Below are 255,082 nucleotides of genomic sequence, written 5' to 3'. Positions count from 1 at the left end.
TGATTTTCGAAAAATAAGCACGGTGGAATTTTGGTTTCTCTCCTTCTAAAAACAGAAATAAATAGTTCTAAATGACAAACTTGCTTGTTTTACAATTTGGTTAGAATGTCTCACCCCATGTTCAAGAATGGCTGTTTTCCCTTTATTCGGATTACAACCTCTCACTTTCGATTATTTAAAAACAAAATAATCTCCAAAATATCGTTATATTGTCAATTTCAGTTTAATCCACGAGAAAAGACAGAACAAATAAGACAACAAATATTGTGGTTAAACTCAAACATACTAATTGATTAAAAAAATGTAATCAATTGGAACCTTTATCAAGTGGAAGGGGGGAAAAGAAGGAACTTGTCTGTCGGCCTTGCATTAACCTCTTGCTCCTACCTGACACGCAGGCGTCCCATCTAGACATCTGGAAATGTAAATGCGCTACGCTAAATGCTAATAGTACTAGTTAAAACTCAAACGTTCATTAAAATACACATGCAGGGTATTGAATTAAAGCTACACTCGTTGTGAATCCAGGCAACAAGTCAGATATTTAAAATGCTTTTCGGCGAAAGCATGAGAAGCTATTATCTGATAGCATGTAACACCCCAAAAGACCCGCAGGGGACGTAAAACAAAATTATTAGCGTAGTCGGCGCTACACAAACCGCACAAATAAAATATAAAACATTCATTACCTTTGACCATCTTCTTTGTTGGCACTCCTAGATGTCCCATAATCACTATTGGGTCTTTTTTTCAATTAAATTGGTCCATATATAGCCTAGATATCGATCTATGAAGACTGTGTGAGCAACAAAAAAAAATAGCGTTTTGAAACGTAACGTCATTTTTTTTATTAAAAAAGTTGATGATAAACTTTCACAAAACACTTCGAAATACTTTTGTAATGCAACTTTAGGTATTAGTAAACGTTAATAAGTGATAAAATTGATCACGAGGCGAAGTATATTCTATAGGGGTACGCCTGGAAATAATGTCCGGGTAAATTTCAACCAAAATATCCGGTCCGAGACCTAAAGAAATGGGCTGTCTCTTCTTCGTTTGACCAAGAAACAAAACCTAGGCAAATAACAAGACTGTTGACATCGTGATTTAACCAGTTTTATAAACATCTGAGTGTTTTCTATCCACACATACTAATAATATGCATATACTATATTCCTGGCACGAGTAAGCAGGGCACTGAAATGTTGCGCGATTTTTAACAGAATGTTCGAAAAAGTAGAGGGTCGAATTAAGAGGTTAATGACCAAAATTGGTTAAAGAAAATTGTGATGAATAAAAATATACACCAGTTTAATTTATTGCAAAAGAGTTGGGAAGAGATTTTCGATGTACCAATTTCATGGCACATGGTTTATGAATTTTCTGTTCCTCCTGAAACTATAATCTGCTCATTTATATTGATAGAGATCTTTGTCATGGTACTGCAGTATGTTGTTACAGCATAATCAAGTGAGGACAATCGGCGATCTGCTGTATACTTATGGCCTATTGTAACCTGAAAGTCACACCTTTCCAGTACTCCTCACCCTGCCCCAAACTACACCCTTAACACAGTTACCCTTAAAAAACGAGCTGTTTATCTATAATTTTTTTTTAAGTCCAAAAGAGAACAAGCGAAATTGACATAGTTTTCATCAAGCCAGCTTCTTTCTATGGTGCTACCCATTTCAGTGTTAGGTCTGTAACCACCAAATTATGTTGTAAACTCTGCAAACAACGTTTCCACTCCGAGAATGAGAATGGTAAATGACTGTAATTAATACATTCATGCAATACACTGGAATACAAAAGAGGCCATCCACTCATGATGGGCTTTTAGCAGGACAATAGACTCTTGTCAAGAAGGATGGTAGGGGGACCATTGTATTTCAAGACACTGCACAGTAGCCTATAAACATATGCATTTTGAAATAGTAAAAAAAAAATAATTCAATAACATATTTCTACCATGGCACATGCTGTGTTTTTGGTTGAAGGCCAAGAGTTTAACCTTCTGAAGGAATGATTATATTGAAGATAGAAGCCGCCTCTAAATGAATTCCAAGAGCTGATTTGTTATCCAAAATACAAATACATAATTTTTTGCTCTGAGACAAGCATGGGGACTGGTCTGATAAATCAATTAGATTTTTATTTTCACTCAATTTTTGTTTGGGCACTGGTTAGCCTACAATTAGGGTGTGAAAATGTTAGGATTATTTTGCTCTTCACTCGCAGTCACTTTTTTCTTGGAATAGAAATACCATAATATTAATCCAATTAATCAACTAAATTTCTAAAAATCCAACCCATTAAACTATGTTCTTACAAAAAAGGGTTGAAATTCTCTAGTACAGCCAATATTAAAAACAGTCAAATGCTTCTCAAATACGTCCTCTGGTAGTCAAACTATCACTAACTAGAATCAATGGCAACAATGGCTGACACTTAAATAATGTGCCATAGAATTCTGAAGCAGCCTGCAAGGTGTGCTACAGTACCACACAACTTTTAACTTCACTAGGGTAGGGGGCAGCATTCAGAACTTTGGATGAAAAGCGTGCCCAGATTAAACTGCATGCTACTCAGACCTAGTTGCATAATATATGCATATTATTAGTTGATTTGGATGGAAAACACTCTGAAGTTTCTAAAACTGTTTGAATGATGTCTGTGAGTATAACATAACTCATATGGCAGGCAAAAAATCTGAGGTTTGTAGTTTTTCTGTCATGTTTGTCATTTATTATCATGTCTTGTCCCTGTGCTCCCCATGCTATTCGTTTCCCTCTGCTGGTCTTATTTGGTTCTTTCCCTCCTTCTATCCCTCTCTCTCCCCCTCCCTCTCTCACTCTCTCGCTCTCTCTTCTCTCTATCGTTCCGTTCCTGCTCCCAGCTGTTCCTATTCCCCTAATCATCATTTAGTCTTCCCACACCTGTTCCCGATCCTTTCCCCTGATTAGAGTCCCTATTTATTCCTTTGTGATCCGTTCCTGTCCCGTCGGTTCCTTGTATTGTATTCACCATGCTGTGATTGCGTTTCGCCCTGTCCTGTCGTGTTTTTGCTGTGATTGTGTATCGCCCTGTCCTGTCGTGTTTTTTTGCCTTCATCAGATGCTGCGTGTGAGCAGGTGTCTCTGTCGACTACGGCCTGCGCCTACCCGAAGCGACCTGCAGTCTGTGGCCGCTTCTCCAGTTGTTTCCCCTCTACAAGTCTAGAGGATTTCTGTTATTCCGTTTTGGACTTAAATAAACTCTGTTTCTGTTAAGTCGCTTTTGGGTCCTCTTTCACCTGCATGACATTTTCAAGTCATTGCCTATTGAATATAGTGTCTATGGGGTCATATTGCACTTCCTAAGGCGTCCACTAGATGTCAACAGTCTTTAGATGCTTCTACTGTGAAGGATGGGAGCTGAATGAATCAGAGGTCTGTCAGAGTGGCATGAGCTGACCACGCACGTTCACGTGAGAGTTAGCTTGCGTTCCATTGCATTTCTGAAGACAAAGGAATTCTTCGGTTGGAACATTATTGAAGATTTATGATAAAAACATCCTAAAGATTGATTCTATACTTCGTTTGATATGTTTCTACGAACTATAATATGATATTTCGTCTGAACTTTCGCCTGGACCTTCCCGCTCCTTGTGAATTTGGATTGTGAACTAAATGCGCAAACAAAAAGGAGGTATTTGGACATAAATTATGGACTTTATCGAACAAATCAAACATTTATTGTGGAACTGGGATTCCTGGGAGTGCATTCTGATGAAGAACATCAAAGGTAAGTTAATATTTATAATGCTATTTCTGGCTTCTGTTGACATCAAAATATGGCTTGGTTTTGTGTCTGAGCGATGTACTCAGATTATTGCATGGTGTGCTTTTTCCGTTAAGTTTTTGAAATCTGACTCAGTGGTTAAGGAGAAGTGGATCTAAAATTCCATGCATAACAGTTGTATCTTTTAGCAATGTTTATTATGAGAATTTATGTAAATTGATGTGGCTCTCTGCAAAATCACAGGATGTTTTGGAACTACTGAACATAGCACGCCAATGGTAAACTGAGATTTTTGGATATAAATATGAACTTTACCGAACAAAACATACATGTATTGTGTAACATGCAGTCCTATGAGTGTCATCTGATGAAGATCATCAAAGGTTAGTGATTCAATTTATCTCTATTTCTCTCTGTGAGCTTGAAAAAATGGCTGTGTTTTTCTGTGACTTGGCTCTGTCCTAATATAATTGTTTGGTGTGCTTTCGTCGTAAAGCCTTTTTGAAATCGGACACTGTGGCTGGATTTACAACAAGTGTTTTTTATTTTATTTAAATAACAACTTGTATGTTTGAGGAATTTTAATTATGGGATTTCTGTTGTTTTGAATTTGGCGCACTGCAGTTTCACTGGCTGTTGATGAGGTGGGACGCTCGCGTACCCCACATACCGTAGTGAGGTTAAAGGAAGAACCACTGTAGAAGGCATTTAGCTCAACTGGTATGCTCGTGTTGCTGGGCAGCTTGCGTCTGGGTTTCCCTCTGTAATCTGTGATGGTTTGCAAGACCTGCCACAGCTGTCGAGAATCAGAGGAGCGTAGTTCGTGTCAATCTTAGCCCTGTATTGACGCTTTGTCTGTTTGATGGCTCGTCGGAGGTCGTAACGGTGTATGTTGAGAGTCGGGAAGCAAGTTCAGGGAGTGAATACATTTAATAAAATAAAATAAAAATTAAGAAACACAAACAGCGCACAGACATGACAGAAACAGAAACAATCACGACTGGGGAAGCAATAAAACGGAGTGACATATAAAGGGCAGATAATCAAGGGGATGATGGAGTCCAGGTGAGTGTCATTATGCGCAAATGCGCATAACGCTGGTGACAGGTGTGCAGCCTAACGAGTTGCCTGGGGACCTAGAGGCCGGAGAGGGAGCACACGTGACAGTACCCCCTCCCCGACGCGCGGCTCCAACTGCAGGACGCCGACAAAGTTGATGATCCCGGGTATCATGAGCGGACTGGTCACCTCTGCTAAGGCGCGGGAACCTGTTGATCCAGCTGAGTCGCAGGAGCATTATGACCTAGAGTGCCGGAGAGAGAGCATTACGTGACAGTACCCCCTCCCCGGCGCGTTCGACTCCAGCCGCAGAACGCCAACCAAAGGGACGATCCCGGGGATCCGTAGCGGACCCGTCACCTCCGCTGAGGCGCAAAAACCTGACGAACTGGCTGAGGAGTGAACCTGATGAGCTGGCTGAGACCTCCCCGTTGCCTCGGCGGAGGCAATCGAACCACCTGAGGCATGGAAGCCTACAATCCGGCCGAGGCCTCCCAGGTAGCCCCGGCTCCGGCTCAAACACCCGGGACCGACATCACCCCCAACACAAAAAACAAACAAACAAAAAAAACATTCCCTAATGCTTCCCTTTGTTGAGTCATCATTCTGTAACGATGTACACTGAGAGTCGGGAAGCAGGTTCAGGGAGTGAATACATTTAATTAATAAATGAACAAAACAAGAAACACAAACAGTGTACCAACAATTACGACAGGGTAAGAAACCAAAGGGAGAGACATATAAAGGGAAGGTAATCAAGGAGGTGATGGAGTCCAGTTGAGTGTCATTATGTGCAAATGTGCGTAATGCTGGTGACAGGTGTGCGCCCTAATGAGTAGCCTGGTGACCTAGAGGCCGGGGATGGAGCACACTTGACAAACAGGATTTCTAATAAGCATCTGGATTAATGTCCCGCTACTTCAAAGCTCTAGCCTTTAGCTCAATGCGGATGTTGACTGTAATCCATGGCTATTGGTTAGGGTATGTACGTACAGTCACTGTGGGGACGACGTCGTCGATGCACTTATTAATGAAGCCAGTAACTGATGTGGTAAACTCCTCAATGTTATCGGAAAATTCCGGGAACATACTGTTTTCCAGTCTGTGCTAGAAAAACAGTCCTGTAGCTTAGCATCTGTTTTGTCGGACCACTTCCGTAATGAGTGCGTCACTGGTACTTCCTGTTTGAGTTTTTGCTTATTAGCAGGAAATCAGGAGGAAATAATTATGGTCTGATTTGTCAAAGGGAAGGTGAGGGAGGGCCGTGTATGGGTTTCTGTGTGTGGAGTAAAGGTGATCTAGAGTTTTGTCACCTATAGTAGCAGGTGACATGCTGGTAAAAATGAGGCAAAACGTATTTCAGTTTTCCTGCATTAAAATCACTGACCACAAGAAACCGCCTCTGAATGTGTATTTTCTTGCTTGCTTACGGCCCTATACAGCTTGTTGAGTGGGTTCTTAGTACCAGCATTGGTTTGTGGTGGTATATACAGTAGACAGCTAGTATGGTCTGCAGCTTATCATTAAGTATTCAAATTCATGCGAGCAAAAACTTCCTTAACATTAGAGATCGCGCAACAGCTGTTCGACACACTCCCCCCCCCTCACCTTACCTGAATCTGTCGTCCATTCTTGACGATGCATAGAAAAACAAGGTGGGTTGTATATACATGTCCTCGTTCAGCCACAACTCTGAGAAACATAGGATAATACAGAATTTAAGGTCCCGTTGATAGGACAGTCTCAAACGGAGCTCATCCAGTTTGTTCTCCAGTGACTACACATTCGCCAACAAAACAGAGGGCAATGGTGGTCTACATACTTGCCGACGTAGTTTTGTCATGACGCCGCCTCACTTGCCTCTCTTTCGCCGCTGCTTCCTCTTTTGAGTCCTGGGGATCAGGGCCTGTTCCGGGGGTAAGCAGAATGTCCAGAGCTGCTGACTTGTTGAAATAGAAATCTTCATCCAAATTGAGATTAGTGATCGCTGTTCTGATGTCCAGAAGCTGTTTTCGGTCATAGGAAATGATGGCGGAGACATGACAGCGTTGTAAAAATCTGCGTTAAAAAACAAAAATAGCAGGTCAGGAGCAGCTTTCCACTGCAGCATCATCTTCCCATGATGTGGGACAGCCTTATGTATCAGGACAAAGAGGACTAAATAAGTAAGTAAGATAACATACAGTATAAGAAATACTGGATTTATATGATGTGCTTTCCCTTTGTCTCTATGGATTAAAAGTATATGTTTTTTACATGAATCCATTAAAAGTACAGTGGACTACATCAAATGCTGCACTCTTGTTTAGCTTGTGATGTGTACATTGTTACTTTTTCTCTCTCTCTCTCTCAGAGACACGATCACACATCCTTTGTCACACACACACACACACACACACACACACACACACACACACACACACACACACACACACACACACACACACACACACACACACACACACACACACACACACACACACACACACACACACACACACACACACACACACAATCTCACTCACACATCCTTTATCAGAGCAAGGCGTCGCTCTCTACGGTGACAGGGCCAACTCCCCCTTCCTGCCTGGCTCGCTCCATCGCTCGCTGAGTGAACTCTGTTGTCATGGCGACAGAGACAGTTGTCGTGGAACTGACTTGTAGTGCATCTCCTCAAGAAGAACCCATCATCATCGCCATAGCAGCAGCGTTATGCATATACTTGCCCCGTTTTTGTTACTATTCAAGTCGATAAATATTTATTTGGTTTGGATGAGTTAATGAAGTGTGTGTGTGTGTGTGTGTGTGTGTGTGTGTGTGTGTGTGTGTGTGTGTGTGTGTGTGTGTGTGTGTGTGTGTGTGTGTGTGTGTGTGTGTGTGTGTGTGTGTGTGTGTGCACGCATGTTTCAGATTGCTCTCCCTCCCTGCCTCTCTCAGAGTACTGAAGGGATATGAGGTATAAGAGCAGCACTTGTGTATCTATTTCAGGGGTGGGCAACAATACAGCCCACGTAATCCGGCCCGGGGGATTTGAATAAATATGTATAAATACAAATGTTTTTTGTTTCTTTGGAAGGAAATCATCATTTTAGGTTAAACAAAAACTCCAGACCACTCTTGAATGTCTTAAACTAGATAGAAAGTATGTCAAATTTACAATGGACCTATACTGTACTGTACGTTTTCAAATTACTGCCCTTTTCCTGGCCTGCAAATTGCTTTTGATGAGTCTGGATAAAAATCTGTGCGGCGCTGTGGCCCTCGGGTTGAAATGAATGTCCATCCCTGATGTATTAGGATACATTACTGTTTCCTTACAGTTATAATGGGAAATCATAGCACAGTAATATATGCCATTTAGCAGACACTTTTATCCAAAGCGACTTACAGTCATGTGTGCATACATTCTACGTATGGGTGGTCCCGGGGATCGAACCCACTATCCTGGCGTTACAAGCGCCATGCTCTACCAACTGAGCTACAGGGGACCACAGTCACAAACAAGGGCTGCACAAAATTTCAGTGTTTGCATTGCCATTTGTAAGTGCAATGCAAACATTGGAATTGATCCGTGATCAGAGCTCAAAAGTTAAAAGGAGTATAAAAGAGAACATTTTTTAAATCATTTTATAAGTAAAATACAGATCTCTGCTCCCCTAACTTCACTCTCCCACTGTTTCTTTGTCTCTGTATTTACGATGCATAATAACAAACTAAAAACTGTCCACGTTTATTTTGTCCACAGATGTGCACAGATAGAGTCCACATTTAGAGTGCCCTCTCCCAAAATTGGGCATTCAAGATTAGCCAAGTGAACTGTTCTATATTTCATGTGTTGCACACTTAATTGAAAGTGGTTTTTGCCTCTCTCTCTCTCTCCCCTCCACCTTCTCTCTCGCTCTTTCCTTTTCCCTCTTTCTCATCTCTCTCTATCTCGCTCTCTTTCCATCTCCTCCTTGCTCACTTTTCCTCTTTCGCCCTCTCGCACACACAGGGCCTATATTCTCTTTTGTCTCCTCTGTCCCTGTTGGACTCAGTTAAATCTGTTCCATTATTTGACAGGAGAGTGCAGAAAGCGAGTCACCCCCTAAAGGCTCTCATGCTGTGTTCACTTCTCGGGCAGATTAAATCATAAGCAGAGCCTGTGGAGTCTGCTCCATCTGTGTGTGAAAAAGAAAAAAAAGAGGCTTATTTCATTTGCATGTTTTTCTCATCTCTCCTCCCGGCCCTCTCTTTTCTCTTTTTCTTCAACATGACCCGCCTCCTACGGCAGTTTGACAATACATCCTTTCCATAATGACTCATTTAAATGTCTTCGATAATCCGTTAGTGTTATGAATTAAATATACATTAGTTCATTTTCACAAAGAGAAGTGGAGTAAGGAGGATGTGGCATGAGACTGAATATAGTGTGGTCTCTCTCTCTCTCTCTCTCTCCCTCTTTTGCTTTCTCTCTCTCTATGTCACTCTCTCGGTTCTTTCTTTCTCTCTCTTGCCACCATCTCTCTCTCTCTATCCACTGAGAGATCAATGTCCTATTCTGTTCCATTTTTCATCTGTAAAACAAAAGGTCTCTATAACAATGCAATTGGATTTCACTTTGATTCAATGCTACTTTCTACAATGTAAGGTTCAGAGTCACAAGCCCTGAATGTCAATGATCTCTGGGATGAGAGAGGCTAGAGAACCAAATGCCTGTGAAATTCAACATTTTAGGGCACAATAAAAGGCATTTATAGCCTGGTTCAAGAACTGTTTGATGCGCTACAAGCCGAACGTAGGAGTCACAGATCTGGGACCAGGCTTAAAGGTATCCCCTGTGTCTAAGTCCTGAATGTCAATGACTTGGGTTGAGTGATTAACCATAGAGGCCTGTGAAACTAAACAATTAAACTTAACAATTAAGATCAGTTTGTGTTCTCTAGCCAACTGTTGGCTATACAACTTAAACTGGGACCATGCTAAAATACTTCCTGTTTTTTTTTAGGATCATGATAAATGCCTCTATAAGCCTGTTTCTCAAGTTAAATCTGGTAGCTGATGTAGACTCCTGGGTGGTCTTGTGTTCAGTACAGTAGGTGTTCCAGTTTGCCAGCTTGCCCAGTGTTGTGCAGTCTGTCACAAACAATCCAGGAGAGGAGGGGAAACCATCCGGCTTCCATTATTAAACAAACCCCCCTGGCGACACAGCAGTGTGCCTGTGTGTTTGTCTGTCTGACTGTGTGACTGTGTGTGTTCTTAGCAGTAATTAACAATGCAGTGTTCCTTGAGGGTAAACCGTTCAGTAGGAGGAAGGAAACAGGCGATGGTAATAGAAACAGCAACAAGACGGTAACAAACTCTAAGGTAGACTAGGATTTATGAAAACATGTCTTCCTGGTAAAACTGAAAAGAAAGAAAGATAGAAAGAAAGAAAGATAGTTTCAGTTCAGTATGTTTTTTCTGTGCTTGTGCCAAAATTGGTGACTTGATGATGAGCTCTGGGATCTTGGTCTCTACCTTTGATGCTAAAATGAACCTTTATTTAACTTAAACTGATCCAGTCAGGTGATTCCCGTGAAACTACCCTACTGGGTTCAAATGGTTCCAACACAGAGATATAGTAAACGAAAGCTTTGCACTTATTTTATTTTTTTACACTTTTTCCTCCTCCTTTTATCATAGATTTTCATCTTGATAGCTTGCATAGTCAACAATACTATGATTCATACCACTGTGTGTAAGCGTGTCTTAAAGATGGAGTAGGGAAAACAGTGCCATTGTCCGCCCCATTACCTTTTTAATTGTTTTGGTTTTGTTGGCGTAGCGGAGGTGAGGAGTGTCGTGTAACGTGCTAAAAGAAATTGCAGTACATATTATATTGTTCTATCTCTGTTCTTACACTGACGTCCGAGGGAAAACACCTGTGTTTGTTGTTTGCAGTCACTTCTTTGTTAATATCACAAGCTGGCATTGCAGTTTCAACATTTGACACCACTGATCTAACTGAAGGATAACTGCTCATTTCAGACTCTCACACCTTCACCTTGCCTGCCTCTGTCTTGTTTATAATTAGCCCTTTGTGTTGTGGCACATTTCCTCTACCTATCTCATTCCAATGACAAACTCTCGCAGCCTGTGATGTCATTTTAATCAATCAAGGACTTTATCTTGGAAATTGGAATGTTTACACACAGTGTGCGTATCCAGATCCAGTTGTTAATGAATGTGTCACAGACACAACAGACATAAGGAGTCATCTGTGTTCTAGTGGACACATAATCGCCAATAGTGTGGAGGTCCTGTCCATCTTGTCACTCAATGATAGGAAGAGAAGGAGTCATAAACCTTCAAGAAACAGTCAACAGCTCACCTGGAGCTGGTAGTCATGATCCATTATCCCCACATAGACATGATCATCATTAGTAATGCTTCATACCCTTAAGGGAAGCAGCTGTGTCCTAGAGTCATTTCTTGGTCACTGACTTTGGGTATGACATCACCATCCCTTTCCTTTCCATACAGTTCCTGTGAATGTATAGACAAGTTAACATTCTTCTTCTTCTTCTATTTTATTATTAGTTTTATCTTCCTCCAATAGCACAACTGTATCTCAACTATAACACACTGCAGTCATTATTTCAGTCTTGTGCAATGAAATGTATGTTATGATTATAATCCAGATGATTTTATATACATCCATCACACAAGAGGAACAAAATATCTCATGCAGTGAGTTTATGAGTTCATGTTGATATGCAATTCAACTTTGTTTTGTCATTGCAATCAGATGACTATATCCATGACTATTCTCTAGGGATGTTTGTGGTGTATCCTTTGTCTGTGGTAAGGTATTTACACCCTGATGGTCTATTGAGTTCAAAGTGTTGGTATAAAGTTCTGTTTAATCTGTAGAGCTTCAATATCACCAGTGTGCTGGAGTTTATTTTCATTAAAGTGTATACGTTCATGAGAAGACAGCGGTGCTTTAGTTTGATGAGCAGAGCTTTCGTCTGTGTTGTTCTTGCCCACACACAGTGGTTGCGTTTCAACGGATCACTTTTGTCAAGTCGGTGACCATCTTTGGTCACCACCTTTCAAAGTGTGTTGCATTATCGGCACATAAATTATTATATTATTGCGCCTACACGTCGACTGCGTGTACTTTACAGAAGTCATGTGATCAAAGCTCATGACATTTTGACTGCAAGTTCCTCCTGCAGAAATCGTCTGTATTGTGGGAGGCTCTATCGTCAACCAATCATTAAGGTGTTTTTGTTTGACCTAATCGAATGTGACCAAGGACGTGACTGAAACTGGAACCTACTTTGCTGGCATTAATGTATACAGTGGATATATAAAAATGAAATTAAATGTACACATATTGTACAATTAAATTAATGTGATATTTGAAACTCTGTATCACTAATTGAATACACACCTTTGATTTCAATTTGTGAGTGTGTGATATGGGGGTTTGAGGCATGTTTATTTAGATATCATAAAGAAAACCTTATTAACCTTAACCTTATTAACAATGTCAACATTGCCATGTTGATCTGAGCTGGTTGGAAAAACCACACTAGTGTCCAACTTTCGGTTGTTGCAGATGCACCTCCCCAACATTACTCCTCGACTTTCATTTACAGTCGGTTGCTTCAGCCTTACCTCTCAAACGAGCCTAAACACTCTCATAGGTTTAGTGAAATGTGTTATTTTACAAGGTCAGCCATAGTGGGGTGGCAGGGTAGCCTAGTGGTTAGAGCGTTGGACTAGTAACCAGAAGGTTGCAAGTTCAAACCCCTGAGCTGACAAGGTACAAATCTGTCATTCTGCCCCTGAACAGGCAGTTAACCCACTGTTCCTAGGCTGTCATTGAAAATAAGAATTTGTTCTTAACTGACATGCCTAGTTAAATAAATAGTACATCCCTGGAGCAAATTAGGGCTAAGTGCCTTGTTCAAGGGCACAGGTGAAAGGTGAAAGGTGAAAGTCTCCTCTGTTACTGGCCCAACACTGTAACCACTAGTCTACCTGCTGCACCACACATCCACATGAAAAAATACAATAGTTTACTATGGTCTAAATACTGTGAGGTATTACTAAATTTAGTGTATTGTTTTTGCAGACATGACTAGTATACTACAGTATTCACTGTAGTGTCTTTGTGGACATGACTGTAGTATACTGTAATATTTACTGAAGTGTTTTTATATATGCCATTTAACAGACGCTTTTATCCAAAGCAACTTACAGTCATGTGTGCATACATTCTACATATGGGTGGTCCCGGGGATTGAACCCACTACCCTGGCGTTAAAAGCGCCATGCTCTACCAACTGAGCTACAGAAGGACCATGGTGGTAGTATACTATAGCATTCACAGTAATGTTTTTGCAGACTTTACTGAAGTATTCACAGTAGTGTTTTTGAGAACATGACTACAGTATTATAGTATTATAGCATTCACTGTCGTGTATTTACAGACTTTACTGTAGTATTCATTATAGTGTTTTTGCGGACATGACTGTAGTAAATCAAATCGAATCAAAGCAAATTTTATTTGTTACATTCACATGGTATGCAGTAATATCTAACAAGTAATCTAACAATTTCAATACAACTACATTATACACACAAGTGTAAAGGAATGAATAAGTACATAAATATGTACGTAAAAATATATGGATGACCGATGGCCTCTGCTGCTTTCTGAAGTCCACGATCATCTCCCTATATTTTGTTGACATTGACTGTGAGGTTATTTTCCTGACACCACACTCTGAGGGCACTCACCTCCTCCCTGTAGGCCGTCTTGTCGTTGTTGGTAATCACGCCTACCACTGTAGTATCGTATTCATTTCGTTTTTTTTGCAGACATGACTGCACAGATGTTGGCTCATAACTTCATCACTCTTTTGTCGCAGAGTCTTTTCCTGAAAGGTTGCAAGATTGAATCCCAGAGCTGACAAGGTAAAATCTGTCGTCCTGCCACTAAACGAGGCAGTTAACCCACAGTTCCTAGGCCGTCATTGAAAATAAGAATTCTTAACTGACTTGCCTAGTTAAATAAAGATAAAATTGGGTTCAAGGCTTGCTGTCAAAATTATGTTATTTCTTATGAGGCCTAGGTCCTATTACTGGAACATTGATTTAACGAGACATCAATTGTGGCCTGGGGGGGTCTAGTGGTTAGGACTGCTACTTTCAGCACGGACATAAGCCTACTGTGTCAGCATGGGGTTTGATACCAGCCACACCCTTCTAACATAAATAACTCAATCACCCAATCTGACTTGATGTAACAACACATTTCAAATATGGAAACTACAGGGTTATTTCACCCCTGATCTTAATAAGAAATGACCACACCAAACACTTTTGGAAAACATACATCAGAAACAAATTAAATAATAAGTCAATAGACTACACCAACATTAGTTTCCATTCATACAAAGTGTTTTGTCATGGGAAACCATGAAATACTTGATTTCTATTGTACAGAATGCTTGTCAATAAGATAAAACACCCTTAGTCTGTTCAAAAAGTTTTTGCGATTACAATACCAACCAAAGGGCGAATATATCTTGAAAGACTGGTTGCATATTTTAGGGAGTGGTAAATTAAGTGACCAATAATGTTTGCAATTGAGATCAGGATGAATTTAGAGCATATCGATGGATTAACGAGACATGAGACATGAATAATAGGGAATTAATATCGGATAGAAGTTCTCACTTGGGATTTAAAAAAATCCAAAACAATAAGGAATAACTTTGGAAAATAAAAGTATAATATTTATTTATTCACCAAATTATGTAAAAATGATCAACAAATTACTTGCATATAAATTGTGAATTGAAATGTTGAGTAACTGGTGTTTATCAGCCCGTTGCCAAGCTAGCTAAAACATTGGATGCAATAACTAGCTAGCAGGCGATCTCATCCTGTTCATCAGTTGTTTGGAGAGAGTCCGTGTCTTTTACTTAGCTAACTTCCTCTTGCCACTTTCCCTTCCCTATTGTGTTGCACTATTGGGGTTTATAACGAGGTGAGTGACTGGTTGTTGGGAAGTCAGGCGCAGGAGAGCAGAGATTTACATTTACATTTAAGTCATTTAGCAGACGCTCTTATCCAGAGCGACTTACAAATTGGTGCATTCACCTTATGACATCCAGTGGAACAGTCACTTTACAATAGTGCATCTAAATCTTAAAGGGGGGGTGAGAGGGATTACTTATCCTATCCTAGGTATTCCTTAAAGAGGTGGGGTTTCAGGTGTCTCCGGAAGGTGGTGATTGACTCCACTGTCCTGGCGTCGTGAGGGAGTTTGTTCCACCATTGGGGGGCCAGAGCAGCGAACAGTTTTGACTGGGCTGAGCGGGAGCTGTACTTCCTCAGTGGTAGGGAAGCGAGCAGGCCAGAGGTGGATGAACGCAGTGCCCTTGTTTGGGTGTAGGGCCTGATCAGAGCCTGGAGGTACTGAGGTGCCGTTCCCCTCACAGCTCCGTAGGCAAGCACCATGGTCTTGTAGCGGATGCGAGCTTCAACTGGAAGCCAGTGGAGAGAACGGAGGAGCGGGGTGACGTGAGAGAACTTGGGAAGGTTGAACACCAGACGGGCTGCGGCGTTCTGGATGAGTTGAAGGGGTTTAATGGCACGGGCAGGGAGCCCAGCCAACAGCGAGTTGCAGTAATCCAGACGGGAGATGACAAGTGCCTGGATTAGGACCAGCGCCGCTTCCTGTGTGAGGCAGGGTCGTACTCTGCGGATGTTGTAGAGCATGAACCTACAGGAACGGGCCACCGCCTTGATGTTGGTTGAGAAAGACAGGGTGTTGTCCAGGATCACGCCAAGGTTCTTAGCGCTCTGGGAGGAGGACACAATGGAGTTGTCAACCGTGATGGCGAGATCATGGAACGGGCAGTCCTTCCCCGGGAGGAAGAGCAGCTCCGTCTTGCCGAAGTTCAGCTTGAGGTGGTGATCCGTCATCCACACTGATATGTCTGCCAGACATGCAGAGATGCGATTCGCCACCTGGTCATCAGAAGGGGGAAAGGAGAAGATTAATTGTGTGTCGTCTGCATAGCAATGATAAGAGAGACCATGTGAGGTTATGACAGAGCCAAGTGACTTGGTGTATAGCGAGAATAGGAGAGGGCCTAGAACAGAGCCCTGGGGACACCAGTGGTGAGAGCGCGTGGTGAGGAGACAGATTCTCGCCACGCCACCTGGTAGGAGCGACCTGTCAGGTAGGACGCAATCCAAGCATGGGCCGCGCCGGAGATGCCCAACTCGGAGAGGGTGGAGAGGAGGATCTGATGGTTCACAGTATCGAAGGCAGCCGATAGATCTAGAAGGATGAGAGCAGAGGAGAGAGAGTTAGCTTTAGCAGTGCGGAGCGCCTCCGTGATACAGAGGAGAGCAGTCTCAGTTGAATGACTAGTCTTGAAACCTGACTGATTTGGATCAAGAAGGTCATTCAGAGAGAGATAGCGGGAGAGCTGGCCAAGGACGGCACGTTCAAGAGTTTTGGAGAGAAAAGAAAGAAGGGATACTGATCTGTAATTGTTGACATCGGAGGGATCGAGTGTAGGTTTTTTCAGAAGGGGTGCAACTCTCGCTCTCTTGAAGACGGGAGGGACGTAGCCAGCGGTCAGGGATGAGTTGATGAGCGAGGTGAGGTAAGGGAGAAGGTCTCCGGAAATGGTCTGGAGAAGAGAGGAGGGGATAGGGTCAAGCGGGCAGGTTGTTGGGCGGCCGGCCGTCACAAGACGCGAGATTTCATCTGGAGAGAGAGGGGAGAAAGAGGTCAGAGCACAGGGTAGGGCAGTGTGAGCAGAACCAGCGGTGTCGTTTGACTTAGCAAACGAGGATCGGATGTCGTCGACCTTCTTTTCAAAATGGTTGACGAAGTCATCTGCAGAGAGGGAGGAGGGGGGGGAGGAGGATTCAGGAGGGAGGAGAAGGTGGCAAAGAGCTTCCTAGGGTTAGAGGCAGATGCTTGGAATTTAGAGTGGTAGAAAGTGGCTTTAGCAGCAGAGACAGAGGAGGAAAATGTAGAGAGGAGGGAGTGAAAGGATGCCAGGTCCGCAGGGAGGCGAGTTTTCCTCCATTTCCGCTCGGCTGCCCGGAGCCCTGTTCTGTGAGCTCGCAATGAGTCATCGAGCCACGGAGCGGGAGGGGAGGACCGAGCCGGCCTGGAGGATAGGGGACATAGAGAGTCAAAGGATGCAGAGAGGGAGGAGAGGAGGGTTGAGGAGGCAGAATCAGGAGATAGGTTGGAGAAGGTTTGAGCAGAGGAAAAGATGATAGGATGGAAGAGGAGAGAGTAGCGGGGGAGAGAGAGCGAAGGTTGGGACGGCGCGATACCATCCGAGTAGGGGCAGTGTGGGAGGTGTTGGATGAGAGCGAGAGGGAAAAGGATACAAGGTAGTGGTCGGAGACTTGGAGGGGAGTTGCAATGAGGTTAGTGGAAGAACAGCATCTAGTAAAGATGAGGTCGAGCGTATTGCCTGCCTTGTGAGTAGGGGGGGGGAAGGTGAGAGGGTGAGGTCAAAAGAGGAGAGGAGTGGAAAGAAGGAGGCAGAGAGGAATGAGTCAAAGGTAGACGTGGGGAGGTTAAAGTCGCCCAGAACTGTGAGAGGTGAGCCGTCCTCAGGAAAGGAGCTTATCAAGGCATCAAGCTCATTGATGAACTCTCCGAGGGAACCTGGAGGGCGATAAATGATAAGGATGTTAAGCTTGAAAGGGCTGGTAACTGTGACAGCGTGGAATTCAAAGGAGGCGATAGACAGATGGGTAAGGGGAGAAAGAGAGAACGACCACTTGGGAGAGATGAGGATCCCGTTGCCACCACCCCGCTGACCAGAAGCTCTCGGGGTGTGCGAGAACACGTGGGCGGACGAAGAGAGAGCAGTAGGAGTAGCAGTGTTGTCTGTGGTGATCCATGTTTCCGTCAGTGCCAAGAAGTCGAGGGACTGGAGGGAGGCATAGGCTGAGATGAACTCTGCCTTGTTGGCCGCAGATCGGCAGTTCCAGAGGCTATCCGGAGACCTGGAACTCCGCGTGGGTCATGCGCGCTGGGACCACCAGATTAGGGTGGCCGCGGCCACGCGGTGTGGAGCGTTTGTATGGTCTGTGCAGAGAGGAGAGAACAGGGATAGACAGACACATAGTTGACAGGCTACAGAAGAGGCTACGCTAATGCAAAGGAGATTGGAATGACAAGTGGACTACACGTCTCGAATGTTCAGAAAGTTAAGCTTACGTAGCAAGAATCTTATTGACTAAAATGATTAAAATGATACAGTACTGCTGAAGTAGGCTAGCTGGCAGTGGGTGCGTTGTTGACACTACACTAATCAAGTCGTTCCGTTGAGTGTAATAGTTTCGACAGTGCTGCTATTCGGGGGCTAGCTGGCTAGCTAGCAGTGTTGTTTACGTTATGTTGCTTTAAAAGAACGACAATAGCTGGCTAGCTAACCTAGAAAATTGCTCTAGACTACACAATTATCTTTGATACAAAGACGGCTATGTAGCTAGCTCTGTAGCTAGCTACGATCAAACAATGAGTATAACAGGAGAACTTTAATATACACCCTGGCACAAAGGCACAGGGGAGGCAGCGCAAAGCACAACCACGGTAACATGAACCGGATTAAACAAAGCAAACAAACCTGGGTTTGAAACAAACCTGGCGCAAGCCAGCCTGTAGCATAACACCCTACACAAAGAACAATTCCACACACAGACATGGGGGAAACAGACGGTAATATACATTTAGTCTGATGACGGAATGTAAACCAGGTGTGCAGGAAAACAAGACAAAACAAATGGAAAATGAAAGGTGGAGTGGCGATAGCTAGAAGACCGGTGACGTTGACTGCCGAACGCCGCCCGAACAAGGAGAGGGACCGACTTCAGAGGAAGACAACTTAACCAAGCCTAAAAATGTTAACAAAACGATTGAACATTAATAAAGGTAGTTGTGGCATCAGCAACTTGAACCAACACTAAAATATATATTAGGCAGTATGATTAATTTATAGCCCCTTGTTCCTGCTTATTCTAGGTTGAAGGACATCCCACCAGGGCTGGCGTTATGGGCGGGCCTTAGCGGGCCTGGCCCGCACTACTGTACCTCCTTGCCAATCCAAATAAAATATTTAAATATTGATAATTTATTTGACCGAGATGCGCGCCGACAGAAACAGAGCCTCTGTCTCTGTAGGTGCAGACCATGTATTTGAGGCTGCCTTGACCAAAAGAGTATGGCATGTCATAGTATTTCTGTCCAGACAGCATCAGGATAAATGGGCTACACATAGAGGGTTGTTGTTTCATTTGCTCTGATGTTTTCTCTAGTGATATAAACGTCCCTTTTTCAGGACCCTGTCTTTCAAAGATAATTTGTAAAAATCCAAATAACTTCACAGATCTTCATTGTAAAGGGTTTAAACACTGTTTCCCATGCTTGTTCAATGAACCATAAATAAGTAATGAACATGCACCTATGGAACGGACATTATGACACTAACAGCTTACAGACGATAGGCAAATAAGGTCACAGTTGTGAAAACTTAGGACACCAAATATGCCTTTCTACTGACTCTGAAAAACACCAAAAGAAAGATGCCCAGGGTCCCTGCTCACCCACGTGAACGTGCATTAGGCATGCTGCAAGGAGGCATGAGGACTGCAGATGTGGCCAGGGCAATAAATTACAATGTCCGTACGGTGAGACGCTTAAGACAGCGCTACAGGGAGACAGGACAGACAGATGATCATCCTCACAGTGGCAGACCACGTGTAACAACACCTGCACAGGATTGGTACATCGGAACATCACATCTGCGGGGCAGGTACAGGATGGCAACAACAACTGCCCGAGTTACACCAGGAACTCACAATCCCTCCATCAGTGCTCAGACTGTCCGCAATATGCTGAGAGAGGCTGGACTGAAGGCTTGTAGGCCTGTTGTAAGGCAGAACTTCACCAGACATCACTGGTAACAACGTCGACCTATGGGCACAAACCCACCATCGCTGGACCAGACAGGACTGGCAAAAAGTGCTCTTCACTGATGAGTCGCGGTGGGATGGGATGTGGGATGTTCTGGGGCGGTGTGTCACAGCATCATCAGACTGAGCTTGTTGTCATTGCAGGCAATCTCAACGCTGTGCATTACAGAGAAGACATCCTCCTCCCTCATGTGGTACCCTTCCTGCAGGCTCATCCTGACATAACCCTCCAGCATGACAATGCCACCAGCCGTACTACTCATTCTGTGCGTGATTTCCTGCAAGACAGGAATATCAGTGTTCTGCCATGGCTAGCGAAGAGCATGTCTGGGACCTGTTGGATCGGAGGGTGAAGGCTAGGGACAATCCCCCCAGAAATGTCCGAGAACTTGCAGGTGCCTTGGTGGAAGAGTGGGGTAACATCTCACAGAAAGAACTGGCAAATCTGGCGCAGTCCATGAGCAGGAGATGCACTGCAGTACTTAACCTGTTACTCCTACCCCCTACTTTTTCGAACATTCTCTTAAAAATCGCGCAACATTTCAGCGCCCTGCTGCTCATGCCAGGAATATAGTATATGATTAGTATGTGTGGATAGAAAACACTCAGACGTTTATAAAACTGGTTAAATAACGGCTGTGACTATAACAGAACGTGCGTTTCATCGAAAAGCGCAGGAAAATCTGATCACTGAAAATTGGAAAATATATCAATGCGCCACTTGCATGAATTGTCTATGGGAAAGCAAATTACCTGGAGCCGAGATTGCAATTCCTACACGATGTCAACAGTCTTGTCATTTGCCTAGGCTTTGTTTCTTGGTCAAACGAAGAAGAGACAGCCCATTTCTTCAGGTCTCGGACCGGATATTTTGGTTGAGATTTACCCGGACATTATTTCCAGACGTACCCCTATAGAATATACATCGCCTCGTGATCAATTTGATCGCTTATTAACGTTTACTAATACCTAAAGTTGCATTACAAAAGTATTTTGAAGTGTTTTGTGAAAGATTATCGTTGACTTTTTTTATTTTAAAAAATGATGTTACGTTATAAGACGCTATTTTTTTCAGTTTATCACACAGTCTTCATAGATCGATATCTAGGCTATATATGGACCGATTTAATCGAAAAAAAGACCCAATAGTGATTATGGGACAACAAAGAAGATGGTCAAAGGTAATGAATGTTTTATATTTTATTTGTGCGGTTTTGTGTAGCGCCGACTATGCTAATTATTTCGCTTACGTCCCCTGCGGGTCTTTTGTGGTGTTACATGCTATCAGATAATAGCTTCTCATGCTTTCACTGAAAAGCATTTAAAAAATCTGACTTGTTGCCTGGATTCACAACGATTGTAGCTTTAATTCAATACCCTGCATGTGTATTTTAATGAACATTTGAGTTTTAAATAGTACTATTAGCATTTAGCGTAGAGCATTTGCATTTCCAGATGTCTAGATGGGACGCCTGCGTGTCAGATACACCAGATACTGACTGTTACTTTTGATTTTGACCCCCCCTTTGTTCAGGGACATATTATTCCATTTCTGTTAGTCACATGCCTGTGGAACTTGTTCAGTTTGTCTCAGTTGTTGAATATTGTTATGTTCATACAAATATTTACACATGTTAAGTTTGCTGAAAATAAACGCAGTTGACAGTGAGAGGACGTTTCTTTTTCTTGAGGGAAAACTGAGGGAAAACTTGAGGGAAAACTGTTTCAGTCTTCCAGAGATTTGAGATTGGGTCGGAGGTTCACCTTCCAGCAGGACAATGACCTTAACCATTTCGAATTCCACCATACCTTCTCCGCTATGCAATCTGTTTTCAGAGCTGGTCATGGGTGCACCTCAGCCACGCTCAAGGTTCTAAACGACATCATAACCGCCATCGATAAGAGACATTATTGTGCAGCCGTATTCATCGACCTGGCCAAGGCTTTCGACTCTGTCAATCACAACATTCTTATTGGCAGACTCGACAGCCTTGGTTTCCCAGATGATTGCCTCGCCTGGTTTACCAACTACTTCTCTGATAGAGTTCAGTGTGTCAAATCGGAGGGACTGTTGTCCAGTCCTCTGACAGTCTCTATGGGTGTGCCACAGGGTTCAATTCTCGTGACGACTCTCCTTTCTGTATACATCAATGATGTTGCTGCTGGTGGGATGATCCACCTCTACGCAGACGACACCATTCTGTATACTTCTGGCACCTCCTTGGACACTGTGTTAAATCCTTCACTCATGCTGCCAAACATATCCTCGTAAAACTGACCATCCTACCGATCCTCGACTTCGGTGATGTCATCTACAAAATAGCTTCCAATACTCTACTCAGCAAACTGGATGCAGTCTATCACAGTGCCATCCGTTTTGTTACCAAAGCCCCTTACACCACCCACCACTGCGACCTGTATGCTCTAGTCGGCTGGCCCTCGCTACATATTCATCGCCAGACCCACTGGCTCCAGGTCATCTAGAAATCTATGCTAGGTAAAGCTCCGCCTTACCCCAGCTCACTGGTCACGATAACAACACCCACCCGTAGTACGCGCTCCAGCAGGTATTAAAATTAAACACTCTGTCAATTCATAAGAATTTGTATGACCCTTATTTTATTTTATAGACAGATCCCTGTCTTAAAGTCAAATAGCAGCCTTTATTCACGAGAGTACTGAACACGATACAGGTTACCACAGGTTATAAACTGAAAATGACTTCATTAGTTCCAGCACCAACCCGTGCCATCTCCGTTCCAGTACAAAGGCTGTATCTCAAGCATTCCCACATCCGTCTCCCTACCAATTTAATATAATTTACGAGTCAAGGTTTTCTCGTGTAGATAAGCATTCTAGCCAGTCTGATTCATTTGTACCAAGGAACAGACAGTCATTGTTCTAACTCTTGACCACATTCACACACATTATATTCAGTACTGGGATCAAGAAAGAAAATTCATACATATGCAGCAACATAATAGCATTCTGATTAGTACATATACAGTAATATAATAGTATTCTGATTAGTACTTCCTGATTGAAATGTATACATAATTAGTCATTATAGATAAAAATTCCCTTAACACTAACTTTAAACATCAGCTATCTGAGCAGCTAACTGATCGCTGCAGCTGTACATAGTCCATCTGTAAATAGCCCACCCAATCTACCTACCTCATCCCCATATTGTTTTTATTTACTTTTCTGCTCTTTTGCACACCAGTGTCACTACTTGCATATCATCAGCTGCTCATCTATCAGGCCAGTGATAATCTGCTAAATTGTAATTACTTCGCTACTATGGCCTATTTATTGCCTTACGTCCTCATGCCATTTGCACACACTGTATATCTTTTTTTCTATTGTGTTATTGACTGTACGCTTGTTTATTCCATGTGTAACTCTCTGTTGTTGTTTGTGTCGCACTGCTTTGCTTTACCTTGGCCTGGTCGCAGTTTTAAATGAGAACTTGTCCTCAACTAGCTTACCTGGTTAAATAAAGGTGAAATAAAACAAAAACATTTGACTTTTTGTACCCATTAGTGAAACGGCTGTTCAGGTCTAGATGGTTTACACTTTAAGAGTGTGCTCCAAATCTCAGCTTGTAGCCTGTATAAAAGACACCTGGGAGCCAGAAATCTTTCTGATTGAGAGGGGGTCAAATACTTATTTCCCTCATTAAAATGCAAATCAATTAATAAAACATTTTCATGCGTTTTTCTGGATTTGTTTGTTGTTATTCTGTCTCTCGCTGTTCAAATAAACCTACCATTAAAATTATAGACTGATCATTTCTTTGTCAGTGGGCAAAAGTACAAAATCAGCAGGGGATCAACTACTTTTTTCCCTCACTGTAACATCTCTGGAGAGACCTGAAAATAGCTGTGCAGCGACGCTCCCCATTCAACCTGACAGAGATTGAGAGGATCTGCAAAGGTTAATGGGAGAAACTTCCCAAATACAGGTGTGCCAAGCTGGCTGCAATCGCTGCCAAAGGTGCTTCAACAAAGTACTGAGTAAAGGATCTGAATACTTAAATGTCATATTTCTGTTGCAAACATTTCTAAAAACCTTTGTGATTATGGGTTATTGTGTGTAGATTGATGAGGGAGAATACAGTAGAATAGGGGGGAGAATGGGCATCTGTGAAAGGACTGAGGGTAAACTATTACTGTAACGCATCCCAAACAAACTCTGGGAACATCATTAGGTCCATGGACATTAGGGCTAGACCGGTGGTGTGTGTCTGTGTGTGCGTGAGTGTGTGTGACCAGTGGTGGGGTTAGACAGTGGTGAGTTATGGCCCTATACTGCCTCAATGGAGAAACATTAACAGGTTTTCACATTAAGCAGAGTAACAGTACAGTCTCTGACAGAAGGGGCGAGTAGAGGGAGACTCAGACCTGGGTTCCAATAATATTTGAAATATTTGAAATACCTTATCAGTGTTTGATTGAGTTTGTCTGGCACAGTCCACACAGAGCAAAACCTTCCCACCTGGCACTCTAGGTATACACTCAAAGTATAAAATATTTTTTTAAAGTACTGACCCTAGTCTGGAGAGTGTGAGAGAAAACACAATGGTAATTATGTTTCTCCCTCTTCCTCACCTGGCTACTACAACTAGCCTACTGCAAACCAAATCCACACAACACAGAGAGTCTATTGAAATCCACATAAACAGAGTATGTTCTGTTCTGGCCCTAATAGAGCTGTTTGCCAATTTGAATTAAGCTTGAAAAAAAGGAAGTTGACAAAGCCTACATACACATGCATGCATGCACACATTGCACAAACAAACACACACACATAGGCAGGCAGGTAGGCAGGCACGCGTGCATGTACGCGCACACACACAGCAAGGTCGGCAAACATAATACAAAAATGATATATATGGCATGTCCTGGCTGTGGAAAATGAAAACCCCACATTAAAATTCCATATGACACAGAAATGAATCATTCCCCAGCACTGAATCTGATTTCTGGGGCTGGAGGAGAGGGGAAGAGGGTGGGAGGATGAGGGATGATGAGTGGACAGAGTGGTGGTGATTCCCCTGCCCTACTTTCCTTCATTCACCAGTTTCTCCTGGGAAAAGAGGAGGAGGTGGATGGAGGGAGGATGGAGGGAGGCTCTTCTGCCACGCTTGGCCTGTCACTACGAGATGCCACATAGCTCAGCATGCCCACCACACCATGCTGCTCTCTCTAACTCTCATGCTCCAACGGTCAGTTTCCCAGACCCAGATTAAGCCTACGGTCTTAGGCTAAAAATAACTGTCAATGGCTGACTATGTGTAACCACGCCAGCCCAGGACATTCACATCCGGCTTCTTCACCTGTGGGATCGTCTGAGACTGAGGAGTATTTCTGGCCTGGTTCCCCAATGGGTGGGCCTGGGATGATGGTCGAATTTGCGTTTATCTTTGAAGGAATGAGCGTTACACCGAGGCCTGTAATCTGGAGTGGGATGTTCTGGGGCGGTGTGTCACAGCATCATCGGACTGAGCTTGTTGTCATTGCAGACAATCTCTGTGCGTTACAGTGATGAAATCCTCCTCCCTCATGTGGTACCCTTCCTGCAGGCTCATCCTGACATAACCCTCCAGCATGACAATGCCACCAGCCATACTGCCCATTCTGTGCGTGATTTCCTGCAAGACAGGAATGTCAGTGTTCTGCCATGGCCAGTGAAGAGCCCGGATCTCAATCCCATTGAGCACGCCTGGGACCTGTTGGAATGGAGGGTGTGGGCGAGGGCCATTCCCCCCAGAAATGTCTGGGAACTTGCAGTTGCCATGGTGGAAGAGTGGGGTAACATCTCACAGCAAGAACTGGCAAATATGGTGCAGTCCATGAGGAGGATATGCACTACAGTACTTAATGCAGCTGGTGGCCACACACTTACTTTTGATTTTGACCTCCCCCCTTTGTTCAGCGACACATTATTCCATTTCTGTTTGTCGCATGTCTGTGGAACTTTAGTTTGAGAAACAGGCGTATCACAAGTCCTCAACTGGCAGCTTCATTAAATAGTACCCACAAAACACCAATCTCAATGTCAACGGTGAAGCGGTGACTCAGTTTCTGTGTTTCTGTTTCTGTGCGGGTGGACCATTTCAGATTTCAGTGATGTGTATACAGAGGAACTTGGTGTACACATCACTGTGTACACACATCACTGTGTACACACATCACTGTGTACACCTTCTCCACTGTGTACACCTTCTCCACTGTGGTCTCGTTGATGTGGATAGGGGTGTGCTCCTTCTGCAGTTTCCTGAAGTCCACGATCAGCTCCTTCGTTTTGTTGGCGTTGAGGGAGAGGTTATTGTCCTGGCACCACTCTGCCAGGACCCTCACCTCCTCCCTGTAGGCTGTCTCGTCTTTGTTGATAATCAGGCCTACTACTTTTGTGTCGTCTGCAAACTTGATGATTGAGTTGGAGGCGTGCGTGGCCACGCAGTCATGAGTGAACAGGGAGTACAGGAGGGGGCTTAGCACGCACCCTTGAGGGCCTACTGCTTTGAGGATCAGCGAAGTGAAGGTGTTGTTTCCTACCTTCACCACCTGGGGATGGCCCATCAGGAAGTCCAGGACCCAGTTGCAAAGAGAAGTGTTCAGACCCAGGGCCCTGAGCTTAATGATGAGCTTGGAGGGTACTATGGTGTTGAAGGCTGAGCTATAGTCAATGAACAGCATTCTGACATAGGTATTCCTCTTGTCCATCTGGGATAGGCCAGTGTGCAGTGCGATTGCTATTGCATTGTCTGTGGATCTATTGGGGCGGTAATCAAATTGAAGTGGGTCTCGGTGTCAGGTAAGGTAAGGTAGAGTCATTTAGTTCAGTTACCTTAGCTTTCTTGGGATCAGGAACAATGGTGGACATCTTGAAGCAAGTGGGGCCAGAAGACTAGGATAGAGAGAGATTGAATATGTCTGTAAACACTCCAGCCAGTTGGTCTTTGCATGCTCTGAGGACCTGCTAGGGATGCCATCTGGGTCGGCAGCCTTGCGAGGGTTAACACGCTTAAATGTCTCACTCACGTCGGCCACGGAGAACAAGAGCCCACAGTCCTTGGGAGCCGGCCGCGTTGGTGGCACTGTGTTGTCCTCAAAGCGGGGGAAGAAGGTGTTTAGCTTGTCTGAGAGCAAGGCGTCGGTGTCCTCGACTTGGCTGGTTTTCCCTTTGTAGTCCGTGATTGTCTGTAGACCCGGCCACATACGTCTCGTGTCTGAGCCGTTGAATTGCAACTACACTTGGCTCTGTACTGACGTTTTGCCTGTTTGACTTTCATAAGGAGGGAATAAGTACACTGTTTTGTATTCTACCATATTCCCATTCACATCGCCATGGTTAAATGTGGTGGTTAACACTTTCAGATTTACGCAAATACTGCCATCTATCCATGGTTTCTGGTTTGGGTAGGTTTTTTTAGTCACTGTGCGAACAACATCCCCGACACACTTCCTGATGAACTCAGTCACTGTGTCCGTGTATACGTCAATGTTATTCTCAGAGGCTACCTGGAACATATCCCAATCCACGTGATCAAAACAATCTTGAAGCATGGATTCCAATTGATCAGAGCAGTGATGAATAAACCTTAGCATGGGTACTTCCTGTTGCCTACAGGAATGGAGGAACAAAATGGAGTTGTGATCTGATTTGTCGAAGGGAGGTCGGGGGAGGGCCTTGTAGGCATCTCAAAAAGGCAAGTAGCAGTGGTCTATTGTTTTTCCTAAGCGAGTCCTACAGTCAATGTGTTGATAGACTTTCATTAGCCTTTTCCTCAAATTTGTTTTGTTAAAATGTACTGCTACAATAAATGCGGACTCAGGATATGTGGTTTCCAGTTTGCAAAAAGTCCATTATAGTTCCTTGAGGGTCGTCGTGGTATCGGCTTGAGGGGAAAAATACACGTTGTGACTATAACCAAAGAGAGTTATCTTGGAAGGTAATACGGTTGGCATTTTGATTGTGAGGTATTCTAGGTCGGGTGAACAAAAGGACTTGAGTTTCTGTATGTTATCACAATCAAACAATGAGATAATCATGAAACATACAATGTCACCTTTCTTCTTCAAGGAGAGTTCTTTATTCCTGTCTGCACAATGAACCGAGAACCCAGCTGGCTGTATGGACGGGGACTATATCCTGAGAGAGCCATGATTCTGTGAAACAGAGTATGTTACAGTCACTGATGTCTCTCTGGAAGGAGATCCTCACCTTGAGCTTGTCTACTTTATTGTACAGAGACTGAACAATAACGGTAATATACTCAGAAGCGGTGGATGGTGCACTAACCATTTCAGCAGGACAATAACTTAAAACACAACAGTGAATGTTCCTGCGTGGCCAAGTTACAGTTTGACAGAGCTTGAAGAATTTTGAAAATAATAATGAACAAATGTTGCACAATCCAGGTGTGGACTTACCCAGAAAGACTCAAAGCAGTAATCACTGTCAAATGTCCTTCTACAAAGTATTGACTCAGGGGTGTGAATACGTATGATAAATGAGATATTTCTGTAATTCATTTTCGATACATTTGCTAAAACAACAATATGTTTTTACTTTGTCACTATGGGGTATTGTTATTTAATGGGTTAGAAAAAAAGAAGAATGTAATACATTTTGAATTCTGTCTGTAACACAACATGTAACAGCCTGACCTGTTGAATAAGTCAAAGGGTATGACTACTTTCTAAAGGCACTGTATAGGGAATAGGGTGCCATTTGGGACACAGCCTGAGAATCAGCCAGTCAGTTAGTTAAAAACTTCTTATGACTGCAGGGGCATTATTGAGTAGCTTGGATGAAAGGTGCCCAGAGTAAACGGTCTGCTACTCAGTCCCAGTTGCTAATATGTTCATACTATTATTAGTATTGGATAGAAAACACTCTTAGGTTTCTAAAACTGTTTGGATGATGTCTGTGAGTATAACATAACTCATATGCAGGCAAAAACCTGAGAAGAAATCCAAACAGGAAGTGAGAAATCTGAGGTTGGTCGATTTTCAACCCATCCCCTATTGAATTAATTAACAGTAGGATATGGATGAAGTTGCACTTCCTAGGGCTTCCACTAGATGTTGAATGAGGCTTCTACTGTGATGTGGGGCTGAATAAGAGCTTACTGGCAGAGAGCCAGGTCCTGGTCATGCGCATTTCACATGATATAGCGACCTGTGTTCCATGGCTTCTCTACAAACAAAACAATTCTCCTGTTGGAACATTAGTGAAGATTTATGACAAAAACATCCTAAAGATTGATTCTATACTTTGTTTGAAATGTTTCGACGACCTATAATATAACTTTTTGAAGTTTTTGTCCGACATTATGCCTGACCTACACGAGCGTTTGGATATGTGTACCTAACGCCCTAACAAAAGTAGCTACTTGGACATAAATAATGGACATTATCGAACAAATGAAGCATTTATTGAGGAACTGCGATTCCTGGGAGTGCATTCTGATGAAGAACATCAAATGTAAGGGAATATTTATAATGTAATTTCTGATTTCTGTTGACTCGAACATGGCGGAAAATGTTATTTGTTTTCTGAGTGCATTTCAGATTATTGCATGGTTTGCTTTTTCCGTAAAGTAGGGAGAGGTATATCTATATTTTCATGTCTAATGTCACGTTCTGACCTTAGTTCCTTTATTATGTCTTTGTGTTAGTTTGGTCAGGGTGTGAGTTGGGGTGGGTAGTCTATGTTCTTTTTTCTATGTAGTATTTATGTGTTTGGCCTGGTATGGTTGTCAATCAGATGCAGGTGTCGTTCATTGTCTCTGATTGAGAATCATACTTAGGTAGCCTGTTATCCCCATTTTAGTTGTGGTTGATTGTTTTCTGTCTCTGTGTCTTCACCAGACAGAACTGTTTCGTTTTCGTTCGTTCTCCTTGTTATTTGTTTTTTTTGTGTTCAGTGTTAATAAATCTCAACATGGACACGTACCACGCTGCATATTGGTCCGATCCTTCATACTCCTCGTCAGAGGAAGACGAATCTCGTTACATCTAACACTTGAATTTACATTGACATTTATGAGTATTTCTGTAAAATGATGTGGCTCTCTGCAATACCACTGGATGTTTTTGAACTAGTGAACATAACTATAAAATATATATTTTTAATTATATAAATATGAACTTTATCAAACATGAAGTCCTATGAGTGTCATCTGATGAAGATCAAAGGTTAGTGATTAATTTGATCTCTATTTGTGCTTTTGTGACTCCTCTCTTTGGCTGGAAAAATGGCTGAGTTTTTCTTTGGCTTGGTGGTGACCTAACATAATCGTTTGTGGTGCTTTCGCTGTAAAGCCTATTTGAAATCGGACACTGTGGTGGGCTTAACAACAAGATTACTTTTAAAACGGTATAAAATACATGTATGTTTGAGGAATTTGGCGCCCTGTACTTTCACTGGCTGTTGTCATATCGATCCCGTTAACGGGATTGCAGCCCAAAGAAGATTTAATACCAGACACTGTATCCATTGTTAGAGTGTGGACACCAATGCTATGATTTTATATTCTGAAAGTGACAGTGTTCTGTTGGTATTCCAGTAGTAAATGCCTGTTCACATCTACTTTATCATGTTTAAACGTGCACTTTAGTTCAGGTTTTACGCTTTATAACTTGTTATAAGAATATATGAGCCTTTATAATGTCTCATAAGGCTGATCATATCTTTGCCCTATGTTTGTGTAGCGACATTCAAATGGACTCAAAATGGCTAGTATTTAATCCGGATCTTCAATTTCTCCTCTGTGCTAGTTAATGTACGACAATATATATGCCATTTTGCATAACCAATACCCACAATAGCCTATCTATGCCCTTTTGCCATTCACTTCAAACACAGTGAAGTTAAAGAGTGACCCAGCCTGTTACTGAGAGTGTGGTCCCTCACTGTGAAAGAGTAAACAGAGTTTACACCTCTATTGCACAGAGCAACACAACTCAAGGACCATGGAGTCTGCATCCCTGATACCACCCTATTCCCTATGTTGCGTACTACTTTTGACCAGAGCCCATTTGGGCCAAGCCTACTTACTTCTTTGTTTCCTCATAGGGTTAATGTGATCAATCAATAATGTCTGAAACAGTCAACTCACCCCAGGTTCTGATGACCGTAGAGTGGAGGAAAACCCAACAGAACTAACTGATCTGGTGGACTTCCCCAAAAATAGTATTTTGACCTTATTGTGTGTGACAAACGTGGACCTCTGTCCTCTCTGAGCCCTGTGCATCAAACACCAGACAGCTGCTATCATGTAGCTGCTATCACACACACATACCTACATGCACACACAACACACACACTTCCATTTTGGTAGTTTCTTCTACTCAAGATCCTGACACTTTCTCTCTGTATTGAAATGTTCTGGTTTGGGGTTAGGCAAGTAGAGAGGAAAGGGATAAGTAAACACAGAGTAAAACACAAGGGAATGCGGTTGGGGGTATCACCTATGCCACAGGGAATGTCAGTGTCATGATCTTCTGAGATAATGAAAAAGATCAGCCTGGATACCTGCTTACCTTGCTTCCCCATCTGTAGTAGATTTGTGATATTAGGGACATGCCTGAAAAGAAAACACTTCCATCACCCCAGCCGCACCTCTCTAAATAATCAGTGACCCAAATTGCATTTAATTTATCGTAGTCTTTCACCTGTGAGAAAAGTTATCATTACCTTGTGTTTAGAAGATACAATCTAATTCAAACTGAAATAAAGGAGTTAAAGGGGCGTGACTTGCAGGCTGAGTGTCCGCCCCAGAGGGCTGAATAACGTGTGGATGACTCCAGAGCTTTGCAGCGTGTGGTTCGTTTAGTGAGTTAGGAAAAAAACTGTTTGCATTCCAATCTCTCTCTCGTCTGGAAGACAGCATGACCAAATTGGGGCTATAGTCATCTTCGGCTCTGGAATTTATTTGTTGAAGACTGAAGTCTAAGGCTTGTTGTTATTTTCTTGGACACATCTCCTACTTGGCTATTTTCTTAGAATATTTATTTCGTTTTTTTCTGCTCTAATTTTAGTGCATAATTCTATTATCTGACATATTTTGTGGAGAGAGCACCAGAAAGCTCGCGCAGAGGTGTTGGACTAAACTGCAGTTTTGAGGTAAGAACAGTCAATGTCTCTCTTTAGTCGATCTCAATAGAACAACAAAACTATTTTGACCTGTGGAATTTGAACCGAATCCAAATGTGTTCCTTGAAAAGTAATCATAGAGAGCAACATGAAGTGATGGAGAAAACTGTTATGTAAACAATGTTATCCCATATCTTCTAATCTTGCTACGGGGTTCTGTGGTATGACGTTGCAATATTGATAAAACATTGTACTATGCTATTCATGTCTTATTAACTGTATATGTTGTGCGCAATGTTTTGATTTGGAAATGGTTTGGACTAGCCTAATGGTCTAATGCAGCTGTCGACTATTGTTCTAGTTTGCTCAAGTATAGGTGTTTTTTCTGACCGTCGTATGCACACTTTATTACACCACCACAACATTTGTTCAATCATTTTAACAAGCAAAAGACTATCTGCTGAATTAAATGTCAGTATTGCGCAAAGGAAATCTTTGCTACATATTGGAACGTTGGATTCATAAATGTATCCAATTTCTCCGGCGTCGAGCAGCGTGCATTGTTCAAGAATGTATCAGTATTAACTCAGATGAGTGGACATCATTAACGTTAGGTGTGGACGTGGAGTCAAAAACGGAATTATAAAAATGCCTGTTGAACTTTCAACAATCCATTTTTCTTTAGCCTATACCTAGCCTCATTTTTCAATATATAAACCGTATTGTCAGTGGAGTGCATAAGTTATATTGAACATCATATATCCTACTTTAACACTGTAGAATAAACTAATGATAGGATACATTCATTTCGTATGACCAAAACATTTATGATGCTACCATTTATCTTGCAAGACACATTTAATCTCTGGTATGAGGGACACCGTTGAAATATTTACCAATTAGCTTGCCTTTGAGAGAGCAGACAGCCGGCCGATATTGGAGAGTTGAGAGTGAAAGCCGATGTTTGCCAGTCAATCAGTACATCAGTCTTCAAGGCGGCATCTTTCCCACACGAAGTGACAGCGTAACGCGCGCGGCCCAGAGGGTTCGGTCATAATGTGGGCCTGTCGCCCACGACGCACGTGGTAACAGATGGGAACGTCTGGAGCTGTCTCAGTTGGAGGCACCTTGGCTTAAAGGCAGGAGTTTACTGACAATTAACATTAATCTAAGACTAGCACACATTGGAGGGAGCCCTTTGATATTAGATGTAAACTGGAGTACAGTATGATAGCAGAGAGGTTTGAAACCTCTATATAGACTCCAGCCACCCAAGTCAAAGACTGTTCTCTCTGCTACAGCAAAGCAAGCAGAGACCCTGAACATCTTCTAGCCACAAGCCATAAGACGCTAAATAGTTAGTGCAATGTAGATAGTTAAATAGTTAACCATAGCTACTTGGACTAACTAATTTGACTCATCACATATGCTGCCTCTACTTTTTATTATCTATCCTGTTGCCTATCCTGTTGCCACTTTATACTTAGCTATATGTACAGTGCCTTGCCACAGTATTCATCCCCCTTGACGTTTTTCCTATTTTGTTGCATTACAACCTGTAATTTAACTGGATTTCTTATTTGGATTTCATGTAATGGACATGCATAAAATAGTCCAAATTGTGAAGTGAAATGAAACTGAAAAGTGGTGCGTGCATATGTATTCACCCCCTTTGCTATGAAGCCCCTAAATAAGATCTAGTGAAACCAATTACCTTCAGAAGTCACATAATTAGTTAAATAAAGTCCACCTGTGTGCAATCTAAGTGTCACATGATCTCAGTGTCCTGTTCTGAAAGGCTCCAGAGTCTGTAACCACTAAGCAAGGGGCGCCACCAAGTAAGCTGCACCATGAAGACCAAGGAGCACCAAACAGGTCAGGGACAAAGTTGTGGAGAAGTACAGATCAGGTTTGGGTTATAAAAAACGTTTAAAAAACTTTGAACATCCCACAGAGCACCATTAAATCCATGATTAAAAAATTGAAAGAATATGGCACCACAACAAACCTGCCAAGAGAGGGACACCCACCAAAACTCACTGTCCATGCAAGGAGGCATTAATCAGAGAGGCAACAAAGAGACCAAAGATAACCCTGAAGGAACTGCAAAGCTCCACAGCAGAGATTAGAGTATCTGTCCATAGGACCACTTTAAGCCGTACACTCCACAGAGCTGGGCTTTACGGAAGAGTGGCCAGAAAAAAGCCATTGCTTAAGAAACAGGCCCCTTTTTTCTTCACTTCCTGTCTGAATGACATGCCCAAAGTTAATTTTCTGTAGCTCAGGCTCTGAAGCCATGATATGCATATAATTGGTACCATTGGAAAGAAAACACTTTGCAGTTTGTAGAAATGTTAAAATAATGTAGGAGAATATAACACAGTAGATACGGCAGGAGAAAATACAAATACAAATCTACTGTAATTGTTGTTTTTTTGAGAGACCATCCTCTTAGAAATGCAAGAGTAAGGTCATATTGAAAATTTGCTCCCTGGATGAAATTCCTATGGCTTTCACGGGGTGTCAGCAGTCTATTTTCAAGGTTTCATGCCTGTAACTTCAAAAATGAATAAGAAGTATCAGTTTTAGTAGTGGTCTTGTAAATTCATATTTGCGCAAGCCGTGAAGACATTACGTACGTTTCCTATTGAACATACCTCTTTCCGTAAGAAATATTATAGTTTGATTACATTTTAGGGTGTCTGAGGAGTAAATGGAAACATATTTTGACTTTTTGAAATTTTCTGATTCTTTCTCTGGACGTGTGGACTCCTCAAATCGATGCCGACGTTTTGGGATATAAAGAAGGATTTTATCTAACAAAACGACACTACATGTTATAGCTGGGACCCTTTGGATGACAAATCAGAGGACGATTTTCAAAAAGTAAGTGAATATTTAATTGATATTTGTGAATGTATGAAACCTGTGCCAGTGGAAAAATATTTTGACGTGGGGAGCCGTCCTCAAACAATTGCATGGCATGGTTTCGCTGTAAAAGTTACTGTAAATCGGACAGTGCACTTAGATTATCAGCCAATATATGATACTTATATGTACTTAAATGTTTAAAATCCATATTTATGATTATTTATTTGAATTGCGCGCCCTCCAGTTTCACCAGAAGTTGCCCCGCTCGTGGGACTCCTATATAAAAAATAAGAAAACACATTTGGTGTTTGCCAAAAGGTGTGTGGGAGACTCTTACAAACATATGGTAGAAGGTACTCTGATCAGATGAGACTAAAACTGAGCTTTTTGGCCATCGAGGAAAACGCTCTCAACACCTCAAGAACAACATCCCCACAGTGAAGCATGGTGGTGGCAGCATCATGCTGTGGGGATGTTTTTCTTCGGCAGGGACTGGGAAACTGCTCAGAATTGAAGGAATGATGGATGACGATAAATTCAGGGATATTCTTGAGGGAAACCTGTTTGTCTTCCAGAGATTTGAGACTGGTACCGAGGTTCACCTTCCAGCAGGACAATGACCCTAAGCATACTGCTAAAGCAACACTCGAGTGGTTTAATAAGGGAAATATTGAAATGTATTGGAATGGCCTAGTCAAACTGTCTTGTCCTGCATTGCATATAACCAATGCAGTGCCTGTTAATTTATCATCGAATCACAGCCTACTTTGCCAAGCGGCTGATGATTTAACAAAAGCGCATTCGCGAAAAAAGCACAATCGTTGCATGTATGTACCTAACCATGAACACCAATTACTTTTAAAAAACCAATACACAAGTATATATTTTTAAACCTGCATATTTAGTTAAAAGAACTTCATGTTAGCAGGCAATATTAACTAGGGAAATTGTGTCACTTCTCTTTCGTTCAGTGCAAGCAGAGTTGGGGTATATGCAGTAGTTGGGAACTGTGTGAAGACTATTTTTGACCGACTTTTACATAATTATGACATAACATTGACGGTTGTGCAATATTATATTTAGACTTATGGATGCCACCCGTTCGATAAAATAGGGCACGGTGATGTATTTCACTGAAAGAATAAACATTTTGTTTTCGAAATGATAGTTTCCAGATTTGACCATATTGATGATTTAAGGCTCGTATTTCTGTGTGTTTATTACATTATAATTAAGTCTATGATTTGATATTTGATAGAGCAGTCTGACTGAGCGGTGGTAGGCAGCAGCAGGCTTTTAAGCATCCATTCAAACAGCACTTTCCTGCATTTGCCAGCAGCTCTTCGCAATGTTTCAAGCACAGCGCTGTTTATGACTTCAAGCCCATTAACTCCAGAGATTAGTCTGGCAATACTATAGTGCCTAAAAGAACATCCAATAGTCGCTCTATGAAATACCAATGGTATAGAGAGAAATAGTCCTATAATAACTACAACCTAAAACTTCTTACCTGGGAATATTGAAGACTCACGTGAAAAGGAACCACCAACTTTCATATGTTCTCATGTTCTGAGCAAGGAACTTAAACGTTAGCTTTTTTACATGGCACATATTGCACTTTTACTTTCTTCTTCAACACTGTTTTTGCAATATTTAAACCAGATTGAACATGTTTCATTATTTATTTGAGACTAAATTGATTTTATTGATGTATTATATTAAGTTTAAAAAAGTATTCATCCAGTATTGTTGTAATTGTCATTCACACACACACACACACACACACACACACACACACACACACACACACACACACACACACACACACACACACACACACACACACACACACACACACACACACACACACACACACACACACACACACACACACACACACACACACACACACACAGCAAATCAGGTTTCAATTAGACCGGTGTGTGAAGAGATTGATTCCGGTGGACTCATTACAGTAACACAGCTCTCTGGTCAGGTGTGTGTGCCAGTGCTGGACTGCTCAGCCTCTTGTAAGTCCGATTCACTTATTCAGGTTTTCTGTCTCTCTGAGGCCAGTCTAGCTAGCAATACTCTCCAGACCGCAGGGTGAGGCCAAATGAGGTTAGAAAGACAATAGACTAGGTTATAGATAGTCTTTCAGAACCAGCTGACTAAGGATTGGAATCCTCTCACATCATGATTAATGGACAACACAAGAAACGTACACCAGCAGTATATACAACAGTACATGGCAAACTAAACTCAGGCTCAGTCAGTTGTGTAGCTATAATGTTAATTTATTCAGTGCGTGCCTATCATGGGGTCAGTGTAGCGACAGAAATAAAATATATTCTATTACCTTTATTTCTATGAGTGTAGCGCTCCATCCACATTGTAGGGTGAGAACAAAACAAGGAAAGAACAGTTCACTGGCTCTGAATAGCTGTGAGTGACTCAGATCACATCCCCTATGATGATTAAATGTGTTGGGCTAGGATCATGTACATACCCACATTTGTTATCTCACTTTCCCTCTTTTACTTTCTCCTTCTTTCTTTCCCAAATATCTGGGAGATTTTTGAGTGCTTTTTGAGGGGTGAGACATACACACATACACTGCAAAGTGTAAACAGAGTATTTTGTTCCTTGTGTGTGTTGCGGCTGGGTAGGAGAGCATTTGCCTTGTTAAAGAAAGAAAAAATAGTAGTGTGATGATGGTAGAACAGCTGCCAACATGGATGACTGAACACACAAACTCTTACCACCGCCTAAAGCTTTTCTTCTCTTAACTTTCTTCACATGAGTGTTGTTGGAAAATTATTTTGCTGCCCAGATACAGAAGTTATGTCCACAGGATATAAAAATGCTAATGTCAACACAGTTCACAAACCCTACAATTTACACAGTCATATGCGTCAGAGAGTAGCAAAAGTGCATTCAGTTTTCTCAACGGACCTTCTAATTGTATTTATTTTATTTGTATTTATTTAACTTTTATTTAACTCAGCAAGTCAGTTAAGAACAAATTCTTATTTACAATGACGGCCTACCTAATATAGCAGTGGACCCTGTAAGATAGCAGGAGAGAGATATGTGACAAAACATCTCATTTCCACCTAACAAGCCTGCTTTGATTTTGCCTGCACTACAGGGATGAACTGGATTTTTGCCATCAGTGATACCATTATACTTGTGAAACAGGGAAAAGGCACTGTGCCGATGTGTGTTCCCTATCCAACCTAGACAAATCCATTTATGGGTAGGAGATATTAACGTGTTAAATGCCCATGGCAATAATAATAAGAATTTGGTGGATGCTTATTTTTGTCCTGGAGCAATTAGGGTTAAGTGCCTTGCTCAAGGGCACATCGACCTATTTTTCACTTTGTGGGTTTGAAGGTTTCAAACTAGGAAATTCTCAGTTACTGGGCCAACCCTCTACCAATCCCTTCCTGTTGTAGCTGATGAGGGAAGGGGTGACAGTGGTGTGCTGCGCTAGCTGGCCTGGTTTAGTATCACTCATAAAAGAGCTCAAATTAAAGATGCACTCTGCAGTAATCGCTCCGCCACTTCTTGGTTGCTAAAATTCGAAATGTTATACTAATTTAACTCTAATTGACAAAACAAGCAAGTATAGTGTAGAGAATCATTGTACCACCTAACTGCTGTGAAATGTCTTTTCCAAAACGAAAAATATTGTATTTTCAGCTGTTAGAAGCAAGTGTACAAAACAAACTACAAAACCGAAAGTAAAAAATAAAAAAACGAAACTTAAAAATGGGAATCATAGAAATAGTGCACATAATTTACTTTCAATGAGAATGATATATCTATAACGCATATACATTTTGTTTGGTGGCTCAAAAAGTTACACATTGTAGCTTTAATCAATCTGCGGAGGTTCCCCATGGAGGGTGTAAAAGTCTCTCTCTCTCTCTCTCTCTCTCTCTCTCTCTCTCTCTCTCTCTCTCTCTCTCTCTCTCTCTCTCTCTCTCTCTCTCTCTCTCTCTCTCTCATAACTGCTGATGTGGCTGTCCGCTTGGACATCAGTGTCTGATCGCTGCATGGCCCCATTTTCACAGCCCTAATCACACCACATGATTCATACTAATACACCATACCCACTACCTTTCTCTTCTTTCTTTCGCTCCCTCTCTCACTTCTATCTCTCCCCTTCTCTCTCTCTCTTCTGGCCAGTCGTTTGATTGCTGTATGGCCCTAAACAGACCAAATGATTAATACTGCACCATCCCCTTTCCCACTACCTTTCTCCTTCTTTTTCTCTCTCCTTTACATCTCTCCATCTCTTTTCTATCTTCCTTACCCATTCTCTCTCTCTCTCTCTCTCTCTCTCTCTCTCTCTCTCTCTCTCTCTCTCTCTCTCTCATAACTGCTGATGTGGCTGTCCGCTTGGACATCAGTGTCTGATCGCTGCATGGCCCCATTTTCACAGCCCTAATCACACCACATGATTCATACTAATACACCATACCCACTACCTTTCTCTTCTTTCTTTCGCTCCCTCTCTCACTTCTATCTCTCCCCTTCTCTCTCTCTCTTCTGGCCAGTCGTTTGATTGCTGTATGGCCCTAAACAGACCAAATGATTAATACGAATGCACCATCCCCTTTCCCACTACCTTTCTCCTTCTTTTTCTCTCTCCTTTACATCTCTCCATCTCTTTTCTATCTTCCTTACCCATTCTCTCTCTCTCTCTCTCTCTCTCTCTCTCTCTCTCTCTCTCTCTCTCTCTCTCTCTCTCTCTCTCTCTCTCTCTCTCTCTCTCTCTCTCTCTCTCTCTCTCTCTCTCTCTCTCTCTCTCATAACTGCTGATGTGGCTGTCCGCTTGGACATCAGTGTCTGATCGCTGCATGGCCCCATTTTCACAGCCCTAATCACACCACATGATTCATACTAATACACCATACCCACTACCTTTCTCTTCTTTCTTTCGCTCCCTCTCTCACTTCTATCTCTCCCCTTCTCTCTCTCTCTTCTGGCCAGTCGTTTGATTGCTGTATGGCCCTAAACAGACCAAATGATTAATACGAATGCACCATCCCCTTTCCCACTACCTTTCTCCTTCTTTTTCTCTCTCCTTTACATCTCTCCATCTCTTTTCTATCTTCCTTACCCATTCTTCTCTCTCTCTCTCATCTCTCTCTCTCTCTCTCTCTCTCTCTCTCTCTCTCTCTCTCTCTCTCTCTCTCTCTCTCTCTCTCTCTCTCTCTCTCTCTCTCTCTCTCTCTCTCTCTCTCTCTCTCTCTCTCTCTCTCTCTCTCTCTCTCTCTCTCTCCTCTGCTGTCATCCAGCCTAAGGGCACACATCAGTATCGAGGGGGCAGGCAGGAAGGGGAAATCAGGCCCGGTGGGTAATCTCTGTGTACTTTGCTTCCCGGTATCGTATCAGCCCCACTGCTCTTCACTCCGGCACCATCCACCATGCTGCAGTTCACCCACATATGCACACCACACAGGCATGTGCACACACTCACACACTCACACACACCGTCCTCTGAGAGCTCGGAACTAAATGTGTATCTATATGTTGGCTCAATGTGAAAATTGCTTTTTTGATCGCTGGAGGACCCTTCATTTAATGTGTGAGATGTAGGAGAGCAGAGTAGCCTGTAATGGGTTCCCTATCTTTGTTGTCGAAAGACACCAGGAAAATGACATTTGCTTTCCAGTGTTGAAGCAGAAATAATTTACACAGGTGAGAAAAGGAGAGGAAAGGTGTGTACTTTTCCGGCACCTTGTATAAAAGGGAATAGATGTATGTTTCTGGGGTTTTCACACACAATAGATGCATTGGAATTGCACCGGTGTTCTTGCAATTGATTTGATGTTCAAAGACATAGTGGGATTTTGTAGTCTTGCTATTTCTTTCAGCTAAAGGTCACGTCATGCGGAAATTGCTTTCATTGCTGCCCAGTTCTTAAAACAATAACGCTGCCCAGTTTTAAAAACAATAACCAGTTCTTAGAACAGCCTATAGAGAACAATGGATGTTTATGTCTGCTTTTTAAATGTGTGAGGTTCGCTATGAATATGACTCCCATGAGCATCATAAAAAAATATAGACTAGGTTATAAAAACATACTGTCCAGCAGGGATCATCAAATACAATGAAAAAATATATGAACGCAACATGCAGCAATTTCAAATATTTTACTGAGTTACAGTTCATAAGAGGAAATCAGTCAATGGAAATACATTCATTAGGTCCTAATCTTTTGATGTCACATGACTGGGAATACAGATATGTAGTATACAGTACCTTAAAAAAAGGTAGTGGCGTGGATCAGAAAACCAGTAAGTATCTGGTGACCACCATTTTCCTCATGCAGAGCAACACATCTCCTTTGCATAGAATTGATCAGGCTGTTGATTGTGGTCTGTGGAATGTTGTCCCACTCCTCTGGATATTGGTGGAAACTGGAACACGATGTCGTACACATCGATCCAGAGCATCCCAAACACGCTCAACGGTTGACATGTCTGGTGAGTATGCAGGCCATGAAAGAAATGGGACAGTTTCAGCTTCCAGGAATTGTGTACAGATCCTTGTGACATGGGGCTGTGCATAATCATGCTGAAACATGAGGTGATGACAATGGGCCTTAACATCTCTCTGGTAAGAAGAAGGGCGGGGGTGTATGCCTTATGATTCGTGGTGTGATCATAACAACATACAGGAACTCAAGTCCTTTTGTTCAACTTACCTAGAATTCCTTACAATCAAATGCTATTCTCTTCGATTATAATCACAGCCGTGTATATCCCCCACCAAGCAGACACCTCGACGGCCCTGAAAGAACTTCATTGAACTCTATGTAAAACTGGAAACAACATAGCCTGAGGCTGAATGTATTGTAGCTGGGGATTTTAACAAGGCTAATCTGAAAACAAGGCTCCCTAAATATTATCAGCATATCGAATGTCCGACCCGGGCTGGCAACACCCTGGATCATCGCTACTCTAATTTCCGTGATGCATACCAAGCTCTCCTTCGCCCTCCTTTCGGCAAATCTGACCTCCACTCCTTTCTGACGAGCCGCCCCGGGTGGTGAAGGTAGGAAACATCATCTCCACCCCACTGATCCTCAACACTGGGGCCCCACAAGGGTGTGTTCTCAGCCCTCTCCTGTACTCCCTGTTCACCCATGATTGTATGGCCAAGCACGCCTCCAACTCAGTCATCAAGTTTGCAGACGACACTACAGTGGTAGGCTTGTGTTACCAACAACGGCGAGACGGCCTACAGGGAGGAGGTGAGGACCCTCGGAGTGTGGTGACAGGAAAATAACCTCACACTCAACGTCAACAAAACAAAGGAGATGATCGCCTTTTCAGCGGAATGTTGTCCGCTAGCAAAACTCCTGCCCTAGAAAGGTTAATTTATCATCGAATCACAGCCTACTTCGCCAAACGGGTGATTTAACAAGCTCATTTGCGAACCTGCATATTTAGTTAATATTGCCTGCGAACATGAATTTCTTTTAACTAGGGAAATTCTGTCACTTCTCTTACGTTCTGTGCAAGCAGAGTCAGGGTATATGCAGCAGTTTGGGCCACCTGGCTCATTGCGAACTGTGTGAAGACTATTTCTTCCTAACAATGACCGTAATTCATTTGCAAGAATTGTGCATAATTATGACATAGCATTGAAGGTTGTGCAATGTAACAGCAATAATTAGACTTAGGGATGACACACGTTCAATAAAAAAATGGCACAGTTCTGTATTTCACTGAAAGAATAAACGTTTTGTTTTCGAAATGATAGTTTATGGATTTGACCATATTAATGACCTAAGGCTCATATTTCTGTGTGTTATTATATTATAATTAAGTCTATGATTTGATAGAGCAGTCTGACTGAGTGGTGGTAGGCGGCAGCAGGCTCGTAAGCATTCATTCAAACAGCACTTTCCTGCATTTGCCAGCAGCTCTTCACTGAGCTTCAAGCATTGCGCTGTTTATGACTTAAATCTATCAACTCCCGAGATTAGGCTGGTAAAACTAAAGTACCTATTAGAACATCCAATGGTCAACGGTATATGAAATACAAATGGCATAGAGAATAATAGTCCTATAATAACTACAACCTAAAACGTCTTACCTGGGAATATTGAAGACCCATGTTAAAAAGGAACCACCAGCTTTCATATGTTCTGAGCAAGGAACTTAAACGTTAAGCTTTTTACATGGCACATATTGCACTTTTGCTTTCTTTTTCAAAACTTTGTTTTGAAATTATTTTACCCAAATTGAACGTTTCATAATTTATTTGAGAATAAATTGATTTTATTTATGTATTATATTAAGTTAAAATAACGTGTTCATTCAGTATTGTTGTAATTTTCATTATTACAAATATATATATAAATATCGGCTGTTTTTTTTGTCCTCCAATAATCGGTATCGCCATTGAAAAATCATAATCGGTCGACCTGTACTTAAAATTCACTCTATCACATTTTCAGTGGGTCAGAAGTTTACATACACCAAGTTGACTGTGCCCTTAAACAGCTTGGAAAATTCCAGAAAATGATGACATGGCTTTCAGAAGCTTCTTATAGGCTAATTAACATCATTTGAGTATATTGGAGGTGTACCTGTAGATGTATTTCAATGTCTGCCTTCAAAATGAGTGCCTCTTTGCTTGACATAATGAGGAAATCAGCCAAGACCTCACAAAAACATTTGTAGACCTCCACAAGTCTGGTTCATCCTTGGGAGCCATGTTGCAAATGCCTGAAGGTACAATGTTCATCTGTACAAACAATAGTACGCAAGTATAAACACAAAGGGACCATGCAGCCGGCATAAAGCTCAGGAAGTAGATGCGTTCTGTCTCCTAGAGATGAACGTACTTTGGTGCGAAAAGTGTAAATAGAGCAGAGAACAACAGCAAAGGACCTTGTGAAGATGCTGGAGGAATCAGGTACAAAAGTATCTGTATCCACAGTAAAACGAGTACTATATCGACATAACCTGAAAGGCCGCTCAGCAAGGAATTAGCCACAGCTCCAAAACCGCCATAAAAACGCCAGACTACGGTTTGCAACTGCACATGGAGACAAAGATCGTACTTTTTGGAGAAATGTCTTCTGGTCTCATGAAACAAAAATAGAACTGTTTGGCCATAATGACCATTGTTATGTTTGGAGGTAAAAGGGGAGGCTGGCAAGCTGAAGAACACCATCCCAACCGTGAAGCATGGGGGTGGCAGCATCATGTTGTTGGGGTGCTTTGCTGCAGGAGGGACTGGTGCATTTCACAAAATAGATGGCATAATGAGGCAAGAAAATGATGTGGATATATTGAAGCAACATCTCAAGACATCAGTCAGGAAGTTAAAGCTTGGTCGCAAATGGGTATTCCATATGGACAATGACCCCAAGCAGACTTCCACAGTTGTGGTAAAATGGCTTAAGGACAACTAGGTCAATGTATTGGAGTGGCCATCACAATGCCATGACCTCAATCCCATGGAAAATTTGTGGGCAGAACTGAAAAAGCATGTGTGAGCAAGACGGCCTGACTCAGTTACACCAGCTCTGTCAGGAGGAATGTGCCACAAAACTTATTGTGTGAAGCTTGTGGATGGCTACCCGAAATGTTTGACCCAAGTTAAACAATTTAAAGGCAATGCTACCAAATACTAATTTAGGGTATGTAAACTTCTGACCCACTGGGAATGTGATGAAAGAAATAAAAGCTGAAATAAATAATTCTCTCTTCTATTATTCTGACATTTCACATAAAGTGGTGATCCTAACTGACCTAAAACAGGGAATTTTTACTAGGTTTAAATGTCAGGAAATGGGAAACTGAAACTGTTTAAATGTATTTGGCTAAGGTGTATGTAAACTTCTAACTTCAACTATATATAGCAAAGGGCACATACAGTGGGGCAAAAAAGTATTTAGTCAGCCACCAATTGTGCAAGTTCTCCGACTTAAAAAGATGAGAGAGGCCTGTAATTTTCATCATAGGTACACTTCAAATATGACAGACAAAATGAGAAAAAAAATAAAGAAAATCACATTGTAGGATTTTTAATGAATTTATTTGCAAATTATGGTGGAAAATAAGTATTTGGTCACAAGCAAGTTTTCTGGCTCTCACAGACCTGTAACTTATTATTTAAGAGGCTCCTCTGTCCTCCACTCGTTACCTGTATTAATGGCACCTGTTTGAACTTGTTATCAGTATAAAAGACACCTGTCCACAACCTCAAACAGTCACACTACAAACTCCACTATGGCCAAGACCAAAGAGCTGTCAAAGGACACCAGAAACAAAATTGTAGACCTACACCAGGCTGGGAAGACTGAATCTTCAATAAATAAGCAGCTTGGTTTGAAGAAATCAACTGTGGGAGCAATTATTAGGAAATGGAAGACATACAAGACCACTGATAATCTCCCTCGATCTGGGGCTCCACGCAAGATCTCACCCCGTGGGATCAAAATGATCACAAGAACGGTGAGCAAAAATCCCAGAACCACACGGGGGGACCTAGTGAATGATCTGCAGAGAGCTGGGACCAAAGTAACAAAGCCTACCATCAGTGACACCCTATGTCGCCAGGGACTCAAATCCTGCAGTGCCAGACATGTCCCCCTGCTTAAGCCAGTGCATGTCCAGGCCCGTCTGAAGTTTGCTAGAGAGCATTTGGATGATCCAGAAGAAGATTGGGAGAATGTCATATGGTCAGATGAAACCAAAATATAACTTTTTAGTAAAAACTCAACTCGTTGTGTTTGGAGGACAAAGAATGCTGAGTTGCATCCAAAGAACACCACACCTACTGTGAAGCATGGGGGTGGAAACATCATGCTTTGGGGCTGTTTTTCTGCAAAGGGACCAGGACAACTGATCCGTGTAAAAGAAAGAATGAATGGGGCCATGTATCATGAGATTTTGGAGGGGAGTTGAAAGTCCGTGTTGCCCAGCAACAGCCCCAAAACATCACTGCTCTAGAGGAGATCTGCATGGACTTTCAGGGTAGCCTCGTGGTTAGAGTGTTGGACTAGTAACCAAAATTTTGCAAGTTCGAATCCCCGAGCTGACAAGGTACAAATCTGTCGTTCTGCCCCTGACCAGGCAGTTAACCCACTGTTCCTAGGCCGTCATTGAAAATAAGAATTTGTTCTTAACTGACTTGCCTAGTAAGATAAAGGTCATTTTTTAAATGGAGGAATGGGACTTACAGAAAGCGTTTGACCTCTGTCATTGCCAACAAAGGTTATATAACCTTTTGTTATTGACCAAATACTTATTTTCTACCATAATTTGCAAATAAATTCATAAAAAATTATACAATGTGATTTTCTGGATTTTATTCCCTCATTTGTCTGTCATAGTTGAAGTGTACCAATGATGACAATTACAGGCTCTCATCTTTTTAAGTGGGAGAACTTGCACAATTGGTGGCTGACTAAATACTTTTTTGCTCCACTGTATGTACCTTGCATTGGGAAAGTACTCAGACGTCTTGACTTTTTCCACACTATTAAATAGTTTCTCCCTCATCAATCTACCCCATAATGACGAAGCAAAAACAGTTTTTCAGATATGTTTGCAAATGTATTAAAATAAACAACTGAAATATCACGTTTACGTAAGTATTCAGACCCTTTACTCAGTACTTTGTTGACGCACCTTTGGTAGCGATTACAGCCAAATCAAATTTATTTATAAAGCCCTTCTTATATCAGCTGATTTCTCAAAGTGCTGTACAGAAACCCAGCCTAAAACCCCAAACAGCAAGCAATGCAGGTGCAGAAGCACGGTGGCTCGGAAAACCTCTCTAGAAAGGCCAGAATCTAGGAAGAAACCTAAGGAGGAACAAGGCTATGAGGGGTGGCCAGTCCTCTTCTGGCTGCGCAGGGTGGACATTATAACAGAGCATGGCCAAGATGTTCAACTGTTCATAGATGACCAGCAGGGTCAAATAATAATAATCACAGTGGTTGTCGAGGTTGCAGCAGGTCAGCACCTCAGGAGTAAATTGCAGTTGGCTTTTCATAGCCAATCATTCAGAGTATCTCTACCGCTCCTGCTGTCTCTAGAGAGTTGAAAAAAGCAGGTCTGGGACAGGTAGGATGTCCGGTGAACAGGTCAGAGTTCCATAGCCGCAGGCAGAACAGTTGAAACTGGAGGAGCAGCACGGCCAGGTGGACTGGGGACAGCATGGAGTCATCAGGCCAGGTAGTCCTGAGACATGGTCCTTGGGCTCAGGTCCTCCGAGTGAGAGAAAGAAAGAGAGAATTAGAGAGAGCATACTTAAATTCACACAGGACACCGGATAAGACAGGAGAAACACTCCAGAAATAGCAGACTGACCCTAGCCTCCCGACACAAACTACTGCAGCATATATACTGGAGTCTGAGACAGGGGAGGTCGGGAGACACTGTGGCCCCATCCGACGATGCCCCCGGCCAGGGCCAAACAGGCAGGATATAACCCCACACACTTTGCCAAAGCACAGCCCCCACGCCACTAGAGGGATATCTTCAACCACCTACTTACCATCCTGAGACAAGGCAGAGTATAGCCCACAAAGATCTCCGCCACGGCACAACCGAAGAGGGGGCGTCAACCCAGACAGGAAGATCACGTCAGTGACTCAACCCACTCAAGTGACGCCTCCCTCCTAGGGACGGCATGGAAGAGCACCAGTAAGCCAGTGACTCAGCCCCTGTAATAGGGTTAGAGGCAGAGAATCCCAGTGGAGAGAGGGGAACTGTCCAGGCAGAGACAGCAAGGGTGGTTCGTTGCTCCAGTGCCTTTCCATTCCAGTGCCTTTCCAGACTACAATAAATCATAGAACCTACTGAAGAGATGAGTCTTCAATACAGACTTCAAGGTTGAGACCGAGTCAGCATCTCTCACATGGGTAGGCAGACCATTCCATAAAAATGGAGCTCAATAAGAGAAACCCCTGCCTCCAGCGGTTTACTTAGAAATTCTAGGGACAGTAAGGAGGCCTGCGTCTTGTTCTTCTTGTAGCATAGGTGTAGGTATGTATGGCAGGACCAAATGGAATGATAGATAAGAGCTAGCCCATCTAATGCTTTGTAGGTTAGCAGTAGAACCTTGAAATCAGCCCTTGCCTTAACAGGAAGCCAGTGTAGAGAGGCTAGTACTGGAGTAATATGATCAAATTGTTTGGTTCTAGTCAAGATTCTAGCAGCCATGTTTAGCAATAACTGAAGTTTATTTTGTGCTTTATTTAGCCTTGATTCTTCTTGGGTATGACGCTACAAGCTTGGCACACCTGTATTCTCCCATTCTTCTCTGCAGATCCTCTCAAGCTCTGCCAGGTTAGATGGGGAGCGACGCTGCACAGCTGTTTAAGATCTCTCCAGAGTTGTTCGATCTGGTTTCATGTCCGGGCTCTGGCTGGGCTACTCAAGGGCATTCAGAGACACACAGCCAAGAGACCGTCTTGGCTGTGTGCTTAGGGTCATTGTCATGTTGGAAGATGAACCTTAGCCCCAGTTTGAGATCCTGTGCTCTCTGGAGCAGGTTTTCATCAAGGATCTCTGTACTTTGCTCTGTTCTTTCCCTCAATCCTGACTAGTCTCCCAGTCCCTGCCGCTGAAAAACATCACCACCACATGAGGCTGTACCACCATGCTTCACTGTAGGGATGGCACCAGTTTTCCTCCAGACGTGACGCTTGGCATTCAGGCCAAAGAGTTCAGTCTTGATTTCATCAAACCAGAGAATCTTGTTTCTCATGGTCAGAGTCCTTTAGGTGCCTTTTGGCAAACTCTAAGCGGGCTGCCATGTGCCTTTTACTGAGGAGTGGCTTCCTACTGGCCATTCTACCATAAAGGCCTGATTAGTGGGGTGCTGTTGTCCTTCTGGAAGATTCTCCCATCTCCACAGAGAAACTCTGAAGCTCTGTAAGAGTGACCATCAGGTCCTTGGTCTCATCCTTGGCCAAGGCCCTTCTCCCCCGATTGCCAGGTCTAGGAAGATTCTTCTATCATTTAAAAATTATGGAAGCCAAAGATTTCTTGGGGCCCTTCCTGTCTCGCAGCTCTACGGATAATTCCTTCGACCTCATGGCTTGGTTTTTGCTCTGACACGCACAGTCAACTGTGGGACCTTATATTGACAGGTGTGTGCCTTTCCAGATCATGTCCAATCAATTTAATTTATTGATTGAATGAACTCCAATCAAGTTGTAGAAACATCTAAAGGAAGATCAATGGAAACAGGATGACCCTGAGCTCAATTTCGAGTCTCATAGCAAAGGGTCTGAATACTTATGTAAATAATTTTTTTTAATACATTTGCAAAAATGTCTAAACTTGTTTAACTTCTTGACGCTACCCATCCCTTTAGTGGGATAATTGTCATCAACAACCGCTGAAATGCATAGCGCCACATTCAAATAATATTACTAAAAATATTTATATTCATGAAATCCCAAGTGCAATATAGCAAAACACATTTTAGCATTTTGTTAATCCACCTGTCATGTCACATTTTGAAAATATGCTTTACAGCGAAAGCAATCCAAGCGTTTGTGTAAGTTTATCGATCACTAGACAAAACGTTATGAACACCTAGCATCAAAGTAGCTTGGTCACGAAAATCAGGAAAGCAATCAAATTAATCGCTTACCTTTGATTTTCGTATGTTTTTCACACACGAGACTCCCTGTTACACTATAAATGTTCCTTTTGTTCCATGAAGATTATTTTATATCCAAAATACCTCAATTTGTTTGGCGCGTTATGTTCAGAAACCACAGGCTTGAGCGATCACGACAACGCAGACGAAAATTCCAAATAGTATACGTAATGTTCACAGAAACATGTCAAACGTTTTTTATAATCCTCAGGTTGTTTTTAAAATATATAATTGATATATCAACCGGCACGGTCTCTTTTTCATTAGGAGAGGGAGAGTCAATGGCTGCCCCACTGTGTTACGCAAGCAAAACTCATGCAAATACCCAGCTATCCACCGATCTTTTTCGCTAATTTTTCAAAATAAAAGCCTGAAACTATGTTTAAAGACTGTTGACACCTTGAGGAAGCGATAAGAAAAGGAATCTGGTTGATATCCCTTTAAATGGAGCAAAGGCAGGCTATGGAACATGGAGCTTTCAAAATAGAAGCCACGTCCTGGTTTGATTTTCCTCAGGTTTCGCCTGCAATATCAGTTCTGTTATACTCACAGACAATATTTTGACAGTTTTGTCAACTTGAGTGTTTTCTATCCTAATATGTCAATTATATGCATATTCTAGCATATGGGCCTGAGAAATAGGCCGTTTACATTGGGAACGTTATTTTTCCAAACATACAAATAGTGCGCCCTAGGTGAAAGAGGTTAAACACTTTCCGTTTCATTTTCTGTATTTATTTATTTCTGTATGTATATGTATTCTTTGTACTACTCTAGGATTAATATTGTTGCTGGTAGGGCTGGGCGATATGGCCAAAATCTCATGTCCCGATATTGTCACACCCTGACCTTAGAGATCCTTTTAATTCTCTATTTGGTAGGTCAGGCTGTGAGTAGGGTAGGAAATCTATGTTTATATTTCTTTGTTTATATTCTTTGTTTATATTCTTTGTTTATATATATATATATAAGAAATCTTATGCTCGAGACCTCCAGTGCGCCTCCATGGCCCAGTGTATCCGGTGCCTGCTCCACTCACCAGGCTTCCAGTGCATCTCCCCAGTCCGGTGAGACCTGTTCCAGTTCCACGTACCAGGCCTCCAGTATGTCTCCCCAGCCTGGTAAGCCCTGTGGCAGCTCCACGCACCAGGCTTCCAGTACGTCTCCTCAGTCCGGTGAGACCTGTTCCGGCCCCACGTACGAAGCCTCTAGTGATGATCCATGGCACGAAGCCTTCAGGGATGATCAATGGCCCGGAGCCTGTAGCGATGATCCATGGCACGGAGCCTGTAGCGATGATCCATGGCACGGAGCCTGTAGCGATGATCCATGGCACGGAGCTTCCAGCGACGATCCCTTGTCAGGAGCCTCCAGCGACGGTCCCCGGTCCGGAGCCTCCAGCGACGGTCCCCAGTCCGGAGCCTCCAGCGACGATCCGCAGCCGGATCATTCCCAGTTCATAGCCTCAGGCGATGATCCACGGTCCGGTTCCTCCGGCAACGATTCACGGTCCAGAGCCTCCGGCGATGATCCACGGTCCGGTTCCACAGAAGCGGAGGGATCCGCGCATGGAGCGGGGGCTACGTCCCGAACTGGAGCCGCCACCGAGGGTAGATGCCCACCCGGACCCTCCCCTATAGGTTCAGGTTTGCGACCGGGAGTCTGCACCTTTCGAGGGGGGGGTACCGTCACGCCCTGACTTTAGAGATCCTTTTAATTCTCTATTTGGTAGGTCAGGGTGTGACTAGGGTGGGAAATCTATGTTTATATTTCTTTGTTGGCCGAGTATGGTTCCCAATAAGAGGCAGCTGTCTATCGTTGTCTCTGATTGGGGATCATACTTAGGCATCCCTTTTTCCCACCTTCAGTTGTGGAATCTTGTCTTTTTGTGTTGCATGTGTTGCACTCCTAGCTTTACATTCGTTGATTTGTTTATTGTTTTTGGTGGAACATTTAAAAAATGTAAGAAAATGTACACCTACCACGCTGCACCTTGGTCTTCATTTAACGACGGACGTTACAGATATAGGACATTTCATATCCCAATAACAATACATATCATGATATAGCACATTTAAATTGTTTATATAAAATGACCAGATGTAAAGGCATATTTCTTATTATATTTTGAAATATACTCATCAAATAAAAGGTACTTACTCATATTTGATTATTTCTCCTTTTATATTTAGAACCTTTGTGCAATTTTTCAATTAAGAATTTAACAAAATATGAAATATTAATGTATCCAACTATAGTTGCAAACAAAATAAATATAGGCCTAAAATATATAGATATTTTGGGGGGCTTGCCTGTTTTGCATGTTATTTTGGCATTAATACGTGTCACATACCAATGTGCATTTGGTACCTTGGGTCGAGTGTTAGCACCAACTCATGAACCCTCCATTTCTCGACCGTGTAAATTGGGGGAATGTCTTTGCAGATGTAAGTTGTAACGGGAGTTGTTATCTCCTTCCATCTTTGTGATTCTTTGCCATATGGTGTGACACGGGCAAAAGCCTCTTGCAACGTCTGAGTCAGGTTTGTTTTGAGCACTCGATTGTACTTTTTGGGGTCTCATTGGTAGACTCTCTCCGTACTGTTTCACATGATTCTTGTGTAGTTGGTAATAGAGGTTAGTGGTGTTTGAGCCTGTTGTCGGGACCAGCCTGCGGCATATTTTGCAGAGGACAGTTTTCTGGTCTGTGTCAGACTTTTCATACCCAAACCACGTCCATGCAACTGAAGTAGCCCCTCTTTTAGGTACGAGCTCCTTCTCTCCGTGCCCTGTGTCACGTTCACTCTCCTCCGTCTCTGTTTGTGTTGCAAATTTCCTTCCACACGGCACGTGTGATCTAAGATTGGGCGCAGCTGGAGACCCCAGAGTTCACTGAGAATGGGAGGAAAGACACACACACACAAAGGAAGTTTGTCTGTCCAGGGGACTCTCGCTGAGACTCCCTCTTTATCTAGTGGAAACAGGCTAGTTGTTTGTCCTCCGCCTTACTCCTCGCCTAGGCCACCCGGCCTAAGGATTCTTGGTGCTTATCTCACACTCTCCCTATTTCCCTTCAATAATAGCCTGGCGAAGACTTGCGGAGAGGTAATTAGGTAAAAGGTATCTTACTGACAAGCTGGACCGGACAGATAGCAGCCGAAGCTGGGAGCAGGGGAGATTGGATTCTGACAGGCGAGTCAGACGGTTTGTAGAGCAAGGAGAGAGAGGAATCATTTGTCTAAGGATGTTGAAAAACAATATGTCCACAATGTTTTTTAGTCCTAATAAGCCGTGCCCCTCATGTGTCTATTAAAGCCTACAGCCAAGCAGACAGAGGAGATGAGAGGAGAGTCGGTGGTCATTATAGAGACTGAGTACACAGAGTAAATCCTTGCTAGGCTTCATCTCTCATGTCTCCCACTAATTTATTCATCCCCTAGGTTCAGGACTCAGCCAGAGAACCAGTCTATGTCCAGAGAGATGCTTAAAGAGAGCAGGGTGTCAGCCGTCTGATAGGCATGTGTCTGTCTGGGGGTTAGATGGGATTGGTTGACTGTGGGAGATTACCTAAATGACTGTGGAAATTATCCTATGTGATGCTAAAGATTAGGGTTGGGCGATGTCTGGAAGGACAGATTGGTTATAACATAACATTGATTTGGTGCATAATATCATTCTTCTTAATTTAAATTGTTACAAAAGCCACAAACAATAGCATTACATGATTGTTAGGCCTGATTATGATTATGTTTTATCTAGTGTAGGCTGCAGAATGATTGTTATTTCATCTTGATTATCTGGGTAAGCGCATTTGCGACATTCCTTATTCCATTAGGCTACTGTTAAAAGACAGTTTCAGACTGTAAAAACATTTCACTTAGTAACTATAACCTGCCTTAGCTAAATCAGAAAAAAAACTATGGCTGTTGGGAAAGAAAAGCAGGTATTTTCCTGTTTAGCAGTTCTTCGTTTTCAGACCGAATGATGAAGGTGAGCCAGAAGACCTGAACCAAGTCACTTGCAGAATATGCTACAACATTTATCTGGGCAAAGGATGGACAAACTACAAACCTCCATCATCCTGCTGAGTTCGCTAATATGGGGGTGAACCTGTTCGTGTTCCTTGTTATGAGGAATGTTATGCAGATTTGTTTCATCTGATTGTATAGTTAAGATTTTGACAGGTCAATAGGCAAAAGGCAAAGCCTTTATTTGTTTTTAGGCAAAGCCAATGTTCCTTCAAGCGTTATAAAGAATGTTATAGGATAAATAATTTATCGTTTGTTTTATCTGATTGTTGTTGACTTTTATATAAATGCACAATTCGTAAGCTATTCAAAATAAAGTTTTTTGTTCCCGCTTATTGAAAGTGCTTCTGAGGGAGCATTTGCCAATTGCGCAATTCAAGGACATTAATAAACACTTTGACAATATTATACATATTAGTGTATAAGTATAATGTTTACTGCAACTTTTATTGATAGCAGCCTATATTATTGGCTGTTTTGTTTGCAAGGAGGGATTTTCTGATTGCACAATTTATTTTGCCCACACTCTGTCAAGTAAAGCAGTAACAAATCAGGTTTGTTTAAACTACCTATTTGATTAGTCTATCTTGCAATTGTTTGTTATTTCTCTCATTATTAAAACACTACGTTTTTATTTAGGCTATTCACAAACAAATTTCTGAGATTGAACTCCGTTAGGTCTATTGAGTCATTCAACGGTTGATCATGAAAGAGTAAACTAGGCCTAGGTCAACACGTCACATTCAAATCAAATGGGGATTAAGGGAGTAAAAGGGAAATTAAGATTATAAAACAATAACGCAGACATCAGATTGTCTGCTGCAAATGCCGGCCCATGATCATGTTAATGCCAATAGCTGGCTAAAAGCCATTTATCTAAATGCACTAGTTAGGGCAAAGCAAACTTTGGCTCTAATACAGGTTGCTATCAGTGGTGGTGTAGATCAGCATGTTGTTTGTGCAACGGCATGCTCTTTGTGATTAGGGTCCCCTGGGAAACACTGACCAAAACTTTGGTTCTAATCCTGTCATAACTCCTACCTGGCTTTTTCATTTGTTGTCATGCCAAACAACACCGACCGTAGAATTAGAATAATCATTATATTTATGTGATTCCAGCAGTTTACCCAAGTCTTTTGATCTATTATCGCAAGTCAATCTTTAAAAAAAATCTCAATTAGATTTTGGCCCATATCGTGCAACCCTACTAACAACCTGGTATATGCAAACATTTGGTGGCACAGAAAGAAAGGAAAAGGGATGTCTTCTTTAGGAGGTGTGCTTCAAAAGTAAGTAGGATTTATATAGGCCCAATGTAAGCTATATCAATGAAAACATCAATGAAAACATATTTTTCTGGTACTCCTAAATTTGATTTGGTGCTTTTAACTTTTCTAAGTTAGGAGTACCAGTGCAACAAATGAAAAGTTTTCATTGAAAGCCCTGTATATCGTAATGTTCTAGTCAGTACCATTCTTCAACAGGACACAGTGGCTTGTATTGTGTAGATGTTCAGTGTTGAAAACAAGGGGAATCCCAACTGTGTTAATCCTACAACACTGTCTGTGAGTAGGAACTCCTATTAAGCCTTTTGATATCTGATTGTTTTTTTGTTGTGCTGCAGGACAGTGGAATTATGACATTAACATGTAACATGTAAAACCCCACTGCTCACTATCACTCCTCCTGCCCTGATCTTTAGATTCTAGAGAGGATACCATAACAGCACTGTAGTTGACTGTACTTTTGCAGATAGCGGCTATTTTGAATAACTTGCAATGGTCGTGATATGTGCTTGTTTTACCTACTTTATTTGAGTGCATTGATTGTATGCCACTCTGGAGAAGACTCATCTGTTGAATGACTAAAATGTAATGCAAATGTTTGTTCCTCTAGGCCTCTCCTTTCCTCTGGTCTTCTGGACCGATGCTGTGACTGTGAGCCAGTCATTTTTTTACTTCCTCTCCCTGTTATGTGACTGTGACTCACTAGGCCCTAGTGGCTCCATTTGCCTTCCCCTGACAAACACACACACACACACACACGTGTGTGCCCACACACACACACGCGCAACCACACACATGCACCCGCGCCCACACACATATCCCCTGACTCTGGCATTCTTCTGATGAAATGGGACTCTTCTCTTCATGCTTCTGGTCTTTTTTCTATTTCCCCAGCCACAACTGTGTCCCAAGTCTTTCCCCCTTTCGTGTTCAGTCCTTCCTCTCTCTTTCTCTCTCTGGGTTCTGGAAAAGTGCCTTTGGAATGCTCTTTCAATCTGTATTTGAGTGCAAGAAGAGTGTAGCAGTGCAGACAAACCTACTGTAGCTCAGTCATTGTGGGCTTTGTGTGTTTGTAGCTCATAGTGGTTCTGTAATGGGATGCTATTGTTTTGGCATTGTAGCACTCTACTTTATACTATTGTACCTTATGTACTAGTATAATTTTTCCATAAGATAACTTCTATCAAGACTCCTGCGTCTATGTAGCTGCTTATTTCAAATCACACACTAATCACTACTTGAAATACTCAGTCACACACTCATGTTTTAGGATGCGGATTTCACTAGACACCAAACAGTTGTCTTACATGCTGACTATGCCATCGTGCGCATGTTGATTTTGTCCAGCCACACCAGACGCGATCAGGAAACACAGGTTGAAATATCAAAACAAACTCTGAACCAACTATATTAATTTGGGTACAGAACACGTTAAATATTCATGGACATTTAGCTAGCTAGCTTGCTGTTGCTAGCTAAATTGTCCTGGGATATAAACAGTGGGTTGTTATTTTATCTGAAATGTACATGGTTCTTTTTTTGCTGGATCTTTGTAGAATATTGATACATTTTCAGTCACACAAAATCATGTGTTCTCTACTCCATCAATGAATCCACCGATAAGTAATCTCTCCTTGTTCAGTCTTCTTCTTCTTCTGTGGATTTTATATGGTGTTTGGCAACCAACTTTAATGTGCATTACCACAACCGACTGGAGTGAGGACCTTGTTCATCTTTCAATCACCCCCGTGGGTATATGCTCCTAAAAACCAATGAGGAGATGGGAAAGGTGGGACTTGAAGCGCGGCAAGCGTCTAAAATAGTACCAATTTCTATTTTAGCGCCTGGCTACGCAGACGCGCACGAGCAGTTTGGATGAAATTATTGAATAACATGTACGTGTATATTTATTTTGCAACACTTATTGCATGCATTGCGTCAACATGTTACAAGAATGGATGGTTGTTAGTGATTAGCCTAATATTCATTCAAACTATTTAATTAAAACATGTTTGGTGTTGAGGGAAGCCATCGTCATTACCTTGGGATTGAGGTTTATGAATGGAAGTCAACGTATTATACTGAGAGGGAGCAGTTAAAACAGATTTATAGACCTGGAGCCAACTGGAGATTTGGGGTGCTTCCAAATGGCACACTCTTCCCTATATCGTGCACTACTGTTGACCAGAGCCCTCTACTCTAGGCCCTGGTCAAAACTGGTGAGCTTATAAAGGGAATAGGGTGCCATTTGGGACCCACACTTGGTGGATTGATGTGGATGACGTTATTCCCTATTTGCTGTTTCTGCCTTTTTTAGTGAATTATAGAGTGGCTTTTCCAAGATTTATACTGATTTGGGCCTGCCAAATGTTCTCCATAGAACACACACACAAACACACACCAGGGTTTCTGTTAGCCGGTAATTGCTGGCTTTTGGGCGATAAAATAAATTATAGCTGGCCAAATTGTCCAGGCCTGTCTCTCATACAACCCGATTCTCATTCCTTGAGCGTTGACTTACCTGCATGCTCTGCGCCTGCTGCTGAGTTGCAACTTTGGGACCTTATATTAACGGAAGAAGTTTGGAACCACTGAGACTCTTCTTCCTAGAGCTGGCCGCCTGTCCAAACTGAGCAATCTGGGGAGAAGGGCCTTGGTCAGGGAGGTGACCAAGCACCCAACGGTCACTCTGATCGAGCTGCAGAGTTCTTCTGTAGAAGATAGGAGAACCTTCCTGCAGCACTGCACCAATCAGGCCTTTGTGGTAGAGTGGCAGGGCAGAAGCCACTCCTCAGTAAAAGGCACGACAGCCCACTTGGAGTTTGTCAAAAGCACTTAAATCACGCTCAAACCATGAGAAACAAGATTCTCTTGTCTGATGAAACCAAGAGTGAATCCTTTGGCCTGAATGCCCAGCGTCATGTCTGGAGGAAACCTAGCACCATCCCTATGGTGAAGCATGGTGGTGGCAGCATCATGCTGGGGGGATATTTTTCAGCGCTAGGGACTGGGAGACTAGTCAGGATAGCGGTAAAGATTAATGGAGCAAAGTACAAAAATATCCTTGATGAAAACCTGCTCCAGAGCGCTCAGCACCACGGACTGAGGTGAGGGTTCACCATCCAACAGGACAACGGTCGTAAGCACACAGCCAAGACAATGCAGGAGTGGCTTTGGGAAAAGTCTCTGGATGTCCTTGAGTGGTCCAGCCAGAGCCCGGACTTGAACCCGATCGAATAAGTCTGGAAAGACCTGAAAATTGCTGTACAGCGACACTCCCCATCCAACCTGACAGAGCTTGAGAGGATCTGCAGAGAAGAATGGGAGAAACTACCTAAATACAGATATGCCAAGCTTGTAGATTGATACCCAAGAAGACTCAAGGCTGTAATCACTACCAAAAGTGCTTCAATAAAGTACTGAGTAAAAGATCTGAATACTTACGTAAATGTGATATTTCAGGTTCTTTTTCTTTACATTTCTTTTGTTTTTGCTTCGTCATTATGAGGTAATGTGTGTATAACTATTTAATACATTTTAGAATAAGGCTGTAATGTAACAAAGTGTGGAAAAAGTCAAGGTCTGAATACTTTCCTAATGCACTGTACTCAGCTATATGCCACTATATTTTTTAGTGGGGATTACGACCTACTCACTTCTTAACCTCTTGCTCCTACCTGACACGCAGGCGTCCCATCTAGACATCTGGAGATGCAAATGCGCTATGCTAAATGCAAATAGTACTAGTTAAAACTCAAACGTTCATTAAAATACACATGCAGGGTATTGAATTAAAGCTACACTCATTGTGAATCCAGGCAACAAGTCAGATTTTTAAAATGCTTTTCGGCGAAAGCATGAGAAGCTATTATCTGATAGCATGTAACACCACAAAAGACCCGCAGGGGACGTAAACGAAATAATTAGCATAGTCGGCGCTACACAAAACCGCACAAATAAAATATAAAACATTCATTACCTTTGACCATCTTTGTTGGCACTCCTAGATGTCCCATAATCACTATTGGGTCTTTTTTCCGATTAAATCGGTCCATATATAGCCTAGATATCGATCTATGAAGACTGTGTGATAAACTAAAAAAAATAGCGTCTTATAACGTCACGTCATTTTTTTTAATTAAAAAAGTTGACGATAAACTTTCACAAAACACTTCTAAATGCTTTTGTAATGCAACTTTAGGTATTAGTAAACGTTAATAAGCGATCAAATTGATCACGAGGCGATGTATATTCTATAGGGGTACGTCTGGAAATAATGTCCGGGTAAATTTCAACCAAAATATCCGGTCCGAGACCTGAAGAAATGGGCTGTCTCTTCTTCGTTTGACCAAGAAACAAAGCCTAGGCAAATGACAAGACTGTTGACACCGTGTGGAAGCTGTAGGAATTGCAATCTCGGCTCCAGTTAATTTGCTTTCCCATAGACAATTCATGCAAGTGGCGCATTGATATATTTTCCAATTTTCAGTGATCAGATTTTCCTGCGCTTTTCGATGAAACGCACGTTCTGTTATAGTCACAGCCGTGATTTAACCAGTTTTATAAACGTCTGAGTGTTTTCTATCCACACATACTAATCATATGCATATACTATATTCCTGGCATGAGCAGCAGGGCGCTGAAATGTTGTGCGATTTTTAACAGAATGTTCGAAAAAGTAGGGGGTAGGAGTAACAGGTTAAAAACCTCTTTGGGCTGCAATCCCGTTAACGGGATGATATGACAACAGCCAGTGAAAGTGCAGGGCACCAAATTCAAAACAACAGAAATCTGATAATTAAATTCCTCAAACAATGTATCTTATACCGTTTTAAAGGTCGTTTTGTTGTTAATCCCACCACAGTGTCCGATTTCAAATAGGCTTTACGGCGAAAGCACCACAAACAATTATGTTAGGTCACCACCAAACCACAATAAAAACAGCTATTTTCACAGCCAAAGAGAGAGAGGAGTCACAAAAAGCACAAATAGAGATCAAATTAATCACTAACCTTTGATGATCATCATCAGATGACACTCATAGGACTTTATGTTACACAATACATGTATGTTTTGTTTGATAAAGTTCATATTTATGAAAAAAATCAGAGTTTACATTGGCGCGTTACATTCACTAGTTCCAAAAACATCCAGTGATTTTGCATAGCCACATCGATTCAACAGAAATACTCATCATAAATGTAGATGATAATATACACATGGAATTATAGATATACCTCTCCTTAATGCAACCGCTGTGTCAGATTTTTTTTTTTTAATTTACGGAAAAACAAACCATGCAATAATCTGAGACGGTGCTCAGAACAATAGTCAAATTAGCCGCCATGTTGTAGTCAACAGAAACCAGATATTACATGATAAATGTTCCCTTACATTTGATGATCTTCATCAGAATACACTCCCAGGAATCCCAGGTCCACAATAAATGTTTGTTTTGTTTGTAATGTCCGTTATATATGCCCAAATACCTGCTTTTGTTAGCGCGTTTCGTATACATATCCAAACACTCGTTCTGGTCGAGCGTTACTTCGGGACAAAAAATTCAAAAAGTTATATTACAGGTCGGAGAAACGTTTCAAACTAAGTACAGAATCAATCATTAGGATGTTTTTATCATATATCTTGTATAAAGTTCCAACCGGAGAATTCCTTTGTTTCTTGAAGAGCAACGGAACGCAAGTGGATATCATGTGGAATGCGCATGACCAGAAAATGGCTGACTGCCAGACACCTGTTCATTCTGTTCTTATTCAGTCCCACGTCACAATAGAAGCCTCATTCAAATTTCTATAGACAGTTGACATCTAGTGGAATCCCTAGGAAGTGCAACTTCATTCATATCTCAAGGGGCTTTCAATGGGAACTGTGTTGAAAACCTACCAACCTCAGATTTCTCACTTCCTGTTTGGATTTCTCAGGTTTTCCTGCCATATGAGTTCTGTTATACTCACAGGCATAATTCAAACAGTTTTAGAAGCGTTAGAGAGTTTTCTATCCAATACTAATATAATAATATGCATATATTAGTAACTGGGACTGAGGAGCAGGCCGTTTACTCTGGGCACCTTTCATCCAAGCTACTCAATACTGCCCCTGCAGTCATAAGAAGTTAATTAATGCCCAGGATGCATATCAAAGTAGTTTAGTGGAGGTATACTCTGAATCAATTAATAAGGCTGATGAAACTGATCAGAATGTTTAGCTTAAAGGATAGGAAGCGCTTTCATTCACCAATGTAACAACACAGACATAATAACTTAGTTGTAGTCATTATCTGGTTACATATAAATCCAAACAGTTGCGTTTTGTGGTATTACATATTTGCTAACTTGTTTCCAGATGTTTTCTAAACTAGCCACCAAGCACTATTGCTCAATGCCATATGGAGGATCTATTATGTGCTACCGAGTTTGTATGCTATCTCGGTAGCTAGCTTAATTTGGCTAAGGTTAGCCACGCCTCATGTTCTTCACAGACTTTGTGGCTGTGTTATCTAGTGGGAACTCCAGCATGGCAGACTCTAGTGCCTTCTTGCCCATGAGCTCAAAACAAATGAGAAAATCATACCTGCTTACTCTGATTGTTTATTACCCCGTGGGTACTCCTTTTTGTTTTGTCAACTTTTGGCCTTTTCAACTTTTCAGCATGTTCTCTGTGAAGAAGGCTGTGGAAGTTTTGTAAACTTTTTCCACCTTGGCTAAGTGCTAGCGCACTAGCTGCCTGACATCTGGAATCTATCTATTTTGGATTTTACTCGCTATACAGCTATTGGATTTCCTTGACTCTCCCTCAGCCTGGAGAAGCACCCACCTCCTCCTTGCTATAGTAGCCTACTCAGCCTGCACTCTTAAAAGTTTTACCATCAGATGGACCCCAACCATCATTCTGTAAGTCTCTGCTCTCTCTTTGCTTTTGATCTGCGGTTATGTTTTAGTTGTGTTGTGTTCTATCTGGTCTCCAGTAGTTGGCCTCTAGCTTGCCAACCAAAACAGTGGTGGTTGGCTAGGCTAGCTAGCCTAAAAGCTTGTTGGCTAAATAGCTCATTTTAGCTGGCTGGCTAACATTCTTTGATTTTTGGTTTGATGGTGTTATGTATTTTGAAACTTTGGTTTACGTCAATGTACAGTGCCTTAAAACATCCTAATGGCTAGTGGAGCCCCTCGACAACATTCCGCTGAAAAGGCAGAGCTCGAAATTCAAAAATATGTTTGGGAAATATGTAACTTTCAGTCACAAGTGCAATACACCAAATTAAAGCTTAACTTCTTGTTTACCTGTTGCGATGAGCAATCCCTTATCCGGGAGTGTAATTATAGCCTCAAGCTCATTACCATAATGCAACGTTAACTATTCATGAAAATTGCAAATTAAATTAAATAAATATATTGGCTCTCAAGATTAGCCTTTTGTTAACAACACTGTCATCTCAGACTTTCAAAATATGCCTTTCAACCATAGCAAAACAAGCATTTGTGTAAGAGTATTGATAGCTAGCATAGCATTAAGCCTAGAATTCAGCAGGCAACATATTCACAAACACAAGAAAAGCATTCAAATAAAATAATTTACCTTTTAAGAACTTCAGATGTTTTCAATGAGGAGACTCTCAGTTAGATAGCAAATGCTCAGTTTTTCCAAAAATATTATTTGTGTAGGAGAAATCGCTCCGTTTTGTTCATCACGTTTGGCTGAGAAAAACCCCCGAAAATTCAGTCATCAAAACGCCGAACTTTTTTCCAAATTAACTCCATAATATCGACAGAAACATGGCAAACGTTGTTTAGAATCAATCCTCAAGGTGTTTTTCACACATCTATTCGATGATAAGTCATTCGTGGCAGTTTTGTTTCTCCTCTGAATCACATGGGAAAATACATGCAGCTGGAGATTACGCACCAATTTCGACAGAGGACACCAGGCGGACACCTGTAGTCTCTTATGGTCAATCTTCCAATGATATGCCTGCAAATACATCACAATGCTGCAGACACCTTGGGGAAACGACAGAAAGTGTAGGCTCGTTCCTGGCGCATTCACAGCCATTTAAAGAGACATTCGAACACAGCGCCTCAAATCTGGCTCACTTCCTGTTTGAAGTTTCATCTTGGTTTCGCCTGTAGCATTAGTTCTGTGGCACTCACAGACAATATCTTTGCAGTTTTAGAAACGTCAGAGTGTTTTCTTTCCAAAGCTGTCAATGATATGCATAGTCGAGCATCTTTTCGTGACAAAATATCTTGTTTAAAATGGGAATGTTTTTTTATCCATAAATTAAAAGAGCGCCCCCTATATCCAAGAAGTTAATCTACCCATCGTGTCCGATTTCAAAAAGGCTTTACAGCGAAAGCACACCATATGATTATGTTAGGTCAGAGCCTAGTCACAAAAACACACATAGCCATTTTCTAGCCAAAGAGGGGAGTCACAAAAAGCAGAAATAGAGATAAAATGAATCACTAACCTTTGATGATCTTCATCAGATGGCACTCATAGAACTTCATGTTACACAATACATGTATGTTTTGTTCGATAAAGTTCATATTTATATCCAAAAATCCCAGTTTACATTGGCGCTTTATTGTCAGTAATGTTGTGCCTCGAAAACATCCGGCGAATTTTCAGAGAGCCACATCAATTTACAGAAATACTCATAATAAACTTTGATAAAAGACAAGTATTATGCACAAAATTACAGATATGCTTCTCCTTAATGCAACCGCAGATTTACAAAAAGCTTTATGGAAAAAGCAAACCATGCAATAATCTGAGTACGACGCTCAGACACAAAAACAAGCCATGCAGATTCCCGCCATGTTGTGGAGTCAATAAAAGTCAGAAATAGCGTTGTAAATATTCACTTACCTTTGATGATCTTCATCAGAATGCACTCCCAGGTATCCCAGTTCCACAATAAATGTTTGTTTTGTTCGATAAAGTCCATCATTTATGTCCAAATACCTCCTTTTGTTAGCGCGTTTGGTAAACAAATCCAAACTCAAAACGTGAAAGTTCAGACGAAAAGTTCAAAAAGTTATATTACAGTTCTTAGAAACATGTCAAATGATGTATAGAGTCAAGCTTTAGGATGTTTTTAACGTAATTCTTCAATAATGTTCCAACTGGAGAATTCCTTTGTCTTTAGAATTGCAATGGAACGCAGGTCGCTCTCACGTGTGCGTGCCTGATCAGCTCATGCCACTCTGGCAGACCTCTGGTTGAATCAGCTCTCATTCTCCCCCACTTCACAGTAGATGCCTCAAGCAATGTTCTAAAGACTATTTACATCTTGTGGAAGCTGTAGAAAGTGCAATCTGACCCCATAGACACTGTATTTTCGATAGGCAATTAGTTGAAAAACTACAAACCTCAGATTTCCCACTTCCTGGTTGGATTTTTCTCAGCTTTTCACCTGCCATATGAGTTCTGTTATACTCACAGACATCATTCAAACAGTTTTAGAAACTTCAGAGTGTTTTCTACTAATAATATGCATATATTAGCATCTGGGACAGAGTAGCAGACAGTTTACTCTGGGCCCACTTTTCATCCGAACGTGAAAATGCTGCCCCCTATCCCAAACAGGATATTAAGAAAGTATTCATCCCATTGACTTATTCCCCCCAAAATTGTAGCTGACTGGTGGTAGCTATTCAGCAGCCTGATGATCTGGTGGTAGAAGCTATTGGCCAGTCTGTTCGTTTTAGCCATGATGCTCCTATACTGCCCGCGTCTGAGTCATGGAAGCAGTGACGACAGGCTGTGGCTCAGGTGGCTGAGGTCCCTGATGATCTTTAGAAACTTTTGGTTCAGTTTAGTGTGGTCTATTATACTGCAGGCCTATGATATGAGGCATTGCGCACCGGCTGACTCCGACAGTTGAACTTCAGGTGAGGAAGAATGGTTTAGGCCTAACAGAGTTAGTCCTATAATTGAACAATATAATGTTTATCTTTATAAAAATATTCTGATCTAAAGTTAATGAATTAGCCTCCTTCTGCCTATATTTGTATAGCAGATGTTGTAGCCTATCTGACAAGGATAAAGAACTGCATCTCTGAAATGCATTTCATATCTGGTGAGGATATTGAAATGCATTTCAGTGTTGCAGCATGCCACCGGCATATCTCTGTCTCTCTCCCTGGGGCTAAGCATAAGCTGTTTTTCCTTTATATATTTTTTTTTACATATGTGTCTTTGTACTTGAATGTTAGTAAAATGTAGCCTACATATTTGAGATTCAGAGAACGTGGTGTAGAAAACGGCTGAGGTAAACATAAGTACTGTGTCTAGCCTTTGATTTGGAGGTGAACTGGGTAAACTTCAGAAGACATAAGTGGGCTAGTTTGATTCTAACTCCAGTTTTCAATGTAAGTCTATACAATCCTATGCAAATATTATGCTAAAATCAAGGTAAAGATTCTAATAAATATGGAGGGATTTTTTTTTAAACTCTAGGCTGGTTTTGTCATGTTTTGTCATTTATTATCTTGTCTTGTCCCTGTGCTTCCCATTCTATTCGTTTCCCTCTGCTGGTCTTATTAGGTTCTTTCCCTTTTTCTATCCCTCTCTCTCCCCCTCCCTCTCTCACTCTCTCGCTCTCTCTTCTCTCTATCGTTCCGTTCCTGCTCCCAGCTGTTCCTATTCCCCTAATCAATCATTTAGTCTTCCCACACCTGTTCCCGATCCTTTCCCCTGATTAGAGTCCCTATTTCTTCCTTTGTGTTCCGTTCCTGTCCTGTCGGTTCCTTGTTTAGAATTCACCGTGCTGTGATTGTGTATCGCCCTGTCGTGTCGTGTTTTCCTCAGATGCTGCGTGGTGAGCAGGTGTCTGAGTCTGTCTGGTTCAAGTGCCTTCCCGAGGCAACCTGCTGTTCACCTGCTGTTCAAGATCGAGTCTCCAGTTTGTCCTCGTCATTTCGAGTGAAAGTTGTGTTTTTTTGATTGTATTTACTTTACTGGATTAAAGACTCTGTTTTCGCCAAGTCGCTTTTGGGTCCTCTTTCACCTGCATGACAGAAGGAACCGACCAAGGAATGGACCCAGCGACTTCAGACGCTCGTTACACTGCCGTCGAGATCCAAGGAGCCATGCTCGGCAGACACGAGCAGGAATTGTCTGCTGCTCGCCATGCCGTGGAGAACCTGGCCGCTCAGGTTTCCGACCTCTCTGGACAGTTCCAGAGTCTACGTCTCGTGCCACCTGTTACTTCCTGGCCTGCCGAGCCTCCAGAACCTAGGGTTAATAACCCACCTTGCTACTCCGGGCAGCCCACTGAGTGCCGCTCCTTTCTCACGCAGTGTGAGATTGTGTTCTCTCTCCAACCCAACACATACTCTAGAGAGAGAGCTCGGGTTGCTTACGTCATTTCACTCCTTACTGGCCGGGCTCGAGAATGGGGCACAGCTATCTGGGAGGCAAGGGCTGATTGCTCTAACAAGTTCCAGAACTTTAAAGAGGAGATGATTCGGGTTTTTGACCGTTCAGTTTTTGGTAGGGAGGCTTCTAGGGCCCTGGCTTCCTTATGCCAAGGTGAACGGTCCATAACGGATTATTCTATTGAGTTTCGCACTCTTGCTGCCTCTAGTGAGTGGAACGAGCCGGCGCTGCTCGCTCGTTTTCTGGAGGGACTCCACGCAGTGGTTAAGGATGAGATTCTCTCCCGGGAGGTTCCTTCAGATGTGGACTCTTTGATTGCTCTCGCCATCCGCATAGAACGACGGGTAGATCTTCGTCACCGGGCTCGTGGAAGAGAGCTCGCATCAACGGTGTTTCCCTGCTCCGCATCGCACCCATCTCCTCCTCTGGCTCAGAGACTGAGCCCATGCAGCTGGGAGGGATTCGCATCTCGACTAAGGAGAGGGAACGGAGGATCACCAACCGCCTGTGCCTCTATTGCGGAGTTGCTGGACATTTTGTTAATTCATGTCCAGTAAAAGCCAGAGCTCATCTGTAAGCGGAGGGCTACAGGTGAGCGCAACTACTCAAGTCTCTCCATCAAAATCCTGTACTACTTTGTCGGTCCATCTACGCTGGACCGGTTCGGGTGCTACATGTAGTGCCTTGATAGACTCTGGGGCTGAGGGTTGTTTCATGGACGAAGCATGGGTTCGGAAACATGACATTCCTTTCAGAGAGTTAGAGAAGCCTACGCCCATGTTCGCCTTAGATGGTAGTCATCTTCCCAGTATCAGATTTGAGACACTACCTTTAACCCTCACAGTATCTGGTAACCACAATGAGACTATTTCTTTTTTGATTTTCCGTTCACCGTTTACACCTGTTGTTTTGGGTCATCCCTGGCTAGTATGTCATAATCCTTCTATTAATTGGTCTAGTAATTCTATCCTATCCTGGAACGTTTCTTGTCATGTGAAGTGTTTAATGTCTGCCATCCCTCCCGTTTCTTCTGTCCCTACTTCTCAGGAGGAACCTGGCGATTTGACAGGAGTGCCGGAGGAATATCATGATCTGCGCACGGTCTTCAGTCGGTCCCGAGCCAACTCCCTTCCTCCTCACCGGTCGTATGATTGTAGTATTGATCTCCTTCCGGGGACCACTCCTCCTCGGGGTAGACTATACTCTCTGTCGGCTCCCGAACGTAAGGCTCTCGAGGATTATTTGTCTGTGTCTCTTGACGCCGGTACCATAGTGCCTTCTTCCTCTCCGGCCGGGGCGGGGTTCTTTTTGTTAAGAAGAAGGACGGTACTCTGCGCCCCTGCGTGGATTATCGAGGGCTGAATGACATAACGGTTAAGAATCGTTATCCGCTTCCCCTTATGTCATCAGCCTTCGAGATTCTGCAGGGAGCCAGGTGCTTTACTAAGTTGGACCTTCGTAACGCTTACCATCTCGTGCGCATCAGAGAGGGGGACGAGTGGAAAACGGTGTTTAACACTCCGTTAGGGCATTTTGAGTACCGGGTTCTGCCGTTCGGTCTCGCCAATGCGCCAGCTGTTTTTCAGGCATTAGTTAATGATGTTCTGAGAGACATGCTGAACATCTTTGTTTTTGTCTATCTTGACGATATCCTGATTTTTTCTCCGTCACTCGAGATTCATGTTCAGCACGTTCGACGTGTCCTACAGCGCCTTTTAGAGAATTGTCTCTACGTAAAGGCTGAGAAGTGCTCTTTTCATGTCTCCTCCGTTACTTTTCTCGGTTCCGTTATTTCCGCTGAAGGCATTCAGATGGATTCCGCTAAGGTCCAAGCTGTCAGTGATTGGCCCGTTCCAAGGTCACGTGTCGAGTTGCAGCGCTTTTTAGGTTTCGCTAATTTCTATCGGCGTTTCATTCGTAATTTCGGTCAAGTTGCTGCCCCTCTCACAGCTCTTACTTCTGTCAAGACGTGTTTTAAGTGGTCCGGTTCCGCCCAGGGAGCTTTTGATCTTCTAAAAGAACGTTTTACGTCCGCTCCTATCCTCGTTACTCCTGACGTCACTAGACAATTCATTGTCGAGGTTGACGCTTCAGAGGTAGGCGTGGGAGCCATTCTATCCCAGCGCTTCCAGTCTGACGATAAGGTTCATCCTTGCGCTTATTTTTCTCATCGCCTGTCGCCATCTGAGCGCAACTATGATGTGGGTAACCGTGAACTGCTCGCCATCCGCTTAGCCCTAGGCGAATGGCGACAGTGGTTGGAGGGGGCGACCGTTCCTTTTGTCGTTTGGACAGACCATAAGAACCTTGAGTACATCCGTTCTGCCAAACGACTTAATGCCCGTCAAGCTCGTTGGGCGTTGTTTTTCGCTCGCTTCGAGTTTGTGATTTCTTACCGTCCGGGTAGCAAGAACACCAAGCCTGATGCCTTATCCCGTCTGTTTAGTTCTTCTGTGGCTTCTACTGATCCCGAGGGGATTCTTCCTTATGGGCGTGTTGTCGGGTTAACAGTCTGGGGAATTGAAAGACAGGTTAAGCAAGCACTCACGCACACTGCGTCGCCGCGCGCTTGTCCTAGTAACCTCCTTTTCGTTCCTGTTTCCACTCGTCTGGCTGTTCTTCAGTGGGCTCACTCTGCCAAGTTAGCTGGTCATCCCGGTGTTCGAGGCACTCTTGCGTCTATTCGCCAGCGCTTTTGGTGGCCGACTCAGGAGCGTGACACGCGCCGTTTCGTGGCTGCTTGTTCGGACTGCGCGCAGACTAAGTCGGGTAACTCTCCTCCTGCCGGTCGTCTCAGACCGCTCCCCATTCCTTCTCGACCATGGTCTCACATCGCCCTAGACTTCATTACCGGTCTGCCTTTGTCTGCGGGGAAGACTGTGATTCTTACGGTTGTCGATAGGTTCTCTAAGGCGGCACATTTCATTCCCCTCGCTAAACTTCCTTCCGCTAAGGAGACGGCACAAATCATTATCGAGAATGTATTCAGAATTCATGGCCTTCCGTTAGACGCCGTTTCAGACAGAGGCCCGCAATTCACGTCACAGTTTTGGAGGGAGTTCTGTCGTTTGATTGGTGCGTCCGTCAGTCTCTCTTCCGGGTTTCATCCCCAGTCTAACGGTCAAGCAGAGAGGGCCAATCAGACGATTGGTCGCATACTACGCAGCCTTTCTTTCAGAAACCCTGTGTCTTGGGCAGAACAGCTCCCCTGGGCAGAATACGCTCACAATTCGCTTCCTTCGTCTGCTACCGGGTTATCTCCGTTTCAGAGTAGTCTGGGTTACCAGCCTCCTCTGTTCTCATCCCAGCTTGCCGAGTCCAGCGTTCCCTCCGCTCAAGCGTTTGTCCAACGTTGTGAGCGCACCTGGAGGAGGGTGAGGTCTGCACTTTGCCGTTACAGGGCACAGACTGTGAGAGCCGCCAATAAACGCAGGATTAAGAGTCCAAGGTATTGTTGCGGCCAGAGAGTGTGGCTTTCCACTCGCAACCTTCCTCTTACGACAGCTTCTCGTAAGTTGACTCCGCGGTTCATTGGTCCGTTCCGTGTCTCCCAGGTCGTCAATCCTGTCGCTGTGCGACTGCTTCTTCCGCGACATCTTCGTCGCGTCCATCCTGTCTTCCATGTCTCCTGTGTCAAGCCCTTTCTTCGCACCCCCGTTCGTCTTCCCTCCCCCTCCCGTCCTTGTCGAGAGCGCACCTATTTACAAGGTACATAAGATCATGGACATGCGTTCTCGGGGACGGGGTCACCAATACTTAGTGGATTGGGAGGGTTACGGTCCTGAGGAGAGGAGTTGGGTTCCGTCTCGGGACGTGCTGGACCGTTCACTCATTGATGATTTCCTCCGTTGCCGCCAGGATTCCTCCTCGAGTGCGCCAGGAGGCGCTCGGTGAGTGGGGGGTACTGTCATGTTTTGTCATTTATTATCTTGTCTTGTCCCTGTGCTTCCCATTCTATTAGTTTCCCTCTGCTGGTCTTATTAGGTTCTTTCCCTTTTTCTATCCCTCTCTCTCCCCTCCCTCTCTCACTCTCTCGCTCTCTCTTCTCTCTATCGTTCCGTTCCTGCTCCCAGCTGTTCCTATTCCCCTAATCAATCATTTAGTCTTCCCACACCTGTTCCCGATCCTTTCCCCTGATTAGAGTCCCTATTTCTTCCTTTGTGTTCCGTTCCTGTCCTGTCGGTTCCTTGTTTAGAATTCACCGTGCTGTGATTGTGTATCGCCCTGTCGTGTCGTGTTTTCCTCAGATGCTGCGTGGTGAGCAGGTGTCTGAGTCTGTCTGGTTCAAGTGCCTTCCCGAGGCAACCTGCTGTTCACCTGCTGTTCAAGATCGAGTCTCCAGTTTGTCCTCGTCATTTCGAGTGAAAGTTGTGTTTTTTTGATTGTATTTACTTTACTGGATTAAAGACTCTGTTTTCGCCAAGTCGCTTTTGGGTCCTCTTTCACCTGCATGACAGGTTTTCTTTCTTTCTCTCCATCTTTGTCTCTTTCTCTACCTCCCAATCTTCTTCTTCTTCAACTTCTTTCATTCGTCTCTTTCTCTCTGAACTCCACACACAGCCTTAGTTCCCTGTAGGTCTTCTGTAAGTAACAATAATATCACACTACCTCCCGCAGGTTGACCTTCATCACTGGCCTATTAGATTCACAGGTTTCCTTCCAGCCTTCCTCCCAATCTCCCCACCTCCGTTTCTGCCTTCCTCCATGGCATCACAGTGCATCCGGGGGACTGATAAATGTTTGATTGTTTGATTGAAATATCCCCTAGTGGTTCATAGACTCTACCTGGGGAGCTGGACCAGCTAATGAGCCCTCCACTGCTGATATCAGTAGGATCACAATCCTCCCTTCCTGAGACAGAATGGAGATGGTTTTACGCATATACAAAATAGCCTAATAACATGAGCTGGGGAAAAAGAAGGTCCAATATGCAGAGAAAAATGTCCACTTACACCCAGGAGGTAGTCTTGTGTTGCTCTTCTTCTACTTCTTCTTGAGGGCACACAGAACACACTGGATTATTGGTACGATAGTGGATTTCTGTCACATTGCTTCAGGACTGTAGTGTTCTGGTACAGAGCATTTACCTTTCACACTCAAACTATTAGACAGCATAGGTTTTACAGACTTTTTTTTGCTGAAGCCACTGAAGCGCTCTTAGTTGCATCCTTGAGCGATCCAGGTCACTCACGCAGTGTGAAGACAGTCCAGTGACGATGGTTCCTGTACATCTTTCTTTTTTTCTCATCCCTTTAATAGAGAGAATGTAGAGAAGGATACAGTAAGTAAGAGCTTAACATAATTTCTACCCCCAGGGCTCTAACCACTGCTGCCATGGGAGCATAGGTCTACGTGGTCCAGAGTCTAGAGCAGGACTGGGCAATTATTTTCCATGGAGGGTCACATTAGAATATATTTTTGTCATCGCGGGCCAGAATCATATTACAGGATTATACATAAAATGTTTGACTGTTGACAGATATCTACTGTAAATTACATCCAGATATGCTTCTTATTTTGCTTTTTTAACATGCACAGAAATAAACCACATTCATCTTCTCCTTTTCTGAGGTATTTTCATTATTAAACATGCAATGAACTATACGGAGGTAAAAAATTACACTGCATTCAGCACCACGGACAAAACTCTTGTTAACGGGTATGCATAAAAACACAATGAGCGAGAGCTCAACATTACATTTAAACTACTCAATCAGTGTGAGGAGTGAAGTCTCTGATGGGCATTGACAAGAGCAGTGAAGTCAGGTATAGTTTCTGGCGTCGCTATGCACAGGATTGCTGAGAGGTGAGAGTCAGTAAGAGATGATCTGTGCCTTGACGTGTTAAATGTCATCACTGAAAATGTCTGTTCACATACATAGGTTGACCCAAACAGTACAAATATCTTCTGAGAATGACTCCTAATCTTTGGAAAATGTTGTTCCTCGAGAGATGCATAGAACCTCGTCAGTGACATTGTTTTGAATAGTTCTCCAATCACTGCATCAGACTGAAGATATATAACCTCAAGTTGCAGGTCAGTGGGAGAGTTATCCACATTGAAGGTGAAAGGAGAGGAAACTAACAGCATGTCTTTTTCCAACACTTTGAAATCTTCAAAACAATGAGAAAACTCACCCGTTCAAAGCACGCAGCAGCAATGTATACTTCTCCCGCTGGTCATCTGATAGGGAACAGACTAGTAGTGTCGGAAGGTGGGTTAGATTGTTGGCTTCTACTTGGTGGGTCAGGAGGAGTGATTTTCCCTTGAAGGCTTTGACAAGGCTGTACATTTGATGTGCAAAAAGGCCCTTCCCTTGTAGTTTGGAATTCAGTTCATTCATGAGGGCCATGATGTCCACTGGGAAGGAAAAATCAGCCAACTATTCTTTTATCTTGCATTTGAGGGAAATGCACATATTTTCCTTTCATTTGCAAAAACTCTGCAATCTCCGACTTCAGGTCCCGCACCCTTTTAAGCACCTTCCCCAAACTCAGCCATCTCACGTTTGTGTGGTAGGGGAGATCTGCATGACCCAACTCTGTCTCTTCCAACAGTGAGACAAACTCCCTGTGGGTTAAAGATTTTGCTCTTATCAAATTTACAACTTTAGTGACTGTATCCACAACATGGTTCATTTTCAGAGCACCTCCTGATGAATGATGCAATGCAGGAAAATAATTTCAGCCACTTGATCTTGTATCCTTTTCAAAAGGCCAATGGTTTTTCCTGTCAAGTTTGGTTACCCATCAGTGGTCACACTGGATAACTTTTCAAAACTCAGTCCCAGCTTTGCCACACACTTATTAACCTCCTCCAACAAATCTTTCCCTGTGATTGTGCTCTTCATTGACTGCACTCTGTAATTTCAAAGTCTGGGGTTATGCCTCGTAAGAATATCAACAACTGTGCCGCGTCACCTGCATCACTGCTCTCATCCAGGGCCAAGGAGAAATAGGTGAAATCCTTTACCTTGTCTTTCAACGGTTGTTCCATGTTCTCTGCGATGTCCTCAACATGCCGTGTCACTGTTCGTCTTGACAGGGAAACATTTTCAAACAGCTCTTTCTTGTCGGGGCAAAGTATTGCTGCAGATCAATTAAACATTCTTTAATGAATCACCCTCAGCGAATGGCTTGCAATGTTTAGCAATTTTGTGGGACAGTACATAGCTAGCTCTCGCAATTCTGTTGTTTGCTGAATGCAGTTTTATGAAAACTCCTTTCTGCCTTTGCAACTGAGAAAGCAACTCTTTTGATGCACTTGCCCTATGCTCAGAAGACATATTGTTATATTTCTATGCATGCTTCATCTGGAAGTGTCGGGACAAGTTTTACTCTTTCAAGACAGCGATGCTCTCTTTGCACACTAAGCACACAGCATTCCCTGATTCCCTGTCCACTCTTGCTGGAACATCCTACATTCATTGTCTACTTTCCTTTTCTTTGAAAAACTATTTTTTTGCGCAATTTCTAGCCAGATACTATTTGTAACTTTGATATGTGTGTCAGCCTGTCAGTCACTGTCTGTCCTCGTGCGGTTGTTATTTATACGTGCCTTCAAAATAAATGTCCCACAAGCCGTTGGAGTTAAATCATTACATAAAGGCAAGTATTCATTTGAACAACAAATGTATTTTTCAAAACTTTACCATCGCAAACTCTTTATGTGATCTGAGCATGATTCCGCGGGCCGTATTGAATCAGGTAGCGGGCCGCATACGGCCCCTGGGCCGGCCTTTACCCAGGTCTGTAGTAGATCATATAAATAAAATATGTTTTTTAATTTGTAACATTGTGTGTTGATTTCAGAGGTGGCACCACAGGTCCCAGAATGGTGGGGTGGAAATTGTTTTCCTGGGGCCCAGGGAGGCTAACCTAACCAGGGAAAACTATGGGTATGACAATAATAAATCAGCTGTAAAAAAAAGTTTTATATGGGCTATGATGGGACTGTATTGAATCAGGTCGCGGGCCGCATACGACCCACGGGCCGGCCTTTGCCCAAGCCTGGTCTAGAGCATTGCCACTCAAGCAGACTCAAATCAAATCAAATTTATTTATATAGCCCTTCGTACATCAGCTGATATCTCAAAGTGCTGTACAGAATCCCAGCCTAAAATCCCAAACAGCAAGCAATGCAGGTGTAGAAGCACGGTGGCTAGGAAAAACTCCCTAGAAAGGCCAAAACCTAGGAAGAAACCTAGAGAGGAACCAGGCTATGTGGGGTGGCCAGTCTTCTTCTGGCTGTGCCGGGTGGAGATTATAATATAATAATAATATAACAGAACATGGCCAAGATGTTCAAATGTTCATAAATGACCAGCATGGTACAATAATAATAAGGCAGAACAGTTGAACGGCCAGGTGGACTGGGGACAGCAAGGAGTCATCATGTCAGGTAGTCCTGAGGCATGGTCCTAGGGCTCAGGTCCTCCGAGAGAGAGAAAGAAAGAGAAAAAGAGAGAATTAGTGAGAGCACACTTAAATTCACACAGGACACAGAATAGGACAGGAGAAGTACTCCAGATATAACAAACTGACCCTAGCCCCCCGACACATAAACTACTGCAGCACAAATACTGGAGGCTGAGACAGGACTCTGACACTTTTCTGGGCTCCGTTATTTACTTAACAAATTAGGAATATTCCAAATGTGCACTTTTAAGTTATAACAATTTTAATCAAAATACAGCTGAAGGCAGAAGTCAAAGATCAAACACCAAACATACAACTGATGTCTCTCCTGAGTTCTGCAAAATAGAAAAAGTCCAAATTGCTTTTAATATGCTTGCAGTCAACCCCTAGTGATGTAACTGCCTAAGTCGACATCTTCTATTCATGAGACCAAGCCCATGCATACAGTTGAAGGCGGAAGTTTACCTTAGACAAATACATTTAAACTCAGTTTTTCACAATTCCTGACATTTAAACCTAGTACAAATTCCCTTATTATTATCCCTTATTATTGTAAGAATGTGAAATGTCAGAATAATAGTAGGGAGAATGATTTATTTCAGTTTTTATTTACTTCATCACATTCCCAGTGGGTCAGAAGTACACATACACACAATTATTATTTTGGTAGCATTGCCTTTAAATTGTTTAACTTCGTTCAAATGGTTCGTGTAGCCTTCCATAACCTTCTCATAGATTTGCCAAATGGAGGGCGAGGGAGAGCTGTGTACGCCTCTCTGTGTGAGGAGTAATGGTAGTCTAGAGTTTTTTCCCCCTCTGTTTGCACATGTAACATGCTGGGAGAAATGAGGTAAAACATATTTAAGTTTCCCTGCATTGAATTCCCCGGCCACTAGGAGCGCTACCTCTGTTTGAGCATTTTCTTGTTATCCTATTGCCTTATATAGCTCATTGAGTGTGGTCTTAGTGCCAGCATCTGTTAGTGGTGGTATATAGACAGCTACGAAAAATAGTGTGGTCTACAGCTTATCATGAGGCGGCAGCGTAGCCTAGTGGTTAGAGCGTTGGACTAGTAACCGGAAGGTTGGGAGTTCAAACCCCCGAGCTGACAAGGTACAAATCTGTCGTTCTGCCCCTGAACAGGCAGTTAACCCACTGTTCCCAGGCTGTCATTGAAAATAAGAATGTGTTCTTAACTGACTTGCCTGGTTAAATAAAGGTAAAATAAATAAATAAATAAAAATGAGATACTCTACCTTAGGTGAGCAAAACCTCAAGACTTCCTTAATATTAGATTTCGTGCACCAGCTGTTATTGACAAATAGACAGACTGTCTTACCGGAGGCAGCTGTTCTATGTTTCCGATTCACAGAAAATCCAGCCAGCTCTATGTTATCCATGCCGTCATTCAGCCACGACTCAGTGAAACATAAGATATTACAGTTGTTAATATCCTGTTTGTAGGATGGTCTTGATCAGAGCTCATCCAGTTTATTATCCAATGACTGCACGTTGGCTTATAGGACTGATGGTAGAGGCGGATTACCCACTCGCCGTCAAATTCTTACAAGGCACCCCAACCTACGTCCCCAATATCTCTGTCTTTTCTTCATGCGAATGACAGGGATTTGAGCCTTGTCTGGTGTCTGAAGTAAATGATTTTGCTTCAGACTCGTTAAAGAAAAGATGGTGGTTGTTGAATGTCTTGAGAACCTATGTACCTATTAGACCACTCCAGTCTACGTCTCTGCGGGTAACCTTGTCTGCACACTCTCTACTGTTTTCTGTACATTTTACTCTTCACTTCACTACTTTTAAATGCAATGTCATATCAGACTGCCTAATAGGCCCGATGTTTAAACAGAAGATTAAATCTACATGATGTAGATGGTTGTATTTACTGTACACCCAGGGACAGATGATTACAGAGCAAGGCTGAAGTAAAGAGAAAGTTGCCTCATGATTTTTTTATGTCGCTTTATAAAAGATTTAGCCCACCGCCACTTTAAAAGTGTGCTGCTCCAGGCTTTAGTGTTTGTGCGCTAAAATAGTCTTAGAGTACAGCCTTCTCTGTCCTCTGGGTACTGAGCAGGTCAATGTGTGTCTGTACAGCCTTCTACAGAGGAATAACAAGTCAGTATGTGTCTGTGTAGTTTTACTACAGAGAAAGACCATGATTTCAATGTACAGTTAATAGAGGTGCAATGTGTTCTAGTTCATTCTGTGGTATAGACCTACAAGTACTACTGTCAGTGGCTCTGTTATTTAGTAGTATTCCATTTCTCTCCACTTTCAGAAGAAACAATTGTCACATACACCAGATAGTTGTTGTTTTAAAGGGTCAGCCATAGTATTACTGCTAGAGAGAGGTAGAGAGAGAGAGAAGGAGAGCAAGAAAGAGTTGAGCGGGAGAGAAAAAGAGAAGCCACCAGACTGTTTAATGTAACCATTTGAGACATTTAGAAGGTGTTTGATATTGTCATGGCAATGTATTTCATCCTCCAACCAACTAATGTTTCTGACAGCAGCATCTGTCCTCCACGTGGAGGATGAGAGTTGAAATTGACTGCAGTCTTCTCTTCATCGATTTAAGCAGAGTAATTAAAACAAGATTGAGCTCTTACACACACACATACACACGCATACATACACATAGACACGCACACACTCCCTCGCTTTTAAAGGTTTTATTTTGCACGGGAAGGTCAGAGAGAGAGGATGCCTTGGATGTGTTCCCAATGATTACTCATGACCTGTCCCTCTTCCAGAGAGCAGAAAGTGAAAATGGTCTAACCTATTCATCACCGTGTGTGTGTGTGTGTGTGTGTGTGTGTGTGTGTGTGTGTGTGTGTGTGTGTGTGTGTGTGTGTGTGTGTGTGTGTGTGTGTGTGTGTGTGTGTGTGTGTGTGTGTGTGTGTGTGTGTGTGTGTGTGTGTGTGTGTGTGTGTGTGTGTGTGTGAGAAACCAGACAATTTTAGGCAGTGCTCCAGCAGCAGTGGTGGAAAAGGTACCCAATTGTCATACTTGAGTACTTTTAGCAAACGAGACGGCACAGTTTTCTTTTTTAAATGTATTATTATTTATGGAACTCCATGGTGAATACTCCAACACTCAGACATCATTTACAAGAGAAGCATTTGTGTTTAGTGAGTTCGCCAGATCAGAGGTAGTAGGCATGACCAGGGATGTTCTCTTGATACGCGCATGAATTCGCCAAATTTCCTGTCCAAGCATTCAAAATGTAATGAGTACTTTTGGGTGTCTGGGAAAATGTATGGAGTAAAAAGTACAATATTTTAATTAGGAATGTAGTGGTGTAAAAGGAAAAGCTGTCAAAAATATAAATAGTAAAGTACAGATACCCCCCAAAAACTACTTAAGTAGTACTTTAAAGTATTTTTACACCACTGCCCAGAAATATACACTTTAAGGCCTCATTGTTATGCAGGTGAATGAGGACCCAAAAGCGACTTGGCGAAAACAGAGTCTTTATTCCAGTAAAGGAAATAGGCAATACTCCTAGACAAATCAGAGCAGAAAACAAAACATAAAGAACTAATTCCACTCGTAGTGACGAGGACAGACTGGAGACTCGACCATAAACTGTAGGTTGCCTCGGGAAGGCACCGACCGTAGCAGACTCAGACACCTGCTCACACGCAGCATCTGCGGGAAACAAGACACGACAGGACGAGACAAAGACACAGCACGGCGAACAATATACAAGGATCCGACAGGACAGAAACGGAAAACAAGGGGAGAAATAGGGACTCTAATCAGAGGACAAGATAGGGAACAGGTGTGGAAAGACTAAATGAGTGAGTAGGAGAATGAGGAACAGCTGGGAGCAGGAACGGAACGATAGAGAGAGGAGAGAGAGGGAGGGAGAGAGAGAGGGATAGAAAAAGGGAACGAACCTAATAAGACCAGCAGGGGGAAACGAACAGAAGGGAAAGCATAATGACAAGACAATATAAGACAAAACATGACACTCATGATGATCTCTAATGATGTTGGAGGAGAAGAGACAAGCGACCCCAACGGAATAGGCCTTGATGCTTAATAAAGCTAGCCAAAGCAATTTGGGGGTGTCTCCTAAGCCTCTGGGTGCCCAGAGATCTTTATCTGCCAACTCATTGACGTTGAGTAGTATGTAGGTTTGTCGGCACTACTTAAGGTTTCTATGAGAATAAGGTGCTTGCCTGTGGAAATATTATAGATTCTCAACTTTCCAAAAGAGTACAAATTATGCCCAAATCCATCATGCAGTTATTTTTTGGAAAGATCAGCATCATTGATCCATCTGTCTGCCAACAATACATTCTATCTGGATATGGTTGCCAATGTTGTCTGAGATGGTGGTTGCATTGTAGCCATAGAAAAGCCTGTTCCTCCAAACCAAATACATGGTCATGTAATGTAGAGATAGTCATGAGAAACTAGCAAATGAAGTCCATACTCTAAAAAAAAGTATAGATGATCTCAGACTGTTCTCAGTTGTGAATGACTAGAGAATAATAAGAATGATAGAGAGAAAGATACTTTCCCTTATCACTTTAGGCAGTTTGGAGTAGCTAGCACATCACTCTTTGTCTACTCCTAACAGAAAGCAGATGTTGAAAGTCTTTTCTGCTCAAAACATCTCCAGGTGAAAGGGGAGCTTGCAGCCTCAACGAGAACCCACCATTCCTTATAATCCAGGACCATGTTCATTAAGGACACTTGTGCAAAATGTTACACTCAGTTCAATACCGTTTTGTTCCTAGTGAAAACAACCAAGTGTAGGTTTCAGGATTTACAAACTCTTCATGCTTTTGAGGAACCCGACACACCATAGATCAGAGGCTGAGTTTTTCCAACGAGTTTGACATAGACAAAACCCCAATTTTGTATCTTTCTACCTCATTATTATACTTAAGCTATGCCTATCTCCCTTTTCCCTCTGCCTCGTCCATATCTTTACCATTTGTGACTGACCAGCTCGATTCGATCTTATGTAGCAAAATTATTATTATATGTATTTTTTTTTACATTGGTTTAAACTGAAGACCCAGAGCCAGAAAATTATATATCATACACTGCAGAGTAATTCTGCATTGGAAGTTGTAACCCCACTTTTGAGAAAATGGCCCTAGAATGCTTTGATGCACCTACTGGAGAGCACTTCTTTGTCTACACCCATTCAGCATCGTTCATAAGCCAGCCCCACCCATCTCTTTAAGGATTCACATGTGAGGCCATGTGCTAAACAGAGTGAGTATGGTAGTGTACTTAACAACCAAAGGTTTCTAGATTAATGGCTGGTTTATACTACGTCTATCAACATGTCTGTAGACAGTTGTCGCAGTGACATCATGAACATTCTATTGTCGTCCGATATTACACTTGTTGTCGTTATGAAAAAGTATAAACACAAAAATGTCAGGCTGCGTTATGGTCAAAAATAGCATAACTGGTATTTTTTTTAAACTCATCCGTTTAAAAATTAATTGAGTATGTGTCAATTTAATAAACAATGTTTTGGCTGGTTTCTAGCTTGTTAGCTAGCTAGGTAGTTCAAATAATGACCATATCATATAGCTGAAACCTCATTTGTATTAATTATTACAGGAAAATAAACTCACAACATGTTAATGGCGAACTAATTACAGAAAATAGCTTACAGTTGTGAGTGTGGCGAAATAAAAGTAGGGCATTGGCCTAACGTTATTAGGCTGGATACATGACATTTTTAACAATGCTTTTTCTGACAAAAAAAATAGTTAATTGCATCCGGCGTGCAACCCAGTTTCATAATATGTACCCGCTGCTTGCCATAGTTTTGAAGTAATCACAAAAAAAACAAGCCTTATTTTAGGGCATTTTTCACTCTGCCAGCACTTATTAGTTCTACTGAGCACTGTGGCACCAACTTGCCTTCCGAACGTTCTATTTCCCAGCCTATTGTTCTACATCACAATGTCTGCTTTGCTATTGTTGGTAATGAGACCTGCCCACTTTGTTGGAAGTTCAAATGTAAACAGTATCAAAATAATTATTCAGGGAACTTCATGGAGTTTGTCCCATTGTTTCCTATAGGGAAATATAGGTATGTCTGTCTATTGTGCCCGATATCTCACAATGTGTATATTTAGATTTTTTCAAGTCGGACACCATTTTAATCAGGATGATCTCCTCTTTCTAATTACATAAGGTTGGGCAGCGGCCTCTTTAGTCATCAACCACTAGACCAGAAATCGCTAGGCCATTTTTTCCCCTACTTTCTCGTTATGCCGACATAAGCACACTTGGGACCACCGAGGTGCGGATGTTTACTTTCACCTGCTTGTCAAACATCTCATTCCAAAATCATGGGCATTAATATGGAGTTGGCCCCCCCTTTGCTGCTATAACAGCCTCCACTTTTCTGGGAAGGCTTTAAACTAGATGTTGTAACATTGCTGCGTGGACTTCCATTCAGCCACAAGAACATTTGTGAGGTCGGGCACTGATGTTGGGTGATTAGGCCTGGCTCGCAGTCGGCGTTCCAGTTCATCCCAATGGTGTTTAATGGGGTTGAGGTTAGGGCTCTGTGCAGGCCAGTCAAGTTCTTCCACACCAATCTCGACAAACCATTTATGTATGGACATTGCTTTTTGGACGGTGTCATTGCCCTGCTGTAACTGGAAAGGGCCTTCCCCAAACTGTTGCCACAAAGTTGGAATCGCAGAATGTGCTGTAGCGTTGATTTCCCTTCACTGGAACTAGGGCCTAGCCCAAACCACGAAAAACAGCCCATGGAAAACAACCCAAACAGACCATTATTCCTCCTCTACCAAATGTTACAGTTGGCACTATGCAGTCGGGCAGGTAGCGTTCTCCCGGCTTCCGCCAAACTGACTTGTTGGAAAGATGGCATCCTATGATGGTGCCATGTTGAAAGTCACTGAGCTCTTCAGTAAGGCCATTAAACTTCCAAAGTTTGTCTATGGAGATTGCATGGCTGTGTGCTCAATTGTATACACCTCTCAGCAACGAGTATGGCTGAAAAATTTGAATCCACTAATTAGTCCACCTACTTTTGGCTATGTAGTGTAGTTTAATTTGAAACTCATTATGCATGCACACTGAAATATGAACACTGCTGATGCCCATTTGCCTCAAACTAAGCATTCAAGCACTTCAGCTATTTAATTTCACTTTACATTTCCTCAAATAAACCCCTTCCAAAGGTTTAAGATCAGGCTAAACCATGAAGTTGTGAATTCATTGTATATTATTTACTCTCCCATGTGGGAGCCTTTCAATAAATACATTCTGAACACTGGTATGACTCCAGACCATGTTGTCTGCCCGTCTGCTATCCCATCCAATCTATCATGTTTTGTGGTGGAAACCTATGGACTTGTGTTCCTCAGGGACCTAATCTTGGACCTCATCCAAATGTCTCAGTTCCCTCCCTCTCCCTCTCCCTGCCTCCCTCTGTCACTCCCATACATAAATGTGATGTAATTGTGTAAACTCCCTTTCCCACAGTCTGGGACTCAGTGAGGCAGTGCATTCTCACAGTGTGTTTGTGTGTACACATTCTCACAGTGTAGTTGTCTCAGAGAGTGGGCTAAGTTAACCTCAACCCCATGTCCCAAAAACAGTCCCTCTGGGTCTGGTGAGGGCATGTCAGATCACTCCTATTTCCCCAGACTGCCTTGTAAATAAAACATATTTATGCCTTTTAAAGACTTCTGTTTGTGGCCCTTTTCCCTCCATTCGTGATAAGTTTAGGCTTTTTTATGTTTTGTTTTCCCAGGCTGGGAGAGAAGGTTTGATCACTCTGATGTCCCCGGCCTGCCTTGTGAATGAAAATCAAACTATTTTGGCCTTTTGAGCTGTTGCAGTGCAGAAACATGCAGCGGTTTTGTGTTTTGTGTTTTTTATGTTTTGTTTTTCCAGGCTGGGAGGGGAGGGATTGATCGGGAAGTGATCTTTCTTTCTCACAGTTGGCTCAAAGTGTTGATGTTAGGTTCCCTGCTTCCCTTTAGCTGCTCGGCTCGTAAGATTACATCTAATTTCTCTGAGTGCTCTTTGTGTCAAAGCCGAGCGTGATTTCTCATTCTCCGTCTCTCATCTTGTGACTTTCTCAAGGCTGGCGGTGGAATTCTCTTAAATGCAACTCCTCGCTTTTTTGAATTTTCACGAGATTGTAGCCTCACGGCTGTGAATAATGTTCAGAGTCTGACCCCTTTTCCCATTCCTCTACCTCCTCTTAGGTTCAGCTTGTTTCCTCTCCAGACTCAGTAAGACTCAGTAAGTGAAGCAGGATGTACAGTATGTCCTTAAGGATATCTTTCAACTCCTTGTCCATGAAGGATTGAGCTTAGGCCCTAATCCCACTATGAGATGTGAAGGAAAGTCTGAGGAGCGGGGTGGCAAAAGAGAATGTTCAATTCATATTTCATCCTTGTCTCTTACCTTTTGTTGTGGATGGCAAAGCAAAATTAATGATCAGCAGCTCAAATTGACCATAAATATCACAGTAGCCACTACTAGCCAGTAACCACAAACTATTCAACAATGACAGAAACAATTATTCTAAAACATTAGATTATTGAATAATGCAACCAAACCATATTACACTCTTGAATAATGCAACATTTCACAAGACTGTACAGAATGTGCAGACAATTAAAGTGTTTATTTTCTCATCTGTAGGCTACAGTCATTACATTTTAGCTTCAAGACAAAAGCACACAGTTGTTAAAATGTCGTTATCAAGTAACGTTAGTCTATCAAAAATGAACAGTTAACCTTCTCACACAAGTATTAAAGTACATTAGGCCTACCTTACAACATTTACAACAAACCAGGCTTATTTATGATTAATATAATGCAAATCATTACATGTGGAAAAAGCTAATTGTAACTGAAAACATGGGCATAAGGGAATTAACCATGATGAGCTATTTTATATGGAAGCCTATACCCTCCACCAACATTTTTTTAATAAAATGAAATCCATCATGATTTGTGAACATACACAATTATTCTGTGCTTCAGTCTGATCACCTGTAGCCTACTGATAACAACCACAGCTGCAGGTAGCCTAGAGAGCCTATGTGCTCTAATCCTGTCTGTAATATCATGTTTTTACAGCCTAAGCTATGTATTTAAAATAGGCCCATTTTATTTTTCTTCTGAGAAAGTGTGAACGTGATCAAATTTGGTTTATATTCACACTTCGGGTGTCTAGGCTATCTAGGCCTGTTTACTCCAAAATGATTGACTGGAATTAATCAATCAACAATAATGAATACATACTGTAGGAGTATCTTTCTAATTATAGATGCAAAGGCCTACATGATGTGACCCTGCATACAGCGAGTTCAGGACTGTTAGTTTTTGTCCCTTCACAGTTTATTCTTTGTCTGTGTAAAGGGTTTTAATGTTTTCATCCTCCCTAGGGCCAGGATTTTTACCAGGATTTAAAAATGTCAAAAATGTCATATGACCTGACTACAAAAAATGATCTGGTCCCATCATAAAACATTTTTTTTACAGCTAATTTATTACTATGTCATACGCTACAACTGGGGTCTGGAGTTGGTTAGGTTAGACGGTTAATAACGGTTCAGGAAAAACTAAGCCTCAGAAAAACACCCCCCCCCCACCCACCACTTTGGGACTACACAAATATATCCTATTTGTATGTGTAATGACGTTCGTCTGTTGAAGAAAGAGAGTCGGACCGAAATGCAGCGTGTTGGTTACTCATGACTTTAATGAAATGAATCGCGGTACATGAAATAACTGAATACTAAATACAAAAAGAACGGAACGTGAAAACTAATTACAGCCTATCTGGTGACTACAACACAGAGACAGGAACAAACACCCACGAAATACAAAGCGAACTCAGGCTACCTAAATACGGTTCCCAATCCGAGACAACGAGAATCACCTGACTCCAATTGAGAACCGCCTCAGGCAGCCAAGCCTAACTAGACACACCCCTAATCATACACAATCCCAATGCTAATAAAACCCCTATACGAACCCAACACATAAACCCATGTCACACCCTGGCCTGACCAAAATATATAACGAAAACGCAAAACATATTAACCAAGGCGTGACAGTATGATCTACATTTTACATGTTTTTGGTGGTGGGGGGATGTAAACAGAATGTAACAGGCTGTTAATGAAATGTCAGGTAGAAACTCAATAAAACAAGCCTCAAATATTAGGAAAATGTCTATACATTTCACCTATTTTCAAAAACATTGCTCTGCTATAGGCTCTATGCATTACACCACTTCAAACGTTCTAATTTACTTCCTACCGGGTTGATGACTTCCGGAAACTGTCGTCGATGCATTTCTGACTGAAGTAGTTCGCAATGACTACGTTTAAATTCCAGCCCCGTGAAGGGTTGATGACTTCCGGAAACTGTCGTCGATGCATTTCTGACTGAAGTAGTTCGCAATGACTACATTTAAATTCCAGCCCCGTGAAGGAGGTGCTAATGAACATTGTTCAGTGCCTCTGTTCAGTTTCTTCCAAATGTAATGGTATTGTGAGCTTCCATAGTTTCCTGGTCGAAAACGGTGAGCTCAGAAAAAGGTGAGCTCAGAAAAAGGTGGTTGGTGGCAGTACGTCGTGACAACTTTACTGTCACCAAACACACAAAGGTGTGTAGTACACATTGTTGAGGGAAAAATTGGGGGGTGACAATACCTAAAAAGAGGTGTTGTTCCTACAGTCTTCACGTGGAACTGGCACATTCAAAAGAGACCTGGTGTTTGGGAAAGAAGACCGAAACCTCCTGCCCCGACTGAGGAGGATGAAGAACAAGGTGCGCCGCCTATGGACAGTGCCGTCTCTGATCCGGTCCACTCCAGACACTTGATTACTGTGCAGTCCTTGAAACTGCAGCCCTGGACATGGCCCTAATGGCACGTAAGAGAAATTGAGGAGCTTCGAGCCAAGCTGGAGAAACTGACCGCCCAACACGGCTTTGGTCTACAGCGATTTACTGGTTCTGACGAGGATATACATTTTTACACAAGGTACAGTAATGATTTATTATTATCCAGCATTACTATTGTTTATTATTTACTATTAATTTTATTATCCCAAAGTCCATCTTACCTTTAAGAACATGTTCATGATTATTAAAAACTAGGGTAGCATATCTTAGCATAAGTAGGCACATTGAATGTATATTGTATTTACATTAGTTTTCAGTTAACCCCCAAAAATTCTACCAGGTCGTTGCTGCAAATAAGATTTGGATATTTAAAATCCAGGTTAAATAACGGAACAAAGTCACTGCTGTGATGATAGCTGCTGTGAATTACAGTATGAATTGCAGTAACAAGAAAAACAGGCTACAATAGCATCTAGGTCATGTCTAGTGCTACTTGATGCTTAGAGAAGTTGGGCAATAATAGTAATGAGCTTTTATAGTATTCAGATAACTCCGGGTCTGTCTTTAGATTTGCAAGCTACACCCGGTGTTACTCAAAGAAAACCGGTAAGGGACAATGTCATTAAATTCTTAAGAGAATATTAATTATCAAACATTTACTTTTTGTTATGGACCGAATATAAGGACTATATTGTACTAAATTGGTTTTCTTTACGTCCAGACACTGCCATCAATCAACGAGTTCTTCTTGTTTATGACTCATCTGTCGCTGGGTCTGAAGCAGAAGGATTTGACCCATCGGTTCAGCATCCACCAATCGAGATTATCATCTCTTGGACCAACTTCCTCTACTGTCTGCTTGGATCAGCACGGATATGGATCCCCAAGGAAACCATCAAAACCCACCTGCCACCTGAGTTCAAGGACTATCCAGACACCCAGGTAGTGATGGACTGCACTGAACTCCGCTGCCAGACACCATCTTCACTACTACTGCAGAGTGAGATGTTTTCTCCCTTACAAGTCACACTGTACCTTTAAGGGCATGTTGGGAACGTCACCACATGGAGCTGTCACTCTTGTGTCATGGTTGTATGCTGGATCTGTGAGTGACAAGGAGATCTTCAAGCAGTCGGGAATGATTTTCTTCCCCAATCCAATCCATTGCCAGGCTGAGAGTGCATGTTGAAAGAATGATCCCCAGAGTAAAGGAGCACAAGCTGTTTGACAGAGTCATCCCCTGACCATCTCAGGCAGCATCAACCAATTATTTGCAGTGGCGTGCCTGTTGGTCAACTATCAAAACGGACCTTTGGTCAGAGCATGGGCCAAGCCAGTGTAAATGTACATGTGATGATTTGCTAGTAGCAAAATAATAATTTGTTTATCTACAACATGTATAGTCACGTGTAGTGAATATCAGTTTGTGTGGAGCTTGTAGTATTGGCTTTAATTAGGCAATGAGTTTAGGGGAAAGAAATCAAGTAAACACAGAATAACCAGAATGCAAGATTGAATACAGTGTTAGAGATGTGTAATTGATTAACTGAACTGTTGAACATTTGCTGAAATACATTTTTTAAACAAATCTATTCTACTGTAGTTTTCTTCACAACAACATCAATACTTATTTTTCATGAAACCAATAAACTTGGCACCCATGCAGGCGATCAATTCACGTGCGAGAGACACTGATGCAAGTAATGGTAAAAATAAAAGTGGTCAACGTTCTCTCTTGCCGTTTTTGAAACCTGTAGATCTTTATATATCCTTTCAACTAGGATGTCCTCCTGTGCACAGCTGACAAAGTCACACCAGCTACAACCTGTGAGAAGGATTTGACCTTGCACCTGCCAGTAGTAAGCATGAGATCTCTTCAACTTTAGCTCTCCATTCTGTATATTCAGGTAAGGGCAGTCAACATAACTTGGTACATTTGGGCACTTGACCTCTAAGTCCAAAGTGTGGTCTCACACTGGGATCAAATATGATTCCATCTGGAGAGGATCCTAACCACTGAGCATCTGGGTGCACTACTAAGCCACACGGAAAGAAGCTAACATACTGTACTTCAGTGTGCAGTACTCCTGTACAGCCACTGGCTCCATGGCTAGCCCCCTCTTCATCGCCATTGTCTGCATACCAGATCCCTGTACAGCCACTGGCTCCATGGCTAGCCCCCTCTTCATCGCCATTGTCTGCATACCAGATCCCTGTACAGCCACTGGCTCCATGGCTAGCCCCCTCTTCATCGCCATTGTCTGCATACCAGATCCCTGTACAGCCACTGGCTCCATGGCTAGCTCCCTCTTCATCGCCATTGTCTGCATACCAGATCCCTGTACAGCCACTGGCTCCATGGCTAGCCCCCTCTTCATCTCCACGGTCTGCATACCAGATCCCTGTACAGCCACTGGCTCCATGGCTAGCCCCCTCTTCATCTCCACGGTCTGCATACCAGATCCCTGTACAGCCACTGGCTCCATGGCTAGCCCCCTCTTCATCTCCACGGTCTGCATACCAGATCCCTGTACAGCCACTGGCTCCATGGCTAGCCCCCTCTTCATCGCCATTGTCTGCATACCAGATCCCTTGAACATCTGCTCATCTAGGCGGTCAGCTGAGGTCTCTCCCAGGACATGGCAAACCTCTCGGAAACGAGAGGATGTTATTCTCATTTTCCTGAGCTGATGCCATTCCGGGCTGCTCTGCTCCCTTGTAGCAACCTCGACTTTGTGTGACATCTCATAGGTTGTCTCTAATGCCTTGAGGTGGAACTGCTCCTGATGGCTAAGGACGTAAGCACACTGGGAAGCCTGAAGCATGTGGCCATCTAATGGAAGTATTGGAGAAGGGGCATCGGCAATCTTCCCAATTTCACATTTGTCATTCCATCGTAATGTTTATGCGTATCAAATGGATACAAAAATCACCAGAAAATGTTTTCTAAAATGTTTCCATTCTAGAAACCTCCAACTTACCTTATTCAATTAGCACGGGAGTTAGCAGGTTTACGGAACTCTATCCCATCAACAGGACCTGGCTTCACACCCTAATTAAAAAGGATTTACTGTTACATAGGCAGAATACTTTTCAGGTGCATTTTTTAATGGATATTGATAGACTCACAAGTGTTCTTGGCTTGTACCAATGCTGTTCTGTGTCTGTGCAGCTGTGAACTGGTGGTGCAGCAGGAATGTTTAGTTGAAAATAGAGCGCTGTCTGGTAAAGAAGGGCCACCAGATGATTGCCCATAGCACTTCCTGCAACACAGGAGCTACCACAATCACTGTTAACTTACACCTTAGCCAAATACATTTACACTTTTCACAATTCCTGACATTTAATCCTAGTAAAAATGCCCTGTCTTATTAAGTCAGTTAGGATCACCGCTTTATTTTAAGAATGTGAAATGTCAGAAATAATAGTAGAGTGATTTATTTCAGCTGTTATTTATTTTATCACATTCCCAGTTGGTCAGAAGTTCACAAACAGTCAATTCGTTTTTGGTAGCATTGCCTTTAAATTGTTTAACTTGGGTCAAACGTTTCGGATAGCCTTCCACAAGCTTCCCACAATAAGTTGGGGGGAATTTTGTCTCATTCCTCCTGACAGAGCTGGTGTAATGGAGTCAGGTTTGTAGGCCTCCTTGCTTGCACATGCTTTTTCTGTTCTGCCCACACATTTTCTATAGGATTGAGGTCAGGGCTTTGTGATGGCCACTCAAATACCTTGACTCTGTTGTCCTTAAGCCATTTTGCCACAACTGTGGGTCATTGTCTATTATGAAGACCCATTTGCAACCAAACTTTAACTTCCTGACTGATGTCTTGAGATGTTGCTTCAATATATCCACATAATTTTCCTCCCTCATGATGCCATCTATTTCTGAAGTGCGCCAGTCCCTCCTGCAGAAAAGCACCCCCACAACATGATGCTGCCACCCCCGTGCTTTATGGTTGCGATGGTATTCTTCGGCCAACAAGCCTCTCCCTTTCTCCTCCAAACATAACGATGGCCATTATGGCCAAACAGTTCTATTTTTGTTTCATCATAGCAGAGGACATTTCTCCAAAAAGTAAGATCTTTGTCCCCATGTGCAATTGCAAACCGTAGTCTGGCTTTTTTATGGTGGTTTTGGAGCAGTGGCTTCTTCCTTGCTGAGCGGATACTTTTGCACCTGTTTTTTCCAGCATCTTCACAAGGTCCTTTGCTGCTGTTCAGGGATTGATTTGCACTTTTCGTACCAAAGTACGTTCATCTTTATGAGACAGAATGTGTCTCCTTCCTGAGCGGTGTGACGGCTGTGTGGTCCCATGGTGTTTATACTTGCATACTATTGTTTGTACAGATGAACATGGTACCTTCAGGCGTTTGTAAATTGCTCTCAAGGATGAACCAGACTTGTGGAGGTCTAGAATGTTTTTTTCTGAGGTCTTGGCTGATTTCTTTAGATTTTCCCATGATGTCAAGCAAAGAGGCACTGAGTTTGAAGGTAGTCCTTGAAATACATCCACAGGTACACCTCCTATTGACGCAAATGCAAAGTCTGTAAGTCTATTTTGATAAGATTTAACGTTGACACTGTCTCCAACACGTTTTGACCATGATGACAGTGTCCCACAGGAGATGTTTAACAAGGTCCCTAGTAGCTATCTATAACCTTTCCATACTCTCATGATGTGCGGTTTTTCACTCTTCCTCGTGGACCTGTGACAGGCAGCCCTCACGGTGTCTCCCCTGTCAATGTATCTTTGTTAGATACTGTGTAGAAGACATGAATAACAAGTATTTTTAGCTAGCAAATATAGTTAGCAAGCATAACTTAACCAAGCTAATGAAAATACACACATTCTCAGGTAGATTCTGTCAATGTTACATTATTTTACGAAGTAACTAGCTAGCTACAGTTAATAGTTAAATTAGCTAGCTAATGATTGTAGCTAGCTAACATTATCTGTCACTGACTTGGTACTCACCTTCATAGTTGTCTATGTAGCTTCCTATATACATATTGAACCCCTTTTCATTCTTGCTAGCTGGAGTCTGAGACTGATTTAACAATTCAATGTACATCATTAATATGAATTTGAGGCAAGTCCTGAAGACACCAAGTAAAAAACTGCGACATAGTGGTCGCAACGTTATATCGTCAATAACAAATTCGTTAAAACGTTCTCTTGAACGTGCCGTCCTTGGTCAGCTCTCCCGCTATCTCTCTCAGAATGACCTTCTTGATCCAAATCAGTCAGGTTTCAAGACTAGTCATTCAACTGAGACTGCTCTTCTCTGTATCACGGAGGCGCTCCGCACCGCTAAAGCTAACTCTCTCTCCTCTGCTCTCATCCTTCTAGACCTATCGGCTGCCTTCGATACTGTGAACCATCAGATCCTCCTCTCCACCCTCTCCGAGTTGGGCATCTCCGGCGTGGCCCACGCTTGGATTGCGTCCTACCTGACAGGTCGCTCCTACCAGGTGGCGTGGCGAGAATCTGTCTCCTCACCATGCGCTCTCACCACTGGTGTCCCCCAGGGCTCTGTTCTAGGCCCTCTCCTATTCTCGCTATACACCAAGTCACTTGGCTCTGTCATAACCTCACATGGTCTCTCCTATCATTGCTATGCAGACGACACACAATTCATCTTCTCCTTTCCCCCTTCTGATGACCAGGTGGCGAATCGCATCTCTGCATGTCTGGCAGACATATCAGTGTGGATGACGGATCACCACCTCAAGCTGAACTTCGGCAAGACGGAGCTGCTCTTCCTCCCGGGGAAGGACTGCCCGTTCCATGATCTCGCCATCACGGTTGACAACTCCATTGTGTCCTCCTCCCAGAGCGCTAAGAACCTTGGCGTGATCCTGGACAACACCCTGTCGTTCTCAACTAACATCAAGGCGGTGGCCCGTTCCTGTAGGTTCATGCTCTACAACATCCGCAGAGTACGACCCTGCCTCACACAGGAAGCGGCGCAGGTCCTAATCCAGGCACTTGTCATCTCCCGTCTGGATTACTGCAACTCGCTGTTGGCTGGGCTCCCTGCCTGTGCCATTAAACCCCTACAACTCATCCAGAACGCCGCAGCCCGTCTAGTGTTCAATCTTCCCAAGTTCTCTCACGTCACCCCGCTCCTCCGCTCTCTCCACTGGCTTCCAGTTGAAGCTCGCATCCGCTACAAGACCATGGTGCTTGCCTACGGAGCTGTGAGGGGAACGGCACCTCAGTACCTCCAGGCTCTGATCAGGCCCTACACCCAAATAAGGGCACTGCGTTCATCCACCTCTGGCCTGCTCGCCTCCCTACCACTGAGGAAGTACAGTTCCCGCTCAGCCCAGTCAAAACTGTTCGCTGCTCTGGCTCCCCAATGGTGGAACAAACTCCCTCACGACGCCAGGACAGCGGAGTCAATCACCACCTTCCGGAGACACCTGAAACCCCACCTCTTTAAGGAATACCTAGGATAGGCTAAAGTAATCCTTCTCACCCCCCCCCCCCTTAAAATATGTAGATGCACTATTGTAAAGTGGCTGTTCCACTGGATGTCATAAGGTGAATGCACCAATTTGTAAGTCGCTCTGGATAAGAGCGTCTGCTAAATGACTTAAATGTAAATGTAAATGTAAACAACTAGACTGACTTCCGTTCTATAGTATGAGCGACTGTAAATTGCCACGCCGGTAGGAAGTGTGTTTGGAACGTTCGATCATGGAATGTGCATAAGGGCTCTTGCAATTTATACTCTACGAGTGTTAGCTCAGCAAGACAATTCTATTCACACTGCCATGATTTAAGGCGGGAAACTGTCAGGGGAGAGTCGTGAGCTACCTCCGGAGGTAGCGGTCGAGACATAGCAAGTACACAAGTTTACATTTGAGTAATATGTGTAGCTGACGGTATTTTTCCCAAAAGTGTAGTAAGTGTGAAGAGGCTCTTAAAGTAAACCAAGAGATTGGATGGAGTGCAACCTGGATTGTTTCTTTCTTTCTCGACCCCACCCTCTTTCTCTCTCACTCTCTTGCCCCCACCCTCTTTCTCTCTCTTTCTGTATATCTCTCTCCCTCAGTATCTCTTTCTGTCTCTCTGAGTGTAACTTCAGACAATTTGGATGGTGGGTGTGTAACCGATGCGAAATGTCTAGCTAGTTAGCGGTGGTGCTCGCTAATAGCGTTTCAATCGATGACGTCACTTGCTCTGAGACCTTGAAGTAGTGGTTCCCCTTGCACTGCAAGGGCCGCGGCTTTTGTGGAGTGATGGGTAACGATGCTTCGTGGGTGTCAGTTATTAATGCGTGCAGAGGGTCCCTGGTTCGCACCCAGGTCGGGGCGAGGGGACGGACTAAAGTTATACTGTTACATTGATGCTGTTGACCCGGATCACTGGTTGCTGCGGAAAAGGAGCAACCACAGCTGTGTCACTCTCACACTGCACTCTAGCAACTGTCATGTCAGACAGTGTAACGACATCACTGGCATGCTGTGCTCTCTCATATGGTGCTTTACTGTCACATTGTCAACCCTTTGTCAGAAGAACACACATTTCTGTTTTCAAGACACTTAGCTAGTCCAAAAACAGAAGGAGGAGGGGACTAGATTAGAATCATAGCCAGTACAAAGAGATGAGGAGAATTGTATAACTCCTGGAACATGTTCTTCTTCCATTCTAAAGAGATAAGGAAAGTTCTTGGACCATTGTACATATGTTTCTTCCATTCTAGTTTCCACTTAATAAAGAAGGAGAGTGCAGGAATCCTCAGGCCTCTGTTAGTTATCCCTGATCCCTGAAGTCAAAGCAGTCTCTTAAGCGCATGTTAAACCACATCTGTTCTCCATTTAAACCAGGGTCTTAACATAACCCATGATTTTAGAACATGTTGGGACTGAGAAGACCGTAAAGGTTCACCAGAAGAAAAATGCCAAGAGAAGTGAAACAGTCCTTACCAAAATCATTTTGTTGTATGGAGACTATAGATGTTTTGAAGCCCTGCAAACCATTTGCATTATTCTCCAATTTCTAATGTTTTGCTTGTCTTGTGGGGGGGCACCAAGATATACATTATGTTACTATTGTTGTTGTTTTCTGGACCGAGCGACCTGTCTCTAGGATGACCTTAATCCTCTCTTCCACTTTTCTCTCCAGTCCATCGGGGGCTCACATGGTGTTTGTTTAGCTGTGCTGACTAACAGTGTGGTAAACATCTGAAAACCTCAAAGACCAGAACAGACGAGGACTGAGGGAGCACTAAAGGGGAAACACACTTTCTGGCTCTGAGAAACCATCTGCCAGTCACTCTCATAATTAAAACCAGTAGAAGACCTTTGTGTTTTCGTTCTTTTACAAACAGGCCTAATTATCTTTAAGTCCTTCTTGGCAGCAAACAGACTGCAACAAACACAGGGATTGTTTAACTGTTAGCAGACTGGACATGCTATGGTCATCCAAGACCTATAGCTATCTCCATCCAGATCTAAAGTAATCCGGCCTGAAATGTCACAGCACACACAAACCTATCATCCTCTTTAAACTGGGATAATAACAGATGACAGACTACTGATCTATCTCAATACTGTAGCTACAAGCTATAAGCTACAGCAATACTGTGCATACAGAACAGTAATGACAGGATACACTTCATTGACCAGTACAGTGGAAGAAATTACAGTCACGAAAACGCCGAAAAATATTCCAAATTAGCTCCATAATATCGACAGAAACATGGCAAACGTTGTTTATAATCAATCTTCAAGGTGGTTTTCAAATATCTCTTCGATAATATATCCACTGGGACAATTGTTTTTTCAGTAGGACCGATTGGAAAAATGGCTAACTCTGTATTTTACAGGAGAATCACTCTGAGAGCCATCAGGTGACCACTTACACAATGTAGCAGCTTACGGGTATTCTTCAACATAAATGCGTGAAACTACGTTACAATGCTGTAGACACCTTGGGGAATACGTAGAAAAAGTAATCTGGTTGATAGCCCATTCACTGCTCAATAGGGACGCATTGGAACGCAGCGCTTTCAAAACATGAGGCACTTCCGGATTGGATTTTTCTCATGCTTTCGGCCGCAATATCAGTTCTGTTATAATCACAGACAATATTTTTACAGTTTTGGAAACTTTATAGTGTTTTCTATCCTAAGCTGTCAATTATATGCATATTCTAGCATCGTGTCCTGACAAAATATCCCATTTACTATGGGAACATTATTTTTCCAAAAATGAAAATACTGCCCCCTAGTCACAAAAGGCTAACATACTGTCTGTAAAGGAAATGTCACCAAGAGCATTTTACCAAATATCAATCATGTATAATAGTAATCGATCATGTGGATAGCCAGCGTTATGTATTGAAAGCTAGCTAGTGCATTAGGCCTAGTACCAGCCCACTACACAAGGCCCTGTGTGTCTGGTTGTCACTGTTCATGGTTTTATCTGCATACCTCAGTGTGTGCACCATGAAACCAGCCCCCATCATCTGTCCTGTTCTCTCTTTCCATTTCCACTCCCCCTTTTAAGAGTTGCAGCTGAGCAAGCTTTCTAGACTGAGCATGACTTGCAAGAGGGAATAAAAAAGAATGCAGTGTAAACAACAGTAGGTAGCAAATATCTATTAGAGACTATAATCAATCTCATGTGTCCTAAATTTACAATGATCAGAAATGTTCCTCAGTGAGCTGGATAGAGAGGAATGTAGAGGCCATAGGAGGGCATTTCACAGACTCTCAGCTGAGGGCATAGATGATTCCAGGATTGACCAGCATGAGACCGTAATACGCAAACCACACCTGCCACGTTGCGTGCGCGAGCATTTCAAAATAAATGTACACATAAGTTATTCAATAATTTCACCCACACTGTGTGCTTGGTTGCACGAGCGTCTGCATAGCCAAGCGCTGAAATAGAACTTTGTTCCATTTGAGACACTATCAGGAAGATACAAGTCCACATGGATGCTTGAAAGACAAACGAGGAGAGATTAATGTCTGCGCATTATGCCCTAAATATATTGTACCGTGCCCAGAAATCTGCTCCTTTTATTCTTTGTCCCCAACGCTCTAGGCGACCAGTTTTGATAGCCTTTAGCCTCACTCTCATCCTACACCTCCTCTGTTCCGCGGGTGATGTGGAGGTAAACCCAGGCCCTGCATGTTCCCAGGCACCCTCATTTGTTGACTTCTGTGATCGAAAAAGCCTTGGTTTCATGCATGTCAACATCAGAAGCCTCCTCCCTAAGTTTGTTTTACTCAATGCTTTAGCACACTCTGCTAACCCTGATGTCCTTGCCGTGTCTGAATCCTGGGTCAGGAAGGCCACCAAATATTCAGAGATTTCCATACCCAACTATAACATTTTCCGTCAAGATAGAATTGCCAAAGGGGGAGGAGTTGCAGTCTACTGCAGAGATAGCCTGCAAAGTAATGTCATACTTTCCGCCTGCTACCGACCCCCCTCAGCTCCCAGCTGTGCCCTGGACACCATTTGTGAATTGATCGCCCCCTATACTAGCTTCAGAGTTTGTTCTCTTAGGTAACGTAAACTGGGATATGCTTAACACCCCGGCAGTCCTACAATCTAAGCTAGATGCCCTCAATCTCACACAAATCATCAAGGAACCTACCAGGTACAGCCCTAAATCTGTGAACATGGGCACCCTAATAGATATTATCCTGACCAACTGGCCCTCCAAATACACCTCCGCTGTCTTCAATCATGATCTCAGCGATCACTGCCCCATTGCCTGTATTCGCTACGGGCCCACGGTCAAACGACCACCCCTCATCACTGTCTAACGCTCCCTAAAACATTTCTGCGAGCAGGCCTTTCTAATCGACCTGGCCCGGGTATCCTGGAAGGACATTGACCTCATCCCGTCAGTTGAGGATGCCTGGACATTCTTTAGAAGTAACTTCCTCACCATCTTAGATAAGCATGCTCCGTTCAAAAAATGCAGAACTAAGAACAGATATAGTCCTTGGTTCACTCCAGACCTGACTGCCCTCGACCAGCACAAAAGCATCCTGTGGCGGACTGCAATAGCATCAAATAGTCCCTGCAATATGCAACTGTTCAGGGAAGTCAGGAACCAATACACGCAGTCAGTCAGAAAAGCAAAAAGGCCAGCTTTTTCAAGCAGAAATTTGCATCCTGTAGCTCTAACTCCAAAAAGTTCTGGGACACTGTAAAGTCCATGGAGAACAAGAGCACCTCCTCCTAGCTGCCCACTGCACTGAGGCTGAGCAACACAGTCACCACCGATAAATCCATGATAATCGAACACTTCAACAAGCATTTCTCAACAGCTGGCCATGCCTTCCTCCTGGCTACTCCAAATTCGGCCGCAGCTACTCGCCCAAGCTTCCCCAGCTTCTCCTTTACCCAAATCCAGACAGCAGATGTTCTGAAAGAGCTGCAAAACCTGCACCCATACAAATCAGCTGGGCTTGACAATCTGGACACTCTATTTCTGAAATTATCCACCGCCATTGTCGCAACCTCTATTACCAGCCTGTTCAACCTCTCTTTCGTATCATCTGAGATCCCCAAGGATTGGAAAGCTGCCGCGGTCATCCCCCTCTTCAAAGGGGGAGACACCCTGGACCTAAACTGTTACAGACCCATATCCATCCTGCCCTGCCTATCTAAGGTCTTCGAAAACCAAGTCAACAAACAGATCACTGACCATCTCGAATCCCACCGTACCGTCTCCGCTGTGCAATCTGGTTTCCGAGCCGGTCACGGGTGCACCTCAGCCACGCTCAAGGTACTAAACGACATCATAAACGCCATCGATAAAAGACAGTGCTGTGCAGCCGTCTTCATCGACCTGGCCAAAGCTTTCGACTCTGTCAATCATCATATTCTTATCGGCAGACTCAGTAGCTTCGGTTTTTCTAATGACTGCCTTGCCTGGTTCACTAACTACCTTCAAGACAGAGTTCAGTGTGTAAAATCGGGGGGCAATGTTGTCCGGTCCTCTGGCAGTCTCTATGGGGGTGCCACAGGGTTCAATTCTTTTCTCTGTATATATCATTGATGTTGCTCTTGCTGCAGGCGATTCCCTGATCCACCTCTACGCAGATGACACCATTCTGTATACTTCTGGCCCTTCCTTGGACACTGTGCTATCTAACCTCCAAACAAGCTTCAATGCCATACAACACCCCTTACGTGGCCTCCAACTGCTCTTAAACGCTAGTAAAACCAAATACATGCTTTTCAACCGTTCGCTGCCTGCACCCGCACGCCCGACTAGCATCACCACCCTGGATGGCCTAGATGACCTAGAATACGTGGACATCTATAAGTACCTAGGAGTCTGGCTAGACTGTAAACTCTCCTTCCAGACTCATATCAAACATCTCCAATCTAAAATCAAATCTAGAATCGGCTTTCTATTTCGCAACACAGCCTCCTTCACTCACGCCGCCAAACTTTACCTAGTAAAACTGACTATCCTACCGATCCTCGACTTCTGCGATGTCATCTACAAAATAGCTTCCAATACTCTACTCAGCAAACTGGATGCAGTTTATCACAGCGCCATCCATTTTGTTACTAAAGCACCTTATACCACCCACCACTGCGACTTGTATGCTCTAGTCGGCTGGCCCTCGCTACATATTCGTCGCCAGACCCACTGGCTCCAGGTCATCTACAAGTCCATGCTAGGTAAAGCTCCGCCTTTTCTTAGTTCACTTGTCACGATGGCAACACCCACCCGTAGCACGCGCTCCAGCAAGTGTATCTCACTGATCATCCCTAAAGCTAACACCTCATTTGGCCGCCTTTTCTTCCAGTTCTCTGCTGCCTGTGACTGGAACGAATTGCAAAAATAGTTGAAGTTGGAGACTTTTATCTCCCTCACCAACTTTAAACATCTGCTATCTGAGCAGCTAACCGATTGCTGCAGTTGTACATAGTCCATCAGTAAATAGCCCACCCAATTCACCTACCTCATCCCCATACTGTTTTTATTTATTTACTTTTCTGCTCTTTTGCACACCAGTATCTCTACCTGCACATGACCATCTGATCATTTATCACTCCAGTGTTAATCTGCTAAATTGTAATTATTCTCTTACCTCCTCATGCCTTTTGCACACAATGTATATAGACTCTTTTTTCTTTCTACTGTGTTATTTACTTGATTATTGTTTACTCCATGTGTAACTCTGTGTTGTTATCTGTTCACACTACTATGCTTTATCTTGGCCAGGTCGCAGTTGTAAATGAGAACTTGTTCTCAACTAGCCTATCTGGTTAAATAAAGGTGAAATAAAATACAAAAATAATAAATTAATGAAAGATTACTAACTAAAAACTCACTAGGTTTCCTTTATTGTTTGTGGATTAATTGTCGGAGTAGAGAAACACGATTTTATATGACTCCGGGTGCAAATTCTACAAGTATCCAGCTAAAAAGAGGACCATTTGTGACCCATTTCAGGGAGCTAAGCATATGTCCCACGTCACTACTTCACATGTTCCAGAGGCATTAGAATGATTATTTGATCAAAATGTGGCATTTTTTGGCAGAAATGCCTCTGGAACATGCGAACTGTCATGTGCCTTAATAACTTGTATGACATCTGTAAATACAAATAAGTTGTTAAATTATGAGCCTGGTTGGTTTAGTCACGGAAAAAGAAAGGAACATTCCTGCTAGCCATAATTGGTCGACATAATGGATGGCCTGGACATGCTGAGAAAGGAGTTCGGATTGGTCTGCCATATATAGCAAGCTTCTGCCTAGAACATGAGCTGCTCAGTATGTGTAGATATTCCTTGAACAGCTTTTTTGAAAGATATGTTATCCATGGAGAACTGCAAAAGTGTTGCAACTTCTCTCAATAACATTGCTGCCCTCAATTTAGCAGGCGCTATCGACAAAGATCAGTGGCAGAAGGTTATGATGGACTATTTTCTGCACAAGGTCAGTGTGAACCGGAGTGACTTGACACAATGGGAAACAAGCTTGCGCTACAAACAAAACGAAAACGACACAGGACGTCTTACCCTAACCCTAACCCATACTAAACAGAAAACAAGATCCCACAAAACCCAACACTTCTATATGATCCCCAATCAGAGACAACGATAGACAGCTGCCTCTGATTGGGAACCACACTCGGCCAGAAACAAAGAAATAGAAAACATAGACTTTCCCACCCGAGTCACACCCTGACCTAACCAAACATAGAGAATAATAAGGATCTCTAAGGTCAGGGCGTGACAGTACCGTTTACACCTGTATCCTGTGCATGTGATAAATACACTTAGATGTTATTTTTACAGAGATGGTAATGTGAAGAACAACATGACCTGCACCAAAGTCAGATTAGGATATAGAAAAAGTGTATTTTTGCCTGGAGTTTTTCCTTATTCTAGGCTACTACTTTCACCACGTTTAGTTTTGAAAACGCTGGTTGTATACTACACTACCTTATTCAGTCTGTTTAGCACATGGCCTCACATGTGAACACTTAAAGAGATGGGTGGGGCTAAGGCTTAAGAGGGTGTGAACAATGCTGAATAGGTGTGTAGACAAAGATGAATTCTCAAGTAATTTTACCAAAACATTCATGAGCCATTTTCTCAAACGTGGGGTTAAAAATCTATCAACTTTCAAAGCAGAATGACTTTCCCATTGTTCTTTAACTGCAGATTGTGATATACCATTTTGTAGCTGAGTCTTTACTTTTATCCAATGTGAAAAACAGCATTTAACTATTTGCAAAAAAACTAATCGAGGTTGTTGGTCACATATGCATGTCAGGTAAAATAACAACAAAACAGCTAGCTAGCTAAATTTCCATGAATGTTTCATGTGTGTTTCTTCCTGCCCCCAAATTAATATAATTGATTCACAGTTGATTTGGGTATTTTAACCTGCATGTCATGATTGCGTCTGGCGGAAATAGACAAAATCAACATGCACACGATGGCGTACGCGGACACACACGGACCACCTCAGCTCTTCGAGAAGGACTCAGTCAGTCAGTATGTCATAGTCTCTGTGATGTTTTAAGCTATGTACCTCTGAAGCTTTATAGCTAGGCCTTAAGGCTCTAGCTGTGATGGAAATGGTTAAGGTGCTCCTGTTCAACATTATCTTGCAGGGCTGTGGGTGGGGAAAGAGTGAACAAAGGAATGGGGGAAGAGATTAACTCCCCCAGCCCCCTCTCAGTCTGTGGTAATGAACTTTTACTTTGGGGTGGGAAGAGAGGGAGGGAGGGAGAGTTGGGTGGAGTGAGGCTGTTTCTATCTCCCGGCAACCTTGCTTGCTATGTTATTGTAACCCTCTCTCTGAGAGTTCCAACTCCTAATTGTATCCTACGGGCCCGTGCCCTCACTGTTCACAGCCTTTCCTGTCCTTCGCAGCGATCTGCTCCCCCCATCTCCTTCACCCTCACTCTCCACCCGTCCAACATTACCAACATTCATTCAGCCCATTCCCTCAGTGATCCCCACCCTCTTCTTGCCTCTCACTCCCTCTTCTTCCCTTGCCTCACCCCCCTCCAACCTCACCCCCTTCAGCCTGCTGCTCCGATAGGTCTTCCCCCTTTAATCGCTCCACTGCAAAGCTTCACTGTTGCTGTGTTGCCCCCCAGTCCTTACTCTGGGCACACCACGCCGTTGCAACCTGGAAATGTCTATCACTGTGTTTTCAACAATTTAAAAGCACAGCAAAGTTCAATTGGTAATACAATGTCAGATATTTTGTTTATTTATACAACAGATTGTGTTATCACTGTGCTTCATCTAATAGCAGAATAAAATGACCTAGATTGCATTTGAGATTACATTAAAGGTGCAATATGCAGAAATTGCTCTGCCATTACCTGGTTGATAAAATTCTAATTGTTTTGCTAATTTGTGTTTATGTGACAAAACATGCAATGTGTAGTGTAGAGAATCCTGGTGCCATCTAAACTGCTGTGAAATATATTTTCAATAACCAAAAATATTGTATTTTTTCAGCTGTTTGAAGCTGGTGTACAACACCGAAAGCAAAAACAATACTTAACGGGAAGCATAGAAACATGGAACATATATTTTTTGTTGTGTTACCAAGTGGGATTAAAATGGATTTAATTGTCATTTTTTTGTTAACGATCAACACAAAATACTCTGTCAAAGTGGAACAAAAATTTGAAACGTTTAAAAAAATATACGAAGAATAGCATATCTTGATTAACCTCTTGGTCCTACCTGGCACGCAGGCGTCCCATCTAGAGCTCTGGAAATGCAAATGCGCTACGCTAAATGCTAATAGTATTAGTTAAAACTCAAACGTTCATTAAAATTCACATGCAGGGTATTGAATTAAAGCTACACTCGTTGTGAATCCAGGCAACAAGTCAGATTTCTAAAAATGTTTTACGGCGAAAACATAGCACATATTTATGTCAAACCACCACCGCAGACATAGCTCATTAGCATAGCCAAGTAGGAACAAATATGCAATCAACAAACGCAGGATTTAAAAAAAAATCATTTCACTAACCTTTTGAAATCTTCATCAGATGACAGTAATATAACATGTTACACAGTACATTCATTTTTTTTTCAATAATCTGCAATATATATCCATAAATCTCTGTTTACAATGACGCATCGTTCAAAAAATGCTACTAAAATGTCAGGAGAAATGAAATAGCTCCGGCAGATAACGTCAGCTAACAAGGAATACACATCATAAACTTTGACTAAATATGCATGTTTTACATATGTATAGGAAGATACACTTCTTCTAAATGCAATCGCTGTGTTACATTTATTTTTAACGTTACAGTTTGCGTTTACTAGGCTATACTAGGAGTCGGCGCTCCAAATGTATCATTATGCCTCCTCTATCTTGTAGTCGACAGAAACCCAAAATTAACACATAAATATTCCCTTACCTTTGCTGTTCTTCCATCAAAAGACCTGGAAGGGATTATACTTACCAAAACAGCGTTTAGTTTTCAAGTCTGCGTCTTTCGGTTCTCAAAATAGCCACTTTTCGGTCAAAATGTAGGCAAAATTCAAGTGGATGCGCACCAAAACGTCAAAATTATATATTATATGTCGAGTAAACTTGTCAAACTATGTTCATAATTAAGCTTTAACATGTTATAAAGGTGTACAGCAATTGTGAGGACGAAGCGAAACACACACGTCTTTTAATTGATCCTGAAGAAAAGAGAGAGCGGGAGCAGAGCGCGCATAAACGTACACTTTTTTTTCGCGTGACCGAGACCTTTCGGCACGCTCAACGTCTCGTGAGCGCGCGATTGTCACAATGAGAAGCCCCATTGAAAGCAGGCTTCGCGCTGAACACGTAGGAACTGTTCACAGAGCGGTAGTTGTTTGGGAAGGCGTTTAAGATGACGTCAAAGTTGGGCCAACTTTAACAAGAGAGATTTTGGGAGAATGCATGCCCTGAGACTTCTGCTTTACATAGAGACAAAATTTAAACGGTTTTAGAAGCTTTAGAGTGTTTTCTATTCGATAATATGTTTTATATGCATATATTAGCAACTTTTGACAAAAATTTATCCTGTTTTATATGGGTACCCAATTCCTCCAGAAGGGGCAGTAAACAGGGCTAGGCTTAAGAGGTTAAATAACTATTCAACCCCCTGAGTCAATACATGTTAGAGTCACCAGTGATTACAGCTGTCAGTCTTTCTCGGTAAGTCTCTAAGAGCAGTGCACCGGAATATTGCAACATTTGCCATTTATTATTTTCAAAATTGTTTAAGCTCTGTCAAATTGATTGTTTATAATTGCTAGACTACAATTTTCAGCTCTAGACTTAGATTTGCAAGCAGACTTATATCAAAACTGTAACTTGGCCACTCATGAACATTTATTGCCCTCTTGGTAAGCAAGTCCAGTGTACATTTTCCCTTGTGTTTTAGGTTATTGTCCTGCTGAAAGGTGAATTAATCTCCCAGTGTCTGGTGTAAAGCAGACTGAACCAGGTTTTCCTTTAGTATTTTGTCTGTGTTAGCTCCATTCTGTTTATTTTTTATCCTGAAAAACTCCCCAGTCCATAATGATTACAGGCATACCCATAACATGATGCAGCCACCACTATGCTAGTAAATATGGAGAGTGGTACTCTGGGATGTGTGGTATTAAATTTGCCCCAAACATAACGTTGTATTCAGGACAAAAAGTTAATTGATTTACCACATTATTTGCAGTATTAATTTAGTGCCTTGTTGCAAACAGCTGCATGTTTTGGAAGGGGTGTGAATACTTTCCGAAAGCACTGTATCTGTAAGGTTCTGGGCAACCAGTGAATTTCAAACACAGATTCAACCACAAAGACCAGCGAGATTTCCCAATGCCTCGCAAAGAAGGGCACCTATTGGTAGATGGGGGAGAAGCAGACATTGAATATCCCTTTGAGCATGGGGAAGTTATTTGGATGGTGTGTCAATACAACCTGTCACTACAAAGATGCAGTCTTCCTTCCTAACTCAGTTGCCGGAGAGGAAGGTAACCACTCAGGGATTTCACCATGAGGCCAATGATGAATTTAAAACAGTTGCAGAGTTTAATGGCTGTGGATGGATCAACAACTTTGTATTAATTCCACAACACTAACCTAATTGACAGAGTGAAAAGAAGGAAGCCTGTACAGAATAAAAATATTCCAAAACATGCATCCATTAGTAAGGCACTAATGTAAAACTGCAAAAAATGTGGCAAAGAAATTCACTTCATGTTCTGTATACAAAGTGTTATGTTTGGGGCAACTCCAGCACAACACATCACTGAGTACCATTCTTCATATTTGCAGGTATGGTGGTGGCTGCATCATGTTATGTTTATGCTTGTCATCATCAAGGATTCAGGAGTTTTTTGGGATAAAAAATAAAAGGGAATAGAGCTAAGCACAGTCCAAATCTGGTTCAGTCTGTAGACACTGGCAGACAAATTCACCTTTCAGCAGGACAATAACCTAAAACACATGGCCAAATATTCACTGAAGTTGCTTCTCAAGACGACATTGAATGTTCCTGAGTGGCCTAGTTGCAGTGTTGACTTAAATCGGATTGAAAATCTATGGTAAGACTTGAATGGCTTTCTAGCAATAATCAACAACCAACTTGACAGAGCTTGAAGAATTTATGAAGAATAATGGGCATATTGTACAATCCAGGTGTTCAAAGCACTTAGAGACTTACCCAGATTGACGCACCGCTGTAATCATGACTGCCAAAGGTGATTCTAACATGTATCGAATCAGGGGTGTGAATACATTTTGTATTTAATTTTCTAAAACATATTTTCACTTTTTCATGATGGAGTTTTGTGCGTAGATGGATGAGATTTTTAAAATATTGAATCAATATTGAATTTTGGTTGTATCACAACAAAATGTGGAAGAAGTCCAGGGGTATGAATGTGCTATTTGCCTATCCCCTGCTATGCAAGGGAAATGCAGTCATGCCGGTACAGCCCAATGTTGGAGAAGATGTGGAAAGACTCACACCATTATTTGAATGGGCTGGGTGTCACTGGTGTTTTGGATAGGTAGCTTGGACCTTTGCTGCCCCATTGTGAATAGGGTTGGACTTAGACACCACTACTCTACAATGTACTGCAATTTTTGTTTGTATTTGTATGTAATTGTTCAGTGATTATGATTATTTATTATTTTGATGATGTGATCAGTTTTTTATTTGAACATATACACTATCTATACAAAAGTGCACCCCTTCAAATTAGTGGATTCAGCTATTTCAGACACACCCGTTGCCGACAAGTATCAAATTGAGAACAAATTGAGAACACCACCATGCAATCTCCATAGACAAACAATGCCACTTTAATGACCTTACTTACTTAATTTCCTTAGAGTGACTTTCAACGTGGCACCGTCATAGGATGCCACCATTCCAACAAGTCAGTTCATCAGATTTCTGCACTGCTAGAGCTGCCCTGGTCAACTGTAAGTGCTGTTATTGTGAAGTGGAAACATCTAGGAGCAACAACGGCTCAGCCGCCAAGTGATAGGTTACACAAGCTCACAGAAGAGGACCACCAAGCTCACAGAAGAGGACCACCAAGTGCTAAAGTGTGTAGCCCGTATAAATGGTATTTCCTTGGTTGCAACACTCACTACCGAGTTCCAAACTGCCTCTGGAAGCAATGTCAGCACAAGATCTGTTTGTTGGGAGCTTCATGAAATGGCTTTCCATGGCCGAGCAGCCGCACAAGCTTAAGTTCACCATGCACAATGCCAAGCGTCGGCTGGAGTGGTGTAAAGTTTGCCGCCATTGAACACTGGAGCAGTGGAAATGCGTTCTCTGGAGTGATGAATCACACTTCACCACTCTAGCAGTTCGACCGACTAATCTGGGTTTGGCGGAAGTCAGGAGAATGCTACCTGCCTGAATGGATAGTGCCAACTGTAACGTTTGGTAGAGGAGGAATAATTGTCTGGAGCTGTTTTTCATGGTTTGGCCTCAATGCTACAGCATACAATGACATTCTGTGCTTCCAATTTTGTGGCAACAGTTTTGGGAAGGCCCTTTCTGGTTTCAGCATGGCAATGACCCCATGCAAAAAGTGATGTCCATACAGAAATGGTTTGTCGAGATCGGTGTGGAAGTACTTGACTGGCCTGCACAGAGCTCTGAACTCAACCCCATCGAACACCTTTGGGAAGAATTGTAACGGTGACTGTGAGCCAGGCCTAATCACCCAACATCAGTGCCTGACCTCACTAACGCTCTTGTGGCTGAATGTAAGCAAGTCCCTGCCACAATGTTCCAACATCTAGTGAAAAGCCTTCTCAGAAGAGTGGAGGCTGTTATAACAGCAAAGGGGGGGACCACCTCCATATTAATGCCAGTGATTTTGGAATGAGATGTTCGACGAACAGGTGTCCACATACTTTTGGTCATGTAGTGTATATGTAAAATATTGACCTGCTATCTTTGACTTATCTCAGTCCTCAGCAAAATTAAATTTTGGCAGAACAGTGTGTTTTTCGATCAATGTTTTGATGCGTCTGAGGAGCACCATCTGGTGTTGTGTTGACACCTGTAGTCCGTCTGAAGAGTACAGAAGAATTTGACAAATAAATAACCATTGAAGACTTGAATTTATTGCTATTGCATGCATTTATTGAGTGTAAAAACCGGTAAAAACCATTCTGTTGATCATGTAATTTCACTACACTCAGAAAAACAGAGTTGGAAAGGAACAATGCCAGGGCTGCTGAAGTTGTGGACCTACTGTACCTTAAAAATGATCTGATGTCCTTTCCTCAGTCTGGTCCTCTCCACCCTCCATGTCACATGTCAATCATTGGTTCTCTTCACCCAGTGATGTACCTCCTCCACAGATGGATATTCTGACAATTGCCTCAGTCTTGGTGGTCTTCAGTGTGTTCTCATAAGAGCAAAATGTGTAGTCAAAACCATTAGCCAAGCAGCCCTATGGTAGAAGTCTATAAGGGTTTGTGAGGAGTTTGTTGAATTTTGACATATTACATGCATTGTGTTTTTTTTATCCTAGGAAGGGTGGACAACATTCACACTTGGGTTACTTCATCACAAACTTACAGTGCATATGGTTATGGACCTACATCTGTAGGTTATAGGCTACAATAAAGTATAATTGGGACAATGTAGCCTACCTTCAAGTGAGGATAGTCACATACGTATGATGGGTTCACAGACTTGAACTGTTCCTTGTTGGGAATGCAAGGTGTCAAGTGTTGATTCCCTTTCCAGCAACTTTTACTGAAATTGTAGAGCATTACCCACTTCCATATAATGACAAAATAATAATATATCATCTTTTAGGAATGCCCCCACATTTCTGATGAACATTGAGTGGAAAGGAGGAGGGGCATAGGAAATGACTTGTCTGTTTGTCTGATGGACGTTGAATGAAGAGAGTATGGATAGATGAAGAGAGCAGGAATAAGAGGGAGAGAGAGAGGGAGAGAGACAGACAGGGAGATGGGGCTTAAGAGAGATTAAGAGATGTGAATAAAGAAGGGACAGACAAGTAATTTCCTATGCCCCTCCTTCTTTCTTCTTAATGTTATCCTTACATCTATCCATTCTCTCTTCATTCATCTGTCCATACTCTCTTCATTCATCTATCCACTCTCTCTACATTATTCTATCCATACTCTCTTCATTATTCTATCCATACTCTCTTCATTCATCTATCCATACTCTCTTCATTCATCTATCCATACTCTTCATTCATCTATCCGTACTCTCTTCATTCATCTATCCATACTCTTCATTCATCTATCCGTACTCTCTTCATTCATCTATCCATACTCTCTTCATTCATCTATCCATACTCTCTTCATTCATCTATCCATACTCTTCATTCATCTATCCGTACTCTCTTCATTCATCTATCCATACTCTCTTCATTCATCTATCCATACTCTCTTCATTCATCTATCCATACTCTTCATTCATCTATCTGTACTCTCTTCATTTATCAAATCGTACTCTCTACATTCATCTACCCATACTCTTGATTCATCTATCCATACTCTCTTCATTCATCTCTCCATACTCTCTTAATTCATCTATCCATACTCTCTTCATTCATCTATCCATACTCTCTTCATTCATCTATCCATACTCTCTTCATTCATCTGTCCATACTCTTGATTCATCTATCCATACTCTCTTCATTCATCTATCCATACTCTCTTCATTCATCTATCCATACTCTCTTCATTCATCTATCCATACTCTCTTCATTCATCTATCCGTACTCTCTTCATTCATCTATCCGTACTCTCTTCATTAATCTATCCGTACTCTCTTCATCCATCTATCCATACTCTCTTCATTCATCTATCCATACTCTCTTCATTCATCTATCCATACTCTCTTAATTCATCTATGCATACTCTCTTCATTCATCTATCCGTACTCTCTTCATTCATCTATCCATACTCTCTTCATTCATCTATCCATACTCTCTTCATTCATCTATCCGTACTCTCTTCATTCATCTATCCATACTCTCTTCATTCATCTATCCATACTCTCTTCATTCATCTATCCATACTCTTCATTCATCTATCCGTACTCTCTTCATTCATCTATCCATACTCTCTTCATTCATCTATCCATACTCTCTTCATTCATCTATCCATACTCTTCATTCATCTATCTGTACTCTCTTCATTTATCAAACCGTACTCTCTACATTCATCTACCCATACTCTTGATTCATCTATCCATACTCTCTTCATTCATCTCTCCATACTCTCTTAATTCATCTATCCATACTCTCTTCATTCATCTATCCATACTCTCTTCATTCATCTATCCATACTCTCTTCATTCATCTGTCCATACTCTTGATTCATCTATCCATACTCTCTTCATTCATCTACCCATACTCTCTTCATTCATCTATCCATACTCTCTTCATTGATCTATCCATACTCTCTTCATTGATCTATCCGTACTCTCTTCATTCATCTATCCGTACTCTCTTCATTAATCTATCCGTACTCTCTTCATCCATCTATCCATACTCTCTTCATTCATCTATCCATACTCTCTTCATTCATCTATCCATACTCTCTTAATTCATCTATGCATACTCTCTTCATTCATCTATCCGTACTCTCTTCATTCATCTATCCATACTCTCTTCATTCATCTATCCATACTCTCTTCATTCATCTATCTGTACTCTGTTCATTCATCTATCCATACTCTCTTCATTCATCTATCCATACTCTTCATTCATCTATCCATACTCTCTTCATTCATCTATCTGTACTCTGTTCATTCATCTATCCATACTCTCTTCATTCATCTATCCATACTCTTGATTAATCTATCCATACTCTCTTCATTCATCTATCCGTACTCTCTTCATTAATCTATCCATACTCTCTTCATTCATCTATCCATACTCTCTTCATTAATCTATCCATACTCTCTTCATTCATCTATGCATACTCTCTTCATTCATCTATCCGTACTCTCTTCATTCATCTATCCATACTCTCTTCATTCATCTATCCATACTCTCTTCATTCATCTATCTGTACTCTGTTCATTCATCTATCCATACTCTTCATTCATCTATCCGTACTCTCTTCATTCATCTATCCATACTCTCTTCATTCATCTATCCATACTCTTCATTCATCTATCCGTACTCTCTTCATTCATCTATCCATACTCTTCATTCATCTATCCGTACTCTCTTCATTCATCTATCCATACTCTCTTCATTCATCTATCCATACTCTCTTCATTCAGCTATCCATACTCTTCATTCATCTATCCGTACTCTCTTCATTCATCTATCCGTACTCTCTTCATTCATCTATCCATACTCTCTTCATTCATCTATCCATACTCTCTTCATTCATCTATCCATACTCTTGATTAATCTATCCATACTCTCTTCATTCATCTATCCATACTCTCTTCATTCATCTATCCATACTCTCTTCATTCATCTATCCATACTCTTCATTCATCTATCTGTACTCTCTTCATTTATCAAACCGTACTCTCTACATTCATCTACCCATACTCTTGATTCATCTATCCATACTCTCTTCATTCATCTATCTGTACTCTGTTCATTCATCTATCCGTACTCTCTTCATTCATCTATCCATACTCTCTTCATTCATCTGTCCATACTCTTGATTCATCTATCCGTACTCTCTTCATTCATCTATCCGTACTCTCTTCATTAATCTATCTGTGCTCTCTTCATCCATCTATCCATACTCTCTTCATTCATCTATCCATACTCTCTTCATTCATCTATCCATACTCTCTTAATTCATCTATGCATACTCTCTTCATTCATCTATCCGTACTCTCTTCATTCATCTATCCATACTCTCTTCATTCATCTATCCATACTCTCTTCATTCATCTATCTGTACTCTGTTCATTCATCTATCCATACTCTCTTCATTCATCTATCCATACTCTTCATTCATCTATCCGTACTCTCTTCATTCATCTATCTGTACTCTGTTCATTCATCTATCCATACTCTCTTCATTCATCTATCCATACTCTTGATTAATCTATCCATACTCTGTTCATTCATCTATCCGTACTCTCTTCATTCATCTATCCATACTCTCTTCATTCATCTATCCATACTCTCTTCATTAATCTATCCATACTCTCTTCATTCATCTATCCATACTCTCTTCATTCATCTATCCATACTCTCTTCATTCATCTGTCCATACTCTTGATTAATCTATCCATACTCTCTTCATTCATCTATCCATACTCTCTTCATTCATCTATCCATACTCTCTTCATTCATCTATCCGTACTCTCTTCATTCATCTATCCATACTCTCTTCATTCATCTATCCATACTCTCTTCATTCATCTATCCATACTCTCTTTATTCATCTATCCGTACTCTCTTCATTCATCTATCCGTACTCTCTTCATTAATCTATCCATACTCTCTTCATTAATCTATCCATACTCTCTTCATTCATCTATCCATACTCTCTTCATTCATCTATCCATACTCTCTTCATTCATATATCCATACTCTTGATTAATCTATCCATACTCTTCATTCATCTATCTGTACTCTCTTCATTCATCTATCCGTACTCTCTTCATTCATCTATCCATACTCTCTTCATTCATCTATCCATACTCTCTTCATTCATCTATCCATACTCTCTTCATTCATCTATCCGTACTCTCTTCATTAATCTATCCATACTCTCTTCATTCATCTATCCATACTCTCTTCATTCATCTATCCATACTCTCTTCATTCATCTATCCATACTCTCTTCATTCATCTATCCATACTCTCTTCATTCATCTATCCGTACTCTCTTCATTAATCTATCCATACTCTCTTCATTCATCTATCCGTACTCTCTTCATTCATCTATCCATACTCTCTTCATTCATCTATCCATACTCTCTTCATTCATCTATCCATACTCTCTTCATTCATCTGTTCATACTCTTGATTAATCTATCCATACTCTCTTCATTCATCTATCCATACTCTCTTCATTCATCTATCCATACTCTCTTCATTCATCTATCCATACTCTTCATTCATCTGTCCATACTCAATTCATCTACCCATACTCTTGACTCATCTATCCATACTCTCTTCATTCATCTATCCATACTCAATTCATCTATCCATACTCTCTTCATTCATCTATCCATACTCTCTTCATTCATCTGTCCATACTCTTGATTAATCTATCCATACTCTCTTCATTCATCTATCCGTACTCTCTTCATTCATCTATCCGTACTCTCTTCATTCATCTATCCGTACTCTCTTCATTCATCTATCCGTACTCTCTTCATTAATCTATCCGTACTCTCTTCATTCATCTATCCATACTCTCTTCATTCATCTATCCATACTCTCTTCATTCATCTATCCGTACTCTCTTCATTCATCTATCCATACTCTCTTCATTCATCTATCCATACTCTTCATTCATCTATCCATACTCTTCATTCATCTATCCATACTCTTGATTAATCTATCCATACTCTCTTCATTCATCTATCCGTACTCTCTTCATTCATCTATCCATACTCTCTTCATTCATCTATCCATACTCTTTTCATTCATCTATCCATACTCTCTTCATTCATCTATCCATACTCTCTTCATTCATCTATCCATACTCTCTTTATTCATCTATCCGTACTCTCTTCATTCATCTATCCGTACTCTCTTCATTAATCTATCCGTACTCTCTTCATTCATCTATCCGTACTCTCTTCATTAATCTATCCGTACTCTCTTCATTCATCTATCCGTACTCTCTTCATTCATCTATCCGTACTCTCTTCATTAATCTATCCGTACTCTCTTCATTCATCTATCCATACTCTCTTCATTCATCTATCCATACTCTCTTCATTCATCTATCCATACTCTCTTCATTCATCTATCCATACTCTCTTCATTCATCTATCCATACTCTTCATTCATCTATCCATACTCTTCATTCATCTATCCGTACTCTCTTCATTCATCTATCCGTACTCTCTTCATTCATCTATCCATACTCTTGATTAATCTATCCATACTCTCTTCATTCATCTATCCGTACTCTCTTCATTAATCTATCCATACTCTCTTCATTCATCTATCCATACTCTCTTCATTAATCTATCCATACTCTCTTCATTCATCTATGCATACTCACTTCATTCATCTATCCGTACTCTCTTCATTCATCTATCCATACTCTCTTCGTTCATCTATCCGTACTCTCTTCATTCATCTATCCATACTCTCTTCATTCATCTATCCATACTCTCTTAATTCATCTATGCATACTCACTTCATTCATCTATCCATACGCTCTTCATTCATCTATCCATACTCTCTTCATTAATCTATCCATACTCTCTTCATTCATCTATCCATACTCTCTACATTCAACTATCCATACTCTCTTCATTCATCTATCCATACTCTTCATTCATCTATCCATACTCTCTTAATTCATCTATCCATACTCTCTTCATTCATCTATCCATACTCTCTTCATTCATCTATCCATACTCTCTTCATTCATCTATCCGTACTCTCTTCATTAATCTATCCGTACTCTCTTCATTATTCTATGTATATTCTCTTCATTCATCTATCCTCTTCATCCATCTATCCATACTCTCTTCATTAATATAACCATTCAAGACACAAATGTAACTCTTTATCATGCTTTTCTACTAAGAACATTAGCTACCTAGTTGGCTAACATTAGGTCTTAGCTTATGATCACAAACGTCAATCATTCATCATGATCGATAAATGACTGATAATCTGAAAATCCCAAATAGCCTACTTCATTGTCTTTGTATACAACACCATTTTAAAATAATTACCAAGTGTGTTTACCTTGTCATGTTGATTTCCCTTTTTCATTTGTTCAATAACTAGCAACAAGAGAAGAGATTCCAAGGAGCTCTGTGAAGAAGTCTCGTTTAAGTCAGGTTCTCTCACCAGCTCATTTCAAACGAGGCTGTGAAACTGTGCATCTCCCATGGTTCGTGGCAGGCATGAGTGAACTCCGAACTATCTGTTCCCGGGATTCCCTCTCTAAAGTTCTTCCTATATAGTGCGCATTTACTTTGTCACAGGGAATGTCCAAACTCGATCAGTGTGGCGTTGAATGTTGCTACGTTACTCATGGACGTGGTTTTGCACCAATTTTGCTCTGGACAAAAAGGACACCCATCACCATCTATTAAGAGGCAATGGAAACCTGTGAGACTGCAGCTCCATGAATACCTAAAGGAGTTACTTTGATGCTGATTGAAGTTGTGGAGTCTGTCCTCTTTTCCACACTAGAGGCAGATCATCAACGGGTAGCTGGCGGCATGGCTGTTAGTCAAAGTGATCATGTCAGACTACGTGTGCCTGGTGTAATTATAGGAGACATTCACAGATGTTAGAGTGGTGAGATCTCAGTAGATCAGGACACACTTCACCAGCCTTTGGCCCAATCCCAAATTGACCTTTGCTGTTGTGGAGATCTGAAAGGATCTGATTGGCATCTTTGATGATGACATGTTCTAGGGGTGAACCTCAGAGCCACCCGAGTGTCCCCTAGATAGACCTTTGTAATGTTTGCTTCCATCTTTGAAAAGAGGAAGATATATTTAGATACATTTGCATCTTTACTGAAATGCATGGCATGCCTGACAAAATTCCACAAATGCATGGCTATGATATCTAGTAGCCAAAGTGGTTTCTAATTCGGCTTCTTAAGTTACATTTCACGCATTGATCAATGGAGAAATATTTTTTGCCCACCAAACCAACATTTGGGAAGTGATAGAATTTAATTTGTGATGGTGAGTAATTGATTATCACAGAATGTTGCAATTAGGTGCAAAGAGCACATGTTCAACTTCATAATCACAGAGGGAAGTACAGATAAATACTTTTTAAATGTGTATTTATTACATATCAAATCAAAATCAAATCAAATTTATTTATATAGCCCTTCGTACATCAGCTGATATCTCAAAGTGCTGTACAGAAACCCAGCCTAAAACCCCAAACAGCAAACAATGCAGGTGTAAAAGCACGGTGGCTAGGAAAAACTCCCTAGAAAGGCCAAAACCTAGGAAGAAACCTAGAGATGAACCTGGCTATGTGGGGTGGCCAGTCCTCTTCTGGCTGTGCCGGGTAGAGATTATAACAGAACATGACCAAGATGTTCAAATGTTCATAAATGACCAGCATGGTCAAATAATAATAAGGCAGAACAGTTGAAACTGGAGCAGCAGCACAGTCAGGTGGACTGGGGACAGCAAGGAGCCATCATGTCAGGTAGTCCTGGGGCACGGTCCTAGGGCTCAGGTCCTCCGAGAGAGAGAAAGAAAGAAAGAGAGAATTAGAGAGAGCATATGTGGGGTGGCCAGTCCTCTTCTGGCTGTGCCGGGTGGAGATTATAACAGAACGTGGCCAAGATGTTCAAATGTTCATAAATGACCAGCATGGTTGAATAATAGTAAGGCAGAACAGTTGAAACTGGAGCAGGAGCATGGCCAGGTGGACTGGGGACAGCAAGGAGTCCTCATGTCAGGTAGTCCTGGGACATGGTCCGAGGGCCCAGGCCAGTTGAAACTGGAGCAGCAGCATGGCCAGGTGGACTGGGGACAGCAAGGAGTCATCATGTCAGGTAGTCCTGGGGCATGGTCCTAGGGCTCAGGTCCTCCGAGAGAGAGAAAGAAAGAGAGAAGGAGAGAATTAGAGAACGCACACTTAGATTCACACAGGACAACTGAATAGGACAGGAGAAGTACTCCAGATAAACAAACTGACCCTAGCCCCCCGACACATAAACTACTGCAGCATAAATACTGGAGGCTGAGACAGGAGGGGTCAGGAGACACTGTGGCCCCATCCGAGGACACCCCCGGACAGGGCCAAACAGGAAGGATATAACCCCACCCACTTTGCCAAAGCACAGCCCCCACACCACTAGAGGGAAATCTTCAACCACCAACTTACCATCCTGAGACAAGGCCGAGTATAGCCCACAAAGATCTCCGACACGGTACAACCCAAGGGGGGGGGGGAGGAAACCCAGACAGGCCGACCACAACAGTGAATCAACATGAAAGACAATGTATCATGTTTGTAGTCATTTTTGTAGTAATTTAAATGCATGTTCATGCTTCTGGTATGTGTCAAGTAAAATAAAAATGCATTTGGGCAAAATGCGTCATAGCTGCGGCAGCCTATTAGAAGACTTGTAGGGATGAGTTTGTCTTGTCTTAGGACTTTTAGGCCTCCCATGAGATGGATTGTCATGCCAGTTAATGTGTTATGTGGAGTTCTGTGATTAAATGTTAAGCTTGTTCTTGTTCTGCAGTCTTAATTATAATGACATACAGTGTCTTCAGAAAGTATTCGTACCCCTTGACTTATTTCACATTTTGTTGTGTTATAGCCTGAATTAATAATGGACTACATAGATTTTTTTTCAATCATCTATACACATTGCCCCATAATTACAAAGCAAAAACATTTTTTTTTCCAAATGTATCTAAAATAAAATACAGATATATCTCATTTACATAAGTATTCACACCCGAGTCAATACGTGTTAGAATTACCTTTGGCAGTGATTACAGCTGGAAGTCTCTCCGGGTAAGACATTAAGAGCTTTGCACTCCTGGATTGTACAATATTTGCACATTCTTCAAGCTCTGTCATGTTGGTTGTTGATCATTGCTAGACAGCCATTTTCAATTCTTGCCATAGATTTTCGAGCCAATTTAAGAAAAACTGTAACTAGGCCACTTATGAACATTCAGTGTCGTCTTGGTAAGCAACTCCAGTGTATATTGGCCCTTGTGTTTTAGGTTATTGTCCTGCTGAAAGGTGAATTTTTCTCCCAATGTCTGAAAGCAGACTGAACCAGATTGTTGTTATGCAGGTGAATGAGGACCCAAAAGCGACTTGGCGAAAACAGAGTCTTTAATCCAGTAAAGTAAAAATACAATCAAATAAAACAATTTCCACTCGTAATGACGAGAACCGACTGGAGACTTGATCTTGAACTGCAGGTTGCCTCGGGAAGGCACTTGAACTTAGCAGACTCAGACACCTGCTCACCACGCAGCATCTGAGGGAAACACGACACGACAGGGCGATACACAGACACAGCACGGTGAACAATAGACAAGGATCCGACAAGGACAGAAGTGGAAAACAAGGGGAGAAATAGGGACTCTAATCAGAAGACAAAATAGGGAACAGGTGTAAAAAGACTAAATGAGTGAGTTAGGAGAATGAGGAACAGCTGGGAGCAGGAACGGAACGATAGAGAGAGGAGAGAGAGGGAGGGGGAGAGAGAGGGATAGAAAAAGGGAACGAACCTAATAAGACCAGCAGGGGAAACGAACAGAAGGGAAAGCATAATGACAAGACAATATATGACAAAACATGACAGTACCCCCTACTCACCGGCGCCTCCTGGCGCTCTCGAGGAGGAACACTGGCGGCAACGGAGGAAATCATAGATCAAACGGTCCAGCACGTCCCGAGAAAGAACCCAACTCCTCTCCTCAGGACCGTAACGAAAAACGATAAAAAGGGAAACTAGGGTACTACTCTAAAAAAAAAAATGAGACACGGGTAGAGAACTGAAAACTTTAGAGCAAACAGGACCAAACAGGCCAGGAGAGTAACAACTAGGGACAGACTGAGACACAGCAAGGGCAGGAACAAGAACAGGAGAGATGCGATGGCAGGGAACAGACTGAGACCCAGCAAGACCAGGAGCAGAAGCAGAAAAATACGCACAAGGGTGGACCCCATCGTCAGTATCGGAGCGCTGGGACAGAATGGCTCCCACGCCCACCCCCGACGCGTCAACCTCAACAATAAACTGTTTAGTGACGTCAGGTGCAACAAGGATAGGAGCGGATGCAAAACGCTTCTTAAAGAGATCAGAACAACAATCATACGACCGGTGAGGAGGAAGGGAGTTGGTTCTGGACCGACTGAAGACCGTGCGCAGACCATGATATTCCTCCGGCACTCCTGTCAAATCACCAGGTTCCTCCTGAGAAGAGGGGACAGAACAAACAGGAGAAATAGCAGACATTAAACACTTCACATGACAAGAAACGTTCCAGGAAAGGATAGAATTACTAGACCAATCAAAAGAAGGATTATGACACACTAGCCAGGGATGACCCAAAACAACAGGTGTAAAAGGTGAACAAAAAATCAAAAAAGAAATGGTCTCACTATGGTTACCAGATACAGTGAGGGTTAAAGGTAGTGTTTCACATAATATACTGGGGAGAGGACTACCATCCAAGGCAAACATGACCGTGGGCTCCCTAACTGTCTGAGAGGAATGTCATGTTCCCGCGCCCAGGCTTCGTCCATAAAACAGCCCTCTGCCCCAGAGTCTATTAATGCACTGCAGGAAGCTGCCGATCCGGTCCAGCGTAGATGGACCGGTAAAGTAGTACATGTACTTGACGGAGAGGACCGTCTAGTAGCGCTTATCAGTCGCCCTCCGCTTACTGATGAGCTCTGGCCTTTAACTGGACATGAAATTACAAAATGACCAGCGGAACCGCAATAGAGACAGAGGCGGTTGGTGATTCTCCGTTCCCTCTCCTTAGTCGAGATGCGAATACCCCCCAGCTGCATGGGCTCAACACCTGAGTCAGTGGGGAAAGACGGTAGTGTCGGAGAGAGGGGAGACACAGTTAACGCGAGCTCTCTTCTATGAGCTCGGTGACGAAGATCTACCCGTCGTTCAATGCGAATAGCGAGTTCAATCAAAGAATCCACGCTGGATGGAACCTCCCGAGAGAGAATCTCATCCTTAACCTTAGCGTGGAGTCCCTCCAGAAAACGAGCGAGCAACGCCTGCTCGTTCCAGTTACTGGAGGCAGCAAGAGTGCGAAACTCTATAGAGTAATCCGTTATGGATCGATTACCTTGACATAGGGAAGACAGGGACCAGGAAACTTCTTTCCCAAAAACTGAGCGATCAAAACCCTTATCATCTCCTCTTTAAAGTTCAGATAATTGTTAGTACACTCAGCGCTTGCCTCCCAGATAGCTGTGCCCCACTGCCGAGCCCGACCAGTAAGGAGTGATATGACGTAGGCAATCCGAGCTCTCTCTCTTGAGTATGTGTTGGGTTGGAGAGAGAACACGATATCACACTGGGTGAGAAAGGAGCGGCACTCAGTGGGCTGCCCAGAATAACAAGGTGGGTTATTAACCCTAGGTTCCGGAGGCTCGGAAGAACCGGAAGTAGCTGGTGACACGAGACGAAGACTCTGATACTGTCTTGAGAGGTCGGAGACCTGAGCGGCCAGGGTCTCAACGGCATGCCGAGCGGCAGACAATTCCTGCTCGTGTCTGCCGAGCATCGCTCCCTGGAACTCGAGAGTAGAGTAGAGAGAATCCATAGTCGCTGGGTCCATTCTTGGTCGGATCCTTCTGTTATGCAGGTGAATGAGGACCCAAAAGCGACTTGGCGAAAACAGAGTCTTTAATCCAGTAAAGTAAAAATACAATCAAATAAAACAATTTCCACTCGTAATGACGAGAACCGACTGGAGACTTGATCTTGAACTGCAGGTTGCCTCGGGAAGGCACTTGAACTTAGCAGACTCAGACACCTGCTCACCACGCAGCATCTGAGGGAAACACGACACGACAGGGCGATACACAGACACAGCACGGTGAACAATAGACAAGGATCCGACAAGGACAGAAGTGGAAAACAAGGGGAGAAATAGGGACTCTAATCAGAAGACAAAATAGGGAACAGGTGTAAAAAGACTAAATGAGTGAGTTAGGAGAATGAGGAACAGCTGGGAGCAGGAACGGAACGATAGAGAGAGGAGAGAGAGGGAGGGGGAGAGAGAGGGATAGAAAAAGGGAACGAACCTAATAAGACCAGCAGGGGGAAACGAACAGAAGGGAAAGCATAATGACAAGACAATATATGACAAAACATGACAATTGTCCTCTAGGATTTTGCCTGTGCTTAGCTCTATTGCGTTTTTTTTATGAAGAGAAAACTCTCTAGTCATTGCCGATGACAAGCATACCCATAACATGATGCAGTCACCACCATGCTCGAAAATATTAAGAGTGGTATTAGGTGATATGTTTGGGGCAAATCCAACATGACATAACACTTTCTATTCAGGACATATAGTTCATTGCATGACACTTTATTTAAAATGTTACTTTAGTGCTTCATTGCAAACAGGATGCATGTTTTGGAATATTTTATTCAGTACAGGCTTTCTTCCTTCTTTGGATTAACTGCAATGTTGTTGATCCATCCTCAGTACTCTCCCATCACAGCCATTAAACTTTGTAACTGTTTTAAAGTCACCAATGGCCTCTGAAATCCCAGAGTGGTTTCCTTCCTCTGGCAACCGAGTTATGAAGGATGCCTGAATCTTTGTAGTGACTGGGTGTATCGATACACCTTACAAAGTGTAAATAATAACTTCACCATTTTCAAAGGGATATTCATTGTCTGATTTTTTATTTTTACTCATTTACACGACATGGCCAAAAGTATGTGGACACGTGCTCGTTGAACATCTTATTCAAAAAACTCATGGGCATTAATATGGAGTTGTGCCCCTCTTTGACGCTATAACAGCTTCCACTCTTATGGGAAGGCTTTCCACTAGATGTTGGAACATTGCTGTGGTGACTTACTAATGTTTCTGTGGCTGAATGGCAGCGAGGTCAGGCACTGATGTTGGGTAATTAGGCATAGCTCGCAGTCGGCGTTCCAATTCATCCCAAAGGAGTTCAATGGGGTTGAAGTCAGGGCTCTGTGCAGACCAGTCAAGTTCTTCCACACCGATCTCGACAAACAATTTCTGTGTGGACCTCGCTTTGTACACAGGGGCATTGTCATGCTGAAACAGGAAAGGGCCTTCCCCAAATTGTTTCTGTGGAAGCACAGAATCCTCTAGAATGTCATTGTATGCTGTAGCGTTAAGATTTCCCTTCAGTGGAACTAAGGGGCCTAGCCTGAAAAACAGCCCCAGACCATTATTCCTCCTCCACCAAACTTTACAGTTGGCACTATGCATTCGGGCAGGTAGCGTTCTCCAGGCATCCGCCAAACCCAGATTCGTCCGTTGGACTGGTGTTTTGCGGGTACTACTTAATTTTTGGCAAAAACTCAACTCGTCGTGTTTGGAGGACAAAGAATGCTGAGTTGCATCCAAAGAACACCATACTGTGAAGCATGGGGGTGGAAACATCATGCTTTGGGGATGTTTTTCTGCAAGGGGACCAGGATGACTGATCCGTGTAAAGGAAAGAATGGGATTTTGAGTGAAAAACCTCCTTCCATCAGCAAGGGCATTGAAGATGAAACATGGCTGGGTCTTTCAGCATGACGATGATCCCAAACACACCACCCGGGCAACAAAGGAGTGTCTTTGTAAGAAGCATTTCAAGGTCCTGGAGTGGCCTAGCCAGTCTCCAGATCTCAACCCCATAGAAAATCTTTGGAGGGAGTTGAATGTCCGTGTTGCCCAGTAACAGCCCCAAAACATCACTGCTCTAGAGGAGATCTGCATGGAGGGATGGGTCAAAATACCAGCAACAGTGTGTGAAAACCTTGTGAAGACTTACAGAAAACATTTGACCTCTGTCATTGCCAACAAAGGGTATATACCAAAGTATTGAGATAAACTTGTGTTATTGACCAAATACTTATTTTCCATCATAATTTGCAAATAAATTCATTAAAAATGCTACAATGTGATTTTCTGGATTTTTTTTCTCATTTTGTCTGTCATAGTTGAAGTGTACCTATGATGAAAATTAAAGGCCTCTCTCATATTTTTAAGTGGGAGAACTTGCACAATTGGTGGCTGACTAAATACTTTTTTGCCCCGCTGTATATATATATAAAATATATATATTTTTTCATCTGCTTCAACCAGCATCAAGGTAACTCCCCATAAACACATATTCAAGGGGCTGCTGCTGCAATCTCTCAGGTTTCCCATCGCCCCTCAAAATATTAACACTTAGAAGACATAGGACAGCGTAAAATGAGTTCAATCCGAATAATTTAAGATGGGTGATTGAGTTCAGTTGGTGATGGGTGATTGAGTTAGGGTTTACCCATCTGTTTACCCAAGGTGCTCACTGTTTACCAATCTATTGAGAGCTATGACCAAAGAGAGGGGAAGGTAAATTAATGATGAGTTTTCTGATTCAATCAGATGTGTGTGGTGATTGAACCTCCAACCTCAGCAGTTTATCCCTTTCCGTCTGTCCAGGGCAGTTGATTTATACACTGTAGATCAATAAATCTGGATCTGCTAGAAGAGCCGTAAGTCTGTCTCAGCACTCTGCTCATTAAGACCTGTGACATCCAGGAGAAATATAGCTGAAAAAGCTCTTGCTCTATTGCTCTTTTGCTCTTTGGGCTGTGTCCGAAATAGCATCCTATTCCCTGTACTTTTAACCATAGCCCTACGATCTGTCAGAATCGTAAGGTTATTTGGTGGCTGTGGAGCTGGTTCTTAAAAGTCATGATTTTACAGCAATAGCAGCAGCGGGTCAGTGGTCGCAGAGAGGAAGAGGCGAAGTGAGAGGCGAAGCGATGGGGGTGGATGGACAATGCTCAAAGGATTGGAAATAATTGATTGGTTTTAACTCCTCTTCCATCTATGTTTAAGTCATCTGGTACTTTTCAAAGAATGACAAAATGAGAAGTGAAACCTGTTATTGAAGAGCGCTTAGCCGTGTAAGATGTATTGTCACATTGCAAGGCCCTCTGCATAGGAGTGCCCTGAAATAAATGAGGTAGGGTTGATCAAAGTGTATGATGACATTAGATCCCGAACAAAGTCCTGAATCACATACTCCACACCCGATTTTCAATGAGTCTGACAGTAGATGCAACAATAAACTCACTCAGAGCCTGAATATCAACAGACACTATTCAATTACCTACAGGCTTGATTTGTAAATCTCTCACACAGCGACCGATGCTTAAATGTCAACGATTGGAGAGTAAAAGGGATTTAGAAGCCCTACTTGAAAGGCTTTATTTTGAGTGGATGTAGATGAAACCTATTGCCTGGTGATAATAGGTCTTTCATTCTCTATTTCCACTCTTTCACTCGGACCCTCAATGGCCTGGCCTTTCTAGTCTCCCACGAGGCAAGGATCTATACTATACCGCCGCCCTTTAGTTGTTGCTGTGTGTGTGTGTGTGTGTGTGTGTGTGTGTGTGTGTGTGTGTGTGTGTGTGTGTGTGTGTGTGTGTGTGTGTGTGTGTGTGTGTGTGTGTGTGTGTGTGTGTGTGTGTGTGTGTGTGTGTGTGTGTGTGTGTGTGTGTGTGTGTGTGTGTGTGTGTGTGTGTGTGTGTGTGTGCAAGTTTGCCGATCTCACCCCACGTAACATACACCCGATACCGCCGCCTTGCTGAGTCTCTCTCTAATCCTATTGGTGCTCCACTTTCCCCCTGTGCAAGGTTACCATGGAGATCTGAAAATAATGCAGACCCTCTCTACTGTTGCCTTCTCTCCACCAGCTACTCTAGCAGATAATAATTAGGTGGGTGCTTACATGTGTCCTATTTCATGTGTGTATTATACATGTGTTTTTTTGCATATCCCACTCACCCTGAGACATCCTCAGAGGGTCACAGCTAGGGATCAGTCATTATTGACAGCAACCTTGGAGAAGTTAGGGTCAAGTGCCTTGCTCAAGGGAACATCAGCCAAGTTTTCACCCAGTTACTGGCCCAATGCTCTAAACCGCTAGGCTACCTGCCAACCACAATAGCACTAAGCACAGGGCATTGGAGAGGGTATTTTGCTACCAGCTTGGCAGGATAGATATACTTTGACCCCTTTTGTTTCAGTACACACTTCTAAGCTGCTATTGATATATGGGAGGAGGGGTTAGGTAGTGATAGACTTGCCTGATAGAGAGAGATCTATTGTCTGTCTGTCCAAGAAGCAAATAGAGCCGATGATATTGGATTGTTTGTGAACAAGTAGGCTGTACAATTGGTTTAAAACACCTCTGTTGCTCTCCTAAAGATGGATTTTGGTTCCACATACTATAGATGTGTGCCTCTATATCCTCTGTACGACTGTGGAGGTTTATTGATTTCCTGGGTGTTTACTGTGAAGAGTCTCACAGTGGAAACCCTGTGATAACAGTGTATAATTTTGGAGCATCTCTCTTCCTCCGCTAGTTACCTACTCAGGCTGTGATTGCATTGTGTAGTGTGTAGATATAATCACAAGATGTGTGTCTGTGTGTGCGCGTGCGCGTGGATATGCTATATGGGGGCTGGTGTGAGTGTGTTCTTGTTTTTGTTCCATGGGTGGTTGGTGAGCTGCAAGTGTCAGTTTTGGTGTCTTGTAGGATACTGTAGGATACTGCTGGCAATATGGTGTGGAAGTATAGAAGGATGATGATGGTGACGGTGATGGCTTAGGTTCTGGTTCCAGAATACTCTCGTGACTCTCGTGATTCTCCATCCTATCCCAGCGTCTGTAAGAGGTAGAATACACACAGCCTGGAATTGTACATCTAATGGAGGAGAATGTCTCCACAGACAGCTAACGCTTCTATCTATAGATATTTGATGTTACAGTTGTCAAAGTCACTGTCAATCACTTTGAAATCCACTCCAACGTATTGTCATTCTATCAGAATAGCTCCTCTGACTATTTTTGCATTAAGTTCAAGCAGGCAGGAATAGCTACTAGCAGTAATGTAGTTGGCTCTCCATTGCGCTGCCATATAATTATTTTCAGCTGGGACTGACTTAGGCACTTGTGGCAAAGAAAGCAAACTGAAACGAACAGAAGAGCGAAGTAGGAAAAGTTAAAAGCATTTCGGCTCATTAGCCACACTAAGTTGAATATCCATTTTGACAGTCAGTTATTGCTAGCAACGTGTATTTAGCAATGTATGCTAGTTTACCTATGTATAATGCATGAGATGCTAATCAAGGTTAGCATCGGAGAGAGAGAGAGAGAGAGAGAGAGAGAGAGAGAGAGAGAGAGAGAGAGAGAGAGAGAGAGAGAGAGAGAGAGAGAGAGAGAGAGAGAGAGAGAGAGAATAAAGGACCAATTAACTGACCCGTATGGTTCAAGGGGGATACCTTTGGATACCTCAGCTCTGGGTTTCAATCCAGCAACCTTTTGGTTACTGACCCAACGCTCCTACCCTCCAGGCTACCTTGGCGGCAGGCATTACAATTTTACTTGACTGGTATAACACGCACGCACACACACACACACGCATGCGTGCGCACAGACACAGACAGGATTGGAACTATTAGAGGAGGCAGCTGCTGCATTTTGTATTCTCTGTCCCCTTTTATTTCTCCCTCCAGCTGAGTATCTGCGTAATGTTCCCATGAGTAAAACACTGGCGCAGTCTCTGTGATTGGCTCGCCAAATCTCACCATTTGAAATGTCTTGTAGAGGCTTATTTTATACACTTAACTAAATTACAAACGCAACATGCAATCATTTCTAACATTTCACTAAGTTACAGTTCTTATAAGGAAATCATTCCATTGAAATAAATTAATTAGGCCCTAATCTATGGAATTCACATGACTGGGAATGCAGATATGCATCTGTTGGTCACAGATAAAGTACCTTAGGGGAAAAAAGTAGGGCCGTGGATCGGTAAACCAGTCAGTATCTGGTGTGACCACCATTTGCCTCATGTAGCACGAAACATTTCTTTCACATAGAGTTGATTGTGGCCTGTGGAATGTTGTCAAATCAAATCAAATCACATTTTATTTGTCACATACACATGGTTAGCAGATGTTAAATGCGAGTGTAGCGAAATGCTTGTGCTTCTAGTTCCGACAATGCAGTGATAACCAACAAGTAATCTAACTAACAATTCCAAAACTACTGTCTTATACACAGTGTAAGGGGATAAGGAACATGTACATAAGGATATATGAATGAGTGATGGTACAGAGCAGCATACAGTAGATGGTATCGAGTACAGTATATACATATGAGATGAGTGTGTAGACAAAGTAAACAAAGTGGCATAGTTAAAGTGGCTAGTGATACATGTGTTACATAAGGATGCAGTCGATGATGTAGAGTACAGTATATACATATGCATATGAGATGAATAATGTAGGGTAAGTAACATTATATAAGGTAGCATTGTTTAAAGTGGCTAGTGATATATTTACATCATTTCCCATCAATTCCCATTATTAAAATGGCTGGAGTTGGGTCAGTGTCAATGACAGTGTGTTGGCAGCAGCCACTCAATGTTAGTGGTGGCTGTTTAACAGTCTGATGGCCTTGAGATAGAAGCTGTTTTTCAGTTCCTCAGCCTTCTTCACGACGCTGTCAGTGTGAGTGGACCAATTTTGTTTGTCTGTGATGTGTATGCCGAAGGAACTTAAAACTAGCTACCCTCTCCACTACTGTTCCATCGATGTGGATAGGGGGGTGTTCCCTCTGCTGTTTCCTGAAGTCCACAATCATCTCCTTAGTTTTGTTGACGTTGAGTGTGAGGTTATTGTCCTGACACCACACTCCGAGGGCCCTCACCTCCTCCCTGTAGGCTGTCTCGTCGTTGTTTCTAATCAAGCCTACCACTGTTGTGTCATCCGCAAACTTGATGATTGAGTTGGAGGCGTGCGTTGCCACGCAGTCGTGGGTGAACAGGGAGTACAGGAGAGGGCTCAGAACGCACCCTTGTGGGGCCCCCGTGTTGAGGATCAGCGGGGAGGAGATGTTGTTGCCTACCCTCACCACCTGGGGGCGGCCCGTCAGGAAGTCCAGTACCCAGTTGCACAGGGTGGGGTCGAGACCCAGGGTCTCCAGCTTGATGACGAGCTTGGAGGGTACTATGGTGTTGAATGCCGAGCTGTAGTCGATGAACAGCATTCTCACATAGGTATTCCTCTTGTCCAGGTGGGTTAGGGCAGTGTGCAGTGTGGTTGAGATTGCATCGTCTGTGGACCTATTTGGGCGGTAAGCAAATTGGAGTGGGTCTAGGGTGTCAGGTAGGGTGGAGGTGATATGGTCCTTGAGTAGTCTCTCAAAGCACTTCATGATGACGGAAGTGAGTGCTACGGGGCGGTAGTCGTTTAGCTCAGTTACCTTAGCTTTCTTGGGAACAGGAACAATGGTGGCCCTCCTGAAGCATGTGGGAACAGCAGACTGGTATAGGGATTGATTGAATATGGAATCTCAACCCTCTTCAATGACTGTATGAAGTTGCTGGATATTGGTGGGAACTGGAACATGCTGCCATACACCTCGATCCAGAGCATCCCAAACATGCTCAATGGGTGATATGTCTGGTGAGTACGCAGGCCATGGAAGAACTGGGACATTTTCAGCTTCCAGGAATTGTGTACAGATCCTTGCGACATGGGGCGGTGCAGTATCATTCCGAAACATGAAGTAATGGCGGAGGATGAATGGCACGACAATGGGCCTCAGGATCTCGGCACAGTATCTCTGTGCATTCAAATTGCCATTGATAAAATGCAATTGTGTTCATTGTCTGTAGCTGCCAAATGATCTAAAACGATGTGGTAGAGAAATGAACATTCAATTATCTGGCAACAGCTCTGGTGGACAGTCCTGCAAGTCAGCATGCCAATTGCACGCTCCTTTTATTGTCCCCAGCACAAGGTGCACCTGTGATCATGCTGATCATGCTGTTTAATCAGCTTCTTGATTTGCCATATCTGTCAGGTGCATGGATTATCTTGGCAAAGGAGAAATGCTCACTAACAGGTATATAAACAAATTTGTGCACAACATTTGAGAGAAATAAGATTTTTGTGTGTATGGAACATTTCTGGTATCTTTCATTTCAGCTCATGAAACATGGGACCAACTCTTTACATGTTACGTTTATATTTTGGTTGCGTGTACATGTTCTTAATACCGGGGTCCTACAGGTTTTCAGCACAGAGAAACTGACTGTCATTATTGTGGTTCAGCACATGTTCTTCATGCCTGTTCTGTAGACAGTTTCTCTGTAATTCAGTAAAAATAGAGAAACTGTAACCATTAGCGTTCTTCACGTGATCTATGACCCCTGACCTGTGTCTGTCTTTTTGTCCACAGCTAAATGAAAACAGGAGAGGAGGGGAAACAGAGAAGTCATCTGCTTCATCAGAACAAAGACGCAGAAACAGAAACTCATGGTATGTTGGTGTCACTTCCATCCAAATCTCAACTCATGATCTCTCAGCATATAGCTTCAACACTGAGTTTGCCCGACTAATACTTTTCTCTCAAAAACACTTCCATTTCTCAATTGCCCATTTCTCAAAGCCTCCTCTCCCTCTGTGTTTTTTCACATCAGTTATTTCCCTGTGCATGTCTATCTTAGCCCAGAGAATTGTGGAGGTGTTTAGGCCCAAACTGTTATAATCAAGCACACTGAGGTGTGTGTGTGCACGCGTCAACAGGGGGCATGGAGTTTTGACCAAGGATCTTATACAACCACCTTATAGGCTTGGAGAAGGATTCTGGTGAATGATCTGAGTCTCAAGCTTTCTCCAGAGAATTATGGAGGTGTTTAGGCCCAAACTGCTATCCTCTTCCTCTAGCCCCAGTTTAATCAAGCACACTGAGGTGTGTGTGTGTGTGTGTGTGTGTGTGTGTGTGTGTGTGTGTGTGTGTGTGTGTGTGTGTGTGTGTGTGTGTGTGTGTGTGTGTGTGTGTGTGTGTGTGTGTGTGTGTGTGTGTGTGTGTGTGTGTGTGTGTGTGTGTGTGTGTGTGTGTGTGTGTGTGTGTGTGTGTGTGTGTGTGTGTGTGTGTGTGTGTGTGTACGCGTGTGCATCAACAGGAGGCATGGAGATTTGACCAAGGATCTTATACACACCACCAGTTGGCTTGGAGAAGGATGGCTGGGTCTTATAGGCTTGGAGAAGGATGGCTGGGTCTTATAGGCTTGGAGAAGGATGGCTGGGTCTTATAGGCTTGGAGAAGGATTCTGGTGAATGATGAGTCTCAAGCTTTCTACAGAGATTACCAACAGTCTGCATTCCATTGCAACATACTATACATCCGTGCCTTGATATGAAGGGAATGGCAAGGGATAGATGGGTCTTACGCACACCACCAGAGCTCAGAGAAGGAAGTCTGGGTCTCACTAAGACACCACCAGTGGACTTTGACCCCTCAGCCTGTCACAGCGGTGCAGTGAGTTAGGGTTAGACCCTTTGTTAACATAGAGATCTAAAGCATTAGCATTCAAAGCACGCCTCGGCAGCAGACATGCATAGATTGAGAGGTTAAAGTGGACTTCAGACAAAGCCACAACATAGCCTGCAGACAGACATGGAAACCTTTCACCATACAGCTTTCCCTTTAAAGCTAGAAAACAAGCGTGTGTGTGAGCGTGTGTGTGTGTGCTTGCACATGTGTGTTTGTTTTTTCCTGATAACTTTTATGGATGAAATAATGTATTTCCATTTCCAGATGGTAGCCTAGAGCAGTGGCTCCCAACTCTCAGGTGTGCCATAACTTATCCTAATTAGATTTTTTTTTTTTAAACACTGACTTATAAACGTGACCTGTGGAATGCACTATGCACATGGACTGTTACTTGTGTTATTTAACAAGTGGTGTATTTACATGTGTGTAGCAGATGGCCATCTTTCTTTTTCTTTTGAGACACAAACACACGCCCACACACAGACCCCCCCCACCTTACCCTCCCCCACCACACACACTTTCTCCAGGCTTTGGTTTTGACTCCCTCAAAGGTACAACCTGTAACACAACTAGGCCCTGCTGTGGTTGTTTTGACCTTTTCTCATTCCATGCACTCAGTCTGATTCCTCTGTATTGTAGCCTATCTTGAATATTAATGTGTCCCTTCAAAAAAAGCTTCACGGTAAGAGGCTGAGCTAACAAACCAACAAAGTAAACAGTAACAGGTTTGGCCTGTGGTTCTGGTCCTGTATCTAACTAACATATGGCCTGGTAATAGGGAGCAGAGCCGTGTGAGTGATCACTCATTAGACAAATGGCCATCCAAGCTGTTCCTAACGCTAAAGTTCTCCCGCAGCTCTGATGTGCTGTTTTTTGTTGGTGTAGGGTGAATTTACCCATAGACGCTGATCTTGGGTCAGTTTAGCATTTTCCTCACTAATGGTTAAGGTTAGGATTGGGGCAAGGGAAGCTGATCCTAGATCTGTACCTAGGGGAAACTTCACCCTGGAGTTCTTTGTTTGTAGTAACAGGAACTACCCCCTGGGCACAGACGTCAATTCAAAGTCTATTCCACGTTGGTTCAACATCATTTAATTAAATGGCTTGGAATCAACGTTGATTCAAACATATGTGTGCCCAGTGGGTAGTGTTAAGTGGAGATGCCAAACACTAGTCTGCAAAGACAAAACACACTCTCACCCCCTCCCCACAGCGCACAACGCCTCAGCACATGCTCAGCCTTTTATGCATAGCTCGTAGTCTTGGAAAGTTTTCTAAATGTTGTCGAAAATCCCAGGGGGATATTACGATAAAAAACGATCACAGAGTCCCATGTTACATTTTCACCCCTTTTTCATGTTCACTTTGGATTTGTTTTTTATGGATTATAAAACAGACATAAAGGGGCAGTTTCCCAGACAGATTAAGCCTAGTCTTGGACTAAAAAGTATGCACAGTTCATCAACAACACTGTAGATTCTTACCCTAAAAAACCTGTTTACATGTTTTCCCACTCTGGGCTGAATGTAGTATTTTTTTCAACCAACTTTTCACCTAAATCTCAACCAAATATAAATCAAAACTAGACGTTGAAATGATGTCTGTGCCCAGTGCGTTTTGTAATGGTCGAGGTTGGAGATGAGAAGCAAGTACAGGGAGTGAACATTTAATTAGCACGGACATGGAACAGGACAGGATAGCGTCTCGACATAAACACATAACGACATTAATGTAGACACGGGGAACAACCTACCTCATCCCCATACTGTTTTTATTTATTTACTTTTCTGCTCTTTTGCACAGCAATATCTCTACCTGTACATGACCATCTGATCATTTATCACTCCAGTGTTAATCTGCAAAATTGTAATTATTTGCCTACCTCCTCATGCCTTTTGCACACAATGTAAAAAGACTCCCCTTTTTCTACTGTGTTATTGACTTGTTAATTGTTTACTCCATCTGTTCACACTGTTATGCTTTATCTTGGCCAGGTCGCAGTTGCAAATGAGAACTTGTTCTCAACTAGCCTACCTGGTTAAATAAAGGTGAAATAAAAACTAAAAAATTAAATTAAACCAGGGGAGCAGACAATTAGACCTGCCAATCAACAAAGGGAAGGAGTCCAGGTGAGTCCAATGAGCGCTTCTGCGCATAATGATAGTGACAGGTGTGTGTAATGAAGGGCAGCCTGGCGCCCTCGAGCACCAGAGAGGGAAAGCGGGAGCATGCGTGACAGGTTTACTGGACTAGCTTGGTTGCTATCACAATAGTATCTAGATTTTGGAAGTAGCAGAAGACCGTTATGTGATAGTAGATGCTGTGGGTTACTCTGAGAAGGTTCCAATGTAATGATGCGTGTTCTTCGATTTGGACAATATTCAAAGGAGTTTGTAACACAATGAACGATGTGTGTGCTTTGATAGTCATTGATTCTATCAACACATGCCTAGGCAGACAATCCATTCCATACGTCCATTCACAGAGCATTCCGGTTCAAATGGTCTGAACCCAACAGGAATGCAGTCAGTCTAATAATATACCCCATTGTCATCAACTCATTATCATTTCACACATGATTTACATTGACTTAGAGCTTCATTCTCATGGAAAGCCCCAGTGTGTGCGTGTATGTATGCATGTGTGTGTCTACAGCCCCCTTGGGAACACCCTGGTTGCGCCCTAACAGGCCTCTGTGTTGAAGTGTTTGTGATCCCTGTGGGAATTAAACCCACAACCTCGTCGTGTGTTACTAGAGACATCCTGTTACCAAATTGAGCCACACAGCAGACCACAAATGTGTTTGTGTTCATTGTTCAACACCACCGCATACACAGAGAGAGAGAAAGAGAGAGAGAAGACTAAGGAGGAGAGAGGGTGATTCAGTGGATCAATGCCCATTGACCATCTGCCATCCCTGGGCTATGAATCGATCCATCCTCCCTGAGCATGTTACTATCTCCACTCTGTCTGATACAGGTGTTGACACTATTAAGTGAGAACTGGAGCAAAGCCTATATATCTGCTGTATGAAGGAGAATGTGGAGGAGGAGATGGAAGAGGTTGGGATTGAGGTGGAGGAGGGAAAAGACGGAGGGGGGCTGACAGAGGAGGGGAGGGAAATGACTGAGGACTAGGAGGGGGAGGAGGGTGAGGGAGGAGTAAGAGGGAGAAGACGAAGGACGACAAGGATCACTACCACACCGAGCATGGATATCAGCCAGGATCTTTCCCCTTACTCCTGTGGTTGTATTGAATTGAAAAATGCTAGATGGCAGAGACCTTGGCCTGCATTCTTGTTGATAGCATATGGTCTGGATATATTCTATCAGACTATATCTCTCTCTCTCTCTCTCTGATTAAATTCAAGGGCTTTATTGGCATGGGAGAAACATATGTTACCATTGCCAAAGCAAATGAAGTAGATAATAAACAAAAGTGAAATAAACAATAACAATTAACAGTAAACATTACACTCACAGAAGTTCCAAAAGCTGGTTCTCTCTCTCTCGACTGGGAGGACTCTGTGTCCAGATTGGAAAGAGTGTTAGTATATCAGACTATTGTTCAGGACTGTGTCAGCTGCTTGGTCACCTTTATCCTTGGGCCTCAGACTTACTCATCGGGACTGTACCAGCATGAAAAGCGCTCCCTAGAGGCAATAAAGGGGATTACTGTTCACTGTACACTGGCATGCTGCAGTTTCTGAAATTGTAATATACATAATACCTTTTCCCAATAGCTGTTTAGTCTCCATATGCCTTCACTGATTTTTTTTCTAGTCTTAACAAAGATTTTTTGTACAATGAATAGAAATGATTAATGGGTCTACTGAGCAAGGATAACTGAGACCAATCTTGCCCACTTGTCTTGGTGTACAGTACAGCGCCTGCAGAGGTCATCTGTAAGATCTCATCTTACATCTATAAGAGCTATTTTGTATAGCCTTCTCTGAAACAATTAAAGTACCTTGCCTGATGGCAGAGGAGTAGCAGTATTGTATGTTTCCACCTGGGCTTTTAACCAGCATTTGGGCTCTGGCCAGCCAGCCACAGCCAGTTTCCTTAACAACCAGATCCAAATGAGTTACAGTTTGACCATGAGAACACCATATCCTCTCTGAGTCCCATACCGTAAAACTTGAAGCTTCACACTTTCTTCGTGTGAGATCTGCTTGTAGAACTTCTCATTCCTTGAGTGTTCAGTCAAAGTTGTCTGTCAATCTTCCTTTGACAAATGTTTTTTTTCTACAACAAGCAGGACGCACAAGACATTCTCCAAACACCCGACAGGGCCGACATCCATGTTATATGCAAGAGGAAGAGGCGCAGGTACAGGGGACACAGAGCCAGATGTCTCGTGAGGACCCGCAGAAAGCGAGTGGGAAATCTGCCATTACCGTCTATATTCCTCGCCAACGTGCAATCATTGGACAATAAATCAGACTAGGTACGATCACAAATATCCTACCAACGGGACATCAAAAACTGTAATATCCTATGTTTCACGGAATCGTGGCTGGATGACGACATGGATATTCAGCAAGTGGGATATATGCTGCACCGGCAAGATAGAACAGCACACTCCGGGGGTGGGGTCTGTGCATATTTGTAAACAACAGCTGGTGCACAAAATCTAAGGAAGTCTCTAGATTTTGCTCGCCTGAAGTAGAGTATATTGTGATACATTGCAGGCCACACTACTTGCCTAGAGAGTTTTCAGCTATACTTTTCGTGGCTGTTTATTTAACACCACAGACAGGTGCTGGCAAGAAGACTGCAGTCAGCTGTATAAGGAAGTAAGCAAACAGGAAACCACTCACCCAGAGGCGGTGCTCCTAGTGGCCGGAGACTTTAATGCAGGGAAACTTAAATCAGTTCTACTAAATTTATATAACCATGTTAAATGTGCAACCAGAGGGAAAAAAATTCTAGATCACCTGTACTCCACACGTGTACAAAGCTCTCCCTCACCCTCCAGTTGGTAAATCCGACCACAACTCTATCCTCCAGATTTATGCTTACAAGCAAAAATTAAAGCAGGAAACACCAGTGACTCGGTCTATAAAAAAGTGGTCAGATGAAGCAGATGCTAAACTACAGGACTGTTTTGCTATCACAGACTGGAACATGTTCTGGGATTCTTCCGATGGCATTGAGGAATACACCACATCAGTCACTGGCTTTATCAATAAGTGCATTGAGGACGTCGTCCCCACAGTGACTGTACGTACATACCCCAACCAGAAGCCATGGATTACAGGCAACATTAGCACTGAGCTAAAGGGTAGAGCTGCCGCCTTCAAAGGCGGGAAGCTTACAAGAAATGATGCTATGCCCTGCGACGAACCATCAAACAGGGAAAACGTCAATACAGGGCTAAGATTGAATCATACTACACCGGCTCCGACGCTTGTCTTATGTGGCAGGGCTTGCAAACTATTACAGACTACAAAGGGAAGCACAGCCGCGAGCTTCTCAGTGACACGAGCCTACCAGATGAGCTAAATCACTTCTATGCTCGCTTCGAGGCATTAGAGCATCAACTGGCCAATTGCCAGGGGGAATGCAGAGCACGAGATTAAAATAAAATGCTATAAAATTCAAACTTTCATTAAATCACACATGCAAGATACTCAATTAAAGCTACACTCGTTGTGAATCCAGCCAACATGTCCGATTTTTAAAAAGCTTTTCGGCGATAGCATAAGAAGCTATTATCTGATAGCCTGCACCCATCTACACCGGCCGTAAACAAAGGAGCTAGCATAGAAGGCACTACACAAAACGCTGAAATAAAATATAAAATATGCATTACCGTTGACAAGCTTCTTTTATTGGCACTCCAATATGTCCCATAAACATCACATTTGGTCCTTTTGTTCGATTAATTCCATCCATACATATCGAAAATGTAAATTTATAAAGCGCGTTTGATCCAGAAAAAGTCAGTTTAGTACAAAAACGCAACGTCACTACAAAATAGTAGTAGCCTATAAACTTTGCCAAAATATTTCAAACTACTTTTGTAATACAACGTTAGGTATTTTAAACGTTAATAATCGATAAAATTGTAGACGGGGCAATCTGTATTCAATACAGGAATGAAAACAAACCAGCACTGCTGTTCACGTCTTGCGCAACCCTGAAAAGTGTCCCCAGTTCCGAGATGGCCTACTTCTTCATAGCACAAAGGAATAACCTCAACCATATTCCAAAGACTGGCGACATCGTGTGGAAGCGGTAGGAACTGAAAATAGGTTCCTATTAAATATCCAATAGCAAAGACAATTTAGTGAACAGAGAGGGGGGGGGATCTGAACAGTTAGTCCTTGGGGTTTTGCCTGTTACATAAGTTCTGTTATACTCACAGACATGATTCAAACAGTTTTAGAAGCTTCAGAATGTTTTCTATTCAAATATATGAATAATATGCATATCTTATATTCTTGGCATGAGTAGGAGGAAGTTGAAATTGGGCATGCTATTTATCCAAAAGTGAAAATTCTGCCCCCTAACTTTAAGAGGCTTTAGACAGGTCAGCATACACAAGGCTACGGTGCCAGACGGATTACCAGGATGTGTGCTCCGGGCATGTGCTGACCAACTGGCAGGTGCCTTCACTGACATTTTCAACATGTCCCTGATTGAGTCTGTAATACCAACATGTTTCAAGCAGACCACCATAGTCCCTATGCCCAAGAACACAAAGGCAACCTGCCTAAATGACTACAGACCCATAGCACTCACGTCCGTAGCCATGAAGTGCTTTGAAAGGCTGGTAATGGCTCACATCAACACCATTACCCCAGAAACCCTAGACCCACTCCAATTTGCATACCGCTCAAACAGATCCACAGATGATGCAATCTCTATTGCACTCCACACTGCCCTTTCCCACCTGGACAAAAGGAACACTTATGTGAGAATGCTATTAATTGACTACAGCTCAGTGTTCAACATCATAGTGCCCTCAAAGCTCATCACTAAGCTAAGGATCCTGGGATTGAACACCTCCCTCTGCAACTGGTTTTGGACTTCCTGACGGGCCACCCCCATGTGGTGAGGGTAGGTAGCAACACATCTGCCACGCTGATCCTCAACACTGGAGCTCCCCAGGGGTGCGTGCTCAGTCCCCTCCTGTACTCCCTGTTCTCCCACGACTGCATGGCCAGGCACGACTCCAACACCATCATTAAGTTTGCAGACGACACAACAGTGGTAGGCTTGATCACCGACAATGATGAGACAGCCTATAGGGAGGAGGTCAGAGACCTGGCCGGGTGGTGCCTGAATAACAACATATTCCTCAACGTAACCAAGACTAAGGAGATGATTGTGGACTACTGGAAAAGGTGGACCGAACACGCCCCCATTCTCATTGACGGGGCTGTAGTGGAGCAGGTTGAGAGCTTCAAGTTCCTTGGTGTCCACATCATCAACAAACTAGAATGGTCTGCGTCCGTATTATGAGGTATTAGCATTATCATCCGTGTGTGTATGTGCGAAGATTGTGTGTATGTGTGTGGTGTGTGCACCTTCTGTATCCAGACTGATGCAAACAATGTACCACACACATACACACACACACCTGCTCCCCCTGCACGGTGGAGAGGGGACAATCAGCCTGATCCCTAGGGGTCAATTATAGGTGATCATTGAAGAGGTCAACGGCATTTGAGAGAGGTCAAGTTCCATCCTCATGATCCCAGCAGTATCTGATGGGTTAATGATGACTTGCTATGCAGCCTCATGGCTCATGGTCTGGGCGGGCGAGGGTTTGAGGAGGGAGGGAAAGTAAAGAGGATGAGCCGCAGGGTGGGGGAAGGTGAGGGAGGGAGGGTGAGGATTTTGTATGCAGGAGCATGGTCAGGGTTGAGGGAGGGTGAAGGTGGCTGGGGGAGTTTGGCTCAGATCAGACACAGCTACCTCCCAAATGGCAACCTGTTCCTATATAGTGCACTATTTTTGACTGGGCCCTGGTAAAAAGTAGTGCACCAAATAGGGAATAGGGTGCCATTTGGATCAGAGCAGACACAGTGTCCTTGTCCTGCTGGTACATCTGTCCTGAATGGGGGGTAGGGGAGAGATGATGGGTGAGATGAGGGGGGGGGGTCGGAGGAGATGGGGATAATAGTCAGGAGAGAGGGATGATGGGAGGAGCGATGGGGTGATGGAGGAAATGGTGGAGAGGAGAGATGGGGAGGGAAGAGGGGGGCAATAGAGTCACTTCATGAATTGAGCTGAAAGTGCCACACTCAAGGAGAATCCACCATGCAGCCAAGGGTGTTCAGTTTTGAAAGAGAACCCAACCACTACTATCTTCAAAGGTAAGGCATATATTATATAGCTATTTCTGACTTTTGTGTCGCAACTCCCTGGTTGAAAATGATTTGTTATGCATTTGTGTGCTGGGACGCTGTCCTCAGATAATCACATGGTTTGCTTTCGCCATGAAGCCTTTTTGAAACCTGACACCTTGGCTGGATTAACAACAAGTTAAGGTATATTTTGATGTATTACACTTGTGATTTCATGAAAGTTTAATATTTATAGTAATTTAATTTGAATTTCACGCTCTTCAATTTCACCGGATGTTGGCCAGGGACGTTAATGTCCCACCTATCCCAAACAAGTTTTTAACTGACTTGCCTAGTTAAATAAAGGTCATAAAAATAGAATGGCACTACAATGGATAGCTTCTGTTTTACAGGCTCCTCACCAATTCTGCTAGTTTGTGTTTTTTTGTACTGCTCATAACTTTTTTTGTACATAATGTTTCTGCCATCATTTCCTATGACAGAAAGAAACCTTCTGGACATCTGAACAGCTACACTATATATACAAAAGTATGTGGACACTTCTGCAAATCAGTGGATTCGGCTATTTCAGCCACACCTGTTGCTGACAAGTGTATACAATTGAGCACACAGCCATGCAAACTCCATAGACAAACATTGGCAGTAGAATGGCCTTACTGAAGAGCTCAGTGACTTTCAACGTGGCACCGTCAACGTGGCAACAAGTCAGTTCGTAAAATTTCTGCCCTGCCAGATCCGAGCTCAACTGTAAGTGCTGTTATTGTGAAGTGGAAACGTCTAGAAGCAGCAACTGCTCAGCCACAAAGTGGTAAGGACGAATATGGGTTTGGCGGATGCCAGGAGAACACAACGTGCCCGAATGCATAGTGCCAACTGTAAAGTTTGGTGAAGGAGGAATAATGGTCTGGGGCTGTTTTTCATGGTTTGGGCTAGGCCCCTTAGTTCCAGTGAAAGGAAATCTTACCGCTACAGCATACAATGACATTCTAGATGATTCTGTGCGTCCAACTTTGTGGCAACAGTTTGGAAAAGGCCCTTTCCTGTTTCAGCATGAAAATGCCCCCGTGCACAAACCGAGGTCCATACAGAAATGGTTTGTCGAGATCAGTGTGGAATAACTTGAGTGGCCTGCACAGAGCCCTGACCTCAACTCCATCGAACACCTTTGGGATGAATTGGACCGCCAACTGCGAGCCAGGCCTAATCGCCCAACATCAGTGCCCGACCTCACTAATGCTTGTGGCGGAATGGATGCAAGTCCCCGCAGAAATGTTCCAACATTTAGTGGAAAGTGTTCCAAGAAGAGTGGAGGCTGTTATAGCAGCAAAGGGGAGACCAACTCCATATTAATGCCCATGATTTTAGAATGAGATGTTCGACGAGCAGGTGTCCACATACTTTTGGTTATGTAGTGTATGTTGACTTTGATGTTAGCTAATAATGGTGATAACGATGTCGGCTGTGTGTAGTGGTTAGCAATTATAATATGAAGGTTTGGTGATGTGTTGCTTTGTGCACTAAAGTCCACAAGAAAAGGAAAAATGTGAGAGGAGGAGAGTGGGTAGATGCAGAACGAATTATAGCTACAACGATCAAAGTGATCATGCTGTTTGTATGTGGCTGCTATGTAAGTGAACTGTGTTTGCGTGTGATCAGGGGTGTATTCATTCAGCCGATTTTGCTTTCTTAAATGGAAGCAAACGGAACAAAACGGGGAGGAACATACCTGAGTTCGTCCAATAGAAACTCTCTTTTGCAACCGTTGGACTAATGATTATACCCTAGATAAGCTAGATGCAGGCAAGAGTGTGCAAGGCGTTATTGAATGTGTCGCTGTCTGTCACCATGATTATACAAATTTGTGCACCTACGTTGTATAATTTCATTCATAGGTTAGGTTGTAGCAACCTCATGATAGGTATAGGGAACATTTTGGTTTCATGTAGTAGCCTAAACCTATTGATGTTACATTGAGCTGCGTGAATGGAATCTGAATGACCATCCAATATGCTGTAATAGATATAAGGCCATGCTCAAGAAAACAAATTATCATCCTCCCTCATCTTAAATGGTACCAATCGCCACTGGTGTCAGAGGTAAAACGAGCAAAAACAAAATATTTTTCCCGACATGCCCGTATTTATTTCACATATAAGCAATGGTACTTAACTCTTTCGAGACGGCTAGAAGTAAATCTACCTTTAGGGAGTATAGGAGTTATGAATAAACCTGGTTTGGGCAACCAGAGAACTCCTCACAGACACTGCCAATCTGTAAAAAAAAGGTGAAATGGCTTCCATTTTCCCTGTCTTCCTTTCTAGCTTCAGACTCCTAATCTTCCAGCTGTCTTTTCCTCTAGCCTTATCTGCTGTGAAAACCTAGAGGAGTTATCTCGATTTCTCTCAGGAACTCTGAGTCAGTGGTTAAAACCAGGGCAATATCTACCAATCCAGGGCTTGATGGTTTTCAGCTATCAGAGGAAAAGCTTGAAGCCTCAACTGTGTTTGGGCCTGAATGTCTGATCCCCTCTTCTGAGACGTTCAAAGTCTATGTAAAAACATTAAAATAAAATTGAATCAAATCAAGTTTTATTGGTTGCGTACACATATTTTGCAGATATCGCAGCTGCAGCAGTGTAAACTTAAACTACTAAAAATAGATGTAAAGTATGTAGAAAAGATAATGGACCTATATATGATTAAATAAGAGCATATTTGAGAACTAACAATCACCAAAATAAAAGCTAGACAGTCAGGTAGAATCTTACAAAAAAAATGTTTTGCAATCAGGAGTATTTTATTCATGGCTTATGTTTGTAGCTCCAACAGTGCAATTGATTTTGTCATAATGTTTAGAGTCACTCCAATAGCATAAGCCATGGCAAAATATGTAGACTTACAGAAAATTAGCTTTAAAACAGCAACATTTTGTCACTGCGGCCAACAGGAAGTCCTATAATTCCAGTGCTATTGTCATGCAGGTGAAAGAGGACCCAAAAGCGACTTGGCGAAAACAGAGTCTTTAATCCAGTAAAGTAAATACAATCAAAAAACACAACTTTCACTCGAAATGACGAGGACAAACTGGAGACTCGATCTTGAACAGCAGGTGAACAGCAGGTTGCCTCGGGAAGGCACTTGAACCAAACAGACTCAGACACCTGCTCACCACGCAGCATCTGAGGAAAACACGACACGACAGGGCGATACACAAACACAGCACGGTGAATTCTAGACAAGGAACCGACAGGGCAGAAACGAATAACAAGGAGAGAAATAGGGACTCTAATCAGGGAAAAGGATCGGGAACAGGTGTGGGAAGACTAAATGATTGATTAGGGGAATAGGAACAGCTGGGAGCAGGAACGGAACGATAGAGAGAAGAGAGAGCGGGAGAGTGAGAGAGGGAGGGGGAGAGAGAGGGATAGAAAGAGGGAAAGAACCTAATAAGACCAGCAGAGGGAAACGAATAGAAGGAGAAGAACAGGGACAAGGCATGATAATCAATGACAAAACATGACAGTACCCCCCACTCACCGAGCGCCTCCTGGCGCACTCGAGAGGAATCCTGGCGGCAACGGAGGAAATCATCAATGAGTGAACTGTCCAGCACGTCCCGAGACGGAACCCAACTCCTCTCCTCAGGACCGTAACCCTCCCAATCCACTAAGTATTGGTGACCCCGTCCCCGAGAACGCATGTCCATGATCTTATGTACCTTGTAAATAGGTGCGCTCTCGACAAGGACGGGAGGGGGAGGGAAGACGAACGGGAGTGCGAAGAAAGGGCTTGACACAGGAGACATGGAAGACAGGATGGACGCGACGAAGATGTCGCGGAAGAAGCAGTCGCACAGCGACAGGATTGACGACCTGGGAGACACGGAACGGACCAATGAACCGCGGAGTCAACTTACGAGAAGCTGTCGTAAGAGGAAGGTTGCGAGTGGAAAGCCACACTCTCTGGCCGCAACAATACCTTGGACTCTTAATCCTGCGTTTATTGGCGGCTCTCACAGTCTGTGCCCTGTAACGGCAAAGTGCAGACCTCACCCTCCTCCAGGTGCGCTCACAACGTTGGACAAACGCTTGAGCGGAGGGAACGCTGGACTCGGCAAGCTGGGATGAGAACAGAGGAGGCTGGTAACCCAGACTACTCTGAAACGGAGATAACCCGGTAGCAGACGAAGGAAGCGAATTGTGAGCGTATTCTGCCCAGGGGAGCTGTTCTGCCCAAGACGCAGGGTTTCTGAAAGAAAGGCTGCGTAGTATGCGACCAATCGTCTGATTGGCCCTCTCTGCTTGACCGTTAGACTGGGGATGAAACCCGGAAGAGAGACTGACGGACGCACCAATCAAACGACAGAACTCCCTCCAAAACTGTGACGTGAATTGCGGGCCTCTGTCTGAAACGGCGTCTAACGGGAGGCCATGAATTCTGAATACATTCTCGATAATGATTTGTGCCGTCTCCTTAGCGGAAGGAAGTTTAGCGAGGGGAATGAAATGTGCCGCCTTAGAGAACCTATCGACAACCGTAAGAATCACAGTCTTCCCCGCAGACAAAGGCAGACCGGTAATGAAGTCTAGGGCGATGTGAGACCATGGTCGAGAAGGAATGGGGAGCGGTCTGAGACGACCGGCAGGAGGAGAGTTACCCGACTTAGTCTGCGCGCAGTCCGAACAAGCAGCCACGAAACGGCGCGTGTCACGCTCCTGAGTCGGCCACCAAAAGCGCTGGCGAATAGACGCAAGAGTGCCTCGAACACCGGGATGACCAGCTAACTTGGCAGAGTGAGCCCACTGAAGAACAGCCAGAATAGTGGAAACAGGAACGAAAAGGAGGTTACTAGGACAAGCGCGCGGCGACGCAGTGTGCGTGAGTGCTTGCTTAACCTGTCTTTCAATTCCCCAGACTGTTAACCCGACAACACGCCCATAAGGAAGAATCCCTCGGGATCAGTAGAAGCCACAGAAGAACTAAACAGACGGGATAAGGCATCAGGCTTGGTGTTCTTGCTACCCGGACGGTAAGAAATCACAAACTCGAAACGAGCGAAAAACAACGCCCAACGAGCTTGACGGGCATTAAGTCGTTTGGCAGAACGGATGTACTCAAGGTTCTTATGGTCTGTCCAAACGACAAAAGGAACGGTCACCCCCTCCAACCACTGTCGCCATTCGCCTAGGGCTAAGCGGATGGCGAGCAGTTCACGGTTACCCACATCATAGTTGCGCTCAGATGGCGACAGGCGATGAGAAAAATAAGCGCAAGGATGAACCTTATCGTCAGACTGGAAGCGCTGGGATAGAATGGCTCCCACACCTACCTCTGAAGCGTCAACCTCGACAATGAATTGTCTAGTGACGTCAGGAGTAACGAGGATAGGAGCGGACGTAAAACGTTCTTTTAGAAGATCAAAAGCTCCCTGGGCGGAACCGGACCACTTAAAACACGTCTTGACAGAAGTAAGAGCTGTGAGAGGGGCAGCAACTTGACCGAAATTACGAATGAAACGCCGATAGAAATTAGCGAAACCTAAAAAGCGCTGCAACTCGACACGTGACCTTGGAACGGGCCAATCACTGACAGCTTGGACCTTAGCGGAATCCATCTGAATGCCTTCAGCGGAAATAACGGAACCGAGAAAAGTAACGGAGGAGACATGAAAAGAGCACTTCTCAGCCTTTACGTAGAGACAATTCTCTAAAAGGCGCTGTAGAACACGTCGAACGTGCTGAACATGAATCTCGAGTGACGGAGAAAAAATCAGGATATCGTCAAGATAGACAAAAACAAAGATATTCAGCATGTCTCTCAGAACATCATTAACTAATGCCTGAAAAACAGCTGGCGCATTGGCGAGACCGAACGGCAGAACCCGGTACTCAAAATGCCCTAACGGAGTGTTAAACGCCGTTTTCCACTCGTCCCCCTCTCTGATGCGCACGAGATGGTAAGCGTTACGAAGGTCCAACTTAGTAAAGCACCTGGCTCCCTGCAGAATCTCGAAGGCTGATGACATAAGGGGAAGCGGATAACGATTCTTAACCGTTATGTCATTCAGCCCTCGATAATCCACGCAGGGCGCAGAGTACCGTCCTTCTTCTTAACAAAAAGAACCCCGCCCCGGCCGGAGAGGAAGAAGGCACTATGGTACCGGCGTCAAGAGACACAGACAAATAATCCTCGAGAGCCTTACGTTCGGGAGCCGACAGAGAGTATAGTCTACCCCGAGGAGGAGTGATCCCCGGAAAGAGATCAATACTACAATCATACGACCGGTGAGGAGGAAGGGAGTTGGCTCGGGACCGACTGAAGACCGTGCGCAGATCATGATATTCCTCCGGCACTCCTGTCAAATCGCCAGGTTCCTCCTGAGAAGTAGGGACAGAAGAAACGGGAGGGATGGCAGACATTAAACACTTCACATGACAAGAAACGTTCCAGGATAGGATAGAATTACTAGACCAATTAATAGAAGGATTATGACATACTAGCCAGGGATGACCCAAAACAACAGGTGTAAACGGTGAACGAAAATCAAAAAAGAAATAGTCTCACTGTGGTTACCAGATACTGTGAGGGTTAAAGGTAGTGTCTCAAATCTGATACTGGGAAGATGACTACCATCTAAGGCGAACATGGGCGTAGGCTTCTCTAACTCTCTGAAAGGAATGTCATGTTTCCGAACCCATGCTTCGTCCATGAAACAACCCTCAGCCCCAGAGTCTATCAAGGCACTACATGTAGCACCCGAACCAGTCCAGCGTAGATGGACCGACAAAAGTAGTACAGGATTTTGATGGAGAGACTTGAGTAGTTGCGCTCACCTGTAGCCCTCCGCTTACAGATGAGCTCTGGCTTTTACTGGACATGAATTAACAAAATGTCCAGCAACTCCGCAATAGAGGCACAGGCGGTTGGTGATCCTCCGTTCCCTCTCCTTAGTCGAGATGCGAATCCCTCCCAGCTGCATGGGCTCAGTCTCTGAGCCAGAGGAGGGAGATGGTTGCGATGCGGAGCAGGGAAACACCGTTGATGCGAGCTCTCTTCCACGAGCCCGGTGACGAAGATCTACCCGTCGTTCTATGCGGATGGCGAGAGCAATCAAAGAGTCCACATCTGAAGGAACCTCCCGGGAGAGAATCTCATCCTTAACCACTGCGTGGAGTCCCTCCAGAAAACGAGCGAGCAGCGCCGGCTCGTTCCACTCACTAGAGGCAGCAAGAGTGCGAAACTCAATAGAATAATCCGTTATGGACCGTTCACCTTGGCATAGGGAAGCCAGGGCCCTAGAAGCCTCCCTACCAAAAACTGAACGGTCAAAAACCCGAATCATCTCCTCTTTAAAGTTCTGGTACTTGTTAGAGCAATCAGCCCTTGCCTCCCAGATAGCTGTGCCCCATTCTCGAGCCCGGCCAGTAAGGAGTGAAATGACGTAAGCAACCCGAGCTCTCTCTCTAGAGTATGTGTTGGGTTGGAGAGAGAACACAATCTCACACTGCGTGAGAAAGGAGCGGCACTCAGTGGGCTGCCCGGAGTAGCAAGGTGGGTTATTAACCCTAGGTTCTGGAGGCTCGGCAGGCCAGGAAGTAACAGGTGGCACAAGACGAAGACTCTGGAACTGTCCAGAGAGGTCGGAAACCTGAGCGGCCAGGTTCTCCACGGCATGGCGAGCAGCAGACAATTCCTGCTCGTGTCTGCCGAGCATGGCTCCTTGGATCTCGACGGCAGTGTAACGAGCGTCTGAAGTCGCTGGGTCCATTCCTTGGTCGGTTCCTTCTGTCATGCAGGTGAAAGAGGACCCAAAAGCGACTTGGCGAAAACAGAGTCTTTAATCCAGTAAAGTAAATACAATCAAAAAACACAACTTTCACTCGAAATGACGAGGACAAACTGGAGACTCGATCTTGAACAGCAGGTGAACAGCAGGTTGCCTCGGGAAGGCACTTGAACCAAACAGACTCAGACACCTGCTCACCACGCAGCATCTGAGGAAAACACGACACGACAGGGCGATACACAAACACAGCACGGTGAATTCTAGACAAGGAACCGACAGGGCAGAAACGAATAACAAGGAGAGAAATAGGGACTCTAATCAGGGAAAAGGATCGGGAACAGGTGTGGGAAGACTAAATGATTGATTAGGGGAATAGGAACAGCTGGGAGCAGGAACGGAACGATAGAGAGAAGAGAGAGCGGGAGAGTGAGAGAGGGAGGGGGAGAGAGAGGGATAGAAAGAGGGAAAGAACCTAATAAGACCAGCAGAGGGAAACGAATAGAAGGAGAAGAACAGGGACAAGGCATGATAATCAATGACAAAACATGACAGCTATGCTCATTACCTAAGCCCCATTCCAGAAAATACCCTGGGAGGGGCCGATACTAGCAAAGTTAAACACTTACAAGTTTTCAGTCACAATTTGGGGGCTCACCGAGTTGTGTGCCATGTCATGTTGTGTGGTTCTGACACTGTGAATATGTTGATGTCCTAACCTATACTGTAGGTTTCTGGTTTAGTTCAGAAAGTGTTGCTGTTGCAGAATGCCTGTTGGTATGATTTTGGTGTTTTTCTGTTGCGATTATATTGGCTGAAATGAAGATACTCACTTTGTTTTTGTACAATACCAGTCAAAGGTTTGGACATACCTACTCATTCCAGGGGTTTTCTTTATTTTTAATATTTTCTACATTGTAGAATAATATTGAAGACATGAAATAACACATGGAATCATGTGGTATCCAAAAGAAAAGTGTTAAACAAATCAAAATATATTTGAGTTTTTCAAAGGAGCCACCCTTTGCCTTAATGACAGCTTTGCACACTCTTGGCATTCTCTCAACAAGCTTCATGAAGTAGTCACCTGGAATGCGTTTAATTTAACAGATGTGCCTTGTTAAAAGTTCATTTGTAGAGTTTCTTGCCTTAATGGGTTTGAGCCAATCAGTTGTGTTGTGAGGTAGGGGTGGAATACAGAAGATAGCCCTATTTGGTAAAAGCAAGAACAGATCAAGAACAGCTCAAATAAGCAAAGAGAAACTACACTCCATCATTACTTTAAGACATGAAGATCAGTCAATCCGGAAAATCAAGAACTTTGAAAGTTTCTTCAAGTGCAATCGCAAAAACCATCAAGTGCTATGATGAAACTGTCTCTCTTGAGGACAGCCACAGGAAAGGAAGACCCAGAGTTAGCTCTGCTGCAGAGGATACATTCATTAGAGTTACCAGCCTTAGAAATTGCAGCCCAAGTAAATGCTTCACAGAGGTCAAGTAAGACACATTTCAACATCAACTGTTCAGAGGAGACTGTGTGAATCGGGCCTTCATGGTCTAATTGCTGCAAAGAAACCACTACCAAAGGACACCAATAAGAAGAGGAGACTTGTTTGGGCCAAGAAACACGAGCAATGGACATCAGACCGGTGGAAATCTGTCCTTTGGTCTGATGAGTCCAAATTTGAGATCTTTGGTTTCAAATGCTGTGTCTTTGTGAGACACAGAGTAGGTGAATCGATGATCTCTGCATGTGTGGTTCCCACCGTGAAGCGTGGAGGAGGAGGTGTTATGGTGTGGGGGTGCTTTGCTGGTGACACTGTCAGTGATTTGTTTAGAATTCAAGGCACACTTAATCAGCATGGCTACCACAGCATTCTGCAGTGATACACCATCCTGTCTGGTTTGTGCTTAGTGTACTATCATTTGTTTTTTAAAAGGACAATGATCCAACACACCTCCAGGCTGTGTAAGGGCTATTTGACCAAGCAGGAGAGTGATGGAGTGCTGCATCAGATGACCTAGCCTCCACAATCATCCGATGTCAACCCAATTGAGATGGTTGGTGATGAATTGGACCGCAGAGTGAAGAAAAAGCAGCCAACAAGAGCTCAGCATATGTGGGAACACCTTCAAGGCTGTTGGAAAAGCATTTAATTTGCTGGTTGAGAGAATGTGAAGAGTGTGCAAAGATGTCAATGCAACGGGTGGCTACTTTGAAGAATCTCAAATCTCAGAGTTGTTTCACACTTTTTTGGTTACTACATGATTCCATATGTGTTAATTCATAGTTTTGATGTCTTCACTATTATTCTACAATGTAGAAAATAGTACAAATGAAGAAAATCCCTTGAATTACTGGGTGTGTCAAAACCTTTGACTGGTACTGTATATTTGATGGGCTGAACTCATTAAAAAGTGAGTGCTGGGTTTTGTGTTGTGTGTATTCTTGCAGAACAAAATCAGTTTAAATGACTGCTCTGTCTCTGTGTGTTATCTCTCTCAGGGGCTGGGAGAGGCTTCAGCGAGAGGGACAGCCATGGACAGAGACTGTCTCAGCTGCATCAAATACCTCATGTTTGTCTTCAACTTTCTCATCTTCGTAAGTATTCTCTTACGCCCTATTATAAGCTGTCCTCCTATATACAGTACACTGTATATATTCTGTATATCCTATATATCCTCCTATGGTATCTAACAGTACTCTTTCCATCTCTCTATTGTGGTCTCACATGTATTTAATAAGACACGGAGGCATTTTGGTGATGACACATATTTACAGTTCCACGGGGTATGCAGCTTGCAATTGACGTTTTGCTTGTTCAGTTTTGATCAGACAATCAAAGGTAACTCCAGAGAGAGCCAATAACTGGGGGTATGGGGGTAGTGGTGAGGAGGGTCATATAATTACATTTAGTGGGGAGGGTTGAATAACTTCTCAGTAGCAACCAGTGACTGTTACCATGTCCATTCCTTTGTTTATACTCTCAGACAATTCTACCCTCCCACCATCCCATGAGACAATGGTTGTCATGTTTGTCATTTATTATCATGTCTTGTCCCTGTGCTCCCCATTCTATTCGTTTCCCTCTGCTGGTCTTATTAGGTTCTTTCCCTCTTTCTATCCCTCTCCCCCTCCCTCTCTCACTCTCTCGCTCTCTCTTCTCTCTATCGTTCCGTTCCTGCTCCCAGCTGTTCCTATTCCCCTAATCAATCATTTAGTCTTCCCACACCTGTTCCCGATCCTTTCCCCTGATTAGAGTCCCTATTTCTTCCTTTGTGTTCCGTTCCTGTCCTGTCGGTTCCGTGTTTAGAATTCACCGTGCTGTGATTGTGTATCGCCCTGTCGTGTCGTGTTTTCCTCAGATGCTGCGTGGTGAGCAGGTGTCTGAGTCTGTCTGGTTCGAGTGCCTTCCCGAGGCAACCTGCTGTTCACCTGCTGTTCAAGATCGAGTCTCCAGTTTGTCCTCGTCATTTCGAGTGAAAGTTGTGTTTTTTTGTTTGTATTCACTTTACTGGATTAAAGACTCTGTTTTCGCCAAGTCGCTTTTGGGTCCTCTTTCACCTGCATGACAGAAGGAACCGACCAAGGAATGGACCCAGCGACTTCAGACGCTCGTTACACTGCCGTCGAGATCCAAGGAGCCATGCTCGGCAGACACGAGCAGGAATTGTCTGCTGCTCGCCATGCCGTGGAGAACCGGGCCGCTCAGGTTTCCGACCTCTCTGGACAGTTCCAGAGTCTACGTCTCGTGCCACCTGTTACTTCCTGGCCTGCCGAGCCTCCAGAACCTAGGGTTAATAACCCACCTTGCTACTCCGGGCAGCCCACTGAGTGCCGCTCCTTTCTCACGCAGTGTGAGATTGTGTTCTCTCTCCAACCCAACACATACTCTAGAGAGAGAGCTCGGGTTGCTTACGTCATTTCACTCCTTACTGGCCGGGCTCGAGAATGGGGCACAGCTATCTGGGAGGCAAGGGCTGATTGCTCTAACAAGTTCCAGAACTTTAAAGAGGAGATGATTCGGGTTTTTGACCGTTCAGTTTTTGGTAGGGAGGCTTCTAGGGCCCTGGCTTCCTTATGCCAAGGTGAACGGTCCATAACGGATTATTCTATTGAGTTTCGCACTCTTGCTGCCTCTAGTGAGTGGAACGAGCCGGCGCTGCTCGCTCGTTTTCTGGAGGGACTCCACGCAGTGGTTAAGGATGAGATTCTCTCCCGGGAGGTTCCTTCAGATGTGGACTCTTTGATTGCTCTCGCCATCCGCATAGAACGACGGGTAGATCTTCGTCACCGGGCTCGTGGAAGAGAGCTCGCATCAACGGTGTTTCCCTGCTCCGCATCGCAACCATCTCCCTCCTCTGGCTCAGAGTCTGAGCCCATGCAGCTGGGAGGGATTCGCATCTCGACTAAGGAGAGGGAACGGAGGATCACCAACCGCCTGTGCCTCTATTGCGGAGTTGCTGGACATTTTGTTAATTCATGTCCAGTAAAAGCCAGAGCTCATCTGTAAGCGGAGGGCTACAGGTGAGCGCAACTACTCAAGTCTCTCCATCAAAATCCTGTACTACTTTGTCGGTCCATCTACGCTGGACCGGTTCGGGTGCTACATGTAGTGCCTTGATAGACTCTGGGGCTGAGGGTTGTTTCATGGACGAAGCATGGGTTCGGAAACATGACATTCCTTTCAGAGAGTTAGAGAAGCCTACGCCCATGTTCGCCTTAGATGGTAGTCATCTTCCCAGTATCAGATTTGAGACACTACCTTTAACCCTCACAGTATCTGGTAACCACAGTGAGACTATTTCTTTTTTGATTTTCCGTTCACCGTTTACACCTGTTGTTTTGGGTCATCCCTGGCTAGTATGTCATAATCCTTCTATTAATTGGTCTAGTAATTCTATCCTATCCTGGAACGTTTCTTGTCATGTGAAGTGTTTAATGTCTGCCATCCCTCCCGTTTCTTCTGTCCCTACTTCTCAGGAGGAACCTGGCGATTTGACAGGAGTGCCGGAGGAATATCATGATCTGCGCACGGTCTTCAGTCGGTCCCGAGCCAACTCCCTTCCTCCTCACCGGTCGTATGATTGTAGTATTGATCTCCTTCCGGGGACCACTCCTCCTCGGGGTAGACTATACTCTCTGTCGGCTCCCGAACGTAAGGCTCTCGAGGATTATTTGTCTGTGTCTCTTGACGCCGGTACCATAGTGCCTTCTTCCTCTCCGGCCGGGGCGGGGTTCTTTTTGTTAAGAAGAAGGACGGTACTCTGCGCCCCTGCGTGGATTATCGAGGGCTGAATGACATAACGGTTAAGAATCGTTATGCGCTTCCCCTATGTCATCAGCCTTCGAGATTCTGCAGGGAGCCAGGTGCTTTACTAAGTTGGACCTTCGTAACGCTTACCATCTCGTGCGCATCAGAGAGGGGGACGAGTGGAAAACGGCGTTTAACACTCCGTTAGGGCATTTTGAGTACCGGGTTCTGCCGTTCGGTCTCGCCAATGCGCCAGCTGTTTTTCAGGCATTAGTTAATGATGTTCTGAGAGACATGCTGAACATCTTTGTTTTTGTCTATCTTGACGATATCCTGATTTTTCTCCGTCACTCGAGATTCATGTTCAGCACGTTCGACGTGTTCTACAGCGCCTTTTAGAGAATTGTCTCTACGTAAAGGCTGAGAAGTGCTCTTTTCATGTCTCCTCCGTTACTTTTCTCGGTTCCGTTATTTCCGCTGAAGGCATTCAGATGGATTCCGCTAAGGTCCAAGCTGTCAGTGATTGGCCCGTTCCAAGGTCACGTGTCGAGTTGCAGCGCTTTTTAGGTTTCGCTAATTTCTATCGGCGTTTCATTCGTAATTTCGGTCAAGTTGCTGCCCCTCTCACAGCTCTTACTTCTGTCAAGACGTGTTTTAAGTGGTCCGGTTCCGCCCAGGGAGCTTTTGATCTTCTAAAAGAACGTTTTACGTCCGCTCCTATCCTCGTTACTCCTGACGTCACTAGACAATTCATTGTCGAGGTTGACGCTTCAGAGGTAGGCGTGGGAGCCATTCTATCCCAGCGCTTCCAGTCTGACGATAAGGTTCATCCTTGCGCTTATTTTTCTCATCGCCTGTCGCCATCTGAGCGCAACTATGATGTGGGTAACCGTGAACTGCTCGCCATCCGCTTAGCCCTAGGCGAATGGCGACAGTGGTTGGAGGGGGCGACCGTTCCTTTTGTCGTTTGGACAGACCATAAGAACCTTGAGTACATCCGTTCTGCCAAACGACTTAATGCCCGTCAAGCTCGTTGGGCGTTGTTTTTCGCTCGTTTCGAGTTTGTGATTTCTTACCGTCCGGGTAGCAAGAACACCAAGCCTGATGCCTTATCCCGTCTGTTTAGTTCTTCTGTGGCTTCTACTGATCCCGAGGGATTCTTCCTTATGGGCGTGTTGTCGGGTTAACAGTCTGGGGAATTGAGAGACAGGTTAAGCAAGCACTCACGCACACTGCGTCGCCGCGCGCTTGTCCTAGTAACCTCCTTTTCGTTCCTGTTTCCACTCGTCTGGCTGTTCTTCAGTGGGCTCACTCTGCCAAGTTAGCTGGTCATCCCGGTGTTCGAGGCACTCTTGCGTCTATTCGCCAGCGCTTTTGGTGGCCGACTCAGGAGCGTGACACGCGCCGTTTCGTGGCTGCTTGTTCGGACTGCGCGCAGACTAAGTCGGGTAACTCTCCTCCTGCCGGTCGTCTCAGACCGCTCCCCATTCCTTCTCGACCATGGTCTCACATCGCCCTAGACTTCATTACCGGTCTGCCTTTGTCTGCGGGGAAGACTGTGATTCTTACGGTTGTCGATAGGTTCTCTAAGGCGGCACATTTCATTCCCCTCGCTAAACTTCCTTCCGCTAAGGAGACGGCACAAATCATTATCGAGAATGTATTCAGAATTCATGGCCTCCCGTTAGACGCCGTTTCAGACAGAGGCCCGCAATTCACGTCACAGTTTTGGAGGGAGTTCTGTCGTTTGATTGGTGCGTCCGTCAGTCTCTCTTCCGGGTTTCATCCCCAGTCTAACGGTCAAGCAGAGAGGGCCAATCAGACGATTGGTCGCATACTACGCAGTCTTTCTTTCAGAAACCCTGCGTCTTGGGCAGAACAGCTCCCCTGGGCAGAATACGCTCACAATTCGCTTCCTTCGTCTGCTACCGGGTTATCTCCGTTTCAGAGTAGTCTGGGTTACCAGCCTCCTCTGTTCTCATCCCAGCTTGCCGAGTCCAGCGTTCCCTCCGCTCAAGCGTTTGTCCAACGTTGTGAGCGCACCTGGAGGAGGGTGAGGTCTGCACTTTGCCGTTACAGGGCACAGACTGTGAGAGCCGCCAATAAACGCAGGATTAAGAGTCCAAGGTATTGTTGCGGCCAGAGAGTGTGGCTTTCCACTCGCAACCTTCCTCTTACGACAGCTTCTCGTAAGTTGACTCCGCGGTTCATTGGTCCGTTCCGTGTTTCCCAGGTCGTCAATCCTGTCGCTGTGCGACTGCTTCTTCCGCGACATCTTCGTCGCGTCCATCCTGTCTTCCATGTCTCCTGTGTTAAGCCCTTTCTTCGCACCCCGTTCGTCTTCCCTCCCCCTCCCGTCCTTGTCGAGAGCGCACCTATTTACAAGGTACATAAGATCATGGACATGCGTTCTCGGGGACGGGGTCACCAATACTTAGTGGATTGGGAGGGTTACGGTCCTGAGGAGAGGAGTTGGGTTCCGTCTCGGGACGTGCTGGACCGTTCACTCATTGATGATTTCCTCCGTTGCCGCCAGGATTCCTCCTCGAGTGCGCCAGGAGGCGCTCGGTGAGTGGGGGGTACTGTCATGTTTGTCATTTATTATCATGTCTTGTCCCTGTGCTCCCCATTCTATTCGTTTCCCTCTGCTGGTCTTATTAGGTTCTTTCCCTCTTTCTATCCCTCTCTCTCCCCCTCCCTCTCTCACTCTCTCGCTCTCTCTTCTCTCTATCGTTCCGTTCCTGCTCCCAGCTGTTCCTATTCCCCTAATCAATCATTTAGTCTTCCCACACCTGTTCCCGATCCTTTCCCCTGATTAGAGTCCCTATTTCTTCCTTTGTGTTCCGTTCCTGTCCTGTCGGTTCCGTGTTTAGAATTCACCGTGCTGTGATTGTGTATCGCCCTGTCGTGTCGTGTTTTCCTCAGATGCTGCGTGGTGAGCAGGTGTCTGAGTCTGTCTGGTTCGAGTGCCTTCCCGAGGCAACCTGCTGTTCACCTGCTGTTCAAGATCGAGTCTCCAGTTTGTCCTCGTCATTTCGAGTGAAAGTTGTGTTTTTTTGTTTGTATTCACTTTACTGGATTAAAGACTCTGTTTTCGCCAAGTCGCTTTTGGGTCCTCTTTCACCTGCATGACAATGGTTGCCTCTATAGCTCTAAGCTCTGCCTTTGACAGAACGTTTTCTTGGACATTTATTGAAAGACAGGTTCTTTCCCAGGAGGAAGGGAATGGTGTGAGGATGAGTGTGTGATGCTCATATCTCTACCCCCTCTTCTCCTTTCCTTCCTATCCCACTTCTCCTAATCACTAAAGAGTCACCCACTGGTGCTCCAGATAGGGTTTAGTGAAAGCGAGAGGATGGAGATAAGAGAATGTTCAGGAGGGAGGAATGGAGGGAAGGGTGGATTCACTTTGAGAGGTAGAGGAAAGGGGGCAATGGCAGTTAGCTGAGGCCCCCCACTAACCTACCTTAGGTATTCATACCACTGGACTTATTCCACATTTTGTGGTGTGTAGTTGTGCAAGAAGATATATGTAATCAAATTTAAATTCAGGTTGTAACACAATACCCCATAATAACAAAAGGAAACATGTTTAAACATTTTTGCAAATGTATAAAAAATGTATTGAAAATTAAATATCTAATTTACATAAGTATTCACACCCCTGAGTTAATATGTGTTAGAGTCTGGGTAAGTCCTTAAGTTCTTGCACACTTGCATTGTATAGTATTTGCCCATTATTCTTTTCAAAATTCTTCAAGTTCTGTCAAATTGATTGTTGACCATTGCTAGACAACTATTTTCAAGTCTTGCCATAGATTTTCAAGCAGATTTAAGTCAAAACTGTAACTCGGCCACTCAAACATTCACTGTCTTCTTGGTAAGCAACTCCAGTGTAGATTTGGCCTTGAGTTTTAGTTTATTGACCTGCTGAAGAAAGGTGAAATCATCTTTCAGTTTCTGGTGAAAAGCAGACTGAACCTGGTTTTGCTCTAGGATATTTTTTGTGCTTAGCTCCGTTCTGTTTCTTTATCTTGAAAAACTCCCCAGTCCTTAACGATTACACACATACGCATACATGATGCAGCCACCAATGTGGTTGAACATATGGAGAATGGAACTTAGTGTGTTAAGTTTGGGGCTCGCTACTGTTTGGGGCAAATCTAATACAACACATTTATTCGGCCAACAGCTCTGCCCCCCCCCCCCCCCCCCGCCCCCCCGCAGCTACTCGCCCAAGCCTCTCCAGGTTCTCCTTTACCCAAATCCAGATAGCAGATGTTCTGAAAGAGCTACAAAACCTGGACCCGTACAAATCAGCTGGGCTTGACAATCTGGACCCTCTATTTCTGAAACTATCCGCCGCCATTGTCGCAACCCCTATTACCAGCCTGTTCAACCTCTCTTTCATATCTTCTGAGATCCCCCAAGGATTGGAAAGCTGCCACAGTCATCCCCCTCTTCAACGGGGGGAGACACCATGGACCCAAACTGTTACAGACCTATATCCATCCTGCCCTGCCTATCTAAGGTCTTCGAAAACCAAGTCAACAAACAGGTCCCTGACCATCTCGAATCCCACCGTACCTTCTCCGCTGTGCAATCTGGTTTCCGAGCCGGTCACGGGTGCACCTCAGCCACGCTGAAACAGCCCATCTATCTACCTACCACATCCCCATACACGTATTTATTTTGCTCCTTTGCACCCCAGTATCTCTACCTGCACATTCATCTTCTGCCAATCTACCATTCCAGTGTTTAATTTCTATATTGTAATTACTTCGCCACCATGGCCTATTTATTTCCTTAACATACCTCATTTGCACTCACTGTATATAGACTTTTTGTTTTCTTTTGTTCTACCTTAATAATGACTGTATGTTTTGTTTATTCCATGAATAACTCTGTTGTTGTATGTGTCGAATTGCTACGCTTTATCTTGGCTAGGTCGCAGTTGCAAATGAGAACTTGTCCTCAACTAGCCTACCTGGTTATAAGGTGAAATAAAAAATAAAATAAAAGTCAGGCTGATTGAGGTAGATATGGTCAAGTGACTATGCATATATGATGAACAGAGAGTAGTAGTCATGTAAAATAGGGATTGGCGAGTGGTGGGTGGCGGGTGGCGGGTGGTGGGACACAATGCAGATACCCTGGTTAGCCAATGTGTAGGAGCACTGGTTGGTCGGCCCAAATGAGGTAGTATGTACACGAATGTATAGATTACATTTACATTTACATTTAAGTCATTTAGCAGACGCTCTTAAAGTGACGATGCATATATGATAAATCGAGAGTAGCAGCAGTGTAAAAAGAGGAGTTGGGGAGGGGCACACAGTGCAAATAGTCCGGGTAGCCATTTGATTACCTGTTCAGGAGTCTGTTACCTGTTGAGAAGCTTTTTTGTCCTAGACTTGGCACTCTGGTACCGCTTGCCATGCAGTAGTAGAGAGAACAGTCTATGGCTGGGGTTTTTGACCATTTTTAGGGCCTTCCTCTGAAATCGCCTGTTATAGAGGCCCTAGATGGCAGACAGCTTAGCCCCAGTGATGTACTGGGCCGTACGCATTACCCTCTGTAGTGCCTTGCGGCCAGAGGCCGAGCAATTGCCGTACCAGGCAGTGATGCAACCAGTCAGAATGCTCTTGATGTTGCAGCTGTAGAACCTTTTGAGGATCTCAGGACCCATGCCAAATCGTTTTGGTTTCCTGAGGGGGAATAGGCTTTGTCGTGCCCTCTTCACGACTGTGTTGGTGTGTTTGGACCATTCTAGTTTGTTGTTGATGTGGACACCAAGGAACTTGAAGCTTTCAACCTGCTACAGCCCCGTCGATGAGAATGGGGTCATGCTCGGTGCTCCTTTGCCTGTAGTCCACAATCATCTCCTTAGTCTTGGTTACGTTGAGGGATGCGTTGTTATTCTGGCAACACCCGGCCAGGTCTCTGACCTCCTCCCTATAGGCTGTCTCGTCAGTGTCGGTGATCAGGCCTACCACTGTTGTATCGTCTGCAAACGTAATGATGGTGTTGGAGTTGTGCCTGGCCATGCAGTCGTGGGTGAACAGGGAGTACAGGAAGGGACTGAGCACGCACCCCTGTGGAGCTCCAGTGTTGAGGATCAGCGTGGCAGATGTGTTGCTACCTACCCTCACCACCTGGGGGCAGCCTGTCAGGAAGTCCAGGATCCAGTTGTAGAGGGAGGTGTTTAGTCCCAGGAGCCTTAGCTTAGTGATGAGCTTTGAGGGTACTATGGTGTTGAACGCTGAGCTGGAGTCAATGAATAGCATTCTCACGTAAGTATTCCTTTTTTCCAGGTGGGAAAGGGCAGTATGGAGTTCAATAGAGATTGCATCATCTGTGGATTGTTTGGGCGGTGTGCAAATTGGAGTGGGTCTAGGGTTTCTGGGGAAATGGTCTTGATGTGAGCCATTACCAACCTCTCAAAGCACTTCATGGTTACGGACGTGAGTGCTACGGGTCTGTAGTCATTTAGGCATGTTGTCTTTGTGTTCTTGAGCACAGGGACTATGGTGGTCAGCTTGAAACATGTTGGTATTACAGACTCAATCAGGGACATGTTGAAAATGTCAGTGAAGACACCTGCCAGTTGGTCAGCACATAACCAAAGCACACGTCCTGGTAATCCGTCTGGCCCCGCAGCCTTGTGTATGTTGACCTGTTTAAAGGTCTTACTCACGTCGGCTACGGAGAGCGTGATCACAGAGTCGTTTGGAACAGTTGATTCTCTCATGCATGCATTGTTGCTTGCCTAGAAGTGAGCATAGAAGTGATTTAGCTCGTCTGGTAGGCTCGTGTCACTGGGCAACTCGCGGCTGTGCTTCCCTTTGTAGTCTGTAATAGTTTGCAAGCCCGGAGCCAGTGATTCAATCTTAGCTCTGTATTGACGCTTTCCCTGTTTGATGGTACGTCGCATGGCATAGCAGGATTTCTTGAAAGCTTCCAGGTTAAGTCCCGCACCTTGAAGGCGGCAACTCTACCCTTTAGCTCAGTGTGAATGTTGCCTGTAATCCATGGCTTCTGGTTTGGGTATGTACTACAGTCACTGTGGGGACGATGTCCTCAATACACTTATTGATAAAGCCAGTGACTGATGTGGTGTACTCCTCAATGCCATCGTAAGAATCCCAGAACAATTTCCAGTCTGTGATAGCAAAACAGTCCTGTAGTTTAGCATCTGCTTCATCTGACCACTTTTTTATAGACCGATTCACTGGTGCTTCCTGCTTTAATTTTTGCTTGTAAGCATAAATCTGGAGGATAGAGTTGTGGTCGGATTTACCAACTGGAGGGCGAGGGAAAGCTTTGTATGCGTCTCTGTGTGTGGAGTACAGGTGATCAATAATTTTTTTCCCTCTGTTTGAACATTTAACATGGTGATCGAAATTTGTTAGAACTGATTTAAGTTTCCCTGCATTAAAGTCTCCGGCCACTAGGAGCACCGCCTCTGAGTGAGTGGTTTCCTGTTTGCTTATTTCCTTATACAGCTGACTGAGTGCGGTCTTAGTGCCAGCATTTGTCTGTGGTGGTAAATAAACAGCCAGGTAGCTGGCAAAGAAATTGGAGAGGTTTCTATGGCAGAGAGGTGGGCAGGGCACTCAGGGCTGATGGAAAGCTGGAAGATTGGCTGGAGGAAGCAGCCGGCTCTACACCAGCGACTTCTCTCAGAGGTGGGAATATCTCCCGGAGACTGCTCTTGGCTTGCTATGACTTTTCATTGAAGCCTTCAACATTCAGTTACTTTGCCATACTACCACATAAGGAAACATAAGGAACACACAACATTTTACATGTTACTCCCCTGCAAGAGGTATACAAATGTAACACATTGGTCTTATGAAAGAGCTGAAATTATCTCTTGGGGGAACAGTTGCAAAGATAGGGAGACGAGAACAGAGTCAGAGACACCATTAGAGGGAGTGCTGACCCAATTTCCTCCTCGCACAGACTTCCTCAGGATCTACTACAGAGCCAGTGACACTCTGACATACAGTCATCATGTAAATATGACTTGTATAGCTGATAACATGGACATGGAGCCAAGATGGAGGAGTCACATACAAGGAGGTCAGGAGTACCGTATTGAAAAAGTAGAGGTTGTGAGGGTGATTTAACTCTCCCTCCATCCCTCTTTGGTGAGGTTTTCATAAGTCCCTGTTAGGTTTCCTACCTCAACTGCACATGTTCTGTTTCTTCCATTAATTGTAATTATTACAGTGGGGCAAGTATTTTGTCAGCCACTAATTGTGCAAGTTCTCCCACTTAAAAAGATGAGAGGCCTGTCATTTTCATCATAGGTACACTTCAACTATGACAGACAAAATGAGACAAAAAATCCAGAAAATCACATTGTCGAATTTTTAATGAATTTATTTGCAAATTATGGTGGAAAATAAGTATTTGGTCAATAACAAAAGTTTATCTCAATACTTTGTTATATACCCTTTGTTGGCAATGACAGAGGTCAAATGTTTTCTGTCAGTCTTCACAAGGTTTTCACACACTATTGCTGGCATTTTGGCCCATTCCTCCATGCAGATCTCCTCTAGAGCAGTGATGTTTTGGGGCTGTTGCTGGGCAACACGGACTTTCAACTCCCTCCAAAGATTTTCTATAGGGTTGAGATCTAGAGACTGGCTAGGCCACTCCAGGACATTGAAATGCTTCTTACGAAGCAACTCCTTCGTTGCCCGGGTGGTGTGTTTGGGATCATTGTCATGCTGAAAGACCCAGCCATGTTTCATCTTCAATGCCCTTGCTGATGGAAGGAGGTTTTCACTCAAAATATCACGATACATGGCCCCATTCTTTCCTTTACACGGATCAGTTGTCCTGGTCCCTTTGCTGAAAAACAGCCCCAAAACATGATGTTTCCACTCCCATGCTTCACAGTAGGTATGGTGTTCTTTGGATGCAACTCAGCATTCTTTGTCCTCCAAACACAACGAGTTGAGTTTTTACCAAAAAGTTCTATTTTGGTTTCATCTGAACATATGACATTCTCCCAATCTTCTTCTGGATCATCCAAATGCTCTCTAGCAAACTTTAGACAGGCCTGGACATGTACTGGCTTAAGCAGGGGGATACGTCTGGCACTGCAGGATTTGAGTCCCTGGTGGCATAGTGTGTTACTGATGGTAGGATTTGTTACTTTGGTCCCAGCTCTCTGCAGGTCATTCACTAGGTCCCCCCATGTGGTTCTGGGATTTTTGCTCACGGTTCTTTTGATCATTTTGACCCTACGGGGTGAGATCTTGCATGGAGCCCCAGATTGAGGGATATTATCAGTGGTCTTGTATGTCTTCCATTTCCTAATAATTGCTCCCACAGTTGATTTCTTCAAACCAAGCTGCTTACCTATTGCAGATTCAGTCTTCCCAGCCTGGTGCAGGTCTACAATTTTGTTTCTGGTGTCCTTTGACAGCTCTTGGTCTTGGCCATAGTGGAGTTTGGAGTGTGACTGTTTGAGGTTGTGGACAGGTGTCTTTTATAATGATAATAAGTTCAAACAGGTGCCATTAATAATGAGTGGAGGACAGGGGAGCCTCTTAAAGAAGAAGTTACAGGTCTGTGAGAGCCAGAAATCTTGCTTGTTTGTAGGTGACCAAATACTTATTTTCCACCATAATTTGCAAATAAATTCATTAAAAATCCTACAATGTGATTTTATGGATTTTTTTCTCATTTTGTCTGTCATAGTTGAAGTGTACCTATGATGGAAATGACAGGCTTCTCTCATCTTTTTAAGTGGGAGAACCTGCACAATTGGTGGCTGACTAAATACTTTTTTGCCCCACTTAACTCTCTCTCTCCCACTCTCCCCTCTTTTTCCAAGCTGGGAGGCTCCTTCCTCCTGGGTGTGGGTGTGTGGGTGCTGGTGGACCCTACAGGCTTCAAGGAGATCGTAGCAGCCAACCCTCTGCTCTTCACAGGAGTCTACATCATCCTGGCCATGGGGGGAATGCTTTTCCTATTGGGCTTCCTGGGCTGCTGTGGAGCCATCCGGGAGAACAAGTGTCTGCTGATGTTTGTAAGTAGGCCTACACTGTGTTATATTATAGAGTAATTGTGATAGTACAGTAGGTCACAGCTTTATAACAGTGTTATCAACATTCCTTTGCTGCTTTGGAGTCATCATTGAGAACAAGTGTCTGCTGCTCTTTGTATGTGAGCGAGAGAGAGTCATGCTGGGCTGAGATAGATGGAAAAATAAATTAGCCATAATAAAACAGAGTATATTTCATGCTTCCAATAATTTGCCTTCGGTGCACCAGGCCACATGCATAGGTAATTTTGATTTTTTTTGTGACTCGCACTCACTTTTGCTGACACTAAGTCTATTACTCGTTCTCTCCCTTTATCTCTCTCCATCTCTCCTCTCACTGAATGTCTTGTCCACCCCCCCCTCCCTCTCTCTCCCTCCCTCCTGCTGTCTCTCCTGTGCCCCTGCAGTTCTTCATGCTCATCCTGGTCATCTTCCTGGCGGAACTAGCTGCAGCCATCCTGGCCTTCATATTCCGGGAGCATGTGAGTAAATTCTCTCCTTATAGATCCTATGACCATCCACTGTAGTGGGCAAACACTGTCCCGTTCATCATGGTGACACAGTAAAACCTCTGACCATACAGAACTAATACTAACATTCTCCATGTCCTGTATAGCTGACAAGAGAGTACTTCACGAAGGAGCTGAAGAGGCACTACCAGGGCTACAATAACACTGATGTCTTCACTGGAACGTGGAACGCTATCATGAACACTGTAAGGCTAAAATACTTTACTTGCTAAGCTTGAGGTCAATTCCATTTCAATATACTCAATTCAAGTCAATTCCAATCAGTTCACTCCCAGAATTGACTGACTTGAAAGGGAATTGACCCCAACCCTGATACTTGCTTTTGGTAGATATACAAAATACAATTATCTACTTAGCAGGCGTCTTCTTGGACATCTTCAACCTGTCCCTGTCTCAGGCTGTAGTCCCCACTTGATTCAAGGAGACCACTATCGTCCCAGGGCCCAAGAAAAACAAGGTGACATGTCCAAATGACTATCGCCACATCACACTAACCCAGGTCATCATGAAGTGCTTCGAGAGGCTGGTCAGGTCCCACATCAAGGCCAGCATGCCAGGCACTCTGGACCCACTCAAATCTGCCTACTGCTCCAACAGATCCACAGAAGATTTCCATCGCTATTCATATGGTCGTAACACATCTGAACAAGAGGAACACCCATGTGAGAATGCTGTGCATTGACTACAATTCAGTATTCAACACTATTGTTCCTTCCAAGCTCGACACCAAGCTCAGAGCCCTGGATCTGGACACCACCCTCTGCAATTGGATCCTGGACTTCCTGAGAGGAAAACCACAGGCTGTGAGGATTGGCAACATCACCTCCTCCACACTGACTCACCACACTGAACACATGGGTCCGCCAGGAGAGTGTCCTCAGCACTCTGTACTCCCTGTTCACCCACGACTGCGTGGCTTTGCGCGACAACAACGCCATCATCCAGTTTTCTGAGGATACTGAAGCTGAAGAAATTTAGCATGCCACCCCAGGCCCTCTCCAAATACTACAGCTGCACCATCGAGAGAGTCCTGACCGGTTGCATCATGGCCTGGTACGGGAATTGCTCCTTCCATGACAGCAATGCCCTCCAGCCGGTGGTGAAGACGACCGAGTACATTTTTTTCCTCATTAATCTACACACAATAACCCATAATGACAAAGCGAAAACAGCTTTTTAGAAATGTTTGCAAATATATAAATAAGGTATTTCTGTTTTTTGTACAAGTATTTAGACCCTTTTGCTTTGAGACTCAAAATTGTGCTCAGGGGCATACTGTTTCCATTGATCCTTCTTGAGATGTTGCTAAAACTGGTAAATTCAATTGATTGGACACGATTCGGAAAGGCACACACCTGTCTATATAAAGTTCCACATTTGACAGTGCATGTCAGAGCAAAAACCAAGCCAGAAGGTCGAAGGAATTGTCCATAGAGTTCCAAGACAGGATTGTGTCGAGGCACAGATCTGGGGAAGGGTACTATTCTGCAGCATTGAAGGTCCCCAAGAACACAGTGGCCTCCATCATTCTTAAATGGAAGAAGTTTGGAACCACCAAGGCTCTTCCTAGAGCTGGCCGCTCAGCCAAACTGAGCAATCGGGGGAGAAGGGCCTTGGTCAGGGAGGTGACCAAGAACCCGATGATCACTCTGACAGAGTTAACCAATCATCCTTTTATGGTAGAGTGGCCTGACGGAACCCACACCTCAGTAATTTGCTAAAAGGCACCTAAAGGACTCTCAGACCATGATAAACAAGATTATCTGGTCTGAGGAAAGATTGAGCTCTTTGGCCTGAATGCCAAGCTTCAAGTCTGGAGGAAACCTGGCACCATCCCCACGGTGAAGCATGGTGGTGGCAGCATCATGCTATGGGGATGTTTTCAGTGGCAGGGACTGGGAGAATAGTCAGGATCGAGGGGGAGATGAACGCAGCAAAGTACAGAGAGATCATTGATGAAAACCTGCTCCAGAGGGCTCAGGATCTCAGACTGATGGCGAAGGTTCACCTTCCAACAGAACAACAATCCTAAGCACATAGCCAAGACAACGCAGGAGTAACTTCGGGACAAGTCTCTGAATGTCCTTGAGAGGCCTAGCCAGAGCCCGGACTTGAACCTGATCGAACATCTCTGGAGAGAGCTGAACATTTTTTTTCACCTTTATTTAACCAGGTAGGCCAGTTGAGAACAAGTTCTCATTTACAACTGCAACCTGGCCAAGATAAAGAAAAGCAGTGCAACAAAAACACAGTTACAAACAAACGTACAGTCAATAACACAAAAGAAAATACAAATAGTGTACAGTACTATGTACAGTGTGTGCAAATGTAGAAGAGTAGGTAGCTAGGAAATAAATAGGCCCTAGAGGCAAAAATAATGACATTTTAGCATTAATACTGGAGTGCTAGATGTTGAGGTAGAGATACTGGGGTGCAAAAAAGTAAGAGAGTATATAATAATATGGGGATGAGGTAGTCTGGTGTGCTATTTACAGATTGGCTGTGTACAGGTACAGTGATCGGTAAGCTGCTCTGACAGATGATGCTGGAAGGAAAGGCGTCCAAAGTAAGTGTTGACTTTGGGGATGACCAGTGCAATATACCTGCTGGAGCGCATGCTACAGGTGGGTGTTGCTATGGTGACGAGTGAGCTGAGATAAGGCGGGGCTTTACCTAGCAAAGATGACCTGGAGCCAGTGGGTTTGGCGACAGATATGTAGTGAGGGCCAGCCAACGAGAGCATACAGGTCGCAGTGGCGGATTGTATATGGGGCTTTGGTGATAAAACGTATGGCACCGTGATAGACTACATCCAGTGTGCTGAGTAGAGTGTTGGAGGCTATTCTGTAAATTACATCACCATAGTCAAGGATCTGTAGGATAGTCAATTTTACGAGGGTATGTTTGGCGGCATGAGTGAAGGAGGCTTTGTTGCGAAATAGGAAGCCGATTTCTAGATTTTATTTAGGATTGGAGAAGATTAATGTGAGTCTGGAAAGAGAGTTTACAGTCTAACCAGACACCTAAGTATTTGTAGTTGTCCACATATTCTAGGTCAGAACCGTCCAGAGTAGTGATGCTAGTCGGGCGGGAGGGTGCAGGCAGAAATCCGTTGAAGAGCATGCACTTAGTTTTACTTGCATTTAAAAGCAGTTGGAGGCCACGGAAGGAGTGTTGTATGGCGTTGAAGCTCGTTTGGAGGTTTGTTAGCACAGTATCCAAAGAAGGGCCAGATGTATACAGAATGGTGTCATCTGCATAGAGGTGGATCAGAGAATCACCAGCAGCAAGAGCACCATCATTGATATATACAGAGAAAAGAGTCGGCCCGAGAATTAAACCCTGTGGCACCCCCATTGAGACTGCCAGAGGTCCAGACAACATGCCCTCCGATTTGACACACTGAACTCTATCTGAGAAGTAGTTGGTGAACCAGGCGAGGCAGTCATTTGAAAAGCCAAGGATATCGAGTCTGCCGATAAGAATGCGGTGATTAACAGAGTCGAAAGCCTTGGCCAGGTCGATGAATACAGCTGCACATTACTGTCTTTTATCGATGGCGGTTATGATATCATTTTGGACCTTGAGTGTGGCTGAGGTGCACCCGTGACCAGCTTGGAAACCAGATTGCATAGTGGAGAAGGTACTTTGGGATTCGAAATGGTTGGTAATCTGTTTATTAACTTGGCTTTCTAAGATTTTAGAAAGGCAGGGAAAGATGGATATAGGTCTGTAACAGTTTGGGTCAAGACTGTCTCCCCCTTTGAAGAGGAGGGTGACCGCAGCAGCTTTCCAATCTTTGGGGATCTTAGATGATATGAAAGGGAGGTTGAATAGGCATTGAAACTATTTCGGCTGATGATTTTAGAAAGATTGTCTAGCCCAGCTGATTTGTAGGGATCCAGATGTTGCAGTTCTTTCAGAATTTGGGTGAAGGAGAACCGGCGGGGCGAGTTTTTTAAATGAATTTTTTATTTTACCTTTATTTAACTAGGCAAGTCAGTCAAAAGAACAAATTCTTATTTTCAATGACGGCCTAGCCGTGCTGAGATGTTGGCCGGGGTAGCGGTAGCCAGGTGGAAAGCATGGCCAGCCGTGGAGAAATGCTTATTGAAATTACTGATTATCGTGGATTTATTACTAGCGCAGTGAGCAGCTGGGAGGAGGTGCTCTTATTGGACTTTACAGTGTCACAAAACTTTTTGGAATTAGTGCTACAGGAAGAAAATTTCTGTTTGAAAAAGCTAGCCTTAGCCTTCCTAACTGACTGAGTGTATTGGTTCGTGACTTAACAGAAAAGTTGCATATCGCAGGGGCTATTCGATGCTAATGCAGAACGCCACAGGATGTTTTTGTGCTAGTCAAGGGCAGTCAAGTCTGGGGTGAACCAATGGCTATATCTGTTCTTAGTTCTACATTTTATAAATGGGGCATGCTTATTTAAGATGGAGAATAAACTTTTGAAGAGCAACCAGGCATCCTCTACTGACGGGATGAGGTCAATATCCTTCCAGGATACCCGTGTCATGTCGATTAGAAAGGCCTGCTCGCCAAAGTGTTTAAGGGAGCATTTGACAGTGATGAGGGGTGGTCGTTTGACCGCGGACCCATTACGCGCGCAGGCAATGATCGCTGAGTTCCTGGTTGAAGACATCAGAGGTGTATTTAGAGGGCAAGTTGGTCAGGATGATATCGAAGAGGGTGCCCATGGTTACAGATTTAGGGTTGTACCTGGTAGGTTCCTTGATGATTTGTGTGAGATTGGGGGCATCTATCTTAGATTGTAGAATGGCCGGGGTGTTAAGCATGTCCCAGTTTAGGTCACCTAACAATACGAACTCTGTAGATAGATGGGGGGCGATCAATTCAAATATGGTGTCCAGGGCACAGCCGGGGGCGGAGAAGAAGCTCGAATTGTTTGGGCACAGACCTGGATAGTATGACAGAACTCTGCAGGCTAACTCCGCCCCCTTTGGCAGTTCTATCTTGTCAGAAAATGTATTAGTTAGGGCTGGACATTCCAGGATTTTTGGTGACCTTCCTAAATCAGGATTCAGACACGGCTAGGACATCCGGGTTGGTGGAGTGTGCTAAAGCAGTGAATAAAACATACTCAGGGAGGAGGCTTGTAATGTTAACATGCATGAAACCAATGTTTTTTAGGTTACAGAAGTCAACAGATGAGAGGGCCTGGGGAATGGGAGTGATGCTGGGGGCTGCAGGGCCTGGGTTAACCTCTAAATCACCAGAGGAACAAAAGAGGAGTAGGATAAGAGTACGGCTAAAGGCTAAAAGAACTGGTCATCTAGTGCGTTTGGAACAGAGAGTAAGGAGCAGGTTTCTGGGCGCGGAAGAATAAATTCAAGGCATAATGTATAGACAAGGGTATGGTAGGATGTGAGTACAGTGGCGGTAAGCCTAGGCATCGAGTGACGATGAGAGGTTTTGTCTCTAGAGCAGACATGGGCAAACTACAGCCCGCGGGCCACATACGGCCCGTTAGGCTTTTTAATCCGGCCCGCCGAACTTGTCCAAATTATACTAAAAACCTCCTTTTTCCCCTTTCCCTGCAATGCCCACGTTTCCCCAATAGATGGCGCACTCAAAACACATTGACCGTTGTTGGAGTGGCGCGTATTTCTCTTTATTTCACTTTAATTTTCACTTCGTTTCACGTCACCATTAAGCCCTTCTGTGAAAATGAGCGGACCAAAGAGAAGGAAAGTGGACAGCGAATGCCGAGTGTTTAATAAGGAGTGGACAACAAAATACTTCTTCACTGAATGAAGTCCGATCAACGGCTGTATGTCTGATATGCCAAGAAGCTGTTGCGGTTTTCAAAGAGTACAATATCAGCCGTCACTTTGCCACGAAGCATGCAAACTATGCTAGCAAGCAGTCAACACAAGAACGGCCGGCTACTGCTCAGAGGTTGGCAGCTAATTTACAGAGTCAACAGAACTTTTTTCACCGACAAACTGCAATTCAAGAGTCAAGTACCAAGGCAAGTTATTTGCTGGCTGCAATTTTCAGCTGCAGGTAGGATATTTAATACAGCCTATGTCTGTGTGCTTGGCAACGATACACGTGTACTGTTTGCGCGTGAAGGCGAGGGCGTCCATGGCGAGTTTGTAGAGCGCGCGGTCAGGACAATCCATCCATGATTTTGCGGAGTTTAACACAAGTAGATATTATTGAGCTTGAGTATTTCGTTGTGTAATAATATGTTTTGAATGTTGAAAGTGATTCCATTTTTCAATAAATGTTGATTTCTTTAACTTTGCACCTTCGATTGAAACTTATTAAAAACAGACGCAATCTTGATAAATCACAGTGCGTATGTTATTTTAATCTATTTACATTTCCTCCTCCCAGTATCTGTGAAATAGTATGTAAATGCCATATCTTGCATATTCCTTGAGACAAATTTATTAACTGATAAGGGCTATTTTTCACATTTGAAAGACAGTCAATAAATTGGGTTGTAGTGTTCTTACTGTGCTATGAGGTTTGCACACACTACATTTAATGCTTTAGTATATCCGGCCCAAACACTCCCTCCAAATGCTCCTGGCCCGGCCCCTCTGTCAAATTTTAGAACCCATTGTGGCCCGCGAGTCAAAAAAAGTTTGCCCACCTCTGCTCTAGAGGCACCATTTAAGCCAGGTGCGGTCACCGCATGTGTGGGGGGGGGGGGGGGGGAACATAAGGCCTAGCTAAGGTATATTGAGCAGGGCTGGAAGCTCTACAGTGAAATTAGATAAAAATGACTAACCAAAACAGCAATAGACAAGGCATATTGACATTAGGGAGGGGCATGTGTAGCCGAGTGATCATAGGGTCCAGTGAGTAGCTAGACGAGCTGAAGTCACGGTGATTCAGACAGCTAGCAGGCCAGGGCTAGCAGATGGGCCTCAGGGGGACGTTGCATTGGGAGAGCCTGTTGTAACCCCCCTCGGAAGGTTACGTCAGCAGACCAGTCGTGATGGTCGCCTGGGCTCCGTGTCGGCAGCAAAGGGTCCAGGCCAATTGGCAAAAGTGGTATTTGAAGCCCAGAAATTGCTTGATAGATCTCTTCGGCTCGCCGGGAGATGGGCCTAGAAAGCACCAGGCTAACTGGTGCTTGCTTCGGGACAGAGACGTTAGACAGGAGTAGCCACTCGGATAGCAGCTAGCTAGCTGCGATGATCCGGAGTAAAGGTTCAGAGCTTGCGGTAGGAATCCGGAGATGTGGTAGAGAAAAGCAGTCCAATATGTTCTGGGTAGATATTGTGCTGTGCAGGCTGGCAGGAGTTGCCCAGGCTGAGGCTGGCAGATGTCCGAGTTAACGGTGGTGACAGCTAGCAGTGGCTAACTGACTACTAGCTAGTTAGCTGGCTAGCTCCTGAAGGGGGTTCCGGTTCAAAAGTGTAAAAATAGCAGATCCATTACACATTGGGTGAGGCGGGTTGCAGAAGAGTATGTTCAGTCCGTAGAAAATTGGATTAAAAAATATATACGAAGGTAAAAACGATATATAGAAGGGACAGGACAAGACAATCAAAACAGACTGCTCCCACTGCTACGCCATCTTGGATTAGGAAAATAGTTGTGCAGCGACACATCCCATCCAACCTGACAGAGCTTGAGAGGATCTGTAGAGAAGAATGGGAGAAACTCCCCAAGTACAGGTGTGCCAAGCTTGTAGCGTCATACCCAAGAAGACTCCAGGCTGTAATCGCTGCCAAAGGTGCTTCAACAAAGTACTGAGTAAATGTGGTATCTTTTTTTAAACAAAATGTACAAAATAAAAAATAAAAACTGTTTTGGCTTTGTCATTATGGGGTATTGTGTGTAGATTGATGAGGAGAAAAAATACAATTTAATCAATTTTAGAATAAGGCTGTAACGTAACAAAATGTGGAAAAAGTCAAGGGTTCTGATTACTTTCCGAATGCACCGTATAATGTATGTATGTGAAAACTACTTCTAAGATGCATATATTCAGACTCACTTCATTCGTGCTAAAAAGGGAGGCTTGCTTGTCTGGTGCTAGCACATGCGCAGATCAAATACACTGCTGGAACACCGACTAAAGTGTTTACATGTCCTAATAAGTCCAGAGATGGCTCAGAAAAACCGATGTTTTAATCTGCATATTCTTACTTCAATTTTGACCATGATTAAGAAAAGCAGAGTAAGGTGTTTACATGACTATTGCATAAACTGCCTTCTGACATAATTTGTTTAATGTTTCATTATTGCTGTTTCATTATTGCTGTGCATGTAAATGTGCTCATTGACAGTTTATCTACAAGCCATCATACTGGTTAACACTTCGAACAGGACTGATGTTGACTTTCCTGTACTGACTTTCCACACCTTAGCACACATGCACTCACTTACACACACATACATTCATGATACACACATCACAACTGCTGCTACCAGACTATTATTAGTAAGTTCTGCACAATTTAAACACTTGCCCCCAATTCCCCTTCCCCAAAACACATGTAAATATTGGACTATAAATGGTGCCTTCCTGTATCATACTTATACTAAAATGTTTATTATATTTCACTGAGCCATTTACTTTGTTTGCATTTCGTTGGACGGTGTATACCATGTGTATGCTGTACATACGACTAATAAAACTGTTGTGTCAAGTTGGCTGGATGCCCTTTGAGTGGTGGACCATTCTTGATCCACATGGGAAACTCTTGAGCCTGTAAAACCCAGGAACTCTGCAGTTCTTGACACAAACTAGTGCGCCTGGCACCTACTACCATTTTTTTTCACCTTTATTTAACCAGGTAGGCTAGTTGAGAACAAGTTCTCATTTACAACTGCGACCTGGCCAAGAAAAGCATAGCAGTGTGAACAGACAACAACACAGAGTTACACATGGAGTAAACAATAAACAAGTCAATAACACAGTAGAAAAAAAAGAAAGAGTCTATATACATTGTGTGCAAAAGGCATGTGGAGGTAGGCGAATAATTACAATTTAGCAGATTAACACTGGAGTGATAAATGATCAGATGGTCATGTGCAGGTAGAGATACTGGTGTGCAAAAGAGCAGAAAAGTAAATAAATAAAAACAGTATGGGGATGAGGTATGGTAAATTGGGTGGGCTATTTACTGCAGCGATCGGTTAGCTGCTCAGATAGCAGATGTTTAAAGTTGGTGAGGGAGATAAAAGACCCGTTCAAAAGCACTTCAATATTTTGTCTTGCCCATTCACTGAGTGGCAGACATACACAATCCATGTCTCAATGTTCTCAAGGATTAAACATTTCTTTAACCTGTCTCCTCCCCTTCATCTCCACTGATTGAAGTGACATCAATAAGGGATCATGGCTTTCACCTGGATTCACCTGGCCAGTCTATGTCATGGAAAGAGCATGTGTTCTTAATGTTTTGTATACTCATTTTTGTATACTCAGTGTAATTTACTCATCTCTCCTCCCCAGTTTGACTGCTGTGGCGTGAACAGCCCGGTGGACTTTGAGGAGAGCCTGTTCAGACTGATCAACCCTAATGAGATGGTCCCTGCAGCCTGCTGCAGGAGGGGTAGTCACCCCGGAGACTCAGCCTACATCCCCCAGGAGGAGTGTCTGATGGGGAACATGCTGTTCAGAAACAACAAGGTGCTGGTACTGGTACTAGACTACTTCAAAAATACTACTAAAAACCCTTTAATAATCTTTATTGACCCATTCAACAAAGAGAATGGAAATAAACATTTCGCCCCTGGAGCAGGACCTCCAGAGCAGGGCACCTAGAGCATCACATCAGCAGTAGGTGGCACCTGAAATATCTGGCAGCCCTCCACATTCCTACCCTAGGATTTGACCTGGCTACCTTCCAGTTGCATGTTCGTCACTCAAACCTCGAGGCTACCACTGCCCACTCTCCCTGCCACACTGGGAAGCAAAATCCTCCTCTTGCTTATCAGCTAAACTGGAGCAGAAGAGTGTTGGAGAGATGATTTAATGGGACTGCTTCTCTACTGGCATTGTCCTCATACCAGTAGACTCATTAGTGCTTTTCTATATTTTCTATGTGTCAAGGAAGTATGTTTTACTGTGTAGTGCAGTGTGTGTATACTTATGCATGTTTGTGTTTGACTATGTAGATTTGAGTAGGGTAGGGTAGTGCGGGCTTGGAGTAGGATAGGGAAGTGGGCGTGCAGGTGTGTGTGTGTGTGGAGGGAGAAACATACAGTATTTAGCCATATTGACAAACGGATTTAGCCATATAGACAAATGGATTTAGCCATATTGACAAACGGAAGGCACACGTTTGTGTGGTTGTGTGTGTGGGTCTATATTTATCTCTGTGTGTGCTTGCCTGTTTTAATGACTGTCTTGAGAGTGAAATGTAATTACAGTCAACACTGATAGGAAGGAGAGGCTCCAACTGTTGTTGTTAAGGCCTATGGAACAATGCGGTATCTCAGGAAGGCGTCTGTCTCTCGCTGTCTCTTTCCCATTCACACACAGAGCCTCATTAAAAGCCAATGAGGCCAGGGGCCCTGTCTCAGTCTCTGTCTCTCAGCCCATTCATCTAGTCTATTGTTCACTGACGCATTCAGTTATGGCTCTGATGCTATTTATATTGTCCATGCATTTCAGCACACACACGCATGCATGCATTTATGCACATGCGTGCACACACACATGCAGGCGCAAGTGCATGCATGCACGCACACACAGACACACAAACACACACATTTCAATACTCTCTCATATTGACTCATACTATTGAATTGTGACTGAGACTCTTTCCTCTCTGTGTGTTTTCAGGGCTGCTACTCAGCGGTGGTGGACTACTTTGAGCTGTACATCTATGTGGCTGGAGCGCTGGCCATCGTGGTACTCACCATTGAGGTAGGATTCAATATTTTGTTACTTATAATAAGCGCTTTGTGAGTAGCCTCCAAATCAACACATTTTTCCCTTATCAGTTGGTGTGATTGGTAATGTAAGCTGTTCAGAAAAATCCATGTAGCTTATCTCCCCCACACACAGTACACAGCAACGGAATCTGAAATACTGGAGAATATATCATTTGAAGCAAGTGCTGGTCACTTCTCCGTTTATAGTACGATTGCCCCACTTAGTGGAGAACATTGGTGTTGCAGGACTGTTACACACCATACATTACATAGCAGAATTTACTGAGGAGGCATCTCTGAAGTCATAATTATGGATATGGCAATCTAGTCGATTTATTAGATTAAGCCAGAGCTGAATTGTCTAATCATCATCATGTAGATAGTTTTGGTTGATTTTGTTTAGTTTCCTCATCATCGTTTGACTGCAGAACAGTCGACCAGTTTAGGCTCGCAGAATTGAAACACTTTACTTGTGTCTTGTTCTCTGTCCTGACTGCTGTTCTGACACTCATCTGTTCTTCTCCACAGCTGTTTGCCATGGTCTTTGCCATGTGTCTCTTCAGAGGTATCCAGTAGGATTATCGCACCGTACACCGGACAGGAGGACTTTTTGGAGCTACAAAAGGGAAATCAGGAGAAGGGAAAGAAAACATGTACACTTGTAAATGTATTGTCCTCTTTTATATCTGCAAAATGTATTGATTGGTTGGAAAACAAAACAAAACAACACTCAGAAAACAAAAAACTTGTACTTCTCAGCTGGACCTTTGAGGTATTTGGTGGCAAAAAAAAGAAATGATAGCAAGAAAAAAAGACAAGAACGACAGGAAAACGTATGTAAAGTGAAACAGATGTTTCATGGACCAGGTCTAACACGGACCGGGTGTATAGTAGTGCAACGCGAAGAGGACCTGTGTGAAACCAGGCGTGGTGAATAAGACGACCCGGTTGAAGCCTGCCCTGCAGCAGAAGTAGCTTGAGACCCAGATCTGTTTGTGCTGTCTTGCTAGCTAACTGGGACTCAGGCTAGAGCAGAAGACACTGCACTGACTTTTGGATGAAGAATATTTATATTTACTGTTCCTTCCTATTACCACTTCTCCCTCCCCCGATCCCCCGCCCTTCCATCTACTGATACCACAATTCCTCCATCTTTCCCACTCCCACCCTCCACATACTATTGTTAGAGCCTTTACCTCTTGCTGTTAAAAGTCCCATCTATAGTGTGTGTGTGTGTGTGTGTGTGTGTGTGTGTGTGTGTGTGTGTGTGTGTGTGTGTGTGTGTGTGTGTGTGTGTGTGTGTGTGTGTGTGTGTGTGTGTGTGTGTGTGTGTGTGTGTGTGTGTGTGTGTGTGTGTGTGTGTGTGTGTGTGTGTGTGTGTCCTTGTATGAATGAATGCATGTGTGCATGTTGCCCCTTTTGACCATTCGAGCTTGAAAGCCAACTTCTGATAAAATATTGTATTTGTATTGTGATGTTCATTGCAATTGTGGTTACATGTGGCTTAGGTGAAAATAAATGTATTTGTATGCATTTGTATTAGATTCTTGAAAAGACAATGACATTAAAATGTTCTAAATGTTGTCCATGTGGTGAATTCCTTTCTGATGCTTTTAGAAGTATGTACCCAGTAAAGCAGGATAGAAGGCATTGTCAGTTGTTCTTTGGCAAGGGCGTAGAAGGGGTCCCCAATGTTTGAAGCAGGTCAAATCGTTCCCCCCAAATTACAGTACCAGTCAAAGTTTGGACACACCTACTAATTCCAGGGTTTTTCTTTATTTTTACTATATTCTACATTGTAGAATAATAGTGAAGACATCAAAACTATGAAATAACACATATGGAATCATGTTAAAAAATCAAAATATATTTTAGATTTAAAATTCTTCAATGTATCCACCCTTTTCCTTGACAGCTTTGCACACTCTTGGCATTCTCTCAACCAGCTCATGAGGTAGTCACTTGGAATGTAATTAACAGGTGTGCCTTGTTAAAAGTTCATGCGTTTGAGCCAGTCAGTTGTGTTGTGAAAAGGTAGGGGTGGTATACAGAAGATAGCCCTATTTGGTAAAATACCAAGTCCATATTATGGCAAGAACAGCTGAAATAAGCAAAGAGAAATGGAATATTATGAAAATGAGGGAACATTATGAAAATGAAAACTCTCAATGGGAAGAAAATCACAAGTCATGTCCCTGGAGCTTCAGCCTAGATGAGTGGTGTAATTTCTGGGGATCCACTATGTCCATAGATTATATACAATAAAATGCAGAAGGGGTTGAAGCCAAAAGGCTGTTCAGTACTAATAATGTTTGAGAAGGTTTTGCCTAAGAAAGTACAGATGAACTTCCTGGCTTTCACTGTTATAGAGTTTGCCCCACAATCAGACCTCGGCATAAGACCCATATGCAGACAACTCGAATAACATATGTTTACTAACAAAACGGGGCAGGCAGACGACAGGTCAAGGGCAGGCAGAGATCAGAGGGTGTCACGCTCTGGTCGAAGTAATGTATGTTTGTCTTCATTTATTTGGTCAGGCCAGGGTGTGACATGGGTTATTGTGGTGCGTTTTTGTCATGGGGTTTTTGTGGGGTGTCTAGCATAGTCTATGGCTGCCTGAGGCGGTTCTCAATCAGAGTCAGGTGATTATCGTTGTCTCTGATTGGGAACCATATTTAGGCAGCCATATTCTTTGAGTTTTTCATGGGTGATTGTTCCTGTCTCTGTGTTAGTTTGCACCAGAATAGGCTCAGTCACTTTGGTTTTTCTTTTTTCCTTGTTTTGGAAGAGAAGAGAACAAGCGCCATTCTCCTTGCGGAGATGGTGCTAAATCCATCAACACGGTCGGTCCCTGGGATTGGGCTGGCCAACACGATTCGGTTTGCTTGGAAGGAAAAGGAGTTGGAGCCTTTAGGACGGGAAACTTTTGGAAGGATAATATTAATGGGGATTCTAAAGCTGACGGTGAAGGACGTGTTTTGTTTCCAAGGCAACTCGTTGGAGGGAGCATACAACGTGGCACTATATACAGAGGAGAAACACAATGATATCCTGAGAAGGGCAAGAGCAGTGGGAGGTGAGAGGCCGATAAGCCACTATGAAATAACAAGCCTGGCGAAGAATAACTTTAGGGTTGTAACTGTCAACATTTACAACCCTTACGTTAAGGACGAAGAGGTGAGGGCTTTTCTGGGGAGATACAAGGATAACGTCTCCTCAGCAAGGCACCTCAAAGACTCCCTTGGTTTTTGGAATGGGAGGAGAGGCTTCCAGGCCCTCCTCAGAGAGGACCCAATGGGACATGGTGGCTACCTCCATCCTCCTGCTATGTTCTCCCTAGGGGCTGACAGGGGGACGTAGTTTTATGCACGTCAGCCCCCATTTTGCAGGCGCTGTATGGCCTACGGACACATATTCGCCACGTGCAGCACAAGAAAATGCAGATTTTGTGGATCTGTGGAACACGAGGCGAGGGATTGTGACAAGCCTAAGGCGTGCCACGGGTGTGGCTCGTCAGCACACCTGTGGCGGGGTGCCTGGCTCGTCAGAGGTCATATGCGTCTGCGGCTGGGGGGGAGCAGGAGCGGTGGATGGGGGAAGAAGAGGAGGGGAAGGAAGCACACCTCATGACCAGAGTACAGGTCCAGAGGGGAAGGCCGCAAGGAAGGAGGAGGAGCAAGAAGCGACGGATGGAAGAGAGAAGGAAACTGAAGGCACGGGAGTAGGAGAACCAGGAAAAGCTGTGGAAGAAGGCAACCGAGTGGAGGAGCATGAGAGAGAAGAAAGCGAGGGAGGAGTGGTGGAGAAAGAGATGGTGGAAGAGCAAGTGGACTGGGGGGAAAGTGCCCTGGTGGAAGAGATGAGGGGTATGGTGGAGGAGCTGGCGGAGCTGGCGGGGGGGAGGGTGGTATCTCTCCACTGCCGCCATCACCAAAGAAGAGAATGAAGAGGAGGGTACGATTGGCCGACAGTGAGAGGGAGGGGATGGCCAAGAGAGTGATGGGGGTGGGAGAAACCTCTGGGTTGCTGCTGGTTTCCCCAGGCCCTCATCTTCTGTTGGGTGGGGACACACCTAACAAGACTGGGTACAGGGGGAGGTGGGGAGTTTTTTGTTTGGGGACTCAGCCTCCCCGATTTTTTTTTTTTTTTTTTTTTTTTTTTTTTTCTCCAAACCAGCTGCAGCACTGGGGAGGCAGAGGAGTGTGGGGGTAGACCCAGAGTGCAGGGCACCCCGGAGCCAAACACTATTCCTGCATCCTGGGTTGGTGAGATTGAGGAAGAGGGGGGGATGTCGGGAGTACGGATGGTGTTCTCACCGGTAGATATGGAGCAGGGGAGCATCGGGTGAGTCTCCTGTTTTTTTTTCTGTCTGGGTTTAGAATTTGAGTGTATTACATGTTTTTATTTTTTCATGGGGTCTAATTTTACTTTTGTTAGTTTAAATGTAAGGGGTTTAAGGGATTTTGTTAAGAGGAGGGTGGTTGTTAGTTATTTGGAGGGTGTGGGGTTTGATTTTTGTTTTTTTACAGGAGGTTCACCTGAGGGATGGAGGGGATGTTAGTAGGTTTAAGAGGGAGTGGGACAAGGGGGAGTCAGTTTGGGGTATTGGGGGTGCACTCATCGGGGGTAGGGATTTTGTGTGAGCACAGGGAGGTAAAAGTGGAGGATTCTTTTGTGGTAATGCAGGGGAGGGTTATAGGGATGGATGTCACGATAAGGGCTTTAGATTAATGGTGGTGTATGGGCAACAGGTGGTGGCAGACAGGAGGGAGATGGTGGACTGTCTGACGCCCCTGTGTGTCACAAATAGGAAATTAGTGATAGGGGGGGATTTTAATACATATTTAGGAATAGGGGGGATAGCAGTGCAGGCGCCATTGCCGGGCTAATGGCTTGCCATGGTCTGGTAGATGGTGGTCTGCACACTACTCCGAAAATGGCCAGTCCTACATGGCGCAACTCCAGGGGGGTTGAGCGGAGGCTCGACTATATTTTTGTACCCAGGTCTTTGGGTAAGTTGTCTGGGCGGCTGTTGCCTGTTTTCTTTTCGGATCACGACGGGGTGCTCCTGCAGGTGGGGTCGCCAGTCTGCCTCTTTGGTAGGGGGTACTGGAAGTTAGATCGGGATGTGCTGGAGGAGCAGGCTTTTGTTGACTGGTTTTATGGTTTCTTTTGGAGGCTTGAAGGCCTCCGGTCCATGTGCGAGGGGGTGTTAGAGTGGTGGATTACTTCCGGGTTGGAGCGAGCGGTCGCATCGGCACTTCGCTCCGCAGGTAGTATAACTTTTTCATTACATTTCATTACATTTCATTATAGTACAACGGTTTGATTTGTCTAATCTTAGCAATTTCTTCTTAGCTAGCTACATAGCCGTCTTTGTATCAAAGACAATTGCATAATTATCGTATTTCGTCGTCCTAACGTAGTCTTCACTGCTATTTGCCCAGCAGCTAGCCAGCTAGCCAGCTAGCAAACGCCCACCGATTAGCAGCACTGTAGTAACTATTACACTCAACGGAACGACTTGATTAGTGTAGTGTCAGCTACATAGCTGTCTTTGCTGTCTTCGTATCCAAGATAATTGTGTAGTTTAGAGTGTGTAGTCTTAGAGTGATTATCTTAATTTACCGAGGTTAGCTAGCCAGCTATTTGTCGTCCTTAACGTAGGAGACTCTGCTAGCTAGCCAACAGCTAGCCAACAGCTAGCCGACAGCAAGCCAACAGCTAGCCAACGTCTACCGAATAGACTCAACAACCCGGTCGCATTCACAGGTAGTATCACATTTTCATTTCATTACAGTACAACGGTTTGATTTGTTTGATCGTAGCTAGCTACATAGCTAGCTACATAGCCGTCTTTGTATCAAAGATAATTGTGTAGTCTAGAGCGATTTTCTAGGTTAGCTAGCCAGCTATTGTCGTTCTTTTAACGCAACGTAACGTAAACAACACTGCTAGCTAGCCAGCTAGCCCCCGAATAGTAGCACTGCAGAAACTATTACACTCAACGGAACGACTTGATTAGTGTAGTGTCAAGAACGCAGCCACTGCCAGCTAGCCTACTTCAGCAGTACTGTATCATTTTAATCATTTTAGTCAATAAGACTCTTGCTACGTAAGCTTAACTTCCTGAACATTCGAGATGTGTAGTCCACTTGTCATTCCAATCTCCTTTGCATTAGCGTAGCCTCTTCTGTAGCCTGTCAACTATTTGTCTGTCTATCCCTGTTCTCTCCTCTCTGCACAGACCATACAAACGCTCCACACCGCGTGGCCGCGGCCACCCTAATCTGGTGGTCCCAGCGCGCACGACCCACGTGGAGTTCCAGGTCTCCGGTAGCCTCTGGAACTGCCGATCTGCGGCCAACAAGGCAGAGTTCATCTCAGCCTATGCCTCCCTCCAGTCCCTCGACTTCTTGGCACTGACGGAAACATGGATCACCACAGACAACACTGCTACTCCTACTGCTCTCTCTTCGTCCGCCCACGTGTTCTCGCACACCCCGAGAGCTTCTGGTCAGCGGGGTGGTGGCACCGGGATCCTCATCTCTCCCAAGTGGTCATTCTCTCTTTCTCCCCTTACCCATCTGTCTATCGCCTCCTTTGAATTCCATGCTGTCACAGTTACCAGCCCTTTCAAGCTTAACATCCTTATCATTTATCGCCCTCCAGGTTCCCTCTGAGAGTTCATCAATGAGCTTGATGCCTTGATAAGCTCCTTTCCTGAGGACGGCTCACCTCTCACAGTGCTGGGTGACTTTAACCTCCCCACGTCTACCTTTGACTCATTCCTCTCTGACTCCTTCTTTCCACTCCTCTCCTCTTTTGACCTCACCCTCTCACCTTCCCCCCCTACTCACAAGGCAGGCAATACGCTCGACCTCATCTTTACTAGATGCTGTTCTTCCACTAACCTCATTGCAACTCCCCTCCAAGTCTCCGACCACTACCTTGTATCCTTTTCCCTCTCGCTCTCATCCAACACCTCCCACACTGCCCCTACTCGGATGGTATCGCGCCGTCCCAACCTTCGCTCTCTCTCCCCCGCTACTCTCTCCTCTTCCATCCTATCATCTCTTCCCTCTGCTCAAACCTTCTCCAACCTATCTCCTGATTCTGCCTCCTCAACCCTCCTCTCCTCCCTTTCTGCATCCTTTGACTCTCTATGTCCCCTATCCTCCAGGCCGGCTCGGTCCTCCCCTCACGCCCCGTGGCTCGACGACTCATTGCAAGCTCACAGAACAGGGCTCCGGGCAGCCGAGCGGAAATGGAGGAAAACTCACCTCCCTGCGGACCTGGCATCCTTTCACTCCCTCCTCTCTATATTTTCCTCCTCTGTCTCTGCTGCTAAAGCCATTTTCTACCACTCTAAATTCCAAGCATCTGCCTCTAACCCTAGGAAGCTCTTTGCCACCTTCTCCTCCCTCCTGAATCCTCCTCCCCCCCCCCCTCCCTCTCTGCAGATGACTTCATCAACCATTTTGAAAAGAAGGTCAACGACATCCGATCCTCGTTTACTAAGTCAAACGGCACCGCTGGTTCTGCTCACACTGCCCTACCCTGTGCTCTGACCTCTTTCTCCCCTCTCTCTCCAGATTAAATCTTGCGTCTTGTGACGGCCGGCCGCCCAACAACCTGCCCGCTTGACCCTATCCCCTCCTCTCTTCTCCAGACCATTTCCGGAGACCTTCTCCCTTACCTCACCTCGCTCATCAACTCATCCCTGACCGCTGGCTACGTCCCTTCCGTCTTCAAGAGAGCGAGAGTTGCACCCCTTCTGAAAAAACCTACACTCGATCCCTCCGATGTCAACAACTACAGACCAGTATCCCTTCTTTCTTTTCTCTCAAACTCTTGAACGTGCCGTCCTTGGCCAGCTCTCCCGCTATCTCTCTCTGAATGACCTTCTTGATCCAAATCAGTCAGGTTTCAAGACTAGTCATTCAACTGAGACGGCTCTTCTCTGTATCACGGAGGCGCTCCGCACTGCTAAAGCTAACTTTCTCTCCTCTGCTCTCATCCTTCTAGACCTATCGGCTGCCTTCGATACTGTGAACCATCAGATCCTCCTCTCCACCCTCTCCGAGCTGGGCATCTCCGGCGCGGCCCACGCTTGGATTGCGTCCTACCTGACAGGTCGCTCCTACCAGGTGGCGTGGCGAGAATCTGTCTCCTCACCACGCGCTCTCACCACTGGTGTCCCCCAGGGCTCTGTTCTAGGCCCTCTCCTATTCTCGCTATACACCAAGTCACTTGGCTCTGTCATAACCTCACATGGTCTCTCCTATCATTGCTATGCAGACGACACACAATTAATCTTCTCCTTTCCCCCTTCTGATGACCAGGTGTCGAATCGCATCTCTGCATGTCTGGCAGACATATCAGTGTGGATGATCGATCACCACCTCAAGCTGAACCTCGGCAAGACGGAGCTGCTCTTCCTCCCGGGGAAGGACTGCCCGTTCCATGATCTCGCCATCACGGTTGACAACTCCATTGTGTCCTCCTCCCAGAGCGCTAAGAACCTTGGCGTGATCCTGGACAACACCCTGTCGTTCTCAACTAACATCAAGGTGGTGGCCCGTTCCTGTAGGTTCATGGTCTACAACATCCGCAGAGTACGACCCTGCCTCACACAGGAAGCGGCGCAGGTCCTAATCCAGGCACTTGTCATCTCCCGTCTGGATTACTGCAACTCGCTGTTGGCAGGGCTCCCTGCCTGTGCCTTTAAACCCCTACAACTCATCCAGAACGCCGCAGCCCGTCTGGTGTTCAACCTTCCCAAGTTCTCTCACGTCACCCCGCTCCTCCGCTCTCTCCACTGGCTTCCAGTTGAAGCTCGCATCCGCTACAAGACCATGGTGCTTGCCTACGGAGCTGTGAGGGGAACGGCACCTCAGTACCTCCAGGCTCTGATCAGGCCCTACACCCAAACAAGGGCACTGCGTTCATCCACCTCTGGCCTGCTCGCCTCCCTACCACTGAGGAAGTACAGTTCCCGCTCAGCCCAGTCAAAACTGTTCGCTGCTCTGGCCCCCCAATGGTGGAACAAACTCCCTCACAACGCCAGGACAGCGGAGTCAATCACCACCTTCCGGAGACACCTGAAACCCCACCTCTTTAAGGAATACCTAGGATAGGATAAGTAATCCTTCTCAACCCACCCCCCCTTTAAGATTTAGATGCACTATTGTAAAGTGACTGTTCTACTGGATGTCATAAGGTGAATGCACCAAATTGTAAGTCGCTCTGGATAAGAGCGTCTGCTAAATGACTTGAATGTAAATGTAAATGTAATGTTGGGAATTAGTTAAGGTGAGGATTAGGGCTTTAATAATAGGGTATTGCAAGAGGAAAAAAAGTGAGGAGAGAGAGGGAGGTGGATCGTATCCAAAGGTTAATTGAACTCGAATACGAGGCATGCAACCTCGGCGGGTCGTTTGACTGGGAGAGATCCGCAACCCTAAAGGCGCAGCTCAGGGAGGTGCAGGAGCAGAATGCTCGAGCTTTCCTGGAGCGTGCGCATAGTGGCTTTCTAGAACATAATGAGACTTGTTCTGTTATGTTCTTTTAAGTCGGTTAGGGCCAGACAGAGTAGGAAGGTAATGCATTGCATGAGGGAAGAAAATGGTAGTATAGTTAGAGAACCAGAGCATATGGTCAGGGTGACAACTGATCATTTCCAAGGTTTATTTAAGGAAAGGGAAATAGATGTAGAGCAGGGAAATGTGTTTTTAGAACACTTGTCCAGGCGGTTGCTGGAGGACATTAGAGAAGTGATGGAGGCCCAGATCTCACTAGAAGAGGTTGAGAGCGCTCTTAGGAGGATGGGAAAAGGGAAGGTGCCTGGGATGGATGGGCTGCAGGCTGAGTTTTATCTCAAGTTTTGGGGTATACTTGGACCAGTGGTCCACGAAGTCTTGAAGGCCATCCTTGAGATGGGGGTCCCGGGGGGGATCAATGGCTGTTGGTGTGCTGTCACTTTTATATAAGAAGGGGGAAGTAACAGACCTTGGCAACTGGCGGCCGTTGACCATGCTGTGTGTAGATTACAAGCTACTTGCAAAGGTTTTAGCAGACCGGTTGCTCACAGCCCTTCCCTACGTCGTCCATGAGGATCAGATGTGCGGGGTAGAGGGCCGCTCTATTAGATGGAACCTACAGTTAATCAGGGACTCCATCGCTTGGGTTGAAGATAGAGGACTGCCTTTAATGGTAGCAGCGCAGGATCAGGGGAAAGCCTTTGATCGCGTGGATAGATCATTTTTATTCAGAGTGTTTGGTTGATTAGGATTTGGGGAGAAGTTCATAGGATGGATTCGTACATTATATGTCGGAGCGGGGTGCCGAGTTAGTGTAAATAGTCACTTGGGTGACGTTTTTGACCTCTCGTCTGGGGTCAGGCAGGGGTGCCCACTCTCGGCTCTCCTCTTCGTTCTGTACATGGAGCCTCTGGGGGCTGACATTAGGGCAGACACAGGGGTGGAAGGCTTGCTGATCCCTGGAAGTGGTGGGCTGCGTGTTAAGATGACGCAGTACGCCGATGACACTTCCTTGCTGCTATGCAAGGACTCGTGCCTGACAAGGTCCCTTGCCATCTTTGGGGATTTCACCCGAGCGTCGGGAGCAGTTCTGAACCATGCAAAGTCTTCTGTCAAGTTTTTCGGAAGATGGCGCGGTAGAACGGATGTGCCTGGGGGGTTCTCCCTGTGAGGGGTCCCTGAGGATTCTCGGGGTCCATTTTGAGACCTCCGGCTCAGCGACACTAAACTGGAACATGCGTATCGCAGTGGTACAGAGGAAGCTAGCAATGTGGAAGGCTAGGTATTTGTCTTTTGTGGGCAAAGTCCTGGTCCTAAAGGTGGATGTGTTGCCGTCTCTTTTGTATTTGGCATACATCTACCCATTGCCGGCCTGTCTGAGGAGGCCTCTAGTGAGGCTTGTGTTTCAGTTTATGTGGAGTGGCAGGTGCGAGTGGGTCACCAGGGCACGCATGATCTGTCCCATCGGGGAGGGAAGTAGGGGGGTACCACATTTCCCCCTCAAGCTGGACACAATTTTTGTTTCTTTCTTGTTTAACGGAGCTTGCTCAGCCAGTGATACACCCGTCCGGTTACCTCCTGCGGGTGTTCTTCTCGTATCAGGCGAGAAGCGTAATGGTGTGGTCTAACACGGGTCCTCGGGCGGAACAGCTGCCGTGGCACTTTGGTCATGTGGCCAAGTGGCTGCGTGCGCACCCTGAGGTTGAAGTTGCCCGAGTAGGTTTAGATCACAGGCACCTGTACGAGGAGGTCAGAAAGGCAGGGAGTCCGACGCCTGTAGTGGACATCTCGGAAGTGGTCTGGGAAGGAGTGCAGGCGCGGGGTCTGGACAACAGGCTCAAGGACCTGAATTGGTTGAGCCTCCATAAGTGCTTGCCGGTACGTTCCATCATGTACCGGTATAGTTTGGTGCAATCCCCCACCTGTCCAAGATCCTCTTGTGGCAGGGAGGAGACTGTGCACCATGACTTTTGGGACTGTGCCTTTGCCGGAGTAGTATGGGCTAGGGCACGGGTGTTGTTAGGTTTGGTAAGGGGGGATTTTGTATTGACGTGGGCCAGGTTATAGAGAGGTGTAGGGAGAGCGAGAGGGACGGATAGGGACAAGTTTCTGCTCTGGCTTCTCATGAGTCTCTTTAAACGGGGGCTGTGGGAAGCAAGGCAGAACATGGTGAAGACAGGGAGAGATTGGGGGGTGGAAGGGATAGTGAGGAGGGTGGAAGGAGATTTGAGCAGGAGAATGAAGAGGGAGGAGAGGAAGTGGGGGCAGCATGCTGCTCGGGAGAGGTGGAAGGGGGGTTTAGGGCTGGGTGTCATTTAGATTTGTAAGGGGATAGATTAGGGACGGGGAGATGGGGAAAGGTATTTTGTAGGGTGACGGAGGGAAGATGCTCCCCTGAGGTTTTGTTTGGGGTTTATGTTTAGTTGAATTAGTTTAATTAAAATACCATTATTTGAGTATGTATGAAAATTGTTGTTTTTGTATTGTTCGTGTGTTTTCATTATTAAAGATGTATCGAACTAACCACGCTGCATTTTGGTCCGACTCTCCTTCGACGGAAGAAAGCCGTAACAGAATCACCCACCACACCAGGACCAAGCAGCGTGGTGACAGGCAACGACAGCAGAAGCAGCGAAAGGAGGAACGGACATGGGAGGATGAATTGTTTGGAGAAGGACCCTGGGATCAGCCTGGAGACTATCGCCGCCCCAAAAAAGAACTGGAGGCGGAAAGAGCTGAGAGGCGCTGGTATGAGGAGAAGCAACAGCGGCAGCAGGAGCAACAATATCGGGACTACACTACTTGGGAGGAAATAGACAGGTGGGCGGTCGACCCAGAGAGAGTGCCGGAGCCCGCCTGGGATTCGCTGGAGCAGTGCGAAGCAGGTTATCGGAGAAAGGAGTTGGCGAAGCAAGCATGGCGGCGCGGACAGAAGACCGAGAGTCAGCCCCAAAAATGTCTTGGGGGTGGCTCAGGGAGAGTGTGGCAGAGTCAGGGTTCAGACCTGAGCCAACTCCACCTGTTTATCGTGAGGAGCCAAGGAGGAGACCAGAGCCGGTGTTGGAGGTGAGTGAAGCCGAGACTGTGAAGGAGTTAATGGGGAAAGTGGAGGAGAGAGTTATGAGGGAGTTGCTAGTTTGGTGCTTTAAATATGATATTCGCCCGACGGAGCGTGTCGGGGATTTAATGGCACCTGAGCCAGCGCTCCATACTCGTCCTGAGGTGCGTGTTAGTCGGCTGGTGAAAATTGTGCCAGCCTCACGCACTAGGCCTCCTGTGTACCTACCTAGCCTTGCACGTCCTGTGCCAGTCATGCTCTCCAGTACGCCTTCACGGTCCGGTCCATCCTGTGCCACCTTCACACACCAGTCCTCCGGTGGCAGCTCCCCGCACCAGGCTTCCTGTGCGTGTCCTCGGTCCAGTACCACCAGTGCCAGCACCACGCACCAGTTCTTCAGTGCGCCTCGCCTGTTTAGCGCAGCCAGAGCCTTCCTCCTCTACAGCGCTGCTGGAGTCTCCCGCCTGTTTAGCGCAGCCAGAGCCTTCCTCCTCTCCTGTGTTGCCAGAGTCTCCCGCCTGTTCAGCGCTACCAGAGCCTTCCTCCTCTACAGCGCTGCTGGAGTCTCCTGCCTGTTCAGCGCAGCCAGAGCTGCCAGCCTGCATGAAGCAGCCAGAGCTGCCAGCCTGCATGAAGCAGCCAGAGCTGCCAGCCTGCTTGGAGCAGCCTGAGCTGCCAGTCTGCATAGAGCTGCCAGTCTGCATAGAGCAGCCAGAGCTGCCAGTCTCATGGAGCTGCCAGTCTGCATAGAGCAGCCAGAGCTGCCAGTCTCATGGAGCTGCCAGTCTGCATAGAGCAGCCAGAGCTGCCAGTCTCATGGAGCAGCCAGAGCTGCCAGTCTGCATGGAGCAGCCAGAGCAGCTAGATCCGCCAGTCAGCCAGGATCCGCCAGTCAGCCATGATCTTCCAGATTTGCCAGTCAACCAGACACTTCCAGATCCGCCAGCCAGCCAGGATCTGCCGGAGCCAACTACCTGCCTGAGCTTCCCCTCAGTCCCGAGCTTCCCCTCAGTCCCGAGCTTCCCATCAGTCCCGAGCTGCCCCTCAGTCCAGTGGGGTTCTGGGTGAGGACTACTAGGCCACGGTCGGCGGCGAGGGTGGACTATCCTAGGACGCGAGGGGTAGGAACTAAGACATTGATGGAGTGGGGTCCACGTCCCAAGCCGGAGCCGCCACCATGGACAAACGCCCCCCCCGGACCCTCCCTATTGTTTTGATGTGCGTCCGCACCTTAGGGGGGAGGTTCTGTCACGCTCTGGTCGAAGTAATGTATGTTTGTCTTCATTTATTTGGTCAGGCCAGGGTGTGACATGGGTTATTGTGGTGCGTTTTTGTCATGGGGTTTTTGTGGGGTGTCTAGCATAGTCTATGGCTGCCTGAGGCGGTTCTCAACCATCACTCCTGTGTTCCAATGAAATGTTGTGTTAGCTAGTCCAAATGTATCATTTTAAAAGGCTAATTGATCATTAGAAAACCCTTTTGCAATTACGTTAGAACATCTGAAAACTGTTCTAGTGATTAAAGAAGCAATAAAACTGTCCTTCATTAGACTAGTTTTGTTTCTGGAGCATCAGCATTTATGAGTTTGATTACAGGCTCAAAATGTCAAGAAACAAAGACCTTCTGAAACTCATCAGTATATTCTTGTTCTGGGAAATGCGAGAAATTTCCAGGAGATCTTGTACAAAGCTGTATACTACCCCTTCATAGAACAGCACAAACTGGCGCAAACCAGAATAGAAAGAGTGGGAGGCCCCGGTGCACAACGGAGCAAGAGGACAAGTACATTATAGTGTCTAGATTGAGAAACAGACGCTTCACAAGTCCTCCACTGGCAGCTTCATTAAATAGTACCCGTAAAACAGTGAAGAGGTGACTCTGGGATGCTGACATTCTAGACAGGGTAATTGATAAATTCTTCAATATTTTCAAAGACGCTTGGATCATCATCATTTGGACCGTATAGGTTAATAAGCCATATCTGTGTATTGTCCAATAACATATTTAAAATAATCCATCTACAGTTAAAGTCAGAAGTTTACATACACCTTAGCCAAATACATTTAAACTCAGTTTTTCACAGTTCCTGACATTTAATCCTAGTACAAAATCCCTATTTTAGGTCAGTTAGGAATGACCATTTTATTTTCAGAATGTGAAATGTCAGAATAATGGTAGAGAGAATTATTTATTTAATCTTTTATTGCTTTCATCACATTCCCAATGGGTCAGAAGTTTACATAGTCAATTAGTATTTGTTAGCATAGCCTTTAAATTGTTTAACTTGGGTCAAACGTTTCGCGTAGCCTTCCACAAGCTTCTCACAATAAGTTGGGTGAATTTTGGCCCATTCCGCTTGACAGAGCTCGTGTAACTGAGTCAGGTTTGTAGGCCTCCTTGCTTGCACACTCTTTTTCAGTTTTGCCCACAAATGTTCTATGGGATTGAGGTCATGGCCATTCGAATACTTTCACTTTGTTGTCCTTAAGCCATTTTGCCACAACTTTGGAAGTATGCTTGGGGTCATTATCCATTTGGAAGACCCATTTGCGACCAAGCTTTAACTTCCTGACTGATGTCTTGAGATGTTGCTTAAATATATCCACATAATTTTCCTACCTTATGATGCCATCTATTTTGTGAAGTGCACCAGTCACTCCTGCAGCAAAACACTCCCACAACATGATGCTGCCACCCCCATGCTTCACAGTTGGGATGGTGTTCTTTGGCTTGCAAGCCTCCCCCTTTTACTCTAAAGATGGTCATTATGGCCAAACAGTTTAATTTTGTTTCATCAGACCAGAGGACATTTCTCCAAAAAGTATGATCTTTGTCCCCATGTGCAGTTTCAAACCCTAGCCTGGCTTTTTTTATGGCGGTTTTGGAGCAGTGGCTTCATCCTTGCTAGATAGTTTTGTACCTGTTTCCTCCAGCATCTTCACAAGGTCCTTTGCTGTTGTTCTGGGATTGATTTGCACTTCGTACCAAAGTACGTTAATCTCTAGGAGACAGAACGCGTCTCCTTCCTGAGCGGCATGACAGCTGCATGGTGATTATACTTGCGCACTATTGTTTGCACAGATGAACGTGGTACCTTCAGGCGTTTGGAAATTGCTCCCAATGATGAACCAGACTTGTGGAGGTCTACAATTTCTTTTCTGAAGTCTTGGCAGATTTCTTTTGATTTTCCCATTAATTATAAGTGAAATAATCTGTCTGTAAACAATTGTTGGAAAAATGATGTCCTAACTGACTTGCCAAAAACTATAGTTTGTTAATAAGATATTTATGGAGTAATTGAAACTCGTTTTTCAATGACTCCAACCTAAGTGTATGTAAACTTCCGATTTCAACTGTACCTTGTTCTGTTTGGACAATTTGCACATTTGGATCAAAATGACTGTTAATTAATATCATCACCAATTCTGAATTTCTTTGCCCATGGGAGAAATATAATTCACCACCCCAGTCCCTTTTCCATAAAACTTCATCTAAAATTGTTGAATGAGTTTCCTGTAAGCAATAGATATAATATTTATTCTCTTTTAACCAGGTAAATACTGATAGTTTTTTCTTATTATCTGCTAAGCCATTACAATTAGAACTAGCTATACTTATTTCACCACTAACCATAAATGAGAAGTTTAAATTATATTTCTCATATGTTTGTAAATGTATCATTAAAAAGTAACATGAGTGTCTATATACCGTAGCTGTACCATGATATTTGCATTGCTACTAGGTAAACCTCCAATTGGTCCCTACTATTCCACCTGCAAAACCCCCTTCTCCTCCTGAGATGGGTTGTCATCCCAATGCCCGGCAGACCACACCCGACCCCCCGGATCGCATGGCCCTGGAGAGACCGGGACCCATCCTTCAAAAAAAACACACAGAGCCACCCACAGAACAGAAAGCAGATCAACCGCCAAATGCATTTCCATCGCCCTCACCTCGATTTGTATTATATATATATATATTTTTTTTTTTATATATATATATATATATTTTAATATATATATTATTTTTGTTTTGTTTATATATATATTTTTTTTATCCTGTTTCTTGTTTTCCATAATTAGCTATTAATATTTGTAGTAATGTAGGCAGGTTATGCAAAGGATTTTTACCTATCACTTGTAATGAGTGCGCTGAGTCGGGAAGCAAGTTCAGGGAGTGAGTGTTTAAAAACATAAATGAAACACAAATAATGCAAAAAATGAGAGTCAATAACACCTGAGGAAAGAACCAAGGGGAGTGACAGATATAGGGAATATAATCAAGGAAGTGATAGAGTTCAGGTGCCTGGGATAATCAGCAACCTGATGATCTAGAGGCCAGAGAGTGAGTATACGTGACTTCACCAGTCTCTCCATTACAAAAATTACATTATGTCAGCAATTATTATTTTTGCAAACAATTTTTGTGATTCATCCTATATTTTCCCTAACATATTTTACTCCGTCGCAACAGTTGTGGGAGACACACGCATGCGCGCGCACACACACACACACACACACACACAACCCCTTTCCCCCACAACAACCATAGACTCCGAATCTCAATTGTTCTGCACCATCCCAGAGCCCAACTCAAGAAAGGTCTTGATTTACCAGTGCCTATACAGTTGCAGCTGTATGAGAAGGCCTGCAAAACTGAGCAAAAAAATGGTCAGAAATGGGGAGATTTGATTAACCGAGATGGAGGTCAGATATACCCCCTTCCCCTGAAGCACCCACAACATGGTCCCCCGTATTGACCAAGCATCTCCATGCAGTCAGACCTTTATTTTGTGCCACCAGGGCCACAATAATATGCACCCTCTCTGAATGTCCGAGTGTGACCCCCTCCCCATGAATTACTGCAGCTAGTGTTGCACGGCCACTGTCTGGGTGGGGGCACCCCACCGGAATCAACACATTAGATGTATAATTTATTTAAAAAATGTATTTCCCCATGATATGACAATAAACAAATTAGATGTATAATTTATTTTAAATCGCTGTTCCACCATGATAGGAGAATAAATAAAGATGTATAATTCATTATAAAATATATATCACTCATCTGCACAACATTGAAAGCTCCCTCACAACCACTACTCACAGACATGCATTGTTTCTGGGATATGCAACCATTTCTTTTCTCATTCAACGGCACATTTTCCCAAACACCAAAAAAACACACACCACACCATCCATCTCAATACATCCACACATACTGTCCCTTCTGTCTGCTGTGTTTGTATCTCCACCATGTTGAATAGTGCTTTGTGTTCCAATTAGTTATATTTGAAGATAGCGTTTCTGTCTAACTTTTCTAACTTTGTCATTTTTAGAATAGCCATTTAAGCGCAATATTTTGTCACAAAAAGATGCTCGACTATGCATATAATTGCCAGCTTTGGAAAGAAAACACTCTGACGTTTTCAAAGCTGCAAAGATATTATCTTTGGGTGCCCCAGAACTGATCTTACAGGCGAAACCAAGATGCAACTTCAACCAGGAAATGAGCAGGATTTTTGAGGCTCCGTTTCCCATTCGCTCCTTATATGGCTGTGCATATGCTGTGAACGAGCTTATGCGCTCTGCCGTTCCTCCAAGATGTCCGCAGCATTGTGACGTATTTGTAGGCATATCATTGGAAGATTGGCCATAAGAGACTACATTTGCCGGTGTCCTTTGTCCACGTTGGTGCATAACTCTCAGCGGCAAAACTTTTACCATGCGATACAGACAGCGAGGTATCGTTCCTGGAAGTGTGCATCATTGAAGAGATATGTGAAAAACACCTTGAGGATTGGTTATAAACAACATCTGCCATGTTTCAGTCGATATTATGGAGTTAATTTGGAAAAAAGTTTGGTTTGGATAACTGAATTTACGTTTTTTTTTGGTAGCCAAAGGTGACGCCACCAAACGGACCGATTTCTCCTGCACAAAAAATCTTTCAGGAAAAACTGAACATTGCTATCTAACTGAGTCTCCTCATTTAAAACATCCAAAGTTCTTCAAAGGTAAAAGATTTATTTGAATGTTTTTGCTGGTTTTGGTGAAAATGTTTCCTGCTGATGCTAATGCTAAATGCTACGCTAGTTATCAGTACTGTTACACAAATGCTAGTTTGCTATGCTTGAGAAGCATATTTTTGAAAATCTGAGATGACAGTGTTGTTAACAAAAGGCTAAGCTTGAGAGTTAGCATATTAATTTCATTTAATTTGCGATTTTCATGAATAGTTAACGTTGCGTTATGGTATTGAGCTTGAGGCTATGATTACGCTACCGGATCCGGCATGGCTCAGCGCAAGAAGTTAAAGAAAGTAAATTTAGCAACGATTGGTCATTCATACCTCTGCCCCCTCAGTCCGAAGCGGTGTACACGTTCGAGTTGGATTTTGTCGATAGCTTCGCATGGGATCTGAAGTTCTGTAAGGAGGAACTCTGTAACTACACATTCAGGAACTTCTCCTTATTTCTCTTGAATACCTCTAAGTACCAGATTCTCTCTAATGGATCTAGCCTGTATGTCAAGTAAGGCTTCTCTCAGAACGATGTTCTCATTTTTAAGTTCATTAACTTCAGTTTCAACCCTTTTAGCTTGTTTGTGTCTTTCTCCAATGTCGCAGCTTTTTCGTCACTCATCTCGAGGCTTGCCTTCAACTCGTTTATATCCTTACTGACTAGTTCAAGTATTCCTAGTTTGTCATTTATTGATTGTAACGTCTCTGTTCTGCCAGTGCATGGAAAATCCTGCTAGCTCTATATTGTCCATATCGACATTCAGCCACGTCTCAGTGAAACATAAGATAGTACAGTTAATGATATCCCGTGGGTGGGATAAGCTTAATCGTAGGTCATACATTTTATTTTCCAATGATTGCACGTTAAGCAAGAAGAACAGATGGCAGTGGGAGATTACTCGCTCGCCTACAGATTCTCAGAAGGCTGCCCAGTCTGCGACCCCTTTTCCTGTGTCTTTTCTTCATGCAAAAGGTGTGAATCTGGGCCTGTTCCAGTGAAAGCAGGATATCCTTCTAGTCGGACTCGTTAAAGGAAAAAGTTTCTTCCAGTCTGTGGAGAGTAGTTGCTGTTCTCATGTCCAAATGTTTTTTCGTCTCGGGGGAACTCGGGTAACCTCAGATTCTCTCGGGAACGTAGATGCCGGGGAGTTCCGGGATTCCTCAGAGGTGAGGTGGGACCGGGCGAGCGAGTGGGACCGGAATCAGACCTCCTCTCCCTCCTACGTTCCCGTAGCCATCCAATGATCCGTATGATCCGTAGGCAACGTCTTTAACCTCCTCCGTTAATCCATGAAGGAACGTGTCGAACAGGGCTCCGGGTTCCAGGCACTCTCAGCTGCCAACTTGTGAAAATCCACCGCATATTCTGCCACAACACTGGAGTCCTGGTGTAGTTGGAGCAGTTTACAAGGTGCCTCTCTCCCGGACAACGGAGAATCAAACACTTTATGTACCTCCGCCACAAATTCCTCCAGACTGAGGCAAACGGTGGATTGTTGCTCCCACAATGCAGAAGCCCAGGCATAAGCCCTTCCAGACATAAGCATTATCAAGTACGCTATCCTCGAGCGATCCAAAGGAAATGAAGAGGGCTGCAGCTCAAAGACGAGAGAACACTAAGAGAGAAACGCCCAGGATTCTGGAAATGCCGGCAGGATTATGGATCTCCAGCGTAGCGCTCCCGAAGGAGACAGCTGGGTTCTCGGGAAGCCGGGGAAGATTGGGGAGAGGCGCCGCTGGTAGTGGGGTAACTGACAGTCTGGAGGGTTACTGTAACATTTTCCGCCAAGATAGAGCTGCCAAAGGGGGCATAGTTGCAATCTACTGCAGAGATAGCCTGCAGAGTTCTGTCTTACTATCCAGGTCTGTACCAAAACAATTTGAACTTCTTCTTTTAAAAATCCACCTTTCCAGAAACAAGTCTCTCACTGTTTCCGCTTGCTATAGACCACCCTCTGTCCCTAGCTGTGCCCTGGACACCATATGTGAATTGATTGCCCCCCATCTATCTTCAGAGCTCATGCTACTAGGTGACCTAAACTGGGACATACTTAACACCCCGGCCGTCCAAAAATCTAAGCTTGATGCCCTCAATCTCACACAAATTATCAATGAAACTACAAGGTACAACCCAAATCCATAAATACGGGCACCCTCATCCTAACCAAATTACCCTCTAAATACACCACTGCTGTTTTCAACCAAGATCTCAGCGATCACTGCCTCATTGACTGCATCCATCCTGATTTGGTCCTGCAGTACATACCTACACGTACGCTACGGTCACAAGACGCAGGTCTCCTAATTGTCCCTAGAATTTCTAAGTAAACAGCTGGAGGCAGGGCCTTCTCCTATAGAGCTCAATTTTTATGGAATGGTCTGCCTACCCATGTGAGAGACACAGACTCGGTCTCATCCTTTAAGTCTTAACTGAAGACTCATCTCTTCAGTGGATCATATGATTGAGTGTAGTCTGGCCCAGGAGTGTGAAGGTGAACAAAAAGGCTCTGGAGCAACGAACCGCCCTTGCTGTCTCTGCCTGGCCGGTTCCCCTCTTTCCAATGGGATTCTCTGCCTCTAACCCTATTACAGGGGCTGAGTCACTGGCTTACTGGTGCTCTTTCATGCCGTCCCTGGTGGGGGGGGGGTGCGTCACTTGAGTGGGTTGAGTCACTGATGTGATCTTCCTGTCTGGGTTGGCGCCCCACCCCCCTTGGGTTGTGCCGTGGTGGAGATCTTTGTGGGCTATACTCGGCCTCAGGATGGTAAGTTGGTGGTTGAAGATATCCCTCTAGTGGTGTGGGGGCTGTGCTTTGGCAAAGTGGGTGGGGTTATATCCTTCCTGTTTGGCCCTGTCCGGGGGTGTCATCGGATGGGGCCACAGTGTCTCCTGACCCCTCCTGTCTCAGCCTCCAGTATTTATGCTGCAGTAGTTTGTGTCGGGGGGATAGGGTCAGTTTGTTATATCTGGAGTACTTCTCCTGTCTTATCCGGTGCCCTGTGTGAATTTAAGTGTGCTCTCTCTAATTCTCTCTTTCTCTCTTTCTTTCTCTCTCTCGGAGGACCTGAGCCCTAGGACCATGCCTCAGGACTACCTGACATGATGACTCCTTGCTGTCCCCAGTCCACCTGGCCGTGCTGCTGCTCCAGTTTCAACTGTTCTGCCTTATTATTATTTGACCATGCTGGTCATTTATGAACATTTGAACATCTTGGCCATGTTCTGTTATAATCTCCAACCGGCACAGCCAGAAGAGGACTGGCCACCCCTCATAGCCTGGTTCCTCTCTAGGTTTCTTCCTAGGTTTGACCTTTCTAATGCAGAAAGCCACATGATGTTTTTGTGCTGGTCAAGGGCATTCAGGTCTGGAGTGAACCAAGGGCTATATCTGTTCCTGGTTCTACAGTTCATGAATGGAGCATGCTTATTTAATATGGCGAGGAAGGCACTTTTAACGACTAACCAGGCATCCTCTACTGACGGGATGAGGTCAATATCATTCCAGGATACCCGGTCCAGGTCGATTAGAAAGGCCTGCTCGCTGAAGTGTTTTAGGGAGAGTTTGACAGTGATGAGGGGTGGTCGTTTGACCGCGGACCCATTGCGGATAAAATCAAATCAAAATCAAATTACATTTATTTATATAGCCCTTCGTACATCAGCTGATATCTCAAAGTGCTGTACAGAAACCCAGCCTAAAACCCCAAACAGCAAGCAATGCAGGTGTAGAAGCACGGCGGCTAGGAAAAACGTAGCAAGAATCTTATTGACTAAAATGATTAAAATTATACAGTACTGCTGAAGTGGGCTAGCTGGCAGTGGGTGCGTTGTTGACACTGCACTAATCAAGTCGTTCCGTTGAGTGTAATAGTATCGACAGTGCTGCTATTCGGGGGCTAGCTGGCTAGCTAGTAGTGTTGTTTACGTTACGTTGCGTTAAAAGAACGACAATAGCTGGCTAGCTAACCTAGAAAATCGCTCTAGACTACACAATTATCTTAGATACAAAGACGGCTATGTAGCTAGCTATGTAGCTAGCTATGATCAAACAAATCAAACCGTTATACTGTAATGAAATAAAATGAAAATGTGATACTACCTGTGAATGCGACCGGGTTGTTGAGTCTATTCAGAAGACGTTGGCTAGCTGTTGGCTAGCTAGCAGAGTCTCCTACGTTAAGGACGACAAATAGCTGGCTAGCTAACCTCTGTAAATTAAGATAATCACTCTAAGACTACACACTCTAAACTACACAATTATCTTGGATACGAAGACAGCAAAGACAGCTATGTAGCTAGCTAACACTACACTAATCAAGTCGTTCAGTTGAGTGTAATAATTTCTCCAGTGCAGCTAATCAGTGTTCGTTAGCTAGCTGGCTAGTGAAGACTACGTTAGGACGGCGAAATATGATAATTACGCAAATATCTTTGATACAAAGACGGCTATGTAGCTAGCTAAGAAGAAATTGCTAAGATTTAGACAAATCAAACCGTTGTGCTGTAATGAAATGTAATGAAAAAGTTATACTACCTGTGGAGCGATGTGTCGATGCGACCGCTCGCTCCAACCCGGAAGCACATACCCTCTCATTCTAAAAGTATCTGCCGTAATTGTAGCACCCCCTATTACTAGCCTGTTCAACCTCTCTTTCGTATCGTCTGAGATTCCCAAAAATTGGAACGCTGCCGCGATCCTCCCCCTCTTCAAAGGTGGAGACACTCTAGACCTATATCTATCTTATCCTGCCTTTCTAAGGTCTTCAAAAGCCAAGTTAACAAACAGATTACCGACCATTTCGAATCCCACCGTACCTTTTCCGCTATTCAATCTGGTTTCAGAGCTGGTCATGGGTGCACCTCAGCCACGCTCAAGGTCCTAAACGATATCATAACCGGCATCGATAAGAGACATTACTGTGCAGCCGTATTCATCGACCAGGCCAAGGCTTTCAACCTCTGTCAATCACCACATTCTTATCGGCAGACTAAACAGCCTTGGTTTCTCAAAGGACTGCCTCGCCTGGTTCACCAACCACTTCTGAAGTTCAGTCTGTCAAATCAGAGGGCCTGTTGTCTGGACCTCTGGCAGTCTCTATAGGGGTGCCACAGGGTTACATTCTTGGGCCGACTCTCTTCTCTGTATACATCAATGATGTTGCTCTTGCTGCTGGTGATTCTCTGATCCACCTATACGTAGACGACAACATTCTGTATACTTCTGTATACAGAATTCTGACACCATTCTGTATACTTCTGGCCCTTCTTTGGACACTGTGTTAACTAACCGCCAGACAAGCTTCAAAGCCATACAACTCTCCTTCCATTGCCTCCAACTGCTATTAAATGCAAGTAAAACTAAATGCAGGCTCTTCAACCAATCGCTGCCCACACCTGCCCGCCCGTCCAGCATCACTACTCCGGACATAGAATATGTGGACAACTACAAATACCTAGGTGTCTGGTTAGAATCTAAACTCTCCTTCCAGACTCACATTAAGCATCTCCAATCCAAAATTAAATATAGAATCTGCTTCCTATTTCGCAACAAAGCATCGTTCACTCATGCTGCCAAACATACCCTCGTAAAACTGACCATCCTACCGCTCCTCGACTTCGGCGATGTCATTTACAAAATAGCCTCCAACACTCTACTCAACAATTTGGATGCAGTCTATCACGGTGCCATCCGTTTTGTCACCAAAGCCCCATATACTACCATCCTTGCGACCTATATGGTCTCGTTGGCTGGCCCTTGCTTCATACTCGTCGCCAAACCCACTGGCTCCAGGTCATCTACAAGTCTCTGCTAGGTAAAGTCCCGCCTTATCTCAGCTCACTGGTCACCAAAGCAGCACCCACTCGTAGCACGCACTCCTGCAGGTAAAACTCACTGGTCACCCACAAAGCCAAGTCCTCCTTTGGCCGCCTTTCCTTCAAGTCCTCTGCTTCCCGTGACTGGAACGAATTGCAAAAATCTCTGAAGCTGGAGACTCACATCTCCCTCACTAGCTTTAAGCACCAGCTGTCAGAGCAGCTTACAGATCACTGAACCTGTACATAGCCCATCTGTAAACAGCCCATCTATCTACCTACCTCATCCCCATACTGGTATTTATTTATTTGTCTTGCTCCTTTGTGCCCCAGTATCTCTACTTGCACATTTACCTTATGAACATCAATCACTCCAGTGTTTAATTGGTATATTGTAATTACTTCGACCACCGTGGCCGATTTATTGCCTTACCTCCCTTATCTTACCTCATTTTCACACACTGTATATAGATTTTTTCTACTGTATTATTGCCTGTGTTTGTTTATTCCATGTGTAACTCTGTGTTGTTGTATGTGTCAAACTGCTTTATAAATGCTTTGTAAATGAGAACTTGTTCTCAACTAGCCTACCTGGTTAAATAAAGGTGAAATGAAAAAAGTAAAAAAATAAAAAGGTCTGGAATTCTTCCATAAGACCTTGAAGTAATTCCATGTGTCATCCAATGGTGGTTCCTTTGAAGGAGATGGCGTTGCGGAGCTGGTTCAGGTCTGCTGGCTCAGTCATGGCCAGTTTGTAATATCAGACCTCAGGATAAGACCCAGATTCAGACAATTCAAATAACAGATGTTTCCTAACAAAACAGTGGGAAGGCAGACGGCAGGCCGAGGTCGGTAATCCAGGGCAGAGTCAGAAAGGTACAGAACGGCAGGTAGTTTCAGGGTCAGGGCAGGCCAAGGTCAGTAATCCAGGGCAGTGTCAGACAGGTACAGAACGGCAGGCAGGGTCAGGGCAGGCAGAGTGGTCAACAACTGGAAAAACAAGGGCAAGAGAGAAGCAGGAGTATGGGAAACCACGCTGGTATGCTTGACGAGACATAACAAACTGGCAACAGACAAACAGAAAATACAGGTATAAATACACAGGGGATAATGGAGAAAATGAGCGACACCTGGAGGGGGGTGGAAACAAGCACAAAACAGGTGAAACAGATCAGGGTGTGACACCCACCCCCATGAAGGTGTTTTAAATGCCAAAGAATGGGACATGTACCTGCTCAGTGAAAAAGAAAGAGAAGATGTGCCAAGTATGGAGGGGAACATGATTATGGTGGCTGTGGGAAAAATGTCATGGCTAACTGTCGTAATTATGGGGGGGAACACGGTGTAGGGTTTGGTGGACGCAAGGTGCAAAAAGAGGTTAGAGCGGCCCAAAGATTTAAAGTCACTCGTAAAGTCTCTTATGCAGAAGCTGCAAAGCAGATTGGTGGAACTATTAGGCAGAATGATGGAGATAATAGGGACAGTTCCGCAATGAGGGGGACCTACTGTAAGAAATGTTGCTTATGTTGGTCCAGACACGGATACCAGACCTGTTCAGAAATCTTGCTCTCACAAATGTGTCGTGCCAAAGGAAACCTTGATAGTTAATCTGATTGACTTCCTAATAATACTAATGATGGAATGTCTCAGTATGATGATAACTAGAGTTGTGGTTTTTGTCATTCTTCAGTGGAGTTTAAGAAATATGTAATTGATTTAGAGATCAAACCTGATGAGGTATGTTTTCAAGAAACATGGCTTAGACCACATCTTGATTGTATTATTCCTGGTTATTGTTCAATCAGATATGATAGATCAACTGGGCAAGGTGGTGGTGGAGGATAGGATAAGTAATCCTTCTCACCCCCCCCCCCCCTTTAAGATTTAGATGCACTATTGTAAAGTGACTGTTCTACTGGATGTCATAAGGTGAATGCACCAATTTGTAAGTCGCTCTGGATAAGAGCGTCTGCTAAATGACAAATGTAAATGTAATGTAACTGTTGTGCTACGTTCATAAGGGAAGGTCTTGTATATCGTAATATACCTGTCCCATCTGAATACAAATGTGTGATGGTGGAAATCTAGTGTGGGAAGTAATATTAAGTTTCTAAATTTGTACAAGCCTTGTCATCAACTATCTGTAGAGTATTTGATGAAATATCAAGCAAATTGGGCACTAGAGAGATATGGTGCGGCAACTTCTAATGCCCATAATAGTGGGGAAGCGCACATACAGATGCTAATGGAACAAGAGCATTAGTATGTCTTAACGATGGATGTGGTACAAGAGTTGATGGTGTTAGAGGGGTTATATCCTGCCTGGACCTCACACTGACTTCTTACTCTAGAATGTGCTGCTTCTGTGACCTCTCTGATTTGCCAGTGAGTGAAGTGGGTGAGAAAAGGAAGGTGGTTCTTTGGTGGACTGAAGAGTGCACTGCGGCTATTCAAGAAAGAAATAGGGCTTACAGAGTGTTGCGTAGGAATATGACTCATGAGAATCTAGTTGATTTTCAAAGGAAGAGAGCTTTAGTACACATAGGGTCATTAAGTCTGTCAAGAGAAATGCATGGAGACAGTTGTTCTCTGCAATAGGCAGGGATACTGAGCTTGGGGATGTATGGTGTATGTTGAAGAAGATGACTGGAGGAAGCAAGTCCACTTGAATTCCAGTTTTGGTTGTGGGTAAAACAATGTCCGTAACTGATAAATAAAAATATGACTTCTTGAGGAAGACATTTGATAGGGTACATAGTGGGGTAATTTTGGATGAAGTACAGTGCATTCGTAAAGTATTCAGACCCTTTGACTTTTATCACATTTAGTTATGTTACAGCCTTGTTTTAAAAGGAATTAAATAGACCCCCCCCCTCCCATCAATCTACACACAATACCCCATAATGACCAAGCAAAAACTGGTTTTTAGAAATGTTTGCGCATTTATATATATTTTTTTAAATATCAAATTTACATAATTATTCAGACCCTTTACTCAGTACTTTGTTGAAGCAACTTTGGCAGCGATTACAACCTCGATACTTCTTGGGTATGACGCTATAAGCTTGGCATAGCTTATACATTTGGGGAGTTTCTCCCATTCTTCTCTGCAGATCCTCTCCAGCTCTATCAGGTTGGATGGGGAATATCGCTGCATAGCTATTTTCATGTCTCTACAGAGATGTTTGATCGGGTTCAAGTTCGGGCTCTGGTTGGGTCATCCTTCTTGACCCTGACAGAATAGAGGTCAACAAATCCAAACGAAATGTGTCGAAATTGTACTTAAATTCGCTTTGGGGCAAATTAGTGCAGAGGTGTAATATGCTAACAACGTCGATTATTAAAGACCCTGAAGAATTTTTGGAATTCGTTTTTTCGAACCGATACGAAATTTCACATTTTTCATTCTTGAGTCAAGACATTGCCTTGGTGCAATGGCGACGTAACAAGAAGTGGGTTCTACCCCCGGGTAATGTAAATGTGTTTCTTGCAGCATTTACCATGGCCTATGGCCGACTTGAACTGTACAAGCTCATGGAGCAGCTTCAGAGGCGGGTGCTTTACCATGACATAGACTCTGTGGTCTATGTAAGCAAACCAGGGGATTGGAGCCCCCCCACTCAGCAACTATCTGGGTGGCTTAACGAGCGAACTCGCAGAGGGTGACCATATCACAGAATGGTCCTCCTGTCGGCCCAAAAGCTATGCTTTTAGAACGCTAAAGAATCACGTCGTATTGAAAGCCAAAGGAGTGACTCAAAACTATGAAAATGCCCAGCGTGTAAACTTGGAATCAATCACACGCTTGGTCGAGGGGTTCCTAAATGACAGGAATAGTGACTTGGAGATTTTGAGCTCCTACAAAAAGATTGTTAGGGATAAAAAGGGCTTCCATCTGAGGAATGCCCCACTCATTAAAAGATTCAGGGTTGTCTATGACAAGAGAGTGCTTTTGCCTGACGGGACCACATTGCCCTATGGCTACTGACTTATGCTACAGGCCGCAGTGTGTCAGGCGTGACTCAAAAACTATGAAAAAATACCCCTCATGTAAAAACTAGGAATCAATCACACGCTTGTTCGAGGGGGGTTCCTAAATGACAGGAATAGTGACTTTGAGATTTAGGAGCTCCTACAAAAAGATTGTTGGGTATAATAAAGGGCTTCCATCTGAGGAAGGCCCCACTTACTAAAAAATTCAGGGTTGTCTATGACAAGAGACTGCTTTTGCCTGACTGGACCACACTACCCCTTTAGCTACTGCCTTATGCTACAAGCTACAGGGGTCTTAAAGCTTAAGATATAATGACTGCTGTAGAAGGTTTTGACCCCCGGTTGCAACTACCATTTTCGGCCTTAATCGCAGGGCCTTCGAATAGTGGTAAAACTTGTTATGTAAAAAGTATTTTAGAGAATTCTGAACATGTGTTATCTCAAAAGCCTGATAATGTTGTGTGGTGTTATTCATGTTATCAACCTCTGTATGATGAATTGTTGAAGACAATAAAAATCAAGTTTGTTGAAGGAATACCTGATACCTTGTCTGATGATGAACTTTTACCTCCTCATAAAAACAATCTGTTGGTTTTGGACGATATGCTATTTGCAGGTAGCGAACATCCCGAAATTGCCCGAGCGTTTACCCAATATACTCATCATAGAAACCTGTCCGTGCTTTACTTGGTGCAGAATGTTTCACCAAGGTAAAAATAGCCGCACCATCAGTTTGAACGCCAATTACATGGTTTTGTTCAAAAATCCTAGAGACAAACTACAAATTAACACTCTAGCTCAGCAGATGTACCCGGGAAGGAAATCCTACTTTATGGAGAGCTACGAGGACGCTACCCAAGCGCCATTTTCTTATTTAATCGTGGATTTAAAAGCAAATACTCCAGAACACCTGAGGCTACGAACTGGTCTGTTCCCGTGGGAGTGGCCGGCTGCGTACATTCCTAAAAAAAAAGTAGCCGCTATGTCTCTGCGTTTAAAAAGAAACTTGCCCCTCTTGAGAAGCCTAGTTGGGGCTACATCTAATGAACGGAAGGCCATCATGGGTCACTGTTCTTCAGATATCATATTATCCCTATGTGAGATTGCTTTGAATCTTCTCAAAGGACGCATTCCACTCACCCTGACACAATTGAAAAAATTAAAGCGACAAAAGACCTCGATCAAGCTCTTTGCCAATAAAAGGGTCAGTCTTCAAAAGAAACGACATAGCATACAACAGTCTGGCGGTTTTATTCTACCTTTACTAAGTATGGCCGTGCCCTTCATCACCAGCCTTATTGCAGCCCGACGTGGGGGTTGAACACATAGGGTGATGGCCAATAAAATGTATCTGGTGCCACAACAAGAGTTGGATAGACTTTAAAAAACAAGTGCAGGGGCCCCCGAAAATATCAGACAAACAGCGGAAAATGATTTGGATACGGCCATGAAGGATATTTTGAATCAAAAAGGATTGAACCCCTATGATAAGGTCCAAAAATACACAAACCTCTTGCAAAGGTATTTGTCCTTGGTGAAACAAGGGGGGAGAGAGACATGCCATTTAACTATTTCCCTACAGGACCCTTTAAAAGATGACGAGCCTCTGTAATGCCTGTACCTGCGAGCTTACCGTCTGAAGGTCAAATTTACATTTACATTACATTTACATTTAAGTCATTTAGCAGACGCTCTTATCCAGAGCGACTTACAAATTGGTGCATTCACCTTATGACATCCAGTGGGACAGTCACTTAACAATAGTGCATCTAAAACTTAGGGGGGGAGAGGGATTACTTATCCTATCCTAGGTATTCCTTAAAGAGGTGGGGTTTCAGGTGTCTCCGGAAGGTGGTGATTGACTCCGCTGTCCTGGCGTCGTGAGGGAGTTTGTTCCACCATTGGGGGGCCAGGGCAGCGAACAGTTTTGACTGGGCTGAGCGGGAGCTGTACTTCCTCAGTGGTAGGGAGGCGAGCAGGCCAGAGGTGGATGAACGCAGTGCCCTTGTTTGGGTGTAGGGCCTGATCAGAGCCTGGAGGTACTGAGGTGCCGTTCCCCTCACAGCTCCGTAGGCAAGCACCATGGTCTTGTAGCGGATGCGAGCATCAACTGGAAGCCAGTGGAGAGAACGGAGGAGCGGGGTGACGTGAGAGAACTTGGGAAGGTTGAACACCAGACGGGCTGCGGCGTTCTGGATGAGTTGAAGGGGTTTAATGGCACAGGCAGGGAGCCCAGCCAACAGCGAGTTGCAGTAATCCAGATGGGAGATGACAAGTGCCTGGATTAGGACCTGCGCCGCTTCCTGTGTGAGGCAGGGTCGTACTCTGCGGATGTTGTAGAGCATGAACCTACAGGAACGGGCCACCGCCTTGATGTTGGTTGAGAACGACAGGGTGTTGTCCAGGATCACGCCAAGGTTCTTGGCGCTCTGGGAGGAGGACACAATGGAGTTGTCAACCGTGATGGCGAGATCATGGAACGGGCAGTCCTTCCCGGGAGGAAGAGCAGCTCCGTCTTGCCGAGGTTCAGCTTGAGGTGGTGATCCGTCATCCACACTGATATGTCTGCCAGACATGCAGAGATGCGATTCGCCACCTGGTCATCAGAAGGGGGAAAGGAGAAGATGAATTGTGTGTTGTCTGCAATGATAAGAGAGACCATGTGAGGTTATGACAGAGCCAAGTGACTTGGTGTATAGCGAGAATAGGAGAGGGCCAAGAACAGAGCCCTGGGGGACACCAGTGGTGAGAGCGCGTGGTGAGGAGACAGATTCTCGCCACGCCACCTGGTAGGAGCGACCTGTCAGGTAGGACGCAATCCAAGCGTGGGCCGCGCCGGAGATGCCCAACTCGGAGAGGGTGGAGAGGAGGATCTGATGGTTCACAGTATCGAAGGCAGCCGACAGATCTAGAAGAATGAGAGCAGAGGAGAGAGAGTTAGCTTTAGCAGTGCGGAGCGCCTCCGTGATACAGAGGAGAGCAGTCTCAGTTGAATGACTAGTCTTGAAACCTGACTGATTTGGATCAAGAAGGTCATTCAGAGAGAGATAGCGGGAGAGCTGGCCAAGGACGGCACGTTCAAGAGTTTTGGAGAGAAAAGAAAGAAGGGATACTGGTCTGTAATTGTTGACATCGGAGGGATCGAGTGTAGGTTTTTTCAGAAGGGGTGCAACTCTCGCTCTCTTGAAGACGGAAGGGACGTAGCCAGCGGTCAGGGATGAGTTGATGAGCGAGGTGAGGTAAGGGAGAAGGTCTCCGGAAATGGTCTGGAGAAGAGAGGAGGGGATAGGGTCAAGCGGGCAGGTTGTTGGGCGGCCGGCCGTCACAAGACGCGAGATTTCATCTGGAGAGAGAGGGGAGAAAGAGGTCAGAGCACAGGGTAGGGCAGTGTGAGCAGAACCAGCGGTGTCGTTTGACTAAGCAAACGAGGATCGGATGTCGTCGACCTTCTTTTCAAAATGGTTGACGAAGTCATCTGCAGAGAGGGAGGAGGGGGGAGGGGGGCGGAGGATTCAGGAGGGAGGAGAAGGTGGCAAAGAGCTTCCTAGGGTTAGAGGCAGATGCTTGGAATTTAGCGTGGTAGAAAGTGGCTTTAGCAGCAGAGACAGAGGAGGAAAATGTAGAGAGGAGGGAGTGAAAGGATGCCAGGTCCGCAGGGAGGCGAGTTTTCCTCCATTTCCGCTCGGCTGCCCGGAGCCCTGTTCTGTGAGCTCGCAATGAGTCATCGAGCCACGGAGCGGGAGGGGAGGACCGAGCCGGCCTGGAGGATAGGGGACATAGAGAGTCAAGGGATGCAGAGAGGGAGGAGAGGAGGGTTGAGGAGGCAGAATCAGGAGATAGGTGGGAGAAGGTTTGAGCGGAGGGAAGAGATGATAGGATGGAAGAGGAGAGAGTAGCGGGGGAGAGAGAGCGAAGGTTGGGACGGCGCGATACCATCCGAGTAGGGGCAGTGTGGGAGGTGTTGGATGAGAGCGAGAGGGAAAAGGATACAAGGCAGTGGTCGGAGACTTGGAGGGGAGTTGCAATGAGGTTAGTGGAGGAACAGCATCTAGTAAAGATGAGGTCGAGCGTATTGCCTGCCTTGTGAGTAGGGGGGGAAGGTGAGAGGGTGAGGTCAAAAGAGGAGGAGTGGAAAGAAGGAGGCAGAGAGGAAAGAGTCAAAGGTAGACGTGGGGAGGTTAAAGTCGCCCAGAACTGTGAGAGGTGAGCCGTCCTCAGGAAAGGAGCTTATCAAGGCATCAAGCTCATTGATGAACTCTCCGAGGGAACCTGGAGGGCGATAAATGATAAGGATGTTAAGCTTGAAAGGGCTAGTAACTGTGACAGCATGGAATTCAAAGGAGGCGATAGACAGATGGGTAAGGGGAGAAAGAGAGAATGACCACTTGGGAGAGATGAGGATCCCGGTGCCACCACCCCGCTGACCAGACGCTCTCGGGGTGTGCGAGAACACGTGGGCGGACGAAGAGAGAGCAGTAGGAGTAGCAGTGTTGTCTGTGGTGATCCATGTTTCCGTCAGTGCCAAGAAGTCGAGGGACTGGAGGGAGGCATAGGCTGAGATGAACTCTGCCTTGTTGACCGCAGATTGGCAGTTCCAGAGGCTACCGGAGACCTGGAACTCCACGTGGGTCGTGCGCGCTGGGACCACCAGAGTAGGGTGGCCGCGGCCACGCGGTGAGGAGCGTTTGTATGGTCTGTGCAGAGAGGAGAGAACAGGGATAAACAGACACATAGTTGACAGGCTACAGAAGAGGCTACGCTAATGCAAAGGAGATTGGAATGACAAGTGGACTACACGTCTCGAATGTTCAGAAAGTTAAGCTACGTAGCAAGAATCTTATTGACTAAAATGATTAAAATGATACAGTACTGCTGAAGTAGGCCAGCTGGCAGTGGGTGCGTTGTTGACACTACACTAATCAAGTCGTTCCGTTGAGTGTAATAGTTTCTGCAGTGTTGCTATTCGGGGCTAGCTGGCTAGCTAGCAGTGTTGTTTACGTTACGTTGCGTTAAAAGAAGAACAATAGCTGGCTAGCGAACCTAGAAAATCGCTCTAGACTACACAATTATCTTTGATACAAAGACGGCTATGTAGCTAGCTACGATCAAACAAATCAAACCGTTGTACTGTAATGAAATGAAGTGAAAATGTGATACTACCTGTGAATGCGACCGGGTAGTTGAGTTCTATACAGAAGACGTTGGCTAGCGTTGGCTAGCTTAGCAGAGTCACCTACGTTAAGGACGACAAATAGCTGGCTAGCTAACCTCGGTAAATTAAGATAATCACTCTAAGACTACACACTCTAAACCTAAACAACACAATTATCTTGGATACGATGATACGAAGACAGCAAAGGCAGCTATGTAGCTAGCTAACACTACACTAATCAAGTCGTTCAGTTGAGTGTAATAGTTTCTCCAGTGCAGCTAATCAGTGGACGTTAGCTAGCTGGCTAGTGAAGACTACGTTAGGACGGCGAAATACGATAATTACGCAATTATCTTTGATACAAAGACGGCGACTTGTTAACCCATGTTCCGGCACGTAACAGGAAGAATGGTAGCTGCATTATGAACAAGCTAAAAGACTCAAATGGGGCAGCTACTTGGAACGACAAAGGAGAGTTTATCATTCCGGGTGCGGTTGTCAAGGGTTCACATATACTTGACTTACTTAAAAGTACCACATCTGCCCACAAGTTTGCTGATGACCGAAGACCTCCAGGGTGGCTTCAGTTTCTTAAGGCCCTGGCCATCCTCAACATACCCCTCTCGGGTGTACCCAATTCGGCAACAGATTCACTCTTTAAAACACAAACCTTCACCGAGATACAGCACCCCTAAAGATGCCCCAAAACCATCGCATCCTTATGAAATGAATGACGATAACCCGTTTACCCCACTGAACGCCTCTGGACCTTTCCCTAATCCCGATCTCTCTGGGTGGTTAGCCTTTTGAATGACTTTTGAATGACTATGATTAAATTCAATAAATTTTATTTGAAAAAAATAAGCAATTTAACATTTGTGGCATTCTTGAAACATTTGGCGTGAGCATACGCCTTGATTACACGTTCTTAAAGGATACACATTTGAACACTTTTGATATTTTCTAACAAAACAAGCTACAACTTTATCATTACTTCTTAAATCATCCTTATAAAGAGACATAACATCTTCAAAAGAAACTCCCCGGGCTCTTTGGCATAGGTAGAATACACAGTGTTGACCGCATGCCGTTGAAAGGGTATCTTGCACCTGTTTGATGTTGTAGTATATCTTTGAGCCGTTTTTGAGCCGCATTTAAGAGTAAACGTTCTTGAAAGAAAATGTCAGAGTGTATAGGGCCTAGCAGATGAAACTCTCAAGATTCTGCACAGTAGCGAGCCCGTGCGGCCAGGCCTTTATTTGCACCTGTGGATGGGTCTGTCGATTCCATAGAGCCTCCTGCAGTATCCTTGCTAAAAAGCCCTGCGCTGAATTGGGTCTTGAGAGTGTCTTCAGAGTAGTAAGCATTCCATGATGGCACGGTAGTGGTATGTGGCACTGCTTTGACTGATTAGACGTTCCCCCAAAGTCACATCCACTTGGGAGAAGATGGTGGCCACTGGGTAATTAATGAGACTCACTTTGGCATCGTTTGCAATATCAGTACCATCTCTTTTGGTCACTTTTAGACGCAAATGCACCAAGGTATTGTTGCGGTCCAGATAGTTGTCACCGTGGCCTGGTATGAAAAACTCTATGGGGCCGTTGTCTGTAATGGCAGAGAGTGGGGCTATCTCCACATAACTGGACCTCTCTACTGAATGTTGGGTTAAGGGGGCCGTGAAAAGATCGAGCTCTGTTTTTATAGCTTCAGAGGACATGCGGTGTAAAAGAGCCATGGTGCTTGTTCTTTTAGAAAATACTTCCGAGTATTCTTTTTACCGTTTTTGATCCAGACCTCCTCACTTTACCCCGTCTTTGACTAACTGAGTTTCTTTTAACCGTTAACCTCCGTTTTTTAGGCGCAAGTCTTCGCCTTATACCGGGAGGTCTCTTTTTCGGTCTTCGAGACAACATCATCAACCCCAAGCCTTCTTGACTCTCGACATCTGGTGACGCCCTTCTGGTTATCGCATTGGCGACAACCTCTCTTACTATATTTTTTGCTGCTGATTTTAAATGCGGTTTGGCTATGCTGAAGCCTCTCTTCATAAACGGTAAAACCATCCTAAAGAGATTACGAAATATCCCTCCGATCCCCGAACCATACATTGTGGGCGACCCATAATATCCTGGTAAACCATTACCCACTTGATCCACATAGTATGTGACATACCGGTTAGGGTCGAGATGTCGGTGTTCCATATTTTTAATTTAGATGTATTATGTATATAAAATATATAATACTAATATTATATATGTAGAGAGGTTTTGGTGGGTCTAAAGTGGAGTTTTACAATCGTTTTACCATAAGTAAATTCAATGTTTTCGTTCTGATCCGTTTTAAGCTCAACAAGAATGTTTTCAATATATTTCTTGCTTACAGGTACGTAGTGTGGCTTGTCGTAGGTGACAGTGACTATGTCGCCGTCCTTTCCGTCTATATGAACCGTTCTCAGGAGTGGCACACAGCTGTCTCCAACCCTTTGATAGGATATGATGTCGGTATACACAAATATGTTGTAAAATCCTGCATGTATATCCACGGGGAATGGGAATAATTTATCTCTCACATACGTCCATTTATTGGGCCCCATCCCCAACATGTATGCTAAATTACCTCCGGTCTTTATCCCCCCGGAAGCATCTCCTGAGATTTGTACCCTTTTATGTATAGGGTTGTACATCAGGAATATTTCCATACTGTTCTGCGATAGACGTTCATTCAACTCGGAGACGAGCCTGTCGACGGTTCTATAGAACCCTTTTTTAACCTTAATCAATTTCGCAGGTTCCGATAACTTTTTGAAATAAAATTCCCGGTCCTTATCTTTGATATTATACCAGCTATGGGGGTATGTAATCTCGCTGAGACCTACTTCCCAGGCCTCTGATAACTCTATAGGCTTTGGAAAATTAGTTGTATAATTAGAACTCTGATTATTACGATATATATGTGCGGACGCATTACTGGGGAGAGTCAGGTAGAAGCCGCTGTGTTCCATTATGCCCTCCGGTGTACACCCGAATGAGGATGTATTTTATCATGCATGGGGGTTTAAATTAACCCCTGATGCCTCCACTACATCCTTCTCTAATACCCAGCTGTTGAATTTTAGAGGCCAGTTTTTCCAGCGGACCAGCACCCATTTTTGACCGTTCTCTCTCTTTTGATCTAGAATCTCCTCTACGTGAAACACCTTGTCTTTACCAACCTTTACCTTCTGTAATTCCTGCTCATAAAAAGATCCCGTTATAAGTTCCCCGTCATAATCTTTTAATATGTAGACCGGGGGTATGCGCGGCAGACATTCTGTAACCGTGAAAAGCTCATCACTGTATCCTTGCATGTATTTTTTATCGAAAACACCCCTCAACTTGGATATACGAACTAAGTCCCCCACAATAAATTTAAAATGTATTTTTTTCTTACGGCGAAGGGGGAGCAAACCATACAGATTTTTAAAGACTTGAAAATAGTTTTCCGAAGAGACCTCGGAGGGTTTCATCCTTATACTTTTATGATAACTATTGTTATACCCAATTACTAAATCTTGAACTATATCGATATATCTATGCGTGTTGTGAGCTGTAAAATAGCGCCACATCCGCTCCTTCAGAGTTCGGTTAAAGCGTTCAGCCACAGAGGCTTTAAAATCAGATCCTGTAGCAAAATGTACTATATTGTGCTTTTTCATGAATTTCTGAAAGGTCTTATTAAAAAATTAGTTTCCGCCATCGGTCTGCACTTTCTTGGGGGCGCCTCCTTCCTTCAAAATAGAGGCAAATGCCCAGGTCACCTTAGCGCCGCTCTTATTCTCTAAGACCCGGACAAAAGCTATTTTAGAGTTATTGTAGCGATTTCCTTCATTTTTATCTGCAAGGGCCTGCATGTCACATAGATCAGCCTGAAATTGGGACAATGGGTGTGTAGAAAAAACTCTATTTCTAGGAAAATGTTTTCTTACGGGTTTATGCAGAGTGTGAGCATCCTGTTGGGATAGCCACTCATTGACTTTAGCCTCGCTTAACCTGTGACCTGTTTCTTCGGCTAAAGCTCGCTGTAAACGTTCCTTACCCCCATAAGACCCTGGGTTAGAGGGATTATAATAAATGTTTTTCAAAATCTGCTCTGCCATCCTTCTTGCCTCTCTGAGGTACAATAACGTTAATGAGCCACTTTCAAATAACAACAACATTTCATTTTCATTTTGGGGATTTTTTATTTTCATGAAAACATTAGGTATTACGTATACAGACAATCCATAATTCGTTGCAGGATACATGCCCCCCCTTTCTCTATGATCGAATCATGTAAAACCTTGTATATTTGGTTTAGATTAACAGATCTGTTTCGCTGAATTTTTACAACAGACACATCAGCTATAAAAGTATATAAACAACAAATATGATACATGTTACAATTAAAGGGTGTTTCAAACAAATAAAGTAAAATCTTAGACAAGGTTGTTTCTAGTTATTCAGAATCACCCCCAAGCCGGGTTACCATTTGTGTCCATTGTAGACACTCGCCCGCATGTCGTACATGATTCATGATTTGGGCCATTTTCAAAACACACTCTACATTAGCCCCGGAATTGGGGGTTGTGTAGAACGAGACATTGTTCACTTTATTTTCAATAATTTGATGCATAACACTTGCAAGTTCTCTCAAAAGAAAAAATGTATTTATTCTCTCTAACATCGTATACACATAGTTACCCATTGCTCTACATCTAAATAACAAAAATGTCACTCGGGCTCTTGGGGTTTATTGAGCCAGAAAGTCATCACATCAGACACCACAGCCTCCCTGTATTTGTTATCCTCCACCAGGGTGTGTCGGATTTCTTTGAGTTTCTCGTGTATGTGAATCGCCTCCTTCAGCTCGTGTAGGAATGCCTCGGTTACCCCGTAAACTCTGGGGATAGACGGCACAAGGCCCATAGCCTCCAGGGCTCTGACCAGCGATGGTATAAACCGGCAGGACCAAAGTCTTTTCACCAGAGCCTCAAAATTGTTGAAGAAGTAGTATCTTGGGGGGTCGTATAGGCATGGATGCCTGCGCTGGCTGGGGTGATTAATCTCACAACCGATGCATTTTTCTCGTATATATTCTCCAATCACCACGTCCAAAAGCGTGGCTACTGAGGCCTTGATTGTGTCCACAAAAATAGTACTGACCACCCCATCAAACACGTCCTCAGGTTGTGTACATGTAGGGGGTGTCAAGGGTCTTGCCAGGGGGGAGTAGAATGGAGGGCTGCGAGGCATACAATCCTTAGTGTCGGGAGCCCAGGCCGTTTCGGAGATCGGCTATGTGTTATGAATATCCATGGTCAATGCGTAGGTTAAGAACTGTAGGTTTTAAGAACACTCCTTTTATTGTTGAACCAGCCCTCGGGGTATCTGGGCGGGGTTAATACTTCAAGGCATGACATATAGATATAAAATAACAAACACCCTCTAACACATGACCACACGAACAGGGGGGCCTGGGCGGGGGCACATATTTAAACATGCACGCGTCATCATGACGTAGGGGGTAGTCCGGGGTATACCCCATGGAAGTGACTCTCAGAGCCATTAGATCATTTCGTCCACAGACTTGTTCTTCCAACGCATATCCGGGCAGCCTTGAAGCACTCAGGACGCGTTCCATTTGACACAAAGCTAGCCTTATTTTAAGCCATTCTCGCATCCTTAGCGCTGGTGAAAAACTCTCGGGTTCTGCCCGATAAAAGGGTTGGGACACGCTGTCTGTGAATATCTTAACCGTAGATTCCTCCGGGTTGAATATGTACGAAATATGTCCTTCGCTTGTACACAAAAATCCTTTAAAACATTCTAGAGCCTCAAGCAAAATATCCTCCAGGCTTTTGCCGTTGGATTCATGACATGAGCTACAGAGCACTCTGAGAATTCCCCTTGTAGACATATTTTAGATGTTTAATATTCAGGTCTTAAAAAATGGCTTGTTCTGGACATTTATAATGCCTATGCCCCAGATACATAACCCTGAACATTCCTGCTTCATAGATAACAACCATAAGGGAGATAAAACTGGGTGTGCGGTCCCAAAGGTTCAAACACTCAACCCCCCACCCTCCCCAGTTCAACCAGCCCCCCTAGACATCAAGCGCCATGACTACTTCAAAGCATACCATAGAGATATAAAATAACACACACCCTCTAACACGGGACGACATGAACTGGGGGGGCGGGCCGGAGGCCCATATTCAGACATGTACACGTCATCATGACGTACGGTCATCAATCAATCATTTTGACCCGTGCCGTCTCCTATTTCTCTCTGCTAACAAAAATCATTTTCAGAAAGTGGTTACTGAAGACAGATTCATCTATGATTCTCGAATCATTATTATTTTAAGCAGATGTGCTCTTTTCCGTCTCATCCTCTCCCACTGAATGAAGATTATGGTAAGGAATACCTTCCAAATAATATTTATTTTTTTAACTTAACCAAAATACCAAAAGATCAGTGTGAAGGCCAAATTACAGAGGAATAACCTTTTGAGGCTATTAAATCCTTTCAGTCTTGATAAGCCCCAGGGCTTGATGGCATACCGGTAGAGGTATATCATGCAATTTTTGATATACTAAAAGCTCCATTGTTAGATTGTTTTCACTACTCCTATAGAAATGGTAGTCTGTCAGGTACTCAGCAGGAAGGAAAGCACTCACAAACTTCTACAGATGCACAATCGAGAGCATCCTGGCGGGCTGTATCACCGCCTGGTACGGCAACTGCTCCGCCCTCAACCGTAAGGCTCTCCAGAGGGTAGTGAGGACTGCACAACGCATCACCGGGGGCAAACTACCTGCCCTCCAGGACACCTACACCACCCGTTGTTACAGGAAGGCCATAAAGATCATCAAGGACATCAACCACCCGAACCACTGCCTGTTCACCCCGCTATCATCCAGAAGGCGAGGTCAGTACAGGTGCATCAAAGCTGGGACCGAGAGACTGAAAAACAGCTTCTATCTCAAGGCCATCAGACTGTTAAACAGCCACCACTAACATTGAGTGGCTGCTGCCAACACACTGTCATTGACACTGACCCAACTCCAGCCATTTTAATAATGGGAATTGATGGGAAATTATGTAAATATATCACTAGCCACTTTAAACAATGCTACCTTATATAATGTTACTTACCCTACATTATTCATCTCATATGCATATGTATGTACTGTACTCTACATCATCGACTGCATCCTTATGTAATACATGTATCACTAGCCACTTTAACTATGCCACTTTGTTTACTTTGTCTACACACTCATCTCATATGTATATACTGTACTCGATACCATCTACTGTATGCTGCTCTGTACCATCACTCATTCATATATCCTTATGTACATATTCCTTATCCCCTTACACTGTGTATAAGACAGTAGTTTTGGAATTGTTAGTTAGATTACTTGTTGGTTATCACTGCATTGTCGGAACTAGAAGCACAAGCATTTCGCTACACTCGCATTAACATCTGCTAACCATGTGTATGTGACAAATCAAATTTGATTTGATTTGATTTGATTTCAAAACAAGACCGAGATGGCAAATATAAAGGTCCAGTCTATCTAAAAAAGCTGGAAGCCCCTTTCAGTTTAATGTTGTGATGCAAAAATACTAGCGAAATGCATAGCACTCAGAATTAAAAAGGTTTTTCCAGGTATTGTACTAGAAATAATAGAACATCATGAAACATCTAAGAAGCCAGGCCTGGTATTTATAGTGCATTTTGAAGAGGCCTTTGATGAAGTAAGAATGGATGTTATTTATAAATGGATTTTTTCCATTTCTGTGATTCTTTTATAAAATGGGTAAAAGTAATGTATAGCAACCCCAGGTGTAAAATAGTAAATAGAGGCTACTTCTCAGAGAGTTTGGGTGTCCGCTGTCACCATATCTATTTGTTATGGCCATTGAAATGCTAGCTCAATAACAACATTAGAGGATTAGAAATCCAAGACTTTAAAAAAAGGTGTCCATGTATGCCTGCAATGTCTCATTGAAGATCTAGATAACTTTTCTGGACTCTCTGGACTAAAACCTAATTATGATAAGCGTACAATGTTACGTATTGGATCTTTAAAAAATACAACTTTTACATTACCCTGCAGTTTACCTATAAAATGGGCTGACGGTGAATTACACATACTTGTTATTCATATCACAAAATATATAAATGAATTTCTACAATGAATTTCAATAGAACACTTGTAAAAATAGATAAGATCCTGCAAGCATGGACTGTCTATTTATGGGAAAATTGCCCTGATTAACTCCTTTTGTCATATCTCAGTTTACTCACTTACTTATGGAGCTGCCTACTCCTGATGATTCGTTTTTCAAATCATATGAACAAAATATATTTTGCTTTACAGGGAGAGACCCTGGGAATTGAAAAGTAAACAGAAGAATACTCTTATTGCAATGTAGATGGTTCTTAAATGAGCCTTTGGTTGTGCGTAGTGTAGTCTATGGTGTTGCCAGGGAACAGCACCCTCTTCGAAGAAGTAGGAGGTGAAGATCTCCTGCACACAGATTACGGGACACAGTTAGGCGGGACACAGGAAGCCTTCACGTGCCAGAATTCCGCAAGGAGGCAGTGGCAGATGGCCCTGGTCACCCAACCTTGCAGTGCCCTACACGGTAACTGTAGGCAATCCAGTTGCAATTTATCTGTAGTAATATGGAAGATAATTAGACTTCTACATCACCAGGTCATTGTGGATTACTAAAGTATCATATCTTATAACAAATCATGATAACATTGAATTGATAGATGCAGGTGTAGCATGTGACAACAGCAGGATCATATCAACCATAACATCACAAATGAGTACATAAATACCATTTGAAACTTGATGATGCATTTGAAACAGCTTTGTAGTGCCCAGGCAAAACAAATGTGTGCCCCTTTGTGACCCCAGGACCAGGATTGAGACCCACTGCTCTTCATTGGGACCTCTTCATCTGCAGACAGGTTTTCACAGCTCTCTGTATCTGAGGACAGAAAACATCACAAGAAATTCCGGAGTTCTAAATTGAGCAGCTGCTGAAAAATGAGCTCCTGTATTTATTGAGATTTAAATGTTTTTGTAGAGTGAAGTACATCGAAAAAATCAAGAGAAAACTGCAAGACTCAATAGAAGACAAAACAAGGAACAAACTAAACAAGACAGGCTTTTGAAAAATTAACTATTTTTTTCATAAAATTGTACAGTTATCTTAGCTAGGTGAATTGCTAGCAGAATTGTTTACTTGTTGCTAAGCAGTTGCTAGGGACTCTCCTGGAAGAAGCTAGCTAGCTTACAAAGAATAACAACAAAAAATATCTAGTTAACAGAAGAAAGGAAGACAAAATAAGGACAAAAGAAGGACAGAAGAAAAAGGAAAAGAAAGAGGACAACAAAGTGAAACAGTCAGCACTTCTATTGCAACTTCGTATTTCGTCGTCCTAACGTAGTCTACACTGCTATCTGCCCAGCAGCTAGCCAGCTAGCAAACGTCCACCGTCTACCGAATAGCAGCACTGTAGAAACTATTACACTCAACTGAACGACTTGATTAGTGTAGTGTTAGCTAGCTACATAGTTGTCTTTGCTGTCTTCGTATCCAAGATAATTGTGTAGTTTAGAGCGTGTAGTCTTAGAGTGATTATCTTAATTTACCGAGGTTAGCTAGCCAGCTATTTGTCTTCCTTAACGTAGGAGACACTGCTAGCTAGCCAACAGCTAGCCAACGTCTACTGAATAGAACTTCCGCACTCAACAACCCGGTCGCATTCCGCTTCGCTCCACAGGTAGTATCACATTTTTCATTTCATTTCATTACAGCACAACGGTTTGATTTGTTTGATCGTAGCTAGCTACATAGCTAGCTACATAGCCGTCTGTGTATCAAAGATAATTGTGTAGTCTAGAGCGATTTTCTAGGTTAGCTAGCCAGCTATTGTCGTTCTTTTAACGCAACGTAACGTAATCAACACTGCTAGCTAGCCAGCTAGCCCCGAATAGCAGCACTGTAGAAACTACTACACTCAACGGAACGACTTGATTAGTGTAGTGTCAACAACGCAGCCACTGTCAGCTAGCCTACAAAGTCAACAACGCAGCCACTGCCAGCTAGCCTACTTCAGCAGTACTGTATCATTTTTAATAATTTTAGTCAATAAGATTCTTGCTACGTAAGCTTAACTTTCTGAACATTCGAGACGTGTAGTCCACTTGTCATTCCAATCTCCTTGCATTAGCGTAGCCTCTTCTGTAGCCTGTCAACTATGTGTCTGTCTATCCCTGTTCTCTCCTCTCTGCACAGACCATACAAACGCTCCACACCGCGTGGCCGCTGCCACCCTAATCTGGTGGTCCCAGCGCGCACGACCCACGTGGAGTTCCAGGTCTCCGGTAGCCTCTGGAACTGCCGATCTGCAGCCAACAAGGCAGAGTTCATCTCAGCCTATGCCTCCCTCCAGTCCCTCGACTTCTTGGCACTGACAGAAACATGGATCACCACAGATAACACTGCTACTCCTACTGCTCTCTCTTCGTCCGCCCACGTGTTCTCGCACACCCCGAGAGCTTCTGGTCAGCGGGGTGGTGGCATAGGGATCCTTATCTCTCCCATGTGGTCATTCTCTCTTTCTCCCCTTACCCATCTGTCTATCGCCTCCTTTGAATTTCATGCTGTCACAGTTACCAGCCCTTTCAAGCTTAACATCCTTATCATTTATCGCCCTCCAGGTCCCCTCGGAGAGTTCATCAATGAGCTTGATGCCTTGATAAGCTCCTTTCCTGAGGACGGCTCACCTCTCACAGTTTTGGGCGACTTTAACCTCCCCACGTCTACCTTTGACTCATTCCTCTCTGCCTCCTTCTTTCCACTCCTCTCCTCTTTTGACCTCACCCTCTCACCTTCCCCCCTACTCACAAGGCAGGCAATACGCTCGACCTCATCTTTACTAGATGCTGTTCTTCCACTAACCTCATTGCAACTCCCCTCCAAGTCTCCGACCACTACCTTGTATCCTTTTCCCTCTCGCTCTCATCCAACACTTCCCACACTGCCCCTACTCGGATGGTATCGCGCCGTCCCAACCTTCGCTCTCTCTCCCCCGCTACTCTCTCCTCTTCCATCCTATCATCTCTTCCCTCTGCTCAAACCTTCTCCAACCTATCTCCTGATTCTGCCTCCTCAACCCTCCTCTCCTCCCTTTCTGCATCCTTTGACTCTCTATGTCCCCTATCTTCCAGGCCGGCTCGGTCCTCCCCTCCCGCTCCGTGGCTTGACGACTCAATGCGAGCTCACAGAACAGGGCTCCGGAAGGCCGAGCGGAAATGGAGGAAAACTCGCCTCCCTGCGGACCTGGCATCCTTTCACTCCCTCCTCTCTACATTTTCCTCCTCTGTCTCTGCTGCTAAAGCCACTTTCTACCACTCTAAATTCCAAGCATCTGCCTCTAACCCTAGGAAGCTCTTTGCCACATTCTCCTCCCTCCTGAATCCTCCTCCCCCCCCTCCTCCCTCTCTGCAGATGACTTCGTCAACCATTTTGAAAAGAAGATCGACGACATCCGATCCTCGTTTGCTAAGTCAAACAACACCGCTGGTTCTGCTCACACTGCCCTACCCTGTGCTCTGACCTCTTTCTCCCCTCTCTCCAGATGAAATCTCGCGTCTTGTGACGGCCGGCCGCCCAACAACCTGCCCGCTCGACCCTATCCCCTCCTCTCTTCTCCAGACCATTTCCGGAGACCTTCTCCCTTACCTCACCTCGCTCATCAACTTATCCCTGACCGCTGGCTACGTCCCTTCCGTCTTCAAGAGAGCGAGAGTTGCACCCCTTCTGAAAAAACCTACACTCGATCCCTCCGATGTCAACAACTACAGACCAGTATCCCTTCTTTCTTTTCTCTCCAAAACTCTTGAACGTGCCGTCCTTGGTCAGCTCTCCCGCTATCTCTCTCAGAATGACCTTCTTGATCCAAATCAGTCAGGTTTCAAGACTAGTCATTCAACTGAGACTGCTCTTCTCTGTATCACGGAGGCGCTCCGCACCGCTAAAGCTAACTCTCTCTCCTCTGCTCTCATCCTTCTAGACCTATCGGCTGCCTTCGATACTGTGAACCATCAGATCCTCCTCTCCACCCTCTCCGAGTTGGGCATCTCCGGCGCGGCCCACGCTTGGATTGCGTCCTACCTGACAGGTCGCTCCTACCAGGTGGCGTGGCGAGAATCTGTCTCCTCACCACGCGCTCTCACCACTGGTGTCCCCCAGGGCTCTGTTCTAGGCCCTCTCCTATTCTCGCTATACACCAAGTCACTTGGCTCTGTCATAACCTCACATGGTCTCTCCTATCATTGCTATGCAGACGACACACAATTAATCTTCTCCTTTCCCCCTTCTGATGACCAGGTGGCGAACCGCATCTCTGCATGTCTGGCAGACATATCAGTGTGGATGACGGATCACCACCTCAAGCTGAACTTCGGCAAGACGGAGCTGCTCTTCCTCCCGGGGAAGGACTGCCCGTTCCATGATCTCGCCATCACGGTTGACAACTCCATTGTGTCCTCCTCCCAGAGCGCTAAGAACCTTGGCGTGATCCTGGACAACAAACTGTCGTTCTCAACTAACATCAAGGCGGTGGCCCGTTCCTGTAGGTTCATGCTCTACAACATCCGCAGAGTACGACCCTGCCTCACACAGGAAGCGGCGCAGGTCCTAATCCAGGCACTTGTCATCTCCCGTCTGGATTACTGCAACTCGCTGTTGGCTGGGCTCCCTGCCTGTGCCATTAAACCCCTACAACTCATCCAGAACGCCGCAGCCCGTCTAGTGTTCAACCTTCCCAAGTTCTCTCACGTCACCCCGCTCCTCCGCTCTCTCCACTGGCTTCCAGTTGAAGCTCGCATCCGCTACAAGACCATGGTGCTTGCCTACGGAGCTGTGAGGGGAACAGCACCTCAGTACCTCCAGGCTCTGATCAGGCCCTACACCCAAATAAGGGCACTGCGTTCATCCACCTCTGGCCTGCTCGCCTCCCTACCACTGAGGAAGTACAGTTCCCGCTCAGCTCAGTCAAAACTGTTCGCTGCTCTGGCTCCCCAATGGTGGAACAAACTCCCTCACGACGCCAAAACAGCGGAGTCAATCACCACCTTCCGGAGACACCTGAAACCCCACCTCTTTAAGGAATACCTAGGATAGGATAAAGTAATCCTTCTCACCCCCCTTAAAATATTTAGATGCACTATTGTAAAGTGGTTGTTCCACTGGATGTCATAAGGTGAATGCACCAATTTGTAAGTCGCTCTGGATAAGAGCGTCTGCTAAATGACTTAAATGTAAATGTAAATAGACTTCATTATACTCAAATTAGACAGCACTGAATATTATGTTACTATTATCTCTGGCCTCACTTCTAGGGCCTGGAACTACACAAAAGTACCTGCCATATCCAGAATAGCCTACTCTTTCACTTTGACAATTAGGGCTGCTATCCTTTCACCCTCCATGTCTGTTAGCTAGCTACCTACAAATGCATTTGGAGGTTGTTTTTTACAATGATAAATACATAAATATAACTAGCTAATATGAAATTATCACCATTAGCTGGTGATATTAATTTGTAAAGTAGGCTAGATAGCTAGCTAGCTGTTCATTTGAGTTAGCCTGGACTGTAGCTAGTTAGCTACTAATACATTTTTTATTTTTTTAACATTTTCTAAATGTATTTACTTACTTGAATAAATTCTCCCAGCCATTTGGACAATTGGAAACAGGGCAGCAAAGTTTGTTTGTCACCAGAGCGGTTTAGCTCATATTACTATTTACCTTAGAATAAATTCAATAAAATTAAGAATGGATTAAATTATTTACCCATTTAATAACCAGACCGTCATACAAACTTGCTATGCTGAATTCTTGACACACAATCGAACGTGGTGCTATATGCTGCCAGCACACCCACAAGCACACCCACCCACGATCCACTCTGGGTGGCCGGAGAAGCACGTGGCAATTTATCATGTTCTAATGTACATGTACCGTAAGTGTACTTGGGAAGTGTAGCGGAAATGTAGTTTCGTTGGATGGAGGCACTCATAGTTGTATGGATCTGTGCAAAACTGCTACAGTAAGAGTATTTTTTATACGATTCTTTCTCACTGATGAAAGATAAGGTCTGTATGTTTCGAAAGCTGTATCACAAGCAATGATTATTGATGTTTCTAAATGTTACAACACAGCGTCAGGATTGTAGTTCACATGAGGCAGTCGTGTGCAAAGTTAATGGCTGAGAACTGTAGGGAGAAAGCATAATGCCGTCTAGAGTTTTTGAGAGTTCGGTTTTATCTGACTAGCTAACGCTGGGTAGTTCTGGCTGTGTTTTGAAGCCACAAATACTTGCTAACTACAGAATTACTTCGGGTCAGCAAGTTAGCAATTGATGTGCCACCAGTCAAGAAGAGAAAAAAATGAGAACATAAGAGATTTTTTCAAAGGACTGCAAGTAAGTTTCTTGGCAACAGCCCTCACACCAACCCTAGCAAAATAGCTGGCAAATTTGATTGTTTTCAGCTTAGATGTCTTTAACTTCATTACAGTGATTATGGGTTATGAATGTATAGACTTTGTTTGGTGCTATCGTGATCATGGCAGGAGAGTGACAGCCATGAACAGACAGACAGGCAGAGAGGGAGAGAGAGGGAAAGACCACACACCAACAGGTAAGATGGTGAGAAGTGCTTCTCCAAGGCCATAGAGTTCATAGACTGATGATCTGTCATAGTGTGAATCAATCTGAAAATAATAGGAAATTAGTTATACATTAGCATACAAAGATTACAAAATGGATGTTTAAAGCTATTTTATATATATTTCAAACATAGAAACATGTGTATCCCCCAATCCCCAGGCTTATTGGGCATGAGTGGAAGTTTCTGGTGAAAGAGACTGTTTGGATTTTGAACAAACTTCTCACCCTCATATTTGAGATACAAAAATGATCGGAAAGGTAGTAAGATTAACAAACCTTGTGAGTTGTAGACAAAAGTATAAACCATTTGGTATCATAACCATTTATTTTTTATTTCACCTTTATTTAACCAGGTAGGCTAGTTGAGAACAAGTTCTCATTTGCAACTGCGACCTGGCCAAGATAAAGCATAGCAGTGTGAACAGACAACACAGAGTTACACATGGAGTAAACAATTAACAAGTCAATAACACAGTAGAAAAAAGGGGGAGTCTATATACAATGTGTGCAAAAGGCATGAGGAGGTAGGCGAATAATTACAATTTTGCAGATTAACACTGGAGTGATAAATGATCAGATGGTCATGTACAGGTAGAGATATTGGTGTGCAAAAGAGCAGAAAAGTATAAAAACAGTATGGGAATGAGGTAGGTGAAAATGGGTGGGCTATTTACCAATAGACTATGGTCAGTTTGTTTATCTGTTTCTCCTGTCCTATTCTGTCCTGTGTAAATCTAAGTGTGCGTTCTCTAATTCTCTCCTTCTCTCCTTCTTTCTCTCTCTCTCGGAGGACCTGAGCCCTAGAACCATGCCCCAGGACTACCTGACATGATGACTCCTTGCTGTCCCCAGTCCACCTGGCCATGCTGCTGCTCCAGTTTCAACTTACCAATAGACTATGTACAGCTGCAGCGATCGGTTAGCTGCTCAGATAGCTGATGTTTAAAGTTGGTGAGGGAGATAAAAGTCTCCAACTTCAGCGATTTTGCAGTTCGTTCCAGTCACAGGCAGCAGAGTACTGGAACGAAAGGCGGCCAAATGAGGTGTTGGCTTTAGGGATGATCAGTGAGATACACCTGCTGGAGCGCGTGCTACGGATGGGTGGTGCCATCGTGACCAGTGAACTGAGATAAGGTGGAGCTTTACCTAGCATGGACTTGTAGATGACCTGGAGCCAGTGGGTCTGGCGACGAATATGTAGCGAGGGCCAGCCGACTAGAGCATACAAGTCGCAGTGGTTGGTGGTATAAGGTGCTTTAGTGACAAAACGGATGGCACTGTGATAGACCGCATCCAGTTTGCTGAGTAGAGTGTTGGAAGCCATTTTGTAGATGACATCGCCGAAGTCGAGGATCGGTAGGATAGTCCGTTTTATTAGGGTAAGCTTGGCGGCGTGAGTGAAAGAGGCATTGTTGCGGAATAGAAAGCCGACGATTGATTTGATTTTCGATTGGAGATGTTTGATATGAGTCTGGAAGGAGAGTTTGGAGTCTAGCCAGACACCTAGGTACTTATAGATGTTCACATATTCAAGGTCGGAACCATCCAGGGTGGTGATGCTAGTCGGGCATGCGGGTGCAGGCAGCGATCGGTTGAAAAGCATGCATTTGGTTTTACTAGCGTTTAAGAGCAGTTGGAGGCCACGGAAGGAGTGCTGTATGGCATTGAAGCTCGTTTGGAGGTTAGATAGCACAGTGTCCAATGACGGGCCGAAAGTATATAGAATGGTGTCGTCTGCGTAGAGGTGGATCAGGGAATCGCCCGCAGCAAGAGCAACATCATTGATATATACAGAGAAAAGAGTCGGCCCGAGAATTGAACCCTGTGGCACCCCCATAGAGACTGCCAGAGGACCAGACAGCATGCCCTCCGATTTGACACACTGAACTCTGTCTGCAAAGTAATTGGTGAACCAGGCAAGGCAGTCATCCGAAAAACCGAGGCAACTGAGTCTGCCGATAAGAATATGGTGATTGACAGAGTCGAAAGCCTTGGCAAGGTCGATGAAGACGGCTGCACAGTACTGTCTTATCGATGGCGGTTATGATATCGTTTAGTACCTTGAGTGTGGCTGAGGTGCACCCGTGACCGGCTGGGATTCGAGATGGTCAGTGACCTGTTTGTTGACTTGGCTTTCGAAGACCTTAGATAGGCAGGGCAGGATGGATATAGGTCTATAACAGTTTGGGTCCAGGGTGTCTCCCCCTTTGAAGAGGGGGATGACTGCGGCAGCTTTCCAATCCTTGGGGATCTCAGACGATATGAAAGAGAGTTTGAACAGGCTATTAATAGGGGTTGCGACAATGGCGGCAGATAGTTTCAGAAATAGAGGGTCCAGATTGTCAAGCCCAGCTGATTTGTACGGGTCCAGGTTTTGCAGCTCTTTCAGAACATCTGCTATCTGGATTTGGGTAAAGGAGAACCTGGAGAGGCTTGGGCGAGGAGCTGCGGGGGGGCGGAGCTGTTGGCTGAGGTTGGAGTAGCCAGGCGGAAGGCATGGCCAGCCGTTGAGAAATCCTTATTGAAGTTTTCGATAATCATGGATTTATCGGTGGAGACCGTGTTACCTAGCCTCAGTGCAGTGGGCAGCTGGGAGGAGGTGCTCTTGTTCTCCATGGACTTCACAGTGTCCCAGAACTTTTTGGAGTTGGAGCTACAGGATGCAAACTTCTGCCTGAAGAAGCTGGCCTTAGCTTTCCTGACTGACTGCGTGTATTGGTTCCTGACTTCCCTGAACAGTTGCATATCACGGGGACTACTCGATGCTATTGCAGTCCGCCACAGGATGTTTTTGTGCTGGTCGAGGGCAGTCAGGGCTGGAGTGAACCAAGGGCTGTATCTGTTCTTGGTTCTGCATTTTTGAACGGAGCATGCTTATCTAAAATGGTGAGGAAGTTACTTTTAAAGAATGACCAGGCATCCTCAACTGACGGGATGAGGTCAATGTCCTTCCAGGATACCCGGGCCAGGTCGATTAGAAAGGCCTGCTCACAGAAGTGTTTTAGGGAGCGTTTGACAGTGATGAGGGGTGGTCGTTTGACTGCGGCTCCGTGGCGGATACAGGCAATGAGGCAGTGATCGCTGAGATCCTGGTTGAAGACAGCGGAGGTGTATTTGGAGGGCCAGTTGGTCAGGATGACGTCTATGAGGGTGCCCTTGTTTACAGAGTTAGGGTTGTACCTGGTGGGTTCCTTGATGATTTGTGTGAGATTGAGGGCATCTAGCTTAGATTGTAGGACTGCCGGGGTGTTAGGCATATCCCAGTTTAGGTCACCTAACAGAACAAACTCTGAAACTAGATGGGGGGCGATCAATTCACAAATGGTGTCCAGGGCACAGCTGGGAGCTGAGGGGGGTCGGTAAGCAGGCGGCAACAGTGAGAGACTTATTTCTGGAGAGAGTAATTTTCAAAATTAGTAGTTTGAACTGTTTGGGTATGGACCTGGAAAGTATGACATTACTTTGCAGGCTATCTCTGCAGTAGACTGCAACTCCTCCACCTTTGGCAGTTCTATCTTGACGGAAGATGTTATAGTTGGGTATGGAAATCTCTAAATTTTTGGTGGCCTTCCTGAGCCAGGATTCAGACACGGCAAGGACATCAGGGTTATCAGAGTGTGCTAAAGCAGTGAATAAAACAAACTTAGGGAGGAGGCTTCTGATGTTGACATGCATGAAACCAAGGCTTTTTCGATCACAGAAGTCAACAAATGAGGGTGCCTGGGGACATGCAAGGCCTGGGTTTACCTCCACATCACCCGCGGAACAGAGAAGGAGTAGTATGAGGGTGCGGCTAAAGGCTATCAAAACTGGTCGCCTAGAGCGTTGGGGACAGAGAATAAGAGGAGCAGGTTTCTGGGCATGGTAGAATATATTCAGGGCATAATGCGCAGACAGGGGTATGGTGGGGTGCGGGTACAGCGGAGGTAAGCCCAGGCACTAGGTGATGATGAGAGAGGTTGTATCTCTGGACGTGCTGGTTGTAATGGGTGAGGTCACCGCATGTGTGGGAGGTGGGACAAAGGAGGTAACAGGGGTATGAAGAGTGGAACTAGGGGCTCCATTGTGAACTAAAACAATGATAGCTAACCTGAACAACAAATAGGTCCGATGTGCTCTGGTTAGTCGCGTTGTTCGAACTGGCGAGAGCTTTCCGGGCTAAAGGTTAGCTGATGACCGGTTAGCTGAATACCGCTAGCTTAGCTGGTGGTTAGCTGGCTAGCTTCAATTGAGGGGTTCCGGTTCCGAAGTAAATATAAATACTTTAGGAAAAATAGCTACATTGGGTGAGGCGGGTTGCAGGAGAGTATTTGGAAGCTTAGGTTTAGCAAAATGTTTTTAAAGAGGTATGCAAAGAAAAATATGTTTAAAAAATGAAAAAGAAGCGATATATACAGGGACAGGACGACTTACTGCTACGCCATCGTGGATTTACGGTGTCTGTGACAGCATGGGCAGCACGATTAACACTATGCTATCTCCATTTTAAAGTAAAGTATTCTGTTGATGTTTGAAAAAAGTACAAAGCTAATATTGTTGACTTACTGCCACATGCAGTGTTGGAGCCTAAAACCAAGTCTTGTCATTAATTTATTGTGGCCACTAGATGGCAGTCATATAGCTTAAAAGCCATTTCCAACAAGGTAAACCAATTTGACGAAGACAATGCTCTGATCATTGGCTGATTGCTCTCAACCCATAGGAATCACCACCCAGTTGACTACTTTAAAATGGTGGAAGCCCTCAATGGCAATGTCCATTCAAAAACAGGTTATTTCCAATTTAATGATCTCTATACATCTCTATGAAATTATCTCTATGCCCTGAAAGAACTTCATTGGACTCTATGTAAACTGGAAACCACATATCCTGAGAATGCATTTATTGTATCTGGGGATTTTAACAAGGCTAATCTGAAAGCAAGGCTCCCTAAATTTTATCAGCATACCGAATGCAAAATTCTGGATCATTGTTACTCTAACTTCCGCGATGCATACAAAGCCATCCCTCGCCCTCCTTTCAGCAAATCTGACCACAACTCCATTTTGTTGCTCCCAGCCTATAGACAGAAACTAAAACAGGAAATGCCTGTGCTCAGGTCTGTTCAACGCTGGTCCGACCAATCTGATTCCACGCTTCAAGATTTCTTCATTCACGTGGACTGGGATATGTACCGGATAGCGTCGAACAACAACATTGATGTATACACTGATTCGGTGAGTGAGTTAATTAGCAAGTGCATCGGTGATGTTGTACCAACAGCGACCATTGAAACCTTCCACAACCAGAAACCATGGACTGATGGCAGCATTCGCACAAAACTGAAAGCGCGAACCACTGCTTTTAATCAGGGAAACATGACCGAATACAAACAGTGTAGCTATTTAATTTATATAATGAATATGAATTTGGTGGGCAGAAATGATTAAATATTAAAGCATTAGACCTCTCACTAAAGATATCAGTCATACAAAAGTTATACTTAAATCCAAACTGGTTCTCTAGTCAATTGGTACGAATGTCTCATCCTATATTCAGGAAGGGCCTTTTCCCCTTTATTCAGATTACACCTGCTCACTTTCGGTTGTTTGAAAAGGAAATCATCTCCAAAATATCTTTATTTTTTAAACAAGCCTTAGAAAGTTGGTTGCAATTTCAGTTTAATCAACCTGAAAGGTGTGGTTAAATTCAAATATACTAATTGATAAAAAAAACTGTATTTATCAAAGAAATGTTTAAAAAAAGGTATAATTTTAGTGAATGATATCATAAATAGGACTGGTGGAGTTATGTCACACATGCAGCTAACATAGACATATGGAAATGTCTGCTCTACCCAAAACTACAACCAATTAATTGCAGCATTACCACAAAAATGGAAGAGGCAAGTGGAAGGGGAAAAAAGTAAGGAACTTGTATGTCGGCCATGTACACTGCTCAAAACAATAAAGGGGACACTAAAATAACACATCCTAGATCTGAATTAATGAAATATTCTTATTAAATACTTTTTTCTTTACATAGTTGAATGTGCTGACAACAAAATCACACAAAAATGATCAATGGAAATCAAATTTATCAACCCATGGAGGTCTGGATTTGGAGTCACACTCAAAACCACACTACAGGCTGATCCAACTTTGATGTAATGTCCTTAAAACAAGTCAAAACTAGGCTCAGTAGTGTGTGTGGCCTCCACGTGCCTGTATGACCTCCCTACAACGCCTGGGCATGCTCCTGATGAGGTAGCGGATGGTCTCCTGAGGGATCTCCTCCCAGACTTGGACTAAAGCATCCACCAACTCCTGGACAGTCTGTGGTGCGAGACATGATGTCCAAGATGTGCTCAATTGGATTCAGGTCTGGGGAACGGGCAGGCCAGTCCATAGCATCAATGCCTTCCTCTTGCAGGAACTGCTGACACACTCCAGCCACATGAGGTCTAGCATTGTCTTGCATTAGGAGGAACCCAGGGCCAACCGCAGCAGCATATAGTCTCACAAGGGGTCTGAGGATCTCATCTCGGTACCTAATGGCAGTCAGGCTACCTCTGGCGAGCACATGGAGGGCTGTGCGGCCCCCCAAAGCAATGCCACCCCACACCATGACCCACCGCCAAACCAGTCATGCTGGAGGATGTTGCAGGCAGCAGAACGTTCTCCACGGCGTCTCCAGACTGTCACGTATGTCACATGTGCTCAGTGTGAACCTGCTTTCATCTGTGAAGAGCACAGGGTGCCAGTGGCGAATTTGCCAATCTTGGTGTTCAAATGGAAAACGTACTGCACGGTGTTGGGCTGTAAGCACAACCCCCACCTGTGGAAGTCGGGCCCTCATACCACCCTCATGGAGTCTGTTTCTGGCCGTTTGAGCAGACACATGCACATTTGTGGCCTGCTGGAGGTCATTTTGCAGGGCTCTGGCAGTGCTCCTCCTGCTCCTCCTTGCACAAAGGTGGAGGTAGCGGTCCTGCTGCTGGGTTGTTGCCCTCCTACGGCCTCCTCCACGTCTCCTGATGTACTGGCCTGTCTCCTGGTAGCGCCTCCATGCTCTGGACACTACGCTAACAGACACAGCAAACCTTCTTGCCACAGCTCGCATTGATGTGCCACCCTGGATGAGCTGCACTACCTGATCCACTTGTGTGGGTTGTAGACTCCGTCTCATGCTACCACTAGAGTGAAAGCATCGCCAGCATTCAAAAGTGACCAAAACATCAGCCAGGAAGCATAGGAACTGAGAAGTGGTCTGTGGTCCCCACCTGCAGAACCACTCCTTTATTGGGGGTGTCTTGCTAATTGCCTAATAATTTCTACCTGTTGTCTATTCCATTTGCACAACATCATGTGAAATGTATTGTCAATCAGTTTTTCTTCCGAAGTGGACAGGTTGATTTCACAGAAGTGTGATTTACTTGGAGTTACATTGCGTTGTTTAAGTGTTCCCTTTATTTTTGAGCAGTGTATTAAAGAACATAAATGGTTAAAGAAAAGTGTGATAAATAAAAACATATACCAATTTCATTGAAGGACCAAAAAACGGACAGCTGTGCCATATAAATTGCAAAATAGTTGGGAAGAGATTTTCGATGTACCCATTCCATGGCCCATCGTTTATGAATTGATTCGCAAAACAACGCCGGATTCAAAACTTCAAATTTTTCAATATAAATTACTATACAAAATTCTTGCAACTAATAGAATGTTATATATGGGGGATACAATCTTCCCAGCTCTGCAGATTCTGCTGTGAGGAGGCAGAGTCATTAGATCATTTATTTTGGTATTGTCCATATGTAGATTGTTTTTGGACACAGGTCCAGGAATGGCTGAAGAATTGCAACATTTGCCTAGAACTAACGTTACAGATAGCAATACTGGGTGATTTGAGAAGCCATAGTCAATCAATCAATAATATAATAATTATTTTAGCAAAAATGTTTATTTTTAATTTACAATCTGTAGAATCTATGAGAATAGGAAGGTTCAATTATTTTATGAAGCATCACTGCACAGTTGAAAAATATATGGCAAGTAGAAATCCGAAATGGATGATATTGAGATATAGATGGGAGGGGTTGAATGGAACTGAAGGGTGGGACTAATAACAATATAAACAATGTAAAGCATATGGGATCTGTAAAATGTTTTTAGGTTCGGAACTGTGAAATAGCATAGTTACAAATAGAAATCAAACTGGATGGACATCAGAAATAGAGGAAGGACTAAGAACAAACAAGAGAGAACTATTGTAAAGTGGACTGTGTCTGTAAAATGTGTATAAGATGTATAAATTGAAGGTAAAAGCAGAAGTGTTTATTAGTTTACTTCAATTGGGGGATCGGCGGTAGGGTTTGCGGGGAATAATAATAAAGGTATATTCTTTAAAAAGGTATGTATGTCTATATAGGTATGTGTATGTATATATGTGTATATGTATGCATGCGTGTATATATATATATATATATATATATATATATATATATATATATATATATATATATATATATATATATATATATATTTACCCCAAAAATATGGGCGATTGAAAATGATGCAGACAATTACATTGGAAGCAACATTCTTTCCGCAATAAAAAAGCAGTGTTGCTATTCGCTCCGCAAGGCGTTGTGGACAGGTGTCTTTAATACTGATAACAAGTTCAAACAGGTGCCATTAATACAGGTAACGAGTGGAGGACAGAGGAGCCTCTTAAAGAAGAAGTTACAGGTCTTCTTTAGAGCCAGAAATCTTGCTTGTTTGTAGGTGACCAAATACTTATTTTCCACCATAATTTGCAAATAAATTCATTAAAAATCCTACAATGTGATTTTCTGGATTTTTTTCCCTCATTTTGTCTGTCATAGTGTACCTATGATGAAAATTACAGGCCTCTCTCATCTTTTTAAGTGGGAGAACATGCACAATTGGTGGCTGACTAAATACTTTTTTGCCCCACTGTACATAGAATTGAAATAACTGGCCTCTTAAATAAATGGAACTCCAGTCCCTTTAATGTTTACATATCTTGCATTACTCATCTCATATGTATATACTGTATTCACTGTATCTTAGTCTATGCTGCTCTGACATTGCTTGTCCATACATGTATATATTTTTATTTCCATTCTTTAACTTAGATTTGTGTGTATTAGGTACAGTGCCTTGCGAAAGTATTCGGCCCCCTTGAACTTTGCGATCTTTTGCCACATTTCAGGCTTCAAACATAAAGATATAAAACTGTATTTTTTTGTGAAGAATCAACAACAAGCGGGACAAAATCATGAAGTGGAACGACATTTATTGGATATTTCAAACTTTTTTAACAAATCAAAAACTGAAAAATTGGGCGTGCAAAATTATTCAGTGACAGGAAAGGGCCATGCCAAACTTTTGCCACAAAGTTGGAAGCACAGAATCGTCTAGAATGTCATTGTATGCTGTAGCTGTCATGTTTTGTCATTGATTATCATGCCTTGTCCCTGTCCTTCTCCTTCTATTCGTTTCCCTCTGCTGCTCTTATTAGGTTCTTTCCCTCTTTCTATCCCTCTCTCTCCCCCTCCCTCTCTCACTCTCCCGCTCTCTCTTCTCTCTATCGTTCCGTTCCTGCTCCCAGCTGTTCCTATTCCCCTAATCAATCATTTAGTCTTCCCACACCTGTTCCCGATCCTTTTCCCTGATTAGAGTCCCTATTTCTCTCCTTGTTATTCGTTTCTGCCCTGTCGGTTCCTTGTCTAGAATTCACCGTGCTGTGTTTGTGTATCGCCCTGTCGTGTCGTGTTTTCCTCAGATGCTGCGTGGTGAGCAGGTGTCTGAGTCTGTTTGGTTCAAGTGCCTTCCCGAGGCAACCTGCTGTTCACCTGCTGTTCAAGATCGAGTCTCCAGTTTGTCCTCGTCTTTTCGAGTGAAAGTTGTGTTTTTTTTTATTGTATTTACTTTACTGGATTAAAGACTCTGTTTTCGCCAAGTCGCTTTTGGGTCCTCTTTCACCTGCATGACAGAAGGAACCGACCAAGGAATGGACCCAGCGACTTCAGACGCTCGTTACACTGCCGTCGAGATCCAAGGAGCCATGCTCGGCAGACACGAGCAGGAATTGTCTGCTGCTCGCCATGCCGTCCAGAACCTAGGGTTAATAACCCACCTTGCTACTCCGGGCAGCCCACTGAATGCCGCTCCTTTCTCACGCAGTGTGAGATTGTGTTCTCTCTCCAACCCAACACATACTCTAGAGAGAGAGCTCGGGTTGCTTACGTCATTTCACTCCTTACTGGCCGGGCTCGAGAATGGGGCACAGCTATCTGGGAGGCAAGGGCTGATTGCTCTAACAAGTACCAGAACTTTAAAGAGGAGATGATTCGGGTTTTTGACCGTTCAGTTTTTGGTAGGGAGGCTTCTAGGGCCCTGGCTTCCCTATGCCAAGGTGAACGGTCCATAACGGATTATTCTATTGAGTTTCGCACTCTTGCTGCCTCTAGTGAGTGGAACGAGCCGGCGCTGCTCGCTCGTTTTCTGGAGGGACTCCACGCAGTGGTTAAGGATGAGATTCTCTCCCGGGAGGTTCCTTCAGATGTGGACTCTTTGATTGCTCTCGCCATCCGCATAGAACGACGGGTAGATCTTCGTCACCGGGCTCGTGGAAGAGAGCTCGCATCAACGGTGTTTCCCTGCTCCGCATCGCAACCATCTCCCTCCTCTGGCTCAGAGACTGAGCCCATGCAGCTGGGAGGGATTCGCATCTCGACTAAGGAGAGGGAACGGAGGATCACCAACCGCCTGTGCCTCTATTGCGGAGTTGCTGGACATTTTGTTAATTCATGTCCAGTAAAAGCCAGAGCTCATCTGTAAGCGGAGGGCTACAGGTGAGCGCAACTACTCAAGTCTCTCCATCAAAATCCTGTACTACTTTGTCGGTCCATCTACGCTGGACCGGTTCGGGTGCTACATGTAGTGCCTTGATAGACTCTGGGGCTGAGGGTTGTTTCATGGACGAAGCATGGGTTCGGAAACATGACATTCCTTTCAGAGAGTTAGAGAAGCCTACGCCCATGTTCGCCTTAGATGGTAGTCATCTTCCCAGTATCAGATTTGAGACACTACCTTTAACCCTCACAGTATCTGGTAACCACAGTGAGACTATTTATTTTTTGATTTTTCGTTCACCGTTTACACCTGTTGTTTTGGGTCATCCCTGGCTAGTATGTCATAATCCTTCTATTAATTGGTCTAGTAATTCTATCCTATCCTGGAACGTTTCTTGTCATGTGAAGTGTTTAATGTCTGCCATCCCTCCCGTTTCTTCTGTTCCTACTTCTCAGGAGGAACCTGGCGATTTGACAGGAGTGCCGGAGGAATATCATGATCTGCGCACGGTCTTCAGTCGGTCCCGAGCCAACTCCCTTCCTCCTCACCGGTCGTATGATTGTAGTATTGATCTCCTTCCGGGGACCACTCCTCCTCGGGGTAGACTATACTCTCTGTCGGCTCCCGAACGTAAGGCTCTCGAGGATTATTTGTCTGTGTCTCTTGACGCCGGTACCATAGTGCCTTCTTCCTCTCCGGCCGGGGCGGGGTTCTTTTTGTTAAGAAGAAGGACGGTACTCTGCGCCCTGCGTGGATTATCGAGGGCTGAATGACATAACGGTTAAGAATCGTTATCCGCTTCCCCTTATGTCATCAGCCTTCGAGATTCTGCAGGAGCCAGGTGCTTTACTAAGTTGGACCTTCGTAACGCTTACCATCTCGTGCGCATCAGAGAGGGGGGGGACGAGTGGAAAACGGCGTTTAACACTCCGTTAGGGCATTTTGAGTACCGGGTTCTGCCGTTTGGTCTCGCCAATGCGCCAGCTGTTTTTCAGGCATTAGTTAATGATGTTCTGAGAGACATGCTGAACATCTTTGTTTTTGTCTATCTTGACGATATCCTGATTTTTTCTCCGTCACTCGAGATTCATGTTCAGCACGTTCGACGTGTTCTACAGCGCCTTTTAGAGAATTGTCTCTACGTAAAGGCTGAGAAGTGCTCTTTTCATGTCTCCTCCGTTACTTTTCTCGGTTCCGTTATTTCCGCTGAAGGCATTCAGATGGATTCCGCTAAGGTCCAAGCTGTCAGTGATTGGCCCGTTCCAAAGTCACGTGTCGAGTTGCAGCGCTTTTTAGGTTTCGCTAATTTCTATCGGCGTTTCATTCGTAATTTCGGTCAAGTTGCTGCCCCTCTCACAGCTCTTACTTCTGTCAAGACGTGTTTTAAGTGGTCCGGTTCCGCCCAGGGAGCTTTTGATCTTCTAAAAGAACGTTTTACGTCCGCTCCTATCCTCGTTACTCCTGACGTCACTAGACAATTCATTGTCGAGGTTGACGCTTCAGAGGTAGGCGTGGGAGCCATTCTATCCCAGCGCTTCCAGTCTGACGATAAGGTTCATCCTTGCGCTTATTTTTCTCATCGCCTGTCGCCATCTGAGCGCAACTATGATGTGGGTAACCGTGAACTGCTCGCCATCCGCTTAGCCCTAGGCGAATGGCGACAGTGGTTGGAGGGGGCGACCGTTCCTTTTGTCGTTTGGACAGACCATAAGAACCTTGAGTACATCCGTTCTGCCAAACGACTTAATGCCCGTCAAGCTCGTTGGGCGTTGTTTTTCGCTCGTTTCGAGTTTGTGATTTCTTACCGTCCGGGTAGCAAGAACACCAAGCCTGATGCCTTATCCCGTCTGTTTAGTTCTTCTGTGGCTTCTACTGATCCCGAGGGGATTCTTCCTTATGGGCGTGTTGTCGGGTTAACAGTCTGGGGAATTGAAAGACAGGTTAAGCAAGCACTCACGCACACTGCGTCGCCGCGCGCTTGTCCTAGTAACCTCCTTTTCGTTCCTGTTTCCACTCGTCTGGCTGTTCTTCAGTGGACTCACTCTGCCAAGTTAGCTGGTCATCCCGGTGTTCGAGGCACTCTTGCGTCTATTCGCCAGCGCTTTTGGTGGCCGACTCAGGAGCGTGACACGCGCCGTTTCGTGGCTGCTTGTTCGGACTGCGCGCAGACTAAGTCGGGTAACTCTCCTCCTGCCGGTCGTCTCAGACCGCTCCCCATTCCTTCTCGACCATGGTCTCACATCGCCCTAGACTTCATTACCGGTCTGCCTTTGTCTGCGGGGAAGACTGTGATTCTTACGGTTGTCGATAGGTTCTCTAAGGCGGCACATTTCATTCCCCTCGCTAAACTTCCTTCCGCTAAGGAGACGGCACAAATCATTATCGAGAATGTATTCAGAATTCATGGCCTCCCGTTAGACGCCGTTTCAGACAGAGGTCCGCAATTCACGTCACAGTTTTGGAGGGAGTTCTGTCGTTTGATTGGTGCGTCCGTCAGTCTCTCTTCCGGGTTTCATCCCCAGTCTAACGGTCAAGCAGAGAGGGCCAATCAGACGATTGGTCGCATACTACGCAGCCTTTCTTTCAGAAACCCTGCGTCTTGGGCAGAACAGCTCCCCTGGGCAGAATACGCTCACAATTCGCTTCCTTCGTCTGCTACCGGGTTATCTCCGTTTCAGAGTAGTCTGGGTTACCAGCCTCCTCTGTTCTCATCCCAGCTTGCCGAGTCCAGCGTGCCCTCCGCTCAAGCGTTTGTCCAACGTTGTGAGCGCACCTGGAGGAGGGTGAGGTCTGCACTTTGCCGTTACAGGGCACAGACTGTGAGAGCCGCCAATAAACGCAGGATTAAGAGTCCAAGGTATTATTGCGGCCAGAGAGTGTGGCTTTCCACTCGCAACCTTCCTCTTACGACAGCTTCTCGTAAGTTGACTCCGCGGTTCATTGGTCCGTTCCGTGTCTCCCAGGTCGTCAATCCTGTCGCTGTGCGACTGCTTCTTCCGCGACATCTTCGTCGCGTCCATCCTGTCTTCCATGTCTCCTGTGTCAAGCCCTTTCTTCGCACTCCCGTTCGTCTTCCCTCCCCCCTCCCGTCCTTGTCGAGAGCGCACCTATTTACAAGGTACATAAGATCATGGACATGCGTTCTCGGGGACGGGGTCACCAATACTTAGTGGATTGGGAGGGTTACGGTCCTGAGGAGAGGAGTTGGGTTCCGTCTCGGGACGTGCTGGACCGTTCACTCATTGATGATTTCCTCCGTTGCCGCCAGGATTCCTCCTCGAGTGCGCCAGGAGGCGCTCGGTGAGTGGGGGGGTACTGTCATGTTTTGTCATTGATTATCATGCCTTGTCCCTGTCCTTCTCCTTCTATTCGTTTCCCTCTGCTGCTCTTATTAGGTTCTTTCCCTCTTTCTATCCCTCTCTCTCCCCCTCCCTCTCTCACTCTCCCGCTCTCTCTTCTCTCTATCGTTACGTTCCTGCTCCCAGCTGTTCCTATTCCCCTAATCAATCATTTAGTCTTCCCACACCTGTTCCCGATCCTTTTCCCTGATTAGAGTCCCTATTTCTCTCCTTGTTATTCGTTTCTGCCCTGTCGGTTCCTTGTCTAGAATTCACCGTGCTGTGTTTGTGTATCGCCCTGTCGTGTCGTGTTTTCCTCAGATGCTGCGTGGTGAGCAGGTGTCTGAGTCTGTTTGGTTCAAGTGCCTTCCCGAGGCAACCTGCTGTTCACCTGCTGTTCAAGATCGAGTCTCCAGTTTGTCCTCGTCTTTTCGAGTGAAAGTTGTGTTTTTTTTGATTGTATTTACTTTACTGGATTAAAGACTCTGTTTTCGCCAAGTCGCTTTTGGGTCCTCTTTCACCTGCATGACAGTAGCATTAAGATTTCCCTTCACTTGAACTAAGGAGCCTGAACCATGAAATACAGCCCCAGACCATTATTCCTTCTCTGCCAAACTTTACAGTTGGAACTATACATTCAGGCATTTAGCGTGCTCCTGGCTTCCACCAAACCCAGATTAGTCTGTCGGACTGCCAGATGGTGAAGCGTGATTCATCACTCCAAAGAACTTGTTTCCTTCTGCTCCAGAGTCCAATGGGGGCGAGCTTTACACCACTCCAGCCGATGCTTGACATTTCACATTTGTGATCTTAGATCTTAGGCTTGTGTGCGGCTGCTCGTCCATGGAAACCCATTTCATGAAGCTCCCAACGAACAGATCTTGTGCTGACGTTGCTTCCAGGGGCAGTTTGACTTGCTAGTGAGTGTTGCAACCGAGGACAAACCATTTTTATGCGCTGTGCGCTTCAGTACTCTGCTGTCCCGTTCTGTGAGCTTGTGAGGCCTACCACTTCATGCTTGAGTCTTTGTTGCTCTTAGATGTTTCCACTTCACAATAACAGCACTTACAGTTGACCAGGGCAACCATAGCAGGGCAGAAATTTGACAAACTGACTTGTGCCACATTGAAAGTCACTGAGCTCTTCAATAATGCCATTCTACTGCCAATGTTTGTCTATGGAGATTGCATGGCTGAGTGCTTGATTATTATTTATTTTTAATTCTATATACTGTATATGCCTGTCAGCACCGGGTGTGGCTGAAATAGCCGAATCCAATAATTTGAAGGGGTGTCCACGTACACTATAAATTCAAAAGGTGTCATAGTAGGTACATTTTTCCCCAATAAATTAAGTCAAACCTGTCATAGCAATGGTTAGCAGTCTTTGTTTACTCCTTAATAGCATACCTGTGAGTGGAATCTACCTAGTAGAAGTTGTAGGTTTTTAGTCTCAGATTTTATTTGACCATGAAGAAAAGGGCTGCTGCTTACATCATTTAATTGATCCTTAGGTTGTCCTCATCATAATGTCATTCATGTGTCATGACTGGATTAGTCTACTACATTTTTTTATGTAAATTTAGATTATCAAAGAGGTTCAAGTGTAGAGTTTGCTTATTTTGGGAAGACATAATTCACATTACACATTGACTCTTGGGTGTGTCATGTTTTGTCATTGGTTATCATGTCTTGTCTCTGTGCTTCCCTTCTATTCGTTTCCCTCTGCTGGTCTTATTAGGTTCTTTCCCTCTTTCTATCCCTCTCTTCCCCTCCCTCTCTCCCTCTCTCGCTCTCTCTCTCTATCGTTCCGTTCCTGCTCCCAGCTGTTCCTCATTCTCCTAACTACCTCATTTACTCTTTTCACACCTGTCCCCTATTTTGCCCTCTGATTAGAGCCCCTATTTCTCCCTCTGTTTTCCGCTTCTGTCCTTGTCGGATCCTTGTATGATGTTCGCTGTTCTGTGTCCTTGTCTCGCCCTGTCGTGTTTTACCTTCTTCAGATGCTGCGTGTGAGCAGGTGTCTAGGTCTGCTACGGCCGGTGCCTTCCCGAAGCAACCTGCAGTCTATGGTCGAGTCTCCAGTCAGTCCTCTCTACTGACGAGTGGATTTCAGTTTTCCTGTTTTGTTTTCACCTTGATAATATCCAGGATTATCACTTTTGTCAAATACTGGAATAAAGACTCTGTTTTCGTTAAGTCGCTTTTGGGTCCTCATTCACCAGCATAACAGAAGGATCCGACCAAGTATGGACCCAGTGACTACGGATTCTCGCAACACTGCCGTCGAGATCCAGGGAGCAATGCTCGGCAGACACGAGCAGGAATTGTCTGCTGCTCGTCATGCCGTTGAGACCCTGGCCGCTCAGGTTTCCGACCTCTCAGGACAGTTTCAGAGTCTTCGTCTCGTGCCACCAGCTACTTCCTGGTCTTCCGAGTCTCCGGAACCTAGGGTTAATAACCCACCATGTTACTCTGGGCAGCCCACTGAGTGCCGCTCCTTTCTCACCCAGTGTGATATTGTGTTCTCTCTCCAACCCAACACATACTCAAGAGAGAGAGCTCGAATTGCTTACGTCATTTCACTCCTTACTGGTCGGGCTCGAGAGTGGGGCACAGCTATCTGGGAGGCAAGGGCTGAGTGTTCTAACAATTATCTGAACTTTAAAGAGGAGATGATACAGGTTTTTGATCGTTCAGTTTTTGGTAGGGAGGCTTTTAGGGCCCTGGCTTCCCTATGTCAAGGTGATCGATCCATAACGGATTACTCTATAGAGTTTCGCACTCTTGCTGCCTCTAGTGACTGGAACGAGCCGGCGTTGCTCGCTCGTTTTCTGGAGGGACTCCACGCTGAGGTTAAGGATGAGATTCTCTCCCGGGAGGTTCCTTCCAGCGTGGACTCTTTGATTGCACTCGCCATCCGCATAGAACGACGGGTAGATCTTCGTCACCGAGCTCGTGGAAGAGAGCTCGCGTTAACGGTGTTCACCCTCTCCGCATCGCAACCATCTCCTCCCTCCGGCTCAGAGACTGAGCCCATGCAGCTGGGAGGTATTCGCATCTCGACTAAGGAGAGGGAACGGAGGATCACCAACCGCCTTTGCCTCTATTGCGGTTCTGCTGGACATTTTGTCATTTCATGTCCAGTAAAAGCCAGAGCTCATCAGTAAGCGGAGGGCTACTGGTGAGCGTTACTACTTAGGTCTCTCCATCAAGATCCTGTACTACCTTGTCGGTCCATCTACGCTGGACCGGTTCGGCTGCTTCATGCAGTGCCTTGATAGACTCTGGGGCTGAGGGTTGTTTTATGGACAAAGCATGGGCTCGGAAACATGACATTCCTCTCAGACAGTTAGGGAAGCCCACGCCCATGTTCGCCTTAGATGGTAGTCTTCTCCCCAGTATCAGATGTGAGACACTACCTTTAACCCTCACAGTATCTGGTAACCACAGTGAGACCATTTCCTTTTTGATTTTTCGTTCACCTTTTACACCTGTTGTTTTGGGTCATCCCTGGCTAGTATGTCATAATCCTTCTATTAATTGGTCTAGTAATTCTATCCTATCCTGGAACGTTTCTTGTCATGTGAAGTGTTTAATGTCTGCTATCCCTCCTGTTTCTTATGTCCCCTCTTCTCAGGAGGAACCTGGTGATTTGACAGGAGTGCCGGTGGAATATCATGATCTGCGCACGGTCTTCAGTCGGTCCAGAGCCAACTCCCTTCCTCCTCACCGGTCGTATGATTGTAGTATTGATCTCCTTCCGGGGACCACTCCCCCTCGGGGTAGACTATACTCTCTGTCGGCTCCCGAACGTAAGGCTCTCGAGGATTATTTGTCTGTTTCTCTCGACGCCGGTACCGTGGTGCCTTCTTCCTCTCCCGCCGGAGCGGGGTTTTTTTTTGTTAAGAAGAAGGACGGTACTCTGCGCCCCTGCGTGGATTATCGAGGGCTGAATGACATAACGGTTAAGAATCGTTATCCGCTTCCCCTTATGTCGTCAGCCTTCGAAATTCTGCAGGGAGCCAGGTTCTTTACTAAGTTGGACCTTCATAACGCTTACCATCTCGTGCGCATCAGAGAGGGGGACGAGTGGAAAACGGCGTTTAACACTCCGTTAGGGCATTTTGAGTACCGGGTTCTGCCGTTCGGTCTCGCTAATGCTCCAGCTGTTTTTCAGGCATTAGTTAATGATGTACTGAGAGACATGCTGAACATCTTTGTTTTTGTCTACCTTGACGATATCCTGATTTTTTCACCGTCACTCGAGATTCATGTTCAGCACGTTCGACGTGTACTCCAGCGCCTTTTAGAGAATTGTCTCTACGTGAAGGCTGAGAAGTGCGCCTTTCATGTCTCCTCTGTCACATTTCTCGGTTCTGTTATTTCCGCTGAAGGCATTCAGATGGATCCCGCTAAGGTCCAGGCTGTCAGTGATTGGCCCGTTCCAAGGTCACGTGTCGAGTTGCAGCGCTTTCTAGGTTTCGCTAATTTCTATCGGCGTTTCATTCGTAATTTCGGTCAAGTTGCTGCCCCTCTCACAGCTCTTACTTCTGTCAAGACGTGCTTTAAGTGGTACGGTTCCGCCCAGGGAGCTTTTGATCTCCTCAAGAAGCGTTTTACATCCGCTCCTATCCTTGTTACTCCTGACGTCACTAAACAATTCATTGTCGAGGTTGACGCTTCAGAGGTGGGCGTGGGAGCCATTCTATCCCAGCGCTTCCAGTCTGACGATAAGGTCCATCCTTGCACTTATTTTTCTCATCGCCTGTCGCCATCGGAACGCAACTATGATGTGGGTAACCGCGAACTGCTCGCCATCCGCTTAGCCCTAGGCGAATGGCGACAGTGGTTGGAGGGGGCGACCGTTCCTTTGTCGTTTGGACTGACCATAAGAACCTTGAGTACATCCGTTCTGCCAAACGACTTAATGCACGTCAAGCTCGTTGGGCGTTGTTTTTCGCTCGTTTCGAGTTCGTGATTTCTTATCGCCCGGGTAATAAGAACACCAAGCCTGATGCCTTATCCCGTCTCTTTAGTTCTTCTGTGGCTTCTACCGACCCCGAGGGGATTCTTCCTGATGGGCGTGTTGTCGGGTTGACTGTCTGGGGAATTGAGAGACAGGTTAAGCAAGCACTCACTCACACTGCGTCGCCGCGCGCTTGTCCTAGTAACCTTCTTTTCGTTCCTGTTTCTACTCGTCTGGCTGTTCTTCAGTGGGCTCACTCTGCCAAGTTAGCTGGCCACCCCGGCGTTCGGGGTACGCTTGCTTCTATTCGCCAGCGGTTTTGGTGGCCTACTCAGGAGCGTGACACGCGCCGTTTCGTGGCTGCTTGTTCGGACTGCGCGCAGACTAAGTCAGGTAACTCTCCTCTTGCCGGTCGTCTCAGACCGCTTCCCATTCCTTCTCGACCATGGTCTCACATCGCCTTAGACTTCATTACCGGTCTGCCTTCGTCTGCGGGGAAGACTGTGATTCTTACGGTTGTCGATAGGTTCTCTAAGGCGGCACATTTCATTCCCCTCGCTAAGCTTCCTTCCGCTAAGGAGACGGCACAAATCATCATTGAGAATGTGTTCAGAATTCATGGCCTCCCGTTAGACGCCGTTTCAGACAGAGGTCCGCAATTCACGTCACAGTTTTGGAGGGAGTTCTGTCGTTTGATTGGTGCTTCCGTCAGTCTCTCTTCCGGTTTTCATCCCCAGTCTAACGGTCAAGCAGAAAGGGCCAATCAGACGATTGGTCGCATATTACGCAGCCTTTCTTTTAGAAACCCTGCGTCTTGGGCAGAACAGCTCCCTGGGCAGAATACGCTCACAACTCGCTTCCTTCGTCTGCTACCGGGCTATCTCCGTTTCAGAGTAGTCTGGGGTACCAGCCTCCTCTGTTCTCGTCCCAGCTCGCCGAGTCCAGCGTTCCCTCCGCTCAGGCGTTTGTCCAACGTTGTGAGCGCACCTGGAGGAGGGTCAGGTCTGCACTTTGCCGTTACAGGGCGCAGACTGTGAGAGCCGCCAATAAACGTAGGATTAAGAGTCCTAGGTATTGTCGCGGCCAGAGAGTGTGGCTTTCCACTCGTAACCTTCCCCTTACGACAGCTTCTCGCAAGTTGACTCCGCGGTTCATTGGTCCGTTCCGTGTCTCCCAGGTCGTCAATCCTGTCGCTGTGCGACTGCTTCTTCCGCGACATCTTCGTCGCGTCCACCCTGTCTTCCATGTCTCCTGTGTCAAGCCCTTTCTTCGCGCCCCCGTTCGTCTTCCCTCCCCCCGTCCTTGTCGAGGGCGCACCTATTTACAAGGTACGGAAGATCATGGACATGCGTTCTCGGGGACGTGGTCACCAGTACTTAGTGGATTGGGAGGGTTTACGGTCCTGAGGAGAGGAGTTGGGTTCCATCTCGGGACGTGCTGGACCGTTCGTTGATTGATGATTTCCTCCGTTGCCGCCAGGGTTCCTCCTCGAGTGCGCCAGGAGGCGCTCGGTGAGTGGGGGGGTACTGTCATGTTTTGTCATTGGTTATCATGTCTTGTCTCTGTGCTTCCCTTCTATTCGTTTCCCTCTGCTGGTCTTATTAGGTTCTTTCCCTCTTTCTATCCCTCTCTTCCCCTCCCTCTCTCCCTCTCTCGCTCTCTCTCTCTATCGTTCCGTTCCTGCTCCCAGCTGTTCCTCATTCTCCTAACTACCTCATTTACTCTTTTCACACCTGTCCCCTATTTTGCCCTCTGATTAGAGCCCCTATTTCTCCCTCTGTTTTCCGCTTCTGTCCTTGTCGGATCCTTGTATGATGTTCGCTGTTCTGTGTCCTTGTCTCGCCCTGTCGTGTTTTACCTTCTTCAGATGCTGCGTGTGAGCAGGTGTCTAGGTCTGCTACGGCCGGTGCCTTCCCGAAGCAACCTGCAGTCTATGGTCGAGTCTCCAGTCAGTCCTCTCTACTGACGAGTGGATTTCAGTTTTCCTGTTTTGTTTTCACCTTGATAATATCCAGGATTATCACTTTTGTCAAATACTGGAATAAAGACTCTGTTTTCGTTAAGTCGCTTTTGGGTCCTCATTCACCAGCATAACAGGGTGTGCCTGATTTCAAAATTGTTGACTTTTTGAAAATCTTGGACGTTGATCAATTCTTGTGGGGGCCCCTGATTGATGCCGGGAGTGGGATCCCCCATAACCAGTCTGTAATGGGGGCTCAGTTTGAGCCTTGCATTTTTCCCTGTTGCTGTGCCACAATGGTTAAAGTCCCTCCACAGCTGAGTAACTGTGTCCCACAAGCCCTCAGAGTCCTCATGGCAATCCAGCCTGGCTCAGTGACGGACACTGTTGTACCCACTACCAGATTTGTCACAGGAAGTGACCTCACACTGACAGAAATCAGTCCTAACAAGTAACCAGTAAATAAACCTCTGACTGAGGTTGGGAATCAACCTACACTGCACTATGCCAACAATAGAACTGCAAAAAAGTATGACCTAATTTATATTTACAAACATGAACACTCATTCGTAGAAAGGATTGACACGGCCAGGAAAAAAATCAAACCTCCCAGCCTGGCCCCAACCAGACCATAACATGATCTGCTTGACTTTTCCCTGCTAGGAATGTTGGACCAGCTAACCCATTACTTCATGCTCGCAAGAACAATCACTGTCTTTTCCACAGCTGTGTAAGAACTTCTGGAGCGGTCCATAGGCGCAGATAAAAGGAGGAGATGGCCTGGGAGAAATGCTTGTCAGCCAATAAAGCCTCCATTGGGACCTGACAACACTGAGAGTGAGAAGCTGGAGACCATCCACAGGAATCTGTCAGGGGAAGGAGCCTGTTTTACAATGAAAAGAAGAAGAAGTCACAAACTGAGTAAAAGTTCAGGGAAAGCATGTATCGGCAGAGAAGATGAAAGATCCAACACAATATACAAGAAGTGGATCAAGATCCAGACAAATACTCCTCTTTGTTGTTGGCCGTGGGTCTTTTATGAGATAAACACAACCAGAGGGGAGGAAAAGGGGCCCATTGCTCCCTCATTAAACATAAGGGGTCACGCTGCTTCATAACCCAGCTCCCAGACCACCGTCTCCTCACAGCCTCCAGACCAAAGCCTCCAGAGTCGAGACCCCAGCATCTAGCCAGGCTCCACTCCACTGACACCCCTAATAGAGACCTGGCCCTGCACAGTTAAAGGTACAATGTAACCTGGAGTTCTGGTCAATAGTCATTTCCATTCTTAATATGGGCTTCAAGTGGCAGGGCTGTCCTTTTGCTGAAAAATGAATCCCCGACTAACTTTAATAAAGCCCTGGCCTGCACAGTTAAGGGACCATGATGACCATTAGGGCCACTTCAAAGTTCACTCCATTACATTAGTGGCCTGTTGGTAGGGTCCTGTAGACCAGAGAGGGAACAGATCAATTTTCTAATCTCAGTGGCTGACTGGTTTAGTTTTTCGGTCACCCAACCTGTCTATCAAACTGCTCCAATAACAAGTGGATGCTCGTTAAGACTCGTTAAGGGGCCATCGTTAGCCAATCCTAAGCTGGTGTTAATCATCATTAGCATCGTTAGCAGGACTGCAGGGCAGTAAATCAGATATTATGTCAGCTTTCAGTGACATCTCTAATAGGTTATGTTAGAGCTGACTCTTGGACCATTACACTGTTAAAATGTGTTTGATAGTAAAGCTTGTGGGGTTGTTTATCCGCTCTTTTTTGGGCACTGTAGTGAAGGGACCCGTCAGATTCCTATAGGTTTGAGAGTGGCCGGAATCTATGGAAAATATTGTACCCAGTGACCATTTTAAATCCGTCCACCTAATTGGCACAGGCAATCACGTTGGGCCTATAAAATGAGATAGCGAGAGAGAGAGAAAGAAATAATTCATTTGTATTGTTTATTTCACTTTTGTTTTATCTACTTCACTTGCTTTGGCAATGTTAACATCTTTCCCATGGAGAGAGCGGGAGAGAGACTCCTAGAATTGTTCACCCTCTTCCACTAGAGTCCCCACAACTAATTACCCAGTTATACCCCATCCTGGCCACTAATAATGACCCTTATTATCCAGCATGTCTGTTGATTTCTGACCTGCTAACACAGTGTGGGGGAAGGCATTTAAAGAAGTACTACCGACACATCGAAGTGGGTTTGGGGAAGCCAAGGAAGGGTAAAAGAGATGGCCAGGGTGGGGTATAACCACTAAGTACAGGGTTTAAATCAGGATTCTACTCTTTCATTTATTGTTTCATAAACTGTAACTTGTCACATCCTAAGTCCTCTTATAGGCGTCGGCTAAATCCAGCGTGGGGAAAAGAGCTCATTGAGACTCATATTTAGACTAAGAACGGATCTGAACAAATCCTATCTATGGCGGCATCAGGGAAAATAATTGGCAGAACAAAATTCCTGTATGGCATTGTATGGGCTAAAATTCTATATTTGAGTGAGATGACTCCATAGTAAAGAACCAATGTGAACTCGGGAGAGAAGGGGGTAGGTAAAGGATGCCCCGACCATGGATCCCATAGTCATGAAGACCGATCTCCCTACTCCACCGGTGAATGACTCTGGCCCAAGGCCTGCAATAAAAAGAGCAGGGGGCTCTCCACCACTCCTCCCTCTACACATAAAAATGCTCACTCCCTCCTCCCAGTCTCCACCCAGACTATCAGCTCTAGAGGGGCCACAGCCAGGCTTGCCATCCGCAACCTCCCCTTACCTCTTTCCTTCACCTCCGCACCACCTTCCTCCCTCCAATTCTCAGTACGTTTTCAATTACGGGCCCCTGCAGAACCCCCTGTTGTATTTATAGACTGCTCCAGTCCTGCTCAGCAGGAAGCTCTCCTGCAGTTACAGATCGGATCTTTAATATGACTCATTTCGTTGCAAATTTGCATGATAAAAAATAACATGGGTGAATCTAGTTCTATCTAACAATGTTGCACACCCCTGAATAATATCCTGGGATATGGTGATTGTCCTGGTGGTTGGGAAGTTCACAACAAGTTATTTAAATCTGCAGGGTGTCAGGGTGGGATGTCCTTCAACCTGGAACAAGCAGAGATAAGGGGAGAGAAACTAACCTCACACACAGTTCCACAGACAAGTGACTAACAGAAATGGAATAATGTGTCCCTGAAAAACGGTGGGTGAAAATATCTGAAGTAACAGTCAGTATCTGGTGTGGCCACCAGCTGCATTAAGTACTGCAGTGAATCTCCTCCTCATTGACTGCACCAGATTAGCCAGTTCTTGCTGTGAGATGTTACCCCACTCTTCCACCAAGGCACCTGCAAGTTCCCGGACATTTCTGGGGGGAATGGCCCTAGCCCTCACCCTCCGATCCAACAGGTCCCAGATGTGCTCAATGGGATAGAGATCCGGGCTCTTCGCTGGCCATGGCAGAACACTGACATTCCTGTCTTGTAGCAAATCACGCACAGAACGAGCAGTATGACTGGTGGCATTGTCATGCTGGAGGGTCATGTCAGGATGAGGAATGCAGGAAGGGTACCACATGAGAGAGGAGGATGTCTTCCCTGTAACGCACAGCGTTGAGATAGCTTCTTGTCATTGCAGGCACAGGCCGATGATGCTGTGACACACTGCCCCAGACCATGACGGACCCTCCACCTCCAAATTACTCTCGCTCCAGAGTACAGGCCACGGTGTAAAGCTCATTCCTTCAATGATGAATGCAAATCCGACCATCACCCCTGGTGAGACAAAACTGCGACTCGTCAGTAAAGAGCACTTTTTTCCAGTCCTGTCTGGTCCAGCGACGGTGGGATTGTGCCCATAGGTGATGTTGTTGCGGGTGATGTCTGGTGAGGACCTTCCTTACAACAGGCCTACAAGCCCTCAGTTGTTGTTCTCTTCCTGTACCTGTCCCACAAGTGTGATGTTCGGATGTGCCGATCCTGTGCAGTTGTTACACGTGGTCTGCTACTGCGAGGACAATCAGCTGTCTGTCCTGTCTCCCTGTAGTGCTGTCTTGGGCATTTCACAGTGGGGACATTGTAATTTATTGCCCTGGCCACACTTGCAGTCCTCATGCCTCCTTGCAGCATGCCTAAGGCATGTTCATGCAGATGAGCAGTGACCCTGGGCATCCTTCTTTTGGTGTTTTTCAGAGTCAGTAGAAAGACCTCTTTTAGTGTCCTACGTTATCATAACTGTGACCTTAATTGCCTACCGTGTGTAAGCTGTTAGTGTCTTAAAGACCGTTCCACAGGTGCATGTTCATTAATTGTTTATGGTTCATTGAACAAGCATAGGAAACAGTGTTTAAACCCTTTACAATGAAGATCTGTAAAGTTATTTGGATTTTTACAAATTATCTTTGAAAGACAGGGTCCTTGAAAAAGGGAGGTTTCTTTTTTTGCTGAGTTTATTAAGGCACAATCAGGAATCCATAGAAATAAAACGATGAATATACAAAGAACATACAGAATATTATAGCTTAAAGCCGTAAGCAAATTAGAAAGCCATTTCAACCTAGGTAAAAATCCAGTGAAACGAATCAAACACGCAAAATGACTTTACACTTCATAGCAATAAAGAGTACGGTAGATGTAATACTTAAAAACAAAATATGGTACATTTAAGGCTAAATGCTCTGCACAAAATGAACAAGAAAAAAGCATCACTCTACACATTCACACAAATGTAATCATCGTAATAACCATGAGTCTCTGTTGCTCTGTTTCAGTCGTATCAAAATGGAGGGAGCTGCAGAGGTCACTGTTTGAAGGGTTAGGCCGAATCAGCAGGGGTGACTGAGACAGGGTTCACTAATTATACAACTTATTAAATTATTTGAAGTAACATTGAATATGGGATGTAATTTCTGTGGAGAGATGGTGTGATGGAGAGAGAGAGACCCGGGCCGTCCAGTTGTCTAGCTGTCCAACTAGGGGAGGGAGAGAGGAGGTGATCTAAAACACAGCCTCTGGGCCCCAGCGGCCGTCACGCAGGGAAGGATCCGCCATGAGTAGACTAATGAACACTGGCTCTAGAGACAGGCATTTTCACTCCTTTAATCACTGGCTTTATTCTAGTGACAGGTCTGGTCACCCCAGCAATAACTGCAGTCTGAATTACAGAATGTTGTCTATAGGTAGCCAGTTTATAGGACCAATCAGTTCACCCAGTCATATAGCTGCATTAGCCTTGTGGGTTGGGTAATGGAACATATATAGAGTAGAATCAATCTCTCTCAGAACGATCTTCTTGACTCTAACCAGACACTCAACCGAGACTGCTTTTCCCTGTGTCACGGAGGCTCTCCGCACTTCTGTTCTCATCCTCCTAGATCTGTCCGCTGCTTTCGACACCGTGAACCATCTCCATTACGGTTGACAACTCCACAGTTTCGCCCTCCCTTGGCGTGACCCTGGATAATACGCTGTAATTCTCTGCAAACATCAAAGCAGTGACTCGCTCCTGCAGGTTCATGCTCTATAACATCCGTAGAGTACGACCCTACCTCACACAGGAAGTGGCGCAGATCCTAATCCAGGTACTTGTCCTCTCCCTTCTGGACGACTGCAACTCTCTGTTAGCTGGGCTCCACGCATGTGCCATCAAATCCCTGCTACTTTTCCAGAACACCCCGTCTGGTTTTCAACCTTCCCAAGTTCCCCCATGTCACTCTTCTCCTCCGCACACTCCACTGGCTTCCAGTCAAAGCTTGCATCCACTACAAGACCATGGTGCTTGTCTATGGAGCAGCAAGAGGAACTTTCCCTCCTCACCTTTATGCTATGCTCAAACCCTACACCATTCAAACCCTACTCCATTCTGCCACCGTCTCTTGGCCCTCCCACCCCTACGGGAGGGCAGCTCCCGCTCAGCCCAGTCCAAGTTCTTCTCTGTCCTGACAGTGGCACCCCAATGGTGGAACCAGTCTCTGCCCATCTCCTGAAAGCACTTGAAACTTCAAGCACCTGAAACCTTCAAATAGTATCTTAAATAATCCCCCTCCTCACCTCAACCCCCCGCCCCCAAAAATCATAAATAATAATAATAAAAACTTTCCTGAACATACACTTGCACTAACATACACCCCCCCTCCCCCTTTCCAGCTCGGACTTTGCTGATAACTACGTTATTGAGGAAAAGTGTACTTACTATGCCTGTGATATGTGGTTGTCCGGCCTAGCTATCTTGAGATGAATGCACTAACATACATAAGGGAACATTTTGACATTCGCCATATGGTTAGTGAGAAAGTCCACATTGCAAATGTACGGTCCCTCACTAGACGTCCGACAACGTTTCTAAAATTCGTGGGTGGTGTTGGGCCGTGCAGCAGGGCCGGATCTTCCAGGAAGTCATCAAACGAACTCTCTCGGACATTCGGTTTCCGTTTGATAAAATGTTCACATTTTGGTAATTTTTCCGCTCTCCCGGTAAATCCCACAAGAAGGCAAATGGAATCATATTGCAAATGTACAAAACATCACCAATCACGACGTGGCCTTATCTCCTAAACGAAAAAGATTTCGAAGACGAAACTTGGTGAGCATAGGTTTGGCATAATGGGCAGTTGGCCCCGAACAAGATGGCGTCTAGGCCTCAACGGTTTTTGAGTTATGGCCATTTGTCTGGGATGAAAATAGAGCAATAATTTTTCCACTTCACATCAAAGTAAATGAACCTACGGTGTCAATAAAAAAAGAACCAGACATGTATCTATCGTAATTTAAGAGAAATTGTACAATGTCAAATTGGTGATGTTCAAAAAAAGGTGTTTTAAAAAAAAAGTTACAGATCCAGTTGCAGTGTGTTCAGACTAATCTTTTTGAATTGTGTTTCCGAGCTATGTGAGATTTCTGTGATTTTCTGTGATTTTCTGAAATAACACACACTCATTCAACCCTCTGTAAATAAGTCAGTTCTTAACATAGAGACTTAAAACTCAAAATTCTATAGGTGCTTACCCAAAGGAGGATATGTGTTCACTTTCAGCTTCCTGTGTAAAACGGAAGTGCCTTAAAATGGTGTCATAGGTGCTGTTTCGAAGGGTTAAAAAGGTCTGATCTTTTCAAAACTTCATATGTGTTATTAGGCAACCCTCGTGAACTGTGAATCAGTCATTTCTCCCAACAGATGTCAAAGAAAACCTCTCACACAAACACACACACACACACACAGCAAGGATGGAGTGACAAAGTGCGGTGCTTAAAGACACTCAGAGCCTGCAATGGCATTACCAAAGTCTTTAGGCTGTGCTGAGTTCAACAAGATGCCCCGCTTGACCATAGCTTGCTCGGTCTGAGCTCATAATGAAGCCTGGTCCTAAATTGCAGGTGCTTTTGGGTGACAGCGGGAGAACAGTTAGGGTAAGAAGCACAATTTGACCTTAGGAACGTTCCTGAGGTCCTCCCGATCTGTGCAAGCCTAACCTTGACCGTGTGGCATTAACCCTTAACAGTTAAAAGAAGGTGTTTACATCAAATCGTTTTCAATGACTTCTCTCCCCATAGGAATACATTGCCTGCACCCCTAAATTCAACCTGAAGCCTATGTGGGTTATGAATGACTTATGAACCTGTCTTCCATGACAATCCATCAGGCCACTATGAGGTCTACCTGTGTTGATTCTAAGCTTCCTGGAGCAACCGGAAGTGGTTAAAATCACCCTAAAAGTGTCTTGCCATACCCAACCTGCAGTTTGTGAGAAATAGTGCCTTCAACCCTGTGTAAATCAGTCAGTTCTTAACGTAAAGACTTAAAACTCAGGATTCTGTAAAAGCATACCCCAATGAGGATATGTGTTTACTTTTAGCTTCCTGTGCCAACCGGAAGTGCCATAATTGGCGTCATAGGGGCTGTTTCGAAGGGTTAAAAAAGTCTGATCTTTCCAAAACTTCATATGTGTGATTAGGAAACCCTCATGAACTGTAAATCAGTCATGTCTCCCATAAAATTTCCAAGAAAAACTCACAAACACACACAGCTTGGACGGAGGGACACAGTGTGGTGTGTAGAGACAGACAGAGCCTGCAATAGTTACCTTTGTTCAAACTATTAAAGAACAGTCAGACCGAGAGTTCTGAAACTTTAGAAACCTGTTCTACAGCTCAGGTCAATAGTGCGTGGTGAGTTATGTGGCTCTAGAATGTTCTTTGACCGAGAAACAGCCTCGTACATTTGCAATGACTTCAATTCATTTTGACCACCACGAAAATGACGACATTTAGAAAAGTCCCAGAGTCGCAAGACTAGTTCCATTGAAACCTGCTCGGCCCATAGAGATGTTTCCAATGTTTCTGCCCGATAGCTCATTTAAGGTCCCCGTAGCAAGGCATGGAAAAAAAGTGGATTTTCAGCACCAATTAAGGTCTTGCTCAGGCACCGAATGACCTATCGAGCCGAAACTTGGGATTCGGAGTCGCCTCAGCCAGGCCTACACATAATGTCAGAACTGGACCCGCAGCTAGAACGTAACTACGTGTTTTATGTTTTTATTATGGTTTGAATAGAAGGCGCTATGAATTTTGGGCCTGCTCTGAAATATGTGATAGTTGGCTTCTAAACGAGTTGGAAAAAGTGGGTGTGGTGTCAGTTTGTATCAGTTTGGTATCAGAATGATATCTAATTGACTGATGGACGGTGACTTGCTGGCTGACTTTTGTCCATTTGCAATATGTTTAAACAGTGAGGTACCATCACCAAAATGACATTCTGAAATCAACACCAACGAGCGATGGAGAGGAACCACTATCACTGCCCGGCCATCCCGAGTTCACCAGGCCAGTCAATTTTGCATTTCTTCATAATTTTTGAGCATGACAAATTTGTGATGGTAAATGCCCATTGAAACATATTGCAAATGCACAGTGCATTTGCAATATGATTCAACAGTGAAAACACATCGCCAAATGGACATGATGATGGGTTTTCAGGTGCATGGGGGGTGAAAATGGGAGAAGGTATCGTGGGTGGTATGATGGAGGAAATATTATTATGATGGCGGATTTATCAATAAATGGGGGAAAACACATGAGAAGTTTATAAACTGATTAAAAAATAAAACTCCTGGAAAGGGTGTCTGAGCTAGCAAACCAGAGTAACCATAGTTACAATCAAAGTCAGTCATGACAGAAAAACGGAACACTTGACACACACTGATAGCCATTGAGTATAGAGATGATGTCTGATTTCAAAAGGAAACCCCTCACTGATGAGGAGATAGGGTAACTATTTAGTCATTCTGATGAAGAATCTGTGTATGAGAGTGAGTCGGATCAATCTGATAGTGACAAGGAATATCTGCCCCCAAACCTTCTGGACTGTGACCATGAGGAAAATGGTGCCCACCCCAACCTTGAAGGCAACATCCCTCACTTCCCCAAGATACTGGTGCTGCTGTCAATCTTGTAGGATGTGAGGGAGAAGAAGTTGAAGTCGAGGAGGATGGTCCCTGCTGCTGAAGATTCTGTCACTTCACACCATCAGAGATAGACTGCAATGACGCCCTGTCTGGCGTAAAAAGCACCCTGCCTACCCCCTCAGAGTCAGAAGGTTTTAAACTGTTCCTTGAGGAATTAGTGGAGAGTGTGGTGCAGGAAACCAGCAGGTATGTCCATTATCATATTGCAGAAAAACCCAAGGCTCTCTTCAAATGTATCAAAATCAGAATGCCTTTAGCCTACTACGTATACATATTTGTTTACAGGTATTCTCATGAACTGAAAGAGAAGAATGCCCCTGGCGTAAAAGTGAAGCTCTCAAAATGGGTGAACACTACCATCAGTGAAATGTATACCTTACTGGTCACAGTGCTGCTGATGGGGCTAGTGAAGAAGGGCACCTGTGAGGTACTACTGGACTCCTTACCCCATGATGCAGACCCTTTTCTTCCAGGACCGCTTACTTGACTTGCTCAGAGCGCTCCACTTTGTGAACAACGTCAATACCAACCTCGCCGACCCCCTTCACAAAATTAGGAATGTCCTGGGCAGCTTCACCAGGGCATTTCGAAGAGTGTTTGTTCCTCACAAGGCTCCCTCTTTTGAGGGAGAACACAGGGGCCTGTGGCTCAGTGAGATCCAACAGGAAGGGGATGCCAATATTTAAAAAGAAAATGAGCAAGGGGAGGTGGAGTCCCAAACAAACGGGGCGATAACGGCAGTGAAATGGCACGACAAACGTGATGTCCATGTTCTGTCCACATCTCCAAAATGTTGGACACAGAAAAACTGGACTATGTCACCGGAGAGAAGAAAATGAAGCCAGACTGTGTCTTGGAGTACAGCAAGAAGATGGGAGGAGTGGACAAAGTGGACACGCAGAACAGTTTTGCTGAGTGTGCCACAAAGTCACTTAAATGGTACAAGCTATTTTTCTACCTCAGATATAGTTCTCCTCAACGATCACATTGTCCATTGGCAGGTCAAAGGACAGGTGATCTCCTACCAGCAGTACAGGATCAACCTGATGCTGCAGCTCCTTGAGGACCACCACACACCTCATCATCCGTCTACTGGGGGCCGGCCTGCCTCGGACAGAATCCTGGAGTATTGTCTGCCATAGTGGGTACACCACAGCTGTGTCACACTCACACTGCACTCTAGCGACTGTCATGTCAGATAGTGTAACGACATCACTGGCATGCTGTGCTCTCATATGGTGCTTTACTGTCACATTGTCAACCCTTTGTCAGAAGAACACACATTTCTGTATACAAGACACTTAGCTGGTCCAAAGACAGAAGGAAATTCAAACTTGTAGAGTATTCACTTTCAAATGTCAGACTTGCCTTAACTAAAAATCTATCAACACGTACAAAAATATCCAATAATTATAATCCACTCATGCTATAAGAAACTGGTCAAAATAAGATCCTTAATATTGAGAATTAGGTTAAAGTTGACTTTGTCAGCACTCGTCTCTGGTAACAATATGTTTATACGGCACTTTGTAACACCCCTAGAGATGTTTGTTGCCCAGTATGCCGTGGTTTTCTACAAATTAAAAAAATGTATCTACTGGCAAGACAAAGTGGTAATCGATCACAGATTGTCTAAAGCACACACATACACACACACACACTCACACACACACACAGGCCTATTTCCTGTATAACAAGGTAGAGTGCTCTGTTCACTATTGACTCTGATAACTGCAAACTCTGGAACAGCAATAGCCAGGCTACTGCTTTCTGTCTATAATCTGATGCAAAATCATTATTGGCTCCATATTCAAAGCCTGAACCCCTTCTGAAGTTCAGTTCACCTCTCTTAAAACACCAATATGATAAATAATGCATTATTAGGCTACTATAGTGAACTTTTAGAGAAGAGACTGGAGAGAAAAATCTAGTTGATGGCTTCACAAATGCCACAAAGGTCAAAAGGAAGAAATCGGTTATGAAACAGGAAGAGACTACCTGAACTTGTACAATAAAAAACACAAATTGTCCTTATTGCTTGCCTTAATGGGCATTACCCAGGCCTTTCTAAAGTAATTTTGAAAACAAGACAGCCCTACTGTCTAACTGAAACACAGCAGGGTGCAGAAAGGAAATAAGGCACTCATTCAAAGGGAGTTTTTCTTCCCTTAGGCATCCTCCCATAATCAGTATTATCCCTAAAAGAAAACAGCCTTTCAATGGGCCAGTGCAATCAAAGAGCATGGCGGCCATGTTAACTGCTTCCTGTATATTTTTGTTATTTTACCTTTATTTAACCAGGTAGGCCAGTTGAGATCAAAAGATCAAATTACAACTGCAACCTGGCCAAGATCAAGCAAAGCAGTGAGAGATAAACAACAACACAGAGTTACACATGGAATAAACAAACGTACAGTCAATAACACAATAGAAAAGTCTATATACAGTGTGTGCAAATTAGGTAAGATTAGGGAGGTAAGGCAATAAATAGGCCGTAATGGTGAAGTAATTACAATTGAGCAATTAAACACTGGAGTGATGAATGTGCAGAAGATGAATGTGCAAGTAGAGATACTGGGGTGCAAAAGAGCATTTAAAAAATAAAACAAAAAAATATGAGGATGAGGTAGTTGGATGGGCTATTTACAGATGGGCTATGTACAGGTGCAGTGAACTGTGACATGCTCTGACAGCTAATGCTTAAAGTTAGTGAGGGGGATATGAGTCTCCAACTTCAGTGATTTTTGCAATTCGTTCCAGTCATTGGCAGCAGAGAACTGGAAGGAAAGGCGGCCAAGGGAGAAATTGGCTTTGGAGATGACCAGTGCAATATACCTGCTGGAGCACGTGCTACGGGTGGGTGTTGCTATGGTGACCAGTGAGCTGAGATAAGGCGGGGCTTTACCTAGCAAAGACTTAAAGATTACCTGGAGCCAGTGGGTTTGGCGACGAATATGTAGCGGTGACCAGCCAACGAAAGCATACATGTCGCAGTGGTGGGTAGTATATGGGGCTTTGGTGACAAAACGGATGGCACTGTGATAGACTGCATCCTATTTGCTGAGTAGAGTGTTGGAGGCTATTTTGTAAATGACATCGCCGAAGTCAAGGATCGGTAGGATAGTCAGTTTTAAGAGGGTGTTTGGCAGCATGAGTGAAGGATGCTTTGTTGCGAAATAGGAAGCCGATTCTAGATTTAATTTTGGATTGGAGATGCTTAATGTGAGTCTGGAAGGAGAGTTTACAGTCTAACCAGACACCTAGGTATGTGTAGTTGTATAGTATTCAGAACCGTCAGAGTAGTGATGCTAGACGGGCGGGCAGGTGAGGGCAGCGATCGGTTGAAGAGAATGCACTTAGTTTTACTTGCCTTCAGGATGCCAAACAGACTGATTTCATTTTTTAAAATAAACCTAGTTAGTTTGCTCTGATAGTTTACTCTGTAATCTAAAAATAACAACAATCAAGTCGGGTGGATTTATGGGGAGAGGTGATTCTCATATGAATAATGGAGAAGAGACAGAATAGAGAGTAATAGTTTACTTACTCAAGTGGTTGATGTATAGATTTAAAGAAGGTTCTCTGGTAGGCCTACATTGGGGACATGAAAAAGGTGAGGAATTATATCAAAATCATCCATCCTCTGATGTTGAATCAACAAACCAATGGAGGAAAGGCCTGGTAGGTAATCAAAGGAATAGCCAAATATGAACAAATGTAACATTTCATATCTGGTTGATTATTAGAAAAGTAGGCAAGCTCTTGTAGTAGGCCTATATATTATCATCCCTAATTTGATTTCTTGTCAGGTGGACAAGTAAATAGGCTGGCTATTTATGCAGGTGGTGTATATATGAGCCTGAGGTTCCTTAAGTCTGCCATCAAAGTGCACAATGAAATAGGATCATGTCAACTGGTAAAGAATTGATGTTGAGTGCCTAGACAGAGTGGCAAAGTGGCCTAAGGCACTGCATCACAGTGCTAGAGGCAGACCTGGGATCGATTCTGGGCTGTATCACAACAGGCCGTGATCGCGAGTCACATAGGGCGGCACACAATTGGTTCAGCATTGTCTGTGTTAGTGGAGGGTTCAGCTGGGGTAGGCCATCATTGTAAATAAGAATTTGTTCTTAACTTGCCTAGTTAAATAAAGGTTAAAATAAAAATCTGGTACAGTCAAATAAACCTAATAATTATGCATACAGTACCGTTAATTTACATGGCGCTTTACTGCCCCCTACTGATGTACAGTAATACATTGATAGAGCTCCTCATCACTGCAAAATTTGAACCTAAATCAATGCATTGATTGGGGCGGCAGCGTAGCCTAGTAGTTAGAGCGTTGGACTAGTAACCGGAAGGTTGTGAGTTCAAACTCCTGAGCTGACAAGGTACAAATCTGTCGTTCTGCCCCTGAACAGGCAGTTAACCCACTGTTCCCAGGCCGTCATTGAAAATAAGAATATGTTCTTAACTGACTTGCCTGGTTAAATAAAGGTTTTAAAAAAA

General features: G+C 44.3%; 1 protein-coding gene across 5 annotated transcripts; it reads left to right on the top strand.

Annotated features, from left to right (window-relative positions):
• Nucleotides 1–31,679: 31,679 nt before the first annotated feature.
• LOC124005007 (tetraspanin-18-like) lies at nt 31,680–173,193 on the top strand. Of its 5 annotated transcripts, none has more exons than XM_046313843.1 (10): nt 31,681–31,983; nt 123,058–123,140; nt 127,679–127,758; nt 147,385–147,480; nt 159,987–160,181; nt 160,604–160,678; nt 160,813–160,911; nt 170,184–170,366; nt 171,519–171,602; nt 172,139–173,193. In XM_046313843.1, the coding sequence occupies exons 3-10, from the start codon at nt 127,756–127,758 to the stop codon at nt 172,184–172,186; spliced, it is 783 nt and encodes a 260-aa protein (XP_046169799.1). In that variant the 5' UTR covers nt 31,681–31,983; nt 123,058–123,140; nt 127,679–127,755; the 3' UTR covers nt 172,187–173,193. The 5 variants fall into 5 exon arrangements, with proteins under 5 accessions (XP_046169826.1, XP_046169799.1, XP_046169808.1 ...); XM_046313852.1 differs by lacking the exon at nt 123,058–123,140 and adding an exon at nt 55,410–55,450; XM_046313835.1 differs by lacking the exon at nt 123,058–123,140.
• Nucleotides 173,194–255,082: the final 81,889 nt, after the last annotated feature.

Source organism: Oncorhynchus gorbuscha, linkage group LG02 (genome assembly GCF_021184085.1).
Source record: "Oncorhynchus gorbuscha isolate QuinsamMale2020 ecotype Even-year linkage group LG02, OgorEven_v1.0, whole genome shotgun sequence".
In the NCBI taxonomy this organism is placed as follows: Eukaryota; Metazoa; Chordata; class Actinopteri; order Salmoniformes; family Salmonidae; genus Oncorhynchus; species Oncorhynchus gorbuscha.
Note: the sequence above shows the minus strand (reverse complement) of the source record. Positions and strands in the feature narration are given on the sequence as shown.

Coding starts and splice junctions, on each gene's coding strand:
- LOC124005007 (XM_046313835.1), top strand. Junction 160,182..160,603: donor ACAAGTGTCTGCTGATGTTT/GTAAGTAGGCCT, acceptor GTGCCCCTGCAG/TTCTTCATGCTCATCCTGGT. Junction 160,679..160,812: donor CCTTCATATTCCGGGAGCAT/GTGAGTAAATTC, acceptor TGTCCTGTATAG/CTGACAAGAGAGTACTTCAC.